At 33.7% G+C, this 244,995-nt stretch overlaps 3 protein-coding genes and 1 pseudogene across 4 annotated transcripts; 2 read left to right on the top strand and 2 right to left on the bottom strand.

The window, feature by feature from the left end:
* Positions 1 to 39,013: 39,013 nt before the first annotated feature.
* Positions 39,014 to 55,127, bottom strand: LOC118183943 (8.6 kDa transglutaminase substrate-like). The gene is made up of 4 exons (XM_035353561.2): positions 54,922 to 55,127; positions 47,050 to 47,110; positions 45,446 to 45,575; positions 39,014 to 39,306 (listed from the first exon to the last, which is right to left on the bottom strand). The coding sequence occupies exons 2-4, from the start codon at positions 47,097 to 47,099 to the stop codon at positions 39,190 to 39,192; spliced, it is 297 nt and encodes a 98-aa protein (XP_035209452.1). The 5' UTR covers positions 47,100 to 47,110; positions 54,922 to 55,127; the 3' UTR covers positions 39,014 to 39,189.
* A 21,058-nt stretch (positions 55,128 to 76,185) lies between these two features.
* Positions 76,186 to 119,738, bottom strand: LOC118183941 (NEDD8-conjugating enzyme UBE2F-like). 2 transcript variants are annotated; one of them, XM_035353558.2, is made up of 8 exons: positions 119,603 to 119,675; positions 105,033 to 105,114; positions 95,654 to 95,798; positions 91,610 to 91,773; positions 88,235 to 88,337; positions 81,964 to 82,022; positions 81,797 to 81,859; positions 76,186 to 76,345 (listed from the first exon to the last, which is right to left on the bottom strand). In XM_035353558.2, the coding sequence occupies exons 3-8, from the start codon at positions 95,757 to 95,759 to the stop codon at positions 76,292 to 76,294; spliced, it is 549 nt and encodes a 182-aa protein (XP_035209449.1). In that variant the 5' UTR covers positions 95,760 to 95,798; positions 105,033 to 105,114; positions 119,603 to 119,675; the 3' UTR covers positions 76,186 to 76,291. The 2 variants fall into 2 exon arrangements, with proteins under 2 accessions (XP_035209449.1, XP_035209450.1); XM_035353559.2 differs by lacking the exon at positions 105,033 to 105,114 and having other exon boundaries at positions 119,603 to 119,738.
* Positions 119,739 to 119,892: 154 nt separating this feature from the next.
* Positions 119,893 to 199,032, top strand: LOC118202582 (4-hydroxy-2-oxoglutarate aldolase, mitochondrial-like). Its single transcript, XM_085817493.1, has 7 exons — positions 119,893 to 120,177; positions 124,745 to 124,873; positions 183,983 to 184,110; positions 186,847 to 186,981; positions 189,192 to 189,288; positions 190,325 to 190,458; positions 195,276 to 199,032. The coding sequence occupies exons 1-7, from the start codon at positions 119,955 to 119,957 to the stop codon at positions 195,423 to 195,425; spliced, it is 996 nt and encodes a 331-aa protein (XP_085673619.1). The 5' UTR covers positions 119,893 to 119,954; the 3' UTR covers positions 195,426 to 199,032.
* Positions 141,821 to 144,169, top strand: LOC118183940 (serine/threonine-protein kinase PLK1 pseudogene; annotated as a pseudogene).
* Positions 199,033 to 244,995: the final 45,963 nt, after the last annotated feature.

The following is a 244,995-nucleotide window of genomic DNA, read 5'->3' on the forward strand; positions in this document are numbered from 1 at the left end:
GACTGGGGATGCAATGGCGTCGTTTGAGTTTTGTCAATGCCGAGTAGTTTGCATAGTTCTTTGATTACTGCCGAGGCAAAATTCCTTCATTGATCGGAATGTAACTGAAGAGGGACTCCGAACCTGGAAATCCAGTGCGGTATCATTACCTCAGCTACTGTGACAACCTTTCAACATCCGTGGCGAGCTCCTGAAGTGTTTCGGTGAGCTTCTGTTGACGGGATTTTCATTGGAGCCTGCTGTAGTCTTTTAAACATTTCTCCCCGAAGCGCAGCTCCAAGGCTCCGGACAGAGCTTCGAAATCTAACCTTTTGTTTTCGGGAAGAGTCTGAAGGATATCCGCTGCGTCGTTTCTTAAAGAAGCGGCGAGATGACAGGCCTTAGCTTGGGAATCCCATCCATTCGCATCCGCCACGATAGAAAATTGTGTCTTATACACCTGCCAGGAGGTCTTCCCATCATATGTCGATAACTTCAGAAAGAGACGAGCAGGCATGGGTAGAAATTTTAAACCATCCGAATTGCTCCCTGCCGTCGCTGCGAATTTCTTTAAAGTGTCAAATTCTTTGGCGACGACAGCAGAAATTCTGTCTTCGATTTGTTGTTCAATATGTCCTTGGGCGGCAGAAACTCTTTCTTCAATTTGTTGTTGGAAGGTCGAAACTCTGCCTTCGACTCGTTGCTCCACAGCCGACACTCTATCTTCTATTTCATCTTTGTCAGAAGAAACCTTTTCTTCAATTTGCCCGACTTTATTTTCGACAGCTTCTATTCTGTCTTCCATAGCCTCATATTTACTTTCTATTACGCGTGTTATTTCTCTTTTCATTTCGTCTTGACCTGCTTCAATCTTTTCTTGTACAGCTTTTATGTCTTCTTTAAAAGTTACTTGCCCAGCTTCCAACTTTTCGTGAACGGCTTCCATTTCCTTTTAACGGATCTCATCTCTCCTTTAACGGAATCTTGGCCCAATTTCATTTCTTCCTTAACGGATTCCTGGCCCAATTTCATTTCCTCTTTAATTTCTTCTTTAAATGAGGCAAAGGCTGATATTAACTGCCTTAATTGCTCTTCCATCGCTCTTGTTATTGGCATGTTGCGTGCGTACGGGTTCGTTACGAAATGAATGCACAAGTCCGATGAAAAATGAACAAAAATTTATTATTATCACAACAAAAATGCTTAAACCTTCTCAAATTATCATGCAGTATTACAATATCTCACGGTAGTAATCTTTTAACTACTCAAATGTCCAATAGAACGTAATTCAAAACAGCTAAAGAAAGCTAATCCGCGAATTCGCTACAATCAACAAGAGCAGTTTTCTAAACAACAACAAACTAAGCAACTACTACAAACTGAGATGTTTTCCTCCTTTTATAAGATTTTAAAATCACGCGCTAGAATTTTCCAGTACTTTCTCGAAATCAAAAAGAGATATTTATTTATTTAATACACGCGCTCTTGTATTTTCAATTTTCCGGCTTAGCTTTCTTTTAATATTCGTCACGCGCTGCACTGTGCGAGAAATAAAACCATTTAATTTATAATTGAACTAACATTAGCTTTTTAAATACCAAATTCGTAACACTGCCCCCTTCCCAAGGACTGCACGTTCCGGGCAGTACAATCCCTGGACAGGAAGCTAAACTTACAACTGTGGCATAAATACATTCATAAGCATTATATTACAATAATAAACAACATGAACAATAAATGCAATAAATAAAATAAATCAAATGCTATCAAATACTAAATGCAAATCAAATACTAAATACAAATTAAATGAAATATGCATTTAAAACCAAAATGGACCATGGTCTTATACTATTTACAATTATTTACATTATGTACTATGGCCATAGTAATGAGCTAACCTGTCGTAATGAACGACTTTAGGTTTAGAGTTCGAAGACTTACGGATCCGAACCACGACGTCATTCAGCCTGTTTAGGACCGTGTACGGACCATCCCAAGGTGACTGTAATTTCGGACAGAGTCCCTTCCGTCGAGTCGGATTCCACAACCACCCCTTGTCTCCTTCGTGGAATTGATGTTCAGTATCGGGTCTTCATCTTCTCCGTCGCCAAGTTGACTCGCTCTCGTGCAAAGTTGTGCATCACTTCAAACCGGGCATGGAGATCTTGAATATATTCTTCAGGCGATGAAGGAGCATCCGGAGGGCGACCAAACAAGAGATCACAAGGCAGACGAAGGTCACGACCAAAGAGCATCTGTGATAGAGAATAGCCGGTAGTCTCGTGGACAGCACTGCGGTAAGCCAGTAGAAAGAGTGGTAATTTCTTGTCCCAGTCCTGTTGGTTTCTGGAAACCACTAATGAGAGGTTATTAAGGATGGTTCGATTGAACCTCTCTAGCATGCCGTCTGACTGGGGATGCAATGGCGTCGTTTGAGTTTTGTCAATGCCGAGTAGTTTGCATAGTTCTTTGATTACTGCCGAGGCAAAATTCCTTCATTGATCGGAATGTAACTGAAGAGGGACTCCGAACCTGGAAATCCAGTGCGGTATCATTTCCTCAGCTACTGTGACAACCTTTCAACATCCGTGGCGAGCTCCTGAAGTGTTTCGGTGAGCTTCTGTTGACGGGATTTTCATTGGAGCCTGCTGTAGTCTTTTAAACATTTCTCCCCGAAGCGCAGCTCCAAGGCTCCGGACAGAGCTTCGAAATCTAACCTTTTGTTTTCGGGAAGAGTCTGAAGGATATCCGCTGCGTCGTTTCTTAAAGAAGCGGCGAGATGACAGGCCTTAGCTTGGGAATCCCATCCATTCGCATCCGCCACGATAGAAAATTGTGTCTTATACACCTGCCAGGAGGTCTTCCCATCATATGTCGATAACTTCAGAAAGAGAAGAGCAGGCATGGGTAGAAATTTTAAACCATCCGAATTGCTCCCTGCCGTCGCTACGAATTTCTTTAAAGTGTCAACTTCTTTGGCGACGACAGCAGAAATTCTGTCTTCGATTTGTTGTTCAATATGTCCTTGGGCGGCAGAAACTCTTTCTTCAATTTGTTGTTGGAAGGTCGAAACTCTGCCTTCGACTCGTTGCTCCACAGCCGACACTCTATCTTCTATTTCATCTTTGTCAGAAGAAACCTTTTCTTCAATTTGCCCGACTTTATTTTCGACAGCTTCTATTCTGTCTTCCATAGCCTCATATTTACTTTCTATTACGCGTGTTATTTCTCTTTTCATTTCGTCTTGACCTGCTTCAATCTTTTCTTGTACAGCTTTTATGTCTTCTTTAAAAGTTACTTGACCAGCTTCCAACTTTTCGTGAACGGCTTCCATTTCCTTTTAACGGATCTCATCTCTCCTTTAACGGAATCTTGGCCCAATTTCATTTCTTCCTTAACGGATTCCTGGCCCAATTTCATTTCCTCTTTAATTTCTTCTTTAAATGAGGCAAAGGCTGATATTAACTGCCTTAATTGCTCTTCCATCGCTCTTGTTATTGGCATGTTGCGTGCGTACGGGTTCGTTACGAAATGAATGCACAAGTCCGATGAAAAATGAACAAAAATTTATTATTATCACAACAAAAATGCTTAAACCTTCTCAAATTATCATGCAGTATTACAATATCTCACGGTAGTAATCTTTTAACTACTCAAATGTCCAATAGAACGTAATTCAAAACAGCTAAAGAAAGCTAATCCGCGAATTCGCTACAATCAACAAGAGCAGTTTTCTAAACAACAACAAACTAAGCAACTACTACAAACTGAGATGTTTTCCTCCTTTTATAAGATTTTAAAATCACGCGCTAGAATTTTCCAGTACTTTCTCGAAATCAAAAAGAGATATTTATTTATTTAATACACGCGCTCTTGTATTTTCAATTTTCCGGCTTAGCTTTCTTTTAATATTCGTCACGCGCTGCACTGTGCGAGAAATAAAACCATTTAATTTATAATTGAACTAACATTAGCTTTTTAAATACCAAATTCGTAACACTGCCCCCTTCCCAAGGACTGCACGTTCCGGGCAGTACAATCCCTGGACAGGAAGCTAAACTTACAACTGTGGCATAAATACATTCATAATGATTATATTACAATAATAAACAACATGAACAATAAATGCAATAAATAAAATAAATCAAATGCTATCAAATACTAAATGCAAATCAAATACTAAATACAAATTAAATGAAATATGCATTTAAAACCAAAATGGACCATGGTCTTATACTATTTACAATTATTTACATTATGTACTATGGCCATAGTAATGAGCTAACCTGTCGTAATGAACGACTTTAGGTTTAGAGTTCGAAGACTTACGGATCCGAACCACGACGTCATTCAGCCTGTTTAGGACCGTGTACGGACCATGCCAAGGTGACTGTAATTTCGGACAGAGTCCCTTCCGTCGAGTCGGATTCCACAACCACCCCTTGTCTCCTTCGTGGAATTGATGTTCAGTATCGGATCTTCATCTTCTCCGTCGCCAAGTTGACTCGCTCTCGTGCAAAGTTGTGCATCACTTCAAACCGGGCATGGAGATCTTGAATATATTCTTCAGGCGATGAAGGAGCATCCGGAGGGCGACCAAACAAGAGATCACAAGGCAGACGAAGGTCACGACCGAAGAGCATCTGTGATGGAGAATAGCCGGTAGTCTCGTGGACAGCACTGTGGTAAGCCAGTAAAAAGAGTGGTAATTTCTTGTCCCAGTCCTGTTGGTTTCTGGAAACCACTAATGAGAGGTTATTAAGGATGGTTCGATTGAACCTCTCTACCATGCCGTCCGACTGGGGATGCAATGGCGTCGTTTGAGTTTTGTCAATGCCGAGTAGTTTGCATAGTTCTTTGATTACTGCCGAGGCAAAATTCCTTCATTGATCGGAATGTAACTGAAGAGGGACTCCGAACCTGGAAATCCAGTGCGGTATCATTACCTCAGCTACTGTGACAACCTTTCAACATCCGTGGCGAGCTCCTGAAGTGTTTCGGTGAGCTTCTGTTGACGGGATTTTCATTGGAGCCTGCTGTAGTCTTTTAAACATTTCTCCCTGAAGCGCAGCTCCAAGGCTCCGGACAGAGCTTCGAAATCTAACCTTTTGTTTTCGGGAAGAGTCTGAAGGATATCCGCTGCGTCGTTTCTTAAAGAAGCGGCGAGATGACAGGCCTTAGCTTGGGAATCCCATCCATTCGCATCCGCCACGATAGAAAATTGTGTCTTATACACCTGCCAGGAGGTCTTCCCATCATATGTCGATAACTTCAGAAAGAGACGAGCAGGCATGGGTAGAAATTTTAAACCATCCGAATTGCTCCCTGCCGTCGCTGCGAATTTCTTTAAAGTGTCAACTTCTTTGGCGACGACAGCAGAAATTCTGTCTTCGATTTGTTGTTCAATATGTCCTTGGGCGGCAGAAACTCTTTCTTCAATTTGTTGTTGGAAGGTCGAAACTCTGCCTTCGACTCGTTGCTCCACAGCCGACACTCTATCTTCTATTTCATCTTTGTCAGAAGAAACCTTTTCTTCAATTTGCCCGACTTTATTTTCGACAGCTTCTATTCTGTCTTCCATAGCCTCATATTTACTTTCTATTACGCGTGTTATTTCTCTTTTCATTTCGTCTTGACCTGCTTCAATCTTTTCTTGTACAGCTTTTATGTCTTCTTTAAAAGTTACTTGACCAGCTTCCAACTTTTCGTGAACGGCTTCCATTTCCTTTTAACGGATCTCATCTCTCCTTTAACGGAATCTTGGCCCAATTTCATTTCTTCCTTAACGGATTCCTGGCCCAATTTCATTTCCTCTTTAATTTCTTCTTTAAATGAGGCAAAGGCTGATATTAACTGCCTTAATTGCTCTTCCATCGCTCTTGTTATTGGCATGTTGCGTGCGTACGGGTTCGTTACGAAATGAATGCACAAGTCCGATGAAAAATGAACAAAAATTTATTATTATCACAACAAAAATGCTTAAACCTTCTCAAATTATCATGCAGTATTACAATATCTCACGGTAGTAATCTTTTAACTACTCAAATGTCCAATAGAACGTAATTCAAAACAGCTAAAGAAAGCTAATCCGCGAATTCGCTACAATCAACAAGAGCAGTTTTCTAAACAACAACAAACTAAGCAACTACTACAAACTGAGATGTTTTCCTCCTTTTATAAGATTTTAAAATCACGCGCTAGAATTTTCCAGTACTTTCTCGAAATCAAAAAGAGATATTTATATATTTAATACACGCGCTCTTGTATTTTCAATTTTCCGGCTTAGCTTTCTTTTAATATTCGTCACGCGCTGCACTGCGCGAGAAATAAAACCATTTAATTTATAATTGAACTAACATTAGCTTTTTAAATACCAAATTCGTAACACTGCCCCCTTCCCAAGGACTGCACGTTCCGGGCAGTACAATCCCTGGACAGGAAGCTAAACTTACAACTGTGGCATAAATGCATTCATAAGCATTACGTTACAATAATAAACAACATGAACAATAAATGCAATAAATAAAACAAATCAAATGCTATCAAATACTAAATGCAAATCAAATACTAAATACAAATTAAATGAAATATGCATTTAAAACCAAAATGGACCATGGTCTTATACTATTTACAATTATTTACATTATGTACTATGGCCATAGTAATGAGCTAACCTGTCGTAATGAACGACTTTAGGTTTAGAGTTCGAAGACTTACGGATCCGAACCACGACGTCATTCAGCCTGTTTAGGACCGTGTACGGACCATCCCAAGGTGACTGTAATTTCGGACAGAGTCCCTTCCGTCGAGTCGGATTCCACAAACACCCCTTGTCTCCTTCGTGGAATTGATGTTCAGTATCGGGTCTTCATCTTCTCCGTCGCCAAGTTGACTCGCTCTCGTGCAAAGTTGTGCATCACTTCAAACCGGGCATGGAGATCTTGAATATATTCTTCAGGCGATGAAGGAGCATCCGGAGGGCGACCAAACAAGAGATCACAAGGCAGACGAAGGTCACGACCGAAGAGCATCTGTGATGGAGAATAGCCGGTAGTCTCGTGGACAGCACTGCGGTAAGCCAGTAAAAAGAGTGGTAATTTCTTGTCCCAGTCCTGTTGGTTTCTGGAAACCACTAATGAGAGGTTATTAAGGATGGTTCGATTGAACCTCTCTACCATGCCGTCCGACTGGGGATGCAATGGCGTCGTTTGAGTTTTGTCAATGCCGAGTAGTTTGCATAGTTCTTTGATTACTGCCGAGGCAAAATTCCTTCATTGATCGGAATGTAACTGAAGAGGGACTCCGAACCTGGAAATCCAGTGCGGTATCATTACCTCAGCTACTGTGACAACCTTTCAACATCCGTGGCGAGCTCCTGAAGTGTTTCGGTGAGCTTCTGTTGACGGGATTTTCATTGGAGCCTGCTGTAGTCTTTTAAACATTTCTCCCTGAAGCGCAGCTCCAAGGCTCCGGACAGAGCTTCGAAATCTAACCTTTTGTTTTCGGGAAGAGTCTGAAGGATATCCGCTGCGTCGTTTCTTAAAGAAGCGGCGAGATGACAGGCCTTAGCTTGGGAATCCCATCCATTCGCATCCGCCACGATAGAAAATTGTGTCTTATACACCTGCCAGGAGGTCTTCCCATCATATGTCGATAACTTCAGAAAGAGACGAGCAGGCATGGGTAGAAATTTTAAACCATCCGAATTGCTCCCTGCCGTCGCTGCGAATTTCTTTAAAGTGTCAACTTCTTTGGCGACGACAGCAGAAATTCTGTCTTCGATTTGTTGTTCAATATGTCCTTGGGCGGCAGAAACTCTTTCTTCAATTTGTTGTTGGAAGGTCGAAACTCTGCCTTCGACTCGTTGCTCCACAGCCGACACTCTATCTTCTATTTCATCTTTGTCAGAAGAAACCTTTTCTTCAATTTGCCCGACTTTATTTTCGACAGCTTCTATTCTGTCTTCCATAGCCTCATATTTACTTTCTATTACGCGTGTTATTTCTCTTTTCATTTCGTCTTGACCTGCTTCAATCTTTTCTTGTACAGCTTTTATGTCTTCTTTAAAAGTTACTTGACCAGCTTCCAACTTTTCGTGAACGGCTTCCATTTCCTTTTAACGGATCTCATCTCTCCTTTAACGGAATCTTGGCCCAATTTCATTTCTTCCTTAACGGATTCCTGGCCCAATTTCATTTCCTCTTTAATTTCTTCTTTAAATGAGGCAAAGGCTGATATTAACTGCCTTAATTGCTCTTCCATCGCTCTTGTTATTGGCATGTTGCGTGCGTACGGGTTCGTTACGAAATGAATGCACAAGTCCGATGAAAAATGAACAAAAATTTATTATTATCACAACAAAAATGCTTAAACCTTCTCAAATTATCATGCAGTATTACAATATCTCACGGTAGTAATCTTTTAACTACTCAAATGTCCAATAGAACGTAATTCAAAACAGCTAAAGAAAGCTAATCCGCGAATTCGCTACAATCAACAAGAGCAGTTTTCTAAACAACAACAAACTAAGCAACTACTACAAACTGAGATGTTTTCCTCCTTTTATAAGATTTTAAAATCACGCGCTAGAATTTTCCAGTACTTTCTCGAAATCAAAAAGAGATATTTATATATTTAATACACGCGCTCTTGTATTTTCAATTTTCCGGCTTAGCTTTCTTTTAATATTCGTCACGCGCTGCACTGCGCGAGAAATAAAACCATTTAATTTATAATTGAACTAACATTAGCTTTTTAAATACCAAATTCGTAACACTGCCCCCTTCCCAAGGACTGCACGTTCCGGGCAGTACAATCCCTGGACAGGAAGCTAAACTTACAACTGTGGCATAAATGCATTCATAAGCATTACGTTACAATAATAAACAACATGAACAATAAATGCAATAAATAAAACAAATCAAATGCTATCAAATACTAAATGCAAATCAAATACTAAATACAAATTAAATGAAATATGCATTTAAAAACAAAATGGACCATGGTCTTATACTATTTACAATTATTTACATTATGTACTATGGCCATAGTAATGAGCTAACCTGTCGTAATGAACGACTTTAGGTTTAGAGTTCGAAGACTTACGGATCCGAACCACGACGTCATTCAGCCTGTTTAGGACCGTGTACGGACCATCCCAAGGTGACTGTAATTTCGGACAGAGTCCCTTCCGTCGAGTCGGATTCCACAAACACCCCTTGTCTCCTTCGTGGAATTGATGTTCAGTATCGGGTCTTCATCTTCTCCGTCGCCAAGTTGACTCGCTCTCGTGCAAAGTTGTGCATCACTTCAAACCGGTCATGGAGATCTTGAATATATTCTTCAGGCGATGAAGGAGCATCCGGAGGGCGACCAAACAAGAGATCACAAGGCAGACGAAGGTCACGACCGAAGAGCATCTGTGATGGAGAATAGCCGGTAGTCTCGTGGACAGCACTGCGGTAAGCCAGTAAAAAGAGTGGTAATTTCTTGTCCCAGTCCTGTTGGTTTCTGGAAACCACTAATGAGAGGTTATTAAGGATGGTTCGATTGAACCTCTCTACCATGCCGTCCGACTGGGGATGCAATGGCGTCGTTTGAGTTTTGTCAATGCCGAGTAGTTTGCATAGTTCTTTGATTACTGCCGAGGCAAAATTCCTTCATTGATCGGAATGTAACTGAAGAGGGACTCCGAACCTGGAAATCCAGTGCGGTATCATTACCTCAGCTACTGTGACAACCTTTCAACATCCGTGGCGAGCTCCTGAAGTGTTTCGGTGAGCTTCTGTTGACGGGATTTTCATTGGAGCCTGCTGTAGTCTTTTAAACATTTCTCCCTGAAGCGCAGCTCCAAGGCTCCGGACAGAGCTTCGAAATCTAACCTTTTGTTTTCGGGAAGAGTCTGAAGGATATCCGCTGCGTCGTTTCTTAAAGAAGCGGCGAGATGACAGGCCTTAGCTTGGGAATCCCATCCATTCGCATCCGCCACGATAGAAAATTGTGTCTTATACACCTGCCAGGAGGTCTTCCCATCATATGTCGATAACTTCAGAAAGAGACGAGCAGGCATGGGTAGAAATTTTAAACCATCCGAATTGCTCCCTGCCGTCGCTGCGAATTTCTTTAAAGTGTCAACTTCTTTGGCGACGACAGCAGAAATTCTGTCTTCGATTTGTTGTTCAATATGTCCTTGGGCGGCAGAAACTCTTTCTTCAATTTGTTGTTGGAAGGTCGAAACTCTGCCTTCGACTCGTTGCTCCACAGCCGACACTCTATCTTCTATTTCATCTTTGTCAGAAGAAACCTTTTCTTCAATTTGCCCGACTTTATTTTCGACAGCTTCTATTCTGTCTTCCATAGCCTCATATTTACTTTCTATTACGCGTGTTATTTCTCTTTTCATTTCGTCTTGACCTGCTTCAATCTTTTCTTGTACAGCTTTTATGTCTTCTTTAAAAGTTACTTGACCAGCTTCCAACTTTTCGTGAACGGCTTCCATTTCCTTTTAACGGATCTCATCTCTCCTTTAACGGAATCTTGGCCCAATTTCATTTCTTCCTTAACGGATTCCTGGCCCAATTTCATTTCCTCTTTAATTTCTTCTTTAAATGAGGCAAAGGCTGATATTAACTGCCTTAATTGCTCTTCCATCGCTCTTGTTATTGGCATGTTGCGTGCGTACGGGTTCGTTACGAAATGAATGCACAAGTCCGATGAAAAATGAACAAAAATTTATTATTATCACAACAAAAATGCTTAAACCTTCTCAAATTATCATGCAGTATTACAATATCTCACGGTAGTAATCTTTTAACTACTCAAATGTCCAATAGAACGTAATTCAAAACAGCTAAAGAAAGCTAATCCGCGAATTCGCTACAATCAACAAGAGCAGTTTTCTAAACAACAACAAACTAAGCAACTACTACAAACTGAGATGTTTTCCTCCTTTTATAAGATTTTAAAATCACGCGCTAGAATTTTCCAGTACTTTCTCGAAATCAAAAAGAGATATTTATATATTTAATACACGCGCTCTTGTATTTTCAATTTTCCGGCTTAGCTTTCTTTTAATATTCGTCACGCGCTGCACTGCGCGAGAAATAAAACCATTTAATTTATAATTGAACTAACATTAGCTTTTTAAATACCAAATTCGTAACACTGCCCCCTTCCCAAGGACTGCACGTTCCGGGCAGTACAATCCCTGGACAGGAAGCTAAACTTACAACTGTGGCATAAATGCATTCATAAGCATTACGTTACAATAATAAACAACATGAACAATAAATGCAATAAATAAAACAAATCAAATGCTATCAAATACTAAATGCAAATCAAATACTAAATACAAATTAAATGAAATATGCATTTAAAAACAAAATGGACCATGGTCTTATACTATTTACAATTATTTACATTATGTACTATGGCCATAGTAATGAGCTAACCTGTCGTAATGAACGACTTTAGGTTTAGAGTTCGAAGACTTACGGATCCGAACCACGACGTCATTCAGCCTGTTTAGGACCGTGTACGGACCATCCCAAGGTGACTGTAATTTCGGACAGAGTCCCTTCCGTCGAGTCGGATTCCACAAACACCCCTTGTCTCCTTCGTGGAATTGATGTTCAGTATCGGGTCTTCATCTTCTCCGTCGCCAAGTTGACTCGCTCTCGTGCAAAGTTGTGCATCACTTCAAACCGGGCATGGAGATCTTGAATATATTCTTCAGGCGATGAAGGAGCATCCGGAGGGCGACCAAACAAGAGATCACAAGGCAGACGAAGGTCACGACCGAAGAGCATCTGTGATGGAGAATAGCCGGTAGTCTCGTGGACAGCACTGCGGTAAGCCAGTAAAAAGAGTGGTAATTTCTTGTCCCAGTCCTGTTGGTTTCTGGAAACCACTAATGAGAGGTTATTAAGGATGGTTCGATTGAACCTCTCTACCATGCCGTCCGACTGGGGATGCAATGGCGTCGTTTGAGTTTTGTCAATGCCGAGTAGTTTGCATAGTTCTTTGATTACTGCCGAGGCAAAATTCCTTCATTGATCGGAATGTAACTGAAGAGGGACTCCGAACCTGGAAATCCAGTGCGGTATCATTACCTCAGCTACTGTGACAACCTTTCAACATCCGTGGCGAGCTCCTGAAGTGTTTCGGTGAGCTTCTGTTGACGGGATTTTCATTGGAGCCTGCTGTAGTCTTTTAAACATTTCTCCCTGAAGCGCAGCTCCAAGGCTCCGGACAGAGCTTCGAAATCTAACCTTTTGTTTTCGGGAAGAGTCTGAAGGATATCCGCTGCGTCGTTTCTTAAAGAAGCGGCGAGATGACAGGCCTTAGCTTGGGAATCCCATCCATTCGCATCCGCCACGATAGAAAATTGTGTCTTATACACCTGCCAGGAGGTCTTCCCATCATATGTCGATAACTTCAGAAAGAGACGAGCAGGCATGGGTAGAAATTTTAAACCATCCGAATTGCTCCCTGCCGTCGCTGCGAATTTCTTTAAAGTGTCAACTTCTTTGGCGACGACAGCAGAAATTCTGTCTTCGATTTGTTGTTCAATATGTCCTTGGGCGGCAGAAACTCTTTCTTCAATTTGTTGTTGGAAGGTCGAAACTCTGCCTTCGACTCGTTGCTCCACAGCCGACACTCTATCTTCTATTTCATCTTTGTCAGAAGAAACCTTTTCTTCAATTTGCCCGACTTTATTTTCGACAGCTTCTATTCTGTCTTCCATAGCCTCATATTTACTTTCTATTACGCGTGTTATTTCTCTTTTCATTTCGTCTTGACCTGCTTCAATCTTTTCTTGTACAGCTTTTATGTCTTCTTTAAAAGTTACTTGACCAGCTTCCAACTTTTCGTGAACGGCTTCCATTTCCTTTTAACGGATCTCATCTCTCCTTTAACGGAATCTTGGCCCAATTTCATTTCTTCCTTAACGGATTCCTGGCCCAATTTCATTTCCTCTTTAATTTCTTCTTTAAATGAGGCAAAGGCTGATATTAACTGCCTTAATTGCTCTTCCATCGCTCTTGTTATTGGCATGTTGCGTGCGTACGGGTTCGTTACGAAATGAATGCACAAGTCCGATGAAAAATGAACAAAAATTTATTATTATCACAACAAAAATGCTTAAACCTTCTCAAATTATCATGCAGTATTACAATATCTCACGGTAGTAATCTTTTAACTACTCAAATGTCCAATAGAACGTAATTCAAAACAGCTAAAGAAAGCTAATCCGCGAATTCGCTACAATCAACAAGAGCAGTTTTCTAAACAACAACAAACTAAGCAACTACTACAAACTGAGATGTTTTCCTCCTTTTATAAGATTTTAAAATCACGCGCTAGAATTTTCCAGTACTTTCTCGAAATCAAAAAGAGATATTTATATATTTAATACACGCGCTCTTGTATTTTCAATTTTCCGGCTTAGCTTTCTTTTAATATTCGTCACGCGCTGCACTGCGCGAGAAATAAAACCATTTAATTTATAATTGAACTAACATTAGCTTTTTAAATACCAAATTCGTAACACTGCCCCCTTCCCAAGGACTGCACGTTCCGGGCAGTACAATCCCTGGACAGGAAGCTAAACTTACAACTGTGGCATAAATGCATTCATAAGCATTACGTTACAATAATAAACAACATGAACAATAAATGCAATAAATAAAACAAATCAAATGCTATCAAATACTAAATGCAAATCAAATACTAAATACAAATTAAATGAAATATGCATTTAAAAACAAAATGGACCATGGTCTTATACTATTTACAATTATTTACATTATGTACTATGGCCATAGTAATGAGCTAACCTGTCGTAATGAACGACTTTAGGTTTAGAGTTCGAAGACTTACGGATCCGAACCACGACGTCATTCAGCCTGTTTAGGACCGTGTACGGACCATCCCAAGGTGACTGTAATTTCGGACAGAGTCCCTTCCGTCGAGTCGGATTCCACAAACACCCCTTGTCTCCTTCGTGGAATTGATGTTCAGTATCGGGTCTTCATCTTCTCCGTCGCCAAGTTGACTCGCTCTCGTGCAAAGTTGTGCATCACTTCAAACCGGTCATGGAGATCTTGAATATATTCTTCAGGCGATGAAGGAGCATCCGGAGGGCGACCAAACAAGAGATCACAAGGCAGACGAAGGTCACGACCGAAGAGCATCTGTGATGGAGAATAGCCGGTAGTCTCGTGGACAGCACTGCGGTAAGCCAGTAAAAAGAGTGGTAATTTCTTGTCCCAGTCCTGTTGGTTTCTGGAAACCACTAATGAGAGGTTATTAAGGATGGTTCGATTGAACCTCTCTACCATGCCGTCCGACTGGGGATGCAATGGCGTCGTTTGAGTTTTGTCAATGCCGAGTAGTTTGCATAGTTCTTTGATTACTGCCGAGGCAAAATTCCTTCATTGATCGGAATGTAACTGAAGAGGGACTCCGAACCTGGAAATCCAGTGCGGTATCATTACCTCAGCTACTGTGACAACCTTTCAACATCCGTGGCGAGCTCCTGAAGTGTTTCGGTGAGCTTCTGTTGACGGGATTTTCATTGGAGCCTGCTGTAGTCTTTTAAACATTTCTCCCTGAAGCGCAGCTCCAAGGCTCCGGACAGAGCTTCGAAATCTAACCTTTTGTTTTCGGGAAGAGTCTGAAGGATATCCGCTGCGTCGTTTCTTAAAGAAGCGGCGAGATGACAGGCCTTAGCTTGGGAATCCCATCCATTCGCATCCGCCACGATAGAAAATTGTGTCTTATACACCTGCCAGGAGGTCTTCCCATCATATGTCGATAACTTCAGAAAGAGACGAGCAGGCATGGGTAGAAATTTTAAACCATCCGAATTGCTCCCTGCCGTCGCTGCGAATTTCTTTAAAGTGTCAACTTCTTTGGCGACGACAGCAGAAATTCTGTCTTCGATTTGTTGTTCAATATGTCCTTGGGCGGCAGAAACTCTTTCTTCAATTTGTTGTTGGAAGGTCGAAACTCTGCCTTCGACTCGTTGCTCCACAGCCGACACTCTATCTTCTATTTCATCTTTGTCAGAAGAAACCTTTTCTTCAATTTGCCCGACTTTATTTTCGACAGCTTCTATTCTGTCTTCCATAGCCTCATATTTACTTTCTATTACGCGTGTTATTTCTCTTTTCATTTCGTCTTGACCTGCTTCAATCTTTTCTTGTACAGCTTTTATGTCTTCTTTAAAAGTTACTTGACCAGCTTCCAACTTTTCGTGAACGGCTTCCATTTCCTTTTAACGGATCTCATCTCTCCTTTAACGGAATCTTGGCCCAATTTCATTTCTTCCTTAACGGATTCCTGGCCCAATTTCATTTCCTCTTTAATTTCTTCTTTAAATGAGGCAAAGGCTGATATTAACTGCCTTAATTGCTCTTCCATCGCTCTTGTTATTGGCATGTTGCGTGCGTACGGGTTCGTTACGAAATGAATGCACAAGTCCGATGAAAAATGAACAAAAATTTATTATTATCACAACAAAAATGCTTAAACCTTCTCAAATTATCATGCAGTATTACAATATCTCACGGTAGTAATCTTTTAACTACTCAAATGTCCAATAGAACGTAATTCAAAACAGCTAAAGAAAGCTAATCCGCGAATTCGCTACAATCAACAAGAGCAGTTTTCTAAACAACAACAAACTAAGCAACTACTACAAACTGAGATGTTTTCCTCCTTTTATAAGATTTTAAAATCACGCGCTAGAATTTTCCAGTACTTTCTCGAAATCAAAAAGAGATATTTATATATTTAATACACGCGCTCTTGTATTTTCAATTTTCCGGCTTAGCTTTCTTTTAATATTCGTCACGCGCTGCACTGCGCGAGAAATAAAACCATTTAATTTATAATTGAACTAACATTAGCTTTTTAAATACCAAATTCGTAACACTGCCCCCTTCCCAAGGACTGCACGTTCCGGGCAGTACAATCCCTGGACAGGAAGCTAAACTTACAACTGTGGCATAAATGCATTCATAAGCATTACGTTACAATAATAAACAACATGAACAATAAATGCAATAAATAAAACAAATCAAATGCTATCAAATACTAAATGCAAATCAAATACTAAATACAAATTAAATGAAATATGCATTTAAAAACAAAATGGACCATGGTCTTATACTATTTACAATTATTTACATTATGTACTATGGCCATAGTAATGAGCTAACCTGTCGTAATGAACGACTTTAGGTTTAGAGTTCGAAGACTTACGGATCCGAACCACGACGTCATTCAGCCTGTTTAGGACCGTGTACGGACCATCCCAAGGTGACTGTAATTTCGGACAGAGTCCCTTCCGTCGAGTCGGATTCCACAAACACCCCTTGTCTCCTTCGTGGAATTGATGTTCAGTATCGGGTCTTCATCTTCTCCGTCGCCAAGTTGACTCGCTCTCGTGCAAAGTTGTGCATCACTTCAAACCGGGCATGGAGATCTTGAATATATTCTTCAGGCGATGAAGGAGCATCCGGAGGGCGACCAAACAAGAGATCACAAGGCAGACGAAGGTCACGACCGAAGAGCATCTGTGATGGAGAATAGCCGGTAGTCTCGTGGACAGCACTGCGGTAAGCCAGTAAAAAGAGTGGTAATTTCTTGTCCCAGTCCTGTTGGTTTCTGGAAACCACTAATGAGAGGTTATTAAGGATGGTTCGATTGAACCTCTCTACCATGCCGTCCGACTGGGGATGCAATGGCGTCGTTTGAGTTTTGTCAATGCCGAGTAGTTTGCATAGTTCTTTGATTACTGCCGAGGCAAAATTCCTTCATTGATCGGAATGTAACTGAAGAGGGACTCCGAACCTGGAAATCCAGTGCGGTATCATTACCTCAGCTACTGTGACAACCTTTCAACATCCGTGGCGAGCTCCTGAAGTGTTTCGGTGAGCTTCTGTTGACGGGATTTTCATTGGAGCCTGCTGTAGTCTTTTAAACATTTCTCCCTGAAGCGCAGCTCCAAGGCTCCGGACAGAGCTTCGAAATCTAACCTTTTGTTTTCGGGAAGAGTCTGAAGGATATCCGCTGCGTCGTTTCTTAAAGAAGCGGCGAGATGACAGGCCTTAGCTTGGGAATCCCATCCATTCGCATCCGCCACGATAGAAAATTGTGTCTTATACACCTGCCAGGAGGTCTTCCCATCATATGTCGATAACTTCAGAAAGAGACGAGCAGGCATGGGTAGAAATTTTAAACCATCCGAATTGCTCCCTGCCGTCGCTGCGAATTTCTTTAAAGTGTCAACTTCTTTGGCGACGACAGCAGAAATTCTGTCTTCGATTTGTTGTTCAATATGTCCTTGGGCGGCAGAAACTCTTTCTTCAATTTGTTGTTGGAAGGTCGAAACTCTGCCTTCGACTCGTTGCTCCACAGCCGACACTCTATCTTCTATTTCATCTTTGTCAGAAGAAACCTTTTCTTCAATTTGCCCGACTTTATTTTCGACAGCTTCTATTCTGTCTTCCATAGCCTCATATTTACTTTCTATTACGCGTGTTATTTCTCTTTTCATTTCGTCTTGACCTGCTTCAATCTTTTCTTGTACAGCTTTTATGTCTTCTTTAAAAGTTACTTGACCAGCTTCCAACTTTTCGTGAACGGCTTCCATTTCCTTTTAACGGATCTCATCTCTCCTTTAACGGAATCTTGGCCCAATTTCATTTCTTCCTTAACGGATTCCTGGCCCAATTTCATTTCCTCTTTAATTTCTTCTTTAAATGAGGCAAAGGCTGATATTAACTGCCTTAATTGCTCTTCCATCGCTCTTGTTATTGGCATGTTGCGTGCGTACGGGTTCGTTACGAAATGAATGCACAAGTCCGATGAAAAATGAACAAAAATTTATTATTATCACAACAAAAATGCTTAAACCTTCTCAAATTATCATGCAGTATTACAATATCTCACGGTAGTAATCTTTTAACTACTCAAATGTCCAATAGAACGTAATTCAAAACAGCTAAAGAAAGCTAATCCGCGAATTCGCTACAATCAACAAGAGCAGTTTTCTAAACAACAACAAACTAAGCAACTACTACAAACTGAGATGTTTTCCTCCTTTTATAAGATTTTAAAATCACGCGCTAGAATTTTCCAGTACTTTCTCGAAATCAAAAAGAGATATTTATATATTTAATACACGCGCTCTTGTATTTTCAATTTTCCGGCTTAGCTTTCTTTTAATATTCGTCACGCGCTGCACTGCGCGAGAAATAAAACCATTTAATTTATAATTGAACTAACATTAGCTTTTTAAATACCAAATTCGTAACACTGCCCCCTTCCCAAGGACTGCACGTTCCGGGCAGTACAATCCCTGGACAGGAAGCTAAACTTACAACTGTGGCATAAATGCATTCATAAGCATTACGTTACAATAATAAACAACATGAACAATAAATGCAATAAATAAAACAAATCAAATGCTATCAAATACTAAATGCAAATCAAATACTAAATACAAATTAAATGAAATATGCATTTAAAAACAAAATGGACCATGGTCTTATACTATTTACAATTATTTACATTATGTACTATGGCCATAGTAATGAGCTAACCTGTCGTAATGAACGACTTTAGGTTTAGAGTTCGAAGACTTACGGATCCGAACCACGACGTCATTCAGCCTGTTTAGGACCGTGTACGGACCATCCCAAGGTGACTGTAATTTCGGACAGAGTCCCTTCCGTCGAGTCGGATTCCACAAACACCCCTTGTCTCCTTCGTGGAATTGATGTTCAGTATCGGGTCTTCATCTTCTCCGTCGCCAAGTTGACTCGCTCTCGTGCAAAGTTGTGCATCACTTCAAACCGGGCATGGAGATCTTGAATATATTCTTCAGGCGATGAAGGAGCATCCGGAGGGCGACCAAACAAGAGATCACAAGGCAGACGAAGGTCACGACCGAAGAGCATCTGTGATGGAGAATAGCCGGTAGTCTCGTGGACAGCACTGCGGTAAGCCAGTAAAAAGAGTGGTAATTTCTTGTCCCAGTCCTGTTGGTTTCTGGAAACCACTAATGAGAGGTTATTAAGGATGGTTCGATTGAACCTCTCTACCATGCCGTCCGACTGGGGATGCAATGGCGTCGTTTGAGTTTTGTCAATGCCGAGTAGTTTGCATAGTTCTTTGATTACTGCCGAGGCAAAATTCCTTCATTGATCGGAATGTAACTGAAGAGGGACTCCGAACCTGGAAATCCAGTGCGGTATCATTACCTCAGCTACTGTGACAACCTTTCAACATCCGTGGCGAGCTCCTGAAGTGTTTCGGTGAGCTTCTGTTGACGGGATTTTCATTGGAGCCTGCTGTAGTCTTTTAAACATTTCTCCCTGAAGCGCAGCTCCAAGGCTCCGGACAGAGCTTCGAAATCTAACCTTTTGTTTTCGGGAAGAGTCTGAAGGATATCCGCTGCGTCGTTTCTTAAAGAAGCGGCGAGATGACAGGCCTTAGCTTGGGAATCCCATCCATTCGCATCCGCCACGATAGAAAATTGTGTCTTATACACCTGCCAGGAGGTCTTCCCATCATATGTCGATAACTTCAGAAAGAGACGAGCAGGCATGGGTAGAAATTTTAAACCATCCGAATTGCTCCCTGCCGTCGCTGCGAATTTCTTTAAAGTGTCAACTTCTTTGGCGACGACAGCAGAAATTCTGTCTTCGATTTGTTGTTCAATATGTCCTTGGGCGGCAGAAACTCTTTCTTCAATTTGTTGTTGGAAGGTCGAAACTCTGCCTTCGACTCGTTGCTCCACAGCCGACACTCTATCTTCTATTTCATCTTTGTCAGAAGAAACCTTTTCTTCAATTTGCCCGACTTTATTTTCGACAGCTTCTATTCTGTCTTCCATAGCCTCATATTTACTTTCTATTACGCGTGTTATTTCTCTTTTCATTTCGTCTTGACCTGCTTCAATCTTTTCTTGTACAGCTTTTATGTCTTCTTTAAAAGTTACTTGACCAGCTTCCAACTTTTCGTGAACGGCTTCCATTTCCTTTTAACGGATCTCATCTCTCCTTTAACGGAATCTTGGCCCAATTTCATTTCTTCCTTAACGGATTCCTGGCCCAATTTCATTTCCTCTTTAATTTCTTCTTTAAATGAGGCAAAGGCTGATATTAACTGCCTTAATTGCTCTTCCATCGCTCTTGTTATTGGCATGTTGCGTGCGTACGGGTTCGTTACGAAATGAATGCACAAGTCCGATGAAAAATGAACAAAAATTTATTATTATCACAACAAAAATGCTTAAACCTTCTCAAATTATCATGCAGTATTACAATATCTCACGGTAGTAATCTTTTAACTACTCAAATGTCCAATAGAACGTAATTCAAAACAGCTAAAGAAAGCTAATCCGCGAATTCGCTACAATCAACAAGAGCAGTTTTCTAAACAACAACAAACTAAGCAACTACTACAAACTGAGATGTTTTCCTCCTTTTATAAGATTTTAAAATCACGCGCTAGAATTTTCCAGTACTTTCTCGAAATCAAAAAGAGATATTTATATATTTAATACACGCGCTCTTGTATTTTCAATTTTCCGGCTTAGCTTTCTTTTAATATTCGTCACGCGCTGCACTGCGCGAGAAATAAAACCATTTAATTTATAATTGAACTAACATTAGCTTTTTAAATACCAAATTCGTAACACTGCCCCCTTCCCAAGGACTGCACGTTCCGGGCAGTACAATCCCTGGACAGGAAGCTAAACTTACAACTGTGGCATAAATGCATTCATAAGCATTACGTTACAATAATAAACAACATGAACAATAAATGCAATAAATAAAACAAATCAAATGCTATCAAATACTAAATGCAAATCAAATACTAAATACAAATTAAATGAAATATGCATTTAAAAACAAAATGGACCATGGTCTTATACTATTTACAATTATTTACATTATGTACTATGGCCATAGTAATGAGCTAACCTGTCGTAATGAGCGACTTTAGGTTTAGAGTTCGAAGACTTACGGATCCGAACCACGACGACATTCAGCCTGTTTAGGACCGTGTACGGACCATCCCAAGGTGACTGTAATTTCGGACAGAGTCCCTTCCGTCGAGTCGGATTCCACAAACACCCCTTGTCTCCTTCGTGGAATTGATGTTCAGTATCGGGTCTTCATCTTCTCCGTCGCCAAGTTGACTCGCTCTCGTGCAAAGTTGTGCATCACTTCAAACCGGGCATGGAGATCTTGAATATATTCTTCAGGCGATGAAGGAGCATCCGGAGGGCGACCAAACAAGAGATCACAAGGCAGACGAAGGTCACGACCAAAGAGCATCTGTGATAGAGAATAGCCGGTAGTCTCGTGGACAGCACTGCGGTAAGCCAGTAGAAAGAGTGGTAATTTCTTGTCCCAGTCCTGTTGGTTTCTGGAAACCACTAATGAGAGGTTATTAAGGATGGTTCGATTGAACCTCTCTAGCATGCCGTCTGACTGGGGATGCAATGGCGTCGTTTGAGTTTTGTCAATGCCGAGTAGTTTGCATAGTTCTTTGATTACTGCCGAGGCAAAATTCCTTCATTGATCGGAATGTAACTGAAGAGGGACTCCGAACCTGGAAATCCAGTGCGGTATCATTACCTCAGCTACTGTGACAACCTTTCAACATCCGTGGCGAGCTCCTGAAGTGTTTCGGTGAGCTTCTGTTGACGGGATTTTCATTGGAGCCTGCTGTAGTCTTTTAAACATTTCTCCCCGAAGCGCAGCTCCAAGGCTCCGGACAGAGCTTCGAAATCTAACCTTTTGTTTTCGGGAAGAGTCTGAAGGATATCCGCTGCGTCGTTTCTTAAAGAAGCGGCGAGATGACAGGCCTTAGCTTGGGAATCCCATCCATTCGCATCCGCCACGATAGAAAATTGTGTCTTATACACCTGCCAGGAGGTCTTCCCATCATATGTCGATAACTTCAGAAAGGGACGAGCAGGCATGGGTAGAAATTTTAAACCATCCGAATTGCTCCCTGCCGTCGCTACGAATTTCTTTAAAGTGTCAACTTCTTTAAAGTGTCAACTTCTTTAAAGTGTCAACTTCTTTAAAGTGTCAACTTCTTCTGCGACGACAGCAGAAATTCTGTCTTCGATTTGTTGTTCAATATGTCCTTGGACGGCAGAAACTCTTTCTTCAATTTGTTGTTGGAAGGTCGAAACCCTGCCTTCGACTCGTTGCTGCACAGCCGACACTCTATCTTCTATTTCATCTTTGTCAGAAGAAACCTTTTCTTCAATTTGCCCGACTTTATTTTCGACAGCTTCTATTCTGTCTTCCATAGCCTCATATTTACTTTCTATTACGCGTGTTATTTCTCTTTTCATTTCGTCTTGACCTGCTTCAATCTTTTCTTGTACAGCTTTTATGTCTTCTTTAAAAGTTACTTGACCAGCTTCCAACTTTTCGTGAACGGCTTCCATTTCCTTTTTAACGGATCTCATCTCTCCTTTAACGGAATCTTGGCCCAATTTCATTTCTTCCTTAACGGATTCCTGGCCCAATTTCATTTCCTCTTTAATTTCTTCTTTAAATGAGGCAAAGGCTGATATTAACTGCCTTAATTGCTCTTCCATCGCTCTTGTTATTGGCATGTTGCGTGCGTACGGGTTCGTTACGAAATGAATGCACAAGTCCGATGAAAAATGAACAAAAATTTATTATTATCACAACAAAAATGCTTAAACCTTCTCAAATTATCATGCAGTATTACAATATCTCACGGTAGTAATCTTTTAACTACTCAAATGTCCAATAGAACGTAATTCAAAACAGCTAAAGAAAGCTAATCCGCGAATTCGCTACAATCAACAAGAGCAGTTTTCTAAACAACAACAAACTAAGCAACTACTACAAACTGAGATGTTTTCCTCCTTTTATAAGATTTTAAAATCACGCGCTAGAATTTTCCAGTACTTTCTCGAAATCAAAAAGAGATATTTATATATTTAATACACGCGCTCTTGTATTTTCAATTTTCCGGCTTAGCTTTCTTTTAATATTCGTCACGCGCTGCACTGCGCGAGAAATAAAACCATTTAATTTATAATTGAACTAACATTAGCTTTTTAAATACCAAATTCGTAACACTGCCCCCTTCCCAAGGACTGCACGTTCCGGGCAGTACAATCCCTGGACAGGAAGCTAAACTTACAACTGTGGCATAAATGCATTCATAAGCATTACGTTACAATAATAAACAACATGAACAATAAATGCAATAAATAAAACAAATCAAATGCTATCAAATACTAAATGCAAATCAAATACTAAATACAAATTAAATGAAATATGCATTTAAAAACAAAATGGACCATGGTCTTATACTATTTACAATTATTTACATTATGTACTATGGCCATAGTAATGAGCTAACCTGTCGTAATGAGCGACTTTAGGTTTAGAGTTCGAAGACTTACGGATCCGAACCACGACGACATTCAGCCTGTTTAGGACCGTGTACGGACCATCCCAAGGTGACTGTAATTTCGGACAGAGTCCCTTCCGTCGAGTCGGATTCCACAAACACCCCTTGTCTCCTTCGTGGAATTGATGTTCAGTATCGGGTCTTCATCTTCTCCGTCGCCAAGTTGACTCGCTCTCGTGCAAAGTTGTGCATCACTTCAAACCGGGCATGGAGATCTTGAATATATTCTTCAGGCGATGAAGGAGCATCCGGAGGGCGACCAAACAAGAGATCACAAGGCAGACGAAGGTCACGACCAAAGAGCATCTGTGATAGAGAATAGCCGGTAGTCTCGTGGACAGCACTGCGGTAAGCCAGTAGAAAGAGTGGTAATTTCTTGTCCCAGTCCTGTTGGTTTCTGGAAACCACTAATGAGAGGTTATTAAGGATGGTTCGATTGAACCTCTCTAGCATGCCGTCTGACTGGGGATGCAATGGCGTCGTTTGAGTTTTGTCAATGCCGAGTAGTTTGCATAGTTCTTTGATTACTGCCGAGGCAAAATTCCTTCATTGATCGGAATGTAACTGAAGAGGGACTCCGAACCTGGAAATCCAGTGCGGTATCATTACCTCAGCTACTGTGACAACCTTTCAACATCCGTGGCGAGCTCCTGAAGTGTTTCGGTGAGCTTCTGTTGACGGGATTTTCATTGGAGCCTGCTGTAGTCTTTTAAACATTTCTCCCCGAAGCGCAGCTCCAAGGCTCCGGACAGAGCTTCGAAATCTAACCTTTTGTTTTCGGGAAGAGTCTGAAGGATATCCGCTGCGTCGTTTCTTAAAGAAGCGGCGAGATGACAGGCCTTAGCTTGGGAATCCCATCCATTCGCATCCGCCACGATAGAAAATTGTGTCTTATACACCTGCCAGGAGGTCTTCCCATCATATGTCGATAACTTCAGAAAGGGACGAGCAGGCATGGGTAGAAATTTTAAACCATCCGAATTGCTCCCTGCCGTCGCTACGAATTTCTTTAAAGTGTCAACTTCTTTAAAGTGTCAACTTCTTTAAAGTGTCAACTTCTTTAAAGTGTCAACTTCTTCTGCGACGACAGCAGAAATTCTGTCTTCGATTTGTTGTTCAATATGTCCTTGGACGGCAGAAACTCTTTCTTCAATTTGTTGTTGGAAGGTCGAAACCCTGCCTTCGACTCGTTGCTGCACAGCCGACACTCTATCTTCTATTTCATCTTTGTCAGAAGAAACCTTTTCTTCAATTTGCCCGACTTTATTTTCGACAGCTTCTATTCTGTCTTCCATAGCCTCATATTTACTTTCTATTACGCGTGTTATTTCTCTTTTCATTTCGTCTTGACCTGCTTCAATCTTTTCTTGTACAGCTTTTATGTCTTCTTTAAAAGTTACTTGACCAGCTTCCAACTTTTCGTGAACGGCTTCCATTTCCTTTTTAACGGATCTCATCTCTCCTTTAACGGAATCTTGGCCCAATTTCATTTCTTCCTTAACGGATTCCTGGCCCAATTTCATTTCCTCTTTAATTTCTTCTTTAAATGAGGCAAAGGCTGATATTAACTGCCTTAATTGCTCTTCCATCGCTCTTGTTATTGGCATGTTGCGTGCGTACGGGTTCGTTACGAAATGAATGCACAAGTCCGATGAAAAATGAACAAAAATTTATTATTATCACAACAAAAATGCTTAAACCTTCTCAAATTATCATGCAGTATTACAATATCTCACGGTAGTAATCTTTTAACTACTCAAATGTCCAATAGAACGTAATTCAAAACAGCTAAAGAAAGCTAATCCGCGAATTCGCTACAATCAACAAGAGCAGTTTTCTAAACAACAACAAACTAAGCAACTACTACAAACTGAGATGTTTTCCTCCTTTTATAAGATTTTAAAATCACGCGCTAGAATTTTCCAGTACTTTCTCGAAATCAAAAAGAGATATTTATATATTTAATACACGCGCTCTTGTATTTTCAATTTTCCGGCTTAGCTTTCTTTTAATATTCGTCACGCGCTGCACTGCGCGAGAAATAAAACCATTTAATTTATAATTGAACTAACATTAGCTTTTTAAATACCAAATTCGTAACACTGCCCCCTTCCCAAGGACTGCACGTTCCGGGCAGTACAATCCCTGGACAGGAAGCTAAACTTACAACTGTGGCATAAATGCATTCATAAGCATTACGTTACAATAATAAACAACATGAACAATAAATGCAATAAATAAAACAAATCAAATGCTATCAAATACTAAATGCAAATCAAATACTAAATACAAATTAAATGAAATATGCATTTAAAAACAAAATGGACCATGGTCTTATACTATTTACAATTATTTACATTATGTACTATGGCCATAGTAATGAGCTAACCTGTCGTAATGAGCGACTTTAGGTTTAGAGTTCGAAGACTTACGGATCCGAACCACGACGACATTCAGCCTGTTTAGGACCGTGTACGGACCATCCCAAGGTGACTGTAATTTCGGACAGAGTCCCTTCCGTCGAGTCGGATTCCACAAACACCCCTTGTCTCCTTCGTGGAATTGATGTTCAGTATCGGGTCTTCATCTTCTCCGTCGCCAAGTTGACTCGCTCTCGTGCAAAGTTGTGCATCACTTCAAACCGGGCATGGAGATCTTGAATATATTCTTCAGGCGATGAAGGAGCATCCGGAGGGCGACCAAACAAGAGATCACAAGGCAGACGAAGGTCACGACCAAAGAGCATCTGTGATAGAGAATAGCCGGTAGTCTCGTGGACAGCACTGCGGTAAGCCAGTAGAAAGAGTGGTAATTTCTTGTCCCAGTCCTGTTGGTTTCTGGAAACCACTAATGAGAGGTTATTAAGGATGGTTCGATTGAACCTCTCTAGCATGCCGTCTGACTGGGGATGCAATGGCGTCGTTTGAGTTTTGTCAATGCCGAGTAGTTTGCATAGTTCTTTGATTACTGCCGAGGCAAAATTCCTTCATTGATCGGAATGTAACTGAAGAGGGACTCCGAACCTGGAAATCCAGTGCGGTATCATTACCTCAGCTACTGTGACAACCTTTCAACATCCGTGGCGAGCTCCTGAAGTGTTTCGGTGAGCTTCTGTTGACGGGATTTTCATTGGAGCCTGCTGTAGTCTTTTAAACATTTCTCCCCGAAGCGCAGCTCCAAGGCTCCGGACAGAGCTTCGAAATCTAACCTTTTGTTTTCGGGAAGAGTCTGAAGGATATCCGCTGCGTCGTTTCTTAAAGAAGCGGCGAGATGACAGGCCTTAGCTTGGGAATCCCATCCATTCGCATCCGCCACGATAGAAAATTGTGTCTTATACACCTGCCAGGAGGTCTTCCCATCATATGTCGATAACTTCAGAAAGGGACGAGCAGGCATGGGTAGAAATTTTAAACCATCCGAATTGCTCCCTGCCGTCGCTACGAATTTCTTTAAAGTGTCAACTTCTTTAAAGTGTCAACTTCTTTAAAGTGTCAACTTCTTTAAAGTGTCAACTTCTTCTGCGACGACAGCAGAAATTCTGTCTTCGATTTGTTGTTCAATATGTCCTTGGACGGCAGAAACTCTTTCTTCAATTTGTTGTTGGAAGGTCGAAACCCTGCCTTCGACTCGTTGCTGCACAGCCGACACTCTATCTTCTATTTCATCTTTGTCAGAAGAAACCTTTTCTTCAATTTGCCCGACTTTATTTTCGACAGCTTCTATTCTGTCTTCCATAGCCTCATATTTACTTTCTATTACGCGTGTTATTTCTCTTTTCATTTCGTCTTGACCTGCTTCAATCTTTTCTTGTACAGCTTTTATGTCTTCTTTAAAAGTTACTTGACCAGCTTCCAACTTTTCGTGAACGGCTTCCATTTCCTTTTTAACGGATCTCATCTCTCCTTTAACGGAATCTTGGCCCAATTTCATTTCTTCCTTAACGGATTCCTGGCCCAATTTCATTTCCTCTTTAATTTCTTCTTTAAATGAGGCAAAGGCTGATATTAACTGCCTTAATTGCTCTTCCATCGCTCTTGTTATTGGCATGTTGCGTGCGTACGGGTTCGTTACGAAATGAATGCACAAGTCCGATGAAAAATGAACAAAAATTTATTATTATCACAACAAAAATGCTTAAACCTTCTCAAATTATCATGCAGTATTACAATATCTCACGGTAGTAATCTTTTAACTACTCAAATGTCCAATAGAACGTAATTCAAAACAGCTAAAGAAAGCTAATCCGCGAATTCGCTACAATCAACAAGAGCAGTTTTCTAAACAACAACAAACTAAGCAACTACTACAAACTGAGATGTTTTCCTCCTTTTATAAGATTTTAAAATCACGCGCTAGAATTTTCCAGTACTTTCTCGAAATCAAAAAGAGATATTTATTTATTTAATGCACGCGCTCTTGTATTTTCAATTTTCCGGCTTAGCTTTCTTTTAATATTCGCCACGCGCTGCACTGCGCGAGAAATAAAACCATTTAATTTATAATTGAACTAACATTAGCTTTTTAAATACCAAATTCGTAACAATATTTTGTAAAACTTTAATGAATTTTTAATTAACAAACTCGACGATTTAAAAGAGAGCAATGGCAACACTGTAAGGGGAAAAAAAAAAAAGACATTTATAATCTTTAGCGCGCGAGGTTGTCTATCGGAAATTCTAAAGATACGATTCTTTTAAATATTTTGTGTGTATGTATATGTGTGTATTGTGAATACGGCAAAGCACAGTAGGGCTATCTGCTTAAGGGGAGGGATGCCTTCGTGGAGGACTTTCTAAGGGAAACTGGCTCGTATACACGTTACACATGGAGAAAACCACGAAAACGCCCATTCAGCAAGCCCGTTCGCGGGATTCGAACCTCTGACCGAACTACCAGTGTTCAGCGATTTTACCGCTCGGCCGCTGATGAGCCCATTAAATATTTTGTGATATTGCTGATGAATTGGTTCTTATGTGGTTTAAGTGCGAAGAACATGATACTTCATAAATAAAGATAACACACAATACGTGGAAAAAAAAAAAAAAAAAGAAAAAAAAACGACCCTATGAGCGTAATATAAAATCTGAAAGCTTTCAAATATTTCTAATATTTTATTTATTTATTTACTTATTTTGCAATTTTGGGAAAGTGCGTTTTATCCCAATTAATAAATTTCATTCCACTTCATCTACTTTTTTCAGGTTAAATATTTTCTATGTTTATTTGCTTAATGTTTGAAGAATAGGGATGTAATTAAAAAAATAATCTTTGAAACAATTTTTTTCAGAATGATTCTCATATTTGGTGAACTTTAAATACTTTCCTAAAATCCCTTTTAGCCTTAATGTGCAGTTAATAAAATGATGAATTTTTAAATCCGAAAATTTAATCTTCCCGTCATTCTTAGCAGTTTCATCACTGTGACTCAATGATGGTGCGACTGGATTTATGAATCAAATGGAAATTCAAATGAGCTGAATCACACGAGATTCAAAAGAATAATTTCTACGTCTTCAGATTCAATGATTTTTCCGTTTACTTTCTTGTACGAAGTGTAAAGGAGTGAGTGAGTGATTATGGCGCAAAAACCAGAGATGGTTATGACGCGCCATAAGTAACGAAGTGTAAAGGAAGTATTGTAATTACGAAAATTTTCGGGTATCATATTTCAAAGAAAATATCCATTTTGAGCGCTATCGAATACAATTTAACGTTTTTGCATGACATCTGTGCCTAAGAGCATAATATAGGACTCTTTTTCCCAAAACGGATTGCAAAAAGGATTTAAAACGGATTCAGAAGAGATTTTTTCTTGACGTCTATACGTACATACGCATAACTCAAACACGAGTAGCCTCAGAGCGTTGAAATTTTGAATATAGAATTGCTATAACATGTAGTTGCTCATCTCCCTTTTTGTCACCATATCAAAAGCATATATATATATATACCCACTCTGTTACTCTGCTCCGTGAGCTTAATTTTTTTAATTGTTATTATTATGGTAAATTGTGCAATTTTTTTTTTTTTTTTAAATTTAACTTGAACGAATTATATTGTTTTTATCTTCCGGTTAAAGTCTTTATGCCTTTAGTTAATCTGTATGCAATAGCTACAGAATTATCAACAATTTAAAAGTTATTTAAGGGCGGCTGTACCGATTTTTTTAACTATAGCTGCCATATTTGCTTACATTTGACACTTAGCAGAATAGTAAATTAAGTCAGCTTTTGCACCTTCAGTGTCTTTTTGCCAATTGGGACCAAAAGTAAACTTTCAGTTTTGTGGACTGCAAAATCTGCCTTCTTGCCCGCTGGCCAAATTGCTTGTTTTTGCGTAGAAACTCTGATTTTAATTGTAAAAACTGTTTTTAATTCCTTATATGAGGTAAAAGAAGTATTGTAATCACAACAAATTCCGGGTTTCATTATTTCAACGAAAATACCCGTTTTGACAGCTATCGAATGCAATTTAATGATGTTTTTGCTTGACATGTGTACGTAAGGACAGAATAACAGACTCTTTTTCTCCAAACGAATTATAAAAATGATTTTAAATTCCTTCAGAAGAGATTTTTTTCATGGCCTTTGTACGTACGTATGTATATATGTATCTCGCATAACTCAAACGAGTAGCCTCAGAACGTTGAAATTTTGTATAAAGGATTTCTATAACGTGTTGTTGTGCACCTCCCGTTTTGGTTGCAATCAGCTGCATCAAAAGTATTTAAATATATATATATATATATATATATATATACGTAATATTTTACTGCGTTGCTTGGAAACTGCGTAATTTAACATCCGGTACTTTTAATACCCGATAGTCATATTGCCTGAGTGGAAAGAAGACGTTGACAAAACTAAATTCGGCAAATCACCATCTTTATTTTTAGGCACATCAAAATCATTTTTATAGGTAATATACTTTTTGATCATAAGCAATTACAATAATTTTTATATATAGCAGGGCATAGATGTTTGCAGCAGTGTCTTGCCAGGAGGAAAGCGTAAGCGAAAAGTGAAGCATAAATTTAGAGGAAGAAGGGAGGAAGTCAAAATTTTAGTTCGATTTAAAAACGTTTTGGTTTATAATTTGGTCAAGTTAAATTTGGTTAATAATGGTCAAGAGGTATCTGCATTAAGCGTTACGTAAGATCACATGATTAATTTGAATGACGCAGTTTAGACTTATAGCACTATTTTTATGGAGGAAACTATAGCCTGTATTTAAGTTAAACACGGAGAAAACTGCGAAAATCTTCGGTAATAATCTAGTACTATTTGGGTGTAAATCCCACTAGTTAATAGAATTTATTATCATGATACTACGATTTACGGCAACTACACATTGTCATCTCTAATTCAGTGAGTTGTTGATAAAGCGTATAAAATCATTTTGAAATTAAACTTATTTCTAGACAACAGCTCTTTACTTGATCTTTTACATAAGAAACCCATTATAACCCATCAATCCGTTAAACACAAATGAAGCACGGGCCACACTACCAGACGTTAAATTGTAAAGCTGCAAATCTATAAAATACGTTTCTGGGGGAAAATTCCAAATGCATCATATTTCATTAGATATAACGCCTTGCATAATGATTTTCACTTTGAAAAGGTTCATAGCTATGTCAGATTTTCAGTAGAGCTAGTTGCTGCCTGGTTATTAATTCTGATAATTTCAAACATTTATCATGTTAAAATTCAAATATTTATTATGTTACTTAAATGTTATTCTAGAAGACCGTGGTCTGCGAGTCCAGTTTTCCGCCTCACCGTGGCTTGCCTGCTGCGAGACCAGACCGTGTACGCTGCGGGTTGTTGGCGTGATACTGTCTAGCGAGTAATTCCGATTTACTCGGATTTCTTGTCCTTCTAAAAATTAGTTTACCTTGTCGCTGATATTTTGTTCTTTTTGGAAAATAATTCCGGATACTCATGCGGTGACTCCAGATTTCTGAGGAAAAATTTATAAGCGGGAAGATCGTCATTTCAAGTTGAATGCGGCTTGCACTTATCTTCATTGAGAGCATTGAAGTTTTGGACTTTCGTCTAAACTGGACTTCCTGATGTGTCGTCAAAAGGGAGCGCTGTTATGTGATAGACTACCACAGACACAGTACTGTGAGCGAACTATGAGAAAAAAAATATCCAACCGTGAGTGCCTTGAGCAGACTTTAGATTATGGTTTTGAGAAGATTTCGACCGAATATATTTTTCCATGTATTAAAGAAATGCACAAAGTATGCTTATTACACAAAGTTATCATTAGTAGTAGAACTACCCCCTTCAATAGTACCTGCATACATGCTTTTTTTTTTTTTTTTTTTTTTTTTTGTGTGTGTGTGTGTGTGTGTGTTCAATTGTAATTGCATTTATATACACTCTGCATCTATGTATAAGCCTTGTTTCCTTTTGCTGCTTATTGTTCAACGGAATTCAGTCTTCGCTTCAATTGTATTATAGTTATTACCTTGTTCAATTCTATTATCATAATTCTTCATTCAATAGACTAAATAATATTAATAGCACCTTCAATTCATTGTTCAATAGTGTTTTGTGAAGTTAGCCTGAAAGTGGTATAACATATTGTTACGTTATTTTCCGACACCAGTTGTTATGTTATTTTCTTCCTTCATGTTCGTACGAGGTTTGTGTGAATTTGGAGTGAATAATGACGACAGCACTTGATGAAATATCAAAACACACTTTATTATCCAGTATTTCCAGGACAGCTTCAAAATCACGTTTTACAGTCGTCGAAGATCTACTATAAACACGCTGGAACAATCAGCGACACAGCCTTCAGGCTATCAGGTTACCACGGTGAAGACAGCTTCACTGCAGAGCACCAGAGTACAGCTCCCGACTCTGCTCAGTCGTTCTCGGAACTCCACGTACTCTCGAGACTCTCCACTCTACAACTCGAGATGCATTCGACGATACCCTAGAGTACAGCTCCTGACTCCTCGGTTCAATCGTTCCCGGAGCTCAACACACTCTCTCGACGATACTAACCGCGATAAACTAAGAGATTCTTTCGGTGCACTCGATGACCAACTCGGCACTCGCTGACCGACTGTCAACTCGATCGACTCCGCACAGACTAACTAACTCTCTAGCAGGGTTTATATAGCTTTTGGCTTGTGTTCGAGAACATTCTGGGCTAAACCGATAAGAATTCGTTCCAGAAGGTTCTCCATCCGTGTATAGGATATCGCAAATTTTGTCACCAAATATCGCCAAATGGGCAATTTTTCGCCAAATGTGGCAACCCTAGCTTCCCTTGTCATTTATGGCAACCCTAAATCTGCTTCGTGGGAAAATTATCCCACCTCGGCTGTACAGTTCGTAACAATCTGATAAGTATTCTAAATGTTAAGTCATATAACTGCAATGCAGTCTCATGTCTCTTAGATTGTAATACTATAACTGTGCTTGTTAAGTCAGGGATAAATAGAAGGGCTAGGTCATTCCTTTGTTCGACTCGTCGCCGACGCGAGCCTCATGAAGGGGGGAACTGGAAGTAATCTGACGTATCTCTGTTGCACCTGCTCTGATTTCGCGCCTTTAAAACTGTAGTTTCATTCAGTTGCAAGACGATTTTCTGGAGGTCGCATATCCCAAATTAATTTTAATCATACATATTTGTTTTCTAATAATGCAAATATTTAAAAGTTTTCCTTTTAAATTCTATATTTAAAGTATCCTTTATGTAATATGGCTTCTTGTGCTGTAGCAACATGCCGTAACACTTATCGAAATACGAAAGGAAGAGATATTGTATTTCATGCTTTCCCCAAGGACAATTTGCTTTTGACGAAAGAATGGATACATAAATGTCGAAGACAGGATTCTATTAATGTAAAAAACGCAAGAATTTGCAGCGAACATTTTCTGCGCAGTGATTATGAAGATGACATGAGAAATCGCTTGCTTGGATTGCCGCAAAAGAAACTGTTGAAATGCGATACTGTGCCGAAAGTAAATTTATCGTGTGCAGTAAACGAAATAACGCCAAGAAATCGGAGACATTTGAAAAGGAAACTAATGCAGAGTGCTTTTGAAAGACTACACGAATTAAGCCCAAAAGAAAATTTATTTTGAGGCCGAGAACGAAATTGAAGCTGACAATAATAAATCAAATGTGAATGATTTTGAAATAAAACTCACAAGTGACAATGCCCTATGTGACAATATCCATGAATGCCCTAAGTGTAAAGATAAACAAGAATGCATTGATAATTTGAAGAACAAAATAATATCCTTAGAAAATTGTAATAAAATATTGAAAAATAGAGAAAAGAAAATTTTAGAATGTTTGCTCAGCGACAAAGAAGGTGGACGACATCTAGAAAGAAATTTGTGTCGGAAATTCAGAAATTAAAATCCCAAACAGCGAAATTTAGAAAAAAACAGCACAGATCGGAGAATTTGGAAAAACGTCTAAAGTATATTTTTACAAAGACGTAGATTAACGCATTGCTAGAAAAGAAGGAAAAAATCAGGTGGACTAGTGAAGATATTTCAAGTTGCATTGTCCTCTGTCATCTAAAAGCTACGATTTTTGGAAGGAAAAAATGGGAATTCCTTTACCTAGCACTAGCACATTAAAGAGATGGTGCGCTAAATTTTCATGTAATCCAGGAATTCAGAGTGATGTTCTTGCTGTAATGAAGGAAAGATGCGAATATTTGAATTCTGTAGAAAAAATATGCGTTCTCAGTTTCAACGAAATGCACATAGATTCTAAACTCTGCTATGACTCTAAACTGGACCAAATTCTCGGTCCTTTTCAAAAAGTGCAGTTTGTTTTAATCAGAGGTCTCATTTCGCAGTGGAAACAATCAATATTTTTTTATTTTAACACTCCAATGAAGAAAGAACTTCTTTTTTCACTCATAAGACATATTCAATCATCTGGAGTAGAAGTGAAAGCAATAGTGTCTGATTTAGGAGGATCTAGTACTTTGTGGAAAGAGTTACAGATTTCGATTAATAGTTCTCAGTTTCCAAATCCAGTATTGCAAACGAAAAAAATATGGGTTTTTGCAGATTTAGCGCACTGCCTCAAATCACTTAGAAACCACTTTTTAGATAAAGGATTTGTTTTAGAAGATGGAACTGTTTTAAATGTTGATAGTATTAAAGAGATTTTAAATAAAGATTCAGGAGAAATTAAATTGTGTCACAAAGTAAAACCAAATTATTTAATGGTCAAGGGAAACGAGAGACAAAAAGTCGCTCCAGCGAAAACATTATTTTCAAAAACTACAGCAAAAGGTATACTCCACCTCACAGGAAATAAAAAAGCATCCGACTTCTTTGAGTTAATCGACAATTTTTTCGATATTATGAATAGTACCAAAACATACCCTCCTTCAGATAAAATACTTAAAGCAGGATTTGGATTAAATGAACATCATGAAAAACAAATTCAAGTTTTGGAATTAATGAAGAAAGTCATTGGTGGATTAAGAGTTCAGGGAAAAGCCAACTTACTGCCTTTCCAAAAAGGAATAATAATTTCAATAAATTCTCTTTTTGGCCTACACCAGGATTTGAAATCATCGTATGATGCTAAATATATTTTAACCTCTAGATTAACTCAGGATGCACTGAAAGTCTCTTTAGTCAGATTCGAGGGCTTAGTAGGTTTAATGACCATCCATCAGCTAGTGAAGTTATACGCCGCTTAAAGCAATTAATACTCGCTAATAAGCTGCTAAATTTATCTTCAAAAGTATGCATGACTAAAGAAAGCAGAAATATTGATTCATATTTAACATCCGAAATACTTGAAAGGGTTTTGAAAACTGAGGGGGGAGATGCTTTTCCATTAAATACTATTGATGATTTGGATTTGGATTTCATAGAGGAACCTTCTCCTATGGCTTGGGAATTAGAATTGAATTCCGACAGACAATTTTCGACAGCCGAAAAAGAAGCATTAACATATGTTGCAGGTTATATTGCCTATCGTGTGCGAGACAAAGACCCATCATTGGGAACAATATCTAAAAATAGTGCTGATGAACCAATGTTTAATTCAGAATGGATTAAATTATTGTCCTTAGGAGGTTTGACTACACCTTCTCATTCATGGATGACTACAGTTTATGAGTTCGAAAACATATTTTGTGCAGTTCATGGTACAACTTACTATAAAGGGAAGCATGTAATTGGCTCTTTAATTAATAAACTGGAGAAACATTATCATGAAGTTAATACAGAAGCAATTCGTTTATTTTGCAGAGTGAGAACTTTTATTAGAATACGTTTCTTAAATAAAATTCTAAATTTTTATTAGAACACGTTCTTATGTTTTTTCCCAAAAAAAAAAGCAACCCAAAAGGGAAAAAAAAAAAAAAAAAAAAAAAAAAAAGGATTGCTTCGAATGTGGCAGCCAATAAATAATGTTTCAACAACTTGTAGTTGCATTGCGACTGTACAAGTAAGCATATATAATATGTTTTGATTTGAAATATTTTTAGATGACATTTTAGAAGTTAATAGCGTAAAGCATATTTCAAATGAGAACTAATTCTGTTAAGTTATTGTTATAGTTATTTTTATCGTATCCTCTGTTATTATTGATTCGATTTTGTGCTAGCTTAGCATTCTAGATAAAATATATATAAAGGATAATATTAAAGTAATTGGCATAAGAAGACCTGCCCCCTCAACCCCCACTTTTGAAAATAATTATTTTAGGTCCTGTGAGTAAAGTTGTTTTGTCTAAATTAAGATAACAATCTTACATGTATTTATTTAAATGAAATATTGATGTAAGCCTAAGTTACAAAATTATTTTAAAAAAATATATGTTATTATATTGAATCGGGAGAAAAATATGTCAATGTAAAATTTACAATTAGACTGAAACTCAAACTTAGATTAGCAGAAATTTTGCCATATATGTTTAAATATACATGTTTAAAACTATGCCAATTTAAGGTTTTTTTTTTTTTATTATTAATTTTAAATAGCTGTTATTATAGTTATTTTAGAAGCAGTAGTACAGTTCTCTTAGTTAACATGCAGATAAAGAAATGATTAGAAACAAACAGGCATTTAAAGAAAAAAAAAGGTCCCTGCAAATAAAAAAAAAGGAACTTAATGCTAAGAGTAGCGCATTTTATCTATTATTTTAAAATTGAGTAAGTACTATTAAATTTTTTAATGTTCAGTGTAAAATGCATACTGCAGTAACATTGTCTCTTCCAAATTATAGCTATCTTTCACACACAGCTCATTTTAAACGCTGGTTCTTCAAATTTAAAACGCTAATTTCTATGTTGTCAATTGCATCTCCGCGCTGAGTGGCATCATTGCTACGTCATCTCTCCCCGCTGCCTGTTTCAGGGGGAACCGCTCTATGAGCTAGCCCTTCTCTTTAGTCCTGTTGTTAAGTCCTAAATTTAATCTCTATCTGAACACAAGACCATCAGTGATCTCACTTAGTCGGTGATTAGCACAAGACTGTGAAGCCTGTGAGGACTTACGCATCGCTGTAAATAGTCTTGCGAGTTTCTTTTTCATCATGTGGTTGCAGCAGTCTATTCTGACGACCCTTCTGCGGAGGAGGCGCAGCAGCATTAGATCACTTCTGCAAGGAAGACAATAATGCTGTGAGGCAAATTTTATAGCCGTAGGGTCAGCAGTTCTCTTCTGCAGCGTAGATTCAAATCACTCTCTCAACTCTTGAAACTCGAAACTTGAAAAACTGATGCGCGCTCCGATTTTGGTTTTCCCCAGTCCGCCGAAAAATTATTTTGCCGAAACCGTCACCAACTTAAAGTGGTAAGATGCAAGGTTTTCACGTAATGATATCACTCAAATTATTCAGTAGCAAACTGTGGCATTAGCATTTTCAATAACAATGTCATGTCTCATTTTAAATGCACTTTAAGACTTAGGCAACAACAAATAACATTGAGTAAATTTTGAGCGAAGCAAGGGCCCAGAGCGTCTCAAGCGGAGTCAAGGGGCGCTTAGAAACAAATGGAAAAAAATCAGTAAAAAGAAGATTGCCTTTAAATGTACCCGAAAACATCAACAGCAAAAAAGATAAAAGAAAATGTCCTCTAAAGATAAGTTACCTATTATTTTTATGAAAAGAAATTTCGCGTCCAAACAACAGCACTTTCCTCGTCATTTTTCACTTCTGCAGTCCACTTAGCTTTATATATTAAACTGAGCTTTCATCTAGTTTATCTGTTTAATATTATATTTATTTATTTATTTATTTATATTTAATGATTTCCGTTGGTTTCGCGTTATGAATTTTTGAACAAAATACTGTCGTAAAATTTAAATAAGCAATTAAATATGCAATCTAAGAACGAATTAATCCAATTTAAATTAATCCTTAAAGAGAAAATATTCTGTTTAAGAACATTTCAACTTAAGAATGGCCTTCAGCAGCGCATTAAAATTCGCGAACCGAGGTTTCACTGCAGTCCGCTTTGAATGTACAGTCCTAAAAATGGAAAAATACGAAATTGTATTATTTAGTATCTCGCAAACAACCGGGCAGTCAGATCGAAGTTTTTCGGGTACATTTAAAGGCAATCTTCTTTTTACTGATCCTGTCAATTCATGAGAATTGTTTCCTCGGACTCAAAATTTATATGTTTTGAAGAAAGATGCCGCATATCAAATTTACATTATATTGTGAAATGTTTTAGCATATTTCAATTTAGCTTTGATAAGCTCACAATTAAAAAGAATAATTGTTGAGGATTTTGTGTAGTAATCAATTTCTTGATTCAAAAAGCGTCAATCTGCAGATAAGGAAAGGAAAAGTTTTGTAAATAATCGTCGTGACATTCTGTTACTAAAAATGTATGGGGGAATATGCCCTACTAAATTATAGGGTTCTTAAATTCAGAGTGCACTGAAATTATCATAAGTTTAATTGCACTACCTCTTACAGAAGGTGTTCAAATAGGTCCATCCGACATCCAGACATGTCTCCATACAAAGTCGTGCTGTGGATGGAGCGAGCGAGGCACTATCTTAACTAAAATATGATTAATTAAGTATAAATGTGAAAATAATTAAAAATAGAATTTTTAGTTTTCAATCTGCTGTTTTGAGAATATTATATTAAAGCGCTGTATCGACTTTTGAAAACAGAGCGCTATTTTGAGATTTGAAAATGTTGAGATTTCTTCAGATGTGTCAGCAAGGATATATCAGCTTACACTTCTGTATACTAGCGAAGACTAAAATTATATGCTGCGGCTTATTGGGCAAACTTTAACTCCAGTCTTCATTTTGAAATTTGTGAGTATTACAAATATGCCTATCCTTCCACTTAAATGCTCCGTGTCAAATGATATATTAAATCAGGTGCTATGGAGCTAGCTCAGACATAAGTAGATTATGCGATTTCCACTTCAGATCAATTAGTTACGCCAGTCATTGTACAGTTACTAAACGTGGTAAGCAGAGATTTCTCGGACACTCTGCATAGTGCTCTTTGTCTTAATGAAGATTTCGTTATTAAGAGAGACGTCAGGTTTAAGTTTCAAACAAATTTTATTTTCAGGTTACAGAGCCAAATCTGACAAACACAGTGTTCTTAGTTAACAAATTATTTATTACAGTTGAATTAGTAACTAATTTTTGTCAGAGTTGAATTGGTGTCACAATAGATTCCACTATTTAACATATTTATTAAATGCAGAACTGCTTACATTGTTATTTATAAACATTGGCCAGGATAGTTAATAGCTAGAGCTGGAGGTATACCATCGGGAGTCATACAACGGCTGCCAGCACAACGCTCATTAGCGATGCTACTGCATCTTTCACCTGGACACTAAATAATAATAATAATAATAGTAATAGTAATAATAATAACAATAATAATAAAAATAATAATAAAAGTATTCAGTAATTACAGTACGCTATCCTAGTATTTGAATAATTATAAATTGATTCTTAATTTAGGTTCACTTTTTTCTGAGACATCTTTTAGGAAGGTAAGACCTTCAGCTTGATTGTTTGCATAGCTGTTTTGATAATTATTTTGCCGATAATTTATCGTCTAATTATATTATAATATTCAAGGAAAATGACTTATTGCGAATATTATTTGCATTTCTTCTAGAGAAAATTTGAATCATACTAGTTCACAGGCAAACCGTGACTTGTCTGGTTTCGAGCTTGAATTCCAATTTCATTTAAAAGTTGAGAAGTACCAGAACCAAGGTCCGTCTGAATTTAAGCCTTGATTACAGCGAGAGGTTTCACAGATTAGATACTAATAACATACTAAAATTGTTGCGTGTGTGCTTAACCCATGCACTTAATTTTCCAATATCAAGTAATTGACAAGGCCAAAAGAAAACTTTTTTTAGCATAATTAACCATTTACTAGTTAATAATTTAATTAATTAATCTTAATAATTTAATTAATTAACCTTAATAATTTAATTAATTCTTCAATTAATTAGCTTTATGTAGCCTGTAAAATGTCTTTTATTTTTATCTTTATATCTATTGCAGATGTTCTTTAAGGTATTATTTTAAAGTAATTTTCTTTTTCGGAGAGATAAAAAATAAAACTTTTCTTAAAGGTACTTTAAAAGCACAAAGCACTTTTGTTTCATTTTTAGACATGCTTTAAATTTCCTGAAAAGATAATCCACTCAATTTTAATTTTTAATTTTCATATTGAACTTTGAAAAAAGCCCATAACTATGAATAAGCCAGTCTTAGAAAATGTACGGTACAGTGTAAACCTCGAAGAGGAAAACTCGCATTTATCTTAACCCTTTCCGGCTCGCTAAAGTCGGAGTTTTGATTTAAAAAAAAAAGGTAGGTAGTCTAATTAGGCCTAGAGAAGTACACAAGTAAAATTTTGTGAAGGTAGCACTTATCAGAAAATTGCTGTTGCTCTAGCTTTATATTTTTAAAAATGAATATTCTTTGTCTACATGAAATTTTGATTTTTTATTATAATATTTTTCTCGTATTTATAATACTAATCTCGTATTTATAACTTGTAATCAGTTTTCTTTCTCTGTCTTGAAGATGATCGAAGATAACAATGTGGAATAATTACGTGAAGGAATTCTGGTTCACAAAGTAACGGCAATACGTCAATCGCATGACGAAAAATCAGACAGATTGTTCAAATTTCTCTCGTCATATTTGTCAGGCAGTGTCGACGCCAGTGGCGTAACTAGAATTCTTGGGCCCCCATGCAAAAAGTTTTTTAAGCCCCCTCCCGAAATTTAGATACTCCCAAAAAAAATAAATAAAGGATTTTAACGGCCACCAAGAAGGGTTTGATAAGATTTTTTATGCTCTTGGTGAGCACGTTGTCCAGTCTGTTGTCCCACTCTTGCTAACTGGACTTTTTTTTTTGTCTTTTTTAGCTTTATTATTAAGCATAGTTTTCTTCGCATTTACGCCACATACAGTTCAACACCAAAATCACAAAATTTTTAAAAGCTGAATAACAGAAAATGTTTAGAACTCCAGACGGAGCGTTAAGTGTTGGGGTAAATTTTTATATTCATTTCAGTTTTCCCATTTAATTACATCAGTATTCAGTTTTTTCAATAAGATGGCATTTTTTTTGGTATGAGTCGTTTCATTATTATTAACATTTTATGTGTTAAATTTATTAATTATGTATCACGTTCATCTCGTTTACATAAAATTCAATTCAACAGCAAAATCATAATACAATATATTTAAAAGCAGCATATCTTTAGAACTCCAGATAGAGTGTTTGAGTTTGCCATACATACTTTTATATTCGCTATATCATTTCTTTCAAAACTAGCCTCTCATGCGGCCAACCGCCTAATAGTTATCTTAAAAAAAGAAAAAGTATATAACGAATTTAATGAGTCCAGCTAATGTAATTTAAAAAAACACTGAATAGTTCTAATTAAACATGTTTATTTAAATTAATCACATTAAAAAGTAAGAACAAAATATTCTCAAGAACTGCGCTTATTGACTTTAAATCAGTTAGCTAATTATTCAGTAACCTTCCAGATTAAATATGAAAGTGTTTTAGGCTTTAATGAAGACCAACGCGCTGGTAAGTGGAAGATAAAAAAAATTACTTCCAGCGGCGGTAACCAACGAGTGTTGCCGCCAACCAGTCGTTGGCATTTGACACATTTGACATTTGGTTGCAATAAAAAATCATTTCCTAAAACAAGAATTTCTGGGAATTCTAAAATTACAATGAACTTCATGGGGCCTGACTTATTGTATCTTCATTTTTGCCTCCTTTGTCAAGTATTCGCCTCAAGAAATTCAGAACTTATTCTGAAAATAAACCCCAACAAGAGTGTGGCCCGGTTAATAGATAATGACTTTAAAATCTCTCCTCTAGAGGAGAATCAAAACAAAAGCATACAGCTTCATTGCTTTGTATTCAGGCCCTTAAAAACCTGAAAGAAGACTGTCTTCTTTTAAATTCCAACATATATAAATGGAATTCAGCAGGGTATCCCAGGGCCCCCTAAGCCTTCGGGCCCTTATGCTACGGCATTCCTTGCATGCCCATATTTACGCCACTGGTCGACGCCTGAAATATTTATTCGTTCTGTTTTCTCCCTTTCATTGTTGAGTAAGTATTATTTGGATATAAGTCTTCTGAGATTCAGGTGTAATAATAAAATTGGTAATCTTTCTTGTATTTGTGGATGACTCACCTTTGCTTCGTAAAAGCGAAACGCTATTAAACCTACAAACTACTTACAACTCTAGCCTACAAACTATATATTTGTGCGCACAAAAGTTCTTACCAAACATTTATTTCCACAACCGTGGGTCGTAGACATATATTTCCGCTTACAGAAATGTTTTAAATGTAAAGATTCATGTTTTCTTATTCTGAAATGTAAAAAAAATTAATTTTGCATGAAATAGGAAATCTTAACTTTTTATATATTCTTCCGGTCTGTAAACTTATATTTACGAAACCGTTACGGTCATTATAAAAAGTAAAACACAAGTTTGACTCACATTCGACAAAAATTGAACGAACAATTTAATTTCAAAATTTCAATGTTTGGCATCGTTTTCAAAAATGTTGATTTCTTTCCCTAAATGTCATTCAGTGATGTTCTTTTTTTTTTTTTTTTTTTTTTCTTTTAGACTTACTAGTGTGTAATGTTCTGCAGAGTCTCACCCTTTTTGGTAGCATACACTAATACCCTTTTTGGTAGCATACACTAATACGTTGGGCTTTTCACCCAACATTATTAATCAAGCAGTTAAAAAATTCTCATCTCAACACACTAAAAGGCACACTCTTGTTTTAGGAGATTATAAAAATTCTGTTGTCATTCCCTTCTTTCCATCAATTAGCTATAAAGTTGCACATATTTTGCAGAAATTTAACTTTCGGGTTGTTTATTCTCCCATCAATAAAATTCCGAGTTCCATACTTAAGGACCCCATTCCGGATATGAATTCCTGGGGTATTTATAGGATTCCTTGCCAGTGTGGTTTAATTTACATTGGCCAAACTAAGAGAGCCTTAAAATTTCGCGTCAAGGAACATGAGGCATATGTTAGAAAAAAGGAAACACAGAAGTCTTCTGTTGCGCAACATTGTTGGTCCGAAAATCACAGTTTCAATTTTTCTGCTGCCAAAATTATTCAAAAAACATCTTCCATTGGAGAACTGGATTTTCTAGAGGCATTTCACATTCATAAAAATCTTTCTGTTCTAGTTAACGATCCTAATTCCTATCCAAATTTGCCTTCGGCCTTTAAAGAAATTATGTTTTAGTTCTGGTTTCACCAACAGATGGCGCCACTTGCTTATTCTTGTCCAGGCTTTCTTATCTTATCTAATCATTTTTTCCTATCTTTTTAAAACCTGCGGTTTTGCAGCTGAGGATGGTGGTTCGGTAAAATCATCGAAACTAGTCCTGTGAAATTTTGTAAATATAACGCTGATTTTTGTTGTTTGTCTTCTGAATTAGCATACACTAAGTCAAGCCTCTAAATAGAATTAAGCGAGTTATTACTATGTCTAGTTAATCGAACAACACCGTAAGAAAAGTGCAGAAGACACTTTTAATAAGAACTCAAATAATTTTAACAGAAGGCACTCCTGGTGTTCACAAAATCAGCCAGCAGTTATGGCGTAAACTCAAAAGAAAGGAATTCAAATTCAACTTAAATTTAAGTCTTAAGTTAGCTAACGGCTAAGCAGAAATACACTCCTGCTCACAAAATAAGCAATAAACTATATATATATATATATATATATATATATAAAAGAGCACGAATGTAAAAAGTGGAATTAAAACATACAATTTACATATGAGGAAGAGGTCGCATTGCCGAAGGCAAATAGGCAACCGAAAGTAGCGTAAAACGCAATACCGCAGTCACACCACAGAGCCTTGAAAAGGGGTATGCTCGAACTATGCATCAGTTCGCAAGCAGTGATTGTTCCGTGTAACCCGAGATAACCAAAGCAGAAAGCGTAAGCCAAAGACTCGAGTTGCACAATGAAATGAGTTGAAGGGCTGTCGGTATGTTGCAATCTGGTGCAAGACAGTTCGCTGTAGCGAGAGAGCTGAATGTGCATCGCAGTGTCATCAACAAGCTGTGGAATCGCTTTTCAAGGAATAAAAACATCTGTAGAAGACGTGGATTTGGACGTCCGAGGACTACCACAACGGCAGACGGTTGCTATATGCAAGACGCCATAGATCACTTATAACAGCACAGCTGGTGTTGCATCGCTTTGGTGCCGTAGGACCGCTCATCTCGTGCCGAACTGTATGCAGTCGACTGCATGAAGATGGACTGATTATTATTTGAAAATATTTCATGGTCAAAACTTTAAACTGAAAATATATTTTCCAATAGAAAAGGTGATTTCCATGCTTGTCTTCTTTCAATAATTTTATGTTCCACAAATTCATGCAGCCATAGTGAATATTGACCGGATAAAGAAAAATGATACTCTTAATGAAACAATAATCATAGTATCAAGTATTTTAATCATCTGCTCAATTTCATGAGAAATTTAAATTTAAATCATTTAAAACTTAAAATAGTGAAACATTTACTAAACACTGAGTGAAATGTATTTATTCATAAAAATGGCAAATAAGCTAATGTGACATTTTCGATATGTAGCTAGATTGCCAACTTAAGTTGGTAGGGCGATTTAGAATCCAAGTAGAAATCCACGATCGCACGTAAACGATTCTCTTAAGATGCGATCACCTCCATGTCAGAAACAATTCTTGAATCTTAGTGAGATGTTAATACGAGATAAAGTTTTCAGAAATGAACCCAGAACAAACGCTATTTGATGAAAGATAATCTTATTCAAATTGATAAGGCCTTTGCTTTGACTGTGCTCAAAATCTTATTCAAATTGATAAGGCCTTAATCAATCAAATCTATTTGTTCGTCGTTTCCTATTAATTAAAACTGCTTGAGCTAGTTATTTCATGTAGTTAAAAACCGTTTCATCCTTCCTTCTGAAAAACCGATTTATGTGAAACACAGCATCAAAAGCAATTACCTCCCACCATCGTAAGAAACTGGGAACGAAAACTTGCCTTTCAGACTATTTCTGGGAAAGCGCGTTTTTTGGAAAAACTGTGCTTCGTGCTCACAAGTATGATATGGGTTTCAGCTAAGTGCGGTAATATGCAGTGACGATGTAGCTGCTAATTCTGGATTAAATGCACAAAGCGAATTAAATATACAAGCTTTTCAGTAAAATCCACAGGATTATTGTCTCGTTTCCTGCAAATAAATGTATCTAAAATATCTTTTCACTTCATAAATTTGTATTTTTTCTCAAAGTTTAAAATGGAATCTTGAAATAAAACTTTATGAAGTAAAATATCTTTTCACTTCATAAATTTTTATTTTTTCTCAAAATTTGAAATGGAATCTTGGAGCATTTCCACCATCATAAGAAACTGGGGACTTTTTTGTAAACTCACTCTGTAGCAGATTGGGCAGCAACCACAGTAGTCCATATAATATCCACACCAGCAGTTATATATTGGTGGACACATGCGTCGGTCACACTGATTGCAATTGGGTACAGAATAACTTTCCACAGAAACTAAACTGCAAGAGAAAAAGAAACTTTGCTTTTTGTGTTTCTATAATATCATGAATGTAAACAGAACTATATTCATATATAAAATGACTATGAAGGAAAATTTGAAGTTAATTTTTATAGTTGCAAAATTAAGGAAACTAGATTTTGTTTTTGCTAAAGGTCTTTTGCAATATACGTTTTCTAACTTAAGAAAATAAGGTACGAGAAACGCTTCAGAATACTGGTGTTTTAGTAGTGAGAAAAACTACGAAATTATCGAAAACTTATATGTCAAATTTCTAATAAATAATGCTTTATAAACGAAATAACGCGAAACTATCTAAATTATAAACTAAACTCAGTGGCGTAACAGCCCTAATAGGCCAAGGCCAGCAGTGCCCGAAATCTGCTTTCTTGACCATGGGTCCCGGGATGCGTAAGCAAATGCGCAAGACAGAATGACAGAATTGCGTAAGCAAGGGGTCAGCTTGTCGCAGGGCCCCCAGTGTTTAGTCCCCAAACAAACTTGGTACTCATTTTATCGACCCAAATGAGGGAAATCAAGGGATGAAAGGCTGAGTCGACCTTGCCCAGCCCGGGAATCGAACCCTGGACCTGTGGTGCTGCTGCGCGATGCGCTAGCCACTGCGCCACCGGGCCTCATCTTTCGAATTTTTCATAAAATATATGCAAAAGAAATTTAACTGAAAAAAGGTTAACTACCAGTTCAAACAGCATACGAAGCTTGCATCTAAATTTGCTCTATATTAAATTAAAATCGAAAATTTTTAATTTTTCACAGACATAGAAATGTATAAATACTTAAAATCTCTAAATTAGTAAATTTCTTCTACATTTTCTGGTACGTATTTCTTTGAATTGTAGAAACATTAGGTTATTTTGAAGCAAGAGAGATGAAAAATGAGCAATGCTCTCGGCGGGACCCGAACCTCGGACCTCTCGAATTCACGTCGAGCGTGCTGACCACTACACTACGAAAGCATGCTAAGACGACAGGAGAAATATTTTATATACTCCCCTTTTAAAGGGCGATTGGGCTTTTAGGGGACTTAATCGTCAAATCTTGGTGGTGAAGAAACATCATTCATCCCCTTTTTAGTTCGGGCGCCACTGTAGAAACATTAGGTTATTTCGAAGCAAGAGAGATGAAAAATGAGCAATGCTAAGAAGGCGGGAGAAATACCTTATAGAATAAGAGAAACAAGCCATAAGTAATGTATCAGTGGTATCAAAATATCCTCAGTTCATTTTAAGAATTTATAATTTTTAAATTAGAAATCATAATTTAATGAGTTATTCATATACATGTATATAGTAGCTTCTAGAATAAGTTACCTAATTCCTTTTAAAAGAGTAATATTTTCAAAAAGTAAATAACATGTTACTTGGTCATAATATCGATAGCATGGATTTTAAAAAAATTATTTCAATTAGTGAAACATAATTTTTTAACACTTAAAAACGGAAACGAAAACTTACAATAAAGCCAGGGTAGCTGCCAAAATGGAGATATAAACGAAAGTTTTCATCCTTTCAGTTTCTATAACAGAGAGGGAAGAAAAGACAGTAGATTTTCTGTAACTATAAACAATCATTGCAAATTTTCTAGACCTTAATAAAATACATATTCTGTATATGTATTTAATCTTTAATAAAATATCCAAAATCCTGTAATCTTTAATAATGTACATACATTTTCTTAAAATGCATAAAAGTTCTTTAGGTTTTAATAATAGACTTTGTTACTTCCTTAATAATGTAAACGAACATTTTAGGCTTTAATAATGCATTTAATCCTCACTTTTATCTATTAACTAAGTGTTGAAGAACTTAGCTAAGCGAATAATCGCTTAAGTTCAGGAATAGAAACATAAACTCTAGAATGCTTTTATTGCTTAAAATAAAGATTAACAGATGGCGCCTTTCTCAGGAAGTACAACAAAGCTTCCACTTGGGCTTAAACTCAAAAATGTAAGAAATAAGAACTTAACTAATGACTAACTAAAAAGATTTAGCCGAAGCTAACACAATTTCTAAACTAGTTGGCCCGCAATATGAAATTAGCTAGCGAAGCTATCAAAGGCATGTTATACAGCTGAGTGTTACTCTATGATTATCCACAATAAGGATAATTAGAAAAAATGAAGACTGTATTAGAAAAAGTGTAGCAACTGGAACTTGTAGCAGTAAGAGCACAATTTCAAATGTAACAGATGATACAATGGAAAATATGGAAAAGGCACTTGTGATATGGATAGAAGAACAAAATCAGAAACGGGTTCCAATTTATACTAATGCTATTGCAAAAAAGTCTTTAAAGATTTATAAAGTACTTAAGAATCAGTCACCGACGACTTCGTCAGATGAAAAAAAGGTATCTTTTTTCAAAAACCACGGTTGGTTTGAGAGATTTAAACAAAGACATTCTTTACATAATGTAAGATTGAAAGGAGAAAGTGCATCTGCTGATTCGGATGCAGCACAACAATATCCAGCAAACTTTGCTGAAATGATTGTCGCCAACTCCTACACTTCTGATCAACTCTTCAATGCTGACGAGTCCGGGTGGTTCTGGAAAAAAAAGTCTGAAAGATCCTATTTAGCTAGAGCTTGCTAATCAGTTAGTAATCATAACGTAGAGAAAAGTAGTATAACAATTCTTTTCTGTTGCAAAGTTTTAGACGATTATACGAATATAATGAAACCATTGGTTATTAAAAGTCAAAAACAACCCGCTCATTTAAAGGAAGAAACATAAATAACCTTCCCGTTTATTGGATGGCTAAATAAGAAAGCATGGGTCACTGCCATAGCTTTCAATGAATGGTTTCATAAGATGTTTGTACCAGATGTCAAAAATTATTTTAAGTAAAAAGGGATTAGCTTTTAAGGGCTCTTCTATTAACTGATAATGCACCTGGTCATCCTCAAGATTTACAACACGAAAATGTAGAAGTCTTTTTACCAAAGAGTACAACTTCCTTATTACAGCCGTTAGATTAAGGAATAATTTCGACTTTTAAGGCACTGTATATCAAACAAACCTTCAGGTATATTTTAGAACAAATGGAGAATGATGAATCTCTTACTCTTATAGATGCTTGAAAGACATTTGCAATCTTATATTGTGTTAAGCATGTTGGAATGTCATATACTCAGACTAAACAATTAACGCATGCTGGAAAGCAATAAGGCCGGATGCTGCTAAAGATGAGAATGATAGATTACCATTAAAGCATGAATATTCTCAGATCAATAAATTGGCCCAAACTATATGAGGAAAAGGTTTTGACGATTTAGCTCAGGGAGATATTGAAGAAATAATTGCTGACGAAGAACTAGATGAGGATGCGTTAGTTAACATGATTCATGAAACAAATAAATATGTTGAAGACAATCATTCTGAAGAAGAGCAATCCGAACCAGTTGCATTCACAGCAAGAGTCATCAGCGTAGGACATGAATTGGAAAGAAAATTAGGAAATCATTTTTTACAATATGACACGAATGTTGAACGAGCTCTCCGATTTCAACCGGAGCTTAGTAAGCTTAAATCAGTATTGAGGAGGTTTACAAAGATTTAAGAAAAAAAAAAAAAAGCTAGACACTTGTTAATTACGGATTTCACTGTACAAAGTCTTCTCGATCTGAAATATTCCTTAATTCGTCAACCATTGAAGCGGAATCTTATCAAGATCGCTCAAGTGATGAAAATGACATCATACCAATCAAGAAGAAAAGACTAACAGTTCATGAAAAAGATGACAATGATTAAACTTACGATAATTTTTTAAATGATCTTATATTTTCCTATAAAATAAATTAAATATCTATCTTTATTACCTGCATATATTTGCTATTTTATGAACGAAGAATAACTTTATTTATTTTAAGATGTCTTACTTTTGATTTATGTAAATAAATGACAAAATTATGCACATTTAGTGTGTTTTTCGTTTTACACGGTTTTACATAGCAAAATTCAAGATTCCATTTACATGGGTTTGTGCGGAAATCTTCCGTTAAGTAGAAGGATAGAGCTGTAGTTGTAATCTAAATTTGATAAAGAAAAAAAAGTAATTTATTTGAGTTCCGAGTTTGCTTCAAACATTAGACTGATCAAAAACACATTGGCCATACTTAATGACTTAATTAAATTTATCATACCCAGTATTTATCAAAAATGTTAGTGTTGTATGCGGAAAATGTACATTTCTAGAAAACTTTTAATCTGTTTACTTTTCTTTCGTTGACTTCATTTTATATATAAAATCTGCATCATTTTGCTGAAGGTATAAACATTTGAATTTAATATGATTATTAAAACAAAGTAAAAAACAAATCTAAAAATAATTGTACTGATGCCTCATTGATTGATGATTAAACATCTCTCATCATGCATTTACTCACTTCTCTAACCAAGAAATATATCATAATTCTTACAGCTTCATGGGGCAGCTTGAAAACTGCGTTATAAAAAACATGTAGAAACTCTATTTATATGTGGCATGGAAAAAAGTATACGAACGCCACTGTACTGAATAAAAAGAAATGTACAAATTGAGTTTTAATTTATAGTTCATAGCGTCTTCATTTCTCTGCGAGTGCTGTGAAGAGAAGTCTAAAATATTGTAATTTCCTGAAAATCAGGTTATGTCACGTCAGGAGTTTTACATTAGATATAGATTCGGACTAATTCTTTAACATAACGTCATCAAACATTTTACTCTTCAACTTTCCGTATTTCAGCCTTATGCATGAGTAAACTCTTCATGTAGCATTTAGATCTGTCATTATCTTGTGAATCATATTTTGGAACTGTTGAATCTTTTGAGAGCGGAGCGGACAGCATGCATACCAGAGCGACGTACAGTAGTACGTATTACGTATATCAGTGACATGCCCGGCGTTCATTTCCAATTTACACCTACGACTGACACTTCTACACTGAATCTTACACTGAATATTGTATATTCACTCTCATACTAGATAGCCTCTCGTAATTAATTTACATTTATTAACTGCTGTGCATTGGTAATACGATTGAAAGTTGTTGCCATGAAAACGGCAACTAGAACATAGCTGAGCTACAAATGTTTTAATATGCACTTTTAAATGAACTATGTTTACTAGATTATATCATTAGATGCTTTTTATATGGATACCTTAAATATTGTTTGTTTAAAGTTTGTTATGTATGAAGTAGAAATAGTTTGAATCCGTTAAAGTTACAACAAAAGGAATTTCGCAGTTCCTTTTTTTCGACGCTAATTTTGTTAACGGCCAGTAAACTGGTAGTTTAATCCTACATCAAAACGTTGCAAACGGACTAGCGGCATGCGCGTTTACGTATTTTTTCCATTTCTGAGGTAATTTTCTTCTAGTGTCGTCCCTTTCTTAGACATCTCTCCCTTAGATAGCTGTAGTTTTACCTAATCCAATCCAGTCGCTTGATCGCTGCATCAAGCGACCAACTCTGCCGCAGTAGATGAAATCGTAAATAAATTCTATGTCTGCTTTCCTTAGGGTTGCCTTACCTTAAATTTAGGGTCGAAAGTGACGTAACACTAAACTAACAAAGTTAATTACAATTTATAAATTCTTATATGACTTCTGAAAATTCTATTTATAAAGAATTTCAGTGTTTCGCGAACTTTAATAAATTTATTTCAATTAAACTAATGATTGGCGACTATCGATTCCATGGCCAGATGGATAATTCATCCTTTAGCTGAAAAAGAGACTTGCGTCAAAGCAGGCACTCCAATCCTAATCCGCCACACAGATAAAACAGCGGGAACAGATAGAGTGAAGGTGATAACACACATGAGGCGCGAATGCAACGTCCCTGTCCATGACGTGTAATTGTCCTTTTTCTAATCGTTGATTTTTACTCAAGAATTAAAAAAAGGTTAGGTTACTTAGAGTGAAGTTTTTGTGTCATAGAAATACTGCTGTTGTAGCTAGAGGGCGCCTAAAAGCAGGACTGAGGCAAAACCTTCTTAAACAGAAGCCCAACTACGAGCATGGACCTTATAAGAAATAGACTAACCCAGTGGGCGGGGCGCGCGTCACCGACATGTCCGCATGAAAGAGTAGGGACGATCTGGTTTACTTTACGCGTAATTCTTGTACAAACATCTTTACTTTGGTAAAACGGTAAAAACTCTAAGGACAAAATTTATGGACTTAATTTTGCGTACAAATAACATAAAATTAAATAAGATTGATAGTACTTGATGCTTTGAAATAAATAAGGTAAAATTAAACAAGATATGATAACTTGTTTTTAAAAAATTAATGACCATTTTCAGGCAGTGATTTTCAAAACTATAATAACATTACAGAACAATCGTTTATTTGATTATCTCATCATTAACTCATTAAAGTGGAATATTTATTTTAGCAATTTAAAAAATTCGGAGCAAAAAATTTTCTGAGTGTAATGAAGGAAAAAAAGATAAAATAAAATCTAGACGCACTGAGATTTTATATTACGCCCAAAAGGAACCTTTTTTTTTTAACGTTTTGTGTGGTACCTATATTTATTGAATATCATGTTCTTCGCCCGTAAACCACATATATTTGAAAACAGCATACCTTTAGAAATTTCCGCACTGGAGATAACAACGTTATTTTCCGTACAGTGTTACGATTACTCGCTTTGAACTCGTTGAGTTTATTAATCAAAAATTCGTTAAAGTTTTACAAAATATGAAATAGATTAAAAGAAATTCGAAATTCGACCATCCAGACGCCCATGTTCGGGTGGAGGATTGTATTATTCAAAATTTTATGACTATTTATTAAAACCATAAGCATAAATTATATAGATTCCGTCGTTTTGTAACAGGGCGAGAAACTGTGACAATATTGTATGCATGAATACATGTATTCATGCAGATTCTTCATTATTTAATTTCTTTAAATATAATACAGGGCGATAATATTTAATAACAACAATTTGCAAGGAGACACGAACATTTATAGTGAAACAGTGCCAAATGCCGCTTCGAGCTAATAAAGTAAACAGTAAATAAAAAAATCTTATGCAGAAAAAAATAAATTAAAAAAATAATCACTATAAAATACAAGCAAAATTAATTATTACTGTTAAATACAATTTTAATATTAAGTGTATAAAAATTAAGGAGTCAAAAGTGTTTATCACTATGATGTATTATGAAATATGATTGAAATAAAATTCCTTTATAGAAATTGTACTATAATACTCATCTATAATTTAAAAAAAGCAGCACAATTTAGAATTTTAAGGAAAACTTTACAAAATTCGTTTTTAAATATTTTAGTATTTTTTACTTATTTACACCAATAAAAAGCATAAAAATTGCCAGAGAAAATTGCTTGTTTGAAATTTTATTTTAGTTCAGATTTAAAATATTATTTTCTAAAGAAGTAGTTACAAATTTCCTTACAGCATAGGAAAAGCTAAAAAAATATGCAGCCCTGAAAGCATGCAATAGCTTTATAATTATCTGGAAAGCTAATTATGCTCAATAAATATGCTAAATTTTTAAAAATCAATCTGAGTTTCAAAAATAAAAATATGGAGAAATTCTCATTTGTGAAATGAGGCGCTACAACCAGCTTTTTCTTGACAATTCGGTTATTGCACTGAAATGCTTATAAAGCGCCTGCGAACAATTTTACTTCTTTCCCTGTATTTCTTATATATCACTCTCTTACACTTTCGTCATTGTGACGTACCATCGGTGTCACAATGACGAAAGCATATTTATATAGATTCCGTCGGTTACTTCCTGAAATTTGCATATGATTCTTGAAGATGCGTGTAGTGATTTTAGAGGTCATATATTTATTTTAGAGTTCGATTTCCGCGTAACTCCGAATTATCCTTAATTTATGGACATGAGTGTATTTGAATTTTCATGCATTAGGAATTTAAATTATTTCTTGTTTGTCGCAAAACTGTGCACTTTATATTACAATTTAAAAAAACCATAAGCATATTTATTGCCTTCACAGTTTCTTTAGAAAAAACTTTTAGTACTAGTTTAGTTTTAGTAAATATATTAAATATTAAGCTAAATAATTTCATTTGCTGCCATATACGTATGAAGTTAAAAGTTCCAAGTTATAAAATTAATCAAAAAGTAAAAAATTGGACATTTTAATCAGTCAGTCAATATTTAGCATACAATTCGATACATAATAATTAACCATACAATTCGATACATAATTATACTAATCGATACGTAATTACACAATATTATACACAATGTATTCTATAAAAATGAAATTCCTTAATATTAACGTATCCATTTTTTTTTAAAGCAGAAGCAAATACCTTAATAAATTTAAATTTCAAGTTAGGCTTAACTTACCCGAGAATACTTCGAAATGGTAAAATTTTCTCGCGGTATCGATTTTAACCATCTATGTAATACATCTTGTTGCTTAGGAAATCTATATACTGATACTGAACCGTCACAATAATTTTTTCGGCATAACGGCACACAGTACTTTAAAAAAAATCAATATCAAATTAAGGAGACTTGGTTCACGCGTCTTCTCACGACCAAGGACGAAATTCCCCTAACTTGCTAATGCCATCTAGATGGCCTTGGTTTAAGGGCGATTTTTCGCACCCCATCGAGAAGGCCAACGGTTTGTGACGTCACTAAACTACGATCCTTCAGTAGGGAGGCTTGTGTTTAAGAAGGTGTTGACTGAGGGCTGCTAGACGTCCGCAAGCTACCGGTTGGAAACCACTGGCATGGACTCTTACTTCCAAGAATTAGATGGGTAGTTACGTAAACAAAATGAATTGTAATTATAGGTATGATATAAACAACAAATGAAAAGTAAAATAATATCTTATAAATATATATATATGTATAGGAGGGAAAAGCATACTGATAAAACGAAAATAAAGAACGATGCAACAGTAATGATACAGCAATGAAGATAGTGATACACGGTCTTAACAAAATGAGAAGATACCGAGCTGATGTTTTTTTATTTAGTTTTTAGTATTTTTAATACGATTTTATTTCATGATTTGTTTTTAAAATTAGCAAAGGAAAATTTCTTCTGAGAATTATCAAGAAATAATTCGAAACAAAATTTTCAGATTCTGGAAGTTTTATCTTACTGTTATATTAAACATTATACACTGATAGCCTTGACTTCTTTATACGTTATGCATATATGAAAAAGAAAAGTTCTATTTTCATAGAAAATTTTCCAAACAATAAATCTGCTAATTATCTGTTAACAGTACAGTCTAATGATGTCGAATATTTTAAGTTATATGCACTCATTTTCATAAATTCATATATTCTCTCAAGGATAGCAAATTCTACTTACCTTAAATTTACAATTAAAAATTAACAATGCTTTGGAGATTGATAAACGTAAAGCGCTATGTTTCAAATATCACTGTTTGGAAGGAAATGCCATGTATTTGAATATAGATCACACTTCCCAAGGTCACTGATATGTTAACAATGGAAACTAGTATCGAAAGTATTGCAGGAAAGTCAATGAGTTCCTGGTTATTGTGCATGTATGCATACGCTGGAAAGAAAAGAATAAAGAATTACAATGGCTGTTTTAAAAAAAGAGTCAATTGTTTTTCTACTTCATAACTGTTAGCAGAGAAAGGTCACTAATCCGTTATTGATTGAATTTTGTTACAAATTTCTATTCTTTACATGTGACGCATCAACTTCTTTTATACGGTTATTTTATAAACCTCTTTTCAATTCCAAATTTTATTTCACTTTAGATTATTTCATTTCATACAATGATGTGCAAAAATTAAAGACTAGATAGATTTTCAGATATAATGTCTTGCAGCTATGCTTCCAGTCGGTACAAATCATGCTATAACATCGTTGAAACGTAAGACTATTCTAAAGTAAATTACGAGTAAAACAAGACAGGAAATCGAAACATCCATGTAACAAGCGGCAGGCAAGAAATGTGTTATCCTCAATAGGGAGTATGATCACTCTGAACTACGAACTATGTAAGTGCAGCCTCTGTCCATGTTCAGTACAGGACTGCCAACAAGCTCTTGCATACAAGCTTTTCTCATCATGCTTTACAAACAAGCACCCCAGAGACCATCCTCATTCGACAGTATTTTTAGAGGCAGTCTTATGTCAGTTATTTTCTCCATATGGTTAGACCAGTGGTACTCAACCTTTTGCAGCCTTTAATGAACCTAACAATTTATTCTAGTCATTTGTCAAGAAGCTTAAAAATAAACATACTACACCTAGGCCTAAAGACAAATAATAAATGTGCCTATACTAATAAGGAAAAGGTCTCTATGGCATGCCGAACACTTTGTAGAACAATTTAAACCCAATGACAATCCCAGCGATGGAAATGTGAGGTATTACGTTAAAGACTGGCTTGCTGCACATTCTAAGTAGAAAGATTTACAGCTCACTAATCCTAAAGAAATTCAAGATGTCATTAACATACACTGGTATCCTGAACGCTTGCCTCACAAATGCTTATTTCCCCATGTCTTGGAAGAGCGCTAAAATGATAGTACTACCAAAGCCAGGCAAGGACACGACCAAGCCAGAGGGCTTCCGCCCTATTAGCCTTCTCCTGGGTTTTGGGAAAATACTTGAGCGGATTATTCTGAAACGCATGGAGCCTTATCTGAAGAAGCTTCCTATTGAGCAATTTGGCTTCCGTCGCTCGCTATCCGCTACCAAGTAGCTTGTTAGGCTCGCTGAATACATTGGTAGCTCTCTACATAATCATCAGACTGTCATCTTACTCATGTTGGACGTGGCGAAAACCTTCGACCGCGTCTGGCATGAGGGGCTTATTTTCAAGCTTATTAACCACGACTTTTCGCCTGCTCTTATCAGGATTATTCACTCCTTTTTGTACGGGCGTAAATTTCACGTTTCTATAGGAAAGGACTACCAGTGGTTAAGAGAATCAGGGCCGGCGTCCCACAAGGGAGTATTTTAGGTTCTGTCTTGTACTTATTTTATGTTGCAGATCTACCAAGGGCCAACCTGGATTACAATTATTTTCTTGGATGCTACGCTGACGACACTGTCGGCAATCCCCAACTTTGTGATCCGCAAGCTGCAGAGCATTATACCGCAAATTGAGCACTGGTGTCGCAAATGGCGGATATGTATCAATGCAGATAAGTCCCAACTACTGATTATAAGGGGGAAGCACTCACGGACTAATATCACTGAAAAACTTACGCTCTTCAACACTGAGGTACCCCGTGTTAACAAGGCAAAGTATTTAAGTATTGTACTCAACACCAAGTTCAACTGGAAGGACCACATTATGCACGTTCAGGGGAAAACTATCGGCGTGATTCAAAGTCTCATCCCTCTACTCAGTTACGATTCAAAATTAGACTTACGAAGAAAGAGGCATCTGTACATTTCGATCATCAGACCTATTTTCTCATACGCCTCGCCTGCATGGGTAACTATGAGGACCAGGGATTTGGATAAACTGCAAATTATGCAGAACAAGCTGCTGCGTACTATGACTCATGCACAATACTACGTCTCAAACAAAACTCTACACACGGATCTTAAAATCGAGTCTGTTCTAAATTTTCTGCACCAGATGAACGATAATTTCTTTAAGAAAGCAATAAATTGCCCACACCTCAAGAATCTTAAAGTTCTTGATTATATCGTCTTAGAAGAGGACCGTGAACTCAGACCACTAGCCGCCCACCTGTCCCGAGACGCTAACTTTCCGACGTAGCATGCTTTCCGTCTATACATATGTATATAGCACACCCTTTTAATTTAAATTTGCATTGTATCCTTATGTATGTAATGTTAAAAGTAGTACTGCATTTTCTTATTTAATCCCTTTGTACTTTATTTGTAACTCATTGTATCCATGTTTTGTAGCTTAACATATTTTATCTCAGCTGTGAGCCGGCAACATCGCGCTTTGCGCGATAATTCGGCTATAAATGTTCGGTTCGGTTCGGTACTCAACCTTTTTTGGTGGTCGGGTACAGAAGGCAAAGTTTCAAAAAGCGAAGCGGGCACCACATAACATTTCCGTCTCGGGTGATATTCAGGCCATCCCTTGGCGATATTATCACGTTACTAGTTAACGCCAGCTCGTAAGAAAAAAAAAAAAAAAAAAAAAAAAAAAATGCGCCCTCATAAAGAAGATAGATAAAACGGATTGAGATAGAAACAAAATATACATTTCAAGCACATAGGTTTTAGTGCGAAACATTGAGACACTAAACGTATTGTACAAATTACAGTCTGTTCATGAAGTTTAAAATACAAAATTCCACCAAAAGCACTAAAATTGATGTAGATAACCGAAAAAGGTATAAAGTTCACTTTTTAAGATCCTGTGAAAGTTCTGAGAGTGAAGTTCTTGGTAGTGTTGCCTTACTCCAATTGAATAAAGACGTAGTGGTACGTGTGGGAGAAGTACGTAACGTAGGGGTAGAATTTTTTTGGTTGGGTCCCGGGGGGGGGAATGGGGACCGTTGTAGATTTCTTCTCTTGTGAGGATTGCTGCCGTGGAATTTCCTCCAGGGTAGAAAGAAGAAAATATGCTAAATTTATATTTTCTGATTTATTTGTCTGATAATTTTTAATTTAGAATTCCTTAATCGTCATTTCCCGCTGATTAATGTTTTTTTTTTTTTTTCTTTTTTTTTTTTTCCCCACGTAAATTGGGCTGTCATTACTGCAGAAATTGCCTGATGGAAAAAGTCGCTTGTTACCAGCTTTTGTTATGGTTTAGGAGCTTTTTATCGTAGTGACAATATGATCCCATTACTGGTAGCAATGACGGACTTATAAATCATGTTGTTCCTGCCTTTCATCTACAACGGCGAACACAGTGGGATTGCACAAGTAAACTATAAATTAATTAATAACTGTTTACGTAAGAGGAATACAGACTTAATCCATATATCAAAACGTTCGTCTTGGTTTCCTCAATAGGATGATATGCCCAATCAAACAGTCGTTGCTCCAGATCTCATGGAATAAGGTAAGGGTCCCCAACCTTTTTATCCCTAAGAGTACAATCTACAATATCTATTGGACGGCGGGCACCATTTACTTTATCAAGGTGAATTTATAATTGGATAGATTTAATAATACATGCACATAATTTACAAAAAAATATTTAACTCAAAAAATAAAATTTAACATATAAAAATTATTGTTTTTATTCTTGTGCAAAATAATTATTAAGTAATGCATACAAAATCTACAAAGTAAAAAAATCTCTTATAAAAAGTACAAGTCAGTGAGATTTTTTGCACTGCATTTCATGGGCTAATGCTTCGTTAGTTAGGCGAATATGACGATATTCCTAATCTTAAGTAGTCTTTAAGGAGTTCATCTGTAAGTTGAGATCTGTACTTTGATTTTATGATAGTCGTTGTCGAAAACAATGAATGAAAAAAGTACGTGGAACTGAGAAACGATTTTAATAATACATACACATAATTTACAAAAAAATATTTAACTTAAAGAATAAAACTCAACATATAAAAATTGTTTTTATCCTTGTGGAAAATAATTATTAAGTGCTAATGCTTCGTAGTTAGGCGAATATGAGAATATTTCTAATCTTAAGCAGTATTCAAGGAGTTCATCTGTAAGTCGAGATCTGTACTTTGATTTTATGATAGTCATTGTCGGAAACAATGAATGACAAAAGCACGTGGAACCGAAAAACGATTTTAATTTCTATGCTGCTTTTTTCAAGAATGAAAATTTATTTCTGTTAACTATATTATATTCCAGAAGTTCTCATCTCATACAATGGATTTTAGGACAATGTCGTTCTGGATCTAAAATATCTATGTCCAGCTCTTCTGTCGTTGCATGAAGAAACTCTGAAATGTACGTAGCTAGTTCGATTACATTTACTTGGTAAATAAGAGGATTAATAAAAAAATTGACCATTGGCTCGAAGATATTAAACTGTTGAAAGCGCTTTTCAGACTGGTTATGAAGTAATTGAAGGTTGATAGCGAATGTTGATAAGTTAATTTCAACGTCGTCTATCTTTTTTTTTTTTTTTTTTTTTTTTCATATTTGGAAACTACACAAGGAACTTCATCTTCAGATATCGTATCCCCAAAAACCAATTTAGCTTTAAACGAGTTTATAGACCCCATCATTTTTATAGTTTGTTTGCTATAGGTTTGTCCTTTCCATGCAGCTTTAGGTTTAAACAATTAAGTTTTTCCCAATATAAACCTGTGAAAAAAGCCAAATCCGCTAGTCAACAATGGTTTGTTAGTTCAACGAAATTCTGAGTTTGGGCACTGAGATAATTTTTATTTCATCAATTAAATTTACAAATCTAATAAGAGCATTCATTGCCTTTACTGAGGCACCGTACTCCGGTATGCGGAATGAGATCAGGATACTCAGGATTTTCTAATAGGGTCTTGAAAAGGCGACGTTGCAAAGAAACTGTGCGAATTAAGTTGACTATTTTTGTAACTATTTTCATGATGTAGCTAACAGTGCTGGTGTGTCTGATATGTCTGTAGACTCGTCAAATTGTAGTGAGAACCACTCACACATTTCCAAGTCTTTAACTGAGTTTGCATGCCCTTTGAAATGGCTTGACAACTGTAATTCGTGTACTGCTAACAATAATCTCACGTTTGTTGGAAAATCTCTCAAATATGCAATCGGCTCCAGTAAGAAAACCTTCCTTTAATAATTCACCATCCTGGAAAATCATTTTCTTCTTTGCGAGTAGGTGAGAGATTTTCAAAGAAGCAATAGTGACATTTTTAGATCTTAACAGAGGCCTAGTGAAACCTGACTGTTGAGCGGACAGATTCGATTTTAGTTGATTTATTTTCTTCTTTCTTATTTCAGATTTGAGTGGATATTCCTGTTGAAAGTAGCATGAATTGTCAGGAAATGACGTTCAACGTTGTGGTTTTTCGGCACCGCGACACTATTTCCACACAACAAACAAATTCATTTGTCTTTTAAATTGACCAAGCAATATGAATCGTCCCAAATCAGTATCAACATTATAGGTCCATTGTCGTTTACTTGATCCACTCATTTTAGGGTAAAAATAAGGAAGTATTTAAAAAAGTGGAAACAATTTACAAAAAATATGAGGATATAATTATCAATAAATAATGAAGTAGATACGTGGAATGAGCATTTATATCACAGCAAAAACCACACGACTATCTGGAGCTTATGAGAAAGGTTGTCAAAGGTTCATAATTTCGCCAGAAGGCTTCTGAAATATCTCCCAAATCGGCTGCATTCAAGTTCCACACCAGAGGTGAAATTCAGTGTTGTAATATTCTATTTATAAAGACGTAGTCGTATTTTTACACTGCGTGTTTAAAAGCTATGAAATTACTAATGGGGAAAGTGCAGAATCGCCCACTGCTTGGAGTGTTTTTAAGAATTGCACATACTCGGTATCCATGTACACATCGACTAATTTTCACTTAAAAAATATCCCAGAATTGCACAAAAATGGCATTGCGCACTCCCTTTATCCATGTACACATCGACTATTTTCATTTAGAAAGTCAAAGAAAATTGACAAAAATCAAATTCTTCTTACTCTTATAAAAATCGCCAAACAAATAAGTGGGCGATTCTGCACTTTACCGTTACTAATTTTTTAAAGCTATTAATTTTAAACAATTCAATATAAAACTACCATATTACCAATTTGGCAACCCTGCTCTCGAGATGAATCAGTAAAATCCGTCTTGCTATATTTAAGAAGCTTAATCATTATTATTAGCACACAAAAAGCATATTTATTAGGTAAGAGAAGGAAAAATATATCTAGCGATGATGCAATCGTTTACCTGCTCTCCATGACAGAGTGCATAAGAATGAGTCTTACAAATTTCTCCTTTTTTTAAATTGAGTCCAATTCCGGTTAGCCGGGGTGAGGGAAAGAATTGTCGTAGTGTAGAGCATGATAGTTTTCGTTTTCATTTGCTTCACAAAAAAGAGACCGTTCGCATTTCGCTTTTTGTTGGACGCAATTTCATTAAAAATGAGAAAACTTTCACATAGAATTTTATTGAAAACTAAAACATTTTTATTGTGATCGCACAGTGGCGGGGACACGCTAAACGTTCGACGGGCGCCATGGCCTAGGGTTGGGAATCCCTGGAATAAAGGAATGAATGAATAAAAATGGATGGTAAAATGATCACACTTCCTGCTTTAGGAAACGGTACAAATTATCGTTTACTAAAATAAAATTCATCTCAGGTCATGACACCAGAGCTTCTGCACCGGAGCATGACTCCTGTACTTCTTAGTTTTGGGGATAAATCATAATTCTAGACGGAGAGCACCGGAACTCTAAATAAGCAGGCTTCAGCACTTCTGTGTAACTGAACAATTTCTTTTGAAATCTGATCTCGAAAATTTTATTTTTAGTAGTAAAATTATATTAAAAATCGCTTATTAAATTTTAATTTATCTCTGTACATTTTATTTTAATAATTTAATTAGTTTAATCTTAAATCATTTAATTATTTTAAATAATAGTAATTAATTAATTGAACTATAATTATTAATTAAATAATATTACAAATATTAATTATTAATAATTAGTCCAAAGGAGCAATTTGCCCAGAAGGACTATTAATTTCGTTTCTTCCGTGGAATGGTGTTTGATACACCTGGGTGTCTAGGCTAACACCTTACCCCAAATCGAACATAGTTGAAAGTTTCGAAATATTTTCGAAAGTAACTTGTATGAGATGTAGTAATGTTTTTTAAAAATTTAGATTTTTAAGAGATCATGCACTATAAATTCAAGCCTCAAAGCTGTCTAACTGAATCTATTATCAAAGTAATTTTGAATCAATCGGTCTCAGGCGGTGGATTGAGAATGGATATTGGCCTTTTTTTTATTAGTATTTCTAATCGATAAAATTACAAATTTATCTAAATTATAAATTTTGAGTTCAAAGTTACTTACAGTACGTAAACGAATGTGAAACTGTCTGGCCAGGTGGTAGTAAAAACTTCTCAGTGGAATTATGCCTAGTTCCATATGAATTGCATTTTTTCTAATATAGCATGGTGCAATTGTAATTTGCCGCAGAACAACATTCTGGACAGTTTGCAGTTTATTACGTAGAGTTTTACATGAAAACGCCCAGACTGGACAAGCGTAACAGAGCATAGGACGCAAAATGGATTTATAAATGACTAACTCATTACCTATAGATAGAAGTCTGTTTCCGGCAATTAACGGATTTAATTTTACGAAACCGAAACTTCTGAATAATAGGTGTATATGTGGGGACCAAGTGAAAGGGATCACCCTAAGATAAATGACTTGCTTAGCCCAGGGCAGTGATATTCCACAAAACTGCAAGTTTTGTTCAACTTTTCTCTTCTTAGTGAAGACTATGCCAATTATTTTTTTCAACGTTTTACCTGAATTCTCCATTTCAATAGCCAGGTGTCTAGTGCATGTATGTGATTTTGAAGATGCTGTATGACTGGGATAAGAAATGCATTTTGAGTAAGGATCACTGTGTCATCAGCATACATTGCTAGTGTAGTGGATATATCGTTCACTATTTAAGTGAACGATACACTAATGTGTGTAGGTCCTAGTAGTGTGTAGAGTGTAGGCCTTAGTAATGATCCCAGGGGGATGACAACTGAAACTAAACATTTAGTGGAGACATGTTAGAAAGGTGAACGACAAAATGTCTACCTGTAAAGTAGGATTTAATTATGTGTGTAATGTAATCTGCAAAGCACAAATTGTGGATTTTGTATATTAGTGTGCTCGTCTAGACACGGTAAAAAGCTCTGGCTATGTCCAGAAATAAAGCCCCAGTATACTTTTTGTAGTGAATTCCTTCAGAGATGTGTTCCACAACACAATAAAGTTGATAGGATGTAGACAACGATTTCTGAAATCCAAACTGTTGTGGGATCAGTAAACTGTTTCCTTCCAGATGATCACGTACTCTTTTGAGCATAACTGCTTTTATAAACTTATTTATGCAAGGAAATAAGACTAATGGGTCTGCACGACGCAGGTTTTTTGGTTTGAGAATAGGGGTGATTTTAGCTGTTTTCAACTCCTGTGAAAAGTATTGCCATCGAAGAATAGTGTTGAAAATGTTGGTCAGCTTGAATATTAACCTGAGTGGTAGCATTTTCATCATTTTGTTGTTGATTTGGTCAATACCGAAGCTCTTGTTGTTCTTTAAATTCTTAACATAGCCAATAACTTCTGACCGTGGGACTGGAACGATGTTGTTAGCGAGTGGTTTGTTGTGTGATTATTATGAAAGTCAGAGATTTTCAACATGCATGTTGTTTATACAAAACTGATATTCTAGATGCGAAGCTAAGAGTTCTGCTTTCTCAGTTTCGATGTAATGGATCCTGTCAGGGTCTTTAAGAGGCAGAATAGTATTGTAGCATTTCCTATATCTAAGGCATGCTCTCCAGATGGAATTATCATCTGTAGAAAACAGACGTATATAATTAGTCCAGTTTTGTTGTGACAGAAAATTTGTTAGAGACCTGATGATCAATCTATTGAGCAGCTGCTTGTCAGCAGGAAATCTAGTGCGTTGATATTGTCTTCTTGCAGCATTTCATTTTTTAATTAGATATTTATCTCAAAATTCCACTCTTTTGCTTTCCAGACACCTCGGGAAATTACCAGAAGCTTCTCGTTACTGATTAAATAGCTTATAAAGGATGGGAAAAAACATCTCAGTTCAGTTGTTTATTTGTTGTCGTTTACTTTGCTGCGGTAAATTTTGTTGAACGGATTAGCTTTCTATGCGCTTTGGATTGCGCTCTACTTAACGTTTTAGTAGTTTAAAATATAACTACTGTATGATATTGTACGAATATCTATCAGAAAAAATTTCAGCATTTTGTTTTATTTCTTGTGATAAGAATAAAAATTTTATTAACTTTTCATCAGACTTGTTCATTCAATTTATTAAGAACCCGTACGCACGCAACAGTATATGTTGTTTAGAGCTTTGTCAAACTTAGGCCAATCAGTAACAATGGCTCTTTTGACTAGTGTGATATAATGGGTCCGTGACACTTAGCCGACGGGACACTTAACCGACAGAACATTTAGCCGACAGGTCATTTAGTCGACACGGACACTCAGCCGACATGACATTTAGCCGACAAGGACAGTTAGCCGACAGGACATTTAGCCGACAAGACATTTGGCCGATACAGAGAGTTAGCCGTCAGGATATTTAGCTATGGGACACTTACCTGTCAAGACATTTAGTCAACAGGTCAACAGGGACGTTTAACTGACACGTACCCAAAAGTTATTTAAACTGTCAATTACAAAATTTCTCGACTACTCCATAAGTTCAATATTTAAGTCATTTTTTCACCTATCAGTAAAATTCATTTTTCGATTTTTAAAGATCTCATATGTGCTATTAATTATTGTGTTAATTTAGCATTGTTTGATATGTATCGTGCTGTTTGGTGTACATTGGCCACATTGAAAAAGCGCTGAAGTTTCTCGAAAATGAATAAAACAAAACCTTAAAGAATACTTTACTTCTAAATTAAACATTATGCACTAGTTTAGGGCTATAAACATTAACCTAAGTAAGTATTTTAAGCAAGAGGCGTGGTCAATAAAATGTTACAGAATTTTTATCTCAAAAATGGTGGCATGAACTAAAAATTATAGAGGTCACAAATAATTTATGCCTTTGCTTGTCTTAAAAATTCATTTTTTAATTGTTTTAATAACAAAATAAAATATATTTGCTAAACTAACCCTCACCACTATATGTTTCCATAAAAAGTATAATTTAAGAATAACAATAATTTTTATTGCATTATTCATATTTTTCATGACAGGGAAAAGAAATTTCATTAGTGGGAGGAGCCAAACGATTTTGTAAGGGAAAGAATGTAACATGATGTGATGTGTAAAATAGTAATGAAACGTAAAGGTATTAAAAATTTTAAAGCATTTGGAAGAGCGAGATTGGAAAATTAATGTCATTAAGTAAACAAGAAAAATTATTAATGATCTGAAAGTGTTCAAAAGAACCCAGTTGATTAAATGAAGAAGCTTTATGGATAATTTTTGAAGACCTCACATTAAAATGCAATTAAGTGACCGCCGTACTTAGCTAAAAAAAAATTCTTTTTTCCTTTCAAAATTTCATTCATATTTCCTGACGAGAAATTTCAGCGCTTTATCAATTTCGCCAATATACACCAAACAGCACGATACATACATGGACCTTATATGAGATAGACTAACCCAGTGGGCGGAACGTGCGTCCATGTCCACAAGAAAGAGTAGGAACGATCTAGGTTACTTTAACATGGAAACCTATGGCGTTTCTATCACATAACTGTTTTTAATTATTAAATGCGATACGTTCTATAAGTGATGAGATTATGAAAGTCACAGTTTTTGCGAACAATAATATATCTCATAAAAGCACTTTTTACTGCATTTTACGCATTTTTTTCAAGCATAATTCTTGTATAAATTTCTTTACTGTAGTAAAACGGTAAAAATTCTAAAGGCAAAACTTATGAACTTATTTTTGTGTACAAATAAAGTAAAATTAAATAATACTGATAGCATATGATGCTTTGAAACAAATAAGGTAAAATTAAGCAAGATCTCATAATTTTTTTTGACTTTATGAGCATTTTCAAGCAGTAGTTTTTAAAATTATTATAACATAACAAGACGATCATTTATTTGATTATATGATCATTAATTATTAATATTACAAGATGATTATTTATTTTAGTAATTTATAAAATTCGGAGCATAAACGTTTTTGAGAGTAATGAGGGAAAAATAAAGATAAACTTTGGAAGCACTCAGCAATATAATTTTACATTATGCCCAAAGGAGCGTTTTTGTAACATTTTGTATGTTACCTTTATTTATTAAAGAAAGCGAAGAACTTCTTGCGAAGAACATTATGTTATTAAACATAATGTTCTTCGCAAGTAAACCACATAAAATTCAATTCATGAACAATATCACAAAATATTTGAAAATGACATATCTTTAGAATTTCCGCGCTGGAGATAAAAATGTTATTTTCTGTACAGGGTTGCCATTGCTTGCTTTGATCTCGTCAAGTTTGTTAATCAAAACTTCGTTAATGTTACAAAATATGAAATGGATTAAAATAAATTTGAAATTAGGCCGTCCAGGTGCCCATGTTCGAGCGGAGGATTACGTTAGTCAAAATTTTATGGTTCTAAATTCTGTTGTTTTTTTCACAGTGCGAGAGAAACATACATGCATTCACGCAGATTCTTCATTATTTAATTTCTTTAAATATAATGCAGGGCGATAATATTTGGTGGCAACAGTTTGCAAAGTGAAACGGACATTTATAGTGAAACAAAGCAAAATGCCATTTCTAAACCAATAGCTTTTCTCAGCTGCCGCCCCTTTGGGATAATAAAATAAATTAACAATAAATAAGAAAATTTATGCAGAACTAGACATAAATTAAAAAAATACAATTTTTAACATTAGAATAAATGCATAAAAATTATTAAAGTGGTAATCAATATGATGTATTATGAAATATTATTGAAATAAAACTTCTTTGTAGAATATTATGCTATAATATTCAGATATAATTTTAAAAAAAACAGTACAAATAAGAATTTTAAACAAAAACTTTCAAAAATCCATTTTTTCAATTTTAGTATTTTTTACTTATTTACACCAATAAAAAGCATAAAAATTGTAAGAGAAAATTGCTTGTTTGAATTTTTCTATTAGTTCATATTTAAAATATTATTTTTTAAAAGAAGGAGATACAAATTTTCTTACAGCATAGGAAAACCTAAGAAAATATCCAGACCTGAAAGCATGCAACAGCTTTATAATTATTTAGAACATTAATTATGCTTGATAAACATGCTAAATTTTTTAAAATCAATCTCAGTTTCAAAAATAAAAATATCTAAAAATTCTAATTTGTGAAATGAGCGCTATCACCAGCTTTTCTTGAAAACTATACGCGCTGCAATAGCCAACTATTGTTAAGTTTCTGCAACTCGTTCCTACTCCTCCAGATGTGGTCAAGGTGACAGCCGGCAATGCGCCAAGGCAAGGGAGAAAACCCATTTGGTTTGGTCTATTTCTTATAAGGTCCATGGATACATATCAAACAATGCTAAAACAAAACAATAATTAAAAGTATATATGAGATCTTTTAAGAATTGAAAAATGAATTTTACTGATAGTGAAAAAATAGCTTAAATATTGAATTTATGGAGAAGTCGAGAAATTTTGTAATTGAAAGTAAGTTTGAATAATTATTGGGTACGTGGTCAGCTAAACATTACTGTCGGCTTTGTGTCCTGTCGACTAAATGTGTTGACAGTTAAGTGTCCTGTAGCTAAATGTCTTAACGGCTAACTCTCTGTGTCAACAAAACGTCCTGTAGGCTAACTGTCCGTGTCGAATAAATGACCCGCCGGTTAACAGTCCGTGTCAGCTAAATGTCCTGTTGGCTAAGTGTTCCTGTCGGCGAACTGGTGTCGGCTAAGTGTCCGCGACCGTGATATAATAGCTTATGACCAGGAGAACTCTGACCAGATTATGGTCAGAGGAGAGCTCATCCTGCATAGAAATATCCAGTGGATCACTGGTATTTCTGAGCAGGAAGAAATATTTAATTCCTGAAGACTCGGTACCATATTGTGTTGCAGTTTTTGAAGCTGCTATGTATGATGCAGCTGAGTTGGCTAAATTGTAAATTATGCATCTGTTGCTGTTTGAGTTGTAGCAGTTCCACGCGCAATGTCTAGCATAACAGAGTAATGAGTAATGCAGCACTTGATATGGACAGCTGTACCACCCGCATGATTTCTGCTATTTGTAGTAGACCTAAAGGACCTATAAACATTGTATTGGGTTGGAGGGAAAGTTCTGTCGTATTTTAAAGAAAATATTTGAATTCATTTATAAAAATATGTGTTTAATATTAATCAATTATATATGCTCCATTATTTGTTACAACCTGTTGCCATCTTCCAGGTAACCTGTAAATTACTGTTTTGTAGAAGTTCTTATCCATGGAGTTAAAATAGTCAGCAACTGCCTTAGAAACACTTTCAAAAGACTTAAATTTTTTTCCCGTTAGATAATTTTGCAGAGATCTGAACAGGTAATAATCAGAGGGTGCAATGTCAGGTGAATACGGGGTTGACTAAGGATTTCCCATCCTAACGCATTCAGTTTTTGTAGTGTCACCACTGCAGTATGCGGCGAGCATTATCGTGATGGAACACTATTCCTTTTCTGGACGCTAATGCTGGCCTTTTTTCTTTGATAGCTGCATTCAATTTATCCAGCTGATTGCAGTACAGATCCGCATTGATGTTTTTTCCGTTTCAGCAACTCGTAATACACTGGACCTTTCCTGTCCCACCACAAACAAAGCAGTACTTTTCGTTGATGGATACTTGGTTTTGGAACTGTTGCTGATGATGTTCCTGGTTTGCAGTAAGATTGTTTTCTTTTAATATTCTCGTAAAGAATCCACTTTTCATCTCCAGTAACCAGCCTGTCCAAAAACGGCTCCACATTGTGTCTAATCAGATGTGATGAACATATTCTTACACGATCAGACAAATTCTTTTCCGTTAATTCATGTGGAACCCAAACACTTTGCTTTAACACAAACCCAAGAGATTTAATGTGATCTCCAACAGTTGTATGATGAATGCCAAACTCTTCTGCAATTTCTCGACCTTGATAAATGTGGATTATTTTCCAACATGGATCGCAAAACATCATTATCGATCTTGGATGGTTGTCCAGATCGAACACTTTCTTTGAGGCTCAGGTCCTCGGAACGAAATTTGCTAAACCATCTTTGACAAGTACAAACATTTAAAATATCTTTTCCAAATACCGCACATAAATTTTTACATGCAACAGATGCGTTGCTTCCTTTTTGGAATTCATATAAAATGCAATGTCGTAAATGCACTTTATCTACCGACATGTTTTTTCCTTTAAATATTACAAGTAAATGATGAACAGTAAAAAAGGGCACCTTTTATATTATACAGCAGCTAAAAAAACAAAAACAAAAAAAATCTGATTGACTCACTAGCCAGATGTTTTTTTTTATTTACAAGAAAAATCACCTGCCTATTTAAAATAGGACAGAACTTTCCCTCCAACCCGATAATTGCCTACATAAATAGGATAATTAGGGGTAAGTTTATCCTCTTGTACGAACATGATATCACAGGAGTACTCATTTAAAAGTCCCGTAGTTCATTAATCTTTCAGGACAGTCCATTAGCATTCCATGTAATGATATGCAAATTATTGTACAAATTAGTCATGATTATTATTTACATTGGAATTGAAATATCCTCGAAAACTGAGAAAAGTACAAACAGTTTATCAATTGTATTTTCTATCTCCTGTAACTCAGGTAGATGAGACGACATTTTTCTTATTATTTATAACAGTGAAATACCATTAAACATACATTTTAATTCACAGAACAATTTTTGAACATCTATAAATATAAAATGGAAAGAAGAATGAACAGATGTTTCTTTAGAGAGGTTGAGAATGGATCTAACGCGAGTTCGGAGAGAGTGATAGTTTAATGGGAGTTGCCTGTATCAGGAAGTGCGGTTTCAGATTGCTGGAAGGCATATGGTGGACTAAAAAATTTAGGTTACGGCCATCTGACTGTCAACAACAGTCTGTACTTTCAAGATCCCAAGACGGGTAGGCACATTAATTCCATAGAGGGTACTTGGCCTGGAATCAAAATGTCATTTGCGTCCCAGTACAAACCACGTAGATGGAGAATTTGATTCATATTTAGCGGAGTATATGTGGCAAAAATGACACAACCACTCATTGAGTGATGAACGTTATCATGCATCTTTAACCGCAATCATAAAGATTTATCCGCCGGAAACGGAAGATAAAACGAAATTTTCTTAAACATAGGAAGTTCACCCCCAACATAAATTCTATATGTATATATACAAAACCCCTCAAAAAGACTTTCCATTTTCCTGGAAAGGGTAAGTGAAAAATTTTTTTCTTTTTAAAGTTGCTTATTTTAAATATTTTGTTATCTTTTTGGCTCAATCGTAGAAGATGGGCAAAGCCAAGGCAGCGCGAAATGACGAGTTTGTGCAATTCTCTGATATGTTTTTAAGTAAAAATATGTACATAGGCAAAGCCAAGACAGTGCACAATGCTGAGTCTGTGCAATTCTCTGATCTTTTTTAAATAAAAAATAGATCGATGCGTACATGGATCCCGAGTTTGTGCAATTCTTTGATGTTTTTCGAGCGAATACAGATCATTGTGCCCATGGGCAAAGCGAGCTTGTCTGATGCCAAGCAGTAATGTAACATATTTTATGTGCAATGTTTAATATAGAGTTTGTGTATTTTAAATTTGTATTGTTATTTTAACTGTAAATTATATTTTAGACATTTTTTTTTATATGCTGATAATGCTTTCCGAACTTACGATAAATATTCATGGTCCGACAACCTACTCAACAGTGTATTCCAAATTTTTAGTATTTATTTTTTTTCGTTGCGAGAAACTAGATTTTTTTTATTTATTAAAGTGTAGAATTTTAGTATGCCAACAGAGAATATGATGCGATTTAGAAATTTAAGAAACAGTGATATGAAAGCTGTGATTGATGTTCACATGCAATAAAAAATATTTTTTTTTTATTAACGTTTAAAATTTTTAGAAAATAGTGAAGATTGTCTACTTACTGGTATGTAAGGAATTGTGTCATTACGTAGCAACAAGGTAATTTGTAAAAATAAAATTAAAATGTTCCATAATATGAGTTTTTTAAAAAAATCTTTTTTTATTTGTATAAATGCTAGAGCTTAAAAATCTTTGAAAATACTGAAGCTATATGAAATACGAGTATGAGAGACTGCAATGTTGTTTACTGTTTAAATAATTGGTGCAGTTCACTTACTGCATCATGGTAATTTGAAATGTAAACAATTTATTATACTTATTCCTATATCTATAGAGAATACATTGTGACGTCACAAGCTTAGCCCCACTGATTTATGGACGTTACTTAGCTCTACAACTTTGTTTATGTGGCGTATTCCGAGCTTCTACTGGCAATTTTCAAAAAATGACCAAGTAGTGGGCTAAAGCACATTTTCAGTATTAATACTTTTGAATACTGTATTCTTTATTTCCTTTATATTTAATCTGTTGCTGGATAACACTTGTTGGTGAATTTTAGTGGTAGCTCGCTCACTTAGGCATAAAGATATATATCCATTTATCTAGCCTATCTGCTGTGGAAATTAATTTACAAGGTAGTAGTTTAAAATTAGTAAGGAAGTTTTAACAGTTGAATATATCTACACATCTAGTTTTTTACTTTCAAATAAATCATATCCAACGTATCTTCTTTAGATCAATCTCTAAAAAACAAACAAACTGTGATGCGTAACTTTTCTGACAATTCACTGAAATGAAGTTCAAAATAAGAACATTAAAAATTTTCTATTTTTAATGTTCTTATTTTATATTACATTTTTAATTTATTTAATTTTATATTACATTTTTAATGTTCTTATTTTATATTACATTTTTAATTTATTTAATTTTATATTACATTTTTAATGTTCTTATTTTGTAGTTCATGCCATTTGTTAATGTTGTTTATATAACTATTCTCTTATATTTTCACTCATTTTCCAAATCCACTGCATCACACTATTTTGAGACAACTGCAGATCTTTAATTGCAGCTATAATTTCAATTTTGTTCTTAAAATCATTGAAAAGTGAATGTGAAATTTCCTAGAGCATCTTTTTATAAATTTCCCATCAGAAAATGTTTTACAGTCAAAAGTCGTTAATCCGGACTCGCCGGGACTTCGGCGATTCCGGATTATAGATCATCAGTTTAAATCTGGTAAGATGGCATGCAGAAATTATAAAATTAAAAATATGAAACCGTAATTTATGAAATAAAGAACAATTATGATCTAAAGGGTATCAAAATTTACAAAAAGAAAAAGCTTAATATTTATTTGTTTACTTTACTAAACATTTCTTTCAATGTAAGTTGTTTAAGTTGCTTCATTTCATGTGATAATACTTTCTCTTTAATTCTATTAAACAAACATAATTTCTTGTTTAGTTACAAAGTTCTGCTGTTCAAGTCCTATAACTGGTGTGTCGAGAATACCAACTAATTTGTCAATCGAAATTTTTTCGTTTTCAATAACCTCTGTGTCACTTTCTTCACTATCGGAAGCGAATTATAATGACGAGGAACTTGATTTAAATCATATCAAAGACAGAGTACATTGAGAGGAAATACTACATTTAGTAAGAAATTATAAGCCAAATAAAAGAAAAACATCTGCCCTGAAGATAAGGATAGTGCTGACAGATCAACTTCCAATTCATTGCGCGCCGCATCATTTCCCTCCCCCTGCAGAGCAGCTTGAAATTGATAAACATATTTCGGAATGATTAGATAATCAAAGGATACGCCTTTATCTGTTTTTGCAGCAATTCCACTTTCTGTTTAATGGACTTCGAAACATACTTTCGCTTTGTAGATCCTTTACATATTAGTAAATATATATCAGAAATTCTATTTGACATAATCGAAAGTTCAAGCTTACTTTTATAAAATTGCTCTAACAGTCTGCAAAAAATAATAAGCCGGATCCAATTCGAAGATTAAGGAACAACGTAATCTGCAACGTTATCTGAAAACGTGCATTATACATTAAACGCGCATGCATAAACATATTATGCGCATGCACACATGCAGCCGTAAAGGTCTTACGCGCATGCGTCAACGTGACGCATGCGCAGAAAGTTTGTAGCTTTGAGGTCCAGATTATACATCATTCTGGATTATGGGTGTCCGAATTAACGACTTTTGACTGTATATATTTTTGCTAACACATGGCTTATGATAAGAATGATGCTATAGTCATTGTGCGTAATTTTAACACAGGCTTTTAATCCTCCAAGTGGTATGACCGCTTTTATACAGTCACAAAATTGTTTTGTCTCTTGTCATATATTAGCTTATACTAGAAAATATATTGCTTTTTTACTTGCTTAAATGATGTAAAAATATAAAAGAATGGAAATTTATGAAAACAGAGACTGAAAAAATGTAATTATATAAATTTAGTTAATAAATGTTGTTTAAATACAGGTCTTCATGAGCAAATTCAAAAAGCCATGCCACAGAGAGGGTTAAAATCAATTTTTTAAACTCTTAATTGAGACTGAAGATCACTAATTTGATATTTTCTCAAGTTAAAATTTTATAGATAAATCTGCTATATATTTGCTATGTAAAGCTGAAAAATGCCTGCCCACATTACTCTTTTGGCTATGGATGCATATTGAGCAATAATAGTTATCCTTCAACACTAAAAAAAATAATCAAGTTCCATTCTTCATTGATATGATTAAGTCTGATTTTATTATTATTATTATTATTTTATTTTTTACTTGTTTACTACTCATTTTAATGGATGCTAAAATGCAAAAGAAATAGACAAATAGTCTACTTTTAACATAAAACATGACTAGATAGTATTTATATTTTTGCACAGTCGTAGTGCTAAGTAATACTAATACCTTTTCTAGAAACACTAATACAATGTTAAGATTTTGGTGAATACTGAACATTACTAAAGGAACACAGGATTGCTGACTTATGTATTGTTATGCTGAGGATTAAAAGAGGGCAAGATGAGGAGCCCATTAGTATGTTGGACAATAAACCCATGACGGGTGATGTAGGATGCTGGTCTTCCACTGTTTGGATGGATGGCATGGAAGGTGAATTGTGAACATCAAATATGGCTATCAAAGACACCATGATCACTTATTTTTATGATTCAAAACTAAATTTTGTTTGCATGTTGAAACTATCTCCTGTTGGCTACACCTGCTATACAACATAAGTTTCTTAAGATGGAAGAGGAGGCTTTGTAGTGTACAAAATGGCATTTTCAGCAACAGTCTACTATGACTGCTTGCTGATGATATATTGGACACGTCTCATCACATGTCAGGAAAAAATACCACAACATTATTTGGGGAGAGATGATAAATGGTGAGCAGATGAAAAGCACCTGAAGTTTCTTACCCTCTGCCAATTTGTGCAAAACTCATTTGCATAATTTAGAATGTTGCAGTAAAACTTTCTGTAAATTCCAAATATGCAGAGGCGGTACTGTCATCTATAATGCTTGACAAGCACCATTAATAACAAATGATATTCTTGCGCACAGTACAACATCCAGTGATTTGTCTTTAGAATGGAATTTCTTGAATTACCTTTATGCTAAATGATCTTTTACAAGATTGTTACTAAATTAAATACTTATTTTGTGGCATTTCTCAGAAGCATCTGTGCTGAATTTTTTGTTGTGCAACAAACAAGTTTGAATATTGGTACTATTCACAAACATAATTAAGCTGCTTTTCTACATAATGAAAAGTGAACTTTATGTGAAACTTCTCAAGTAGTGAGACTGAGCATTTCACTATCTATTGCATGATCATATAGGCTTTTGCAGCAAACACCACTGCAAAGTGGTAGAATATTTTGGATTACTTTGCAAGATGCATTCTTTCAGGGGGGGGCTAGCTATTTCTCAGTAAAAAAGCTCACATTTTGCTTTATTGATTATACATGGTTCAGGCAGATCAATTGGTCAAAATATTAAGAAAATCTGTTAGGAATACTTTACAGACTCTTACATCAAGGCTTGTTAATTCAAGTTGATCAAATAATGTATGGGTCAGCAAACTCCCCCCCCCAGGAGTGCATATTTCAGAAATACAAGAGTTTGGCAAGCACAATTTTAGTTATGAAATGTCTAACCACATTATACTTTTAGCAATCACTAAAGTTGAATTGCCTAACAAGCATACACTTCTTTCTTTATAAATAAAACAAAATTATTCTTTCTACTCAACACTAAAATGACATGTCTTATTATTACTACTTTTTTCCATGGCAATGTTCTGGTTACAACACAAAATACAAATTCATAAAATGACAAGTTTATGTAAAAACATAGTTATAGATGTAATGCATAGTAAACCATGGTTTGACACAGCATATGAGGACAATGATGAAAGAAAATCGCTCATTATATGCAGATCAGATGTTTCTATTAGTCAAAAATTGATTCATCTAACCATGTAGTGTTATTTAGAAGTCACCAAGATTCAGTTTTTGCCAAAAAACTAACTGTACAATTCATATAATTGTTAAAATAGTGAAGATAAAAATAAGAATTTTTACTAGAATTATTCATTACAAGTGTTCCTTATCCAAATATATAAAATTTAAACATTTAGGTCTTTGAACTTTTGTTTTATTGGCGACTCCTCATATGTGTTATGATTTTTTTAGAGACAACATGAAAAACGTCTCTATCCCTGAACAGAAAATAACAGTTCTTCTGAAATACTATGAAAAACTGTTGTACAACTGCCTATCATGCAATTTTTTCCCTCATTTAAAGGTGTAATAATTAACAGCAAATATTATTATATGTAGTTTATTTTGAACACATACTGATGATGGAATAATTGAAATGAAAATATTTGTTACAAAACAATATTTACAAAAAAGCTAAAATAGGATAATTTCATCTTTTTGCATAACGTTGGACATATTCTCTCACTTTTGCTTTAAAACCCTCCTGCAATAATAAATATTCACTAATTAGTTAATTATAGAACTACAGAATACATATTCAAAATTAAAATATTTTGAAAAACACAGTAATCACAAAAAATCATTCATAAAACAATAAAAAATATTGATCTCTTTTCTTGCATTGCCTTTAATTAAAGGACTAAATGTGCTGACACTTAGCAAATTTTATTTAACGAATAATAAAATTTAGATAAACCAAACTCTCTTTAATTTGAACCCATGAAAAAGTACTAAAGCTCTTTAAATTATGTAATGTAGGTAGAAATAATTTTTTTTTTTTTTTTTTTTTTTTTTTGTAACTGAAATTTACATAATTCTAGTTTTTGTTCAAAGCAAATGAAATTTCAAATTATTATTAGAAATTAATAAGAGTTCAATGTATAATGTATTATTGTCACTTGTAATACAGAAAATTTTATGTATGACTGTAATTCTCATGTAAACAATAGTTGAAATATCTCTCTAAATTAGAGATATACCAGATACATAGACCTGGTGCCAAATATTCAGATATCTATCTGGCAGATATAAAGTTTTAAGTTAAATAATGTTGGAATTAATGAGCAACATTTTAAATGTATCTGTGTTTTTCGCTCGAGCTGAGAGTAAACTAATAGACCAAGGGTTACGAAATTTGGTACATAGGTGCGTCTAAGCAAGAGCCTGAGCACCTCAAAGCGATTTTTTCAAAATTTGAATGAGATTTTTTTATTTTATGTTTTTTGATGAAATCACATCAAAACAATAATTCTTTCTCATTATATCAGCACTGTTGCCACTCAGAAAAATGACGATGATAATGCAGTTTTTAAATTTAATGTTTCTCTTGGATACTGGATGTTTGTCGAGAAAGCAATGGAAAGTTGGTTAATTTATTTATTAGGATAATTAATATTTGTATTAAGATTTATTGTTTATTTCATTGTAATATTTTCATATTTAATACATTTTTATTGATTTATTTGATAAAGTTGTTCTGCAGAGTAAAATTCTGTGCAGTTTTTAAATTTAATGTTTGGTGTTTCCTTTACACATATTTCCGGTACATTTAAAAGCCAGATGACGGCTGGCCACGTAGCAACTAGTATAAGTCAGAAATACGCATATAATCATAAGCCAGAAATACACATAATTTACCAGATAATTAGCATATCCAGATATGACAGTTATCTGGTTAAAATCCACACCATGGTCTAAACCACAAATATAACAGATAATAGATATTTACCACATATTTGTTGCATGCAAACATAAACCTTTAAAGCAAAATTTGCTAAATTTAAAAAAAAAAAAAAAAAAAGTCTTACAACTGAAAACCTCCAACAGAATTTTGCCACTTACAATAGAATTCTTGATCATTTCAGGTAATGTTGAATAATACTATCTCAGATAACTGAGTATTCAGATAAAAGGTTATTTTAGAATAAAAATTAAGAATACAATAGATTTCAATAATATATGTGATACTATATCACTTCTAAGCCATTTTCATATCTTGCCAAGATTAATGTAATGTATATAAATAACATAAAAATATACATTGACACTTACTTTGCGATGCATCATTTTACATTTAGTTATATAGCAATATGAATGGAATTCTAGTTAAAAGTATAGCTTTTCATCTATTGTTAAAACTAACGCCATTATAAATTATGCAAGGCTATCATGGGAAGGGGATCTGTGAGCAACACACAGGAAAAAATTTTAGAAGAGTTAAAGAATAGGGAAAAATACTTGACCAGAGAAAGCACAGAAGATTTTCTAGAATAGCAACCTGGTCACTAACCACATCAGCCTCTAAGAAATAATGTACTTTTCCCCAAAATAAGAGGGCATCTGCCCTTTGAAAATATGAAAGTGCTGAGATGAAACTGAATGCAGACAGATAGCATTTGCCAAATTTGACTCATTAAATAAAACTATTTTTGTATAATTACTTTACAGCAAGTTTGCAACGAAACAATATGTTAAACTGTTAAGTTCTGTTTTTGTGTGTCTTTGTATAAAAAATCCACCAATGGCATTTAATCTATATGTTGCATTTCAGTAGGTAACTAACACAAAGCTTAAACTTAGTTGGGGTTAGTTGCACTAAAATCTCAAACAGTCTATAATTACCATATATTCCAGCGTATACATACTCCAAACCGTATCAAAACTTGTCAGTAGTCAACGGGCGAACGACATTTTTACAACTTTGAAAATGTGCGCGTAAGGCATATATGTTAATTAATCATTCATTAATTTTGAATAATCATTTATTGTAATCAATTTTATTACATTTGAAATCTATGTATACACAGACTCCAACCTGCAGCAAGAATTGTCAGTAGTCAACGCACAAATGATATTTTTACAACTTAAAAAATGTGTGCATACGGCATATGTTTCAATTTAACCAGTCATTAATTTTCAATTAATCATAAATTGTAATCAATTTTATTACATTTAAAATACACACACACACACACATATATATAAAACTGAATAATTAAAAATATGTTTACTAATATATGATTGAAGCAAGTATTTTAAATCACTACTAATTATAGGAAAAATCAGAATTAATAAATCATATCTTTATTTTGGATTTCATTTCCACAAGGAAATAAAATTTTTAAAAAATTAGATAACCAAGACCAATATATATAACTATTAAAAAATACTTATAATTTATTTATAAATTATGATTATTTATAAATTAAGATTTATATGTAGCATGCTTAGTTCTGATTTTGAGAACGTTTTCTTATAACACAGTTCTTCATTTGGCTGTCTGTATATTTTTTCAACCAAAACTGCTTCAAGAGTTTTAAGACCTAATTCTGCTTGAAATTCAGTCCTATTTTTTTTTAATAATAGAAAAAATTCTTTCGCAAACTGCATTTGAATGAGGTATTATTAAGGCAGCAAGCATTACAACAGGCAATACTTTGTATTTAAATACACCAATTCATATCTTTTAATTTGGAAATTTATCTCCATGTTGCAACTCAACCATTGTTGAGATACAATGTTGCTGTGTGACATTACGAACTAGGCAATCATGGGCAGAGATTGCTCGAGAACTCTGAAGGAAAATGTTGCATGCTGCATCGTGCCAGAAAATTTTAAAACCTTTTTAGTCATTTCATGTATCTAAAATATATTATGTAAAATTTTCGTCGTATTAAACCTGTGTTTGTGCAAAGATGTATTAATCATTTTGGATTAATTAATCTCGAAGGATATAGATGCAAAAGCATCAAAAACCAGTGGCCCTGGCATGTACCCACTGAGAATAATGTAAGCAACTTTTGTTTTACCTTCATTAATTAGTTGAAGTGAAAGTAACACTAATAATAATACCCCATGCTATATCAATATGCAAATCTACAATTTCTTTCAAATCATCTACTTGATACATAGAAAACTCAACTTCTACCCGATTAAGATATTTTTCATCAATAATGGATGAGAAAGCATTCATCAAGAAAAACTCCATGCCTCCAGAAATTCAATTTTCAAGTCAAATACTCCACTATCAATAAAATTCACAGTTTGATTCTAAAAGATTGCGTTTCTGACTTTAATTCTTGGGGAATTTATAGTATATCATGTCAGTGTGAACTGAGATATATTGGCCTAACAAAAAGCGCGTTAAAGTTTCGTATTGAGGAACATGAATCCTATGTCCGAAAAGGCGAAATTAACAAGTCTTCAATAGCATATCATAATTGGAAATTTAATCATAATTTTGACTTTGGTTCTGCAAAAATTATTCAAAAGGCTTCTTCCGTCGGTGAATTGGATTTTCTTGAAGCTTTTCATATTCACAAGGATTTAACATGTTTAGTGAATGATTTTAAATCCAATCCAGTCCTCCCTAACACCTTTAAAATTCTATTATCATAATTCTTTATTATTTTTGCTGATAGACGGCGTTGCCTCCACGCGTTTGGTACTACTGAAGGGTATAAAAAGCCATTACAGAGGTTGCTTTTCCTTTTAGTGAAAAGACCTCGACCGATCCACCACAATTCTAAGTGGTGGTAGTGTATATATTGTACAAATTTTTTATTTTACTATTATTCTTCAGTTACTATTCAAGAAAGATGAACTTTGCCAAAGTTAGGACTTTATTTTTCATAGATGAATTCTTTGTTTTACTACTTATTTAATCAAGATTTTTACTTTTACTTTTCATTTTTACTATTTCTTATCTTGTGTTTTAAAATCAAAGTTTGTGGTCAACACAAAGTGCTTATTCTCACTCATTAGCCCTAGTGAGCCACATGACCTCATTTTTGCCTTTTACAGTTTCCTATTCATTTAATGATTATATCGCAAGTTTAGATGATTTTCAAGTGTTTCAAAAGACATAGGACTCTTAAATTCACAGACAGATGTTGCTTTTACTATGTTTGAACTTTATTTATTTCCAAAAACTACAAAAAACTTCACTTTTCGAACTCTGACTCATCGACCAATCTTAATGCCAGACGTTGATCAGGTGTTTCTGCTCTTCTAGACTCACCCAGAAGCTTAGACTTTCATTTCGCCTCTCGCCGCCATTGATATAAGCACCTATGATATGCAATTTAGCAAAACTTATTTCAAGTTCTCTCATTTATTGATCTCGCCTTCGGGCGCAGTGTATTTTTAAATACACCTCTTAAATTTTTAACTTTATGGCCTATGGTATAATGATAATATATTGGTAAGAGCTCCTAGTAGCTAAAGCCTGCAGTAAAGATATGATCCAAGATCCAAGCTTTTCCTTTATTCGAGGTTCAGTCTTGGTGCATGAAGGTGCAGTTGCCCCTCGCTCCCTATTTTTTGACTTCCCTGATTTGTTTGCGTTCTAGTCTATGTGTTATATGTTTGATCAGATAGCCTGGCTCAGTAAAAGTAGGCGGCCAGTGTAAATCTGATTCAAAATCCGGTTACGACTACGTGTGTGCAGATAACGACCACGTGTTTCTGAGACTCCTTTGCCAATGCTTTATTTTTCTTCTTTTCCCCCTTTCTAGTAATTTCATTCTCCTGATGAGGAGGGATCTTTAGTTGCTCTCGAAATCGATTGAGTGTTTTAACACATGTACCCTAAATACAAGGTTGTTATTGTGATTTTAATTGTCACATTGGCGTATTTCTCTTATATCCATACAAATATTATTTGATATGATATAAAGTAATGCAAATACTGTATGCCCTTTTCATTACAGATATCGACTTTTCATTTTTGATTTAAGAAAGTCAAAAATGAAAATATAATGCAAAAAATGCATTTATTTATCAGTAAAGAATCATGCAATGATGACTAAACACCAGTATGGTTGCATTACTGATATTTGCCTCCAGAACAAATTCACAAAAAGATTAAAATATGGAAACAATAACTTGTCAAATGTAATTTTAAAATATCATCCAAAGGACTCTTTAGTCTTACCTTATCTTTTGAATAGTGGTCAGCTGCTTCGTTATTAAGAGGATCATCAAAATTTAAAAGGTCCTACCAAAAATCGCAATATAAAAATCAATATATCAAATGGATATTAATTACAATTTTAATGCACTGAGAAATATTTCATTTAGAAAATGGGAGAAAATACTAACAGTGAAGAGTGAATTTAAGCCCCACACAACATCTTTCAAGGTTCTTGTCGGAGCCCAACCTGCAAAAATAAATTATTCATAGCATGCTTCCAACAATAAGAATGAGATTGACAATGCATTAGGTTTTTAAAATATGATTCACATAATTAATTTTATATTTATTTCTGTTTAACAAGAAGTTTCTTATAAACTTTTTTAATGATAAAAATGTATTATATGTATGATAATATATCTATGATTATAATATATTCCCACTCATATAAATGTCCCCATAAAGAAAATGAATCTTAGAAATAATTAAATTTTATATTCTCTAACATCAGCATTGCATTAAGGAGGAAAACATCACAATTTACATCTCTACCATACTCTATCAAACATAAAAAATTAGCTGATTTCCAGAAGGTCCTCCCTAACTTCCTCATTGATAAACTGCACAACAGAATTTGCACTGAGATCCAAGACAATTCATCTTAATTTACTGGAAGTTTTTAATATCTATGCAAGGAGTATAATTTCCAGTAGTATCTTTTACCTTTTCACCTAAATGTGAACATCCCAACTTCTGAAGCTCTTCTTTAAAGTGTGCTGATGTTAGTCAGCCTTATAAGCTGGCTTTATAAGAACAGGAAAACTTTTAACATAGTCAAAACAAACTTTTCACCTAGACTTTTGAAACTTGCATATCACACAAAGCCTATAATCTGTTCAAGTTTGCATACATACTTATCATCTCAAAAGGCGGGTTTAACATTATCTTCTGAAACATCCTAGCTTCATCAACAGTGAAATTATCTTTTTCACTGAAGAGATACAAAGACATCACCTTAAATTTAAACCCCCCACACACGCATGCATGCGTGTGTGTGTGTGTGTTCAGCCTGTCCAGGCAAGCACCTATGAATTCTTGATTTCACCATTCAGAGATGTCTCAGCTTGCCAAGCAAAAACTGGCAAATTGCAGCATCTATGAATGATTATCTATTTAAGATATGGTTCTTCAACATGTTTATGCTCAGTCTTTCAAAATTCTTTCCTTGCATTCAATTACTTTTTCAAAAACAGAATCTATCATGTCTATGTCTTTTCACATAGTACCAACTATAGATTTACATAAACTGCACTTCTGGTAGAAACTACTACATCCATTTTGGATTTTTCTAACAAAACTCACTTCATCTTTAATCCAGAATGCTTCATGGCTACAGTTCACTATTTTGATGAACTGTTTACAATAAATCTTCACTAATAGAAAATGAAGAGCAATAAGTCTTTTAGTCTTCTACATACTGTTATCAATCAAAAGGTAACAGTTCTTCAGAAAGTAAACCTGATTTGAATAACAAAGTAATTACAGATTAAAAAGAAAAACCTGAAAATTATATTTACAATGCCTTGAAAACCTTTTTCCTATTTCAACATAGCAGGTTGGAAAGGACTTTAAGATTTACAGGCACCTTATAATGTAAAGCTTTTGAACTCACTAACCTTAATAATACTAAATGAAGTTACCAAATTAATTTTTTTCAAAGTGATGACATGCATTTGAATAGCATTTCTTAGCTTATTTGTATAGTTGCTTATTTTAGTTTTAGTGTTCATAAATTTCCATTCAATAAGATGATATTTACATTATTAAGCAAATCAATATATATATTTAATTATAAGCTAACATATTCCAATGGCAAAAAATATCATGACCAGACAAAGGAATTCATACCAGTCGGGAGAGGGGGGGCCTCTCATTCATCTCATAGCATTAACAGAACTGCTTATTCCACAGACTTGCAAATAAGCCATATATGACAAATAACACATATTATAAATTCCTCCTCCTGTATTTAAACGGAGCAAATTTAGAGCATTTATTTACTATTTTCTTTTTTCCTGGTATGTTGCTAAACAGTATTTTTTCATCATAAATGATGAACAATACGAATTTAGGAACAATTTTACTATATTATTATTAATTTTTATTTACTATTTTCTTTTTTCCTGGTATGTTGCTAGACAGTATTTTTCATCATAAATGATGAACAATAGGAATTTAGGAACAATTTTACTTTAATGCATTCATAAAATATTTGGTATTTCTTTGTTATAGCGACCCTTAAGATAGAATCCCCAAACAACTGAGATATCTCACCAAAATCTGGCTGAGTGTTCTTATACCTCATGTGATCATGCATTAGCACTGGCTGCGTGTTCTTATACCTCACCACGCAATTGTATATTAGCACCAGGGCTATGGAGTCGTCAGGGAAAATGACAGACTCCGACTCCCTCATATATATATATATGTCAACATACACACATGGGTTACAGCTTATTTTTTTATATAAAAGAGGTAATAAATGCTGCAGAAAAAAAATAATGGCATAGCAAATTATTTTTATTAATTAGCATTTATTATGAAGTGGAAAAACTGGCATTGGTTATTTCTAAGAAACAGTATAGTTTCGGCAAGATCTTCTTTGTTAAAAGGGTCATAGATCCGATAGAGCTGAGAAGAGTCTTTCCACACTAATTTGAGTAGCAGGAAGAGCTGTTACTGTTTGGGCTACTTCTTTTAACTTTTCAGGATAGATTTTTAGATGCTCTGAAAGAGGTGTCTTGCAAGTGCAATCATATTTCTCTATTTCTTCAAAGGCCGTGTATAAATCTTGTTTGTATTTTTTAATTTCTATATCTAAAAGCTCTTGGTTCTTTATTTTCATTTGCTTTGCCTTAGCCTTTTCAATATTATCCAAAAATATTTCTCAAAATCTAATTCATCACTAGAAGTGGATGATAGAGACTCAATTGCAATGTCTGCATCTTGACTGTTCTGATTCGAATTCTCCAATTGTTCTGAGAATAATTTCATTCTTAATGAAAGTTCATAGATGGCTTTCTTTGCCTTTTTAATTTGTTCTTCATCCAAGAAAATTCGGTGCTTTGGATCTACATATATTGAACCCAGCAAGATCTCATTGTCTGGCAAATTAGTTTCTCTTTTCTTCATTGAAGAAATGATTCCTTCTGCAATAAACCCTCCATTTCAGAAAGAACAAACATCCCATTCTCGCCTCCTGTCTTCAGATTGCAGCTTTTTTGTGGCTATATGGTATAGAAAGAAAATTTTCCAATTCTGCAAGATTATTCCACAGTCTTTGTTAGTGAAACATTAGGGTTATTTACATCTTCTAAAAATGTTCTTAATTCTAACAACCTCTTAATCAAATATGTACTTCCTTATCGCGTTGCTTGATCAATAATTGCTCCTTTTCCTGCTCCCTTCCTAAGAATGGCATCAATTTTGGGAGCTATTGCTGCTTACCTAAATTTACCAGTGAGATTTGTAACTAAATTAATCAGTTTAATCACTAATGGCAAACATCATATCTATCCTCCTCCCTTATATTTATTTATTAATATGTCAATAAAATAGAAAATAACTATTTATTAATGTATATAATCCATAAATAAAAATAATAACTCAGCTTGTCATAATTTTTTTTCAGTTCATTTTAATTTCATTTCAAATTCAAACTGTCCAACAAAAACTGAAGTCGGAGTCAACCTGTTTTTAGCAACTCCAGCTCCAACTCTTTTTGCCCCAAAATATGGCCAACTCCACAGCCCTGAATAGCAACGTGTTGCATTTTTACTCTCACTGCATGTTCGTATATTATTCATTTTTGATGAGGTTTATGAATTCATAATGTTTATTTAAAAATATATTTATTGCTTTTTTGTGTGTGTGTGAACTTTTAACGTGTTAACCATGTTTAATTCACCAAGTAATGAGATGGATGCCATATCATTTTTCAAGAAAGATGTCTTTTATCTGATAAACAAGAATGCGTAAATAGTCACAACATGAAACTTTATGCTAGCGATGAAACCATTTAAAGATGCAGTGTTAAAAATTATAAAGAGAAGGACCTCCATGTTGGACATTGATACAGTGGTTCCAGAATATTGTTCGTCACTGCTATAAGATTTATGCATTCTGGGGCAGAAGAGCTGATGTTCATAAGATGGTTAACAAACAGCTAAATACATGTGATTTCTTATTTGGAAAGTGCTTTGTGAGGTTGCTGTCTGCTCAGAATATCGTGTTATGCCTTGAATAAGAAGAGGAAATGCTTACCAGCAAATTTTGTAATTCGATAGAGGCAGGAGTTGCCTATCGAAAGTGTAGATTATAGTTCCGTGATATCGCTGGTCGCACTGCGCATTCAACCACTGTCATGCGAATATGGAATCAGAGGATTGCTGAGGATCATATTGAACGCCAAGCAGGATCTCACAACGCCCTCCTGTGACTAACACCAGACGAGACAGACATATTGTGAGGTCAGCCCTGTAAAACCGTATGACTATATCATGACCATTAGTAATGAAAATGGGCATGTTTGCAGCATGCTCGGTATATCTGCTCATAAGTTGCATCAGTGTTTGCAGCAATGTGGCTTATCAGCAGGGTGACTATTACGTCGGCTTCCCTTGACAAATGCAGCATATAGAGAAATGGCGACTCTGGTGAGTGGAACGACAAAGCTGAATACAGGAGGTGGCATAATGTTGCCTTTTCAAACAAGTTCTGGTTCTAGCTTCAGTATTCCAATGGCCATATATGTGTCTGGAGTGTCCGAGGAGCCCACACATCGCCCGCTTGCTTTTGATATCGGTAAAGGAGCCATGCATCTGGTGTGATGGGTTGGGGCAGAAATCTGAGTACAAGATACGGACAGCTCTAGTTCAGATTAACGGTAATTTGAACACAGATGGATACATTTCTGACATCTTATGTCCAGTGGATGTGCCCTACCTTCAACGCCCCAAAATGCCAACTTCCAACAAGATAATGGAAGGCCACATGTTGCCTGTTGTGTTCTAACCTTCCTCAATATGCAGGGTATCCAATTGCTGTCCTGGCCTGCAAGGTCTCCAGATATGTCACCCACTAAAAGCATCTCGTCATGGGATCCTAAGAGACTGGCCTACCAACTCTGTCCAGCTTATATGGTTGATGAAAAGCAGAACAGACTTGAAGCACCATGAAATGAGTTGCCCATTTCTATCATCCAAACCTAATTGGGTAAGGCCTGTTTCTACTAATCTCACACCCCTGTAAACCTCTAAAATGCTTACAAATTTAATCATTTTGTCTTCATGCCATACTGTTTATGTGCAAAAAAATCATTTTTGTATTTGCTTTCCTTCATAGCGTTGCAATTTTAATGGCCAACAGTGTATTTTAGCTTTAAAAAATATGCATAGATGATGGAAATTTATTCAAAAACTAAATAATCAGGGTTTGCACACATTTCTGCATATGGAAATAAAGTACTTTTAAGGACCATTAATGAAAAAAGTTAAGGACGTATCAGCAAATGGGAACTGAATATATTTGATTAAAGATGTCTATTTCCAAACTTCACTTTTGTAATACCATACTAAGATTAAAAGAGATCTGTAAGTAGGATGTATTATTATTTAACATATTTAATAAACATAATTATAAAACTTATCAAGTAACATATTTTACACTTACAACAGTTGGACACATTTGAAATATGTGACATTTTATTTACGTTTTATAAACAGCTTTATGTTGATTTTTTCTTTTATGTCTCATTTTGTCACATACTTGCTTAGTCTACAGGTTTAGTAAATAGCAGGTACATTTTATGTCAAATGACATAGGTTAAAATGAGAAATAAAATCATAATCAGCATGATTTGTAACAGAAGATTGGCTGTTGCAGCTGATGCTTGCCTAGACTTGCTGATCAGAACAAACCTGAAAGCCTGATATACACATGGTTGGAAAATTTTGAAAGTTAATTGTGCTCTGTCTGTCTGACACAGTTAGTAGCCTACAATATTCTTCAATGTCATCATCACAGTGGCTCCAGAATATCGTTCAAGAGTGTGAATATGAATCCAACGAAACACTTTCTTTGGAAACACAACAAAAAGAGCTTCCAAAACTCTGGGAAAGATGAATTACACTAATACTCTAAATAATGTGATGCATTGCAAGTTACATAATCATTCTATTCAACATGATGACATTTGAATAGAGTTACATAAAATACAATGAGGAAAATAACATAGGCAATCATTTCTAAGAACACACAACATACAAACATGAACTTGGTTTAGAAAAGCTTTAGAATTTCTTTTCTTTTTTTTAAAGTATGTGTGTGATAGATTTCAAATTAAATAAATTTATTAAATTAAAAATATTAACATTTTTCTCAAGGCCATGTAAAACATACCCAGACCATCAATAGAGCTCTGTCGAAGAAGACTCAGACATATTGCTCCGTCTTCATTTATATTTGGATGCCACAGACGAGTAAGACATCTGACTTTGGGGGGCTAAAGAAGCATTGACAGTTACACATTAATTTTAGTACATTTGCATATAAGAAAATAAGTAAATTCAATAAAACTATAAATAATACTGTAGATAGCACAAGCATAAAAATATTTTTGGGGGAGGGATGTAAAGAACATAATCATTAAGGTATTAGCTGCAAAAATTTAGTTTTCAGAAACTACATATTGTAACAAAATATTAAAAAGATAAATCAATACATTAAAAAAGGTACTTAGTTTTTTATCAATTAGTAACGACATAAATACCATCACATAAAAAAAATTTCCTGCCAGAATTACAACATTATGTTAAGATTTAAAAAAAAAGTTAGCCATCTGGTAAAATAAAAAATCTATCTAATGAGTACTGGATTGACATTTAAGTTCTTTAATGGTTTGGGTACATTCAGAGTATTAGCACTCCCACAAAAAATCACACATTTTGTGAATCGTAGTTATCTTTCGAGCTGATTTCTTTCTATAAATAAATAAATAAATAAATAAATAAATAATAATAATAAAAACTCACTTCTCAAGAAGCAATGTATTTTACGAGGAGAACAAAAATCTATGAAAAATATTTAGATTTTTAAAGCCAATGGATATTATTCATTGAAATGGCAATTAAATATGAAGTGGATATATCCATATGTTATCCACACACGTGTGGTTCGACTATTAATTGCCACATTGTATTTGGAGGAACACATCAAAATAAAGCAGTAGTATTGAATGTTGAATCTGGGTTGTGGATAATCAGAAAGTAACTTAATTTGATTTCAATTATGCAACTGCAAATAAATTAAGCAACTAGTAGTCTTAACCAAAATCCTGTCCCCGCCCCCAGGGTGCACGAGCATGTACTCTGGACAAGTGGTCAGATTGTCGCAAATGTTTAATTCCCAAGTGAACTTGGTACTCGTTTTATCGACCCACTCAAGGGATGAAAGGCTGAGTCAACTTTGTTCAGCCCTGGACCTGTGGTGCTGCTCCATGACACGTAAGCACCACAGGGCCTCTTTTGTCAAAATACCTTGATAATCTCTGCAGAACAAGCCCTAATTGTTTTCAAAGATTCCTAAGGAAGACTAATGATTTTGGCACATGCACTGCTGAAGGAATAAACAAATACCATCTTTTGGTAATCATGGAAAATACATGATATCGAGCATTTAAAGAATAAATTTTCCTCGTCACCCACTGTTTTTAAACAGCAAGAATGACAGAAACAGTTATGAATAAATAGTTTTAAAAATCATTTCACATCCCAGCCTTGGCAATATTTGAAACTGGTGGTTATTGACAACTGTCAACAGATGATTACTGACAACTGTCTGACTCATACTTCACTTAAAATTTTAGTAAACGAATCTCCATCTTATTCTTTTCACCAAATTTGAACATCCATCTTTCAGACAATGGCTAATTAAGTGCTGCGTATGCTAAAATGCAGACATAACACATCGTTCAACAAGTCCCAGCACTAACCAACAGATGGCGTTAGTAATATCAACTTGACTTTGTTGTTTAAAAGAACTAACCTTCAAATGACACATGTCTGATTTTCATGGCATTTGGACCAGAAAGAGCGAAGCTACTGTGGTGAAAGTGACACTACTTGTGCATTTGTGGACAAAATGGAGAAAAATGAATTTTGAGTGTTGATCAAACATTGCTATTTAACGGGCAAAAATACCGAGCAAGCTCAGCAATGGCTTGAAAAATGTTACCTAGACTCTGCTCCATCGAAAACAAACATTTGCCATTGGTATGCTGATTTCAAGCGCGGTCGCACTGATACAAATGATGCAGCACGCTTGGGTAGGCCAAATGAAGCAGTCACTCCAGAAAATGGGAAACAAGTGTTGAAAATCATGATGAATGACCATAAAGTGGAAGTTTGTGAGGTTGCTGAAATGGTATCCATAACAAGTGGAAGTGCATGTATGATTTTGCATGAAACGATGAGCATGGAAAAAGTATTTTCCAAATGGGTGCCGCATGTGCTCACAATGAAAGAAAAGTAACAACAAGTCGACGATTCACAGAGCTGTTTGTCGCTGTTTACTCGTAAAAAACAGGATTTCTTGCATTTGTATGTGGCAACGGACGAAACATGGATTCACTATTTCTCTCCAGAATCGAAGCGGCAGTTAGCTCAGTGGCGTGCAGCCAATGAAAGCCGTCCGAAGCATCCAAAAACGCAACAGTCAGCTGGTAAAGTGATGGCGTTAGTGTTTTGGGATGCACAAGGTATAATTTACATCGACTGCCTTGAAAAGAGAAAATCTATCAATTACACCTATTACAGTGAGTTACTGGTGCGTCTAAAGGACAAAATAATAAAAAAAAAAAAAAAAAAAAGACCGTACATGAAGAAGGAAAAAATCATCTTCCATCAACCATACTTTCCAGCGACTATTGGCTGTTTGCTAATCTCAAAAAGATGCTCTGAGGGAAAAGATTTGGCTTGAATGAGGAAGTTAACACTGCCACTGAAGCTTATTTTGCGGACAAGGTCAAATTGTTTTACAAGTATGGCACCAAAAAGTTAGAAAAGCGTTGGAATGATTGCATAGCTCTTGATGGTGATTATGTTGATGAATAAACGTGAATTTTGTGAAATGAATGTTGCTGTCTTAGTTAGTCACTTAGTTAGTGATGTGTTAAAGTAGTCATTTTAAAATTTATGCAGAATTTTTTTAACAGTGGCAAGTCAATTCAAGAATTTTTCAAATATTTTAACATAAAATCGGCTGGGTAGAGCATAGAAACAGGTCTAGAAATTTATAAAGAAATACTTGGCATAACTTATGGCCAGCTACCAAATTTCAGATAGTAATGATTGATGATCATAGCCATAAATTTGAAAATGTTTGAAAATATCACATGCAAAAGGCAAAATTTTCCAATTAATTGAATTTATGGATTAGTTAATTTGTGAAGAAATTTTCATATTTAAGCAATAATAAATGAGGAAGATATAACAGAACCCACTAAAAGATGATAATGTCCATCATTAATCGACTAACAGATGGCAAAATAAATAACATGGTTAGGACCATGTTTCTGAAATAAAATATCACTACTGATAATGAAGAAAGTGAAAAAGAGGTTTGATAGTTTAGTGGGAATTCTTGACATGGCAATTACATGACTTAAACAATGAAACTTTGCAATTAAACAAGAAATTATGTTTATCTCTAAAATTAAAGAGAAAGTATTAGCACACAAAAAAAGCAACTTATAATATACATGATACATAAACATACCACCATATTATACTCTTCAGGAACTTCAATAATAAATTTAAACTTGCCACCACACCAATATCCCTCATCAGGTGTTATAGTTATTTCAAGCCTATGAAGTTCATTAGGGTTTGGAAAATTACTTTTGCATGTTGCCGGCAAATTTGCCTCCAATTCTTGGACCTCTAACATTTGAAGAAAAACAAATTAACTCATCAAATTAATCAGACAGAATTATTAATTAAATTTATTAGGCACATATCAAGAATAAATTAAAAGTCTACAGAGTATTCACACAATTCCGTTTTGTGAAATAAATGTAGCCTGACCTTACAAAAGTAAGTACAAAATATAATTTCAGTAAAATGTGCATGAAATAATTCTAGTAGCTATAACGGAGATAATAATGAAAACAGATAAAATAAATTTTATACTTTATTTCTTATAATTAAAGACTTTTTTTAAACTTTTAAAATCTAGCTCCTGTTCCTCAGGGGTGGCTACGAAACATAAAGCCTAATTAAAGTTACTTTTAATGACACCAGTAAATGTGATTCAGAATCACATTGTGTTATTATTCTTAAATTTATTTTTTCAGTACTCCCACTGTTCCAGTCTTCAGATCTGATCTTTAAAACAGTAGACTGCTAATTTTATGGATGAATTCAAATGTAGCTTTAAGCAGAAAAATAGCTACCCCTAAAAATACACACATTAATATTTGAAGTATCTTATCAAAATTCTCATGTAACTTCCATAGCTCATGCAAGTATTAGAGCTTCTGAAGCAATTCTAATTTCTCAGAATAACTTTTCATAATTGGAAAAAAAAATCAACTGGAGATCTTCCCAATACATACTTTTAATAATTTGTTCTTAGTTTACTTGAAAACGGGAATTTTTTAATTTTCATTTACATCTGTTGCTTTGTTTCAAAAAGCACAACTTGCCACTTTGCATAATAGTTACGGATTTACATAATAATTTATGTGTAATTAGAATTCTGTACATTCATAAATGTTCATATTTTTTTTAAATATTTTCCACAGTTATTCACTAAATTATAAAAATATTTTAAGACATAATCTTGAATACTTATCATATATTTTAAAATATAAATACAAGGTAACCAAAAAAGTTCTTGCATTTTCTGATATGACATTGGAAAAGTGAACTCGAACATAAAAATAGTTGCCAAACCTGGTGATGAAGTGGTCAGGATGAGAGTCCGGACATTGACCAAGAGTATAAAAGCGTGTTGCATTGGTACTTCAAACATAACTCGCACAGCGACTGATTGAAGTGGACGCGTCAAAGGCACTCGTTTTATGTTGTTTCCTATATGATTTTAAGTGGGCCTGTCAGCAGCAAAATCAAGTTGCCAAATTTTCCAGGCCTTTGGAGATGATGCCGTTAACGAACAAACTGCGAGGCAATGGTTTCAGAAGTTCACATCAGAGAAGATGTCTTTTGGTGATGCCCCCATGCAGTAGTTGGCTACAAGCACTGGATGATGAGGCCCTGAGCGCAGCCATAGAGAGTAACGGTAGCCCAATACCCCATCCACCATATTCCCCAGACCTTGCACCAACAGACTACCATCTTTTCCATTCCCTGGACAACCACGTTCGTGGGAAATCCTTCAACAACCAGCCAGACCTTGATAAGGCACTCATGGACTTCTTTGTGTCCAAGACTCCTGAGTTTTACCATGATGGCATCCCACAGCTAGCCACTCATTGGCAAAAGGCACTTGATGCTGACAGTATTTTCTTTAAGGATTAGCGGTGATTATTATTTGTTTTATGACTTTTTCTTTCTCACTGTCTTAAAATGGCAAGAACTTTTTCGGTTACCTTGTATTATATGTTAGAAAGCACAATTAATTGTTACTTTTTTTTTTTACATATTTGACGTATCAGTCTTCTACATTGTTTCCAATTTTACACTTATTACTCCAAAAAATTCTAAATTATCCTGCATTTCAGTTCAATGCCAGAATTTTTCCCCTGTGCAAATTTATTGTCTTTTTTTCTTGCATAATTTTTTACATTATGTGATAACACACTGGTTCAAAAACCTAGGTTTTGCTATTAATTACTCAAACCTCATTTATTTCCATTAATTAAAGTTTACTCAGTTTACACGAGACTGCACACCTAATCCCCCCCATCATTATTACTTTTTATCACTTCAACCACTTTGTTGTTATCATTGTCATGGTTTCCAAATATGAAAAGTAATATGAATAATTTCTTATGAACGATTCCAGATTATCTTATCATTGTCTCACCTAGTACTTTGGATATTTGTGCCCTCCAAGCATCTGTGCATTTTTTAAAGTTATAGACTTATGTCTAGGTTCTTTTAAGCAAATTCATCTATGTTAATTTTTTAACAGAACATCGAATACAGTACAAAGGCTGAAATCCGGACTCATCAGGACTTCGGCGATACCGGATTTTTCCGGATATTAGATCATCATTTTAAATCTAATAAGATGACATGTAGAAATTAAATTGTGATTTATAAAATAATGAAGTATTTATGATCTAAAGGGTTTCAAAATTTACACCCCCCCCAAAAAAAACTTAATATTTATTTGTTTACCTTATATAACATTTTTTTTCAATGTAAATTGTTTAAGTTGCTTCGTTTTTTGTGCTAATACTTCCTCTTTACTTCTGCAGACATACATAATCTCTAGTTCAGTTACATTGTTGAAGTCCTGTAACTGTTGTTTCGAGAATTCCGACTAATTTGCCAATCAAAATTTTGAAATTTTCTGGTTTTCAGTAACTTCTCTGTCACTTTCTTCACTATCGGTAGCAGTATTTTCTGGATCTAGAACCATACTACAGTTTTCGCCATCCATTAACTGATTGATGATTGAAAAGTATTGTCATCACAATGAAAAACTTATTTTATATCATCTTCATTTATTACTGCTTCTCCACATTTCTTTACAAAATCCGTTAATTGGAAAATTTCTCCTTTGTTTTGCAATATCTGAAAACCTTTAAAATTGCGGCTATCATCATCAAATTTAGCTATCCTTCACTATACATATTTAGCTATGCATCATGAGCTTAAGGACTAACAACAAGTTGTTCCATCAAATTTTATCTTGCTTTTATCACGCACTGAGACAATTAAGCCTGAATTGTATTAGTTTAGTTATTTATCACACTTATGTCCATTTCTTGCATATGCTTAAGGCTTATCCGAGTTCTGAATAAATAAATTCCCACATATACTTAAGCCTTACTGAAGGACGGTGCTAGATATCTTACCGCCTTATGCAGTCTTTGTGGGTCCTAAATTCTGCAACTTGGTGTGGCCATACGAGCCCTGGTGCTGGTTCTGGGTTTATGGGAATAACAAATCAGTTATTCTTCATTTAAATAGCCCTAAATGTAATCTTTGGGTGTATGAGTATCATCAACAAAATCTATTTTCAGCATACGGAATGAAATTTTTGGTAAATTTTTCGTCAACATTTTTTAGCGCATTTAACTTAAAGGAAAGTATAATAAATAATGATTCGCCATGTTGGCATCAGATCAACGATGTATCTATGTAGAATATTTCAGTTTGAGATGTGTGCCAAGCACATACGCAGCAACGGAGCCAAATTACTGATTGTACAAATTTATGCTAAAATGATAGTTTCTTCAGTAACAAGGTATTTTATTTAGTGACGTGAAATTAAGAATCGGGATTCTCCAGATGTTTTATTATGCGTAGAGGGGGGGGGAATTAAATGCGCATGTGTAAAGCCTACAAGAAAAATGCTGGTGGTGGTTTTGAAGTCCAGGTTTTACATCATTCCGGATAATGGACGTCCGTATTTCGGACTCTGTACTGTATGAAGTTTTAAATCAGTCAACATATCATACAAGTACTTAACATAAAAATTTAAAGAATTCAGAAATTATTTTAAAATTTTCAGAATTTTAAAAAATTTTTTTAGCAACATAGGCTTTGTTCTAAAACAGTCAATTAATTAAAAATACAATTAAACTGATTAAGATGAGCTGTGCAAATTAAAAAAATATATTACTACCTTTTATAAGAAGCCTGTCCCTAATTGAAACACGAGTGTTAGCTTTTCCTGTAGGCATATATGTTTTTGATGTTTCCTTTTTGGCTTTTTTTGAGAGAGAAATCATTTTTGATAATTAGCATAATAGACCAACAAATTTTGAAACCTAAAATAATAATATAAATGTTAACGATAAAACAACCCCCACATGAACATAAAAACACACAAAGTAAAAGTTATCACAAAGCATAACAATTACAGAAAAGAGTAAGAAAAATTTTGAATCATAAAATCATAAAAATTTTTAACTACTAGTAGTCATGTATTAACACTATCAGATTGAGCCAAGAAAGATTTCACAAATCTGCTCCTTTATTGTAACAATGCCCTTAAACATTTTCTTACAATCTCATAACTCAAGCAGATTAAAAAACTTCCATATTTATTACTTTCTTAACATGTCAAAGGATTAGATAAATTTACAACCTTATGCTTAATTATATTCTATTAGACTGAGTAAGTTCCATAGTTTTATGAGTTTCACATTTGTTACTTTCTTAATGATTCTCTGGACTTAACAAATAAGAATATGCAACATATTCCTTTCCCCCTTTTTCTTTCTTTTACCTTCTTCAGATCAGGGAAATTATCAAGCAGTTAAGAATATTGCAATTTTCATACAATCAAATATCACATCAATTAAGAAAAACATTGTAAAAAGATTGAAATTATTTCATACGAAACAGCTAGGCAAAAGTAATTAGGAATAAATATGTTAATCCAGACCACCATGGAAGTTTCCTTCATGACAACCAGTACTTCTACCTACATGACTGCTAATGCTCCCAGGTTACTTAGGTATTAGGTCAATACCATTCCATTATTGTAACAATGCCCTTAAACATTTTCTTACAATCTTCATTTCAGAAGGTTTCAGAAGGCCAAAGGATTTTAAGTAATCCATTTTTGAAGGCCATTGACGTTGATTACATTTTTTTTTTTTTTTCCCACCAATTCAAACACTAAACACAAAATAAGGCTGAAATCTAAATCCTTATCTTTATATTATGAATTATTAATTTACTGAGGAGGCACATAATTTTTTATAGCTTCTAACAAAAAAAAAAAAAAAAAAAAGTCAGTTTTTTTATGCATTTGTCACCACATAAACTCGGACAAATGTGACTCGAGGTGTTGTTGAGCCGTGCCTCGATGTCAACAGCTGCGCTTCCCCAAAAATGCTTTACCGTTTCAGTGTGACATACACTTTCTGGATCAACAAAGTGAAACTTGTGGTTCATGGTGAAATGTTTGAAGCCAGCACCTACAGTTCATTTGATTACTAAATGCCTTCTAACAATCCATGTAAATAATTGTTCCTTCCATAATATTTTTCTTAATGACAGCTAATAAAGTTTTCACCAAGTGATTAGAAACTGCAACTAAAAAGAGGCTTTAAATAGATATTTATTTCTTGCAAAAAAGAAACTGAACTCATGAGCTGAGTGAAATCAAACTTGTGTACTATTAGGCTTATCACATTTAATTGTGCATCACAGGCGTCAATAATAGCAGTTTAGCTATTTTTTAGCAGAAAAAAAATATTACTCCATTTCCTGAGTAGTACTTTTTTTATTTTACATGACAATATAAAATGATAAATGTATAGTAATTAATGATTACATTAATAAAAAAGCTTAAGATTATAAATTTTTATCTTTAATTATAAATGAAATATTAGGCATTTCTCTAGTGACAATTATAAAATTTATTTACAATTTAGCACAAAAATGGGCTGAACCACATAGAATATAAAGCTGCAGATTAACTGGTTTTAGAAAAAATTTTCAAAGTTCACACAAAAGATATTTATCTTATCAGGTAAAAGAGCTGCAAATATCTTATGTATTTACTGCTTGTCATTCATGATGAAGGAAGAGGGGAACTTGGACTGAACTAAAATCTAAAAATTTCACTGCATATGCTGAAAGTGTCTATATTAGGCTAGAGATTTGGTACTTACATATTAATGCCACCACCTTGGCATGATTTGATGATTTTTTATAAATGAAAAGGTACAAGTTATTTATCAGGTGCAAGCTGGTGGTTTTCACGTTTTCTAAAAGAAGATTTTCAAACTGTTGATATTTATTGCAAATTGGCAGACATTATCAACATATGAAAAGAACAGCAATTTCAAACACAATTTTTAATTCCTAAATTATGATTATATTACATATTTAAAAAAAAAAAAAAAAAAAAAAAAAAAAACAGGATTCCAAGCAAAATTTTTTGGTGAAAATTGACAAAACTAATTTTCCAAAATTTTGGAAAAAAGGAGAAGAGAATTATTTTTCTACGTTACAGCATCAAAATAAGTGGCAGAAATTCCACGAACATATGCCTGTGAATGACTTATTCCTGATTAAGGAAGAAAACATCCTACCTCTTGAATGGAAATCAGGCAGAATTATTTGTGCATATGCCAGACCAGACAGACATTTGAACTCTCAATGAAGAAATAATAATAAAAAATAAATAAATTTAAAAAAAAAAAACCCTATTGTCAAAGCTTAGTCATTTGCCTATCAAATACCATGAATGAATCTTATTTCAAACATTAAATTATAACATTTAGCAGTTTTTTTTATTTTGTAACTTTTCATAACTTGTCATCAATATTCATAACATTTAGCAGTTCGCAACATGCGAATGCCTCACACAGACTGTGTTGAGAGGTCTTTCCAACAAAACCTGTTTAATATCATCATCGGGAAGAGTTTTGAAGAACATTTAGAAAATACTAGGAAGGTACTTCAGAAATTGAAGGAAGCAAATCTAAAATTAAGTTCCGCCAGATGTTAATTGTTCAGATAGGAAGTGACTTACATTAAACATGTCATCTCTGCCCAAGGTTTGGGTATGTTTTTAGAAAATATGTTAGCAATTTAAAGGTTGGAGATGCCTTGAAAATACCCATCAGCTAAGAAGTTTCCAGAGGATTTGCACAAACTACAGGAGATTTGTGAAGGACTTTTCTTCCATCACAAGACCCCTTCACAAACTAATGAAGAGCAAGTAATAGTTTTTTGTCGACAAAATAATGAGAGGACGCATTTGATAAATTGATGGAAGCTTAAACATCTGCGACAAACATGACCTATCCTCAGCTCAGCAAACCAGTTATTCTTGGCACGGACGTAACCAATGAGAGTGTCAGTGCAGTTTTGTCCCAAGACTAAATGGTCAAGAATGTGTCCTAGCATACTAGAACAAGTGTCTACCTAAACCAGAGGGTAATTACTGTGTCACCAAGAAAGAGTTGTTCACAGTAGCTAAAAGCCAAAGAACATTTCCTTCATTATCTCTATGGAAGAAAATTCCTGTTCTGCACAGATAATGTGTCGTTGACCTGGATTCTAAATTTCAAGCATCCTGAAGACCAAATAGCCAGATGGATACAGACTCCAGGAATGTGACCTAACTATCCGTAATAGGAAAGAATGGTCACACGGAAATGCTGATGCCCTGTGAAGAAAAATAAGAGTTGGTTAATCTAGTCACACATCAAGTTACAACATTGGCTGATCGAGAACCATATAGTGACAAACAAGTCAGGAAAGACCAGTTGGAGAATGGTGACATTAAACCCATAATTGATTTAATGTGGAGTCTTCAAATAGGAAACCTACTTGGCAAGACATTTTTATCTGTAGTCCTACAACAAAACCATACTGGATTCTCTGGGATTCACTCCATATTTGAAACGATGTCTTGTACCGGAAGTTCAAATTGGATGCCGGAAAGGCATTCCAATGGCAGCTGATAATTCCAAGTTCCTGGACATCTTTAAAGAATTACACAGCATTCCAAAAGAAGATCACTTTGGAATAATGAAGTTTAGAAAGTATGAGAATGCTTCTATTGGAGTAATGCAAGGGCTGATATGCAGAAGTGTTGTCAATATTATGGTGCCTGTGTGGGTTGAAATGGACCTAAGAAACGTAGCTGAGAAAAGCTGCAACGTTATAACATAGAAGCGCTTTTTAAAGTATTGCCTTTGACATCTTGTGGAGCTTTGCCACAAACTGCTGATAACAACAAATACATCCTCATTGCCATTGATTGCATCACAAAGCGGGCTGAAGTGCATCTTATCCCTGATCAAGAGACTGTCATGGCAGCAGAGGTACAGCACTGGATTTCCATGTTAGGAATGCTTCTTCAGTTATGTCCTATAAAGAAAGGAATTTCCTCTCAACTGTAAGACTGTAATTAAGGAACCCTGCAAACTACTGGCCATTGAGAAAACCCAAACATAACCTCTGCATCCCCAGTCAAATGGCATGGTAAAGAGGTTTAATCCAATCATTCTTAATGTGACTGCTTCTGGTTTCCAGAAACAACAGTAGTGACACAAGAAGTTATCTCTGTTCTTACTGGCTTATCACAGTGCTGTCCATGAGGCTGCCAGATATTTCCCATCGCAGATACTCTTTGCTCGTGACTTTCTGCCTTGTGATCTCTCATTCGGTCACCCTCTGAATGCACCTTCATTGGCTGAGAAGCACATCTAAGATCTTCAATCATGGTTTGAAATAATGCACAGTTCTGCACGAAAGTGAGTCAACTTGGCGATGGAGAAGTGAAGACCCAATACGATACAAGAGTTACAGGACACTGATACAATGAAGGTAACAAGATGTGGTTATGGAATCTTATTTGATGGAAAGGATTCTCCTAAACTACAATCAGCTTGGGACGGTCTTTACACAATCCTAAACAGGCTGAAAAACACAGAGTTCAGATCCGTAAGTTGTCAAATTTTAAGTCATTCATTACAACAAGCTAGCATCTTACAAAAGCAGAGTACATAGTTCTCCCATAATGTATATAATGTAAATAGTATACTAAGATCATGGTCCTACTTGTCTCTAAATTTGTAAATTTATGCACTTAATTATTGATTTGTTTTATCTTATTCACTTTTTTTTTTTTTTTTAAGTATTGCATTTCTTTCCTATAGTTGTAAGTACGGCTTCCTGTCCAGGGACACTACCTGGGACATGCAATCCTTGGGAAGGGTGCAATGTTACAAATTTTGTACAGACAGATAATTTTAATGAAATTATATGATAAATAGTTGTATTTTTCTCTATAACGTAATATGAAAAAGTTGAGAAATAATGCTCAGCCGGAACAATTAGATATAGGCACAAGTCTATTTAACACTGAATAAATGGCTAATTTGGGGAGATATCAAAAAGCTGGCAACAGTTTTAGCAATTAATTTTTGGCAGCATTTTGATCCAGTCCCTGTATAATTGTAATCAATTCCTATATTAGCTCTAACCATATCCAGCCCTCATATACCTTTAGAAATATCTTGACGGTCAAGTGAAAACTATGTAAGACTGGAGAGAGCATTAGTTTCTCAGTTGTTAGGTTCAACATGAGTTCAGAGTACTGAGATCGTGTTAACAATGCTCTTTAGCTGTGCTTTGCATTGCAGTGTGTCTATCATGTTTAGAAGTGTGAGGTGTAACTACTCATCGTACTTTGTGATATTGTAAAGAGCTGTATAAGTACTTTTATGGAAAGTTTCAGAACTATGAAGTGTTTCTTTAGATAAAATAAAATAAATAACTAAAATAAATAATTTTTCTTTAGATAAAAAAAAATAAACTTACTATCAAACTACGAGTCACTTCTGTGTGCATTTAATCTATTATGAACCTGTACGCAAGCAAAAATACGGAAATAGAAACATTGCTTGACTGAAGGATTGTTATGAGCATGGTGCCTGATGAATGGTTATGTGCATGGCTGCCAGAGTATGGCACATTCTGAAAATCTGGTGACTAAGGTGATTGCGATAGCACCCAAGTACTACTCATTTTTTGCTGCTTTTATAAAGGGACGATGATAAATTTCCAAATACTACTTTCTTTATCATCAAACAGGTTTAATGACAGAAATGCTTGTTTCCTGTAGGATTTTAAAGTTCCTTCTACAAAAGATAAGTGTCAAAATTTTATTCTTAAATCTAACTTAACAAAGATTCTACATGAATGTAAGCTTGCTCACAATTTATAAATTTTTAACCCTTTTGTAATGGCAAAACTATCTGTCAACATGATTTTAGTTTCTTGACAAGTTAGTATCTTCAATTTCTTAAGAGTTTCACCACTACACCAGTATATTTAACTGTTTTTTTTTTTTTTTTTTTTTTTTTTTTTTTACCTTTGATATGTTGTGTTCATATATGATTAAATTTCCTCACAGCTTTCCAAATCAGTCTTGTTCAGCAGCTGCCCATTTTTCTGTCTCATGCACTTCATCTTAAAGATGATAAAACCTAAACCATTTACTATTTTAAAACACATATGTGCACTAGACCTAGATGTAACAACTTACAAACCTGTTCATTTATACTTCTGTTTGTAATATTACTGTTTATTAATCACTTAGTTTTTAACTATAATACTCAATATATATACATATATATATATATACTAGTTTTAGAGTGCACACAAACTTCTTTTCTTTGCATTAAATGGAAAATGTCTAATCTGAATATCTTTACTACAACTGCAGCTAGCCAGTGTGATGAATTTAATGGATGCTGGATATAACCAGTGCTAATCATAAAACGGTTAATAACTTTAAATAATTTCTTTTTTGTTTCTATAAGGTTATTGAATTAGTTAATTTGCCATCAATATTATTACTACAAGCTCATACACTATATTCATCTAGTTGGTAATATCACTTATATACACTCATGTCCATAAATTAAGGATAACGCAAAATCAGGCAAAGGAAGAGTTAGAAGCAAAACAAATTTGACTTATTTGTAAAGCTTATTTATTAAACAAAAGGTAAAGAGCAAAAAAAGATGGTATATGTGTATATGTTTGGTATTATTAAAAAATTAGCTATTTTTTCTCCCTGGAGCAAATTACAAAAAAAAAAAAAAAAAAAAAATTTACAAAAAACCAATATTACATGGGTGGTATGATTGTTAATACATTGTATGTCTCCTGGACGATGCAATACAATCCGCACAACACTTAAGCATGCTGAGTATCAAATTATCGATCTGATCTTGGGGATATTACACCACTCAAAAATCAATGCACTCCGAAGTTTCGGTAGACATGTAGGAGGAGGTTGATGGGCTGCAACTGGTCAGCCAAGCATGTCCCACACGTGCTCTACTGGATTCAAGTCCGGTGAGAATGTTGGCCAGTCCATACGGGTGATATCCTTCGAATGAAGGCATTCGCTTACGATGTTTGCACGGTGAGGACGGGCGTCGTCATTCATAAACACAAATTGTGTGCCCATGCCACCCCGAAACAAACGTACATGTTTTCCAGAATGACATCCCGATAGATTTGGCTTGTCGTGGTTTCAATTTGAACATGCAGGTCAGTTCTGGAACCCAGAATAATTCCACCCCAAACGAGCACTCCTGCACCACCGCAACGGTACCATTCAATGATGTGATCTTGCTAGTAACGGTACCTGGAGCTCTCCATATGAAAGTCCGGCGAGAATCAGACTGCAAGCTAAACCTGGACTCGTCGGAAAACATCACACAAGCCCACTGTTGCGGTGTCCACAATGCATGCTCTCTACGCCAAGCTAACCGCAGGCGAGAGTGAGTTGCAGTAAGTGGAACGCATCTGACAGGTTTACGAGCATATAGACCAATCTGCCCTAAGCGTCTGTACACGGTCTGCCTTGAAATTGTCGTACCAGTGGCTGAAGAGAGCTGACGAGACAGGTCTGAGGCTGTGCTTCGCCTGATTCTTTTGGCAGTAACTGCCAGATACCAGTCCTCATTCGGCGTTGTAACTCTGGGGCGACCTGTGCTGTAACGTCTACTCACATTACCATCATCTTGGAATCGTTGCCAAAGGCTGGAGATAACACTCTGGGCAATTCCAAGTTTGTCTGATACTTCCAGTTGGGTACGCCCACATTCCAGACGGCCGATAATTCTACCACGTAAAAATCATTCAAATGCATCCTTTGTGTCATAACTATTCGGTTATTGCACTGAAATGCTTATAAAGCGCCTGCGAACAATTTTACTTCTTTGCCTGTATTCCTTATATATCACTCTTTTACACTCTCGTCATTACACATACCATCGGTGTCATCTGGTTACTTCCTGAAATTTGCATATGATTTTTGAAGATGTGTGTAGTGATTTTACAGGTGATATATTTATTTTAGAGTTCGATTTCCGCGCGACTCCGAATTATCCTTAATTTATGGACATTAGTGTATATTGCTAACACATAAAAATTTAATTAAAATACTTAACACTATTGTCACACACCAGACCAATTATCTATTTTTACACCTTAATATTTTAACATGCAAGCTCCAAAAAATACTAAAATAAATATATATTACAATACATTAAATGTATGCTTCTGAATTAAAGATAAATGTATAACTAAAAATAGTTAATAATTTATCAAGCAAAGCAGTAATAACAATTTTTGAAAAAACCAATTTTGGTCAAGAAAACATCTTGCGCAATATGCTGCAAAATAAGTAAAAAATAAAAATTGTAGAAAGCTCGCCTAAAAGTTACCAAGAGCTGCTGCTCCAAAAGGTTTAAGACGTTTTCAAAAATTAATACACATGAAAAAATATACTAACAAATTGCTTGCCATGGGTCTGATAAATATTAATTTCTTATAATACGCATACATTCTTAGGCAGAGCTAGAGAGGATGGTCTGCCCTTGAATGGCTAATAGTAAAATAGTTCTTATACTGGATTGAGTATATTAAGGACTCGCAATGAACTCACAACAAATTAATGTTATTGTTATACCTTCCTTAACTCCATCAGAACTTTTGAATGGAAAACACAAATATCAACTAAATTATGAGCAAGATCACGTTAATAAATGAAGAGTCATTATTAAGTAAAAAAGCATTCTAAAATTTGTCTGTTTCTGCTAGTGATGACAAAATGCAAACAAGGAAAGACAACTGCTTTGAATTTTTACAATTTATTTCCAAAACATGGTCTCCAGAATGCAGTTTTAAATATTGTAATACATGTACTATTTCAGATTTTTCTCAATCACTGCTAATTTTCTAATATCTGTGTGCTACTTATTTAAGACATGAAAAGATAATTTCTGGTGCTAAGACTGTATTTAAGAGGATGGGCATCCTCTATCAGGAAGGAATGCAAATATATCTTCATCTGGTTTCACGAGAAAGGCAAATTTTTATTAAATTTATAATAATGTCTAATATGTGCTTTTATTACATTCTTAACCTATTCCAGTCGCTTTAAATGCATTATAGCAAATCGTAAAAGACTTCAAGCATTATTTCAGAAGCATTTGAATGTACATACATACCATATACAAATTTTGAGCAATATCCAGTTCTTGTGAGCTAATTACTAAAAATGGATACTTTCTTCTTATTCTGAATATTTACCTTGAAAAAGATGTTTATGAAAAAAATATTATAATATAAACTTTAAAATCAAACACTCTTTACAGCTTGAATACAAAGCATACCAAACATATAAATATAAAATTTCATAACAATCAACAATAAACGAGGGCAGTTTTCATTTAAAAGATGTAGCGGAATAAGCACAAGTGAACCAAGCACAGTAATCTCATAATGATGAATTGAGCCAGACGTTTTGCGTCTCCTTTCTCGCATAATATATGAACTCAGCCCACCAGCGGCCAAGCGGTAAAGTCGCTGAACACTGGTAGTTCGGTCCGAGGTTCGAATCCCGCGAAACGGGCTGGCTGCATGGGCGTTTTCGTGGTTTTCCCCATGTGTAACGTATATACAAGCCAGTTTCCCTTAGAAAGTCCTCCACGAAAGGCATCGCTCCCCTTAGGCAGATAGCCCTAGTGTGCTTTGCCATAATTAAATACACCACACCACTATATGAACTCATTGCTGATATTTTCATGACAGATATATATAGATTTTACAATTTTACAATTGTCAAATGATGAAAAAACTGCAATTAAATTCCCGTTAGAAATAGCTGTTATCCACTGAAGGGCTTTGTTTAAATTTTATGTAGATGAAATTATGTTTTAATATTAAAATATAATGAAATGACACTGCAGTTAATGATGAAGACAACAGAAAAAGGAACTGCATACCTTAAACTTGTTTGATGTATCATGCATTCCTTTTATTATAACTATTTTATTTACTTACATCAGAAGTTTAGATCTACTGAATGAATTGTAGTTGCATATCATAATATGATTAATATTCACATTATACTTTCAAGCAGCAATGCAAAGACTATCACCCCTTTTAATTTGTAAAAGCAATTTAGAATCACCCTGTATAATTCTTGCCTTCAAATTCTTCTAAACTTTCCACGTTGCAATACCTAAAGTCCTAAAGAAAAACTACTTCTTCCAATCCTGTAACAGCAAAATGCCAGAAATATTTTGAGGTGAAAGGAAACAAAAAAGAGAAATATGTATAAATCATTTTATACAGAAAAATGATGCATTTTCTGAGACACTGCATGGGACTCTGACCATGAAAAAATTAAACAGAAGACATTTTTAATTAATTACATAGTTATTTTGCTTTTGCTAAGAATTATTTCATAAATTTTGCTTTATTACTTTGTTTAATTTTCAGATATAAAAGATTGCATAAGTGTCCAAAATAAAAAATAATATAACTTTATAATATTGAAGTGAAAAATAAAAATTTTCTATTTTAATGTTATTTCTTAAACAAAATTTCAATATTTTATCATTATTTTAATGATTTTCCAGTGTTAAAAAAAATCATTGAAAAATTCCCAATCTTCGAAAAAACATTTTTCTATAGAAAGTGATCTTAAAATCGACAAAATGTTGATACATTGCCAAATCTAGAACTATTTAATAAAAGAATTCACATCGCCAAAAGCGAAAAGTTGTTTAAGAGCGCTTCATTAGAAAAAATGAAATAAATTTGAAATGCTTATGCTTCACTTTTTGCCCAGAATCTCGATTATCCCAACGCTTGTATTAGAAATAGGAACAAATTATAACTCATTCACCCATTTAAAAAGATAACCATATTTATCAGTGAATCGGTAAAAATATTTTTTCAAAATGCTAATTCATGCTCAAAATGGCAGCCGTAAAAATAGGCAAAAATTTCAGATAATTAAAATTAAGGACCTGCTGCCGATTTTGGCCGAAATTAAGGACCAAAATTCAATTCCAGAAAACCCAAGGACCATACAAACCCTGTTTTTATTATTCATTTTTATTATTATAAAATGAAGGACCTGTGAATTTATTGCTTGGCAGATATGCCTGAAGTCATAAAATTTTGTATACATACTGCGTTGACAATGAAGGTGCATATCTTGAAGCAATTTTTCAAAAATTTAATTTAGATTTTTTATTAAATGTTTGAATGATTTTTATAGATATATATACTATTTTTTAAACGAAAAATCCCAGAATTTCACTGCTTGCACCATCAAATAAAAGTGAAAGGAAAAAACTTTTAAATTAAATTTGCTCCAAATCTCTAACATAATTTATCAGTTTTTGGTGTTACTTTGCAGCTATTGCGGAAGTATTAGAAAAATTTGTTTTCGAACTAAGTGAATTTTAGATCGATTCAACATTATATATATATATACAGTCAAAAGTCGTTAATTCGGACAACCATAATCCGGACCTCAAAGCTACAAACTTTCTGCGCATGTGCAGAAAGTTTGTCTTTACGGCTGCAAATATGCGTGTGCGCAAAATACGTTTACGAATGTGCGTTTAATGAATAACAACGGTATAAGCTAAGCTAAAATTATCTAATTCAGTTAATGTCGCAGATTGCGTTGTTCCTTAATCTTCGAATTGGATTCGGCTTATTATTTTTTGCAGACTGTTAGAGCAATTTTATAAAAGTAAGCTTGAACTTTCAATTATGACAAATAGAATTTCTGATATATATTTGCTAATATGTAAAGGATCTACAAAGCGAAAGTATGTTTCGAAATCCATTAAACAAAAAGTGGAATTGCTACAAAAAATGGATAAAGGCATATCGTTTGGTTATCTAAACTTTAACGTTTGCTTATCTAAACTTTGTTTATCTTTAACGCCATGGTGCGCAATGAATTGGAAGTTGATCTGTCAGCACCATCCTTATCTTCAGGGCAGATATTTTTATTTTATTTGGCTTATAATTCCTTACTAAATGCAGTATTTCATCTCGATGTACTCCGTCTTTGATATGATTTAAATCAAATTCCTCATCATTATAATTTGCTTCCAATAGCGAAGAAAGTGACAGACGTTATTGAAAACGAAAAAATTTTGATTGACAAATTAGTCGGTATTCTCGACACAGCAATTATAGGACTTGAACGGTGGAACTTTGTAACTTAACAAGAAATTATGTCTGTTTATAGAATTAAAGAGAACGTATTATCACATAAAAAATGAAGCAACTTAAACAACTTACATTGAAAGAAATGTTTAATAAAGTAAACAAATAAATATTAAGCTTTTTTTTTTTTTTTTTGTAAATTTTGATACCTTTAGATCATAATTGTTCTTTATTTTAAAAACTACGATTTCATATTTTTAATTTTATAATTTCTGCATGCCATCTTACCAGATTTAAACTGATGATCTATACTCCGGAAAAATCGATAATCCGGAATCACCGAAGTCCCGACGAGTCCGGATTAACGACTTTTGACTGTATAATTATATCAGTACTAGATTTAAACATCTTAAAATGTTGGTTTCATATTGTCTAGAAGTTTTCAAGATCTTCTGCTTCATTTTAAAAGACAAATGATCAAAAATATTAATTAAGCAATTTTTTAATAACATTCTGGAATTCATGTTTTCTTCTTCTTGACCTTGGTTGATCATTACGTGGTCACAGAGACACAGTTTTGACAATATAATGTGTTATTACAATGGATCACATTGGTTTTCAGACACTTATATTTCAATGTTCGCTTAAGGTTTCCATACAATTGACCTGAAGTTGTCATAATGCATCCATATTTTACAGACTTAAAACCGGTCAAACATATATGGAGTGAGTTACAGAAAGAATATGGAAACATGACTTTTTTTTAAAGCTTCACTAAAAGCAATTCTATGGAAGAATATACAAAAATTCTATGGAAGAATAGCAAAATATATATAACACAATATTAAATGTCCCATTATTTTTGTGTTTTTATTCTAGATACACTGTTTGTTCATTTTCAGAATTTTTGAATTTTTTTAACCCAAGAATGCTTTTAATAATTTTTTTTTCAAAACAAGTGGGTTTGATGATGGGGGAAAAAAAAAAGGTAATCAACAGTACATGTAAGATAAACTTATTATTTTGCTACTATTTAGTTACTGATATTTTCAAATAAAATTCAAAAACACAAGCATATGAAAACAAGTCACAGTATATGACACTATTTTTTTTTCCTTCTACATTTCCATCATATTCTTTTTGTTTGTTTATTCATTAACTTCCCTTTTTTTTTTTTTTTTTTTAAATCCTTGCTAAAAGGTATTATTTCAATACAAATTAAGCTTACTACAGATCTAAATTAAACTTACTAAACTCTGACATTTTATAAGTAATATTTCTTTTTCAGGCTACATTTGCAATTAATTTCCATTTTATCAATCTGTTTTTAATTCCTATACATTTTATGAATTACAGATCCCAGATGACTTGCTACGCAACTGTTTAGTGCAGGGGTCGGCAACCTGCGGCTCTCTAGTTCCATACGGAAAAGCTAATAATTTATTATCAAAACCCTTAAAAAATAAGAAAAATATTTTTAAATACCTAATTTCTCAATAGCTTCTATTTTCATAATCGTTACTTACGCTTAACATGACCGTAATAAGATAAATTTGAACCATTGTTCCTGTACTGTTAATTTGAACTATTGTTAATGTTCACAGCTCCGCTGTCAGCATGGCAGCTGGTAAAAAAAGAGAAGAACTGAAGAAGAAAACTGAGAACTCAATCAGGATTGGGCAGAATCGTTCGCATTCATATGCAACACTGATGGCCTTCCGAGTTTTCTCATATGCCACCGAAAACACAATAAGAAGTCGAATTTGGAGAGACACTTCAATACAAAATATACCCAGTTTGCTGGTAAATATCCAAACGGGGACGCATGAAAAAAAAGAGTTCCAAGCTAAGCAACTGGGCACAATCTTTCAATAATGTAAATCCGCCAAGCTGGTGCAGTATCATTAGAAATCGCAAAAAGAGTAAAACCTTTCACGTCAGATATGTCAAAGATTGTTTTATACGTGCATCTGAATAACTGTTCCGTAATATTAAAATCAAAGCAGAAATCATGAAAAAATCAAAGATTTGCCATTATCTGCAAAACCAGTACAATATAGAACTGCTAAGATGTTTTCAAATGCAACACACAAGCAAGTGGAAGACATTTAGCTGCCTTATTACTTGCTATAGATGAGTCTTGTGGCATAAAAGACACGACACAAGTTACCCTTTTCGTAGGGTATATGTCCTTCCAAGGTCGAAATGAAGAACTGTAGGATTGCTATCGCTCTCAGGGCAAATTCTCGTGGAGAAGATATAGCAAATGCTTGTGCAAAAATGCCTGGAGGACAATGGAATCGATATAAATAAAATCGTTTCGATAGCAACTGATACAGCCAGAAGTATGACAGGAATACATAGAGGTGTAACATCAATTCTTCAGAAAAAAAGTAACCATGAAAACTCTAACGTTTGCACTGTGTAATTCACCAAGAAGAGCCTTTGTGCCCAAACATTTCCAGCCGAAATAGTTGAGGTCATTAACTTGGTAATTAAGATTATTAACAGCATTTTGCCAAAGCACTCTACCATCACCAGTTCAAAGATTTCCTTGACAGATAACCAGTTTTCTGACCTACTTCTGCACAATAAAGTGTGATGGCATTCCAGAGGTAACATATTGCAACGTTTTACTTTGTGCTTGAGTGAAATAAAAACAGTCCTCAATGAAAAAAGACAAATGGCTGCATAGCTTCTTCTTCGTGGTAGATAGATACCACAATGAAACTAAATGAACTAAGTCTAAAACTGCAAAAAAAGGGCAATCCAGCCTATGCCTTGCTTGAAGAAGTAGTTTGTTTCGAAAACAAATTACTTATTTTTGTAGAAGACAAGGAGAGCGGTAAATTAATTCATTTTAAAAATCTGAAGTATGTCGCAATGAGATCAATGCAACTATTGACACGAATTACTTCAACATAACTTTCAAAAATATGAAGGATGGATTCGCTGACAGATTCGAGCAATTTAAAACAAACAAACGTATGCTTGTGTTCATAGTAAATCCTCTCAACACAAATATAAATGATATCAACAATAAAACATTTGGAATTTATGCTGGATCGCTTCAAATGCAACTGCTATATTTGAAAACCAAAGACTTGTGGAGTGGCAAGTTCACAGAACTCAAGAGCAAGTTGGCAGAGTTGGAGGTCCAGAAATGCATGCACATCGAGCAGCACAAGAGGACAGCTCTAAAAACAATTCCGCGAGTTGAGGATCTCATATTCAGGGCATGGAATAGTCTTCTAGAATGGTACAGTGAGATGAAGTTGGCATATGGAATACTGACGATCTTCAGGTCGACATATTCGTGCGAGCAAGCGTTCTCTTGCATGGATATAATAAAATGTAACGTTTGAAATCAATTAACAATAAAAATAATCTAGAGTTGTGCTTGAAACTTAAAACAACAAGTTATAAGCCAGATTTAATCAATCATTCAAAAGGCATGCAAAGCCAATGCTCCCATTGATGTAACTATCTATATTCTTGTTTAATATATATATACTATTTTATTCTGTATTAATGCCGTCAAAGTTAAAAATCAAATATCTATTAAATCAAATATCTAATTAAAGTCAAAAATCAAATATCTATCAGCTAAACTATAATACTGAAACAAAAGTTTTTAGTGGCTCTTTAAAAACTGAGAAATTTTGTAAATTGTAACGTTTGGCTCTTCCGTTTCAATAGGTTGCCGACCCCTGGTTTAGTATAATAAAACATTAACTTCAGTACAAATATTATAATCTATGTATAATAATTTTATTTATAGGTCAAAAATACAAATTGTGCTTAAACTTTAAAGACGGCAATTAAACTTTACATATAAGATTTCTATTACATGAATACTATATAAATTATATGATTGAAGAGTCGTAAGCTCTCTTCAGAGGTAAGTAAAAGCTCACTTCAGAAGCAGTTACCTGTGACAAGAGAAAGAAAACATTTTTTACATTCCTGTGAGTAAAGTGTGTTTTTAACTTAGAAGCAAAAAGATACTATACAACAATATTCTTGTTTTCAAACTGCTTTAGTACATTTGTAATCACTAAATATTTTCACCTGCCTAATATTACATAAATTATGCATCCTTTTTTGAGACTAACTGCCCATGAAAATTATGGACTTTCATTCTTTTTCTGAAACTGTTATGGAATATTCACACACAAAAGGGTAAAATCCTAGTATACAGTATGGCCTTGGCATGATAGACACCAAAATGACTCGTTTACCGCTCAACATAAATGTTGCATTTACTGTTTTCCATAATGTCACCAAATCCTCTGTGCACCATATACTTAGATTAAAATTATGCATTAAACTGATAAAAATGGATAACTTCTTCTCTTCCCCTCAAGTTGATATTTCTCATATAGTCTGAGTTAATTAATTAATTCTATTTATATATTCATATTTCTTTCTAACAAATTTATAGGTCTTGTTTCTGCAAAGAAACCCTACACTTCCTCATATTTTCAGCAATATCTATATTTACAAGTTGCGAGTGTATTTTACCTCTTCAAATATGACAAAAATATGCACATATCTGAAATAAAGCATGAAGATCAAACTTTCGCAAGAAATGATTTTAAATTTCAACTAGTTTGGTTTATATGATTATAAAAAGCAATCGAGGGATATTTGCCTAAGTGAACAGATGCCTTCGTGGAAGACTTTCTATGGAAAACTAGCACATATATATATGAGGAAAACCATGAAAACGCTCATGCAACCAGGCTGTTCACCGGGATTCAAACCCATGACGGAACCACCAGTGTTCAGCGACTTAACCACTCAGTCACTTGTAGGAATTTCAAAATGAATGTGGATGGTTTCAAATTCAGAACTTACACCCTGGTTATATATAGCATTACACAATGGGCTAAAGTGCAGAATCGCCTACTTATTTGTTTGCCGCTTTTTACAAGAGAAGAAGAATTGGATTTTTGCCAATTTTCTTTGGCTTGTTAAGTGAAAATAGGGAAGCACTTCCTCAAAGGATCCGTTAAATGTAAACATCGCCAAAAATGGCGATAAGCGTTCAAAGCTGGTAACCCGGCGAATTGGCAACCTGGTTCGCTTTTAGAAAGAGAATATTTGCCGTCTGTTTGCCGCTTGCTAGCGGTGCGTCAGTACCGGGTTAGGTGGTGAAAATCGCCAGAGGTGGGGGGGGGAACATAATACGGCTTTTAAAAAGACTTTAAACACGCAGAACCACAGAGCTCCTAAAATATTATGATTAACGTGGATTAAGTTTAAATTTTTATTTTTATTACTGTTATTTTTACCTAAAATAATACGAATTAAATCAGTTTTCTTGCTTAAAAATTTGATATATTTTTAATGCATTTTTAAAAATTACTTTTCAGAGGATGCTAGGTGTTTATATACAATAGATGATTAGAATGAAAAAAAAAAAAATATTGGTTCTCTGAGATGACAAAATACTTTTATGTATTCCCAGGGTCATCAAAGTTAGCAAACCACTGCTTTGAGTAATTAATCAAAGTTTGAATGAATCTTGAAAGATAACAAGATGTATAATGTTTATTCTAGCTTTATTTACAATGCTACTTTAAAGGATTTGAATATTATTGAAGATACTTGGCATTGTCAAATTTATTACGAAAAAGACAGTTGTTTCAAAATAAAATATTTTAAGCTATCAGCAAGTAAATTCAAAAAACAACTTTGAAAAATTGCTTGTGTAAAATGAATGTCTTAAATGTATTATTTAGTAATGAATCCATTAATCTATTAAATGTACAGTAGCACTAATTATTAAACACAATTTTGAGAATATCGACAAGCAAAGCACGTAATGAAAAAGACACTTTTTACTAAAAATATTAGTATTCTGTATGAATGACAGAGAATATATGTAATGAATACCATGGCTAAATACCTATATAAAGAAACAAATAAAAAAAAAGTAGTATTCTCTACCTCGACACTTGCAAAAGTAAACCTGCTATGCAACACATAGTTAATTTCTGATTACATGATATTGCAAGCATTTTCTTCAGATTTTTCCTACAACTGGTTAAGACCCTTGAATACTGGCAGTTTGATCTGGTTTCATATCATAGTTAAAGGGCAGGCTGCATGGTTGATTTTTCTAGTTTACCTCATATGTCATGCAAATACAAGCCAGTTTCCCTTAGAAAGTTGTTCAAAATGGCATCTTTCTTTAGGTCCATAGCCGGTATTCATTGCCATATTCGAATAACCTAAACTTTCCTTCAGATTCTACATTGACATGATGTATCTGTTGTAAGCAGGACAATGATCATTCCGCCTCTATCAGTGTAGCAGGAGTGTATTTAAAAAATGTCAGAATCATGGGATTCATAACAAAATCGACCATGTTTTAATCTTGAAAACTTTATAAATTTTTCAGATTTTCTTACGTCATGGGTTTCACTAACAAGATATTCATACTTTTGTTCAAGTTCATAAGCAGTTGAGCAATACAATTCTGAATACTGAATTCTTTCTAATTCTGAATTCTGAATAGTTTGACCCAAGTTTGAATCTTCAGTATTCAGTATCTTGGGCCATCACACTGTCATGTCCCCTAAAGTTATTACTGCTTGGCATAATAACAATCTCACTTGACCATGTTACCCACTTTGTCAAAATTAACATATCAGCTGCAGTCTCTCCAAAGACTCTCACTATAAAAGAGATTTAAAAAGATCTTAAAATACAAATAGGTTTGTCAACGTCTGGCAACAATTCATGAACTTTTCATGCAAAGCATTTATGACTCATTTCAGATACAACATTTTGAGAAGTGTTTCATCTACCTTTTTCAGTATGGCTGCATCATTCAGAAGAAAATGATGTTGTCATGTTTAATTTCATTAGGCCTAATGCAGAATAAAATACTGGAACTGCTGGTTTTTAATAAGTCTTAAATACTGGAACGGGTTTTCATCTGCAGAGAACCCGTTGGCAACGTTGCATTTTTACTCGCCAAGCTCGCGGTTCATCTACAATGAGCCGAGCTGTAAACGTGATTTTTAGTGCATGTAAATTCAAATTAGCAGACAAAACAATATACAAGCATATGGTAGTAAAAATTCACAGATAATAAGCATGTAGATGTAAAACTAACCGGTTAAACGTGATATACGAAAATAAATTTGTATTAAATAAGTTAGCACAGAAAAGAATATATTATTAAGCATAAGACAATATATAAGCATTTATAACGGAAATAAAAATTCATTTAAAAAATATAAATTAGTATTAATATACTGAAATTAACCGGTTAAACGTGATATACGAAAAAAATTTGTCTTAAATTCCAGTTAACACAGAAAACAATATATTCCTTACACCAGCAGTGGTTTGCTAAATTTGATGACCATGGTGATGCATCAAACTATTCTGGTTTTGGTTGGTTTATTAGATTACAGCAAAGCACTCGAGGGCTATCTGCCTTAAGGGAGGGATGCCTTCGTGGAGGACTTTTTAAGGGAAACTGGCTCGTATGCACGTTACACATGGGGAAAACCACGAAAACGCCCATGCAGCCAGCCTGTTCGCAGGATTCGAACCTCGGACCGAACTACCAGTGTTCAGCGACGCTACCGCTCGGCCGCTGTTGGGCCTCAAACTATTCTGTCATCTTAGATAATCAATAATATTTTTTATTTCAATTTCATCATCTATGTCACACCTGCGATCCTCTGAAAGATTGTTGTTTGAAAAGCATTAACAATATATTGTTAAAATATTACGCCATAAAAATTGATTTATTCTCATAATTTTAGATGACAATAACCAATAATAAAAATAAAAGCATTACCTAATTATTTAAAATGCATATGCACATTTTTGCGGTCTACGAAAACAAATTATTTTAAAGGTTGGAAACCTCATGGTTCTTAGGGCCATGTTAATAATGTTAATAATTAAGAACACAACGTGAACAGCCGTGTTACAAATTAGCATTTACCCCTCCTTTCATCCCGAACCGACAACCGGCATCTACCTACGAAAATATTTCTATCTATTCGTTGCTAAAATATTCAGAAAAAATAATAATAAATAAGAGAAGAATAATATAGATCTGCAAATGCGAACAATGACAATTCAACAAAATGGACGCAAGAAGAATGGTTGCAAACTTCGAACAAGCGAATAGGATAAATCCGATGGGTTACCGAGTTTGAACTATTATCTCCAAAGTTGGCGATGTTTACATTTACCAGGTTCTCTGCGGAAGTGTTTCCACTGGAACTGCTGATTTTTCCTACATCTGTTATAAGAAGAAATTATTTCAATGATATCCTAGAACTGCAATTATCGTAGGGTACATATTAATTTGTCAACAGCATTGGTTATTTCATAAATGGAAATGAGAATATTGCTTTTTCTATTCTCACTTTGGATATTCTAAATTGCACTAATGTATACAGCATTGAATTATGTCCATTTTAAGGTAAATTTGCAGAACATCATTTTTTATAAGTTTCCAAACATCTTTTCAGAAACTGTCTTTCTTACAAGATTTAGAGATGAAGGTATATTTAGTGATCATCAGTCTGAATTGAAAAACAGTGCGACTCTTCAGAAGAAATTCCTTGTGATCAAAGTGACTATTTTAGAGGAAAAGATAAAACAGCAAAATGGAAGAAAGAACCCTTTCGAATTCAAAGATGCATGGCGTCCCACAATATCATAAAAAAATTGCCTGGCAATACACATCTAATGATGTGGCTTCACCCATCGATGCATGGAAGCTAATATTTGATGACACAATGATTGAAATGATTGTGAAATGCTCTAATATTTATGTTAAAAAAATTTCGGGAAATTTTAAAGAGATGCAAAACCTATGGAGAAGTGTTTCTTGCTTTTTTAGGACTTATGTAAATCCCATTCCCATTATCTATCCTCCCATGTAAATGTTAGAGAATTATGGGTGACTGATGGAACAGGATTGAATATTTTTCGTAAAACAATGAACTATAAGCGTTTTCTTTTCATTCGTGCCTTATGATTTGATGATGTCGGAACACGGGATGGCAGAAGAAAGAGTGATAAATAGCTCCAATAAGAGATTTGTTTGAAAATTTTGTCAAGAATTGTCAGAAATTATATCATGTAGGGGAATACATGACTGGACGAAAAGCTAGAACCTTTTCAAGGTCGATGCTCCATTCTTAAGTATATGCCTAAGAAACCTGTAAGATATGGTATAAAGATATTTACTGTGGTTAATTTTAGAACCTTCTATACTTTCAACATGGAAATTTACTCAGGTCAGTAGCCAGGTGGGCCATACAAAAAAGTCAACAGTTCTTGTGAAAAAGCAAAGCACATCCTAACTCCATTATACAATTCAGGAAGAAACGTTACCGCAGTTGGTATACCAGTTTATAAATTGGCCAATTTTTTACAGGAAAATAAAATTTCTATCGTTGGAACAATATGCAGGGCTGAGAAGATTATCCCACCTGAATTTGTGTCGAATAAGAATAGAGAACAGCATTCAATCCTCTTCAGGTTTCAAAAGGATATAATGCTACTTTCTTATATGGCTAAAAAGAACAAATGTGTCAAACTTTGTCAACTATGCACAATGATGACCATATTGATGAAAGCACGGGAGATTTGAAAAAATCTGAAATAATTACGTTTTATAACATGACAAAAGGTTTGGTTTATTGATATTATAAAGTACACCAGGGCTATCTGCCTAAAGGGAGGGATGCCTTCGTGGAGGACTTTCTAAGGGAAACTGGCTTGTATACACGGTACACATGGGGAAACCACGAAAACGCCCATGCAGCCAGCCTGTTTGCGGGATTTGAACCTCGGACCGAACAACCAGTGTTCAGCGACTTTACCGATCAGCTGTTCGTGGACCCTCATGAAAAAAGGAGCAGATGATATAGTCGACGTAATGGGTGCCACTTACTCTGGCCTATGGGCATATTTTTTTTTTGTTATTAAATATTGCCAGCATAAATTCAAAGATCTTGCTTTTATCTACTAAAACTCCACCAGAGAAGTTCAGGAACAGGAGGCACTTCTGATTTGATCTTTTCACTTTTAGATCCTCATTTAAAATCACGACAGAAACAGAAGGAATACAACAAAGATTCTCTTGAAGATTCACAAACAAAGAAAAGAAAATTATGTTACCAGAGATCTTACATGTGCTCAAGAGAAAAAGACAGAAAATCAAAAACTATATATGTGAAGTATAAAAAAATAGTATACTATGTCAACAACACTGTGAAATAGAAACGTCATTCAAACTACAAAATATCTATAATTCTTCTTGAGCCTAACTGATTTGAAAATTAATTATATAACTCACTGTTCATGTAATAATTCTGCATAATTTGGATTATAATTGCATTTAAAAATAAAAACACAAATTTCTCATAGAAATCAATGATTCCTAGTCATATGAAGAAAACATAAGTACTTTTGATTTATTTGTCATTAATTTTAAAAGTACCCTTATTTTTAAGCAATTTTATATAATAAATGTTATAATTAATATAGAATGCATTATTTTACATTATTACATTTGTACGTCGTTTAATTTCGACGCGCGTTCTCGTGTTACATAATAATTCAGCGCGCGTCTTCCCGGGTTAACTTATACACCGCTAAATGTCATGGTTAACCTATTTATTTTACTTGTATATGCTGTATATCTTATAACTTGACTGTACACCGCTCAAATCATCGCTTCCATTTGTTAAATATCTTGCAACGTAACTAACTATACACCGCTAAAATCATGGCCGATTAGCCGTTGGTGAGCTTGGCGAATAAATACGCACCGACGCCAACGGATCCTTTGCGGAAGAAAACCCGAAAATGGGTCAATGTGTACATGGATAAAGTCAAGGGAGTGCATAATGCCATTTTTGTACAATTCTGGGATGTTTTTTAAAGTGAAAATAGATCGATGTGTACATGGATACAGAGTATGTGCAATTCTTAAAAACGCGCCAAGCAGTGGGCGATTCTGCACTTTCCCCACACAATAAACATTTAAAATCTAGAAAATATTAATGAGAAAAGAAGACCCGAAAAAAAAAGTTGGGGATATTTACAAAAATGAAACTGGTATCATAATTCTGAATTTTAATTTAACCATAACCTTATACTTTTGTCGATAACACTATAAAAATAATGCTTCCTTCTTTCCCTTTAAACGAAATTCAGATTAAAAATAACTGATCCTTAACATAACCTAGCATACGATTGAAAAAGCAAAACAATCAGCATTTTTAACTCACCTTGAAAGGAAAACTAACTATTATTTGACTTGACAAATATGTGTCAATCCTTATATGCGTTCATTCATAAATGTAATAGTCTAATAACACTAAATTACAAAATAATTATAATTAGCAATGATTATGTTTGAAAAAAGAAAGCGGAAATTAATACCGAAACAAAGATTTAACCACTATATTCATCACCAGTACCCTTTAATCACATAGCAGAGGGTAAGATACGAAAAGAAGAATAAACATGAAAAAAGTTTAAACATATATAACTGAAACCGAAGTTTATATATCAGTCAACGAACGCAAAACACAAAACTTACCAAATGAAATTCTACTTCGGCAACAAACTACCTTATAGAAGTCGCCATATTTATTGCAAAAGGTTGCCAGGTCTAATAGTCGTGCCTTGCTGTAGCATAAGTTGTCCTTGCTGTAAGATCTCAAGATCAAAAACAATTATTTCCTCACTGCAATCATGATAACAAAATGTATCTACTATTGTATATGCTACTTTTAAAATTCTACCACATTTTTGTATTGGTAGCGATAATACAAAGCATTTAAAATGTTTCATGATATTTATTTAACTTTGTGGCAACAGCCTGTGTTGTTTATATTGTTAGAGGGGTTTTGATGTGATAAATATCAAGCCGTGTGTTATTGTTTTTTGATATGGCTTTGTTTTCGAAACTTAATAAACAATGTGTTAACAAATTATATACGAAACTTACTAGTCCTGTTATTACTAATCATTTCTCCTTTACAAGATGCTTGACATCTTTAAATATTTCTGGTATATATCCGCCTATCACAACAACATTCGATGAAGATGGGAATATAACGTTTGAAAAAATCATGTATAATCTTGAGAAATGGAAGTCAATTCCATTACGTGGTTAGTTTTACTTTTAAAAAATAATGTCATTTTATTTCCCCGTATTCCATTCAGACTTTTGTTGAGTATTTTTTTTTTTTTTTTTTTTTTTTATGCAAGTATTGTGCAAGTACTAAATTTGCATCCTTTTTTTTTTTTTTTTTTTAAATTGAGGAAAATAAACCCTTCTTTTAATTATTCAACTTCTTGGTCTTCACAATGTGGGTTAGGAGGCAGGTTGTAATGTTTCATGAAAAGATTTGGTGTTTCTTGTTAAATTAAAGAACAATAATAGACTTCCATCATGCTTCCTATATTGTATCCTTTTGATTTCCAAATAATTGAATTGATTTTAATGTTTAGTTATATTTTAAAAATACCAAATATATTATGTTTGAATTGCAAAATGTATAATTCAGAATATCTGTAGTAAAGGAATTATTCAGGAATCTAACTGCAGAGATTGTGAGACAAAATAAAGAATTGTCCAAAATGGTGAATAAATTGTTGAAATAAATATTATGTCTAAGAATTCTAGGTTAGTGGTCTGAAAACTCAAACAGCACTTGGGCCAAATGCTCAATCTAAAACACATCTGATGAGTCGGAATTTTTTTTTTTTTTTTTTAACAAAATGAAAATTTTTTATCAACAAAATAAAAACTATTTCAAGTTTCTCTTATTAAATATTTGGCAAAACATACATAAACAATAACAATGATAATGCAAAAAATTCAAGTTTACACTTACTTTAATATAAAGGTTGGTATATACAAGAAATTTCTGTTGGTTACGCTTTGTAATTCAAGCATATTGACATCTAAATATTAAATTTTCACACTGAGATCTATTTTAAATAATTTTTAAATGTTAATTAATCATAATGTAGGTGAAAATATTCTTTAACCACATTAACGACGCGGCGCGCAATGATCTGGAAGTTGATCTGTCAGCACTATCCTTATTGTTTGGTGTCTCTCTTCATGAGTCATAAGTTCAAAGATCGTTTCGTTTCAGGAGTCAAGGTTGGGAGAGCATTAGAATTTCAAATCAAAACTTCAAGATTTCACAGAATATAGAGATAACATTTATTAACGATAAACTTTTATTACTTCCACCTATAGCGGCCATGAAACATAATCAAGCATCAAATAAATATGACATGCGTCATTCTTCATGTTCAAGCGTCAAGTGGAATATTTTTCATTGGCGCGCATCAAGAGCGCCTCCTATCTACCAAAAAGACGGAACACTTATCTTCAGGGCAGATGTTTTTATTTTATTTGGCTTATAATTCATTACTAAATGTAGTATTTCATCTCGATGTACTCCGTCTTTGATATGATTTAGATCAAATTCCTCGGCATTATAAATATCACGAATACACACGTAATGTATGCTTTACGCATGCACGCGTTGAAAGAAATGTTTAATAAAGTAAACAAATAAATATAAAGCTTTTTTTTTTGTGTGTGTGTTTGTGTAAATTTTGATACCCTTTAGATCATAATTGCTCATTTTTTCAAAAATTACGGTTTCGTATTTTTAATTTTATAATTTCTGCATGCCATCTTACCAGATTTAAACTGATGATCTATAATCCAGAATCACCGAAGTCCCGACGAGTCCGGATTAAAGACTTTTGACTGTAACAGTTTTATGATTCAACTATTGTCAACTATTGTTAATGTGAAGAACATCAAATTCTGTCAGAAGCTAGGAATGGCAGATGAAATGATTGTGGATGGAATAATTATCTGTGGAAGACATACGTCCTCAAAATGGTGGAAGCAAGAAAATGAAAAAATTGGCAGTGTCGATTTTATTGTTGAAATTGATGGAAGTATTTTTGCAAAACATGAAAATAATGTTGGATAAATACTCCCTCTCCAACAGATCTTTAAGAGCATTTGTTATGGAATAAGAGAAACATTTCTTGTCATTGTCTCTGATTAAATGCTCTTAACTTCTTTTAACAAACTATATTTCTCACTGAAACAGATGGAGTCCTTTTCAAAATTTTCATTGAGCTCTTCTCAGACATATTTTATTCTTAGTATCTTATTTAACTCATTCACCAGGGTGTTCTTCTTCAGAATTGGGACTAAACTACTCCTTTTCTTACTGGTGTAGTTTGAATCTCGATCATAAAATGGCAAAATGACAGACTGTATTGGTCATTCCCAATGAATGCATTAAGTTGCAAATGCCTGCTGGAAGCGACAAATTTCAGGTCTTGTTTCCCAACCAGTTACACAGAGTGGTTTCAGAATGAATTGCATGTGACTATCAGAATTCCTTAGTAATTCATGGATGCAGAAAATGATGTAAACAACCTTTGCCTCATACCCCAGCCCCTAAAAAAAATTATGCAATTTTTTAAGATTTAACTACATCATTAACCATTAGATTTATGTTATCAAAAGAATAAAGTAAGGTAAGCAGTTGGAATTCCTTGAAAATGCATGCATGTATCCCTCTTTTCACGTAATGTATAAAATAATAATTCAATGAGCTTTTTTCCAATATCTGTGATGCCTCAGTTTCAAAATATTGAAATAAGTATTCCTGAATGGTAACTGATCTAGAACAGCACCACTCTTAAAAAAACGCATTCAGCTTTTATTTGTGACTTTCATCTCATGTGCAGTAGAACTACTGAAAAATATTTGTTTCTATAATTATTTTCATAAAATGGTCATTTAAAAAAAATTCAGTTATTTCAAATGTTTTTCCAAGGTAGATAACCAGTTGTCCTCGTCTGGCTACTGATTGAACATGTCCATTTATTAAGCATCATATTTTGTCCTTCCTCGTCTAAGAAGGATTATACTGACTGGGTTTCCAAACTTCTCACAAATATCCCTTAAAGGAAGATTTCTTTCCCATGGAAACATAATGGCACAGAATAAATTCTGTACAACTTGTTTCCATATTTGTTTAGCCCAAGGGGGCAAATTACCCAGAAGGGCTATGAATTTCATTTATGCATTTTGCATTGATTCACTACAAACAGCAAACCACTTTTTAAATTGTTGTTACCAAATATTAGAGCCCTGTATTATACTTAAAGAAATTTAACTAATAAAGAATCTGTATAAATATATGTATGTTTCTTGCACTGTGATAAAACAACAGTACCTAGAGCCATCAAATTTTGAATAATGTACGTCTCCACCAGAATATAGGCATCTGGAAGCCCAAATTTGGAATTTGTTTTATTATCTGTTTTATATTTTGTAAAGCATTTATAAATTTTTTATTAAGAAACTCAACAAATTCAAAGTGGGCAATGGCAACACTGTACAGAAAAAAAAAAAATTACCTCCAGTGTGGGAGACTGTGTATCAGAAATTATAAAAATATGCTCTTTTAAATACATTGTGATATTGCTGTTGAATTGAGTTTTATAGTTTAAGCGGGAAGAACGTGATATTTAATAAATAAAGGTAATACACAAAGCATTAAAAAAACACCCACTTGGGTATAACATAGAAATCTTTCAGATTTTTTATTTATTATTATCTTTGCTCTTAATTAGATCTTGTATTGCTTTATATATTAATTTCGAGTTTTGCACTCATAGAGCGAACTTTTCCCAATGGTTTATCTGAGTTTGAGATAGTTTGGAAGACCCTTTCCCAAGTTCTGTATGTCCTACTAGAAAGCTACTGGAACTGAAATATTTGTACATGTAGAAATACCTTCCATTTCTCTCACAAATTTGCACTATTACTGGTAATTCGTTTGCAGTTTGCTGTGATATTGCTACATGTTTGCTGTGATATTGCTACAAGTACATGAAATTATGCAGTGCCTATCTGAAGTTCTGGCCCCTTGAACTGGCTGTGTCTGTAATGAAAAGTTTTTATGACAAAGAAAGGAGATAACATTTTGCAAGGAAACAGCAGATAAAAATTAAATTTGACAAATCAAAAAAGCTTCAAACCTTTAGAAAAATAAAATAAAAATTAAAAATTCACTACACGTTTTTACTAAATTCACATCTGAAAAAAATAAGGTTAATCTTTGGATTATGGTAACTTGGCGATTTTTTGGCGAAAATTTAGCAACCAACCCCCTGCTACAGCATCTTGCTAGTTTTGTTTTGGACGCCATTTTGTTTTTACGAAGTAAAGGCTTTTTTTTTTTTTAATACTCAATATTTTTTTCCAACAATCTGCTAGCCAAATTACGCTTATGCTAGAACTTTTATGGAACAAAAGTACTTAATCATGACGAAGATTAGGTGCGAAATTGGGAGACAGAGCAGAATCGCCCACTGCTTGCCGCGTTTTTAAGAATTGCACATACACGGTATCCATGCACACGTCGCCCAATTTTCACTTAAAGAAATATCCCAGAATTGCACAAAAATGACATTGCGCTCACTCTTGACTTTATCCATGTACACTGCTAGAGTCCTAGCTAGTAACCTTTATCGCCTTACCAAAATGTCGCCAAACTACCTGTTACCATATTCCAAAGATTAGCCAAAAATAATTGTAATTCCCATTTGTTATTATTGAGAAATTTTTTGTGTTTTTCTTTTCACAGAGGAATTAAAAATTGTGTACTTTCCATTCTAGGTTATGTTGTTATGGGCTCAACTGGAGAATTTGTCTCCCTCACTGAAGATGAAAAGATTCAGATTGTAAAGTGTGTTGCAAAAGCCAATTCCAAAGATAAACTAATTATAGTTGGTACTGGATGTCAATGTAAGTTTATATTTTTGCATATAATTTTAATTTTTGCATTTAATAAAATGTTAGTTTTCTGCTCAATTTCAAAATTAATTCTTTGAAGTAATTTTCTTTTATGATGATTAATGACATTTATATTATAACAAATCAAATTATTTTTCTTGTGTAATAATAATTTCTTGTTTATAATGGGTGAAATGAAAGCCAAAATTGATAAAGAGTCCGAGTTCAGGCTAACCATTGCAGTGATCGGCAAACGTTTTTGGAAGTGGGCCAAAAATCAAAAGAGAAAAAATGTAGCAGACTAGAATTTATTCTAAAACTATAAAAAGAGTAACTCTAATCTTCATTTAGTGAGGATATGAAATTAATTGCATCTTGACAGTTGACATCTTGAAAAATGCAAAGTCTGAAAACCATGATGTATCTTCCAACGCTCTGCTCTGCAAAAAACTGTTTCTCATGGAAGAACGACGCAATGTCATCTTTCAGATACCAGACTTACTTGAAAATACATTCTGCTCTCTAAGCGGCCTTAATTGTGTGCAATGCAGCACATTAGAGTATTCATACTGCATGGACTGAAGAAAATCTCGAAATTGCCTGTGTGTACATTAATGAGATTGAATAACATTTAGATGCACAGGTTTCAAATTCAGTGCAAGTTTCCATAGGGCATCTTGATGTGTTACGCAGTGTGCAAAGAACATTTTCCTGTGATAATTTTGATTAAAGAATCCAAGAAATCCAGATTGTTTTTTCCTTACCATATTGGGTAATTGGTCATAATATTTGTCACAGGTATTTTCAAAATTGAAAGCACTTCCAGAAATTCATGCAAAATATTGCATCCCTATGTAGTTCCCTTTAAGGACTTAAGGACTGTGTTGCTAGTTCCTCAATAATTTCAAAATTCTCATCAACACTTTTTATAAATAGTACTAGCTGAGTAATAACATTTATATTAGCACTTTCATCTATAGCTATAGAGCAGAATTTATACTGGCCAAACTTTGACTCTAAACTGTGATGCCAGATTTTTATTGATGGCTTTGACTCTTAGAAGTTACCATTTTCGAGATAAGCTTACAGCAAGGGTTCTTAACCTTATTCTCCATCTGGGTACATCTGACAAACAGAAAATGCTGGTGAGTGCAGTTAAAAAAAAAAAAAAAAAAAAAAAGTGTAATGATTAAGGTTTAAGACTGTAAGCTAGAGTTAAAAACCCCTGGCTTACAGTCTCAAAATCCATTTTCTTATCTGTACATAAAATATCACAAACTTGGAGCATGCATTTTTTAATGAATTCCCCATAATTGAGAGCTTTATTGCTTTTAACAGTATTGTATTCTACAGTGTAACTTTCATGTGTAGCTGCTTCTTAAATACTATTTACTTTCTTAAAACAAATTTGTCAACTAGATAATCCTTTACAAAGTTTTTTTTTTTTTTTTTTTTTTTTTTTTTCATAGTCAGACGTTGCTTCATAACTGGAATTCTTATGCTTTGATATAAAGTACAGGAATTATTATATTCTTTGAAGAACACTACAGCTTCATTGCAGATGAGACCTTTATAGTTATCTATATATATATTTCCGGGTTCATTCACCTTTAAAAGCATGACACTATGAATCAACTTTATGTTTTTGGTAGACATTTTTGGGTTGAAATATTTTTCAAGTATCCTCAGTAATCGAAACAAGCACCAACGTCCCTATACTTTTCAATATTTTCACCTCTATTCATAATGATGCTGTCTGTATGCCATCTTTCCATTAAATCATAGATGCAATCAGTTATACCATAGAATTTGATTCTATTTGTCTAGAGTTTGATTCTGAATGGAATCTACCAAACTATATGGTAAAACTTTACCACAGAATTACATTACACAGTTTATGTAAGTATTTTCTTTTGAATCCCTCAGCAATAAGTTCTTCAAAAAATTCTTACCACTTATAATTAACTGGAAATTTTCTGAATTATGTTTAATGAAAATATGCATTTTCAGTTGTTTTGTATCCTGTGTTAAAATCACAGTTTCAGAGTTATATTACAAAGCTCCTCATAAAACATAAATTTCAGATAAATTCCATCACACCTTGATTACAAGTCAGAGATACATAATTCCACTGACATTCCTTCAATCAAATTGTTCAGGCAGTTGCTTATGTTGGAAAATATAGTTTATTGTAAACCTTTTACTGCATCATCTCTCCTCCTTGAAATGTTTATTTAGTTTAGTCCTTATTTTAATGTAATATAGTAGTTACTTCTACTTCTTTTTCTTGCTGCCACTGTTTGCATTGAGAACGGACTGTTTCAACCTAATTGAGATGCAAAAACGAAACGTGATGTTACGTCATCTGTAAAGCCGATTCGTGCCGATAGCTGATTGGTTGCCGTGAGATGACGTCATTCCTACTTCTGCTATAAGTATCTCGCGTCGCTCTAGCTCAATCCTTCTAGTTCCTGCTTTCCTGGCACTTGAGTGAGCGGTTTCCACCCCCTTCAGAAGGATGCATGCAGTCCGGTGAATAAAGTGCCTTGGTTCTGGTTCGCGGGATGGCTGTTCTTGAATAAAGTTCCTTGGTGCCTGTCCGCGGGATGATTGTTCCGGAATGAGTTCCTAGGTTCATATCCATAAGATCCAGAATAAAGTTCCTTGGTTCCAGAGGCTACCATATGAGTGACTGCTGTGGGCGGCATCCATGTTCTTCAATGAAGGCGGCGATTCCTCGTGCAAACGGAGTTAGGCCGGTTTTAAGTGTTTTCAAGAACTTGATTTAAATTTCAGGTGTTTTTCTCGACCATTGATTATGGACTTATTGAATATGTAGCCAGCTTCATTTTTAGGCCGCATAATTACTGTTTAGGACATTTTGTTTGTATTGAATGCCAGTGTTTTGGAGACCAGGTAAAAATATTATTTGATGAATGATGGTTATATTATATTTTTCCTAAGACTGATATTGTTGAAATTTATTTTCTGTGTTTTTATTCTTTATTATATTGTTAATAAATTGGTTAAGTTCAAAATCTTTTATTGTCTTCAATGTCTGCACAACATATCTCAGGGAGCTTTTATTGCTACTACTGCTAAATGTTTAATTTCTTTAAACTTTAAACTTTGCTTTAGCATCAGCTTAAATAGTCTCTTTAGAAGCTAAAATTTGATTTGCGGACTGTTTTAAAACTATACACACATTTAAAAAAATCTGATTATTGTTTTGTAATTGATCCAGAAAGGAATCCCATACAAGAATCCAGAATTTCATATTGAGGAAAGGTAAAGTTTTCTCTAAAACTAAATTATAATTTTTATAGCCCTCATATAAAACAAAAAAAAAAATTGTCTTAAATATCCATTTGATTTGAATTAGTTAAAAGCCAGTGCTCCATATTTTTAAGGGCAAAATCCATACAAATGCACTTAATAAACAGGTTTACTGAAAATAAAGTTATGAGTTGCAGCTTTATTTACGAATGCTAGTTTACTAATAACAGAACTATTAATCATTGCGGGATTGCCACGCTACCTGGAAAACCGGAAAAAGTTGGAAAATTCGAATGTTGACCAAAATAGTCAGGGAATTTAAGTATTTTAGTCAAAATCTGAAAAAAGGTCAACGTATTTCATATGGTGATTCTCCCCCCCTCCAAAAAAAGCGAGTTTTTCGCCAACGTTGGAAGTGATAACTTTCTTGAGGAGTTATGTATCGCGTGAGCGCCATTCAGGCAGTTGGCATAGAGGCAATTTTCGCAGCTGTAATCAGATTGGCTTTTAGAAAGGAAAAGCAAGTTTCCAGTAACCTCGAGAATCGAAAGACTTGTATGCACATGTACAGTGCATGTTGAACTAAAAAAAATAGCTTCCCATTCTAGTATAAAACAAAAACGGTTTAATCCTTCTATAGGATACCATGGAGGTTAGAATAGCATCCGTGTCAGTTGCGGACACTTAGCCGATGGGACACTTAACCAACACCAGTTAGCCGACAGGACACTTAACCAACACCAGTTAGCCAACAAGACATTTAACCAACATCAGTTAGCCAACAAGACATTTAACCAACACCAGTTAGCCAACAAGACATTTAGCCGACCGGGGCACTTAGCCAACTGGACATTTAGCTGAAACGGCCACTTAGCCGACACGGACACTTAGCCAACAGGTCATTTAGCCGACACAGACACTTAACCAACTAGACACTTAGCGGACAGGACAGTTAGCCGACAGGATATTTACAGGACAGGACATTGGACACAGAGAGTTAGACGTTAGGACATTTGGCTACGGGACACTTAACTGTCAACGCATTTAGTCAACAGGACACTAAGCTGACAGTGACGTAAGCTGACACGTACCCAATAATTATTCAAACTTACTATGAGTTACAAAATTTCCCAACTTTTCCATAAGTTCAATATTTAAGTTATTTTTTCACTATCAGTAAAATTCATTTTTCGATACTTAAAGATCTGATATGTTCTTTTAATTATTGTGTTAATTTAGCATTGTTTGATATTTATCGTGCCTTTTAGTGTATATTGGCCAAATTGAAAAAGTACTGAAATTTCTCGTCAGGGAATATGAATTGAATTTCGAAAGGAAAAAGAATTTTTTTAGCTAAGTATGGAGGTCATTTAATTACATTTTAATATGATCTTAAAAAATTATCCATAAAGCTTCTTCATTTAATCAACTGGGTTCTTTTGAGCACCTTCACATCATTAATAATTTTTCTTGTTTACTTAATGATATTAATTTTCCAATCTTGCTCCTCCAAATGCTTTCAAATTTCTAATACCTTTACGTTTCATTACTATTTTACTCACTACATCATGTTATATTCTTTCTCATACAAAATTGTTTGGCTCCTCCCACTAATAAAATTTCCTTTCCCTGTCATGAAAAATGTGAATAATGCAATAAAAATTATTGTTATTTATGAATTATACTTTTTATAGAAACATATATTGGTGAGGATTAGTTTAGCAAATGCAGTCAAAAGTCTTTAATCCAAACTCGTCGGGACATCGATTCCGGATTATAGATCATAAGTTTAAATCTGGTAAGATGCATGCAGAAATTATAAAATTAAAAATATGAAACCGTAATTTATGAAATAAAGAGCAATTATGATCTAAAAAATATCAAAATTAAAAAAAAAAAAAAAACTTTCTATTTATTTATTTTATTAAACATTTCTTTCAATGTAAGTTGTTTAAGTTGCTTCGTTTTATGTGCTAATACTTTCTCTTTAATTCTATAAACAGACATAATTTCTTGTTCAGTTACAAAGTTTCGCTGTTCAAGTCCTGTAATTGCTATGCCGAGAATATCGACTAACTTTTCAATCAAAATTTTTTCTTTTCACTAACCTCTCTGTCACTTTTTTCATGCCTTTATCCATTTTTTGCAGCTATTCCACTTTTTGTTTGATGGACATCGAAACATGCTTTCGCTTTTTAGATCCTTTGGCAGCTCCAGAACCGGAAACTCTTTTGACATAATCGAAAGTTCAAACTTACTTTTTATAAAATTGCTCTAACAGTCTGCAAAAAATAATAAGCTGGATCCAATTAGAAGATTAAGGAACAACGCAATCTGCAACATTAACTGAAATAGATAATTAGATAATTTTAGCTTAGCTTATACCGTCCGTTACACATTAAACGGGCATGTGTAAACGTATTATGCGCATGCGCAGAAAGTTTGTAGCTTTGAGGTCCGGTTTATGGACGTCTGGATTAAAGAATTTGTACTGTATTATGTATATAATTACAAAACAATTTTTTAAAAACAAAATATCAACATGCCTAGTATTTTTGCTCATTAAGCTGCTGGAAAATTATCAGTAAAGACATTAAGTAAGAAATTTAGGACTAATTTTTCACGAAGAACAAAAATTGAAATTTATAATTTATAAATTTCAAATAATGAAAAACAATTTTTAAAATGTTAAAACCAGAACTTTTCAAACAAGCAATACCCCAATTTAAAAAAAAAAAAAAAGAAAAGAAAAGAAAAGAAAAAAGAAAAGAAAAGAATATAATACAGTACAAAGTCCGAAATGCAGACTTGTCAGGACTTCAGCGATTCCGGATATTAGATCATAATCCAGTAAGAAGGCATGTAGAAATTATAAAATTAAAAATATGAAATCATGATTTATGAATCAATGAAATATTTATGATCTAAAGCATATCAAAATTTACAAAAAAAAAGCTTAATATTTATTAGTTTACCTTATTAAACATTTCTTTCAATGTAAGTTGTTTAAGTTACTTTGTTTTTTTATGCTAATACTTTTTCTTTAATTCTGTAGGCATACATAATCTCTTGTTTAGTTACATTGTTGAAGTCCTGTAACTGCTGTTTGGAGAATTCCGACTAACTTGTCAATTGAAATTTTCTAATTTTCAGTAACTTCTCTGTCACTTTCTTCACTATTGGTAGCAGTATTTTCTATATCTAGAACCATACTACAGTTTTCGCCATCCATTAACTGAATGATGATTGAAAAGTATTGTCATCACAATAAAAAACTTGTTTTATATCATCTTCATTTATAACCGCTTCTCCACATTTCTTTACAAAATCCATTAATTGGAAAAGTTCACCTTTGTTTTGCGATATTCGAAAACCTTTAAAATTAGCGGCTGTCATCATCAAATTTTGCTATCCTTCACCATACACTTTTGGCTATGCATCATGAGCTTAGCGACTAATGACAAGTTGTTCCGCTAAATTTTTTCTTGTTTCTATCGCGCACTGAGACAATTAAGCTTGAATTTCATTAATTTAGTTATTTATTATACTTATGCCTATTTCCTGCACATGCTTAAGGCTTATCAGTGTTCTGAATAAATGAATTCCCACATATACTTAAGCCTTAATAAGGGCATGCACTAGATATCTTACCACCTAATGCTGTCTCTGTGGGTCCTAAATTCTGTAACTCATTGCAGCAGGTTCTGGGTTTATGTGAATAATAAATCATTTATTCTTAATTCAAATAGAATAATAAATGTAATCTTTAGGTCTATGATTATCATCAACAAAATTTATTTTTAGCATACGGAAAGAATTTTTTAAAAAATTTGTCCTCAACAACATTTTTTAGCGCATTTAACTTAAATCTGTAATCATCGCCAAGGGATAAAAATGCTCATCATCAACATAAAAGTTTACCATATTCCTTTATTATTCAATTACTAACATAAAAAAATTGTTTAGGCATCGCTACATAAGTCATTACTCAAGTTGTCATATATTGATAAACATGTGGTGATGAAAGGAAAGTATAATAAATAATGATTTGCCAGGTAGGCATCAGAGCAACGATGTATCTATGTGGAATATTTCAGCTTGAGATGTGTGCCAAGCACAAACGCAGCAACGAAGCCAAATTACTGATTTTACAAATTTATGCTTAAATGATTGTTTCTAGATGGAGTTTATAATGTAAATGATACATTTGTTAAATATAAAACATATTTATCATAAACTTCATAAAGAAAACTATTTGAACATACAATTTTTGTAGAAAATATATATGGTAAAGTTTTTTTCTGTCTTTTTAAAAAACCTTTTGTTACACTAAACTACTTGAATACATAATTTTTATAAAAAAATATGAATGCTAAAGGTTTTTATTGTTTCCTTTTAATTTTCCTCAGTCCGTATTGCTCTTCTCTAATTTTTTCCTCCCTTAATAATTGTAATGATAACATTGGCTGCCAAAATTCATCATAAAGAAAAAAATCTTTCTTTTAAAATTTGCGTCTCCTAACCTTCATTTCCATAAAATTATTTATCAATACTTGGACGTCCATTTTCTCAGCCATCTCAGCTTCAACGCTCAATAGTGAAAGGTTTGACAACCGATCTTGTGTCATACTGTTTCTTAAATATGTTTTTATTAGTTTCAGTAGTGAAAATGACCTCTCACTCATGGCTGTGGTTACAGGTAATGATAAATACAATATAAGTGAATTGCACACTCCAGAATAACTGCTTGTCATGTCATAATATTTTACCATTGCTAATTTAGCTAAATCCTTAAAAGGATTTCAAATTTTGATTTCCTGTTCTGAAAGTATTTATGAATAATAAAAGTTGTACTTCCAGTGCAAGTCTTCGTTATATGTTTTCTGTGTTTTTGAAACATTATTAATAATTTCTGTATGTTTTAATAATGACAGTGTTTTAGGTTCTTTATTTCTCTTTTATTTTTCAAATTTAGTTTCTGTGCCCCATTTATTTGCAATAAACTCAGCTTCTTTCATAATGTCTTCAAACTTGTTCCGCATATCTTGCATATTAATAGAAACGCTTTTTAGATGTTGATGAGATCCATTCAAGTCGATTGATTTTCGATTGTCGAGCCGATTCATTGGATGATCGATCCTGCACTATAGTGCAGGACGTGTTTAAAAAATTTTGTTTTTAATTTTGGCCCATTATGATGTTTCTTAATGTATGGAAACATAGATTATATTTATCATAAAAATATTTCATGTTAATATAACAATACGTTATTAATATTAGTAGACATTTCCATTGTTAATGGTGATAATTTTGGATTTTTCAGACAATGGTTTAAAAGTGTAGCTGAATTGAATTTTTAGCAAGTTTTAAATTATAAGAATTTAGTTTATGATTAATTTAGATATTACAAATCAATAACTTACCTTTATAATGAAGAATCATATTTGGTATGACTTTGAAATTTAATTTTAAAGAAAAACTTATGTTTGTTCTCGCCATAGACTAGACAAATGGCATTAGAATAAGAGCAAGTTTAAGTTCAGTTTACTGTTCTGAGTCATCAGCCAATTTACAAGCATACTTGAGCGGTAGCGTTTCATACTTCAATGCAGCTGTTTAACAAAGAAAGGGACCCCGCCTCCACTATAAATTTCCAGTGTCGCCCCAAGTTGAGTCACAGTAAAACTTTCATCCAAGACTTTACTGTAAAGATGTCGATTTCCCGTTTAAAACTCTGAAACATCTGTTTTTTTCTTTTTCCCTTCAGTCAAATTGTACTACAGTCAAAAGTCGTTAATCCGGACTCGTCGGGACTTCGGCGATTCCAGATTATAGATCATCAGTTTAAATCTCGTAAGATGGCATGCAGAAATTCTAAAATTAAAAATATGAAACCGTAATTTATGAAATAAAGAACAATTATGTTATAAAGGGTATCAAAATTTACAAAAAAAAAAAAAACTTAATATTTATTTGTTTACTTTATTAAACATTTCTTTCAAAGTAAGTTGTTTAAGTTGCTTCGTTTTCTGTGATAATACTTTCTCTTTAATTCTATATAAACAGACATAATTTCTTGTTCAGTTACAAAGTTCCGCTGTTCAAGTCCCATAATTGCTGTGCCGAGAATACCGACTAACTTGTCAATCGAAATTTTTTCGTTTTCACTAACCTCTCTGTCACCTTCTTCATGTCTTTATCCATTTTTTTCAGCAATTCCACTTTTTGTTTGATGGACATCGAAACATACTTTCGTTTTGTAGACCCTTTGGGAGCTCCAGCATCGGAAATTCTATTTGACATAATCGAAAGTTCAAGTTTACTTTTATAAAATTGCTCTTACAGTCTGCAAAAAATAATAAGCGGGATCCAATTCGAAGATTAAGGAACAATGCAATCATTAACATTAACTGAAATAGATTATTAGATAATTTTAGCTTACACCGTCCATTATACATTAAACGCGCAGGCGAAAATGTATTCTGCAGTTGCGCACACGCATATGCGCAGTAGTCAAGGTCTTACGCACACGCGTAAAACGCCTGTGCGCATGTGCCAATGCGGCGCATGTGCAGAAAGTTTTTAGCTTTGAGGTTTTTAGCTTTGAGGACACCCATAATCATTCCGGATTATGGGTGTCCGAATTAACGACTTTTGACTGTATTATTATTGTCATATTCCAATGATACATATTACATCACCTGCAATATCTTTCTACATTTCCTCTGTACTATAAATGCATTTCAGTTAATGTATAATTATTAAATATTTAACAGTAAAAATTATGGATATTCAAATATTTTTAGGAAATTTCTCACAAATTTACGATGAAATCATAAACAGGTAGAAACAAATTTTATTGATATGTATCCAAAGAGCTTTGAAAATGATTGTGTAATACAAAATGGAAATTTTAAAATTAAACACAAAATACTTATGGTACGAGGCTTTATCTAAATTTAAATACCCACTGTAGCAAAATATGACGATTCCCTTCCAAGTTTCAAGGTCCCAGAAATGTTTAATAATTTAGAGTTAAGCTTACTGATACTAACGTATATTTGAAGATGAGTACTACTCACATTCTGTCACATGGATTCTAAAAGTAGTACACATACATTTTCTTCATAATTAGTTAAAATAAAATTGTATGAAACAAGTTTCGCATACTTCGTAGAGAAATGCGCAAATTTATGAAAATAGGTTTGTTGTACCCCAAGTGGATCAGAAAGCAAAAATCAGTTAGGAAAAGCGGATATATTTTAGGAGCATTAATATTTATGATTATTGTTATGTTTTATTTGCGTCTTAGAAAGCTATTTATGTCTAGGAAATTAATGACCTCAGATTTCCAGTCTTTACATTGCTTATAAATTAAGCAGTGTCAATATTTTTATCTTAATCATTAATTTATTAATGACAAAAACATAAAAAATAAATATAATGTATGGGAACATATATTAACGGAAGCTATTTAAGTCTTAGAAAAGTTATGCAGTGATGCCAAAATAAAAGAGAATACAGTCAAAAGTCATTGTTAAAAACATTGTAATTTATTATATTTTTTTCAAAAGAAGAGAGATTAATATATTACTTTCAAAACAAATTTAATGTCTTCAGAATTATATTTGTTACAGAGAAGTGTGAATTTTTGATAGATGTGTAATTTACAGGTTAAGAAACACTATAGCTCTTCTCTTTTCTAAAGCAAATCAAGTAAATCCTTAAACGAGTTTTGCGTTTTCAGATTTAATTCTCGATTAGGGGTTTTAAAGAATTCCTAACCTGCATTTTATCTGCAAATGTGAGAATATTTTGAAATGAAAAATTGGATAAATATTTATTTACTCATTATTTAAAGTAAAAATATTCATCCATTCCATTTCCTACCCCCATGAGTGTAAAAGTAATGAATTTCGATAAATTTAATGAAATTTTTTCATTAAATTTATTTACGCCGGAAATTAACTGAAATATTTGGCTGCTTGATGTTTGAGTATCTGTATGTTCGTAGCCTGTCGTAAAACTTCCCCCCCTTTTTTTCGGACCTTGAATTCATTCAAAGATCCCTAAGCCGAACGGGAAATCTCTGCTCTCCAAATGTGGTGCCATAAATTCTTTGCATTTCCTGGACTAGAACGGCATTTCGACATGGGGGTGGGGCAAAGTCCTTTCATGACACAACTGCTCAACTTACGTCAATGATTTTGTGTCCTTAAGAAAGAAAAGCATGTATTCTGGAGTTAGCAATTAATACTTACGAATCATTCCTCCCCCCCTCCAGCTTATTAGTGTAAAAAAGAGAGAAAAAAAAATCGATCCGCCTTTAACTTTGCCATTTTCTAATGTCAATAGTGCTTCTAAATCCAAAATGTTTCTGTCCCTTACCTTGCCCCTTGGTGCGACTGCACAGGTTGCAAGTACCATCGTTTTTTACATTGTGAGAACTATACATTCAAACATTAAATTTCTTCCTTATTTAATTTCTTTAAAAATAATACAGGGTGAGGTTATTTGGTGGCAACAATTTTAAAAGTTATATGCCGTTTATAGCGAACCAACAAAATACATGTTATATTAAATTCTAAGAATCATTCACATTAATAAATTCAATTTCAAATTGAATATTAGGACTGATTTTTGAGCTTGCGTTTAATGGAAAAGCTAGTAAAGAGATTCAATATATGAACAAAATTAAATGCTACCGGAATGACATATTATGAAAATTATGAACAGCAAATAATATACCACGATTTCTCTTAACTAGCAAAGTTTATTTCAAAGTACCAGAATCCTGCCTAGTTACTTCTTTGATTTATACTTAGAAAATATGTCTACTGATTATTCGATCATAATGTGAATTATACAGAAACAAATTAATATATAAATTAAGTACTTTATAATAAATAGTTACAATTAATTTCCACTTCCACCACTTTTTGATTTGAGATAGCAAATGGAGAAACCTTTCCTTTAGGGGGTCGCCTTTAATAATTTTCAGGTTTGAGACTAAGGAATACAAAGAAACTTTTCCTATTTTCCGCTCACTGCTATCCCTAAACTGGGGTAGGTCATGAAGTTATTATTTCATAGTCGAATGCTGGAATTTTAACTTTTGCAAACACTTGAATTTAGCTGTTTCAGGTGCTTCCAAGGGCCTCCTATCTGCTTCATACAGAGAATTGCGTTACTGCACCATATAGGTAGGAGGCCCTTAAAAACTTAAAAGAAAATGAATTCTATTATCTACATATACTTAAAGATTCTAAAGTTAAAAGTAAATTGGAGTCAAATCAAGGCTATTCCTCAACTATATTAATATTAACAATCAAATAAAAGGGGTTTAACACAAAATGAAAACTTATCAAAATTAAAATAAGAATTCATAGTAGTACAAATTCTAAAAATAAAAATGAAAAGGGAAAAAAAATACAAGATAAAAATATAAAAATAATAATTAATCTTCTTTTATTGAAATTCTAATTCCGAACTCATCAAGGGCAAATGAATTAAAAGCTTCTATATATATGTAATGGAATCCATCTTTTAAGTTTAAACATGTAAATGTAGTTCAGCAGGACATTTAAGGGCCCCCTAAGCCTTCGAGCCCCTATGCGACAGCATTCCTTGCATACCCTTATTTACGCCACTGATTTCATGCAGTGACATTTTAGATTGCTGTTATTTCAGAAACATATTTTTGCGATCAGGGCAGTTAAAAGTTTTTTTAAATTATACTGGATTTTGAAGGAAAAATATCTGAAATCGAATTACCATTGACGACTTCATAAAGTGCATGATATGAACTGGAATTATATATTTCAGCAGTAGAAATATGCTCTGTATTGGGATTTGGGAACAGCTTTAGTATTGGTCCTTTTGGCGATTTTTTGATTTGGCGACAAACTTCGGTCGCCAATGTATGATGGCTTTGAAGATCAGAAAAAAATGGCAGATTGTCAACAAAACCCGATCTATACTAAATAACAATCCTAAAAATTAAGCTCTTGATCAGAATAAACAGTCTTTCTCTAATTTTCAACATTTCTAGTACTGCTATGATAAATTCTTGAAACACTACCGTACATGAATTTATGGCAGTGATTATGTTATGAGTAATGAAATTTACAAAAGGTTAATATTTTAAATTACAAAATATAATATTAATGTACAAACATTAATACTTTAAGTAGTTAATATTTATATTATATTAGTACTTAGCTAATATTTTAAATTTACAAAAGGTTAATTTTTATGTTATGAATAATGAAATTTACAAGAGGTTCATAAATGCATTTCAAACTAGTAGTATATGTTACTTTAATTTCTTAGATTCTGTTATTAAAAGAAAATTAAAAAAAAATATTTCAAAGTAAAGGAAATCAAATTAAATTATAATGAGCAATTTTGTAGCAACGTTAGAAATACTTTTTATGATTAAATTTTGTAAATGGTAAAAATATTAAGAAGTGTGTATTTTTTAATCCCTAAATTTATTACAAGTAATTTATGTTTATAATTTAAAAGCTAAAATTAAATTATCATAATGAGTAAATTTTGTACCAACGGTAATAATACAACAATCATCATAAATGATGATTTCTGTGAAAAATTCGAACAGTCATTGGAATCCACTAGTGTTGGAGTGATAAGCCACTGAACAGTGGTAGTTCAGGCTGGCTATATGGGAGTTTTGTGGTTTTTTGTACATGTAATGTGAATCTGAGCCAGTTTCTCTTAAAAAGTACTTTATGAAGGCATCCTTCTTCTGCTAGCCAGCATATATATTTACACTCATGTCCATAAATTAAGGATAATTCGGAGTCACGCGGAAATCGAACTCTAAAATAAATATATCACCTGTAAAATCACTACACACATCTTCAAGAATCATATGCAAATTTCAGGAAGTAACCAGATGACGCTGATGGTACGACACAATGACGAGAGTGTGAGAGAGTGATATATAAGGAATACAGGCAAAGAAGTAAAATTGTTCGCAGGCGCTTTATAAGCATTTCAGTGCAATAACCGAATAGTTATGACCCAAAGGACGCATTTCGATGATTTTTTACGTGGTAGAATTATCGGCTGGCAGTTACTGCCAAAAGAAACTGGCGGAGCACAGCCTCAGACCTGTCTCGTCAGCTCTCTTCAGCCACTGGTACCACAATTTCAAGGCAGATTGGTCTATATGCTCGTAGACCTGTCAGTTGTGTTCCACTTACTGCAACTCACTGTCGCCTGCGGTTAGCCTGGAGTAGAGAGCATGCATTGTGGACACCGCAACAGAAGGGCTTGTGTGATTATTTCTGACGAGTCCAGGTTTAGCTTGCAGTCGGATTCTCACCGGACTTTCATATGGAAAGCTCCAGGTACCCGTTACCACAAAGAAAACATCATTGAACGACACCGTTACGGTGGTGCAGGAGTGCTTGTTTGGGGTGGAATTATTCTGGGTTCCAGAACTGACCTGCATGTTCAAATTGGAACCATGACAAGCCAAATATATCGGGACATCATTCTGGAACAACACATACGTTTGTTTTGGGCACCGTGGGCGCACAATTTGTGTTTATCGATGACAACGCCCGTCCTCACCCTGCAAACATCGTAAGCGACTGCCTTCAATCGGAGGATATCACCCGTATGGACTGGCCAGCATTCTCACCGGACTTGAATCCAGTAGAGCACGTGTAGGACATGCTTGGCCGACGATTTGCAGCCCGTCAACCTCCTCCTACATGTCTACCGGAACTTCGGAGAGCATTGCTTTTTGAGTGGTGTAATATCCCACAAGATCATATCGATAATTTGATACTCAGCTTGCCTAGGCGTTGTACGGACTGTATTGCATGGTCTGGGAGGCATACAATGTATTAACAATCATACCAACCATGTAATATTGTTTTTTTGTAAATAGGTTTTTTTTTTTTTTTTTTTTTTTTTTTGTAATTTGCCCCAGGGAGAAAAAATCACTATTTTTTTTTAATAATATCAAACATATAGCATCTTTTTTTGCTCTTTACCTTTTGTTTAATAAATAAGCTTTACAAATAAGTCAAATTTGTTTTGCTTCTAACTCTTTCTTTGCTTGATTTTGCATTATCCTTAATTTATGGACATGAGTGTATTTTCTATTCATAATTCTCTCTTATTTTCTTATTTCTTAATTCTAAATCTTCTTAAGTGAAGAAGTGTTGCATCTATAGGTCAAAAAATATGGTTGATTTATTTGAATTTAAATTTTACATTTGAACTTAATTGTTATCATAAGTTATCTTGCCACAAGTGGTTGACTGAGTTGTAAGCACAAAGTGTGCCTTCTGTTCTGTACATCTAAACTTTATAAGAGAATAAAAGTATATCTTAACTTAACAAGAATATATCTAAGCTTTATAATAATAACATTTAAAGACATTGAAATCAGTATCTAAGTGCTTGCCATGTAGTCAAATTTTTATATATAAATTTACATTGTACTCTTACTTTTATTATAGAGTTTTTATTACAAAAAATTCAGATTTCTGTTAGATAAAATGTTTAAGTAATGTAGAAAATTGGCATAAAATTTAAAATAAAGAGTCGACTGTTATGTCAACATACTATTAATAAAAGTAATAATACTCAGTGAAGGTTATTCATATACAGCTATTAGGTTGTAAGATTTACAAAATTTGAGAACTGTATATTATAAGCAATATATTCCATAATCTAAGCAACATTATATTTTTTATAGTCAGTCAAATTATAAAAATGTTATAAAAGCAATAATTTTGGTCCTAGTTTGAACCTATGAATTCATGCAATTACACATCCCTATAGTTCTAATATGTGGCAAAAACATATTTTTAAACCACAGTAATTTTGATCTCCTTAGCAAAGGAAACACAAAGAGTTTACCTCATGCTACTGAAAATGTGTTATTTTTTCTTGGGGGGTGGAGTTTATAATAATATGCAAAGTTGACATATGAAAAAAATGTCAAGACTCATGTGATGTAATATTAAAAGCATCAGTTTTAACTATCAAATTTTAGCTTTTTTAAAGATATTTTAAATGTTGTGCTTTCCTAACACAAACGTAACTTTAAGAAAAACATGCAATTTATCCCTCCTGCCATCAAAGCTGTGATACCTACCAAATTCGTTAAAGTCACGTGAACAGAAATGGTGGCATGTTTCTCAGCTCAGTATTTACAGTTACCAAGGTTATCATAATTTTACATTTATCGCTCCAAAATGTCGCCAAACAAATTTCTCGCTAAGATGGACTAATGCTAAAGCTGTGCCGGAATTTGTTATGTTTTCCAAATGATGCTATAAATTGTTGGCATTTGAAAAACACTTTTTTGCGAATAGAACAGTTGAAAGATTTTGAAATTACAGTTTTCTGAAACATGTTACCACTCGTAATCAAAGCGGAACTGTGAATTTCAGATTTATTGTCTTAATGATCATGAGTATCATCATCCAGCTCATTTAAATTGGCGTTATATATTCTGAAGCAATCGCTCAGAATACTCCCAACTATTTGGCCTTATTGAAAGATTCTTCACTCACACAGCAAGCTCAAAACGCACGAAGTTGCAAATTGTAGACAAATATCTAGGTATCTGAAAACGTCATATGATGCGCAAACTGAGGTGCGCATAAGTCGGGAGGATCAGATCATTATCCAAAATGTTGCCTACTCTCCAAGTGTAAACGAGCGTTAAGTGTGTCCTCCCGAATTTAATGGAAGCGGTATACTTATATGAATTACCTTAATGATAGGAAAAAATATGTTTCTAGGTTTGGGAAGTGCTATTTACATTTTTTATATCCGGTTTCATAGGCATTTAAGCACAGAAGTGAATTTGCTCAAAAAGTTTACCTGCTGCATCACTGTAACCGTTAACGTTAAAACGTAACTGTTCGTTGGTGGCAAATTCGAAGGAGTTTGTCAACGTTTCTTTGTGTAGATGCTCATTGAATATTTTATTCTGAAGTGCAGTGAATCCAGTCTCTTTTTTGCCAGATGTATTTTAAATGATTTAATCTTTTTTATTTAGTCGTCATGAGTACTAGACAAAAGTACGAGGAACTTAAGCCTATTATAATCGATTCCAAATCGAACACAACATATCGCCGTGGAAATTTTTTGGGCAAGGGAGGCTTTGCAAGATGTTATGAATTTAAAAATACCAAAACAGGTGAAGTATTTGCTGGCAAAGTTGTGTCGAAAAGTATGTTGGTGAAGCCTCATCACAGAGATAAAATGTGTCAAGAAATTGCAATACACAAATCTCTATCTCATATGTATATTGTGGCTCTGCACAGTTATTTCGAAGACGAAAGTAACATGTATATCGTTTTGGAACTCTGCCGAAAACGCTCATTGATGGAAATGTGTAAGAGGAGGAAAACTCTAACAATACCAGAAGTTCGTTATTTTATGCGGCAAATAGTGTTAGCTTGTCAATATATGCACGATAATAAAGTGATTCACAGAGATTTAAAACTCGGTAATCTGTTTATTAATGATAACATGGAAATAAAGGTTGGAGATTTTGGTCTTGCAACTCGCATCGCCTTTGATGGTGAGAGAAAATTAACAGTTTGTGGAACACCAAACTATATTGCTCCTGAAATCCTTATGAAGAAAGGACATAGTTTTGAAGTTGATGTATGGTCACTTGGTTGCATTATGTATACTTTGCTTATAGGTTCGCCTCCATTTGAAACAAAAGCACTGAAAAATACATATGCAAAAATTAAGAAATGTGAGTATTATCTTCCATCTAGACTAGATCACAGTGCAAAACAGCTTATCCAAAAATTATTACATTTAGATCCTCAGCATCGGCCAAATGTAAATGAAATTTTGATGGATGACTTTCTCACATCAGGTTATATTCCATCTAGGTTGCCTGCTTCTTGCCTCACAATGCAACCTAGGGCAGCGAATAATATATCCATGTGTGAGAAATCTTCAGTTTTTGATCGAAAGCCTTTGACGGAAACTGGGAATAAACCGGTATCCATTCCCGAGCTTACTGCAGCTATACGCAATATGAAAATTAACCCATCTGATGAGATGCCAGTAGCAAAACCTAATTTTGATGATTTGTGTATGCCTGAAACAACAATGCCCAAAGATTTTCACCTAAGTGATTTGTATAAAATGCTTGAATCTGTAGTGAAATGTAACCCTGAACTGATTTATACTGGTCAGTCTGAAGATGCTCAAGACCCATCTGCTGTACCTTTTATATGGATAAGCAAATGGGTGGATTATACTGATAAATATGGACTCGGTTACCAGCTCAGTGACAATAGCATAGGTGTACTTTTTAATGATCTTACTCATCTTATACTTTTAGGTAATTGTGAAAATTTGCAATATATTGACAGAAATGATGAAGAACAATTTTTCACCATAACAAAATATCCTGAAGATATGAATAAAAAGGTTACACTTTTGAAGTATTTCAATGGCTATATGACTGAAAATTTAGTGAAAGCTGGTGAAAATGCGAAACTGCAAGATGACGATATGGCTAATGTACCCCATCTTCGAGCTTGGTTTAGAACAAAGTCTGCCATAGTTTTTCATCTGACAAATGGCACTTTTCAAGCGAATTTCTTCAGAGATCACACAAAAATAATTTTGTGTCCACTCATGGGTGCAGTGTCTTTCATTGATGAGCACAAAAATTTTACTGTTTATACTTTCAAACTCATTGCTAAATATGGCTGCTCTCAACTGTTAGCTTCACGTTTACGCTATGCGAAAAATATGGTAGAAAAGTTATATAAGGATTATGAATATCCTGAAACTGTACCAAAGAAAACAGCTCCATAATATAACTTGTTAGAACTTTTACATATTTTGATTAAAAATTTTTTATCTTTCATAGCAAGGTGTTAAACATCATTTTGAAAATTATTCTTTTTATGAAGTATATAATTTTTTAGCTTTTATAACTATTGTAAATGCTTTATTTTGTCTCAAAATATTGATTTTTTTAAGTAAAAAGTGTTTTTAAGACTTTTGTCAGCTAGAACTTATTTTTCTACATCTTTGCATCATGATTTTATAAATGTAGTTTTAATTTTATCGTTCTTGATTGAAATACTATAATTTGGCTTGATGCTATATTTGATTCATGATTTGAAATAGTAAATTTTAATTAATGTTAATAAATAAGTATAAGATTTTATATACTTTTATTAATTGACAGTTAAGACTTATTTTATTTACTCACATTACACTTGCATATATTTATTTTATTGTGAGATTTTGTAGAAAAACCTGATGCAGGTATTCTTAAATGGGAAGCACTTCCGGAGAGAACCCGGTGAATATAAACATTGCCAAATTTGGCGATAATAGTTAAAATCTGGTAACCCAGCGGATTCAACTTATTCGCTTGTTGCAACCATTCATCTTGCGTCCATTTTGTTTTGTTATCACTGTGGTTCTTCGCATTTGCAGATTTCTATTATTCTTCTTTTATTTATTACTTTTTTTTCTTAATTTTTTAACAACGAATAGATAGAAATATTTTCGTAGATAGATCCCGGTTCTGGATGAAAGGAAGAAAATAAAGCGGGAGGGGTGAATGCTAATTTGTAACACGGCTGTTCACGTTGTGTTCTTAATTATTAACAGCTGTACGCACGCAGAACCATGAGGTTTCGAAACGCTCAAATAATTCGTTTTCGTACTCCGCAAAAATGTGCATTTTAAATAATTAAGTAATGCTTTTATTTTTATTATTGCTTACTGTCAATTTCAGTACATTAATACTAATTTATATTTTTAAAATGAATTTTTATTTCCGTTATAATTGCTTATATATTGTCTTGTGCTTAATATATTAATTTCTGTTAATAATTTAATATTTAATTTCTGTTAATAATTTAATAATTAATTTCTGTTTAAATTTAATACCAATTTATTTCCGTATATCACGTTTAACCTGTTAGTTTTACATCTACATGCTTATTATCTGTGAATTTTTACTACCACATACTTAATATATTGTTTAGTCTGCTAACTAGAATTTACATGCACTAAAAATCACGTTTACAAAGTATCACGTTTACGGATCGTCGAAGAAGCGCGAGCTTGGCGAGTAAAAATGGAACGGCGCCAACGGGTTCTCTGCGGATGAAAACCCCTTAAATGATTAATTTTTTAATGGCTTTACTTTTTTGGTAGAAATATTGCATGTCTATAAAATCAGTTTAGCTAATCTTTGGAATATGGTAACAGGTAGTTTGGCGACATTTTGGTAAGGCGATAAAGATTACTAGCTAGGACTTTAGCAATAATCTGAGAAGTACACAGTTTGAATCACAGACTATTTTGTCTCAGAGAAATGAGAGATCACGAGACGTGACATTTTCCGGAAAATTCCATTCCGGATTTTAGCTAATAAGCACTTAGAAACAATTTCGCTGCTAAGTGCAGAATCGTCCACTTATTTGTTTGGCGCTTTTTAGAAGAGTAAGAATTGGACTTTTTGTAAATTTTCTTTGACTTTTTAAGTGAAAATAGGTCGATGTGTACATGGATAAAGTCAAGAGTGTGCGCAATGCCATTTTTGTGCAATTCTGGGATGTTTTTGTAAGTGAAAATATGTTGATGTGGATGTTTAATTCTTAAAAACGCGGCAAACAGTGGGCGATTCTGCACTTTCTCCCGATTTCGCACCTAATCTTCGTCATGATTAAGCACTTTTGTTCCATAAAGGTTCTAGCATAAGCGTAATTGGGCTAGCAGATTGTTGGAAAAAATGTTGAGAAAAAAAAATGCCTTTACTTCGTGAAAACAAAATGGCATCCAAAAAAAAACTAGCAGGTTGCTGTAGTAGGGTTGGTCGCCAAAAAATCTCCAAGTTATCATAATCCGAAGATTCACCATAAGGGCTATTGTAATTTTTAGATTTAAAGCTGTGATTTTAATCATTAGTATCTCAAATAATAGTTTTGAGAATATCAAGCAAAACACTCAAAAATGAAAAAAGACATAATAGAAATATTAGTATTCTATATGAATTATAAAAATTACATGTAATGAATAAATACCATGACTAAACACTTCAAAAAAAAAGAACAGATTAAGTATTCCCTATAGCAGTTAAGATGGCTGAACGCTGGTAGTTCAAGCTTGGCTGAAATCCTGATGAATGAACTAAGCATGCTTTTTTCAGCTAGCCCTCACATGCTTTGCATATTGAATTAAATACATATGCAAACCCTTTTTATTCTTAAAATGATAAATTAATTAATTTCACATTACTTGCAACAAAGCTTTTTAAAAGCTAGGATACTTTCGTTAACAATTACAATGCTAATTGGGGCTGTACTTCTCAGTTATATGTGAATAAACATCTCAGTGTCGCTGCTTGTGACATAACATTTGGTGATGTTTCAGGTAAGTCTTCTTATATTAGTCATAAGCATGAAATAAACAAAACAGATGGCATGATCCATACATCCTTAGTGACTGATATTTGACAGTTTTTATGTTGCATCTGTAAACTACCCTGTCAGATTTGACCAAGTGAAATTGTGACTTAATTTGAGAAGACTTGTTTAATAAAATTATGGTGTAAAAATTTAAAAGTGGAATTAAAATAAGAAAATAAACTGAACAATAAAATGAAAAAATAAATGTTGTCCGTAAATATATTAATAATAATTAATGATAAAATTGACATTTAAAATATTCATGTAATATATATATGCAATTGATTTAATTCATATTAATGTATGTGTTTAAAATGATCTAACTTTGAACATATTCGCAACTTTTATGTTATTACATATGGTCTTTATTTAAATAAAATTTTTAGCAGCATACATCAGTTGGGTATGGTTTGTTTAACTTATGGTACAGCATGGGAGAGATATCTGCGTAAGAAAAAGGCTGCCTTCAAGGTCTTTCTGAGGGTAACTGATTTGAATCCATGTTACATATTGAGAATACCATGAAAACAATCATGCAACTAGCCCATCTGCTTGGCTTACCAGACTTCAGTCGCTTTACTGTTTGGCTGCTGATGAGCTGCATATCAGTTGTAAAAGTCAGAGCGGAATACAATTTTTTACTAAAAAAAACTTTGGTTGATCTTTACATTATGGTAACTTGGCGTTTTTTTGGCGACCAACTCTCCTACAGCAACCCTCTATTTTTTTTTCCCGCCGCCATTTTGTCTTCACGAAGTAAAGACATGTTTCTTTTCTTTTTATCTACTGAACACTTCTTCCAACAATCTACTAGCCGAATTACACTTATGCTAGAAATTTTATCTAACAAAACTGCTTAATCATGACAAATATTCACTGCAAAATTGGGAAAAAGTGCACAATACCATACTCCTTACGCGTTTTTCAAAATAACACATACACATAAACTATGTACACGCCGACTTATTTTTACTTAAAAAAACATCCCAGAATTGCACAAAAATGGCATTGCGCACACTCTTCACTATATCCATGTACACTGCTTTTTTCTCATAAATTAGAAAAATTTCACGAAAATACATGACAATTTTCTCAATCTTTAGACCCGGTAAAAAGAACATATATGAAATTACCTGATCGCGAAAAAGTATTTACCCTTTCCAAATATGAACATTTCCACATATAAAATAAATAAAATATCCAAAAACTTTTACCTCTAAATCATGTATTACATTATACACGTCACTAACGAATTCATACCACAACCATTACAAATACTTAGTGTCAGATATTTAAATTATTTCCATGCACGTTTACTTCAACTAAAACATATACCAAATTCCTACAAACATAAAATTCACAAAATAACTATCATTTAATTAAAATATAATTAAATTCAAAAACACTACTTAAAATATAAATGAGCACATACATTAAATTAATACATACATAAATACCCATTTCGAATTCACTTTAGTTACGGCCATGGGATCCAAAAATTCACGAACACTGTTTCAGACAACACAGAATAAAGCCAATTATTATTATAGTCCTCACATTATAGTCCCAGGTAGTAACCTTTATCGCCTCCAAAATGTCGCCAAACTACCAGTTACCATATTGTAAAGATCAACCAAAACTTTTATGTAATCAGCTAGTTGCAATTAAGTTTCTGTTTAAATGACAATATCTACTGATTTCATTAATGTGATGATAATTGATTTTCAATCATAGTTTTGGAAGAACTTTGAAATTATGCAATTGAAGATATTAACCCGCGAGCTCACGAAAGAAATGGTCCATTTGACCCACCCGATTAAAGAAATCTTTCTGAAAATTCCCCTATTTTTCCCAAGTGGTTGTGGTTCAGTGTAGTCTCCTTCAACGCAATCTTCTTTGTTTCCAAATTTTTTTGCCGAAAATTTGATTCGAAGTTTTGTTTTAATCAGATCGGGTCTTTCAGACTCAAGGCTCCTATTCGCATTGCTGTAAGGTAATTCATTTGTAGTAGCACAGGAAACTGCAATCATGTCGCCTAATTTATCCTATAAGGAAGAAATGTCACGTTTGCAAAAATTATTTGATGTATAAACTGTTGAAGACTCCATTGAAGAAACTAATGATGAAAGTTATAATGAATTTTTTAGTTCTTGTGATACTGATTCAGAAATCGAGATGCATTGTGAAAACGAAAATGAGAATGACATTTATTGCTTTATTGGAAAAGACAAAAAAAACCAATGGTAAAAACAAAGTCTAAAGCTACTGCAGTCAGAAGTCTTTAATCCGGACCTCAAAGCTACAGACTTTCTGCACATGCGTAAACGCATTAGCATAGCTTATGGTATCATTAAAATATTATTTGTTTATATGTTAAATGTAAAAATTTTGGGTAAAAATATATTTCAGGGTACCCTTGGCAATTTTTTGGTACCATTCCTGTTTACATCCAGTGCCCTTCCCAGTTAAAATGTCTTCTAAAACATAATTGAAACAAAAGTATGTAATCTAAATAAACTGCATTTTAAATCAAACAAGGAAATAACATAAGAATATAAATACATGTTACCTTATCTATACAGTGCAAAAAGGATATATCGACTTATTTAAAAATTTGTTTCTTTGATGTGTGTGGCACATATAATTCCTTAACAGCATCCAAAAACTATTTAATATTATCTAAACTAGAATTTGTGTACTGCCATCGCCACATTTAATTCACAAAAGTAAAAATGAAAAATATCCTCTGTACTGTGGGTAGCATTTCTTTCGAAAATCTCTTTTTATTACACGCCACATATCTTACATACTGTTGATATGAGCTCCAGTTTCGAAATCGTAAATCTCACTATCATTTAAGATAAAATGAAATTAAATCTCACTGTAATTGAAAGGTGAATGAAGCCATTTGAATCTTGTTTACACACCTGTCAATCATTTTTTTTTTTTTTTTTCCCAATCCTTTCAATGTGTACAGAAATTTTAGGTTAATCGTACCACCAGCAGGGGTTTTAAATGTGTCAAGCGCAAAATAAGCATCGTACTTCCTAGCCAACATCAATGCCTAAGTAAACCCTTACAAATATTTTCCCATCGGTCAAAATCACTGCAATCACACATTGTAACCAATCACTTCATAACAGGGTTTCCATAATATTCAACTACTCAGGTTATCATAAATGAAACAACTGTGCGATAACCCAAGGGGGAAAAAAAATATAGACTAGCCAAATTTTGCAGCCATGATTAAAGATTTTCATAGAAAAACCAGAAATAAAACTAGAGAATTTAAAATATTAATAGCCAGCTCTGTATTAAAAATGTAATAAAACGTATTTTGATTTCAAAATATTAAAATACCATCAGCAACTGTTGCAAAGTTTTCATCTGAAATGATCATTTTCAGTTAAATTAGTTAAGTTCAAGATAATATGCCTCTGAAGAACAAATTGATGTAACTGCAAATACATAGTTTGTATGCAGACAGTTGAGAATATATGATCAATGAACTGAAAAATTCCAGTTAGTGTAAAAAACCTAAAATCTCTTTAGCCTCTCATATGTAAATAGTGAAATTTACAACTAACAAGACCAGAAAATCACAACTTTTATTTTGAAGTCTGCTTGGATGAATACTATAGTTTGCATATTAATTCAGAATGCACATACTTTCATATATACTAATATAATCAGAGTTGCCAACTCTCCCAATTACTCCCGTAAACCTGATTTGCAACATATTTCTCCAGACATTCTCTTAAAAAAATTCTCACAATTTTTATGTAGCTTAGCTAAATATTTCGTTATATGCATCCAAAAATGTGATTTTTGGTGTCTCAAAGTTTTTTTTTTTTTTTTTTTTTTTCCCACCGCTAGGTACGTATAAATGAAAACCAAAGTCTTCTCTCAGTTAAGAGGTTATCACATCTAGCGACCGTTCCCACTAGCCGGGACTTTTCTAAGAAACGAGAATCTGGTATCATTTATTTAAATGGGAGGATTCCTAGAAGAAACAGCTCCAATGTAAGAGAAGTCCCACTTAACTACGGAAACGATGTTGTGGTTATGTAGGAATTTTTTTAACTTCACCAAAAATATTCCGTCTGCAACTGTGTCTCGAGTAGAGATCAACCAATCAGACAAAAGTTCTGCTTTTGAAGGATCATGGGTAATTTCTAATCTAACTGAAGTAATAAGATCGTTGACTAGAATTGGAAGCCAATTTTATTGACGAAATACGTACATAAAAGGGAGTATAACGATGTTCAGGACTTAATTTCTTCTGCTTCCACTGTACTTTTAAACGTGCAGGAAGTGGAAAATAATACTGAAATCCTGTTTGGATACATATTTATGTATGTGTGAGAACATTGTGGCTACATCGATTCTTGTATAGTTATCACGTGCGAGCACGTGCGTCGAAAGGTATAAAAACTGGAAGGACTGGTTTGTCTCTCTCTTTTTCGTCTTTCCCCTCTTGCTGCCTGACGTCGTGTTAAGGGCCACACACACTCAGCAGTCGCCATTTGTTCCTGTCTAATTTTGCCGAGAAAGAAGCAGAATGGAGAAATCCAGTACTTAAAGTAGAGTGTTTGATTTGAGACTCACTAAGTCCGGCGGACGTGAATAACATAAAATAAACGCGCAAGCAGAATATAAGTAACTGTTCGACTTTCGAGATGTGCTGACCAGCAATGTGTCACCTCGTCATGACGTGTGTAAAAATAATATGAATGTAAAAAGAAAGAAGAGCTTATAAGTGTGTAACCAGACAGCGCGATAATACGAAGATAATAATGACCACGTTTCAACCGCAAAATTATTCGATGGGACAGGATTGCGCGAATAGTCACGTTTCGGCACTCCACGGACATTCCATTTGAGTTATCGCATTGCGTGTATCTAAGTTATGATATTTTAGTATTTATATGTGTGTGACAAATGTGTCTTATTTAATCCAGAAAGTATGTGTATTAAAATAAATATGAGATTGGAAAAAGAAAATATTCGGCTCATGCATGCATCAGTGGGTAAGTCTTGTTAATCTATTTAGTAATGATTATGCAATGTACTAAACACTAAATTTTAGTTTAAGTATTTACGCAAAAGTAATTTGTACTTGATATTCTTAGTATCGACACTTTTGGCTATCACGCCCGTAACACCACATTTATGGTGCCGTGACCAGGATTATAATAATAAAGGCACATTATGGTGCCGTGACAAAAAAAAAAAAAAAAAATGGGAAATTAAGTTGTAACTGTTTCATTTCAGGTAGAGAACCATTTTATGCTTATGCCTAAAAATATAACTACACATGTGATTCCAGTTTGATAATTGCTTAAATATTTTGAATTTTGTGATGTCTGATATCAAATAGGTGAATATTAGTAATGATTGGAAAAAATTTTGAATTTTGTGTTTATCTGATATGAATCATTAAGAAAAAGTTGAAAATTGCATATGTAAAAAAAAATATATATATAGAATTCCATATGACTGGTTCCTGCTAATGTGAAATAATTTAATGGTAAAAAATAGATATGTGAAAATGGTAATATCAATTCAAAATTGGTCAGTATTTAAGAAATTATTCCTGAATGTATATCATATTGTGTGGTAAGGAGTACGTAATAACTTGTATCCATGTAAAAAATTTCGATAAGTTACAATAGTGTATTTATGAATGTACTATACATTAGAAGTAATAATAATAGTAATTTAGAGTGGTACTAAAGTATAGTAAATTGATTAAGAATGGCTAAGAAAAATAATGTAATGAATATGAGTCTGGCTACTGCTCTGCCTACTTTTTCAGGGGAGCATGACGAAAATATAACGTTTTTTTTAGATCATTTATGCCAAATGGCAAATTTAGAGAACTGGAATGAGAACAGAAAAGGTTTGGTGTTAAAAATTCAATTGAGGGGTAAAGCATTAAAATTTGTAATTGATAATGAATCGTGTAAAGATATGTCATTTGATGATTTAAAAGCATTACTAAGTAAAAAATTTGCAAAATCTCAGTCATTTGACACAATTCAAAATAACTTTAACTCAATTAGACAGACCCCAGATCAGTCAGTCGAGGACTTAGCGGAAAAAGTGAATACTTATGCCACAAAATATTTTGGGTGCTATCCTAGTTCTAGTGAAGAGGTACATAACCTCACTCAAAAAGCAATGCTTTCAAAATTCTTAGAAGCTCTCAGACCAGATTTAAGACTGGAGGTTAAAAAACTAGGACCTATTGATTTTGCTACTGCTGTTAAACAGCAAAGAACACAGAAAAAGCATTGGAGGATTCTGGTAATAGCTCACAGACACATTTTTCACCTGAATTAAATACATTAATTATGCAACAAATGCAAAATAATAGAGCCATTGAGGATTTGTCAAAAAAATTCAATGAAATTTTACCTAATGGTAGTGTAAACAATGTAACTAGCCTAGAAAATAATGATACACAAAGTAGTAGTAATAGAGAGTCTTGTCATATTTGCCAACAGAATCATTGGACTACAGAGTGTCCTTATTTTCCTTCAAACAATAATTTTCAATATTATAGACAGGCTAGAAACAACCAGAGAAGAAATTTCTATAGGGGTAACTTTATCAATAGAAGGAATAGATATAATAGTCGGTATGCTTTCATGCAAGGTAATAGACTACAGAACAGTAATAGAAATAGGCCACAATACAGAAGATACAATACTCGTACAAATAATTTAAACTAATGAAGGGTACTTTCAGATCTCCCAGATACACAAAGTATTACTCAAGTGCCCATAAAAAAATTTGGGGGAAACAAGACAAAATTAAAAAAATAAGGAACTCAAATAGGCCAAATACACATGAAAGATTCCGACACAAAATTAAAGAAAGTAATGAACATAAATTGGTAGCTTCTTGCCAGACTAATAGTATCACAGAATTACCAGTAATAGAAATCAAATTTGGCGACTTTGTGGTAGAAGCATTACTTGATACAGGTGCAAATTTAAGCTTAATACAGCCAGACACCTTGCAAGTAATAAAAAATTACACAAAGATTCATTACTTAAGCAGATCTGTAAGAATACATACGCTAAATAATGCTACTATCCCATATGTATCTGCTGTAAACTTAAAATTTCGTTTAGGAAATAAATGGCTTGCCAACCAATTTTTTGTTACATAACATAATTGGAACACAAATTATCAAATGATTTTAGGGTATGATTTCATTCAAAAAAATAAGATACTTATAGATGCAGATAAAAGTCAGTTAATCATTGATAACACATATTTTGATCTTTTGGACAAAAGAAAAAACTGTACTAATATTAATGCAAAAAAGGTAGACAGGAATAGTAGACCAGAGGAGTCGGGTATTGTAAGAGTAGTATTGAATACCAGAATTGTGCCAAATACAGCAGAGATAGTAAAGTTAAGCATTCCAAGTAATATGCAGAAAGAAAAGCAAATAATGTTCTCACCAGACAGGCGAAAAGTGGGCAAGATAGGTGTGACTGATTCAATTCATGAGATAAGTGACAGGCAATATATATTCACCATAATTGAAAACAATTCCAATGCCGCAATTATTCTAAGAAAGGGTGAAAAGATTGGTAAGGTATATAAAGTCGAAGAAAAACAATTTGAAAAACCTAGAGAGCAACAAAATTTGCAGATTAACCATATAACTTTAAAAGAAATTAAACAATTAAGAAAGGAGGAATTAAGCCCAGATGATTTTGATTTAAGTCATTTAGAAGCAAAACAAAAAAATAAGATGATTGAAATGCTCATGAAAAATTCAGCTGTGTTTTCAAAATCTTAACTCTGGGTGAGACTGATGCTGTCGTGCCACAATTTAATTTATTACATAACTTTCCAATTCAAACTAGACCATACACTATTCCTCGCATTGCTAAAAAATATGCCCAGGAGGAGATAGCCAAATTGTTAGAAGCAGGTATTATAGAGCCATCGACATCGAGTTACAGTTTTCCAGTAATTTTTGTCAAAAAGAAAGCACGACCTAATACTGATCCTAGCAAATTAAAATTTAGAATGGCAGTAGATTATAGATTGTTAAATTGCATAACTGAATCATATCAAATATGTCTACCCAAGATTTCAGATATTTTGCATAATATAGCAGGTAAAAGTTATTATTGTGTGCTAGATCTTAAGTCAGCATTTTTTCAAATAAAGTTAGATCAGAAAGATAAAGAAAAATTAGCCTTTTGCACGGAACTTGGCAATTTTCAACCAACTCAGTTACCTTTTGGTGCAAAAAATTCATCTGCTTATTTCCATACTCTAATATCAAAATGTTTAGGTGAATTGCAGGGTCCAAATTTACAATATTTTCTAGATGACATAATTGTTGCAGCTAACAGTATAAATGAACTAGTAATTATTTTACAAAAGGTGTTTGACAAGTTAAAAAAATTTAATTTAACATTAGACCCAGCCAAATTGCAGTTATGTAAACAAGAGATTACGTATTTAGGTTTTTCGGTTAATAAGAATGGTTTTGCTCCTTCAGAGGAGAATATTCAGAAAGTAGCCAAATTTCCTAGGCCAAGAAATGTGAAAGAGGTTCAAACATTCATAGGCATGGTAAATTATTTTCGACACTTAATTTTTAATTATGCAGAAATTGTCAAGCCAATAGTAAATTTAACAAGAAAGAATATACCATTCGTGTGGAACAAGAGATGCCAAAATGCATTAGATAAAATACAAGAATTAATTTTAGAAAAACCCACAATAAAAAACATAGAAAATGATAAACCTTTATATTTAGTAACCGATGCTTCTAGATCAGCCATTTGTGGCATATTAATGCAAAAAACTGATGAAAAGTTTTTCCCAGTACAATTTTACTCAAAAATTTTAACACCTGCTGAGGCTAGATATCCTTCAATTAGGAGAGAACTTTATGCAATCTTCAGATCAGTAAAGCAATTTCACGAACATCTGTATGGGAAAAAATTTATAATATTAACGGATGCTAAACCTCTGACTTTCCATATTAGTCTTGACAAACAGCCAGATATTGTAGCACGTTGGTTGTTATATTTACAGGAATTTCAATACACGATGGAGCATATTCCTGGTTTAAAAAACCCAGCAGACTACTTGTCAAGAGTTTCAGAGGATGTAGTGGTAAACAATGTAAATATATTTAAGACCAATGATAATTTGTCTATTCAAAACATAATTAGTAAACAGCAAAGTGATCCAGACATAAAATCAATTATAAAAAAATTACAGGATAACCACAAAGAAAGTGTAGAACGATATTTTATTGATAGTCATACAGATGTAGTAATGATAAAATTAAAACCTGTAAATATGAGAAAGAAAGACAGAAGTATCCAGAATAAAATTCTAATTCCTAAGGCATTAATTAAAGATGTATTACAGACAGTTCATGTGCCTCACTTTGGTATTCAAAAGACATATGAGTTTGTAAAGGCAAAGTATTATTGGAAAGGTATGTACAGCGATACGAAAAGTTTTGTAGAAAATTGTTCAGATTGCTTACAAAATAAGTCTAGACCTCACAACACTCTGCCTCGTCTAATTCCTAAGAAAGATCTTGCTCCTGGAGAGATGATAGCTGTAGACATAGTTGGTAAACTGCCAAGATCCATAGATAATAAGTTTTATGTACTCACTATCATTGATCATTATTCCAGATATTTGGAAACAGTTCCGTTAAACAACTGCACTTCTCAATCCATCATAAAATCTTTAAATGATTATTTTGCCAGATTTGGCATTCCAAAAATTTTGTTATCAGACAACGGTTCCTATTTTTGTTCCACAGAATTTACTCAATTTTTAAAATCGCTTAAAATAGAACACAGAAAAAGTTCAATTTATTATCCACAGTCCAATGGGTTGATTGAAAGAGTTCACAGGGTAATGAAAGAATCAGTTGCAGCAATATCAAACAAAATATTTGAATGGCCACAAAAAGTAACTGTATTATAATAATGCTAAACATTCTGTAACTCAATTTTCACCAGCAGAACTATTTTTCGGTAGAACATTAAATACTCCCATAGATAGCAATGATCCTCTTAAATTAGCAGAAGATTTCCAGGAATATTCCAAAAGAATAAAGGAACAATTGAGTAGAGATAAGCAACAAGTAAAATTAAATGAGGATGAATACTTTAATTGTGCAAAAAAATATTTGAAAGGGAGAAAAATTCCAGAATTGAAATCAGGGGATAAAGTTTTTATGCAGGAATTTACTGATCGAAGGGTGCTACATCCAAAATACAAGGGGCCATATGAGATCATTAAAAAGCTACGAAATGATAATTATATAATACAATTAGAGAATAAAACCACTAAAGTTCACGTAAGTAAATTGTTTTTACAAAAGCCTTCAAGAGTAGATTCAACCCAAAATGAGGATTAGGAGTGTAACACAATTGTAAATTGTCGATCAGCAAATCAAAAAAAAAAAAAAAAAAAAATGTAAAGAAGTTGTGATTATGATAAGAATGTAGTATGTGTACAAGCTAGATAATGAATGATGATCATGTGTGGTATGGGTCAATTTAGTGTAATAAAGCGCTAATTGCACGATTTTGGTAGAGTTGGCTGGTCCATATACCAGAAGAATTGAATTACTGTACTATGCAGGGTCTCTTTGATTACTAGGTAGCAAGAAAAAAAAAAGGAAGAGTGTGGTTCAATTCTCCTTGTCTTACTGCTGAATTAAATTGAAGGTATGTAATTTAGTAGTGGATCTAATACAAATGTAGCTTGTAACAATGTCATGACATATTGGTATATGAAATGTATATGTAAAATGAATATGATCAAATGATAAAAGTAGCTATGTAATGAAATAGTGAATGTGATTCTAAAATGTAAAGAATGAAATAAGGTAAACAATGGTTAAGAGGAGTTCCATCAAAATTGATAATGCAAATGTTCTTAGTTTAAGTGATTGATTGGATATTTAATCATATGTGAATTGTAAATTATGTGTCTTAAGTGCCAAATTTTCGTTGCCTGGAATCGCATCTGTGGTGATATTTTAGGAAAGAGTAGACATGCATGAGTACGTAAAAGAATAATACTAACGTAAAAAATATATATCACAAAATGTTTAAAATGCTGTTTTTTTTTTTTTTTTTTTTTTTTTTTCAAGCAATGTGAAATATTAACGTGAAATATGTGTGATAGTGCATACGAAAGCTCAACTGTGTTCATAGAATGAGGAATGTATGGAGTGCCAACGAAATGATAAAGTGCAGTGCCTTTGCAAATGATGTAAAGATTGGTGTGAAATGTGTATGTAATGCAGACGAAAGTTCAAGTGTGTCCAGCAGAGAGGGATTTCATTTGTCCAGTGATGGGACAAATTTTTTTTTTCTTCGGCCGGAGGGAATGTGAGAACATTGTGGCTACATCAATTCTTGTATAGTTATCACGCGCGAGCACGTGCGTCGAAAGGTATAAAAACTGGAAGGACTGGTTTGTCTCTCTCTTTTTCGTCTTTCCCCTCTTGCTGCCTGACGTCGTGTTAAGGGCCACACACACTCAGCAGTCGCCATTTGTTCCTGTCTAATTTTGCCGAGAAAGAAGCAGAATGGAGAAATCCAGTACTTAAAGTAGAGTGTTTGATTTGAGACTCACTAAGTCCGGCGGACGTGAATAACATAAAATAAACGCGCAAGCAGAATATAAGTAACTGTTCGACTTCGAGATGTGCTGACCAGCAATGTGTCACCTCGTCATGACGTGTGTAAAAATAATATGAATGTTAAAAGAAAAAAGGAGCTTATAAGTGTGTAACCAGACAGCGCGATAATACGAAGATAATAATGACCACGTTTCAACCGCAAAATTATTCGATGGGACAGGATTGCGCGAATAGTCACGTTTCGGCACTCCACGGACATTCCATTTGAGTTATCGCATTGCGTGTATCTAAGTTATGATATTTTAGTATTTATATGTGTGTGACAAATGTGTCTTATTTAATCCAGAAAGTATGTGTATTAAAATAAATATGAGATTGGAAAAAGAAAATATTCGGCTCATGCATGCATCAATGGGTAAGTCTTGTTAATCTATTTAGTAATGATTATGCAATGTACTAAACACCAAATTTTAGTAAGTATTTACGCAAAAGTAATTTGTACTTGATATTCTTAGTATCGACACTTTTGGCGATCACGCCCGTAACACCACAGTATGGAATTACATATTTATGTAACTTCCTTCTTTCTGTATATTATGGACCTGTGCAAAAGAGAGGAGCTAAAATTAAAAATACAGCAATTGATCCTTGAATTAAAGTTTTCGTCATAGCTGACTTTTTTAATTTATTTTTCTCAAAGTACAAAGTATGGTTTTTTTCATTGTGTAAATAAAATTGGCTTCTATTTCTATATATTTTATTCTATGTAAATTTATTTTACACTTAATTATGCACATGAATAGAAAAATAAGAATTCAACTAATAATATTACTGTTAGTCTATATTAGTTTATTTTGTGCATAATTATGATACACATTACATTAATAGAAAAATAAGAGCTCAGTGAGTAAATAATGTTGCATTTCATGTTTTTATTTTGAGGAATATAAAATGTTTAAAGTCACTGATCGCATTTCAAAAACATATTTCAACTGGATAATTTTTATCTGCAAATTATTATAGAAACATTACAAAAACTGATTAACTAGTTCAGTCTCACTTTCTGTTAGCATTAATTATATGTTTTGTATACATATTCATATTTATTACTTGGGATGTGACTTAGAAAATTGATTGACCATTCTGAGTTATTTATTTTTTACTAGATTACATTATAGCATAACTATGAGTATAATGTAACAAAAGCGAAATAGACATATATGGATCTTGTTAAAGATTTAGAAAAGTATTACAAAATCAACAAATGCTTTAGGAGGTTAAATGACAAAAGAATCTAATTTTAAATAACTCATTATTATTAACTGAATGCTTTAAAATTTCTTTGTTGTGTACATTTTAAGTTTTTCTTTAAGCGATGAAACAAATAATAAGTATGTTATAAAATTCAGAATATGACCTATTTTGACTTAGTATAGTATTTATGAAAGTGCTGAAATGTAATAAAACTCGTATGTATTTCACTCATATTACATTTAATCTTCCATAATAACAAACAAGTTTAAAATGTCAGAAAGAAAATGCTGAAATGCTTCTGTAAGAGCGATACAGCATAAAATTTGAAAACGAACATTTTTGGCATTTGAAAGAGACTTTCGCCAATCTGAGGAATAATTGATTTCTGTTTGTCGTTAAAGTCTGTTTAGAAAGGGAAAATGGTAACCTAGCTATGCAGGTTTGGTGAAAATGCGGGTTCTTCGAAATGTACCTTTTGATGTCCAGTCCCGCATGGTAGAGATATATGTGATAGTTGTTTTAGATATGTCGCATTTCTGATTTTGTGGGAGAGTCCAAAAACATTATGTTCCATTTCTCCAATGAGAATCAAGCATCGCTGCAGGTCATCTGGCATATATTAGCCAAGGAGTACAAAGTTTCTGAGGAAACAAAGGACTTTTGACTGTAGCACAGCCTGCCACTGAATGCAGTGGATCATGCTATAGCGTTTTTAGAAAAATATTTCCCACCAGTAAAATTGCTAACAAATACTCTGTTTCAAGGACAAAAGTGGCTGCAATCGCAAAAGGAAATAGAGTGAAAAATAAATCCTCATTGGATTAAAACTGTTCCGTTCTCTACGAATGGGAGCAATAACACTGATGTAAAACTGTATCCACCTTTTTTTTTTTTTTTTATTTTTTTATTTTTTATTTTTTTTTTTTAAATCCAGTGTCTTTAGAAACTGAGTGTAATTTACTTTATGTCCCCAATTTAGAAGAATATGGTGCACAGCATGTGGCCAGTGAAATGATTATCAAATATATTGCATTTCTGGGAAAAAGGTGGCCAAAGGTCTAGGATCAGTACTGCGAACACCCAGATAACATTAGGCAGATAAAACTGCTTTCAGGAACTTGCTGACAATCAACTTAAAATTCTGTGAAAAAGTCGATTTATCCCAATTGATTTGCACACTGAAGTATAAGGCAAAACTTACAGACATATTTAGTTTTGTTGAAACAGAGTATGATAAGGGTGAACTTTATGGATTCAGTGTCTAATAAAGGCTAAAGTTGCATGCTTCTGCTTAAGAAATTTATGAATAAAAGGTTTTTTCTCAAGGAGACATCATCATGAACTGGTTAAACTTGAAATTAATTCTGAACTTGCTACTTAAATTGGTGAAAGTGTTACTTTAAGAGAAGAAAAGCATTGATAAATTTTAAAATAGCATAATTATGATTATGTGTAATTTACAGAAGGAAAAATATTTTGAAGTGGAACATCATAAAATTTTTAAATATCCAAAAGAAGTTAGCCTTTATGTGTTTTATTTAACCTTTATTTATTCTCTCTTAAGTGTCAAAATGTTTGGTAGATTTTCATCATTATCTGCACTTTGCACTTCAACATTTGATAAAGCTGCAAATTTTTTCTCATAGTTTCATGTATAGTACAACAATAATCACTTCATGCATATGCATATCACGTATGTGATTGAGTACACATGGATTATGTATTTTACATTTAACCCTCATTTCATTAAACAGGGATAAAAATATAAACATTGGCTGGTACTTGCATATTATCCCATCAACTGTTACCTGTAGACTATCATCAAACCTTGAAAGTTGGTGGAGATTCTGCCAAAGTTAAACAAAATGTTCTTGCAGAATTTAGAAGGTACTGACACCTTTTTAATAAACAATCTATTCGACTTGCTTTGTAAAAAGGGCTTTGGTTGATTTGCTGATATTTTGTTAAGCTCTTCAATTTAACTGGAAGCTCAGTTTAGAAATGCTATGAATACAAAATTTCTGCAAATAATTGTCCCAATCCTTTACTCTATTTTTTGGTCAGATTCAACTGACCATGTCATGCTCATTAATATCATGTTTTAAAGGTTTCCAGCCACTTCAAATATCATCTTTGTAGTTTGTATTATCTTTGTATCATAGTTTGCATTGGTATGTTTATCATATTTTGTTAAATGATTTTTGGCATTTGAAAGAGACTTACCTTAGAAAACTGTGTTGTGAAATTTTTAAATAAATATCATTAAGTGTCTGAAATAGAATTATCATGCTACCAGATTAGAACCACCATGTGTACATCCTTAGGTACAAATGATTGTGTCCAGCTTTAGGTACTAATTTTGTATCATATGAGGCTGCGAAAACTTTGGTACCAAAAGTTAAAAAACAAGGACTATGACATTCAAGAAGCAGAGCGCTCTGCCCAGCCTACTGATATTGACTAGTCCTGCCTGTGGAAACTTGTGGAAGAAGATCAGTATGCAACCACTTGAGAGCTTGCTAAGGGGTTAAACATTAATGCCATGTCCATTAGTCGCACTATGAATCGCATAAACATGATGTACAAATTCAATAACTGGGGAATCTGGTATGAGCCGACTCGAGCAAATAAGTACAGACGTGTTTGGGCCTGCACTAATCTGCTCAGATATCATCACAAGGAAAAATTCTGGACCAGATCATCACTTATGATTAATAGTGGATTTTCTTCAACAACACAGGACGGAAAGGGGGTTGGTCTGCACTCGTCAGCAGCATCGCAAAGCACAATTTGGCTAACAAAAAGATTATGCTTTGTATTTGTTAAAACTGCCGTGGTGTTATTTACAAAGAGTATCTGGAAAAGTAAAACTGTCAACAGTAAGGTGTAAAGCAAGATGCTAATCCGTGCTGACTCTGCTATCAAGGTAAACCGTCGAACTGAGTTCCAGCACAAAAGGTAAGGCTCCATCAAGATATTGCAAGACCACATGTCCCTGCATTCACTGCCTGGTCTCTGTACGGACTCGAAGGGGATCTTTTGCTATACCCACCATATAGCCCCGATATCGATTCTTCGGACTTCTACCTTTTTTTCACACCTGCAGCTACATCTTGCTGATGCTACCTTCCATTCTGCACAGGACATCCAAAATGAGGTTAATCTATTTTTGGACTCACTGCCCACCAAGTTTCTGGGCTTTCAAAAACTACCAAAGCTTTGGCAGAAAATTATAGATTTGTGTGGTAATTACTACCAGCACTAAAGGTATTACTTTCATTTTTTTTCCTCTAACTTTATTAAGAACATTTTTTGGCGGAAAATTTTCATTACAACCAGATATCTGCTTGCTATTCTATAGGAGGCAGATCTGAAATTTCAATCATGTATTTCATAATGCAAGGAAAAAAATAGAATAATAGCAATTAATTTATATCCTTGTTCATAAAAGCAAAATTTGGCTTACTGAAAATCAATCACGTTTACATCGATTAAAAGCATAGGTATTGAGTGTGTTGTTAACTGGTGGTAAAGTACACTGCTTGATGACAGTTTCATGGAATAATATGCAAGTGCTCATCAACCAAGTAGTTTTTTTTATTAAAATGCTTCTTTTTATTATTTATGACTATACTTTTCACAATGTTGCCATGATTTGACTTTTCATGGGGGAACGGATAATCAGAAAATACCAGTTCTTTTTCTGACAAAACCTACATACTTAAACTGTCGAGATTTCTGATCTTCTACTGAAGAGTTTAAAATGCAAGGCGAGCTCTGCAACGTACCTGGTACAAATATTTCTGATCCTTAAACACGCATATTGTGCAGTACCTGTTTCTTATTAAAATCATTTCTATTGCAAAAGATCAGTTTACACTTAACAGTTTTATACTTTTCAAGTAAAATAATAACTAACCAGTGGCGTAGCGAGGGGGGTGCAAGGGGGTGCATGATGCCTCGGGCGCAGCTTATAGAGGGGCGCCAAATGGTCTCCAAACAAGATTTTCCGGAAAATTTCAGCTTTTACTTTGATCGATTTCTGGAAAATATATTTAAAATTAATAACTATTGTAATATAATTAATTATTTATTTTCTTGATTTGTCTGATAAAATGTGTAATAAAATGTTTGCAGTACATCAACCAAAACGTTCTTTCTGACCACTTTATTTCTAAAAAGTAGAGATATATATTTAAACGAAATGCTTGTATATCTCCCGCTTTTTATTTGAAAACGATAACACGACTTGTTATCGTTTTAAAATAAAAACACTACTTCCATAATCTGGAAATGACATTTTGGGAAATTCGTAACGCTTCCGCTACAATGGATTGCGTTTGACTCTCCTGTAAACGACTGATGGCCTTCCTGGCTACCGATTCAACTAAGTCATCTTGCTGAGACATCGTATATTCACTGCTACGAAGCATTCAACGCATGTCAATTGTTTTTAATATCCTATTACAAAAGGAATACTGCAGGTGGCTCCTTACTCCTTAGGCCCACCAGCGGCCGAGCGGTAAAGTCGCTGAACACTGGTAGTTCGGTCCGACGTTCGAATCCCGCGAACGGGCTGGCTGCATGGGTGTTTTCGTGGTTTTCCCCATATGTAACGTGTATACGAGCCAGTTTCCCTTAGAAAGTCCTCCACGAAAGGCATCCCTCCTCTTAGGCAGATAGCCCTAGTGTGCTTTGCCATAATTAAATACACCACACCTTACTCCTTATTTAAAACGCATAGTTTTCGACGTCACAGACTAAATTTGCATATTCCCAACTTTGTAAACATTATAATTTTCCTTTATAATCTCTTCTATTTTCTTTTGCTCAAAAAGGTTATCGATTATATGGTTATTTCATACCGAAGCTACAATATCCCCTAATTGTTTTGAGCAGTGAATGTGACTGCATGACGTTACTCCGCAGTAGAAAAGAAACGGAACCTAAAACTCTACTACAGAATATAGAGAAAATGTTTTTTCAAACCTAAGAGTCGCACTTCAAATACTACTTACTATTTCATTATAAAATGCTAGCTATGAATGTTCGTTCAACAAATTAAAATAAATTTTCACATATTTATAATCAACGACGGAACAAGATCCTCTAAGTCATCTAGCATTTTTAAGTGAGGAAAGAGAAAAATTTGAAAGGGTCGACTTTGATGAAGTAAATGATAAATTTGCTTCATCCAAGGTAAGAAAAATGTATACAAAATAATTAATTTTATTATATTATTTATTATATTATGTATTATATTAATATTAATAAATATAAGAGTCCGATCAAGTCGAGGTGCACGTGATTGAAGCGAGATGTGGACAAATTAAAATTGTTAAGTTGGCTGGTGGTGTGTCTGACAATTTTAGATCTTTGGCACTCCAAGCACGAACGTGTCCGGTTGGCTATGTCCTTTTGCATGCTAGGCCATACGAAATGTTGAGATATGAGTTTCCTCGAAGCCTTGATGCCAGGATGTGGCAGACGACGTAACTGACTAAAAATGGCATAGCGAACTCCGGAGGGAGCATAAGATCGAAATCTTGAATCCTGAACATCACAATAAAGTGATTTTCCAGGTGACAGCTGCATAGGTTGCAAGTTGAGTTTGGTGGAAGATTTGTTTTTCAAGAGGGTTTGTAGTTCTGAATCCCGGTGTTGTTCATCCGCAAGGGCAGCAAAGTTTATTGGCGAAGGAACGGCTACTTCTTCAATACGAGACAAGATGCCTGCTACAATATTCTGCGAACCTGCAATATAACGGATATCTGTTATGAAGTCTAGGTGTCTCATTTAACGAGGAGAAACTTTATCCGAACGCTGTTGAAAAGCATAGGTTAAGGTTCTGTGAACTGTGAAGATCATACTAGCATATGCCGAAAATATTTGACAGCTTCATAAATTTCTAATAATTCGCGATCGTAAGTGTTATATCTGGTTTGTGCTGGTGAGAGTTTTTTAGAAAAATATTAAAGTGGTTTCCATAATTCTTGATCTTTTTATTTTAAAACTGCTCCTATACCTGCTGTTGATGCGACAACGTGTAGAGATATTAGATTATTTTTTGGAAGCAGAAGAGATGAAAAATATACAACGCCTTCGCCGGGAATCCAACCGCGGACCTTTGGAGTACTGGCCCAGCCTGCAGAACCACTACACCACGAAGGCTCACTAGGAAAGCGGGAGAAATACCTTATATGCTCCCCTTTTTAAAGGGCAACTGGGGATTTTAGGGGACCCAATTGCTAAATCCTTATTCCACACCCCTTTTACTTCGGGCGCCACTGTACAGACATTAGGATATTTAGAAGCAAGGGAGATTGAAAAATTAGCAACCGTCTTCGCCGAGAATCCAACCGCGGACCTCTGGAGTACTGGAGTGCAGATCCACTACACCATGAAGGCACGCTAGGAAAGCGGGTGAAATACCTTATAAACGTAGAGTGAGAATGGTTTAGATGCGGAAGGATACTGCAAATTTGTTGCCGAAATTAAATCATTCTGGGATTTTTGGAACGCTTCTTCTTAACGAGATTCTGTGATCCAGGTTATAACACGTTTATCGTTTTTCTTGATTCCAACGAAAAAAGAATTTAGAGGTGTTTGTATGGTTGCTGCCTGAGGTGAGAAACGTCGATAAAATTTGACTGGAGAGTCCGATTAGCATAGTGATTGGAGTACAGAGCAATGGGCGAACGTTCTGTTTACTGACGAGTCCCGTTTTAGCCTAAATACCTATTCTCGCCGTACTTTTATATGGAGAGAGCCAGGGACCTGCTACCTACCCTCCAATGTCTGCGAAATCAACAATTGTGACGGTGTAATGGTCTGGGCAGGCATCATGTTTTGGACACGCCTTTGACAGAGGCTCTGTGACTGGTGTGAGGTATAGGGATGAGGTCTTGGAGCCCTATGTTCGCCTTTTACGGGGTGCAGTGGTCCCCAAGTTCATTTTACAGGAAGATAACTCGAGGCTACATAGAGCTCTTCTGGTCGACGAATTTCTCAAGAGTGAGGATATTCGCCGGATGGATTAGCCAGCCAGATCTCCAGACCTCAACCCTATACAGCATGTCTGTGACGCTCTGGAGAGGGCAATTGCAACTCGCAGTCCCCCTCAGAGAACCATCCAGAAACTGAAAACAGCGTTGCGGAATGAGTGGGACCAATTGCCACAGGCATTGATAAACTGTCTTACTTCCAATATGACATCACGCTATATGGCTGTAAGAGGGGACTATGCCTCCTATTAACTCATTTCTTTTGTATCTTTTGCAACCGCTGTTTCAGACCTTCAGACTCCCATGAGTGTTACAAATGAACATGTGTGTCACTTATAACTGTTGAATGTTAATTTTGTTTGTATTATCAACATATGTTCACACCAAATTTTATTAAAATCTGTCCAGTAGTTCTGGAGATCCTAGGTCAAATATGAAAATTCTCTTAATTTATTTCAGCAGTGTAGATTCAAAACTCTGCTATGCCTCTAAACTGGACCAAATTTTCAGTTCTTTTCAAAAAGTCCGATTTGTTTTAATCAGAGGTCTCATTTCGCGCTGTGCCTCATATTACGGAGAAACAACGTTTTAGATAAAGAATATGTTTTAGAAGATTGAACTGTTTTAAATGTTAATATTGTTAAAGAGGTTTTAAATAGAAATTCAGAAGAAATTAAATTGTTTCACAAACTAAAATCGAATTATTTAATGGTCAAGGGAAACGAGAGACAAAAGCTCACTCCAGCAAAAACATTATTATCGATAGCTACCGCAAAAGGTTTACTGCACCCCACTGGAAATCAAAAAGCATCCGACACCTATAAGTTAATCGATAATTTTTTTTCATGTTATGAATAGTACCAACAAGAATAACTTTAATAAATACTTAACAAACTAATTTTCTTAAGTACTTGTTAAATTTATTTTTATTGTATCCTTTGTAACTAATTTTTGATTTGATTTTGTGCTAGATTAGCATTCTAGATCAATTTATAATAGTATAAAACATCAAAATAATTGGCATAAAAAGACATGCCTCCTTAACTCCCACTTTTGAAAAATTAAATACCGTATTTGCTGGCGTATAAGACGCACTTTTTTCTTTGAAAATAGGTCTGAAAAACGGGATGCATCTTATGCGTCAGTACTCAGTTTTTGATTACATGCACTTCAATTTGTGAATGGTTCAAAGCTTCATAGGATGCTGGGAAAACAGAGACAGTTTTTAAATTATTTAAGAAGCGTGCATTAGTAATGCACTGGATGGTACAGAGGACAATTTGTTGTATGGGTACTCAGGTGCTGATTTAGAAGAAGTTTCAAGTGACTCTTCATTTAGCTCTGAAGATGAGTGTCTGGATTTCGATGAAACAAATTAAACGGTGTTCTTTCCCATATAGATTGGGTGCTTGCAGAAAGTATTACTTTGTATTCGTGTTACACTCATGTCCATAAATTAAGGATAATTCGGAGTCACGCGGAAATCGAACTCTAAAACAAATATATCACCTGTAAAATCACTACACACATCTTCAAGAATCATATGCAAATTTCAGGAAATAACCAGATGACACCGATGGTACGTCACAATGACGAGAGTGTAAGAGAGTGATATATAAGGAATACAGGCAAAGAAGTAAAATTGTTCGCAGGCGCTTTATAAGCATTTCAGTGCAATAACCGAATAGTTATGACCCAAAGGACGCATTTGGTTGATTTTTTACGTGGTAGAATTATCGGCCGTCTGGAATGTGGGCGTACTCAAGTGGAAGTATCAGACGAACTTGGAATTGCCCAGAGTGTCATCTCCAGGCTTTGGCAACGATTCCAAGATGATGGTAATGTAAGTAGACGTTACAGCACAGGTCGCTCCACAGTTACAACACACAATGAGGACCGGTATTTGGCAGTTACTGCCAAAAGAAACTGGCGTAGCACAGCCTCAGACCTGTCTCGTCAGCTCTCTTCAGCCACTGGTACGACAATTTCAAGGAAGACCGTGTACAGACGCTTAGAGCAGATTGGTTTATATGCTCGTAGACCTGTCAGATGCATTCCACTTACTACAACTCACTGTCGCCTGTGGTTAGCTTGGAGTAGAGAGCATGCATTGTGGACACCGCAACAGTGGGCTTGCCTGATGTTTTCTGACGAGTTCAGGTTTAGCTTGCAGTCGGATTCTCGCCGGACTTTCATATGGAGCATCAACACATCATTGAACGACATTTCATAACATCATTGAACGACACCGTTACGGTGGTGCAGGAGTGCTCGTTTGGGGTGGAATTATTCTGGGTTCCAGAACTGACCTGCATGTTCAAATTGGAACCATGACAAGCCAAATCTATCGGGACATCATTCTGGAACAACATGAACGTTTGTTTCGGGGTGCCATGGTTGCACAATTTGTGTTTATGGATGACAACGCCTGTCCTCACCATGCAAACATCATAAGCATATGCCTTTAGTCGGAGGATATCACCCGTATGGACTGGCCAGCATTCTCACCGGACTTGAATCCAGTAGAGTACGTGTGGGATATGCTTGGCCGACGAGTTGCAGCCCGTCAACCTCCTCCTACATGTCTACCGGAACTTCGGAGAGAATTGCTTTTTGTGTGGTGTAATATCCCCAAAGATCAGATCGATAATTTGATACTCAGCATGTTTAGGCGTTGTACGGACTGTATTGCATCATCTGGGAGACATGCAATGTATTAGCAATCATACCAACCATGTAATATTGGTTTTTTGTAAATAGGTTTTTTTTTTTTTTTTTTTTTGTAATTTACTCCAGGGAGAAAAAATCGCTAATTTTTTTTAATAATATCAAACATATAGCATCTTTTTTTGCTCTTTACCTTTTGTTTAATAAATAAGCTTTACAAATAAGTCAAATTTGTTTTACTTCTAACTCTTCCTTCGCCTGATTTTGCATTATCCTTAATTTATGGGCATGAGTGTACTTTATATTTAAAATATTGTTAATTCATTATAATGATCAGTAATAAAGTTTTATCCTTCAAAAATGTGTATGAAAAAGGAGGTGCATCTTATACGCCGGCAAATACGGTAACTGTTTTAGGTGAGTAAAGCTATTTTGTCAAAATTAAGATAACTATCTTACATATATTTATTTAAATGTAATATAGATGTAAGTATAAATTACAAAATTATTAAAAAAATATCTGTTATATTGAATCGGAAGAAAAATATACCAATGTAAAATTTACAATTACGCAAAAAATCAAAACTTAGATTAGCAGAAATTTTGTCATATATGTTTAAAACTATGTCAGTGTAAGATGTTTTTTGATTAATTTAAAATAACTGTTATTATAGTTATCTTGGAAGCAGTATAAAAATCCTGTCAGTCAGCATGCTGATAAAGAAATTATTATAAATAAACGAGCATTTAAAAAAAACTGTAAATTAAAAAGAAAAAAAAAAGAAACTCTATGTTAAAAGAGTAGCACATTTTATCTTTATTTAAAATTGTGTAAGTATTATTAATTTTTTTAATGTTGAAGGCAAAATGCATACTGCAGTATTACATTGTCTCTTCCAAATTATAACTATATTTCATATTTACACACAGCTCATTTTGAACGCCGGTTAAAAAACGCTAATTTCTATGTTGTGACTTGCATCTCCGTCGTCAGTGTCAGCATGACTACGTCATCATTTCTCACTTTCTGTTTCAGGGGGAAAAGCTGTATGAGCATCTTCCAATTCTTGGCACTTACCCAGAACATCAAGAGATTTAACGTTTTCTTTCAGGTTTAATATTTTTTCTTAGACATTTTCAACACATTATAACTTAAGTACACAACAAATTAAGAGAATGCTTCTTCCATTTATTTATATAATTTCAAATCTCATGTTTCTAGCCAGCAGAGACTCCATTTTATCTATCAGTTCTATCTGCCACTTCATGATTGTAAGCATAATCAATGCTTTCTTTATTTTTTCTTCAGTCTACAGTTACCACTTCCTTTCCATTCAAAGAATGCTAATGCATAGTAATGTTTAGGAGCATTTCATGGATTTTTTTTTATAATTCTTTGTGAGCATAATGTGTCTCTTCCAAAAGGAAAATTTTGAATGTGGAAACCTTAAAAGATGGAATACAGAAGCTAAACTTCCTTCTATCAGCTGGTATTCAAAAAGGAAGCCTCACTCATTCTCAGTGCCTCTGCTCTAGAGGATTTTTTTTAACTTTAAGAAGTTCTATCCTTTGAAAACTATCTATCTCGCAGGTACAGGGACTAGAGATATGAAAATTTCAATCAAACCCATTTTATTGAAGTACTATATACCTAAATGATAAACCACAACCCACAATACATTAAATAAATGAACTATGAAAAGCTTTGATAGGTACAAAACAAAAGACAAAAAAAAAAAAAAAAAGACGCACCACCACACCAAGAAGGAGTTATCCGAATGAGACGAAAATCGGTAGAAGTGATGAACATGTACAGAAAAACAAATGACTACAGTTTGAGAAAAATTGGATGATTTATTGAAGTGATAGAGCTCCACAAAGTGAAAAAGTCAGTAATGCGTCTGTCCACCTCTGGCCCTTATGCAAGCAGTTATTTGGCTTGGCATCGATTGAAGAGGTTTCGGATGTCCTCCTGAGTGATATCGTGCCAAATTCTGTCCAACTAACTCGTTAGATCGTCAACATCCCAAGCTGGTTGGAGGGCTCTGCCCATAATGCTCCAAACGTGCTCAATAGGTGAGAGATCCGGCTACCTTGCTGACTAAGGTAATGTTCGGCAAGCAATAAGGCAAGCAGTAGAAACGTGCAGTGTGGGGGCGAGCATTATCTTGCTGAAATGTAAGCCCGGGGTGGCGTGATATGTAGGGAAACACAACCGGCCCTAGAACTTTGTCGACATACCGCTGTGCTGTAAGGTTGCGACGGATGACAACCAAACGGGTCCTACTATGAAATGAAATGGCACCCCAGACCATCACTCCTGGTTGTCGGCCTGTCTGCCGGAAGACAGTCAGGTTGGTATCACACTGCTGTACGGGGCGTCTCCAGACTCGCCTTCGCTAGTCATCGGGGCTCAGTTCAAAGCGGGACTCATCACTGAAGACTATTCTACTCCAGTTAGTGACATTCCAGTACGAATGAGCCTGACACCACTGCAAACAGGCTTGACGTTGTACAGAGGTCAATGGTAGTCGGTGCAAGGGGCGTTGTGACCTCAGCCCCCTTTCTGTGAGCCGTGTGTGAATGGTCCTTGTGGTCACTGAAGCACTAGTTGCACGTACAATCGATGATAATCATGGATCTGGGGCTGTGAGTGCCACTCTGACGATTTCTCGATCTTCACGTTCTGTCGTTTCTCTAGGCTTACCGCTTCTTCTTCTCTACGCTGTGTGCAGCCATGGTTCACCCATTCCTGCTATCATCGTCTAATAGTGGCATCGCTCCTGCTCAAATGTCGAGCTATTCGCCGATAAGACCTACCTGCTTCTTATGCCCAACTACACGACCTCTCTCAAATTCTGACATCTGCGCATATCGTTCGCGCACCTGTAGGAGAGGCATAGTTACTGTCTACCAGAGTAGACGGAATGAAATTTGTGAAGAATTTATGACCTGGAATCGTAATTTCTCCTCTTAAATATCCTGCCATCTGCGCAGATCAGATGAGCTGTAGCAACAACCGTTCGTTCATTGGCAGCCAAAATGTAAAATTTTGCATTTTCCATCGAAACCTGTATGCATATCAGTTTGTGTCCAATTTGCTTTATATCTTCTCGGTGCGTCGGTGTTTTTTTTTTTTCAATGCTAAATGTGTATTTTCCTTTGCCAGCTGTCCAATTCATTAACTCTATCAATGCTTGGGAAAAAGTTACTGTTAAAAATGCCAAGCTTATGTCACACATGCGCAGAAAATACTTCAAGTTGTTTTGTAAAAGTTACTTAAACAGTTTTTTGCTCTATGTTTTCTAGCAGATGCAACTCAAAATTCAGGTTTTTATAATATAGTGAAACTTCAATCTACGAATGTGATTCATTCCTAAAGGATATTATTGAAGAAAAACAATTTTCCCCATATGTATTATTTTCTGAGCTGCAAATGATTGCTCATGTACACTTTTACAAAAGTGCTTTGTGCATAAACTCTTAATACAAAATGAAGGGAAATCATTAAATCTAATGCAAAAAAATTAAGCATAATATAGAACTAAGTAGACAAAAATTTTGTTTAGTTTTACTCCACTTGTATGGAAAAGTGTTGATGGCAAAATTGGAAGGTGATGACCAGAGTTATGCTTTGAATGGGGAGTCCCTTTTTCACGAAAACGTGAGGAACTGCCATGCTGCTGTTGCTTTTTCTTTGTGTATTAGCATTGCTCCAATGCACTTGAGAAACTCATTAGGCCTTTGTCTCATTAAAAAAATTTCTTCCGTTCTATTTATTTTTATCTATGTTTCAAAACGTTTTCAAATTTAAACATGTCCTTATCATTAAAAATGTTTATACTGTGGTTTGTTATTGCTTTATAAGGTTTGTATCATTCCAGACTCTTTTCACTGTACACAGTTTTGAACACTTTTCATCGATTAAAAGACTGGGATCATTTTTTCCTTTTTCTTTGAAGGTATTTTCTACATAATCATCTTTTGTTGCTGCTTGTGAAGTTGTTTGAGTTTTTCCATTCTGGGCTCATTTTTGTGGTCTGCTAGTAATTCCTCCATACCTTCATTGTTAACTAAGCTTGTGGTTGAGTAGGATATTATAAATAATAAAAAATCAATAAAATTTCTGGATATTTGCATCTTCCCCTCCTCTCAGCAAAAAGTCACCAACTCGTTGCCGATTTTGGAGAATGTTGGTGGCTAATTTTTCACCAAGCTAATACTCAAAAGGCAAAAATCAGAGCAGTGGATCCAGGAGAGCATATTAAAAAGATAAGAAGTTTTGGTATTGATTGTGTGTTAGTCTGAGCTAAATGATGAGTTTACTTTGGTAGAAAATATAAGAGGCATGGCTGTAGAGAAGATGTGAAAGGGTTATCCATTGAACATTTCATCATCTGAATTTATTTGTTTAAACAGTCATACTTTCTGTGTCTTTATGCCTCAATTTCAAAGATCATTTTTTGTGGTTGATACAGGAGGCTTGAAATATGGTAGTAAAGTTTCATGATTAGCCTGCATTTTTTAACATAAAATTCTTTGTAGGTGCACAGAACAAATCTTTGATGCTAGGATCACTTTTTGCACTTTTTTGTAGAGGTGTGGTTTAGATCAGATCTTTCAGATTTCTTTGGTTACTGAAAACAGGTCATAAAAGAAGTCCTTCATAAAGGTAAAAAAGGCGTGAAATGGCAGATGCTGATACCAACACTCAGTTCTTTTTTTCGACCATGTCAAACACAAACTTGGTTGGCATTTTGGCAAAACACTTAGCGGTGTTAACTACATACCGCAGGGTGAAGAGGTCACATGAGAGTTCACTTTTCTCCAGAAAGAGGGAATTTACTCTTGAAGGAAGGAAGGAAAGGTCCCTGTGTCATCGGGTGATCCTGTTGTCAGATGTGTTTCATGCCCTTATTTCATATTTGCAGAAATAAATCCAAAGATTCACATTGATGTGCAAATCACATTGATGCTGATTCCCCCCCCCCCACCATAACATGTGAATTTTACCTGAACAGTGCATATTGCATTGCTTACTTTTAAAAATAAGTTCTCTAAAAGTAATTGGATTAAATTTTTAACGCAAATATTCTTTCTGTACTAAAAGAAAAAAAAATCAACATAAATCTGCTGCATTTAAGCGGGAATCCCTTGATCATAATTGATTTAACATGAAATTTGCCATTATTGTGTTTTTTTTTAATGTAAGATTTATTCTCGTTCTTTTATTTATATATATATATATATAAATTAGTTTCTTCCCCCCATTTTAAGAGTGCATAATAACGCACATAGACTTTAGCCAAAAGAAATATAATAATTGCTTATTATAATATGATTATCATAATAATAACTTATGATTGTATAATTATTATAACTAATTAATAAGAAATTTCTTTTTTTTTTCAATGTGCATTAATAAAAAGGTATACAGTCAAAAGTCGTTAATCTGGACTCGTCGGGACTTAGACGATTCCAGATTATCGATTTATCCGGATTATAGATCGTCAGTTTAAATCTGGTAAGATGGCATGCAGAAATTATAAAATTAAAAATATGAAACCATAATTTATGAAATAAAGAACAATTATGATCTAAAGGGTATCAAAATTTACGAAAAAAAAGCTTAATATTTATTTGTTTACTTTATTAAACATTTCTTTCAATGTAAGTTGTTTAAGTTGCTTCGTTTTTTATGTGATAATACATTCTCTTTAATTCTATAAACAGACATAATTTCTTGTTCAGTTACAAAATTCCGCTGTTCAAGTCCTATAATTGCTGTGTCTACCGACTAATTTGTCAATCGAAATTTTTTCGTTTTCAATAACCTCTGTTACTTTTTTCGCTATCGGAAGCGAATTATAATGACGAGGAATTTGATTTAAATCATATCAAAGACGGAGTACATCGAGATGAAATACTACATTTAGTAAGGAATTATAAGCCAAATAAAATAAAAGCATCTGCTTGAAGATAAGGATAGTGCTGACAGATCAATTTCCAATTCATTGCGCGCCGCGGCGTTAACGATAAACAAAGTTTAGATAAACAAAGTATATATCTTTATCCATTTTTGTAGCAATTCCACTTTTTGTTTAATGAACTTCGAAACATACTTTCGCTTTGTAGATCCTTTACATATTAATAAATATATATCAGAAATTCTATTTGACACAATCGAAAGTTCAAGCTTACTTTTATAAAATTGCTCTAACAGTCTGCAAAAAATAATAAGCCGGATCCAATTCGAAGATTAAGGAACAACGCAATCTGCAACATTAACTGAAATAAATAATTAGATAATTTTAGCTTAGCTTATACCATCCGTTATACATTAAACGCGCACTCGTAAACGTATTTTGCGCACGCGCACAAGCATATTCGCAGCCGTAAAGGTCTTACGTGCATGCTTCAACGCGACGCATGCGCAGAACGTTTGTAGCTTTGAGGTCCGGATTATAGATCATTCCGGGTTATGGGTGTCCGAATTAACGACTTTTGACTGTATAATAATTATTACCGTATTTGACGGCATATAAGACGTGCTTTTTTTCCTAAATTTAGTCTCAAAAAAGTTACCTGTGTCTTATACGTGAAGGACACAGTCCTATACGTAAAGGTAATTGCACTCGATAATTGTTTATTTGGCTTTTACGAAACGTGAGAAGTAAAAGAAACCACGCTATTGAAACTTTTTTTCCTTGTATGTGGCTGTCTAAATAAGAGTGTGTCTTATATGATGTCAAATACGGTAATTGTAGCATTATTATAGTAATTATTTAATATCATAAAATTATTATAAAATGTTATGTAGTCAAACAGTTAACTGCAAATGATGACAGGATAGTACCTTAGATTATTTAAAAGCAATTTTCTGGCTCCTTAAATCTATGCTCTTTCAACATGGTAAAAACATCAATAAATCTGTCCGAAGGACACATGCATGTTTGTGCTCATGATCGGGGCCAGTGCAGTTAAATTGTAATAGCTCATATGAAACATGTTGAATACTGGAATTCAAGTTCCTATACAGTCAAAAGTCTTTAATCCGGACTCGTCGGGACTTCGGCGATTCCGGATTAACGATTTTCCGGATTATAGATCATCAGTTTAAATCTGGTAAGATGGCATGCAGAAATTATAAAATTAAAAATATGAAACCGTAATTTATAAAATAATGAGCAATTATGATCTAAAGGGTATCAAAATTTACAAAAAAAGAAGCTTAATATTTATTTGTTTACTTTATTAAACATTTCTTTCAACGCGCGCATGCGTAAAGCATACCTTACGCATAGCCGAAATTAGAAAATTGCAACCAGAGAACTATTTGATTTGTATTCGTGATATTCATAATGACGAGGAATTTGATTAAAATCATATCAAAGACGGAGTACATCGAGATTAAATACTACATTTAGTTAGGAATTATAAGCCGAATAAAATAAAAACATCTGCTCTGAAGATAACGATAGTGCTGACAGATCAACTTCCAGTTCATTGCACTCCGCGACGTGCCCCCCCCCCCGCGCAGAGCAGCGTGAAATTGATAAACAGATTTCGGAACGGTTAGATAAACAAAGGATATACCTTTATCCATTTTTTGTAGCAATTCGTTTTTTGTTTGATGGACATCGAAACATACTTTGGTTTTCTAGATCCTTTGGGAGCTCCAGCATCGGAAATTCTATTTGACATAATCGAAAAGTTCGGTTAAAATGCGGTTTAGCCCACTGCTTGGCGATTGTTTTTCAATGGGCAATAAACGCACCAACATGGCTAACCCGATGTTTTGAAGCAGTGTTGTTATTCTGTTGCCACTAAATGTTATCGCCCTGTGTTATATTTAAAGAAATTAAATATTGAAAAATCTGCATAAATGTTTCTCGCATTGTGATAAAACAACGGTACCTAGAGCCATCAAATTTTGAATAACATACGTTTCCAACCTAATATGGGTATCTGGAAGCCCAAACTTGGAATTTTTTTTATTATCTGATTGATATTTTGTAAAACTTGAACGAATTTTTGATTAGCAAACTCAAAGATTTCAAAGCGAGCAACGGCAACACAGTGCGGGGAAAAAAAACATTTTTACGTGCATCGGAAATTCTAAAGACATGCTCATTTTAAAATTATATTGCGGTATTGCTGTTGAACTGAATTTTATGGTTTAAGTGTAAAGAACAGTATATTTGATAAAGAAAGGTAACACACAAAACGTTAAAAAAAAAAAAAAAAAAAAAAAAAAAACGCCCCTTTGGGCGTAATGTAAAATCTAAAAGCTTTCATTTTTTTAAATTTATTTATTTATTTATTTTTATTTTTACTTGTTAATTCTGTTGCGGTTTGAATATTCTTATGCGGTGGTTCTTTTTTTAATCGAGTGTTTCCCCCCTGTGGGTTTTAGCCTTTTTTCTGCATATATTACGGAAACGGCGTATAAAACGTTAGTAAATTTATTTAAAGATGAGGAGGGATCCAAAAGGGTTTTCCCCTGAGATAAATTCATATATATAAAACCCCTCTAAAAGACTACATTTTTCTTTAAAAGGGTAAGTGAAAAAATTTTTCTTGTATGGTTCGTTTTAAAGTTGCTTATTTTTAATATTTTGTATTTCTTTTTGGCTCAGTCCTAGAAGATTGGAAAAGCTGACGTTGTGCTATTCTCTGATGTTTTTTTAATGAAAATAGATCGATATGTACATGGGCAAAGCCAATGCAGTGCTCAATGCCGACGTTGTGCGCGATGCCGAGTTTGTGCAATTCTGGGATGTTTTTTTGAAGTGAAAATAGATCGATGTGCACATGGGCAAAGCCAGTGTAGTGCGCAATGCCGAGGTTTTGCGCTATGTCGAGTTTGTGCAATTCTGGGATGTTTTTTTAAGTGAAAATAGATCGATGTGCACATGGGCAAAGCCAATGTGGCGCGCAATGCCGAGTTTGTGAAATTCTGGGATGTTTTTTTAAGTGAAAATGGATCAATGTGCACATGGGCAAAGCCAATGTGGTGCGCAATGCCGAGGTTGTGTGGGATGCCGAGTTTGTGCAATTCTGGGATGTTTTTTTAAATGAAAATAGATCGATGTGCACATGGGCAAAGCCAATGTGGTGCGCAATGTCGAGGTTGTGTGCGATGCCGAGTTTGTGCAATTCTGGGATGTTTTTTGAAGTGAAAATAGATCGATGTGCACATGGGCAAAGCCAATGTGGTGCGCAATGCCGAGGTTGTGCACGATGCCGAGTTTGTGCAATTCTGGGATGTTTTTTTAAGTGAAAATAGATCGATGTGTATATGGGAAAAGCCAATGTGGCGCGCAATGCCGAGTTTGTGCAATTCTCTAATGTTTTCTAAGTAAAAATAGATCGACTTGCACATGGACAAAGCCAAGGCAGTGCACAATGCCAAGTTTGTGTAATTATCGGAATTTTTTAATCTTATTTAATTGACTTCAAATTGTATAGCAGGCTTTTCTATACACTGTTTCTGGTATGCATAGTGATTGATATCTCTTTAAGAAAATATGTATGCACGCAAATAAATTTTAACAAATGAAACCTTCGCATGAATCATGCATTTTGCGAGAAATAAACTTCCATGTTTGAATGAAAATGTTGTAAATTTCTACGAGGTTTAAACCTCTCGCATTTGTTGTGAATTACACGTAGCGTTTAAGCGAAACTAATGGTATTTTGTGTTTTAAACTTAAATTTCAGATTTTATTTTGTTTTTTAATTTCATTATATTTGTTGTCTTTTTTTTAATTTACTATCGTTGACAATATTACTTATCGTAGCTTTAGATATCGAAAAGCCATGGCTTCACAGCGTTTTTTAATAACTAGATACAAATAAATTTCTTCGGAGAGAGCACAAATGTCCGAAGACAAATTGTCAAGTAGCAGACGATAATTTATGTTTTCAAAAATATATACTTGCAGTTAAAAAGAATTTCCAAGCAGACGATTTCTCTTGGAATTTTTACTTCGTAATTTACACAGTTAATTCAGTTGCCGTTTGAATGTTATTTGGTAGTTATCAATCGAGTGGTTTTATCTGTGTGTTTTTAACATTTTTCTGCATATATTTCGTTAAATAACAGTCGTTATGGGTTTATCTGTGATGCTGAGAGAGGTGAGTGATTGTACATGTAAATTTATTACTTTATTGGAAGTGCAAGGGAAACGTGCCGTCATTGAATGGTGTATGAAAGTTGGTTTGATTGCTACTTTTTTTGTTTGTTCGAAATGTGGTGAAAATATGCGTTTTTGTGAGAGAAAGGGAAGTATAGATGGATTTGAATGGCGATGTAGAAAGCAAGGAAAAGTGAATGCGCATGATGTTTGTAGGAGTATTAGGAAAGGTTCATGGTTTAGTCATAGCCATTTGAGTATACTATGTGATATTTTGAGAATTACGAGGTGTTGGTTTTTGAAAATGGGAAATGAATCTGTGATTCAAGAAGTGAAAGTGCATGAACATGCTGTTGTTGATTGGTTTATGTTTTGCAGAGAAGTGTGTATGACGACTGTGATAAATGATGATAGTGTTCCAATTGGTGCTGAAGGAGTAATAGTTGAAGTCATGGAGGTAGGAAGTAAGATGGAGTCGCCCTAAACAAGTTTTTCCGTACCCTGCTCTGAAGCACCGGCGATCCCTACGTGGTGACCAAAACATTGGGTCATTTACCATTGAGTTCTATGGGATTTGACGCGTTCGGGTGTAAATATTTTGTAATTACGTCGCAAATATACATATAAATGTATATATTGTCTTTTTCTACAACACTTCAGAGTCCTAAGTATGTGAAAACAACATATTTTTAAACAACATTTCATTCTGAACGGAATTAAATGCTATACTTTTCACAGGACAGTTTTCTCAGAAAGGTTTAATTTGAATGAAATATTTTCACAAGTTTTCGTTAATTACATTAGAAAAAAAAAATTAAGGTAATTCGATTTTATTCGGTTAAGGTACAAAAATTAAGATCAAAGTTTATTGTATTATTAATATTAAAATTATGCATTATTTCTTTTCTATTTATAGAGCTTCTTCCTAAAATACTTTCTTAAATATGACATGATTTTTTGGCTTCTTTTAAATCGAAAAATGTAAGTCAATTTATAATTAATGCTCTATTCGGTTCATTTTAAATTACAGAATTATTAGGAATTAGCGAAATACTTTAAATAAGTATTTCGCTAATTCCTACTAATTAAATAGGTATTAAATAGTATTTGACTTTCTATGAAAATTTTTGAAAGGGAATAAAATAAGTTTTTTTTTTTTTTTTTTTTTTTTTTTTTTTTTAAGTATTATTTAAAACTTGTAACTGAGTTATTATAAAATGTAAAGGGAATAATTCTTTTAATTATACTTATCAGATTTTTTTTTACCCTTCATTTCAACAATACATATTCCAAAACTCTTTATTACGTTCTTAAGTGCGCATCTCATAGCATTTGCTTTACAATACCTTTTAACAGATTCCTGTCCAATACGAACAATTCTTGCTTAAATAGTTTTATAACGTATTTGTCAACAGGATTTCAATTTATGTTTACAATTCAATATTAAGGTTATTATATATTTAGATAACATTTATAATCATTATAAATTAGATACATTTAATCATTAGATTTCTTCACAGTACTTTCACAGTTGTTTATAAGTGAATAAATTCTTTATTTCAAATACATTTATAAATAATTTAATGAATATTTAAGTATTTTGTCAAAGGCAGATACATGCTTTTTGCAAGCACATGCATAAATACCCATACATATTTCCTATTTATCATTTCCGGCATGTGCAAATCTTTAATTTCTGTGCATTCACTATATTTTTCGTGTAAAGTAATTTACACTAATTTAGCATACAGTAGTTTTACATAAAAAATATATATGAATATAATTTGAATGAAAATTATAAGTATTATTTTTAATACCCACTCAAAGGTCAGTTTTTCTTCAAAATTCCTCCACGATGGCATCTCTCTCTTTAGGCAGATAGCCCTTGCATGCGTTACTCTATTTAATAAAAACTTAATCTGACCTATGTGCCTAATTAGAAATATTTTAACATACATCTTGTCAAGCGAGCTTCTGAATGTAAACAAAGAACACCCCGTCTGGTGACCCAAGCTTCAAAGCAGTGCTTCACTTCTAGCGCGAAATGGCCCCTCCTCCCTTTCCTACCTCCATGGTTGAAGTGGACGAAAGCAAATTCGGGAAAATGAAGTATGGAAGAGGGAAGCCTGTGGACGGTCATTGGGTAATTGGTGGTATAGAGAGAGGAACGAACAGATGTTTTTTTAGAGAGGTTGAGAATAGATCAAAGGAGAGTTTGGAGAGAGTGATAGTTGAATGGGTGTTGCCGGGATCAACTGTGGTTTCAGACTGCTGGAAGGCATATGGTGGACTAAAAAATTTAGGTTATAGCCATCTATCTGACTGTCAACCACAGTCTGTACTTCCGTGATCCCGAGTCGGGTGCGCACACTAATTCCATAGAAGGTACCTGGTCTGGAATCAAACGTCATTTACGTCGAAATACAAACCACGTAGATGGCGAATTTGATTCATATTTAGCGGAATATATGTGGCGAAAATGGCACAACCACTCACTAAGTGATGAACATTATCGTCCCTTTTTAGCGGCAATCATAAAGATTTATCCGCCGGAAACGGCCGATAAAACTGAGTAAATTTTCTTAAAGACGGGGTTTAGGGAGGTTTTCCTCCGACATAAATAAAAAAAAAAAAAATCATCCTAACTCTAATGTTGTTGAATTATTAAAACAAATAAAACAAAATCTGAAATGTTTCAGATTTTAAATTACGTCCAAAGGGGCGTTTTTTAACATTTTGTGTGTTACCTTTCTTTATTAAATATCATGTTCCTCGCACTTAAACCATAATATCCAGTGCAACAGCAATATCGCAAAATAGTTTTAAAACGAGCATTATCTTTAGAATTTCCGATACAGAGACTCACGCGCTGGAGATAAAAATGTTTTTTCTGCACAACGTTGCCATTGCTCGCTTTGAAATCCTTGAGTTTGTTAATCAAAAATTCGTCAAAGTTTTAAAAAATAGGAAATCGATCATAAAACAAATTTCAAATTTCAAATTTGGTCTTCCACATGCTCATATTCGTTGGAGGATTACGTTATTCAAAATTCGATGACTCTGTGTACCGTTGTTTTATCACAATACGAGAAATATACATACATTTATGCAGATTTTTCATTATTTAATTTCTTCAAATATAATGCAGGACTCTAACATTTTGTGGCAACAGTTGGAAAAGTGAACCGACATTTATGAGTCCGACGCAAAATGCCAAAACGAAACTAATAGTCCTTCGGGATTCAAAAAAAAAAAAAAAAAAAAAAAAAATCCTCAAAAAGACTTTTTATTTTCCTGAAAAGGGTAAGTGAAAATATTTTTTCTTTTTAAAATTGCTTATTTTTAATATTTTCTAATTTTCTTTCACTGTGAGAAATTAGATTTTTTAAATGTATTAATGTGTAGAATTCTAATACGAGAGTATAGGACGTGGTTTAGGAACTTAAGAAACAGGGAAATGAAAGCTGTGTATGATGTTAATATTCAATCATAAATATTTTTCTTTTTTATTAATGTAAAGCTTAAAAGTTTTTAGCAAATAATGAAGATTGTTTACTTACTAGTATGTAAGAGATGGTGTCGTTACGTAGCAATAAGGTAATTTTGTAAAGATGATAAGTTAAAATGTTCCGCAATATGAAATTAAAATTTAAAAAAATCTGTTTTTATTTGTATAAATACTAAAGCTTAAAAATATTCACCCTGTATGAGAGACTGCGACGTTGTTTACAGTTTTAATAATTGTTACAATTCACTTACCGTATTATAGTAGTTTGAAATACAAAAAATTTAGTATACTTATTTCTACATCTGTAGAGAATACATTGTGACGTCACAATCTTAGTCCCACCCATTTATGAACGTCACATAGCTCCGCCTTCGCAACTTTGTTTATGCAACGTATTCTGATATTTTACTGGCGATTTTCAAAAAATCGCCGCTGCTGAAAATCGCCAAGCAGGGGCCTAAAGCACATTTTCACCGAAAGTTCAAGCTCACTTTTATAAAATTGCTCTTACAGTCTGCAAAAAATAATAAGCCGGATCCAATTCGAAGATTAAGGAACAACGCAATCATCAACATTAACTGAAATAGATAATTAGATAATTTTAGCTTATACCGTCCGTTATACGTTAAACGCGCACGCGAAAACGTATTCTGCGCTTGCGCAGTCGCAAATGTATTGCGCGCATGCGTAAAACGCCTATGAGTACGCGTCAACGCGGCGCATGCGCAGAAAGATTTTAGCTTTGAGGTCCGGATTATGGGTGTCAATTAACGACTTTTGACTGTATTTAATGTTTTGCCATAGAATTCAATGCTCAGCAGTGTATCATGAATTGACATGTTATTGAAATGTAAAGTGCAGTGGTATGTTGTAAATATTGAAAGAATGAAGTGTGTATTTACTACGAATAGATAAGAAATTTAGAACCTAATCCACAAGGGCAAAAATAAAATTCAAAATCCAAAATTCCCAGTAAATACATGGATTTTACTGGTTTTGAATTATATTTCTTGCGTGCCATTGTGGTTTAGGTTCTAAATTTATTTCTTACCTATAACTGATTTACTATGAGTAGTATATATATGATATGTATTCTGCGCTTGAATATATATAGACATGTGATATAAAATTTCATTATTTTTTATAGCAACTCTTAGAACAATTGAATTGACCAATAAAATGGCTGACAATGGAGCCAATGCTGCTCTTGTTATTTCACCATTTTTCTATAAAGGTCGAATGAATGATGATGCTTTATATGATCATTACATAAAGGTTTGTATTTTTAGTGTTCTGGTTTCTGTTAGGTCATCATGTAATTTTGCATTTGTTAAAAGTAAACAAATTCTTTATGCTTCAATTGCAAAATGTTGTAAATTTTTTTTTAATGCTTGTTCAGTTACTATCCAAGTAAAGTGAAGTAAAAAATTCAGAATTGATGTGCAGCATAAACCATTTTTTTATCTGACAAAGTATTTCTTTCATAATATAATCAATCTGTTGAAAAATACATCTATTTCACTTGAGTATTGATAGCAAATTGTATTTATTTTCTCATGATTAGAAATGTTAAATATTTTCTTTTACTGAAATATAATAATTCATAATTCTTTTCTCTTATGGTCTAAAACTTTTCTTATATTATTCAGTTATAGTTTTTAAAATTGTTAAAATAATAATATTGCTGATTTTACGTGCATATAATAAAAATGACCTCGTGCTAGTTTGAAAATTTGTAAAATGCTAATCAAATTGCATTAATTTTAATTGCTCTTTTATGAAGTTTTAGAAATAATTAAAATTATCTGCCACAAATATAAAAATAAAGGTAATTTGTGATTATCTGCACCTATTTAGACTCATTTTCCAGCAAGCTAATATCTAAAAGGCATTAGCCATTTTCAAAATAGTTCACACTAAGAATTCCATAAAAGAGTAATGAATTAATAAAATTAAAAAAGGAAGAAATATTATCAATAGAATTGTTATCTTTTTCAAGAAATCCCCATGTTTTTTCCCCCTCAAGTACACTATGAATCTGTTTTCACTTAAAAAAAAAAAAAAAAGGAGAATTGCACAACTTCAGCATCTTAACTAATTTCGAATCATAAAATTTGATTGTTCAAGACTATAACTTTATGGAATTTAAATTTATGCATTCTGTACTATTGGGCAGAACACCATATTTCTGAAGAAATGCAATGCTTTCTTTTTCATCACCTGGCAAACTTCACAGACCCATTACAATTCCTCACAAGAAAAAGAAGAAAAAAAAAAAAGATGTGCTTAATGTAAAAACAAACAGGAATCAGTAGAATGACCGTGGAATTTGAAGGTGGAAATACACACCTATCTGCAGCCTGTGCATGCATACCTGGGTTGCTACATAAATCATTTTGGCGATGTCATAAGTTGCCTATTTTAGTGACATAGAGGTTGCCTCATGAATATCTGTCAAGGGGTGTGGATAATCAGAAAGAACTGAAATAAAATTTCATTCTGTAAACACAGAAAAACTTTTATCTCATGTTTTTAACATACCTGATTCTCTGTTGGATATGAGTGTTTACTTCATTTCTTAAATTTTAATTAATTTATTGTAAATACAAAAATATAATTTTTTATGCTTCTCTTATTGCATAAGAAAGAACCCAAGCTTTCAAAATTGCTTAAGTCATGTTTATAATATATAGAGCTTCAGTTTTTTTCAAAATACGCATTTAGTGATTGATTGTACACATCCTGAAGTGTGGTTCTGCCACATCTATAAATTGTTATTCTTTCTATGATATATACTAAATCATGCAAGTGACATCATATGATTTCCTTATGAAATCAGATGGGGCCATTAAACAGATGAAACATCTTTCTGCTGTGATTGGCTACACAACTATATTAAATATATACAAGAAATCTGCCTAATTTATATTTTTAAAAGAGCTGCTTTTGTAATCTATAAAAATTTCAAGATGTTATGAACCATAGGCTTCCAAATATCAGAATTTTAAAATGACGATCTTAAAAAAATTGACTGATTTAAAAGTATCATTTAAAAAAAAAATTCTGTCATATGTTTCATAATGTAGTGATAAATTTTTCATTGTTAGCTAAATTTTGAAAAATTCTTTTCAGATACACGTGAACCTCTTCTAGGAAAGAAGATTAGCTAGCATGCACATTAGATTAGTCTATGAAATAGCTTTATATCCATAGCTGTTTCATAGTTGTGGATCTTTATGTCTGTGTGCTAATTAATATAGAGATAAACTGTTTATTTTATGAATATAAATTTCAAAAAAATATTTGCTTCTATTTTATGAAAATGTAGTAAAAATTATTACATTTTCATATAAATATATCTGGAAATAAGAAAAGTTTATGAATTTATTGTTTAGCTTTAAATATATCAAATTATGTATCTAATTATAAACATATGAAGATAACTGAAAATAAGAAACACGGTTTTTATTTTTATGTGATTTATATTATTTTATGTGATTATACTATTATTTTATATGATTTTTATTATTTAATGTGATTTATTTGCTTCAGTAGCTACTGTGCATTTGATTCAGTTTGTCTCATTTAAATGCTTATCTATGTATTCAATTCTTGCAGTACTTGTAGAACGGATTTAATGTTGCTGTCAAATGATTTGTAAAAATTAGTTAAAGGAAAGAATTATAAAACATGAAGTAATTTTTTTTTTTAAAGAACCATTTTTCTTATAAGAGAATATAATTTTATGCTTAGAAAGTTATTTGGACATATTTTAACAAAATAGAGGAAATATCTTCTGTTTGTTAAGCAAACCTAAAGAGCATAGATATTCATATAAAATATATGCTTATCTTTTAAATAATTTTGAACCAATAGTTTGTTGCTTTGTTTCTTATTGTATGTTGGTTCATTATATAAACAGCTAATTTCTCATTTTTAATTAAGTACAAATTGTATTTGTATGATTTTTGTACATAGACTAAATTTTAAAGCTTGTTTTCTTTCGTCTAGGTGGCAGATGGTTCTAAAATACCTATAATTTTATATAGTGTCCCTGCCAATACAAATTTAGATTTAAGTTCATCACTAGTTGCAAAACTTGCAGAACATCCAAATATAATAGGTATGAAAGACAGTGGAGGCGATGTAAGTGTAAATTATTTAATCTTAGTTTTTCTTTGATGTTCTTATTTTTAGAAGGATTTATACAGTGCAAAGTTCGAGATCCGGACGTCCAATATCCGGAATGATTTTAAACTTTACACATGCACATTTGATTTTTTTCCCCGTCAAAAAGCATGTGGAGAATCCTGATTCTTAATTTCGCTTCGATGTTGAATAAAATACCTTGTTATTGAAGAAACAATCATTTTAACATAAATTTGTGTGATCCATAATTTGGCTCCGTAGCTGCGTATTTGCTTTTCCAATTAATGGATTTTGTAAAGAAATATGGAGAAGCATAATAAATAAAGATGAAATAGCAGAAGTTTTTCATTGTGATGGCAATGTTCCAATCATCAATCAATTAACGGACAGTGAAATCTGTAATATGGTTCTAGATCCAGAAAATACAGTTATCGATAGTGAAAAAAGTGACGAGAGGTGATTGAAAACGAAAAAATTTCGATTGGCAAGTTATTCGGAATTCTCGATACACCAACTGCAGGACTTAAACAGTGCTGAAGGCAAAGCAGAAAAAATGAAGCAACTTAAACAATTTACATATAGAGAAATGTTTAATAAAGTAAACAGATAAATATCAAGCTCTCTTTTTTTTTTTTTTTTTTTTTTTTAATTTGGATACCCTTTAGATCATAAATGCTTCATTATTTCATAAATCACGATTTCATATTTTTAATTTTTATAATTTCTGCATGCTATCTCACTAGATTTAAACTGGTGATTTAATACAGTCAAAAGTGATTAATCCGGACTCGTCGGGACTTCGGCGATTCCGGATTATCGATTTTTCCGTGTTATAGATCATCAGTTTAAATCTCGTAAGATGGCATGCAGAAATTCTAAAATTAAAAATATGAAACCGTAATTTATGAAATAAAGAACAATTATGTTATAAAGGGTATCAAAATTTACAAAAAAAAAAAAAAAAAAACTTAATATTTATTTGTTTACTTTATTAAACATTTCTTTCAATGTAAGTTGTTTAATTTGCTTCGTTTTCTGTGATAATACTTTCTCTTTAATTCTATATAAACAGACATAATTTCTTGTTCAGTTACAAAGTTCCGCTGTTCAAGTCCCATAATTGCTGTGCCGAGAATACCGACTAACTTCTCAATCGAAATTTTTTCGTTTTCACTAACCTCTCTGTCACCTTCTTCATGTCTTTATCCATTTTTTGCAGCAATTCCACTTTTTGTTTGATGGACATCGAAACATACTTTCGTTTTGTAGACCCTTTGGGAGCTCCAGCATCGAAAATTCTATTTGACATAATCGAAAGTTCAAGTTTACTTTTATAAAATTACTCTTACAGTCTGCAAAAATAATAAGCCGGATCCAGCTCAAAGATTAAGGATTAACACAATCATCAACATTAACTGAAATAGATAATGTTAGCTTGTACCGTCCGTTATACATAAAACGCGCACGCGAAAACGTATTCTGCGCTTGCGCACACGTAAAGGTCGTAAAGGTCAGTTGCGCGGTCATAAAGGTCTTACGCGTGCACGTAAACACCTATGCGCATGTGTAGAAAGTTTTTAGCTTTGAGGTCCGAATTAACGACTTTTGACTGTATCCGGAAAAATCCCAAATCCGGAATCCTGGTGAGTCCAGATCTCAGACTTTGTGCTCTACTATATTTCAATGTGATGCTGTTAATTTGATTCAGTATGTATTAATTCCTTCTTTGCGGTGCTAACTGTTTTTAATTCTTATTCTTATCTTATTATGGAGTAAGGTTCTAAATGGAGATCTTATTAAAGTGAAACATTTAAGTATTTTATATAGCATTAAATATTTTAAATTTTTATTCCACTAACATCTAATCTGTAAAAATGTTAATATAAATGGCTTTTTTTGTGATTTTTTTTAAATATATATAGGAAAAATGTGTTCAACTTTTTGATGTAAGAGCATGAAAAGTAATAATTAAAGAGGCATTTGTTAAAAAAAAATTACAAAACTGTAATGAATTTCTTTATCCTTTAAAGTCTGTTTCTAATTGATATTAGATAAAATCCAAAGTGCAAATATTATATTCTGTCATTGCATTCCAAGTATATTACTACTATTAGAAGTGAAATATAAATTTCTATGCATACTGTTATGTTTTTGTATTTTGTTTATTTTCATGTAGTTTTAATTTCATTTCAATTCATTTATTTTAGATAACAAAAATTGCCCACATTGTTCATAAGACAAAAACTAAAGATTTTCAAGTCTTAGCTGGTTCTGCTAGTTTCTTATATCCTGCACTTTGTGTAGGTAAGATTTTAAAATTTTATTATTTCTATCTATGAAATGTTACTATATTCGTGGATTATGTTCCTCTATGAAGCGGTTTGCTTAAATGAAATTCTGTGAACGATAATTAGTAGAAAAGAAATGTATGTGAAAAAATTTAAAAAAAAAAAAAAAAAAAAAAAAAACCTTTTTTTAAAATAAAAGCAAATAATCAAAATATAAATAGTTTTAAAAGGGATTAGATACTACTGAAAAGTTTTAATTTCTTAGAACTGTATTCTCTGAAAGAATTTTTTATGTCTTCTGAATTAACATTTGTAAAATAAAACCTTAAATTTTCACATATGTTTTGTAAACAAAACTGTATACAAGTTTCCCAAAAATGTTAATAATTATTGTTTAAAAGGCAATAAATTATTCCAACTTATGAAATTTTGTGCATTGAGAAAATTGTTAAGCAGCTAAATGGCTCCTACAAATGTTTTCTTATGAGCTACGGTGAAGGAAATAATTTTGTGCATTATGAAGGCCAGATCTGTGCTTGTTGGAAAAAATGCAGTACTATACAGGAGATTAAAACGATAAAACGTTTAAAATTAAATTCCCATTTACTTTTAATAAGTTGCAAAATGAATTGGAAAAAATTAATTTTTCAACATTATAGTTTGTGTAACTGATAATTTTTAATTGCATTTAACTGAAAGCAAAATTTCTTTGGATTTACATGTCATAATTAAGATTTTATGAGAAATATTCTCATAAAATTTAATTTCTTTATCCTGGCTTAAAGATTGGCCAAATTTGTGTCTTTATTCAATTTGTATGAATGAATAAAAGACATTATAAGGAATAAAAGAGAAGAAAGCAAAGTAGTGTAGGTAAATATGGAAGTGAATAATGATCGATTTTTGAGGTCATTAGATTTTGATAAATAGAATGAAATGTATGTTATGCTTGTGCTAATGCAGTTTGTTTTCCTCATAACTTGGTTGAATATATAACAGTTTATTGATAAATATTATAGGCTAATTCATGTGAAATGAACTTTCTTTTTTAGGCTGTGTTGGTGGTGTGGTAGCATTAGCCAATCCTCTAAGTAAGCAAGTTTGCGAATTATACCAATATGCTATGGATGGGAAACATGATGAAGCCTGTAACCTGCAGCATAGACTTATTGGACCTAATTTATGTGTAAGTAATAGTATTAGCACACATGTTTATTTGTATTGGAATAATATATTCATTGCACGCCACGGCATGCAATGAATTGGAAGTTGATCTGCCAGCACTATCCTTATTTTCAGAGCAGATGTTTTTATTTTATTTTATTTATTTTTTTATTTTATTCATTACTAAATGTAGTATTTCATCTCGATGTGCTCCATCTTTGATATGATTGGCGTGCAATGAATTGGAAGTTGATCTGCCAGCACTATCCTTATTTTCAGAGCAGATGTTTTTATTTTATTTTATTTTATTCATTACTAAATGTAGTATTTAATCTCGATGTACTCCATCTTTGATATGATTTAAATCAAATTCCTTGTCATTATAATTTGCTTCTGATATTGAAGAAAGTGACACAGAGATTATTGAAAACGAAAAAATTTCGATTGAGAAATTAGTCGGTATTCTCGACACAGCAATTATAGTACTTGAACAGCGGAACTTTGTAACTGAACAAGAAATTATGTCTGTGTATAGAATTAAAGAGAAAGTATTATCACATAAAACGAAGCAACTTAAACAACTTACATTGAAAGAAATGTTTAATAAAGTAAACAAATAAATATTAAGCTTCTTTTTTTTTTTTTTTTTTTTTTTTTTTTTTGTAAATTTTGATACCCTTTAGATCATAATTGTTCTTTATTTCATAAATTATGGTTTCATATTTTTAATTTTATAATTTCTGCATGCCATCTTACCAGATTTAAACTGATGATCTATAATCCGGAATCGCCAAAGTCCCGACGAGTCTGGATTAACGACTTTTGACTGTAGTGAAATTAATGTTAATAATCTTTAGCACATTATATTGGATCTAGTTCGCATGCAATTTGCAAGTTAAGTGAATTTGCTGGTCTTACAGGAATATTGATTTTAATCAGCCATGTGTCTAAAATTAAAAAAAGAAATGGATATAAATAAGCTGGCAAATTCACATTCAACTGTAATTGCCTTTCGAAATATAGTTTTTTAAATTCCAGTTTCTGTGTAATATATCGTAAAATTTAGATATACAGTAAAAGCTTGTTTCTCCAGCATTCAAATAACTAGAATATATTAGAATCTTAGAAACCTCCCCCTTCCCTCGCAAAATGAGCAAATACATGACTTAAAAGTACAGTCATAGGATCTTTGCCTTGGTTTTAGATGAACCTGGTTCTTGGTAAACTGGATCAGTTTTGTAAAGAAGGATATAAATGAACTGCTATTTTTCTGCATTCTCCCTGCATTCTAGAACAGTTATTAAAATTTAGGACCTTTCTTCTATTGAATAGCATGCTTGGAAATGGCTAAACAATGACAGTGCAACATTAAAAATTGTGATTTAAGTTTGTTATATGCTTTATCCATAACTTGTATCTGTTCATCATCTAACAGAGAAAAAAACCCTTCCTGTAAACTTCTTCTGCGATGATTGGCAGAATTTTGGCAACATCTTCGCCAACTTTTATGATTGCAGGATTTCATACTGAGATAAGATGTTTTTGCTTTCATATGCTTATGATGTGTAAAATACTTTGGCTTTTAGGTTTGAAATGCATTTTTTCTCCTGAAATATTATATAATTTTAAATGTAGGCCTTTGGTTTTTAGGTTGATAAGAAATAAGATGATTGTTTTTATAATTGTGACTGAAAATTTCAAAGCATTATTGATTTTTTTTATGAAATTAGATAATTTTAGATTGGAAATTTCTTCCCTATATTTGGCTTTTCTACCATGAATTGTATGTTTTATATGCTGTACTATCCAGAATTTTGCAAATGTCTAGCATTTTCTGAGCTTTCTAGATAGTCAAGCTTTTAGTGTACTATTGTAAACTTAACAGCACCTGGAAATAATATTTTAACCAGGTTTATGATATATAAACACAACATAAAAGATAACAGAATATTTTGTGTATGCAATATCTAAACTTCTCCAATCATTACGGAATGTCTTCATGTAATGTTACTGAGACTTGACCTTCTATAATTGGAAGACTCAGACCTTCTATAATTGGCTTTTCTACCAATCTTCTGAAAAGGCCTAATAAGAGAAACCCATTCAATCCCAAATATCATGAGATGAATTACAGCCTTAAAAAGAGACATCTGTAAACGGGAGAGAACAATATAGTCAATTTTACAAAATATGTTTTGCACTCACAGAAATGAATATTTAATTCACATAACCCCAGAAAATTTATTCTGCATCGAAAGTATATCTACTAATTATCTTGAGTGATACTACCTAGCTCATTAATGTAACAATTTTGCAAAATTTCATGTACACTTCTAAATAGGTATAATGTGAAAACTATTTGGTTTTTGAGGTGAGTGTTTGAGGTATTTCAAACACATAATTTTATAGAAATACAGTGGTGTAAATTAACAAATTTGAAATCAGTTACTTTTGTTATTAGTTATACATATGTAAAATAAAAAATATGTAAATATAAATTATAATTTAAAGCCCCTTAATTCCTTTTTTTTTTAATTTGTGTACTCCCCTTTCTCTATTCTAAAAATAGTAATAATGTTTTCTAAATTGTGCCATTGAGAAACTAACTTGCATAAATGTCATCTGTTTTGTATAGAGCTCTTAGCCAATCATCATTCAGAACTTAAGAATTCCGATCTAATATATAAACCCTGCTGAAGTGTGCATTCACTTTTTCTGATTCCTTTTGCCTGGGTAACTCACATCTCTTCGCTTAGCTGTAGCATCTATAGTTAAAAAATGTGATCAATGAATAAATAATCGTGGAAGTGCTTGTCACACCTATAGTGATATGAAGAAAAGAAAATATGTCCTAAGATGTTATTCTTCAAGAAAATAAAATTATCTGTCGTGTTGTCTACAAAATATTCAACGTCTCCGAGTTTCTTCTTCTATCACACATCCTATCCGTGTGCGAACTACATCTCGACGATAGTTAAGGAAATTAATGGGTGCCTTCTCTCCTCAAGTCATCACTAACAATAAAAATATCATGATAAATGTGATATGAAAAAAGATTATTAAATGTGTATATAAATACATAATTACAAAACAATTCTTTTGAAAATAAAACACAAATCCTTAAAAAAACTCAAAAAGTTGCCCAAAAAGGGATCAAATAGTTTTGAATAATGGTTTTGTAGATATGAGTAATAAATCTATAAAGTTTAATTTTTAGTTTTTAAATTTTGTAATTTAAAACTGCAGAAAAAAGTTGAAAAAGGCAGTAAAGGAACTATGTTAGAAAAGTAAAAAGTCTTCTCATGACGACTTTGAAAGAAAGTATAAGATATATATATATATATTATATGACACACTTAAACAAAATTTATGCATTAAATTTAATTTAATAAATTAGAATATATTACTAATTGATAAAATAGTTGAAAAACTTTTATTAATCTGTGCCAGTTGTTATTTTTTGCTGGTTGTAATCATCAGTAACTAGTCTGTGTTGCTGACAAGGCAAAAGCTATTTTCTACAGGCAGAAAGCCAGTTTTGCTCATGATACAGGCTTATGGATAAAAACTCCTCATGCAGAGTACCTGAAATATCTTAGAATGGCTAGACAATCAGAGTGTGCTTTGCAGTATATTGAAGATTATTTATCATTTAAAAAACATTTTACAGTAAGCAATGCTCTTATTTCTGATTCCGTGGTTTTGCAGAAGACAAAATCATCTGTTTCCAAAAATATGGTATAGGAACACAGCAGACAATTTGATGTAATTTCTAGGTGAGATTAACTTCTTGTAAGCAGATTTCCAAAAACTGTTTGCAAATAAAATTGAAGGGGTTTAGGCTTGTATGACTGTATTTTCATCATTTTGTATAAGAGTATGTAATGGCTTTCTGAAGATCTTGTATAGGTAAAATCAAAGTAAATTTTGCTGAATTTTCCGCATAGTTCTCTAAACTGTATATAAATTTATAGTAAATATGGAAGTTGTGAGAATCTGCTGTATTATTCATTGATTAGTTAATACACAGGTTAATTGCATTTACATGATCAGAGCACGGGCAATAAATAGATTTGCTTGTGCTTTCTTTCTGAAAAAGGAAACTTCTGTAATTGTTTAGCATGTAAAATATGGTATTGTTGGAACTTCATTTTTATTGGGAAATATTATTTGCATATGCTATATAGCTTCTTTAAAATTTATATATATTGATGCATGAATATAATGTATGAAAGAAGAGGTTATAAATAGTCTGAAAAATCTGTTAAAAATGAAAGTGACAGATTCTGCTTGTAGACATTTGAAATAAAACTTGAAAAGTGTATTGATCTCGATTTTAAAGTATTTTATTAGTCTAAAAGGCGTTAGCCCAGAAAGGCTGTTAATTTTGTTCTGGCATTTTGCATCAATTCACTTTCTGTGTTGATTCAATTTTCAAACTGTATATGGACATCTGAAAGCCCGAATTTTGAATTTGTTTTATTATCTACTTCGTATTTTGTCAGACATTAAATAATTTTTGATTAACAAACTCAACAATTTCAAAGCGAGGAATGGCAATACTGTACGAAATTTATATATATATATATATATATATATATATATACAGTGCGAGACTGTGTATCGGAAATTCTAAAGACATTCTCATTTTTAAATTATTTTGTGATATTGCTGCTGAATTGAATTTTATGGTTGAAGTGTGAAGAATATGATATTTAATAAATAAAGGTAACACGCAAAACATTAAAAAACACCCCTTTGAGCATAAAGTAAAATCTGAAAGCTTTGAGATTTTTTATTTAATTATTTTATTTTTGTATTTATTTTTAATTTCCTTAGGTGACTAAATTATTTGGAATTCCTGGTGTCAAGGCTGCAATGGATTTGATGGGTTTCTTTGGTGGCTCATGCCGTCTTCCTTTAAAAGCCATCCGATCAGAAGAACTGATAGAGTTAAAGAAAGAGTTTAAAAATAATGGGTTTTTGTAAACTATATACAATTATTTTATATTTGATAAGGAAAATAATATATTTTTTATTATATAAAGTGCTATGCTTTCTCGTCATAATGCAGGGAATGGGAGTAAAATTAAACTCGTGTTGTTGCGAGAGTGAATCTCTTTTAAAGTATTGAACAAAGCATATACATTTTTTTTAATGTAACATTTAAAAAAAAATTTTTTTTTATGTAACATTTACAAAAAAATTTTTTTTAATGTAACATTTAAAAAAAAATTTTTTTTTAATGTAACATTTAAAAAAAATGTATATGCATTTAGTTGCGAACTTTTAGAAACGATTTTCATGCATTTTAGTCAACAAATTACACAAATGAAACCAGAAATTAAAGAGAGTACGAAATTCGGTATATACAAAATGAGTATATATACCATATATTTCCATGTATGCTGATAATTTTTAGAACTTTTTCTAAATCTAAATTACCAGGCTCGCCTCATATATGGATCTGCTAATCTTGCATAAAAAACAAAAGTATTTTTCCATTAACCAGGAGCAAACAATCATCACCAAATATCACACTTTTTTTTAGTTAATTAAAAAAAAAAAGACTTAATAAAATGAGATATTTGTTGTATTTTCTTAATTGTTTATAATGCTGGTTTGGAGCATTGTCGCCAACATGTAAGTCTGATACTGGGGAAATTTGCACCTTGCTTTCTCCATTCTCAAATTTGATTTTCATTTAGGGAGAAATGCCAAACAGCCATGCTATTGTTAGAATATTCACCAAACACGGTCCACTGTAAATTGAAATTTGCTGTACATAAATTTCTCTTCCCACTTATTGTTCAGATAAAAAATAAAAAATTAAAATGGTACAGAAATAATACTAGAACTCATATTACAAATTGCATACAAGACAACAGATGAATGGGAAAAATGTGCTAGCTTCAGATAAGGTTATCAAAGTTAAAAATATTTTCTTTAGCATCTGGCATTTTACTTTACAGTTTTTTTTTTTTTTTTTGTTAATATGTGCTCTGCTCTTAAGCACTACACGGAAAGGGAGGGATGCCCCGTGGAGGTCTTTTTAAGGGAAATTGGCTCGTATCCACACTTTACAGTGATTTGATTGGAAAATAATCCACACTTTTTACCTGCTTGGCAATATTCTCCCTCTCATAGTAATATAATTGAACTTTTCAATATTTTTTTTCCTCCATTTTGACTCATGTACAAGTTTTAATTTTGGATCAATTTTGAAAAAAAAAATGTACTTTCGGCTTATTTATGGATAGTCTTATATTTGGAAATATATGTTATTTGATTGTATGTATATGTTACTGTGAAACACCGAAATCTGGAGAATGTCGACTTTCACCTGTGAATGTCAACGTTCACATAGTCGCTTGGTTTTTGTTCGAAATATTTTCCAAATAGCTTTTCCCCCCTTCGCGAGAGTACAGACAGGTGCACGTCGTTCTATTGGTCTAAGAATTGTGAAAACCATAGAAAATTCTGGTACATTCGGTGTCTGCAATGTACTTATTAATTCATGACAGCCGGTATACAGCTTGCTATCTGCAAGCTACACACGCCAATAGTGAGTAAAAGAATGGAATATTCTTTTCCTCCCACCCAAATACTACACACGTTTGAATTTCTATCAAGATTTTAATAATTTGCATTCTCATTTTGCGTGGTCAGTTCATATTCGTGTTTATTATGATCGTTATGCTTATATTATGAGCATACGTATGAATATTTATAATAATATAGTTGCAGTAGCTGAAGTGTAGATAAACTTCCAAAAATGAGTGTATTTTTACACAGATTAGCTTTATAAGGAATAATATTTGGAATGGCTTAAATAAAAAGAAAGTAATCAAATAGTCAAAATAATTTTTCCCCCCAATACATTATATAGTACGGAGGTTGGGAGGTTCTCCCCTCTCTCCGCAAAACCTCTAATGTTGAAGCAGCGGAATTAATTTTTTTTTTTTTTTTTTTTTTTTTTTTTTGGTCACTGTCCAATCTGGATTGAATAGGACAAAGTTTTGCAGTCTACCCAACCCAAGCGAAGAATGATTCTATTCCGGAAATTTAACGCAGTCTGTTCAAAATTAGAATCAAAAACACCCCAGATTAGTAAGTCTCTTTCTTTGCCTTTATTTAGTTCATTATTCTTCGAATACCGACACCTGTTGATTCCGTGTAATATCACGTGTGGAAGAATTACGCCACACGTATTGCACAATAACGTTTGTGGTATTTTGCAGAGATAATTAATTTTGATGTTCAGTCTGAGATTTATTTATGAACACTTAAGAGTTTTACTGTGCTTTCTAAGCAGAATATATCTCAATTCCGTTGGTCTATTTTTATATGATGCACATATCAAAATGTCAAAATCATTTATTTAGCCGAGAAATCTAAAGAACGGCTACAATCCCCCCCAATCCTCTTTTTCCAGTTACGTTCGACTATACAGAATATTCGGCAGTTTCCAAGTATGCAGGTTAGTTAAGCTTTTACTGTTAAAGGATGATTGCATGAAGCAATTTCCCGTCTCCTGATTTCCTAAATGTTCCTCTTTTTTACTTAAATTACTTTGCTTGGAATATATGTTAAGGGAAAACTGTTATGAAATGAAAATTTAGAAAATGTTCAGAATTTTGATTAAGGTTATGCAGTTGTGTATAATGTAATTAGACAGGTGCTTATTTTTTTTCTTAAAATGTGCTTGAAAAGTGCTTTTCTTTTAACTAAAATGTGGCTTCAAACCCTGATTATGTGATTCATATCTTATTTATTGCAACGACTTAAACTATTATGACACTTTGAATTTCACAAGAAGCCCGTGCTTTTACAACTGCATTTATTTGTGGAACACTTCTTTTTGCAATGACAGCGTGTACATATACTCCTTTCTTTTCGACCTACACCAAAGCATATCAGTGATTGTCGACATACACCGTTGAGGGTCCGAATGTACAAAAATTTATTGCAATATTCGATCTTTCACCGACGTATTTGGTGAATGTTGACATTCTCCGGTGAAAGTCGACATTCTTCAATTTCGGTCTTTCACGGTAACATATACATGTGTAAATTGCTCTTACATCCTGCGTGATATGGTACATACATTTATTTACCTAATACTTATGTGACATATTTTATAAAATCACATTTTTAAACATTCCTGGAAATTTTAGCTATTATTTGGCTTGTGTAATTTTCGGTAAAATTAAACATTCCATCACAGATAGTTTTGATATTTGCAGACTGAGATACCTTTTTAAAGCAGATATATTACAAGTAGCTTAAAAGATTATTTGACTTTTTTCTTCATAAGAAGAGATTTTGACACTTGAAGAATCGCTGTTTTGTTTACATTTATTCTGTTTTTATGCTGTTCGCATATGGTTTTTGATTCATAATATCTAAAACTAGAATATATTAAGAGCATTATGGCGGGAGTATTGCATCTGTTTTTCTTTGTATACAATTAATTTTTGATGCCAATAAATAAGTCTTTATATTTACTATAAATAAGTCTTTATATTGTATATATAAATTTATAAATGAAAATTCTTCTATATGGTTTAATAAAATTTAATTTTTTAAAATCTGATTGATTATATCATTTTGTTTGGCATAATAATTACCTACCTTCCATTATTCAATATTGCTCTGTTATGATAGATCAGCATGTAAGACAGTGATAAGAATATTTAAAATGGTTAACAAAAGCAGCAAAAGATAGTTTTATGAGAATGCACAATCCTTTTGAAATATAAATGGAATTCTAAATGTAAGATAACAAGCCCTATCAAGCATTGTTCCACAGTCAAATACATAAATACACAATAGTAAAACACTGGTAAATATTATTTTTCAATGTAGTGTGTATACACTAAAGTATTTATGTGGGTGTGGAAGAAATCAGTGTCAAGGCCATGAAACCTTGCTAGGTCAGTTGTGAATCACCTGCTGCTGATATGCATCTTTATTGGTCTGAACAGATGAAGATCACTGTCACTGTATGACTGGTCTCAAGGTGGATGATCTAATACCTCTCAGCAGAATGAAAATATCAAGAATCAATGTAGTACAATGCTTTGTTGAACTGCGGTGCTTAACCACCAGGGTGCCTGGGCGCCATAGCCCTACCCCTCATCGAATAACATGATAAAAGTTTCGAATTATGAAAAATATAACTGAATGTGCTAAATAATTAAATGAGCAAAGTTTAAATTCATAATTGCTAATAGTTAAATACAATTTTTTTTCCTTAAGTACCTAACTAATCTATACATAATTAACTATTTTTTTTAACAACTATTTCACAGAAGAATACATGTACACACAAGAGAAACAAAATACGAAGTGCGACGCCTTAGTGCCACTAGTAAAAACAAAAAGCAATCAGGAGGAAAAAAGAACAATAAAGAATCTGAGCAACAATTTGCATAACACATATACAAAATTACACATTACTAACATTTAGGATCGCCCTTCAGCGTTTACTGAAATTGGGGTCACTAGTATCATAACAATAGTTAACAACCACAGGATTGTCCAGAAGTTCCTGTTTATCATAAAATGCCCTAGATATGCGGCAATAAAAATCACAAAGATCCTCTATTCTTGACTCTTTATGAATTTGGCTATTCCGAATGTACCAGGGGGCATTACATATCATACGCAATATCCCGTTTTGGGCAGCTTGTAACTGCCTTCTCAAACTTTTGCACGAGTATGCCCAGACGAGGCATGCATAACTAAGAATTGAACGCAACATGGTTTTGTAAATGAGCAACTTATTATCAATAGATAGAACACTGTTTCGAGCAATTAAGGGGAAGAGTGAAGCTTTACTAGCTCGAAACTTCCTGAGAATATGTGTAACGTGTGGGTTCCATGTAAGAGATTTACTGAGGATCACAACAAGATAAGGGACCTGCTTGACCCAGGGAATGTCCACACCATACATTTGCAGGTGAGTCCGGAAATTCTTCTTAGTAGTAAACAGTATGGCATGTGTCTTGTCGACATTCACTTTGACTTTTCATTTGGTCAGCCAAGTCTCTAGCGAGTGGATGTGGTGTTGTAGCTGTTGTATTGCTGAACTAACAAATGCACTTTGCGTTAGGATCGCTGTGTCGTCTGCATACATGGCTAGTGTTGTGTTGTGTGTAGTGGGGATGTCGTTCACGTAAATATCGAATAGGGTAGGGCCCAGAAGGGATCCCTGTGGAACACCAGCCCGTATAGGCCGGTTTGTGGATAATGAACCAGAAACATGAACGACAAAGTGTCTACCGGTTAGGTAGGATTTAATTATGTTTGTGATGTAGCCTGGGAGTCCCAGGTTGTGTAATTTGTATATGAGGGCATCCAGCCATACTCTATCGAAGGCTTTGGCAACATCTAAGAAAAGCCCACCAGTGACACGATGTTGTTGCATCCCACTGCTTATTAACTCAACAACTCTGTAGAGTTGATGCGTTGTCGAGTGCTTACGCCTGAACCCAAACTGATAGGGTATGAGGATCTTCTGCTCATCCAGGAAGATGTTTAGTCTATGTAGAATAACTGCTTCCACAATTTTGCTAATTGAGCTTAGCAAACTGATTGGTCGGTAACTCTCAGGAGCAGTCGCAGGCTTGTTGGGCTTTAGCAGAGGGACAATCTTGGCAGTTTTCCAACAAGTTGGGAAGTATTGCCATCGTAGTATGATATTCACTAACTTGGTGAAGTAGAGTATTATCTTGACAGGGAAGTGCTTGATCATCTCATTTGTGACCCCGTCTACTCCAGGGCTCTTCCTTTTCGCAATTCGCATGATATAGAGACAGACCTCCGATGGCATGGCTGAGATAATGTTGTCTGTGAATGGCTGTGTTGTAAAATTGGAGTGGAAGTCAGCAGTAAGCTGTTCAGTGTCTGAGTCTGAAATGTTGTTAATGCAGAACTGAGATTCCAGATGCTGAGCTAAAAGTTCTGCTTTCTCAGTTCCGGTGTAATGGATCCGTGAAGGGGCGGAATGGCGTTATAGCATTTTTTGTACCTCTTCACTGCTTTCCATAAGGAGTTATCCTCTGTAGAAAGAGATCTGAGGTAGTTAGTCCAGCGATCTTGTGAGAGTTTATTTGTAAGAAACTTGACCTCTTCGCACAGACGATTGAAGTTCCTTTTATCATCACGGTGTCTGGTACGTTGATACGCTCGTCTTGCAGCATTTCTCTCTTTAATCAATAATCTGAGCTCTTGAGGCTTGTGTTTCATACCAGGTTTAACTTCAACTTGTGCTTTCGCATAAGCATTTTGTATATTTTCAGTGAGGTCCTTGTTGTGTAATTTGAAGAAAAAGGCTAGAGGGCGCTGTTGCTCGCTTAGTTGTGAGAGAATAAAGTTTGTTCATGTTGAAGGCGGCGGCCTAAGAATACGCTCTGTATATAGTAATTAAAATATTGTTTAAAATGTAAAAGTGTTAAAATTAGTAAACCCACTGAACCACCATCATCTGATTTGAAAGATGCACAAAATTATATATGGTGCATCGGCGTAAGGAATTAAGGCTTTGTGAAGATTTTAGGTGTTCGATCCAAGTGTTTCGATTTCAATGGATATTTCATATTCAAGTGACAATGGAATTCCAAATAAAGGTAGGGAAATCTTAAATTAATTATTTAGTGATTATTTGTAGTACATTAGTAAGTATTTATTATTGCTGTCGTGGGTGTATTTAAATTAAATAAAATGGAAGAGAAGTTAGATAGATTGAAACGTAAACGTTCCACATTGAGATCGTCTGTTACTAGGTTAATTAAAGTGATTGACGATAAATTAAAAATTGAAGGGGAGGAAAATTCGATTAAAGAATTACGAGAATTGTTTGAATTATTAACCGAAAAGAAAAATAATTTGAGAGCGCTTGATGATGAAATACAAGAGTTAATTGATGTTAACTTAATTGAAGAAGATTGTAGTATAAGCGAAGAATACAATGACAAATGTATAATTGCTAGTAGTCAAATTAAGCAGTTTCTAGGTGCGGTTACCGCAGTACCGCCAGCGAGGAATCCCCAAAGTTCTGATTTAAACCAGTCTAGTGGTAATGGAATTTTGCATGTAAGTTCCAGTTCTAGTGGGAGTAGTACGCTGAAATTACCAAAATTAATGATTGATAAATTTTGGGGAGACCCCAAACAATGGAATGAATTTTGGAATAGTTTCGAAAATTCGATACATAAAAACGAAACGCTTTCAAAAATACAAAAATTTGTATACTTAAAAACATTCTTAACGGGACAAGCTTCGAATGTTGTGTCAGGCTTTGAGTTAACAGAAAGTAATTATGATAGTTGTGTAGCATTACTAAAGGACAGATATGGTCGAAAAGACCTGATCATTAATTCATTCATGAATAAAATTCTCAATTTAGAAGCCGTTAAAAATTCTGCTAACGTAAAGGCTTTACGTAAATTATATGACGAATTAGAAGTTTCGATTCGTAATTTGGAAACTTTAGAAGTAACTTCTGGCTCATATGGACATTTATTAATTCCAATATTATTAAAATTAATTCCGGACGATTTAGTTTTGGAATTTAATCGGCAAAGAGGATCGAAAGATAAAGTTGAAGTTTCGGAATTAACACAATTTATTAAAACGGAAATAGAATGCAGGGAAGCTTCAAATCTAGTATTAAGCGAAAGGAAAAATTCTGTGCCTCCGCGAGTCGATCAATCAAAATATGAAACTAGAAAATATGTAAAAAATACACCCACGGCTGCATTTCATACTGCAGTTAACCGAAAATGCATCTTTTGTGATAATTTGCACGAGTCATTTAAATGCGAAGTGAATGTTTCTGATAAATTAAAGAAACTAAGATCCGATTCTTGTTTTAAAAAATTCCATACATCAGAAAGGTGCAGAAATAAAACTAAATGTAATAAATGTGGCGGTATGTATCACAATGAATCGATTTGTACTAATAAATCCCTTGTAAACAAAAAGTTGGAACAAGGTTATTCCAAAAATGAAACTGAATCTCTGACTTTGAATTCTGAGGAAAGAAATAAAGTTCAAAACTTAAAATTGATTGCTTCTGTTCCTCAAGGTGATAATAATAATGACTGTAATGCCAGGGAAATATTATTACAAACTTGTACAGTTTATGCTTGTTCTAAGTATAAATCAAAATTAACTAGATTAATTCTTGATCAAGGCAGTCACAGATCCTTTATAACGAAAAAATTGGCCGACCATTTAAAACTTACTCCAATCCGTTATGAAAGACTTTCTGTTTGTTCATTTGGTGCGACGAAAGCAATGAATCATTCCTATCCGGTCGTTGAAATTGAAATTCAGAATTGGAAACAAAATAATAAAATAAAAATTGAATGTTTGATCTCGGATGTTATTTCCTCGGCGTCCATCAGTGTGCCTAGTAAACAAATTGCAGACTTCATGGAGCATATGGGGTTGCAGATCGCCGATTGCGCAAGAAAAAATAACATAGATGTTGAGATATTAATTGGAGGGGATGAATTCTGGAATGTAGTTTATTCTGAAAGAATTAAAATATCTGAAGGGTTGTACGCAGTCAGTTCTGTGTTTGGTTGGGTTGCCGCAGGAATCGAGAAAAATAAAACAAAAAAAAATTGTTCTGAAAATTTAGCGGTAATGACAAACACTGTTGTGTTGAAAGATTTAAAAGGTTTTTGGGAATTAGAACATATGGGAATTAATGATTCTGATGACTATTCCGATATTGACTGCGAAATAGTAGACCAGTTTGAAAGAAATTTGCAGTTTAAAAACGGAAGATATGAGGCAAATTTAATCTGGAAATACAGTCCGAATAATTTAGGAAATAATTTTGAGGTAGCTAAGAAACGATTCGCAAACCTTCACAATAAACTAAGTAAAACTCCGGAGATTTTTCGGGAATATAAAAATATAATTGAGAACCAGATATTAGAAGGAATTGTGGAGGAATGTCCAAATAATGATACAAATTTGGGATATTTTATGCCGCACCGAGCAGTGATACGACCTAGTAAAACTACTAAGGTAAGAATTGTGTACGATGCTAGCTCAAGGACAGAGGACACGAATTCGTTAAATGACTGCCTTGAATCGGGACCTAATTTAAATCCAAATATACTAGACATTATGTTAAATTTTCGTAAGTTTAAGATAGCGTTTTGTGGAGACGTTGAAAAAGCCTTTTTGATGATAGGAATTGCTGAAGGTGATAGAAAATTTCTAAAATTTCTTTGGTTTAATGAAAATAATGACTTCTTTAAGATTATGCAAATGTGTCGCGTAGCTTTCGGTTTGACTATATCTCCTTTCATTTTGGCCGCCACTATAAAATATCACATTCGAAAATATAAAGATAAAATGCCGGACAGTTTCCAAATGTTAAATTCTTCTGTCTATGTCGATGACCTATATTTTGGAGCAGGAACGGTTGAAGATGCATATCGGTTATCTGTAGATGCGGTTAATATATTTAAGGAAGCTGGGATGAATTTCAGAAAATTAAGAACTAATTCTAAAGCATTAAACGATTTATGGGTCTCAGATGGGATTAAGGAATCAGACAACAAATTAACTAGTGAATCGAATTTCTTAGGCATGATTTGGAATTCCATTGAAGACGATATAAAGTTAAATTTAAAAAAATTAATTGACTTTTCTACTGGAAACGATTTTGCTACAAAAAGGAAACTTTTTCAAAGCATCGCCCAAATATACAATCCATTTGGATTTATTGCACCCTTTGTTATTCGGGCAAAAATTATTATGCAAGAAATCTGGTGTTCCGGTTCTGACTGGGATGAGGTCCTTCCTGCAGAGATTAAGGACAAATTCAACATTTGGCGGGAGGAACTTAATGATTTAACTGAAATATCGATACAGAGAAATTTCTTTGATGACGATCCAATGAATATAAGCCTTCACCTATTTTCGGACGCTAGTCCTAAAGCATATGGGGCCATCGCATATTTCAGATATTGTACGAGTGATTCTAAAATTAAAACTTCCTTTATCATGTCGAAATGCAGAGTTGCACCTTTAAGAGCAATCACGCTTCCTCGTTTAGAGTTAATGGGAGCACTCATGGCTGCTGGAATGTATAAATATTTGAAAAAATTGTTTGGTGATTTAATTGAAGATGTTTATTTTTGGAGTGATTCCGAAATCGCCATTACTTGGATTAAGAGTTCGCCAAATAATTGGAAACCATTTATCGCCAATCGTGTTACAGAAATACAGAGTATATGCAACAAAAAATTGTGGAACCATTGCGAAGGGAAACAAAATCCTTCCGATTTACTAACTCGAGGAATTAGGGCTCAGTCACTAGTTAAGAATGATCTGTGGTGGCATGGGCCACACTGGTTACGTTTTCCTACTGAAAGTTTTCCGAAACAAAAGAAATTACAACCAAATTCAGAATCGTTGGAGTTAAGAAAAGGTATTATTTTGACTGTACCTGTAATTAACAATGAATCCCCAATTTTGCATATAGAAAAATTCAGTTCTTTAGGAAAATTACTTCGAATTACTGCCTATGTATTTAGATTTATTGGAAGGCTTCGGAAAAGGTCTACAGAGAATGGACCTTTAAGTGCTTTTGAGATTAAAGCAGCTGAACATTATTGGGTAAAAATTACGCAACGAGAATCGTATCAAGCGGAAATAATTAAGTTATCAAATAAAAAATCAATTCTCGATTCTTCCATCTACTCCCTTAATCCAAGGCTTGATGAGGAGGGAATTCTTCGGTTGAAAGGTCGCATTCAATTTGCAGACTGTCACGAGAATTTAAAACATCCTATTCTATTACCCTCAAAATGCAAGTTTACCGAGTTGATCATCATGGACTCGCATGAGAGGGTATTCCATGCTGGAGTTAATTCGACACTAACTCAGATCAGAGACAAATATTGGATCATTAAGGGAAGACAGCGTGTTAAGACTATCATCAGAAAATGTGTGATATGCAAACGATATAGTGCTCGTCCTGGGGTACAGGATATCGCTCCACTTCCTCCAGACAGAATCCAAGAGTCGCCTCCATTTGCTGTGACCGGGTTGGACTTCGCCGGTCCATTTTTTACGAAAGACAGGCAAGGTAAAGTTTACATGCTGTTGTTAACGTGTGCGGTCACTCGTGCCTTACATATAGAGATAGCAACTGATCTCAGCACTGAAAGTTTTTTGCTAGCTTTCCAAAGATTTTTAGCTCGCCGACGACTGTGTACCACCGTGTATTCCGATAATGCCAAGACTTTTAAAAGAGCTGATAAAGAACTAAAACATATTTTTAAAACTTTGAGTGATTCATCTGTGAAAGAATTATTTTCTGCTAGAGGCATAAATTGGAAATTTATTATTGAGAGGGGTCCATGGTGGGGAGGGTTTTGGGAGCGTATGGTACGAACCATAAAATCCAGCTTATGCAAAATTATTGGTCGAGCATCCCTTACTGTGAAAGAGCTTGAAATCCAGGCAATGATTAATTGTAGACCAATTACCTACGTGTTTACCGATCCCAATGAACCTTCTCCACTAACGCCCTCTCAATTTCTGGTTGGTAGACGATTACTATCTCTGCCCTGCTAATCAATTAACATCCCAGAAATCTCTGGACAATAGGGCCAATTTTGGAATTAATGCCAGGCAGAGATGGTAAAATAAGATCTTGCATAATTAAAACACCTACTGGTACCTTAAAAAGGCCTATACAATTGTTATATAATATGGAACTTAACTAATGTTTGTATTTTTAGGTTTGATTCTCCTGACCTTGCTGATAGGTATCATTTAATGTTTTGTAAAATTTTTTGTGCTTATAATTATGTATGCATGTGTGTTATATTTAACCATTTCTCCAGGATTTATTGTCGAAATATTAATTGAATATTCTAGAATATATTATTGAAAGATGAACTCTCCACCGAGTTCAGGTGGGGAGTGTTGTGTAATTTGAAGAAAAAGGCTAGAGGGCGCTGTTGCTCGCTTAGTTGTGAGAGAATAAAGTTTGTTCATGTTGAAGGCGGCGGCCTAAGAATACGCTCTGTATATAGTAATTAAAATATTGTTTAAAATGTAAGTGTTAAAATTAGTAAACCAACTGAACCACCATCATCTGATTTGAAAGATGCACAAAATTATATAGTCCTTGACCAAACTATCAATGTCACTCCCCTTGTGTATCGTGGGTAAAGTGTACTGGGTGTTGGAGAGAGCTTTGGCAAAGACCTGCCAGTCTGTACGAAAGGCCCTGGTGTCTGATGTAGTATATCTGCTGAGGTTCAGAATAATCCTAACAGGATTGTGATCACTTGAAAGTTCGTCCAGTACGGAAATATCCAGTGGAGAACTGGTGTTCCGCAACAGGAAAAAATCAATAATTGCGGTGGACCCAACAGCATACCGTGTTGGGGTACATGGAACTGCCAATTTAAACCGTGCCGACGCGACCAAGGAATAAATCAGTCTGCCTGTTGCATTAGAAGTGTAGCAGTTCCATGCCCGGTGTCTTGCGTTCAAGTCTCTACCAATAATAACATGTGTACCAAATGTGAGTATAATTTCAAGGTCTGCCTGAACGACAGCCACAGGTCTCGTGGGAGGAATGTAGGTGGAGACAAAAGTGTATGGAGTGTTAGTGTCTGTTGTGATGCAGATAGCTGTGGCCTCTATGGCTGAGAGCTGTGGAATGTTCACGTGATAATGGGGAATGCAGCGTTTGACGAGAAGTGCAGTGCCACCTCCACGTGGGCGAGGAGCGGTAGTACTTCTGTGCGACTTGTAGGTATAGTAATTTGCCACACACAATGGTATTTTAGGGTCAAGCTTGTGTTCTTGTAGGAAAAATAAGTCGGGACTGTGCTCACTTGCAAAATCCCGCAATTCATTAATCTTACGAAACAAACCATTTGCATATGTTTTTCATTTTCAGTGTTTAAGCCTTGTTTTCTCCCCCTGTGAGTGGTGACTTATAACACTTGAAGTGTGTTTGAAACAGCTATGGAATTGAATTTCTCTCAACAGTGTGTGTTATATGTCAATAATTTGTTTCATTTGGTGTTGTAATGCTGTTTTGTCCTATTCCTGATATTATATAAGGAGAAGTAAATAAAAAAAAAAATTAGCCAAAAATGTTATGAGAGGCAGAAATGCTCCTTGCTGGGGAACAGCAGTAACTGATTTACAGCAATCAATAATGAAAATTTTGAACATGGGCTCATGATATTATAAAGAACAGAACTTCCACAGTATTGTGGCACTCTAAACACAAAATATTTTGAATTGATTGCCTCTGAAGACATTCTCCACATGTAGTGTTTTGCCTCTTTATACTACTGAAACCTGTTAGCATAGATATTAATCATCAGCCAGTTGGTTATGTTTATCTGATCATGATTATTAATTTTGTGAAACTCGGGTTTTTGTAGAAATAGGTGAGTTAAGGAGAATGTTAAGTTCAGTCATAATTTGAGTAGTCATCATTTTCTGTTTACTGATTAAAATTATTTTTAAGTGTTGTACCATTCTTTTCAGTACTGCATTCTGTTTCTTCTTACCTTACAGAATCTGGATTTTTATGGGCTTCATAGCATAAAAAAGTCTTGCTACACAAGTCAGAGCATCAGCAAATTTGCTCTCTTTTGAAGTGTCATATAGTCCCCATTTAAGTCCTGTATTTCTCAGTTTGAAGTCAGTACCTCTAATACTGCTAAAAATTTATACTTTCCACTCTGCTGCTGTTGATAAAACTCCAAATCATGGCTCTCAGTTTCCTTGTTCAAATCTTAAATTATTAAATTGTTTACATGAAGATTACTGTAGTATAAGTTTGTTTTTCCTGGCTAGAAACCTTCCTTCAAGGGGAACCACAGAGCCTGTGACATCACTTTACTCATAGTCTCTCTCAAAGCAGCTATTCCATACTGCTTTAAATTTGCATTGCAGGATTGTAAAACCACATCTTCCCCCCCCCAAAAAAAATGTTGATTAAATCTTATCAACATTTTATCCATATATATTAATGCATCAGCCAAGGTATTTCAGAATTAAGCTTGAATTAGATAATTTGAAATTTAAGACAGAAATTTCAAATATATCTTACCTGAATTAGAATAGTTTTAAATTTTAACAAACATGTATATACGTAAAAAAGCAAATTTAAAGTTAAAATAGCAATTGAAATTAAAGTTCTAAAAGGAAAATACCAATGAAGTTTTTTGAGAAATAAGCAATCTAAAGTCAAGTATTAAATTAAACTTTTTTAAAAAATTAATTTTTCAGAAAAATTAATTTAGAAACCTAATTGCTAATTTCTAAAGGTACCACTTTATTAGTATTTCTCTTTGGACATTCTTCACTCTTTACTTTTGGTTTTGACTTTTACCCTTGCCTGCATGAATGACGAAACACGAATTGAATGATTGGAAAGTTAGGTTTGGAGGCAACTTCCCCTTGATAAGTCTGTCTCCTGCCTGCTCAACAGTCATTCACTTATGCATTTTTTAAAAAAAAATTTAGATTAATTTAATTTGCTAAAATGGTGAATTTATTTTCATAGTTTGGTTTGCACTTGATTTGCTTATGCTATCTGAATTTAAATGATATTGTAGATTATTCGAAAATTAAATCTTTTATATGTTTGCACATTTTTTAATTATTTTAACTTTAAATTTGCTTTTTTAGGTATATACATGTTTGTTAAAATTTAAATTTCATTCCTTGCAGCAATGGCACAAAGAATTAATTAAATTTGTATTTAAATTAAAATTTTTAAATTCAATTTATTCTTATGAAACAATTTTGTTTGTACTTAGCAGCTTTAGCGCTAATTACCTGGTTTGTTTCTCTTTTTATTATAAATTCTAAATACAACTTTCTAATTCTAATAGTTTTGTTTTCTTTTTAATTGATTCTAATTTTAAACTTGCTCTCTAAATAATTTAGTTTAATTAATTTAAATAGTTTAATACAATAGTTCAATTTTTTATTAATTTTAGTGAATTAATTAGCAATAACATTTAAATTCCCAATTTTTAAAAATTTTCCTATCCAAAAATTAAGAATTTTTACTTTAAAAATTCACTTATGTAGGTTAGCTCCCTCTTTACTTTTATAATGGCTCGTATCAATCACATAAATTTCCATAAATGTCATTCTAGCAAATGACTTACTTGTAAAGTTAGCAATATGCCTTTTAATATCACAGCCACTAAACAACTCCCCTTTTGAAAAACATATAATTGCATTTATCTAATCAGTTGTAACACATGAAATCTTAAATATGTTGGACAAACCAAAAATAGTCTTAATATTAGAATTAACAACCACAGAGCACACATTAAAAAATTAGCAACTACTAATTTTAACACACTTAATACGGCTGAATTAGAACATTTTTAAATACATGATTTCAAAAAAATTAATATTCAAATTTTGGACATTGTGCCTGAATACAAAGTTAGATTATTTCAAGAGTCACTCTACATGCTTAAATTCAAAATACTTTACCCTTATGGACTCAATACATTCAACCAATACATTAAATTAAATTCTGAAATTCCAACGTACAGCCATTTTAAATTATTCAGTAAAAAAACATTACGAGGAACCAGAGCAGGTAATAAACAAAAAAATTAACTTTTTTCAACGATAGATACAAAAAAGTTAAACGATAATATTAATAATTACTTTCTTACTGAAAATTTCACTAAAAATATAATTTACTTGGTTGCATACTTGTAAGCACAATTTCTTAAAATTACTTATAAAATTTGTAAAACAGCATTTTACAGCGCACAATATTATCAAAGACCTTATTATTGACTTTTGTAATTATAAATTCTCTACAAATAACAAATACAATAAATATTAGTTCAAAATCAATTTCCTTCATCCAAACTATGATCATATTCAGTTTAGCAAAATTTTCAGAAAAAGTCAACAACTTTTTCCAACTACTAAAAGTACAGATCTCACCAGCTTTCAAGTATCAAATACCTCTTAGTAAATTGCTAATTAACCACCATGAATTAGCTTCTGCAGCTCATTGATACTGCAAAAAGTTTCAATACAAAGATTACATAGATAAATTTCATCAACATATTATTACAGGCAATTTAGCAATAATTCAAAACCAACATTTAAGAAATTTAATGGGAAAAGGTACCAAATTTAGACCAGTACTAAAAATTAACAAACATCACAGTTTTAAAAGTTTCGTAAAAAATATAGACGAATTTATAGTTAAAACTAGTTTCAAATTAAATATTCCAAATTCTACCTTTATGGCTTGGAAACATGCAGTATTAGAAGAATTCAAGCAAAGAATTCGAAGAATTGAATTTAATGGAAATTTACAGTGGAATTTTCTCATTCCTCTATTGCAAGATTTGAAACAAAAGTTTATAATCACCAAAATTGACAAAGCCAATAATAATTTTAGCATAATATGAAAATTTTTTATGTCTTATTAATTAATACTGAACTAAATAATGCCATTACTTACAAACTCACCAATATACAAGAAAATGTTATTGCAAAAAAGCTAAAAGCATTTCATAAGAAACTGCAAATTTCACAACCATTTAACTACAATAGATTAGCAAATCTTTATGCTCTCCCAAAATTTCATAAATCACCACTCAAATTTAGATTTATTGCTAATGGTACAAATAATTATAAAAAGATGGTGTATTTAATTATGGCAAAGCACACTAGGGCTATCTGCCTAAGGGGAGGGAAGCCTTTGTGGAGGACTTTCTAAGGGAAACTGTCTCGTATACACGTTACACATGGGGAAAACCACGAAAACACCCATGCAGCCAGCCCGTTCGCGGGATTCGAACCTCGAACCGAACTACCAGTGTTCAGCGACTTTACCGCTCGGCCGCTGGTGGGCAAATTATAAAAAGAATATAGATTACATATTTGAAATTAAACTTTAAAAAATCTGTAATTTAATCCAACAACTTGTTAACAAACAACATAATTATAGTTGAATTATTGATAATAATGCTCCAGTTCTCAGCAGATTTAAAAGTTTAAAAATCAAAAACATTAACTGCTATGACTTTGTCTACCATTGGAAGAAATTTTTACTAGTTTAATGCAACTCCCACAACGTTTTCCTGACATACTTGATATCCTTTGTATTGAAAGATGGAATACTTATCTGAATTGTGCATTATTTAATAACTGCATTAAATTCAATAATAAGATCTTTCAACAAGTGAGAGAAATTCCTATGAGAGCAAAAAGTTCTACACAAATTTGTAACCTATTTCTTTTTACTTTTGAATATAAATTCCAACTAAGTTTAAATAAAAATAAATTAAAGCTATTTGCGCATACATTTAGATACATAGATGATATTATAACTTTCAATAATAATTCTGCTTTTGAGCAATTCAAAATTTACCCAAATAGTTTAACACTTAATAAAACGAATACGAATCAAGATACTATTGAATACCTAGACCTGCTAATTATTAAACACAGCAAAATTAAATTATATGATAAAAGAAGGAATTTCCATTTTCATACTATTAAGCTAATTAATTGGAACTCTAATATCTCTAGAAAAGTAAAAGAAAACACGTTTCATAGCCAAATAATCAGAATAAAAAATATATGTACTGAAATAGAAGATTTAAAGGAAGAAATAATAAAGCTAATTAATGTTCAAGTTGATAACCAAGTACCACCAAAATTTATTAATTTATATATTAAAAAGGCAGGCAGTAACTTTATAATTTTTTGGCTGTTTTTGGTATGATAGCATTACCTTAAACCTTAGGTGGAGGGTAATGGAGAATATAGATGAGTAAAGGAATTATCTTGTAAATTTTTATTGTAAATAAATTTGTAAATATGTATATTTAATCAATACTGGATTCTTTCCTTTTACTAATAAAGGGCCAACTCTTCCTTTTACTATTAAAGGGCCAAGTCTCAATTATAGCCCGAATTGAGTTAAGATTTTAATCTTCTTCTACTAATTTTCCGTACTTTAGCCAGTATTTAGTTAAGTTTTAATATACCAGTTGAAATCAAGTTCATTAAACTTTCAATATTTTCTTTCATTAAATATAACTTTTAATTAACTTTTTTAAGGAATTTTTGGAATATTTCTGGGAAATTTCTAGGAAATTTCTGGGAATTTTTTTAGAGGTTTTTTTAAGGAATTCATTTCAAAAAATGTTTACTTAAAAAATTTTGGGAATTTTTTTAAGAATTTTTTAAGACATTTTAAATTTTACTTTAAAACTTATTTAAAAAAAATTTTAAAGCATTTCAGTTTTACTTAATTACTTTTGAATTATTTGCAATTTTTACAAAAAAAATTTTTTTTTTAACTTAACGTTATAATTTGCAATATTTACACAATTTTGCAACAGAACACACATTTCACATTACAAACAGTTTACATTTATTAATTCACAATAACCACTTAACTCTACTTTACTTCAATTAGTACTCTTTTTATGATATTTGCAAAGCAAACTTACATCTCTTCATTGGCTCAGCTACTTAACTCCCTACCATAAATAGTTGATCAGTTAAAATTAAAACTTGAATTACATACTTTTTGGATATTTAATTTTTTCTAGATTTATATTTAAATATTTAAATATTAAACTTTGCCAAAAAAATTTTAATATAACAAAGATAGCAGCTTGGCACTCAACTTTACTTACATAAGCGCCATCTATATAATTTGAATAACACGCTTACATCACTTTGAAAATACTTTTGCAGACCCCTACGTTAATATAGTAGGTAATTTAGAATTAAAACTTACTATTTACTTGCTTGAAGTATTTTTTAAATATTTTTTATGTAGTAATTAAGTATTTTCTAGATATGAAATTATATTTTTATGTATATATTTGTTTTTTCTTAAATTATGAATTAGTTCTTTTTGCTTTTTAGTTTCTTTTTATTGATATGCATATTCGTGTCGGGGAGGTTTCTGTTGACAACGGTTTCTAAAATGCATTGGTTTCTAAATTAATTTTTCTGAAAAATTAATTTTTTTAAAAATTTAATTTTTTTAAAGTTTAATTTAATACTTGACTTTACATTGCTTATTTCTCAAAAAACTTCATTGGTATTTTCCTTTTAGAACTTTAATTTTTAATTGCTAATTTCTAAAGGTACCACTTTATGGTATTTCTCTTTGGACATTCTTCACTCTTTACTTTTAGTTTTGACTTTTACCCTTGCCTGCATGAATGACGAAACACGAATTGAATGATTGGAAAGTTAGATTTGGAGGCAACTTCATAAGTCTGTCTCCTGCCTGCTCAACAGTCATTCACTTATGCATTTTTAAAAAAAATTTGTTAGATTAATTTAATTTGCTAAATTGGTGAATTTATTTTCATGGTTTGGTTTTACACTTGATTTGCTTATGGTATCTGAATTTAAATGATACTATTGTAGATTAGTTCGAAAATTAAATCTTTTATATGTTTGCACATTTTTTAATTATTTTAACTTTAAATTTGCTTTTTTAGGTATATACATGTTTGCTAAAATTTAAATTTGTTTAAATTTAAATTTCATTCCTTGCAGCAATGGCGCAAAGAATTAATTAAATTTGTATTTAAATTAAAATTATTTAAATTCAGTTTATTCTTATGAAACAATTTAGAATAGTTTTAATATATTTTTCATCTTTTTCTCTAGTTTTGAAGATGGAAGTTATACTTTGGAATATTAATATTTTTCATTGTTCTTTATACTTCAGACTAATTTGATTTCCTAAAAATTCAAGTTAATCCTTTTATTTTTTGTAAACAAGTTTCATCTACACTTCTGTGGGGTGCTTAATATTTCCTGTACCCATTTTTATTACCCAGTTAGATAGTGCTTTGTTACTGACAGATAAATAAAAAGGCCTGTTATTTTCTTTTCAACCATAAAGCAAACTTTTTTTTTTAAGAATTTTTATGTGATGTATCCAGGAATATGCTTTATGGGATAGCAAATTGTGAAACACTGTAGAACTGTCTTGCATACGCATAATACGTTTACGCTTGCGCGTTTAATGTATAACGGACGGTATAAGCTAAGCTAAAATTATCTAATTCAGTTAATGTTGCAGATTGCGTTGTTCCTTAGTCTTCGAATTCGATCCGACTTATTATTTTCTGCAGACTGTTAGAGCAATTTTATAAAAGTAAGCTTGAACTTTCGATTATGTCAAATTAATGGTTTGGGTTCCACTTCCGTTTCTTCTTTCTTACTGAGAATAATAGTATTCATTTTAAAAATAGGTTCAAATAAAAATATATGATAGGAAAAATATCATAATACTGGATTTTTTTCCTATGTTCCGCATTTTGATTTTTCACTTAAATTTTTAAGAGATTTTCCTATTATAAATTACTTGAATCTATTAGTAAATTCTAGATGAATTGAAATGAATAAATACGAACACTGCTGCGAATTTGACTAAAAAATAAACACAAAGGCCTAGAGGAATGTCCTAAAACTATGAATAAGATAAATTATTCAATATTTTCTCTCCCTTTCTGTTAATTCCATTCCTTTAGTTTTCATGAATTCTAATGCTGTAGATTATATACCGGTTTGAAAAGATGATTTGACTACTAACATTCATAGAGTCAAAAAACCTTTACATTGGAATTTTCATTTGATTTTTTAGATAAATATGTGCATTTTGAGTGAGTTTAAAATATACTGCTGCTGCAGTCTTTAAAGGCAACTGCAGCAGCAATATCGTTTAAACTCTGTGCACTTTGCTTAGTCTTCAGTAATTTTAGATTTTACAAAGTGGTATTCGCAAAACTTCATTTTGCAAATCTCCTTTGTATTCCTCATCTTTAAAATGTATTTAAAAAAAGGTCGCATCTTCAGTTTTAAACTCATATACAGTACAAAGTCCGTAATCCGGACTCGTCGGGACTTCGGCGATTCCAGATTAAGGGTTTTTCCGGATTATAGATCATCAGTTTAAATCTGGTAACATGACATGCAAAAATTATACAGTTAAAAATATGATACCGTAATTTATGAAATAAAGAGCAATTATCATCTAAAGGGTATCAAAATTTACAAAAAAAAAAGCTTAATATTTATTTTACTTTATTAAACATTTCTTTCAATGTAAGTTGTTTAAGTTGCTTCGTTTTTGTGCTCAACGCGCATGCGTAAAGCATAAAAAAATAAAGTTTGTGGCTTTGAGGTCCAGATTATAGATCATTCCGGATAATTGACGTCCAGATTACAGACTTTGTACTGTATTCATTTGGAAGCAACTGACCAATGATCCATGATTTCTTTGTTTTTAGGACAATTACAATGTCTTATGCCTTTTTCTTTTAGTTCTTGCATAATAATTAATACATGTAGCTGTCATGCATTCATTAGATGACATTGTTAATAAAATTTAATTTAGCTTTTAATTAAATTCAAAATAGCATTGTCACTTATCATCATTCAGTTGGCCCATTTGGAGAATTAAATGTAGTTGTGTCTTCATTTCTCCCACTCTTATGAATCAATTGATGTCACTGAATGGACACCGTTATGTCATTCAGGTAGATGGTCAGAAAAAACATAACCTTGTTCGTCCACTAACCTTTCTTTCAATGTAAGGATAAATATTTATATCAGAAGAATATGAAATTATGATATCTCCGTGAATATGTTCAATTGGCATTGAAAGTACAGAAAAGGGTTATGTTGTAAAGTGATTAGAACATTTATCAGAACAAGAAACATGCAGAGCAGAAATGCCCTTTTTTGGGATTCAAACTCCAGAAATTATTCCTAAATTGCCATTCCGATGTATTTCTATTTATACCAAGAAAACCAAGTGGTAAGGAAGGGGAAAACTGCCATTTCTATTCATTTGTCTTCTAGCATCTGTTGGAGACACTGAAGCTTGATCTTTAATCAGGCTGTTAAAGTTTAAAAAAAAATCTGATGTGTACACCACATATGACTTCCTTTACAGAATATTAAATTATACGCATTTTTTCTTGCATTTCATTTAAACTTATTGGATTGAATTAAATCTTCTTCATCGAAAGCGCATAAACCACAATAGAATAAATGCTCTCTTTAAAATTCACTATATTTGTTTACCATAGCGACACTCTGGCTAGGTTCACTTAACAGTATTATATTTCGTTCATATTATAACTATCTATGTCTATGTCTATCTCTTATCACTTAGTAAGAGGCAATTGACCATTAACGGCCTTTACCAATATATAATACTTGACTTTTAAATGCTTGAAGAATCGAGTAAGTTGTATCCAATAATATGGAAGTACTTATACACATGTTGTGCGAGAACTCAGAGATTACTAGCGACGGAGGCTCCTGTGCCGCCGTCCGTAGAATAAGTAAACTTTGAACAAATGAGGTGCTCGTGTGACTCCATCTATTAGTAGGGATCAAAAGCATTTTAGTTGACTGGAGCTCTGGTTGCGCCATCTCTTGCAGGATGTATTGTAAGGCATTTCTAAAATTTCATAAAAATTATTCTTCTGATAAGCAATAATTGGTAAGTAAAATGATGAAAAACACAATTTGCAGTACATTGAAACGTTTCACGATAGTAAAAACTATTTACACACAAAATCTACCTGCTTTGGCAGGAACAAAGTCCATAAGTAAATCTATAAGTAAAGAAAATGAAGTAAAATCTTGGCTAAATAAGGAGAAAACAAAAATATATACATTACCACCGACTATTATGGTAAATAGTGCGGGGCCTCTTGTGGCGTTGTTCAATTGTGAAATCATAATTTCCTAGTTTTTTGATGATATTCTTAGGATGATTGTCACATTTCATAAAAATGTTATGTGAAGCTTTTAGAATTTCAGAATCCGTGGGTTTAATTTTTAAGTCACTGTGAAGAGTGCTGTTTCGTACGAACCAAGGCGCATTTGTGATTATTCGGATGGCCTTGTTTTGAATTCTTTGTATTTTTTCGCAATGAGTTCTTGCAGTTGCAGCCCACGCTGGGAAAGCATACAGTAAAATCGGGCGGATAGCTTGATTGATAGATAAGTAACTCTTTTTTTTAGCGTGACTAAGTTTAGAATTTCTCCTTATGAGTGCATAGATACAGCCTATTGCTTGGTTGCCTTTTTTACAGATACTTTCAATATGGTTTTTGAAGGTTAGTTTTTGATCGAGATAAACGCCTAAATATTTAACACATTTTTCATTTGGGATGCAGATAATATTAATTGTGATATTGTTGAGATGTCTTCTGGAAGGGTTCTTTTGGAAATAAATTGTAGTGGATTTGCTTTCATTGATTTTAATTTTCCAAACAAACCATGGGAAGATATAGTCTATTGCATTTTGGAGGTTTTGGATGGCTCTTTGCGGATTGATGGATTTGCTGAGAATTGCAGTATCGTCTACATAGCAGGCGATAATGGCATCTTTGTGGCTGGGAAGATCATTTATGTAGATGTTAAAAAGAAAAGGTGAAACATTCGAGCCCTGAGGGACACCTGCTTTCATTACACTGATATTAGATAGCTCGTTTTTAATACGAACTTGAAAAGTTCTGTTTTCCAAAAAAGTTGAAATTAGTAGAATTAATCCAGGTGGAAATTTGTTTTCGATATGTTTCATAAGGAGGCCTGGTTGCCAAACCTTATCAAACGCTTTTTTCATATCAATGAAGATGCCAGCAACAGTTTCTTTTTTTTTTTATTAAAGGCTATCAGGTTCAGTGTTTCTCCTTACTTGCTTGGGGAACATTCAATGACCTGACTCGGAACAGGGAGCTTACTAAAGCTATGTTCAATAAATGTGGGAAGTAGACAAGATACACAGGAAGGGTATACGAAACCCTTTATTTTTCTCTCTTTACAAAGATTTCCGGACGTCGGAATACAGAGACCAACCACTTGTGGTCTGAAAGTAAGAATATAAAAATATTAACTAAATTCTAACTAAAGTAACTTTGGATTAATAAACAAGGGTCTACTTGAAGATTGGCCGTATATTAACAGAAAGGCCGTATGTAGTACAGAGAACTGTTAACACTACGATACGTTTAAAATTATCAAGAGGATTAAACCTCTGGCCTGGAAGGCAACCAGCAACCGAGTAAAACTGCTAAGGCAAGCGGCCTGCTTCTACTAACTCCTTTCTCTCTCTCTTGCTTGGCAAAAAGCCACAACTTAAGTACTTGGCGTTCGCAAGACAAATTTGCATAAATAAGTTAAAGCTTTTAATTCTGGCCGGAAGTAGAAAATAAAAAGTGATAGTAAAGATTTAAAATAAAATAAACGTTAGTAAAACTTAAGATCCTTACAAGGCTTCACCGATGATTTCAGTGATTCTTGTAACTTGTTGGGTGGTGCTAAATCCAAATTGACGTTCCTTAATAATATTATTGTCTTCAGCGAATTTAGTGAGCCTTCATATTATAACTCAGAATGCACAAAATTTATATCATTTAAAGAATTATCTAATCGTTGCTACATGTTCTATTCAAATACTATAATAAAGCTAAAACGATGTATAAAAGAAATTAAGCAAACAAAATATAAAAGAAACAGTTTTTCCCAGACGATTGAGTATTTCTCATTCAATTAATTCAGTTCTCACTTCGCGACAAGGCAAAAATACATAAAATCAAAAAATATATGTATTAAAAATTACGAAGTAAATCTTAAACACTTATTTCCACGAAAAAATTCCAGAAAGGATTAAGCATGATTTAATTCACAATAATAAATGAAGGCGTTATCTTTGTTGTTGCGAAGCTAAATTTCTCTAGATTGGCAACAAATCCACTATTCTGCTGTTTCAAATGTAAACAAGCAATGCCCGCCATCAAAAAATTTATTAGGCTTAGCGATACTTAAACAACTTTAAAATTGTTGATAATTCTAAAAATATTGCGGTGAAAGTTTACAATTGGGTGCCCCTTGTTTCTTGGCGATTCTTTTTTGACGCCAAAATCGGCGCCAGGAAAGCACAATTTCAAGATGGCCGCTACACAAAACCAAAATAAGAAGTTAAAAAATTGCACAAGCTCTGTATCCATGTACATATCGATCTGTTTTCAATTAAACAAAAACAATCCTAGAATTGCACAAACTAGGCCTTGCACACTGCCTTTAATTTGTCCATGTACACATCAATCTATTTTCATTTAAATAAAATCAGGAAAATAAAACCGATTGCAACCAAAATACGAGGTGCACATTTACATATTAAAGCAGTCCTATACACAAAATTTCAACGTTCTGAGGCTACTCGTTTTTGAGTTATGCGAGATACGTACGTACGTACGTAGGCACAGACGCCACGAAAAATTCTCTTCAGAATTCAATTTAAAGCAGTTTTATAATTTTTTTGGAGGAAAGGAGTCTTTTATTCTGTCCTTACGTACAGATGTCACGCAAAAACATAGTTAAATTGCATTCGATAGAGGTCAAAATGGATATTTTCGTTGAAATATGCTACCTGAAACTTTTCGCCATTACAATACTTCCTTTCTATTACTTTGTACAAGGAAGTAAAAACCATGGCATGATGAGTGAGCTGCGCAGCCTGATAAACTTTTATGAAAAAACACATTAAGTATATCATCATAAACCTATTGCTATTTCATTCACTTTCAATTTTCTAGGGGTTTTTTTAAGTGTTTTAGTGGAGTTTTTTAAACATTTTTTCTGTCAGAGTCTTTGGAATTTAACTTGAGTTTTTGGATGGATCAAGTTGATTTTTCTTTTGTATATGAAGATCCCATTCTGTTATGATAAATGTACACATTTATATGATCTGCAAACCAGAATTCCTTTTAATGCATCATCTCAGTCATCATTGCATATTCTGATGTTTGTATAGCATTGGTGTAAGCACTAATCTTATTATTTCTGTGTCAAGTTAGAAAAAGAATTAATATTCAAAATGTTTGAAAATATGTGATTTTTCCAGTTAAAAAAAAAGTCTTAACTTTCATCATAGGGAAACGAAACAGTTCCCTTCCATTATTACAGATTAAATTGATCTGTTTTCCGAAATAAATATGATGTGCTTATTTAGATTTTTTATAAATTGCTATTTTAATTATATGTGCATTCAAAAATGTATGTTTGTTTTAGGGGCGTGAAACAATGTGTAAAGTTTACAAAAAATGGAATCTAATTTTGAGGAAATATATGTGAATTTATATTTGATACTCATTTATATATTATAAAATATTCAAATACCAAAATAATTATATTATTGAAATACAGCGAAACATCCATGAGATGATTATTCATGGTTCCATTAGAATTTGGTCTCCTTAGCAAGTAAGAGAATGCTAAAATATGTTCAATACGGATGTTTATTTTACGTCTGGATATATAGTAATATGAAATAGAGAAAATCTTCATTAATGCAGTACAAAATCCGTAATCCGAACTCGTCAGGACTTCGGCGATTCCGGATTAGGGGTTTTTCCGAATTATAGATCATCAATTTAAATCTGTTGAGATGGCATGCAGAAATTATACAATTAAAAATATGAAACCGTAATTTATGAAATAAAGAGCAATTATGATCTAAAGGGTATCAAATTTTACACACAAAAAAAGCTTAATATTTATTTGTTTACTTTATTAAACATTTCTTTCAACGCGCGCATGCGTAAAACATACATTACGCATAGTCGAAATTAGAAAATTGCAACCAGAAAACTATTTGATGTGTATTCGTGATATTTATAATGACGAGGAAATTGATTTAAATCATATCAAAGACGAAGTACATTGAGATGAAATGCTACACTTAGTAAGAAATTATAAGCCGAATAAAAAAAAAAAAAAGAAAAAAACATCTGCCCTAAAGATGAGGATAGATGATGAAGATTAACTTCCAGTTCATTGCGCGCCGCGACGTCCCCCCCCCCAGAGCAGCGTGGAATTGATAAACAGATTTCGGAATGGTTCGAGAAACAAATCATTAAGCCAAGCTGTTCTGATTATGCAAGCTAAATAGAAAAAAATGCGGTTCATTTAGACTATGTCTGGACTTAAACGATACTTAAAACCTGGTGAATCCCTTTCCGAATATTTAATTGCCATGCGTGAAATAGCCAGTCGCGGTTCTGTTGATGATTCATTAATTCTTGATTATGTAATCAATGGGATACCCGATCAGAATAGTAACAAAATTATTTTGTATGGATGTAAAACTATTTCTGATTCAAAGAGAAATTAAAAATATATGAGAAAATCGGCGTTCCAGATACGAAGAATAAGGGTTATTCAAGTACTAACACACAAAATAAAGCACGCGCTATGAATTGACTTATTCTATTTCCCGTCGATAGCTATATATCACAATAAAATAACACCACACAGATTACAGAAAATAACACACTCAAACTTTCAATACATTTATTTTCCATAGCGACTCTCTGGCGCTAAGTTTCACCTTACAGCGTAACATATGAATCGTAACTTCGAATATACAACAAAAAATCAAGTTTCTCACAGAATATATTTCAGCGCCATTTCTGGTGGCGCATGCGCTATTAGCCAAGATTCTGCTCTGTCGCCAATTGTTTCTTAGTTAATACAAAACACTCCCTGCGTTGAAATTAACAATTTCAAAACTATTATTACAATAAATGTAAATATAAAGGCACTACAATAAATTACTTCACAATAACAAATCACAATATTGAAGAATATACATTCAAATCATTACAACAAATACCTGTTTATAATAGAGATAAACAATCATTCTACAGGAAGTATACATATATCTCGAACATTTCGTTTTAGCAAATGCTGATTAGACAATCTTACAGTTACTACTCTTATTTTGTTATCCCTACCATGAAAAACCTCAACTATTCTCCCCACCAACCATTTAGTTGAAGGCAAATTTTCATCTTTTATTAATACAAGAGTTCTCATCTGAACATCTTCCTTTAAAAATTTCCACTTGTGACGCTCTTGTAAATAATTAAGATAATCACGTTTCCATAATTTCCAAATGGAACAATAGAACAATCGTCCAACAATAGAACAATTTTGTACAATAGAACAATCGTCCGTCCACTCTAATTAGTCCTATGCTATCAAGAAACACATTCAGTGATGCTAATTTACTTTTGAGGTTTACACACTTACCTCTTTTTAATTGGTTTATTTCTTCTCGAAACTCACTTTTTTGGGCCTCTAATAAAGTATACACCTCAGCAGCCTTTATCTCTTCTAAAGTAAGTACTCCATGCCTCCTTACGTGGGGGTTCTTAAGATTATGATTAAACCTGAAAATGAAACTTACAATAAGAATAAGTTTAGTAAAATAATAAAAAAAATTAAGAATATCATTAAAGAGGTCTATTTCATTACATGTAATTAAAACTAAGTTAGAATCGTTATGCAGTTCATTGTCCTTTTTAAGTTCATTTGGACACACTTCTTCAGCAACCTCAAGTGGTAAGTCCTGATGAGGAGTCTCTGAGCATGTTGGAAAGTCACAGCATGACCACCATTTGGAACAGTTCACAAGAAAGTCAGTTTGAACACCACGCGTCATAAGATCTGCTGGGTTCTCTTTTGTTGAACAATAGAACCACTCTGTCGGCTGTGTTAACTTCCTAATCTCGTTAACTCTGTTGACCATGAAAGATTTCCATTTGGTTCTGGTACCTTTAATCCAGCATAGCAATATTTTGGCATCAGTCCAATAAAATATTCTCGAGGATTTCTTTTGATCGAGCAATTTTTTCACTCCAGAACCTAAACGCGCTGCTAGTAATGCACCAAGTAATTCAAGACGAGGTAACGTAATTCTTTTCACAGGTGCAACACGACATTTTGATGCAACGAAACTCACAGAAATTTCTTCTTGCTTACGCAGTTTTACGTAGACAACAGTACCGTACGCCGTCTGACTGGCATCTGAAAAGCAATGGATCTCTATGGAATCGGCTTCGGGTTTCAAAATGAATCTTGAAACTGCAATTTTACTTAGATGATGACACTCACAGTACCACTTTGCCCACTCTTGACAGATATCTGTAGGCAGTTCATCAACCCATGTCAATTTTCGAACCCAAAGTTCTTATAAAAAAATTATCGATAACAGTAAATGGAGTCATTAACCCAAAGGAATCAAAAATCTTCCCTGCAGTTTTCAAGATGAATCGTTTCGTATTACGCTTATTCTTAGAAATTCCATCAAATTGTCTGTGTCTATACTCAGACTGTCCTCATTAATATCCCACAACATTCCCAAGATCTTAAGTGTCTCGTTTGAGTCATTGATTTTATGTGGATGGATCTCGAACTCTTCTTCTTCTCATTTTCCATTCAGCTCAGGATCATTGGATACCAATTTATGCAAGTTCATATTTGCTTCACTCATAATTTGTTTAGCTTTACGCCATAAGCTTAGAGCCTCATCTATACTGTCCTGTCCAGTAATAAAATAGTCAACATAAACACAAGAATTCAATATTTCAAATACATCTGGCTGCTCATCTCGATATTTTCTAATGTGTTCTTTAATTGTTGCAGCTAACAAAAACGGGCTTGATTTAATCCCAAAATTTACGCGCTTGAATCTATATGTCGCTAGTTTTAGATCATTTAATTGTGCATTTTCCACAAACAGGAAGCGCACTGCGTCTTGAACCTTTTCTGCCAAAGCAATCTGCAAAAATACTTTTTCTACATCTGCTGAAATTGCAACTTTATTTAATCGGAAATTAATTAGCAGATGGAACATGTTAGGATTCAAATTTGTTCCTGCCCATAGATCAGGGGTGTTTGTGCTCCGGGGATTTTGAATTTCGATACCCGGAAATTCCGGGGATCGTCGTTCAAAAGGAAGTAGGAGTAATAATAAATTATTTATTTTGATCTGGGTAATTTTGTTTGCTTTGAAAGCAGAAAACGCAAGGTCAGTGTGTGTGGTGAAAACTTTTCCTTTCTTTCTCCAAAGGCAGTGATAATGCGTGAAAAGGGGGAAAATACTTCGTTTTTGTTCTTTCCTTATTGCGAGTTATGACTCATTCCCCCGGTTCTCGGACATTCTCTTCTGGATTCTTTTCGGCAAGTAGGGGCGGCAGAAAAAAAAGGGAGATACTTCGTTCGACCAGATGTGCGATCACGTGACTCTGGGTTCAAAGGTCTTATCTCTCCTGGCGTGGCGCCAATAAGTAGAGAAGGGGGATTTTTCGCCGTATTAGCTGTTTGTCATTGATCGCTTCTCAGCTTTTTTTTCTCCGCTATGTAAAATTTTCGTTTCATTTATTGATGCACGTGTAAATTTTTCGTTTCGTTTATTGAAATATTTTTTTATTTATGTACGCAAGAGAATTTCACTATGAAATTTCTCGATATAAATAGTGATATTATACAATTAGAAGAAGGTGTTCGGAATGCATTTAGGTGGAATTGGATTGAACGGAGAGATGGTAATGGGGATATCATCGGCACATGGTGCAAGAAAATAAATGTTGCTGGACAAGCATATTTTGTTTTTTGTAAATCACTGCTGAAGTATGGTGGGGAAGGATTCAAGGCTTTCACAAATCATTCTAAAACTGTGACGCACATAAAATATTCAAAGTGCATTAGACATTCAATGACTTTAAGTAATTATGCTAATTCAAAAAATACTGATGACTTACTGGAGACTGATGCTCGGCCATTGGATATAGTGACAAGAAAAGCACTCCAAGAAGTATTAATAACTTCGTTTATCGCCGAGAATTCTCTTTCTTTCAATGTAGCTCCCAATTTAATTGAACTCTGCAAACAGTTGAGCCGCGATCAGACGGCACTAAACTCGTTGGAAATGTCCAGGACTACTGCATGTTATAAGATGAAATATGGGCTCGCAAGAACTATTAAGGAAAATATCATTAAAACTTTAAAGGAGACTCCATTTTCTCTAAATTTGGATGAAAGTACTAGCAATGCTCAAGAAAGTATACTGGCAATATTGGTGCAGTTTTATGACAACAATCAAAATGAAGTTGTAGTTTATCATTTTGCATCTCTAAAGATGGAATCTTGCAATTCAGAAGCTGTTTTTAAAGCAGTTGTTAATACTATTGAAGATAATAATATTCCATGGGCAAACTTAATTAGTGTATTAATGGACTCCTGTAACACCATGCGTGGAAAAAAACCAGACTACGATCAAACAAAGCACCCCACTTATTAGATATTGATAGTGACACATGTCACACAGCTAATAACTGTGCAAAAAAATTTGCTTCATGTTTTGATAGATACTTAGAAGATTTGTTTGATGACATCTATTTTGATATGAAAAGCTGCAGTAAAAGAGAAAATTTTTTTCAAAATCTGTGATTCCCTTGCCATTAAAAAACTTAAGCCCTTGAAGAGACCAGACCATAGGCGGGTGTACATTTTATGTGTTTTAGAAAAAATCAAAGATCTGTGGGATGCTCTTATTGCATTTTATTTTCACTACTTGGATAAAACTGTTAAAGGGGATTATTTTTCTTATGTTGAAACTGTATACAATAAAAGAAATATTTCTGCACTCAGAAAAAAATTGTTGAAGGGGTATTCTTGTTTGCATTCCCAACAACTCACAAAGGATGCTTTAGCTCGGAAAAAAAGAATACTAAATGGGTTATTTGTTATGCAAAACAAAACTTTATTGCATATGGCATTATATTCAGCAGTATTACCAGAGTTCAACACATATATTAAATTATTTGAAACAAAAAAAACAATGCTTCATTTAATACATTCCAGTATTTATGAATTGCTGGCAAAAGTTTTCTCTTTTTTTATGAAGCCAGAAAATATAGAGTGCACATCCTATAATGATTTATTAAAGGTTGATGTCACAAATCCAGAATTCCATCTACCTAGCAAAGTAATATTTACTGGTGCAGAAGCTTCCACTCTTCTGAAGAAATTATCAAAAAATCATCCAATAGCAAAAGAATTCCAAATTTCTCTGATGAAAGCTTATACAGCACAGCATATGAAACAGAAATTACCCCTTAAAAATTCATATCTTATTAGTTTTACAGCATTAGATCCAGAGCTAAGAGGTAAAACCAGTACAATATTAGCTTTTGAAAAATTATCATCTTTTATGTCCCATATTTTTAGTGATAACGAAAAGTCAAAAGTAGAAGCTGAAATAAGGTTATACCAGAGTGATATTGATATCACCAAAGAAATGCTCTACACATCTGATGAAAGTGGAAATCAAGTCAAGTGTACAATTGATAAATATTGGTCTAAAGTTTTTAATTTAAAAGATGATTTCACAAATGATAATAAGTATCCTACATTGGCTAAATTAGCCTGCCTTAGCTGCTTCCATGGCCCATTAGTGGAAAGTGCATTCAACTTAATGGATACACTTGTCACTGACTATAGAACCTCTCTTAAGATTGATTTCTTAGATGCAGTGCAGACTATTAAATATGATTTAATGGCTTCTAAAGAAACCTCATGTGAAAAATATGGCTAAAAAAATCCAATGACTGATCCAATTCACAAAGATCTCTTACTGAATATGAACAGAAGTTGGAAAACATATCAAGAGGACTTAAAAACATGTATTTCAGATGAATCACCTATAAAAGTCTCTGAAAAACCTTCTACATTAGCAGAAAAGCAAATTGCTTCTACCTCTGCATGTGCAGTTCTCGAGAAAATTTCTTCAAATGTAAATGAGGAAAATAAAAGTCAACCTTCCTGCAATTATGAAGTTCACCACAAAAGAAAGACAAGCCCACAAACATCAGAAAATAAAAAAAGCAGCAGAAATTAGATAATTCTTTTTAAAGAATTAATTCAGGTAATTTAAAATATTTACATAAAATGTAGTAGTTCATATGTTTGAAAATTTATGGTTATTAATTTTGCAAAAAAAGTAATTCATTGAACTTTTATAATTAGGTCATTCAATGCTTCATAATTGTAATTTTTCATTTCTCTACCCCCCTTCTCGAAACTCCAAAATGTCGGTAGTAAGTCCGTAAAAGTTTCAGGGGATTTTTTGGGGTCCCACAAACACCCCTGTTTGAAATTAGATCAATTTCTTTACTTATTTAATATTTAATAACTTCGGACGAATGGTAATATATTTAGCAGAGAAAACCTTTTTAATTAACAACGAACTATTTTATTTAGCATTCTAAACATATCAAAAAGAATAACATCCCATTCGTTATCACGCTCAAAGTAATATGTAAACAACATCACTGTTGCCACAAAAAATCTACATTATAATGAACATATTAAATTATTGTGTATTAATGGAGTTCGTGCACGTTCCTGAACATTCTCCCACCTTGCAATTTGAGGAAATTGCAACATATTCTCTACTCAGTTCATCAGTTTCTAGTTCTGATTCTTCAGAGAGAGGCCATTTATCCGGCTCTTTTTTAAGCCAATCCGGCCACTTCCACCATATGCTTTGTAGCAACATTCTGGCATCGCACCTTCTAGAGGGAAGATCAGCTGGATTGCTTGAGTTTGGTACATAATGCCAGTCGTCCGGATTTGTGCATCTCTTTATTTCAGCTACATGATTATTTGTCACCAAAACACTCCAGTGGGAGTCTTTTTTGATCCATGTCAGAACTTCAGACGAGTCACTCCAAAGGTACACTTGGCACTTTGTCAATTTAAGAACGTCAGTGACTTGACGATACAGCCGTGTAGCTATAAGTGCTCCAAGCAACTCTAATCTAGGAATAGTTACTTCTTTGGCAGGCGCTACTCTTGATTTACATAATACCAATTGTATCAAAAGTTTTGGAAGAATTTCTATTAAATTCGGCCCCTTTTCGAGGCAAGCATTCAAGGAATTCCCATTTTCATCCTTCAATGATGCACCGAATACAGGTCGCACTTTCGTAGTCAGACTGGAATCCTTGATTACTGCTTGATGAGATGAATAGTGACCAGTATCACTATTATTCGGAGCTATTTCAATTATACCTTCCTTGTGCCAGTTTTTAATAATACCATCATATTCATCGAAAAATTCCATCTTTTGCAGTCTTCGTGTATTGGCGAAAAGCCTTTTTCCGCTTTATCTTTATTATCTTCAAGAATCCGATGACTATCCTTCCAAGGCAAACAGACTTCATACCTATTGCCCTCGATTACTTTAATGTTCTCTAGGAAAAATCTGATCGTTTCATTGTCTAAATTCTCCTTAGTCTTCACTTCCGCCGGATCTTTTATGCCAATTGTCTCTAAATTCCATAGTTCTGTGAGATCCAAATAACAAAGTCCGACGGTACCAAGCAAGGTATTATGACTTTGCACTGGGCCTTGTACGGTCCAACCCAATTTTGTTTCAATATCAATAAGGTTTTTGTCAATTGGAATGATATTATTCGTCATCAACTGTCCGGAATAGTCGGCTCCTATTAACAATCCGATATCTGGTATATCTCTTCCAGAATCACTGATTTTGATTTTATGTTCTCGAAGTGAGGAACATATATGTTTGAGTTTCACTCTAGGAATGTATCCACAAATTTTATCTTTATCTAAAACCGATAATTCGTACTTGAATTTATTTTCTGTTCCTTGTATTTCGATATCAAAAATACCATGGACCTGAGATTCAGTTTCAACTCCACCAAACAAATTGTGGCTCAAAGTCTCTTGATCAAATGGGACTAAATCTAGTCTCTTTATTATGTCTTTCCGTAAGTAAGATCTTTGTGACCCACTGTCAAAAAGAGTTCTCACAAGCTCCTTTTTTCCATTATGGACAATCTTCACCATAATAGTTTGGAGAACTTCCTTTTTTGAACTTCTAGAACCTTTTAGTTCTCTGCACATCACCGTTACATGACGTTTGTTGCAAACTAGGCATTTCACAGAACTTTTACACTTTTCGGCAGCATGCCCAATTTTTAGGCAGTTAAAACAAGCTTTTTTTCTTTCTTAGTAAATTTTTCTTATCTTCCAATGAAAGGCTGTGCAGCTTAAAGCACTCATAAGAATTATGTGTTTCCTTGTCACACCAAACACAAAAATTAAGCTGTTTCTTCTTTGAATCTCCAGCATAAATACAAGCTGCTGTGGCTGGAACCGAGTCCAATTTGTCTGGAGCAGAAAAACTTGTACGGGCCAACTGAAGACGCTCTTCACTTTCAACTTCAATTCGGAGAAAATGCAATAAATTTTCAGTGTGTGCCACACTTTCCCTACGCTGGCGAGATCGCTCCCAAGCCCTCAGAATTTCTTCAGGTAGTGAAGACTCTACAAGGGGATACAGCATAGCTGCATAAATCTCACTTTTTACCCCCAACGTCTCCAAAGCTCTGAGTTGCGTCTCATATGATAAGTTAGATAGATAACTTATATGATAAGTTGGATAGGGTCATATTTCCTTTTTTGCTAGCTTGAGTCAAAACCAACTTTAATAATTCGCGAACATAGATTTCTACCAGTAATTCGTCTCGTGCAAATCGAGATTTTAACTGCTTTATAGCTTCTTTATAATTCGCGCCAGAGGGAGGATAACTATCTATGAGCTCTCTCGCTGGAGATCCAACGACCGTTGCCTGCAATAGGTATTGAAATTTGTCATCGTCATCTATATTTACATCTTCGTCGATCTTCTTAAACTGTCCCTAAAATCCTAACCAATTTCGGGTCTCCCCATTGAATTTTTGAAGCTCCAACTTTGGTAATTTAAAGTTCCTTTTCGTGGAATTTTCTAAAATTCCAGGTGTAATTACAGGAGTGGAATTCACCATTTTGTTTTCTACTTTTGTTTTTAAACTGATATATTTATCACGATATGTTTCATTCGTGTCAAAATCAGCTAAATATTCACTTTCGTTTTGACCTTCCAATAAAAGTTCGGAAATTTGTGACTGAACTTCATCTAATCTGTTGAATTTTCCTTCCAACTGTAAGCTCAATACTTGGAGTTGATAAACTTCCAAGTCAGGCTTTAGAATTTCAGCATCTAAAGCATTGGCAGTAATCGTAAATGATTGCCTTAGTGGCTTACGCTTTTTTAATAAAATTTCCATGATTTTAAATTCAATATGTCCAATATATTCAAATAATAAAGGATATAATCAAATAAATCATAAACTCATTTGATAAATTCCAATACGAAATCGATGTTTCGTTTTCAACCGTTGTTTCGTTTTCTTCAAATAGTCATTCCGTCCTGTCAAAGGACGCCAGTTGCTTGAAATTAGATCAATTTCTTTACTTATTTAATAACTTCGGACGAATGGTAATATATTTAGCAGAGAAAACCTTTTTAATTAACAACGAACTATTTTATTTAGCATTCTAAACATATCAAAAAGAATAACATCCCACGCGTTATCACGCTCAAAGTAATATGTAAACAACATCACTGTTGCCACAAAAAATCTACATTATGTACGAACATATTAAATTATTGTGTATTAATGGAGTTCTTGCACGTTCCTGAACAACCCCTGATAGATAATAGTTTAGTGATAACAGCGCGAACTCATGTGAGCTGCCATCAAACACTATTCTAGTCTTCGTTGAAGCATTGGTTTCTCTAAATACCGGTTGGTGTGGTAGGTAAAAGACTGGTTTACTGATAGGTATATTTCCATTTGACACTTTCTCAATAATAGCTTGCTTGAGATAATCATCTAATATTACACTATATGTAGAAAACAGTGTTTTGTCATAATTAATTCGCTTTGCAAGAGTTTTTAATCTATTTTCCGTTACTCGGTAATTATCAGCTAATTCACTCCAGTCCCTTTTCCAAGGTGAAGTAACCTCGCAGCGACCAGCTTTAAAACAAACTGTCTTATTAAATATTTTCAATGCTTTATCTCCCTCATGACAATAGGGATCATTTTTAATTACTAATGATTCTAGTTCAAAAAACATTTTGAATCCACTCTCTGAATTATCATTTATTTACCCACAATATGATAAATTATTTCGCCGTGAATCATTTATATTTTCACTAACTATATATCCAAACACACTATTTGGTTATATTAAACCTGTGTGAGGGAACGTAGATTTTACCCGCTCGTAACATATCATAAAAAACTTCCGCTCCGAGCAACAGGTTTATTTTCTCTGGTTTATAAAATTTCGGATCTGCTGAATTCACCTTCTCAGGAATCAAAGGTTACTAACATCAATAAACTTTGCGGAAGTTAAACCTGCTGTTTTTGGAATTACCAAAACCTCCAGTTTCCTTTCATACGTTTGTTCCTGATTACAGATAAGGGCAACTGCTTTTCTTTTTATCGTAGTTGAAATACCTGATATACTGCAAATCAAAATATTTGTCCTTTCCCTTTTTAAATTAAGTATATCCGCTAATTCAGTGGTACAAAAACAAGAAACACTTCCACTATCGCATAACGTTTTCACCTTAATTCAAGTTCCATCATTAGTCTCAATGAATACAAAGGCAGTAGATAAAATTATGCTTTTCCCACTGTTAGTATCCGTAGCTACTGTAAAGGTTTCGTTTTGAGTTTTAGCTTGAAATGCAGGTGCGTGTACATTTAACGAATTGCTGTTTTGATCACCCAACACCTGATCTGAAGTGTCTGCTCTTTCTACTGTGGTACCAACGGAATTATTTTCATTTTGATAACATAAGAGAAAGCTATGTTTTTTCTTACACTTCTTTCACAAGTAATTAGAACGGCAATTTCTCACACTGTGCAAAGTAAAACAACAAAAACATAAATTCTGTTTTTTCACAAATTCTACCATTTCTTTTACACTTAATTTCTGAAATTTAGGACAATTAAAAAGCTTGTGATTGCTCAAATTACGGCCGATGCTATTCGCACCACCGGTGCGATTATCCGCTTAAGCTATTCGCACCAAAATTAATCACGCCTGCGCATTGAGTTGTCAAAGGCGGGTTTCTACCTTGGCGTAGTTTATCATTTTTTAAGCGTTGGCGACATTCAAAAGCTTAGAAAAGAAAATGGGTTCCTTTTCTTATAAAAAAAAAGAAGGAACACATTTCCTTTTATTAAAGTATATATAAAAAAGGGCAGATTATGTTCGCAATGTTTATCCTTTTCCTGAACGGTTTGAATAGTTTAAATGACTGATTTGAAGGGGGGGGGGCAAAATCGTGTTGACATTTTTTGTACTTCTTAGAATACATTTAGCTTTAAAGATGTGTTTTGCTCAATGTTAATTCATTCCTCTTTGAAAACTTTCGTCCGATAAAAGATACTAAAAATTAGACAGCGGATTTCTGTGTAGAAAATTTAGACATGAAATCAGTTAAAAGCGATTATATGAACCATTAAATGAATTATTCTGTATGCCTGCTTATTTTTTTTATAGAAATACTTGGCATTTTCAGGACACAAAAAGTGCTTGAAAGAACTTTGAAATAGTAGTACAAACACATTAATCTAATGAATTGAAATAAGTAATGGGATGTAAATTAAAAGACAGAAATAATTTAATGTAAGAGATTTAGATTTAAAAATTTGCACACACAAATGATTTATCAGATATTATAAGGTTTTTATTTCATAAATAACTTTGATATTGAATATGGCATTTTAACCTATAAACATGAGTGGATACTGAAAAAGTGATGAATATATAAGAATATTACAATTTTCACTAAGTTTTCTTATTGAATAATAAATTCTGACAGTCCAATGCTATAAGACTAGGGTCTAAGTTTGCATAAAAATTCCTCTGTTAAATAAAAGAATTTAATTAATTTCTGTAGCCTTTTTGTCAATACACTAAAGTTTTTTTTAAACTATTACTCGTCCTCGCTTGCAATTAGAACCATCATTAAATCCCTATTTTATCTAATTATTTCCTGAACATTATCATGTATATAGATTGACTTCGTCTTTGTAACTGATAATTATTACTTGCAAATTATTCTCTTGCTGGTGAACTATTAACAACCCTTTCTATTGCTGAGTTAGGGTTAACAACCTTCGCTCTCACTACCGCCTGCCTTGTACCTGGGCTCCTTTTGCGCATGCGCGAACGTAGGTGGTGTCAATAGCCTGTTAGCTATTCGCACCGTCGGTGCGATTAGCCACTGCGTCAAATTACATAACCTACACGAATTCTGTATATGTTTTTCATTTACATTAGAAACAACAGCAGTAACTCTATGTGTTACTGCTATTTTTCAGACGATAGCACACTGAAATAGAACCAAAATATTTAGTTTTAAGAATTGATTTACTTGGTGATGTATATAAGCCAAAATATGCATACGCCTCCCGTGTGTAATGCTAGCTTAGTGGTAAAGCTGATGGTTATAATGTTCAGTTTTGGGGGTCGTGAGTTCGAATCCCATACGCTTTTTGCACCCTGTCTACAACTTTCTCAGCTTTTTGTTCCAATTTGATCTATATTCGTGTTTTATAATTTATTTCTATTATTATATGAGTTAAATATATTGTTTTATTTATGCTTTTATTTATTTAAATTTCCCCCCGCAAAAAAGTTTGAAAATTACATATTTGAATTTAACAAACATTCTCTATTCGTAAAAAGCAAATTTAAAGTTAATTAAATTTAAATGAAATTTAATGCAAATAAATAAATGATTAATTATTACTGCGAACTAATCTACAATATCATTTAAATTCTGAGAGCATATGTAAATCAAGTGCAAGTATCAAAATCCATGAATAAATATATAATTCCAAAAATTTCTTAATCCTAAAAAATTATAAAAATGCATAAGTGAATAATGGATAGATTATTAATCCTAAAAAATTATAAAAATGCATAAGTGAATAATAGGATAGCTTATTAATCCTAAAAAATTTATAAAAATGCATAAATGAATAATAGGATAGATTTAATCCTAAAAATTTATAAAAATGCGTAAGTGAATAATAGATAAATAAATTTTTGGAATTATATATTTATTCATGGATTTTGATACTTGCACTTGATTTACATATGCTCTCAGAATTTAAATGATATTGTATATTAGTTTGCAGCACTAATTAATCATTTATTTGTTTGCATTAAATTTCATTTAAATTTAATTAACTTTAAATTTGCTTTTTACGAATAGAAAATGTTTGCTAAATTCAAATTTCATTCCTTGCAGCAATGGCGCAAGAGAATTATTTAAATTTAATTTGTTTCGAAACCCTGTAGATATATATATTTTTTCGTTTCACTTTTATGTGAATGTATATACATGTGCTCAGACTTTAGGATGTTTAGGACTCTAAACTTTCATTCCAATTAACATGAGACAGTATTAATGCCCTAAACATTTTTTAACAAAAAATTACTATAATAATTGCTTTTAAATTCAGTCCTTTCCAGCAGAAGTGCAGGAATTAATTAATTAAATATTTCCATTTTCTTTACCTAATGTGTGCATATATAAAGAGAAAAACCTTATTTTTATAACTTCTTCTATAAAAAGAGATATGAATTAAAAATGTTTAAATTTAAAATAATATTTTATGGATTATGCATAAAATATAACTGCCCATAGTGCATTTTAAAACAAACGAGATTTCTAATAAATTATCCAGCTATGACCCTGAAGTCAGCGGTATACAAGCATAGCAAATTTTGGTTAAATATTGTGAACCTTTCTTTACAGTTGCTCTGTGTTTTTAAAGTACCAACTATTTTTTAATTCCTTTAACTTTTTTATTTTATTTATTTATTTGTTTATTTTTTCACTAACAGTACATTTTAGTTTTAATAATATAGTTGTAGTATCCATAAGTGCGACACAACCACCAGAGGGCCTCACCGATGCGCCAGCTGCGAGGTGAAAGAGGAGTATAACAGAGACTCTTTCTGCTATCCCACGTGAAGGTGTAGAATAAGGAACTGTAGTTTTCCACGCGAAGGTGGTAAATTGACTGTTTAATACATCAGCAAGTGCGAGTAGGCACTAATTGGTTATGTGATAAGACTGGTAAAAGCTATACATAATCCTGTTTGTATCAAACGGCACTTGTATTTAATCTAATTTGTACCTTTTCTGTTTATCTTTATTAAATGTTATGTGGTGGAAAACAACGTTGGAATTGTTATTTAGCATCTTCAACTATCCCACTACAGAAAATCTGGGGGCTTTGACCGGGATATTTGGATACTTCATACTTGGATACTTCAGTGAAGGTACTGTGAAAACTTTGCTTTATTTCTTTCTTGAAGATAGTGATACTTTTGTTTCGTTTTTAAAATTAGTTTCCTAAATAATTTAAAGAAAAGTGATTTAATAGTAATTGCGGAACAAATTGGATAGACTTTTCCAGAAAATGCTAAAAAAGCTGACATTAGAAAAATTATCGAAAATTCTGATGTTTTCAAAACGAACGTTGAATTTGTTCGTGGCGTCGTCAAGTCGATCGCAGAGGATCGGACGCCTAAAACAAGTAATGAACACTATCTGTTAGAGATCGAACGTCTTAAATTAGCTCAAATTGAGAAGCAGATTGAATTAGAAAGTTTAAAATCACAATCATTATCGAGTGATAGAAGAAACGCGCAGACTAGTGTTGAAGATATTATTAAAAGCGTCAAAACACTAACTATAGCTGTACCTCAGAAACCGGAAGCTATGCATTTGTTTTTTCAGTCACTTGAGAAAGCTTTTACTACTAAAAGTGTACCAGTGGAGTTAAAATCAGAAGTGTTGATTAATATATTAGGTGATAAATGCAATAATGTTCTAACGTATGTTTCTGAATAAGAAATCGCGGATTATGATAAATTAAAAACTCTAATCTTGAAAGAATTTCAGCCAACACCGCGTGAGTGTTTGAACAATTTTAAAAATGCGCAGAGGCATTCATCTGAATCGCATGTTCAGTTCGCGTCTCGACTCAGTGCAACTTTCAATTATTATTGCAAGTTAAGAGAGGTAGATGACTTCAAGAAATTGTGTGATCTCATTGTATCTGATAAGTTGTATGAAACTCTGGATTCTAAAACAAAGGAACATATTAGTGTTCGGGAGGGTCAAAGTTGGTACCCACCTAATCAATTGGGAAGAGAATGTGATTTATTTTATTCATCCAGGGGTAAATCTTTAGTTGATATCAGTAACACACGAATCGAAAACTTCAGAAAATAAAAAGCTTAATTTTTCCAAAAACAATCTTAGAAAAGCTCAGAGCAATTTCAAGGATTCAGGGAAGTTTGTAAATCAGGGTAGTAGTAAACCAGAACGTATTTGCTATGTTTGTGGGAGTAAAGGGGAATTATTTCACTTTGCGAGAAATTGTCCCAAACGGTTAGGAAAGGAGGAAAGTTTGTTTCCAAAAAAGGTATCTGGGTTAGAGATTGAATCGGATAATGCAGCTAGAAATAAGTTAGAATTTATTGAACTGTTGATTGATGGTAAGAAAGTAAAATGTTTAATAGATTCTGAAAGTGAATTGATAGTTGTAAAGAAATCCCTTTTTCCGAATAAATTATCAAGTGGATGTATAGAACTCAAAAGTTCGTTTGGTCACGTGGTTAAAGAGGAAACGGCTAAGTTTATTTTTTCTTTATGCGAAAGCAAAAAACAAAAAGAGATAGAAGCAGCGATGGTTGATGAATTGATAACAGACTATATATTTTCCCCCCTTCCTGTCTAAAAATGATCTGTTGTAACCAGGTGATGATTACGCAATATGAAAATGATTCCGTCTCTTCGGAAACGAATTTTTTGTCTTTTATTTCTGCAGCCATTGAGGCAGACAGCGAAACAGATTTATGGCATATTAAAGATGAAGGATTACGCAATACTGTTTCCACTCTTATCAATGAGTATAAACCGTTAGAAAAGCCGCGCAGTACAGACTTAAAAATGAAAGTAATATTAAAAGATGATATTCCGGTCTCTCAGCGTTCGAAGAGAATCCCTTTTGCTGATCAAAAAATTGTTGATAATCAAATAGATGAATGGTTAAGGGATGGGATTATAAAACCGTCGTGTTCAGAATATGCTTCGCCAATTGTTTTGTGTAGAAAAAAATCGGGGAAGACACGGATTTGTGTTGACTTCAGGCAGTTAAATAAAAAAATAGTTAAGGATTCTTTTCCTATGGCACAAGTAGAAGAAGTTTTAGATCGTTTGGGTGAAGCAAAGGTTTTTTCGACATTATACTTAAAAAATGGTTTTTTTCATGTTCCAGTTGAGGAAAACTGCACTAAATATTTGGCATTTATTACTCATGCAGGCTTGTACGAATTTCTAAAAGCACCTTTTGGTTTGTGCACGTCCCCTAGTGTGTTTCAAAGATTTATTTATAATGTGTTTAGAGATTTAATTCGGGATGACACTGTTGTTACTTACATGGACAATTTTATTATTCCAGCGCGAAACGAGAAAGAAGGTTTAGAAAAGTTGAAACGCGTTTTAGAAGTAGCCAAAGAATATGGCTTGCAAATTAATTTTAAGAAATGCCAATTTTTGAAAAGAAAAATAGAATTTCTCGGGTATGTTATTGAGGATGGTACAATTCGTCCCTCTACTGAAAAAACCAGGGCTGTTCAAAATTTTCCGGAACCCAAAAACCTTAAGCAGATTCAAAGTTTCTTGGGTCTTACTGGGTATTTTCGGAAATTTATTGCCAATTATTTAAAAATAGCGAAACCACTAAGTGATCTTCTTCGTAACGGAGCAGAATTCAAATTTGGGCCTGAGCAAAAAGATGCATTTAATAAATTGAAAGAACTTTTATCGACAAGTCCGGTTTTTCATATTTTTAAACAAGGAGCACCATTAGAATTGCATACAGATGCAAGCAGTCATGGTTTCGGCGCTGTATTGCTACAAAATTCAGATGATGGACAGTTACACCCCATTTACTTCATGAGTAAAAAAACGAGTCTCCAACAAGAGAAGCTATCTAGTTATGAGCTTGAAGTTTTAGCTATAGTAGAAGCTCTAAAGAAATTCAGGAATTACCTTTTAGGATCTAAGGTCAGGATAGTTACTGATTGCGATGCTTTCCAGAAGTCTATGTTCAAGAAGGATTTAACTCCTAAAGTGGCGAGATGGGCGTTACTTCTAGAAGAATTTGACTATGAAATTGTTCACAGATCTGGGCAACAAATGAAGCATGTGGATTCCTTAAGTAGAAACGCGGTCATGTTGGTTACTTGTTCTCAGGGAGAAGTTACAGCCAAAATTGCAGCTGCGCAAAGAAGTGATGAGCGTCTCCAGTTGCTAAAATCCTTAGTCGAGCAAGGACTGAAAAAAGATTTTCTAGTGAAAAATGGAGTATTATACAAGTTCGACAGTGGTCGTGAGTTACTTGTGGTACCCGAAGCATTAGAGCTAGAAATCATACGTAGTATTCATAACAAGGGACATTTCGCAGTGTCTAAAACGGAAGATCTGCTGAAAACCGACTTTTATATTCCTAACCTTAGAAAACGAATTGAACAAGTTATTTCAAATTGTGTAAAATGTATTTTGTGCGACAGAAAACGAGGTAAGTGCGAAGGATTGCTGAATCCCATACCAAAAGATAGTATCCCTTTGAGCACTTTTCATATCGATTTTATAGAACCATTACCTTCGACAAATAAGAACTACAATCACATCTTAACCTTGGTTGATGCATCCACAAAGTTCGTGTGGCTCTATCCAGTAAAGTCTACATCAGCTCAAGAGGCATTGCAGAAGCTGAAACTGCAACAATCAACTTTCGGTAGTCCTTTGAGAATTATAAGTGATATAGGTACGGCGTTTACCTCTAAAGACTTTGAAGATTACTGTAGTCAAGAGAAGATCCAGCACATATTCACAACTACCGGCGTTCCTAGAGGAAATGGACAAGTGGAAAGGATTCATCTCACTCTGATTCCAGTCCTATCCAAATTATCCATAGATGATCCAACCAAGTGGTACAATATGTTGGAGATGTACAACGGATCTTGAACAGCACTAAGAGCAGAAGCACAAAGATTTCTCCATTTGAGCTTCTCACTGGTGTTAAAATGAGAAATCGAGAGGACTTAAACATTATGGAAATTCTTGAAGAAGAAGAAAGAAATATTATGATGAAAGATCGAGAAGATATGAGAGAGGAAGCAAGAAAAAACATTCTAAAAATTCAGGAAGAGAATAGAAAAACATACAACAAGAAGAGAAAAGAGGCACAAGTATACAATGTGAACGACCTAGTTGCCATACAAAGAACGCAGTATGGAGGTGGTCTAAAGTTAAGACCAAAGTTCTTCGGTCCATATCGTGTGACAGCGAGGAAAGGCAAAGACCGCTACCTACCAGGTGGAAAAAGTGGGACACCATGAAGGTCCTGGATGTACCACTACAGCAGCTGATCTCATGAAGCAGTGGACCTCTACTATATAGGACTATGTGTGGTTCTTCCGCACTTCTTTCTTTTTGTTTTTTTCCCTTTTCTTTTGTTTTTTTTAAATTTATTTTCAGGTGCTGTCTTGATGTTCCAGTGTTGCTGATCCGTGTTTTCGTGGACGAAAAAGTGTCAGGACGGACGAGTTGTAGTATCCGTAAGTGCGACACAACCACCAGAGGGCCTCACCGATGCGCCAGCAGCGAGGTGAAAGAGGAGTATGACAGAGACTCTTTCTGCTATCTCACGCGAAGGTGGTGAGATGTCTGTCTGCACGTGAAGGTGTAGAATAAGGAACTGTAGTTTTCCACGCGAAGGTGGTAAATTGACTGTTTAATACATCAGCAAGTGCGAGTAGGCACTAATCAGTTATGTGATAAGACTGGTAAAGGCTATACAGAATCCTGTTTGTATCAAACGGCACTTGTATTTAATCTAATTTGTACCTTTTCTGTTTATCTTTATTAAATGTTCTGTGGTGGAAAACAACGTTGGAATTGTTATTTAGCATCTTCAACTCCCCCACTACATATATATTATTTCATTAATATTTAAGGCTTCTAGAAACGCAATTTTTTTTTTTTTTAAATTTACTTCAGCTTCTATGGAATTAGTGATGTTCATAATATGCATTATAACCTTACTTATCTAAAAGTTGCTAGTGTACTTTACTTTCGCAGTTCATAAGCAGAAATAAAAATTTCCAATAATATGGAATTTAGTAAACAAAACTTTTCTGCGTTTTACGTCAGGATCCATATCAAATCCAAAACAAACAATACTCGCTTAAGCGGGCAAAATTCAGATATTCAGCGTCGTAACTCACGAACTGCTTGTTTGGCGCCAAAATATTACAGTGACACCTAGCGGCGGAAAATGAATATATTCTACGGATACGCGGCAGTGGAAACGCTTGTACGGATGCTGTAGGCGTGTCTTCAATTGACGCAACGCGTTCGTACGCAGTAGTGCAAACGAGGCTTTAGTCACACTATTTGAAGCGTTGAGAGTTCTTGCATGATCTTTAAGAAATTCTATACGATCTGTTAAATTAGGCGAATTCTCCTTCTCTAATTTTCTTTCCCACCGTATTTTGGTGTTAGGATCTAATTTTTGCCTTAAAATGTATGCAAATACATTGGAAGAAAAACCTTTAACACTCTGATTTAAAACTTCTAATGATCTCACGCATTCATTTGTAATGTCAATTAAGTTTAATATTGCTGACGCAGACTTATTTTTCATAGGATGCATATTCATAAATCGTCTCAGATGAGCATACACTTGTTCGCGGTGATTAGAGAACCTTTCTTCTAGTAATGAAAAGGCTAATTTATAATTAGAGTCAACTATGGATATTGACTGCACAATACGATAAGCATCTCCTCTTAGCGCAGATTTTAAGTACTGTAATTTGACTGCATCTGTTAAATTAGGATTTGAATCAACACTGGCTAAAAAGATATCTTTAAATCAAAGCCACTCATGTAAGTTACCCGAAAACGTTGGCAAAGTAATTTTGGGTATTTTAACATTGTTCTCAGTATTCGTGCAAAACGAAGGCTCCGAATTAATTTCTTTGGAAAGTTTAACTAATTTACGATTTAAGTTCGACTTCTGTATCTAAGAGAACATCGTCAATCTCTTCTTTCTCTTTTACATAAGCATCAATACTTTCTTCAGCACATAACCCAAACAAAGAATCGAAATTGGAATTTATCTCTGCCTCAAGCACTTTAAATTTATTCTTCAGTACTTCCAAGTCACTTCTTTGGACATTTTTGTCCGCAACTTTTTGTTTTAACTTTGTTAACTGTGTTTTCAATGTACGTTTTTTCGCTAATATCTCCTTTAGTGGCATTTTAATTAGCAAAAGTAAATAAACAAATAAAGAGCTTCAAAAAAGTACAATGAGCTTCAAAAAAGGGGGAGGGTACTTACCCTTTTATTTCTACAGAACTTCAATCTGGAAGTATCCTATGTAATTCTTCGTTTCACAAAACTGAAAGTAATATCACAGTCTCATAAACTTTATTAGCTGCTCCGGCTCGACGGACCAAAAAACTTGAATTGACTTATTCTATTTCCCATCGATAGCTATATATCACAATAAAATAACACCACACAGATTACAGAAAATAACACACTCAAACTTTCAATACATTTATTTTCCATAGCGAGTCTCTGGCGATAGGTTTCACCTTATAGCGTAACATATTAATCGTAACTAACATATAATCGTAACGAATGTACAACAAAAAATCAAGTTTCTCACAGAGTATATTTCAGCGCCAATTCTGCTCTGTCACCAAGTATTTCTCAGTTAATACAAAACATGCTATACCTAATAAGAGTAAAGGACGAAGGTGTTATAACTCTAAGTATAGGGCGCGTAATGTATGCGATTTTGCATAACATATAAGAAAATGTAACGCCATTCCTTCTGCAGAACTGTTTCGAATTTTGAAAATATAACTGAAGACAAGATCCAAGCACAAAATTTGAATGTTCTTATAAATCTTCAAGTCGGGATTGAGGGCTCAAGACGTGATGTCCTACTTCACCGCCAAGCACTTTCCACCAAGCTGAATACATTTTGCTATGTGGAGAGAAGCGTTGATATTTTGAAAAATCACTCACTCTCCAAGCAATAAAGTATGGACAAAAGGATGGGTATGATTCGCCAAAAAAAAAAAAAAAAAAAAAAAAGATACTATGATAGTGATCGTCTTTGATCTTCCCATTCGAAAATAATAAGTAGACTAAGACCGCGCCAAGCTATCTCACCTCATGCCAGTAGAAACTCATTTCCATGCTCCACAGTTGCCAAGAGGTTAGGTAGGCGTAAACACTTCTTTGGGAGTTTCCCAAAGATGAAAAGGAGGATGTTTATTCCCCGCTCCAGATAACTTGTTCTTGCTGCTGTAAGCGCCAACAGTAGTGAGTTCTGTACCAATGAAGTTCCTTGAAATCATTACGAGATGTCACCAACGATTTAAGAATTGCTACGTTGGCAGCAAAGAGTTCCCATTTGACAATCTGAATTGCAGGAGGTTTGAAGATGACTGATCATTTCTGATGTTATCTGGGATAGCGAATGCTTATACCTTCGGGCTTATATTCTCTTTAGTATCCGTCTATCCTTAACAGCCAGCATTATCTTTTGTCCACTATTATGCTTTGAAAACGCCATCTTCGTCAGCTTACCGTCATTCGTGTACGCTGACATAACGGTTGATACAATGATGGTCAGGAAAAAAAAGAAAGAAAGAGTGCTGCTTCTGTAATCGAGACTGCAGATAAATACAGTCTAAAAATCATGCTTGTATGGAAGTCTGTCAAGTTTGACACTTCAGCATCTCTAAAGAGAACGATAGGCATATGTAACATCTGTGGCAGCTGTTGAGACACTGATACCATCTTCTCTAGTGCCATTAGGTTGTAGACTTCGGTAGGTAGTGTCGCCGTTTACTACATATGTGAAAAGCAGCTTACGTTTAGGCAGGTGTTCGTAATTTGTACTTTATTTAAGAAATATTGGTCGCTTTTAGAGATAGTACCCGTAAAAGATTTCTTTACACTTAAAAAGATTTAAGCTAAATTTGAATTTTCAAAATAAATCAATTAATTTTTCTAAATTATTGAACCTATTATACTAAATTATTTGAAAATTTGGTTAAGAATGAGAAAACTTGCTGAAGTAATACAGAAAACTATTCGCTGTGGACAGAGTAGGATTTAGATTATATAAGACCCTAAGCCATTTGAGATATGGGGGGCTCTTTACAAGTCTGTTATACTTTATTTTAATTTAAGGGCGGGGGCAAGAATGTGGGGGCCCTAATCTATAGCTTGTGTAGCTTATACGTAAATCCTGCACTGGCTGTGGCGACCTAGAAAGCCTTCAATAATGGCAAATGAAAGAATAGTAATAATTGCTATTTTTGTTCAGAAAAAATATTAAATTGTCTGTATATTAGCTTTAGGGAGCACATTTTTCCGCACTGATTCAAATTTGACTTAGTCATAAACGTAATCAAATTTATTGTCTACTCAAAGTTTTACGATAATTTAGGTTTAATATCAGAATGTTCGAACTCTTCAGATCATTAGAATAATTTTTTTTTTAAATTTACTTCCATTTTTCTCATTATGAAAATAGTATTTAGCAGTTCAGTTGAATGATTCCTAATTTTTTAAAAGGTTTCTCATTT

The sequence above is a fragment of the Stegodyphus dumicola genome, chromosome 1 (genome assembly GCF_044657685.1).
Source record: "Stegodyphus dumicola isolate Sdum_Otavi_A_Nest chromosome 1, ASM4465768v1".
Classification (NCBI taxonomy): Eukaryota; Metazoa; Arthropoda; class Arachnida; order Araneae; family Eresidae; genus Stegodyphus; species Stegodyphus dumicola.

What these genes read in the sequence shown, in the direction of transcription:
- LOC118183943 (XM_035353561.2), bottom strand. Translation starts at nt 47,099, where the DNA reads ATGAAAACTTTCGTTTATATCTCCATTTTGGCAGCTACCCTGGCTTTA. An exon ending in GCAGCTACCCTGGCTTTATT is followed by an intron (nt 45,576 to 47,049) that starts GTAAGTTTTCGT and finishes TTTCTCTTGCAG; the next exon opens with TTTAGTTTCTGTGGAAAGTT. An exon ending in GCTGCCCAATCTGCTACAGA is followed by an intron (nt 39,307 to 45,445) that starts GTGAGTTTACAA and finishes ATTATTATTTAG; the next exon opens with TGTCCAGGTGAAAGATGCAG.
- LOC118183941 (XM_035353559.2), bottom strand. Translation starts at nt 95,759, where the DNA reads ATGATTTCTCTCTCAAAAAAAGCCAAAAAGGAAACATCAAAAACATAT. An exon ending in GGACAGGCTTCTTATAAAAG is followed by an intron (nt 91,774 to 95,653) that starts GTAGTAATATAT and finishes TTCAAATGTTAG; the next exon opens with AGGTCCAAGAATTGGAGGCA. An exon ending in ACCACTATTCAAAAGATAAG is followed by an intron (nt 76,346 to 81,796) that starts GTAAGACTAAAG and finishes TTATTATTGCAG; the next exon opens with GAGGGTTTTAAAGCAAAAGT.
- LOC118202582 (XM_085817493.1), top strand. Translation starts at nt 119,955, where the DNA reads ATGGCTTTGTTTTCGAAACTTAATAAACAATGTGTTAACAAATTATAT. An exon ending in GAAGTCAATTCCATTACGTG is followed by an intron (nt 120,178 to 124,744) that starts GTTAGTTTTACT and finishes TTTCCATTCTAG; the next exon opens with GTTATGTTGTTATGGGCTCA. An exon ending in TGAAAGACAGTGGAGGCGAT is followed by an intron (nt 186,982 to 189,191) that starts GTAAGTGTAAAT and finishes CATTTATTTTAG; the next exon opens with ATAACAAAAATTGCCCACAT.